Consider the following 285,850-nt stretch of genomic DNA (forward strand, 5'->3'; position numbering starts at 1 on the left):
AAAAACTCTGGAATGGGAGACACTCCGGCACACCAGAGGTGGCAGAGGGCCGTGAGAGGATCCGTTCCCGCCAGAGCCATCTCCGCCAGCTCTGTCTTTCAAAACTACACTTCCCAGCTAACCTTGCTTCTCCCAACACTTGACAGACATGCACAGAGGCATCTCCTGTAGAGCGACTCTGAGGGATTGAACAGGATAACAGTGCCACACGACGTAGCCAATCAGATCTGTTACATGGTTGGCGTAACCAATCGGATCTCATATTGATTGGCATAGCCAATCATATCTGCTACATGACCGCATCACATTGGGCAAATAAGCCAAGGGAGAGAGGGTGCTAATGAATTAGACAAATACTGTTGTAGAATATGCTTAAAAAGCATCCCAAGAGCATTTGTGGTGTGGATAAAGGAAGTGCTGGAGAAATAAGTACTGGAATTGATAAATCATAGCTTTGTATCAGATTGCGGGATGGGAGGCGACACAAGCCGCGGTCTTGCCGGGTGCCAAAGCTGATTTCCTCTGAGAAGATCAGATCGCAGGGTGGACTGGGAGGATGCTGCCGTGGAGCAAATCCCTCTCTCATCGCACAATAATTCACAACTGTGTACTAGATAATGTGACAAGTGGATAAGGCTGGTGATAGGGCCATAATTTCAATGGCCTCTTTTGACTGAGAAACATGGAATTAGGTGGAGAACGCTGGTCTAGCCAGCTGGTGTACTCATGCATGCACGTCCACATAGGACCACTTAACCTGCTGCGTTGGTGGAGCATCACAAACACGGGAGAATCCACTTTTGTGGGACACGTTTAGAAAATGGAGCCTTGTGAACATATGAATGCCTTCTGCTGAGCTGCACCGTCTGCTCATTGCTGCCCCCTCTGCTGGCAGCTGCGCCCTTAGAGAAGGCTCTCTTGGACTCCGGTGCCCTGAGATCCTTCGAACCCTGGGCGTTCTCCATGCCAAGCGAATGCTCTGCTCAGAGCTATGGTATATGAGGTGCAATGAACATATTAATTGGCCCAGTGAGTCCATCTGGCTGAGAGACCCCTCTCCTAACACCTGCTGCCGCCTAAGGTCCTTTAGAGCCAGTTTGGTGTAGTGGGTAAGAGTGGCAGGACTCTAATCTGGAGATCCGGGTTTGATTCCCCACTCCTCTGCTTGAAGCCAGCTGGGTGACCTTGTGTCAGTCACAGCTTCTAGCTCTCTCTGCCCCACCCACCTCACAGGGTGATTGTTGTGGGGATAGTAATAACATTTTGTAAACCACTCTGAGTTGGTGTTAAGTTGCCCTGAAGGACAGTATATAAATTGAATATTGTTATTGTTGTTGTTCAACTGTACGCACCAGGAACAGCTTGGACTTTGAGCCTCCAGCATGCAAACCATGCCACGGCCACCTCCCTTCAAAGTTCGAGCCCTTCCTTGCTTTCCCCAAGACTTCCAGGGGACCAGCGGATTTCTTGGAAATTTATCACAAGTCCTGCCAAGGGAAGGTTGGCAGTGCAGGAGAAGCATCTCTGGACGAGGGCTTGCTCACGGCTGTTGCTGTCTCCCAGAGCGTATTTGGAGGGTTCCAGGTGGTCCTCAAAGCTCGCTTGGGGCACATTGAGTGGAATCCCAAAGGTCTGGCTGCTGCCTGTCTTGACTTGAGCGCATCCCAAAGGCACACCCCAGAATCCTCTGTAATGTGTAGCGTTGCCTTTCCTTGTGGAAAGCCATTGGCTGGAAGGAAAAGCGCAACTGGGAAGCATCATAATACGTGCATGTGAAGTAGTCATGGGTGCCCTGGCTTATCTTGGAGCTCTTTCCTCTTCCTGGCTGGAAAAAGAGGTCTGCGGGTGCCACTCCCCTCCTCTCTGAATTTCCCGCTCTGCTCCGGACTGCTGGCCTCTTCCGACCCAAACACGCCCACCTCAGTGTGGGTGTGGCGGCTTGTAATCCATGGGCCACCCAGAAGCTCTGGAGGAGCAATCTGCCGAGATTCATCTTTCCAGGGGTGGGGGAATCCATTGTGTTTAATTATGGTGGTGTTTATGATGACACAATGCGTGGTTGGCTGCCTAATGTGCCTTGGTTGCCACTGGGGCTTCCACTTTGGGTTTCATTGGCTGGAAAGGGAAAAGAAATGGGGAGAGAATTGTCATTGATGGAGGAACAGAGCAGTGCACAGCCAGAAACTATTGTGAGGCAGGCGATGAAAGACAAGATCACAGGGAAGGTGGAGAATCGAAGGCGAGCAGCATTCGCGTGCATTGGAGTGCTTTTTTTTTTGTATTGGCTCCATCCCTTATCGCTAATTTGCAGTGCACGTTTCCAGCTAGGTGGAAGAAGAGGGGAGAGCTGGAGGGCAAAGGGAGGAAGATGAAGATGAAGGGTAAACCAGCAGGAAGCAGGGAGGGGGGCTGTGTGTGTGTGTCCCAGTTTCTGCCTCTTTGTAAATGTGCTTCGCCTTTGCAGGACTTAGGCGTATTTAGGTAGTGCCAAAATACTTCCCAATTGGAGTTGCTCTCAGGGGTGTGGGGAGAGCCGCTGAAGAGCTCAACAACCAGGGCTAACCTGCCAGGGTCCCCCATCCTTAAAGCTTTTCTCCTCGTGGCTATCAACTCTGAGCCTTCGACAAGCCACTGGCTGAGCTTTTGCAATGTCACAGGAGGAAAGGGTCAGCCATGCCGCACTGGAAATCCCGTGCCCTTCTTCGGCAAAGGGGCGATGTCTCAATCAGGGCAAAGAACTGGAAGGCTTATGAGCTGCTCAGGGGAATGAGGACATAAGGGGGGCAGTTATGGGCCTGGCTCATGGAAGGGCTCCCCCCCCCCAACCGTCCTTCTCCGCCGTGCCTCTTCCCTAAGCCGCCCCACTTCTCCAGGTCTCCCCTTTCTCAGCCCATCCTTCCTTCTGGGGGCTGTTTACTGGTCCTCTGCCTACTCAGTCCCCCATCCTTAGCTGATCTGCCCTCGGGGTCTTCTTCTGACTCCGCCTCCCCACCATCCTTCCTGCTCCCTCAGCACAGCATACGTCCTCTCCTGTCTTGGACAATAGGGGTCATCTACATCTCTCCCTACAGCAGCATTGACTGCAAGCATTCCATGCGTGAACCTAGTTGAAATAGTTGAAATGTTTGTGGGCATTCTATGTCACAGTGAGGGATGCTGCGAATTTTGCCCCCGATGCATGTGAGAGTCGAACTTACTGTGTTCGAAGGTGTCAGTCAGATGTGAGCCAATCACCTGGACTGTTAGGTTCATTTTGAACAGCCACAAATGCCTGCTGAACACTTCTGCTTCAGGCTTTTGTACAACTGTTCATGCACAAAGATGCTGCCAGTTCAAATTGAACGGCAGCCATTAACATCAACAGAAACTATACCAAAGGGCTAGATTTTATTTAAAGGCAGCAATTTTTTATGAATGATTTGTGACTGATTTAATGATCTATTTAAACAATTGCCTGCTGAGTGGAGCAGGTATGCAGCAAGGACAGAGAGATATTGTAACTCAATGGGTCCGTGCAAGAACACGCATGTACAGAAAGCTGACGGCACTGTATTGCACGGTTAGGAAGAAATACACCAAGCCAGCCCCCCAAACTGCCACGAATAGATCAACGAACAGTCAAACTGCTCATCAAAAAGTCGGCTCTCTGTGACCAGAGAACAGGGAATGAGCCAAGCCAGTGGGTGCTCGAACACCCTTAATCGCATCCAGTTTTTTAAAAAAATGCACACATTCCAGTTTGCTTTAATTTATTCCAACTGAAGAACTTTAGAACTCTGTTTTTAGGTCCCTTGAAATGTTGTGCAAACAACTTGTCAGGCTCAATAATGTCCCAATGTTTTATGTTGACTGGGGTGGGGATGGTGACGGGGTTGCTATGGCAACCACCCCTTGGATTTACTTATAGCCATAATTATAAATGGGAGGGGGTCACCACCTTATAATCAGCAGTGTGTAAGAATCTGGCCCGATAGTGTGAAAGCGCTGACGCTAGTAAGATGAAAATCACGGCCTGGGTGCTTTGTCCTCCCCCTCTCCACTACGGCATATAATATTATATATGCATAATATAGATGGAGAATAACCCTTGCCAGCAATTGCGAAGGGAGTCATATTTCACAATGTCACCAAAGAGGGATAATTTAGCTGGAGCAACTCTGGAGGCCCCTGATTAGATCATCTTAGTTGGGAAAGGAAAGAGGGTGAGTTAAGGCCGAGACCATGTGGTGGAATGAGCCGGTGAGCTGGATTCCCTTGGACCCAAGAAGGCGGCCCTCAGATGCCGTGTGGGAATAGCCAATGGACCACGGTCCCTTGAGCATGCAAGAAGAGAGCCAGTTTGGTGCAGTGGTTAAGAGCACTGGGACTCTAATCTGGAGAGCCGGGTTTGATTCCCCACTCCTCCCCTTGAAGCCGGCTGGGTGACCTTGGGTCAGTCACAGCTCTCTCAGAGCTCTCTCAGCCGCACCCACTTCACAGGGTGTTTTATCGTGGGGATAATAATGACATACTTTGCATTAAGTTATTCTGAAGGGTGGTATATAAATTGAATGTGGTGGTGATGATGATGATGATGATGATGATGATGATGATGATGATGATGATGATGATGGTAGTAGAAAAGCCAACGAGCCATCGGGCTCCTCTGCCTGCCTCTGGTCATGGTCAGTCAAATGCTTCTGGGAAGGCCACAAGCAGGACAAAGATGACCCCCCCTCTCCGCTCGATTGCCTGGGCAGCCTGCGTCATCTAGAACTCAGAGGCAGACCGCTTTGGAACACCGTGGTTTTATTTAGCCGTTGGAAGAGCGAGTGTTTGTTGCATTCTGTTTTAAAGGCATCTGAGCCAGCAGTCATATAACTGCATTGTTTGAGAATACCAAATGCGGCGGATAAATGAAAACTCGGATGCGCTTGCATAATTTTGCAAAATTGTGAATGCCCGCTACTTTTTGTTTATCCCCAGCAGTTGGTATTCTCAAGTATGCTGCCTCTGAACATGGAGGCTCATTTAAACATTAGGCATAATAGCTGTTGTTTGACCTGAGCTTCATGAATTTGTCTAGGGTGACCCCTATTGATGAAAAGAGGTTCAGGGCAGATCTCTGGGAAGAGGGAGATGGAGGTCCGTCACCCTAAATGGTGGTTTCTTCCTCTCTGTCTGTCTGTCTGTCTGTCTGTCTGTCTGTCTGTCTGTAGGCATCCACAAACACCATCACTGATCTCTGGCCAGAACAGGGAATGGCGGGGAGATCAGGCAAGGAAGCCTCGGAAATGATTGCAAGTGAAACTTGCTCTCCTTGGTGATGGTGGTTGGCTCTGGACCCGCTCTACAAAAAGGAAACACTTCTTTGTACAATGCGTAATTGATGTGTGGAACTCCATGCCACCGTATGGCCACTAGCTTTAGACAGCTTTAAAGGAGGATGAGGCGCATTCACAGGGGAATAGCTGTTGGCCGTTACGGCTAGATGGAACCTCTATGTTCAGTGCGCCACTGAATACTAGTTGTGGGGTGGGGTGGGGGGGAAGCAGGGGGAAGCTTTGGCCTCTGTGGCCCTGCTTGTCCTTCTGGAGGGACTGGGAAGAGGACAGGATGCTGGAACAGGTGTCATCATCTTCCAGCTCCCTCACATCTGGAAATCAAACTGAATGGTCAGTACTGGCAACCTTGCTGAACGCATCAGTTTCTGAAGCTGCCGTGCCTGTGGCTCCCAGCCCATCTTCTCAAGGAATCGAATGTGGAGTCTTTGGGAACCACATCTGTTGTCTGTACAGAATGTTTATTCCTACCACAGTTAATTTTGAATGAAGCTGGAGATGCAGCGTGTTTCAAACAAAGTTCTTCTTCGTGCTGGAAAAGCAACCGTTTCAAAAGATGGACGCGTTTACTCTGTCAGGACATCTAGCGAGGCCGAACGTTCTCCTCCAAGGTCCGCCCCACTTCCTATTCAGCTGTTTCTTGGGTTAAAGGAAGGAGGAACCAGGCCCAGGACATCCTGTCTTTTCAGTGTTTGGCGCCAACATCCCATTTCTACCGGCTGCCTCTGATTTGGGGGGGACAGAAGGACTCTTTCGGCCAGGGAGGGGAGTGTTTTTAAGGATGGAGGCTGAGATAATGAGCCAGAGACAAATCTCCGTTAATGCTAATGGCAAGTTATCGGTGGTTAATTACCCCAGAGTGCTGCATCTTCCATCATGTAAAGTGACTTTGTCAAGACTGCAGCGGAAGTCAGGCTTGGTAGATTATCAATTCCAACATTTTTTACTTTGCCTGGTTCTGTTGGCCAGTTCTAAAAATTCAAAGCTTGCATCCAGCAAGCCATCTCCTATGAGGTTGCTCAACTAAATGGCTGTTCCTGGCCTTAAATATTCCCTGTGAGAGAAAATGGACGCATCTCCCAGTGCTACTGGTGATCAGTAAATTTACATTATGCATATAGTTATACGTATAAATGAAATACATCTTATGGATCAAAAAAGTACAGAAAGGAATGAAGCAGGGGAGCTGTTTTTTAGCCTGAGCCACTCTCAGGAATGAGGAAACGGTGGTGCTAACCTACCCGCAGGGCTGTTGTGAGGACTGCAACCAGACTGCAAGTTGCTTAAAGACTCTTACAGGGCAATCCTAAGCAGAGTTACACCAGTCTAAGCCCATTGATTTCAATGGTCTTAGACTGGAGTAACTCAGTTTAGGATTGCGCTGTTAAACTGTGTGAAGCAGATGAAGATTGTTTCCCAGAGCAGAAACTTTAATGGGGAAGGCATATATATGGTGGTTGCATGATGGTGCTGGTGGGGAGAAGCCCTTCTGGTTTTTTATTCCAAGAACCTAAAAGTTCATGATATGAAGGTAGTTGCCAAATCTGGCTTGGGAAAATCCTGGAGATTTGGGGCAGAGGGCTGAGTTTGGAGAGGGAAAGGAACTCCGCAGGGACATTTGCCATAGAGTCCATGCTCGGAAGGCTGCGGGAAGTGATTTTGGTTGTAATTCTGGGTGATCTATACAATGTGTGCAGCGTATGTCAGCAAGACCGGTGGCGATCTCCACATACGGTTTTCTAGGGAAACTCTTTGCATTGCCTCTTGTGTTTGTGGGGGGGTGCTTTTTTGGGCCTGCACCCCAGGGCGCATCCATGCCCTCCGCGCCTGAGTTGCCTGGCCCAGGGACCGGCCCTGTGTCTTTCTGCACTTACTTTTTTGCACAGCTCTTTGTGGCTGACGTTTCCTCACATTTGGTTTTATGCCAGTTTTATGCTGTTTTGTTACATGCTACGTTAACCTCCTTTTTAAATGCAAGGAATGAAAAAAAAAACCTCAAGCATCTGTTTGTAATGGTAAATTTCTAATTGAATTGTTTTAGTGTGGTTGAGGAAAACAGGTGGCTGCAGTTTTGTCCCTGGGTAGGGAGGGAGAGGAATGTCCAAGCCAAAAACAGAATCTGGCCCCAGCCCTACAACTTCCTGGTTGCTCCTTTGACACTCCTGGATGGGCAATGAATGAACAGCATCCAGAGCACAAGAGATCTGTGGGGGATGGACACAGTTTCTCTTGCGTTTCTGTTTGGTAGCTTGGCTTCTCCCAGGACAGGAAGGTGGGCGGAGTCATCTTGTGGGGGAGCCTTGCAGGGGGGGGCGCTTACCCTCTTCAAGTCTCTGTCTTCTCCTGTTATAACAACAACAACAACAACATTCTATTTATATTCCGCCTTTCAGGACAACTTAACACCCACTCAGAGCGGTTTACAAAGTATGCCATTATTATCCCCACAACAAAACACCCTGTGATGTGGGTGCGGCTGAGAGTGCTCTGAGAGAGCTGTGACTGGCCCAAGGTCACCCGGCTGGCTTCAAGGGGAGGAGTGGGGAATCGAACCCGGCTCTCCAGATTAGAGTCCTGCTGCTCTTAACCACTACACCAAATTGATCTGCATGTGTGTGGACTGTCGTTTCACCCTCTGGATTGGCTTCTAATTTTCCAGCCTCCCTTTCTGCTCGAACTCGTTCTACCCATCAAGGCCTTGAGCAGGCTGCAATCTTCAAAACACAAGATATTATTGCCACATAAAACGTACATTTATATTGCAACATAAAAATAATGCTTATAAAATGGATTTGAAAGACAAAATATATCTTTGCCGTATCTTTAAAATATACTGCTAAAATAAACCTTTACGTTATATGTGGCTGCCAAACAGAGGAACGTTGTGGCTTTCTCGTCTTGCTTGTGGAATATTTGGCTGTCCTCCGTTGGCAACAGGATACTGGGCTAGATGGGTCAATGGTCTGTTCCGGCATGGACATTCTTCTGTGTGTCCATGGAAGAATGTTGCCCGACCAACCTAAATAGACCTCACTCTGCCTCCCTGTCCTGTAGTGCCTATATGGGGCTGTGTGAGTCCATTTCTGTGGACTGGCAGACCCGTCATCAGGTCCAGATGCTCTTGGAGGCCATTTCTCCCCCACAGCTGCTGGTTGAGTCTGACCAGCTGAGACTTCAACAGTCTTGGAGGGCAGGTCTACCTAGCAGCTGCCAGTTGGAAGAACGGTTAACTCCCCAGGGCTTTTCCTCTATCCATCACAGAGGCAAGGCAGTCCTGACTCACTCCCGTACCTCAGAGCCGGTGTCTTCTGGAGGAGATGGAATCCAGAAACTCCGAGCTGGTACTGGGTGCACAAGCTGGCACGTGCTAGTCAGATAAGCCACAGTGGAGCAAATGTGGTGGCAGAGAGAACTGGGAAGCAGTTGGGTGGGCCATTAGAGGACTTTGGCAGACAGGCAAGGAGCTCTCAGACTAGCTCCTGTAACAGAGACTTCAAGTGAAGAAACCAGTTCTTAAATGGCACCACATTCATAAATTGCACAGAAGACAAGAAGAAACGCACATTTTGCAAAAAGGAGGCTGCGGTGGGTATTTTCTTGGATTGGCGCCATGTAAAGTTGCCTATTTATTCATCACCATTTATACCATTTCTAATGGCTCCACCATCCAGAAGCCCAGTTTGGGGAGAGGGGAGCAGCTTAAATCCTTCCGAAGGACCCAGAGGAGGAGCGAGAGATCGAGACAAAGAGCAGAGAAGGCCCGTCTTCTGTTTCCTCATTAATCTTGATTATGGAGCCGGGTGCTGAAGTTAATTTTCTTGTAGATGCCTATCAGTCATGTTAGCTGAGAATCTCTCTCCAGCTAATGAGGAAATTGTATTCCTCCTTTATTATGCTGCTAATTAGCACACAGGATTCTGGCAAATGGGCTGGGAGGAGAAGGCATTTCAGAGAGTTTTCGAAGGGGTGCCTTTTGGAAATCTCCAGGCTGGGACCTGATAGGAAGGGCCTCGGGTGATGCCTCAGGACTCCATACGGCCAGACAGCTTTCCAACCTGCTCCTAAAAATGGCTGATGAATTCAGCTCCCAGGGATCCTCCCAGGCCATTTGCTCAGAGAGGGACTGGCAGGGTTTGAACAGCTACGTTTGCAACGGAGCTGCCACCCAAATTGGACATTGCTGACGTGGAGGGACAGAGTTGTCCCAGAGATATAAAATGTCCACAAAATTAGAATCTATGAAGAAAAACTAGGTTGACCCCTGGTTTTGAAAAAATGAAATTTCGGGAGAAATTGAAACTTACCAAACGACATGAAGAATTTTTAATGCCTTAGGTATAATGTAGCTCATAACATGGTGTGTGTGTGTGCGCGTGCGTGTTACGTGCCATCAAATCACTCCCGACTCACGGCGACCCTGTGATGTAAGGATGTCCCAAATGGCTTGTTATTAACAGCTTCGTTCAAGTTTTGCAAACTGACGGCCGTGGCTTCCTTTATTGAGTCCACCCGTCTCATGCTGGGCCCTCTTCTTTTCCTGCTGCCTTCAACTTTTCCTAGCATTATTGTCTTTATAATATTGTACCGTTTAGCATACTTATCAAAGTAGTGAAAGATGGAGTTATTCACAAAGGCTTTTAAGGGAGCCTCCTCCCCCTCCTCTCCATCCTCTTCCTCCTCATCTGGATTTAGAAATGGTCTCCTGACCCTTGCATATTATCAGCCACCAGTTTTTGCAAACCACTTCTGGTTAGCCCAGAGTTGCAAAATTCAGCCCGGACTCTGGCAATTAGAGTTTTGCTTTTTACAACATCGGAGAATGCACAAATAGAGAGCTCTTCTTCCGAGAGCTGTGATTCTCGAAAGCTTACGCTGCAGTAAAGTTGTTTAGTCTTAAAGGTGCTACTGGACTCTTTTCTATTTTTGCTACTACAGACTAACACGGCTCACTCCTCTGGATCTATATGAGAATGCACAGACATCGTCATTAATTTGGGAGAGGGGAGTAACCCAAGTTTAGTTTTAGCCGAAAAGACCAAAGCAGGAGTATCCAGTCTCTGCGCAGAGATGTCCGATGAGGGAGAGCCCACCCAGCTCCCCAGAGTGACTGGTTCCATGGCTGACCTGTCCTTACTTCTACTAGAGCCGAGCCTGTATCTTGAGCCCTTTAGGTCTTGTCTTGCCCGCTGCAACAGCAGGGAATAAGGCCCTGCCTAAGTCTGGCTGTTCTCAAGCTACTTGCCAAAAGTTTGCCTGCTTTCTGGACTGCCAGGGATGCCTCTCCTGTCGGTCCCCTTCCACTGGCGTGCCGCTCGCTCCAAATTAAAAACCTAGCAGAACGATGCATCCATCCAGATGCCACCTCCAAACAGCCGTCTTTTTCATCTGACAATATACATGGCTTACTGTCTCCTTTAATGCCCCAGAAAGTGCTTGAAGGCCTGTCTCTTTCTCCCCGGCATGCGCTTGCTCTTCAACAATGGATCTGGAGGCTGTCAGAACAATTTCACTGCCAGGGAAAAAAAACAACCCCAAACATCCCCCATTCTTTTTCAAACAGTTGGCGAGAAAGAAGCAAATTGCAACTCCTCTGACTGCTGTGCTCTGCAGCCAACTTTGCCTCCTCAAAGAGGTTGCCAAACTGTTTTGCGACAAGGAAGTTGGTCACCCAGCTCTCTCCCTTCCTCTATGTAAAGAATAAGTACTGTGTAGATTTCTTCTAAGTGTTACAAGCATACGCGAGCTCAGCAGTTCTTACAACCGCCGGCTAGTAAGATAGGCCAGCCAAGCCGTCATCCCAGCTTTAGAGACGGGGGACCTGGCTGGGAGAGGATTGAGGAGGAGTACCTGTGGAGTCTGCCGCTGCTGTTCTGAGTTTTGAACTGGGAACTTCCTAGTTCACAGCTTGGGTTGCCAACTTGCAGGTGGGGGCTGCAGTTCTGGAATGACAACTGATCTTCATACTGTAGAGATGCCTTGCTCTGGAGGAAATGGCAGCTTTAAAGGGTGGGCTCTATCGCAGCACATTCCTGTTGAGCTCCCTCCCCAATGTCTCCCTCTCCAGGCTCCTCCCCTAACCTCCAGGAATTTCCCAACCTGGAGTTGGCAACCCTAACAGCAGCTCATGCTCTCAGCCACCCCACTGCCCTTAGTTTTCTGTGATGAGCCCACAGAAGTCCAGCTTTCTGTGAGATTTCTTTCTGTTTCTCAAATCTTTGGGGGAATATTTTGAATGCTCTTGTAGGGTGGCCAGGAAGACGTCCTGCACTGGAGACTGGATGCCCTGGAGAATTGGGGCGGGGCAGGGGGGCGGGGGGCTCCTGGTAATACCACGACGTCACTTCTTGCCGGGACCCAGAAGTGATGTCAGCATATTGACATGCTGCTCTACTTTTTCACCCAAATTTTATTGCAATGCTGGAGATTTTTGATAGGCTCCTAGAGTGTCACGTTGATGCACTGATATCACTCTTGAGTTCGTGCTGCAAGGGACATGGTGTCATTGCACGACGCCTCTTTGCGCGTCCCCAACTCCTGCTGCTTCCATTGGTTGCCAGAAGTCAGCAGGCAATGCACTGTGAGTTTAAAGCTCGCCTTTCCTTTGAATCGAATAAAGTTGGTAGCCAGGAAAGGATCACCCGGCCTGTTTTACACATGTATTCAAAATCCTCTCTCTCACCAGGAGAGCCACTGTGTGAGCGCACTTTCCCTCCTCTTTTTGCTGTGTGTGTGTTTATAATGTATGTCATCAGAGCTTAAATAATGATCTAAAAAAGACTTGTTTATCAGGCAGATTCCCCTGAAATCATAAAAGCATTAATAATGTTGTATGTTCCCGAGCAAGCTGGCGCATTAGCATCCTTTTAAAGGACAGCATGACTTTCCAAGGGTGAAAACCTTCCTTTCTTTTACGTCTTTAATTCTGAGTTGCTTCTAAAGCCAATTTTTCTCCCCCACCCTTTTACCGGCTGGAGATTTCAGTCTTCCGTCTGCCATGAGGCCTTTTTGGCAAATGAACTTGTGAACGATGGGGAGAAAATAGAGAGGATGAGGAAGGCGGTGGCAGGGGGAGTTGTCTGGGAAAAAATAGATGGAAAGTGCTTGGAGAGTGTCCATTTTATTCACAGAGGTGTAGTCAAGATATAATTTCTATTGATCTGTAATAGTGGGTCCACGCGGGGGTGTTTCCCGTAGAGATAAACACCCCGCTGGGTAAGGACAGAGAAGGAGCGGGTGTGACAATAGAGGGACTGAGTGAAGCAGAAGGGCAGGAGAGATAGAGGGTGTTCCAGGAAGGAGGCCCTGCTGTGACTGAACTCGCCTACCTGCCAAAAGGAACACAACCAGATTTATCCTTATTAATTGTCAGGCTCCAGGTGCAGCCTATGAGCAGTGTCTCACATTTTTTAAAAAAGAAACTAAGGAGAGGAGGTGCCAGTGGGCAGTGGGGCTCTGCTGGTTTGTGTGGAATCCCAACCACTGCTGTTAGAACAGCTCCTAAGACTGCTTACAGGAGGGAGGTTCTGCCCTGTGCTGGGGCTCTATTTGTTTGGCAGGCTTTTAGAGCACACCGTTGTTTGTTAGAGGATAACCATTGCTCGTTAGAACAGCGAATAGTGCAGGGGCCATGGCACAGTGCAAGAACCTCTGCTTAGCGTGCAGAGGGTCCCAATCCCTGGCAACTCCAAAGGACCAGCCAGCAGATGATGTGAGGGGCCTCATCCTGAGAGACCCTGGGGAGCCTTTGCCAGTCTGAGTGGACAAGACTGACTTCGTTGGACTGATGGCCTGATTCATTACAAGGCGGCGTCCTGCGAACCACGTCTGCTTTGAAAGCGCTGCTTAAAAACAGAGGTGCTCCACCCATAATGCAGGAAGTCACGGGAATTATGCAAGTACTAATAATTCACGTTGCCCCTCGCAGTAGTATGTATTTCATTGCAAATCACCCACTTGTTTATTCAGGAAGCTGCTTGGGGAAATGGAGAAATATAGTCCATGCATGAATCACTGCACGTCTTTTTAGGTTCTCAAGATATTTGTCAGGCAGATCATCCCCGTCAAGCGTCGGACGCCCTGCCTCTTTACTTTTTTCTCGCTACCACCTTCAGCAGCATCTCTTACTTACTTACTGCATTTATACCCTGCTTTCCTCCCCAGTGGGGACGCAAACCAGCTTACATCCATTTTATCTCTACAACAACCCTGTGAAGTAGGAGAGGCAGAAGTTAGGTGACTGGTCTAAGGTCACCCAGCAAGTTCCCATGGCAGAGTGGAGGTTCGAACCCAGGTCCCCCAGATCTGAATCCAGCACTCTAACCAATACTACAAACTGGCTCTCTTCCTTTTTAATCCTTCCTAGTCTTTAATTTTGTGACTACCTCACCGACCCCCCCCCAAGTTCCCACTCTCTCCGTTGATCAAACTTGGGTTTAATACAATGGGTGGAAATCAATGGGCTTAGACTGTGGTAATTCTTCTTAGGATTGCATTGTTGGTGCCCTTAAGGGCATAAAAGGTTAACCTTCTCACTAGATGCCACTAAATACCACTTCTCATTAGAAGACACCCCGTTCTTTCAAGTTCAAAGCAAAGTAAGGAAAGCCTGCAGAACTTGTTCGCTCTTCTTAGCCGTTTTCTGTGCAGCGCAGAATATAAAGGACGGCCTGCACTTGTGTGAATGTGTGTGATGCTGAGATAGGTCAGTGCATAGAGAGACCCCTCTTGACACAAAGGGGTGTACCTAGGTGCCCAGGGGCACCAAGAACGTGCGACAATTTCTAGCGGTCTTCATGTGTACACAATCTAGCTGCATTCTGCAGGAGGCAGTGGAGCAGGGCATGATAAATTTGTGAAAGAATTGCACCTTATTTCTCTTCCCTACAGCCCCCACTGAGAGGGGGGCGGGAGATCACTGCATAAGCTTGGCCTGGATCCAGCCATGCAGGCCCAGGGGGTGGGAGGTGTATCTTTGTTGGGATGACCAAAAAACCTCTTGAACTAGCCCTGCCGTTGTCGTCCTACATTTTGACCTTTCCAGTCCACTTTTACCCAGTGCAAAACTCTGTCAAGGCAGGCCCAGTTCATACAATGAAAAGATGCCACCAACTTTATCCCAAGTTCCATAGGTTTTTTTTTGCTCCTACAGAAGATAACGAATGCAGGCTCCGCTCTGTGAGCAGCGGAGCTGGCAAAGATGGAGTAGGTGGAATTTAAATACCTGCCAATTTGCAAAACCAGTGCCCCGGGACACTGGAGACAATGCTTAGACAGAGCTGGGTAATTTTTATCACCTCTAATAACATTCAGAAGCTTGGCAGACTCAAGAAAGAGAGGAAGAAGGAAGACGGAGGCACTTTCTTCTACTGGGTCTGGGTGCTACCCGAACCTGGTTCTGTGGAATTAGAGCTGGCTGCTGTTTCTTCTTACATTAGCATTGGGGGGGGGGAATCCCATTTCTGCTCTTCCGCATGGACTCAGGCTAGGGGCAACTGGGCGGGCGGATAGCTGGTTGAAATGCAGGCTTGCTGAGCCCTGCTGTTGGAGGAGGAGGAGGGTTTGGATTGCTGCAGAATCAGGCCTTTCCCCACCACCTTAAGCACCCCCCCCCCGACATCAGCTCAATTTGCACACGCCGCAGGACCAGCCACGCTTTTCTTGGACGGTACCACATTGCCTTGGGGTCACAGATGTTCATTTCTGGGTAGCTCCACGGAAGAAAATGCAAGCACTTTGCAAGGGAGTGGGATGCTGCCGGGTCTCTGCAGCCAAGCCCACCCCCAATTCTCTTCTTCTGGAAGGGAGAGAGTGTGGACTGACCCTCTTCCTTCTCCTTCTCCCTCCTTTCTCAAGCCTGTGCTGGCTGCAGCCCTTGCAGTCCCCCCACCCATGGGGCTGGCCTATCCTGTGGGACCTCTTTTCCCAGAAAAAAAGCCCCGAGGATAACATTGTGTCAGTGGCAGCTGCCAGGGCGGGGTTGGTGTCAGTCCCCCTCACTCCTTCCTCGGTGTGTTTTTAAATCGCCCCTCTTCTCCCCTGTACTTGGGCTTCTGCCGGGTGTGTGGCTCTGCCTCCCGCAGCAGCCGTTTTGTGGCACGACCTTATGTCAGAATCCCAAGGGTGCCCACAGGCTCAAAAAGGTTGGGGATCTCTGCCCTACCCATCTCAGCCCTACCCTAAGGTACAGAGAAGTTAGCCGTGTTAGTCTGTGGTAGCAAAATCTGTGGTAGCTGGACTCTTTTTGATTTTGCTACCCTAAGGTAGGCTGCCTCAGAGCAGGGAGATGCCACTCCTCCCATGAATCTGCCAAATCCCCTTTTCAAGCCAATGAAACCAGCGGCCATCATCCCATCTGGTGGCAGTGGGTTCCATAAGCTAAGTGTGCGAAATATTGAGAGATACTTTTCTTTTGTCTGTCCTGCGTCTACTGCCCCTCAGGTTCAGTGACCCCCCCCCAAAGGCCTGGTATCCTGTAGTATTGTCTTGGAATGCCTGAGGGGGCACATGGCTGGCCATTTGGGGCCACTTGCCAGAAATTCCCTATCTGTAGCCTGGGCCTCATCAGTGCTTGGGTGTGTGTGTGTGTGTTCGTATTCAGACCTCTTAGCTTTTTTCTAGCACCGAAGGGAGCAGCAGGTCTGGGTGTCCCAGGCTCTTTGCAGTGTGGAGTCCCGGAACTGGCCGGGCAGAACGTCAATATGAAAAGCCGGGCCTTTGGTTTTGGGTCAGTGAACAAAGCAGAGAATCTGTCTGCTGCATTTTGGACCCCAGCACCCAACTGGCACCCAACTGGCAGGGGCCTGCTTGGAGGATGCGTTTCCCCAGTTTGTGTGCCGGGGCTGTTTTCTGGCACATCACTGCAGCCCCAGAGACGAGTGTGAAATCCCCCATCTTACCTGGAGCCCTTTCAGTTGTGTCCTCTCCGTGCCCGTCCATGTTTTGCTGCACTTTTGGCTGAAGGCAGCTCTTTTCAACAGCTTGCCCTGAAAATAAACCCCGGCTTAATTAGGATGATTACTGCTTTCCCACCCTCAGCTCCTCCGTACGAGTGTTGATGCCAAAACATGGCTGAGGAAGCGTTGTCTCAACCGAGGGCCTCCTTGCAGCGCTATCCTGGCTGCGATCAAATAAGCCGGTGCCTGATTACCATACGGCCTTTGCCTCCTTCCGCTGGAATATCTGCCGATGCTTTTGCTGCAGGATAAAAAAGGGCAGAGAAGTCTGGCTTCACAGAGGAATTTTCAGTGCTAATTGATTTCCCCCCCCCCCCTCCCGCCCTCTTTTTAGGACCTGAGTCTGTTTGTGGCTGATACTTTTTAATTTTTTTTAAAATGTTTGTTGCTGCTAGGTTTTTACGCAGATGAATCTGACTGCAAGTGACATTGGACGTGATCTTTTGTTAGGTTCAGAAGAACCTCAGGTTCAAGATCTGAGTGAAGTTCGAATGGATTTGGGCTCCTGAGGGGGTTCAAAAGCTCCCTTCCCATCTCCACCCCCACCGCCCAGAATTGCTGTGCAGATTTGAAGGATGGGGGGGGGAGTGGTTTAGCCTCAGTTTGGATATGTTAATATATTCAGAGGCATCTAAACATAAACTTGACTGTGCTTTCCAAAGAGGTTCAGGCTGGCTGGTGCCCTATGACCATGTGGAGGGGGGGAGGGATAATTAGCCAGGAGGGTTTATGCATTTATTTTTATTTACTGACAGTATTTAGATTCCACCTTTCTCCCTGAGAGAGTCTCTCTACATGAGACATCTGACACGTGAAGAACATGTGTCGGGAGATGCCCAGGAGGGTAGTTTAGAAAGACAGAGCCGGCGGCAGGACAAAGGCTTTGCTGTACACTGGGGCTGTGGGAAGGGGCTGTGAAATGCCAGAAGGGAAACTTCAGCCCATGATAACCTCTCCAGGTCCAAGCCCGGTTCCGGAAGGCAGCGCCAGCCCATTTCTGTTCCTCGCTGCCCTCTGGTTGCCACCCCACACAGTTTTAGACTGGAGAGGTAAAACTGACAGAGCCTTTGGGGAGGCGAAGATGAAATTAACAGGAGGAGGAAAGGAGGTCCTTGGGCCGAGCTCCTTGTGTCTGAAGAAGGGAGCTGTGACTCTCAAGAGCTCCCACCCTGAAAACCTGGTTGGTCTCTAAGGTGCCGCTGGACTCAAATCCTGCTGTTCTACTGCAGACCAACATGGCTACCCATCTAACTGTCCTCATGGAGAGCATAAACGATTTAATATCACATATTAAATGATGCAGAAACTACCCAGTAGGAGCATACGTACAGCAACAGGGAATGGAACCACCAAGGTCACCTAGGAGACAGTTTAGGAGGCCCATTGCATTGGGGTGGGGGTCTGTGGGTCTTCCATGGGGCCATTAGTTGGCTAGAATGGGAGCCAGGGTCCTGCACTGGGTGGATATTGGATCTGAGCCACCAAATCAAGTCCTGTAAGGTATCAGAAAAATTCAAAGTGCCGATGTCTGTTGGGAGGTATTAACTGAGAGTTCAAAGAACAGAACCTCCTTGTTCAGGGGCAGTATACCTTGAGAGACCAGATCCTGGCTGAAGTGAATGGTTGCTGGTTGGCCACTACAGGAGACAGGATCACGGGGCTAAGTGGTCATGTGGTCTGATTGCATTGGTGTAAAAGCAAGAGAAAGCCAGCACCATGTTCACATTGTGGCTCTTATCTAAATATTTCATAGAAACTACCCTTTTTTTTTAGCAAATGTGTGTGTGTAATGTGCCATCAAGCTGTCTCTGACCTATGATGACCCTGTGAATGAGTGACCTCCAAAACATCCTCCCATTAACAGACGTGCAGACTGGAGGAGGTGGCTTCTTTGATTGAGTCCAGCCACCTCGTTTTAGGCCTTCCTCTTTTCCTGCTGCCTTCCTCTTTTCCTAGCATTATTGACTTTTCCAGAGGATCTTGTCTTCTAATGATGTGACCAAAGTACAATAGCCTCAGTTTTGTCATTTTAGCTTCTGGGGAGAATTCAGGCTCTATGTGATCTAGTACCCACTTATTTGTCTTTTTGGCTGTCCATGGTATCTGCAAAAGTCTCTTCCAGCACCACATTTCAAATGAATCCATTTTCACCTTGTCAGCTTTGTTCACTGTCCAGCTTTCACATCCACACATAGTATTGGGGAATACCACAGTATGGGTTATCTTGATCTTGGTCCCCAGAGAGACTTCATTATCTTTAAGGATCTTTTCTAGTTCCCTCGCAGCTGCTCTTCCACGTCTCAGTCGTCTTCTCATGACTAATAATTTTCTTTTTTCAAAAAGCAAAGCTCAGGATCTATTGTTGCATAGACTGAGGAGAGTCAGGTTTAGAGTCCCATTCAGGGCCAAACAAGATGTGATTTATTATTTTTTTTAATGTGTGGGTCAGGGTTTCCCTGCCCGGACTCTCCTTCCCCTCCGTCAGCCAGTAGCTTCTTGGAACTAAGAGCCAAGCTACAAGTGATGCCTGACACAGGTTGGACACTTGTCAGCTTCCCTCAAGTTCTGATGGGAAATGTAGGCATCCTGGCCTTGCAGCTGTAATGGAGAGCCAAGCTGTAAAACCAGGACGCCTACATTTCCCATCAAAACTTGAGGGAAGCTGACAAGTGTCCAACCTGTGTAAGGCGTTACTTGTAGCTTGGCTCTTACTTCCCAAGCACAGCAGGGATCCCATTTGGAGTTGGACCACAGCCCAGGGAGAAGAGCTTCACCTTTCCCCACCTCAAAACACCCCTTGGACAACTCTCTCTCTCTCTCTCTCTCTCTCTGTGTAAAGTGCCGCCACAACTGACTTACGGCGACCCCTGCAGGGGCTGTCAAGGCAAATGGCAAGCAGAGGCAGTTTGCCAGTGCCTTCCTCAGCAGAGTCTTCTTTGGTGGTCTCCCATCCAAGTTACTGACCCTGCTTAGCTTTGGAGATCCAACGAGATCTGGCTATACCGCACCTAGGGAGAATAATGCCCCCAAACTGTTTCTGGTTGGGAACATGGCATAGTGGGAGAAGCCCAAGCCCCTTCCCTCTCCTAACCATTGGCCTGGTCTGAATAGGGCCCCTGCAGGGCTTGCAAAATCGACGTGGAGCAGCTGCCAGCTGCATGAAAGGGGTGAGTCAGAGCGACCCCAATCTAACTAGTCAAAAGCCAGTTTGGCCTCGCGCAGCCTCGGACTGGGCACACTGTCACCCCACAGTTCCACACCCAACCAATCCGGCCTCTTGCAACAGGCGGTGGCTCTGCAAAGCGGAACTGGCTTGTCCTGGCTGCGGCTATCCCCCCACCCCCCGCCCAGGAGCAGATTTGTAGCCTGGGAAGTGCTGCAGGATCCTGGCCTGTGCTTGGAGGCTCAGGACTCCTCCATGGCTAGGGGCGGTTTTAGTGATTCTGGATCCCCAGGCAAAAGTCCAGGATGGGGCCCCAGAATCACTGCACACACGCGCATGCACACACACTGCACTGGAGCCATGCAAGGGGTGGCAGCCCTTGCCCTGCACACGAGGCCTGTAAAACTGCCACTGGATGCCAGTGACAGCTGCAAACAGCCACTGGAGGCTGCTCTTCGACTCTGCCCCCTCCTTCATGGGGGCAGGGCCCTGGGGGCTGGGGCAGCTGCCTCAGGTGCCCAGTTGTCAGCCTCGGATGACAGACCAGCTGCGGCCCTTCCTCGAAAAGCCCGACCCGGCCACAGTGCTCCGATCACATCCAGGGTAGATTCCTATGAAGTGCTTTATGTTGGGCTGACTTACAAAACTGTCCAGAAACTTCAGCTGGTCCAAACTGGGGCAGCCAGGCCTTGTGGCTGGGCTGGGGTACCTTCTCCTGTACCTTTCAGCCACTAGAGATGGAGCTTTTTCGGTGGTGGCCCCTGGCCTCTGGGATGCCCTTCCCCTTGAGCTGCCGCTGCCTCTTACCATACTCTCCTTTAGGCACTAGGGCAAAGCGTTCCTTTTTAGCCAGACTTAAGGGTTTTATCTTTTAAAATGCTTTTACAAGGTTGCTTTTAGCCCAGGGACTGTTTTACTTGTGGCGCTTCAGGCTGCTAAGGGTTTAATGCCATTTTCATAAGTTTTTTTGTAGTTTGTTAGTTGTAATTATTTTGGTGTTGTTTTTATGATTTTATACTGCTTTTCTTAGCGCGCCGTCTCCAGCAGGTCTCTGGAGAAGCAGCGGACACATTTTCTAAACAGAGGAGGGCTGGGTGTGCTCTGCAAGGCCCTTAATGCTGAGAGAGAAGTAGGGGGAATGGCCGGCTCACGACCCTCCTCAAACTCTGGAGAGGGAGATCTGGGGGTGGGGAGGGAATGTCCCACTTGTCCCCCCCCCGCCCTCCGCTGCCTCTGACTCCTTGCAATCTCCTTGCCTTTCTTGTCTAATAGATAGAACGCCCCCTAGAGCCGAGGTCTCAGATGGGAAAGGATGGCTGGGAACTGGGCTGGTAATCTCTGGAGTGGTGATGGTTCTGGTGAACCACTGAAGAGCCGGACATCTGGACTGTCCCAGATTCTGAAAGCAGAAGTTGGGTTGTGGAGCGACTGTCCTTAGAGAACAGCCAGCCACATCCTTTTATTTATTTATGTATTTTATTTGACTTATACCCCACCCTTCCTTCAAGCAGGCTCTGGGCAGCTTCCAACAAGATATACTGTTAAAATGCAATAAAACATTATAGCCACATTGATCCATAGAGCATGAAAAGTCCAGGCACCACCAAGCAAATCAGACTACTGCAAAATTACCATAAACCATGGGCACCGCCATGATGTAACTCCAGGGCGGCTGCAAAAGGAGGGTATGGCGAGCAGAAGAGGGTCAAAATGCTGGCCTGGCGGAAAATCCGGTGTGGTCATATTCTGTGCACACCCCAAAGTAATACTGCATTACCTGGCAATGGGAAAGATGTATTAATCCGGCACTCTGGATTTTTCTTTGGTATTTTCTACAGCAGCTCAGGGCAAGGCAGGTTCTCCCCAGCCACCTGGTCTTCACAACAGCCTTGTAAGGCAGGTCCAGCTAAAAGACAGCAACTGACCTGAGCTGCTTGCAGGAAGGGGATTTGCACCGGGGACTATCCAGGGTTTGAGCCCCCTTCCCAGTATTTAAGATCAGCATGGGATGCTTGGATTTGTGTCCCAACTCACTGGCACGCTGGACTCAAGAATCGGGGCCTTTTTTTTTTTTTTGAAAAATTTTTATTGGGTTAGAATCCATTATTTCCACATTTACATTCAATTTTCCCCAATTTTTTCATCTCTAACCCCCTCCCTTTCCCCCCCTTTTTGTTGACTTCCAGCAGCTTTCCAACCCTTTGTCCCCTTTCCCTTACTTTTATTAGCTTCCTCTATCTAAAACAAATATATATTCTCCATTATTCTAAGCAGTACATCCTTAACTATCTTTAACATTATATGCCCAAACTGTAAGCCTTTGTTTCCATCTTAGATAAACAATTTATCCCAATTTTTCAATTTCAGGTATTTCTATATATCATAAACCATATAGATCATACATTCGTTTATATCAAACAATTTGACTTATTCTCTATATATATTACTCATTCTATCTTTTTATAATAGTTCTATATATCTCTCCTCACGTAGTCAATCAATTTGACCCATCTATATCTTCAGACATTCAGTTTGGTACAAAACTTGTCAGAAAAAAAAGAAAATATTGTTAGTTAATCGCTCCTTATATTTAGTCCTTATAATTAATTATTTTCTCTATGTTCTGTTTGTTAACCTATATATATCTATATATATGTCAATCTATTAATCTGACTGCTTATTAATTCACATTTATCTCTTCTCCCCCCGGTAAAGTCTCCCCCCTCTACTTCAATACTTCAGTAGTTCTCAAACTGCCACAGTTTTCCTCCCACCTCCCATTTCTTCTCCAGGTATTGTTTCAGCTTCTCCCAGTCTGTGTTGAACTGCCCTGAGTCCAGATCTCTCAATTTTCTTGTCATCTTGTCCATTTCAGCCATATACAGCAATTTGTAAGTCCAATCTTCAATAGTTGGCACTTCTTGTACTTTCCATTTTTGCGCATACAAAAGTCTAGCTGCTGCTGTCATATAAAATATCAACGTCCTGTGTTGGGCTGGAATTCCCTCCATTCCCAAGTTCAGTAGCAGGAGTTCTGGGTTCCTATTAATTTGAAATTGTAAAATTTCACTCATTTCTCTTATTATTTCCCCCCAGTACTGCCTGGCTACCTCACACGACCACCACATATGATAGAGGGAGCCCTCATGCTTCTTACATTTCCAGCATTTATTAGAAGTATTCAAATTCCCTAGCGCAATCTTCTTTGGTGTCATGTACCAACGATAGATCATTTTATAAATGTTCTCTTTGATATTAATACATGTCGTTGTCTTCATTGTAGTTTTCCACAAGTATTCCCATGCCTCCATTGTTATTTCTTTATTAAAGTTTATAGCCCATTTCACCATTTGTGTTTTAACTATCTCATCCTCGGTATACCACTTCAACAGTACTTGGTATACCTTGGATATTCTTTTCTTATCTTCTTTAAGAAGGGTCTGCTCTAGTTCCGAATTCTCTATTCGTATACCTCCCTTTACAGAGTCCGAATTATATAAGTCTCTGATCTGTCTATACTGGAACCAATCGTAGTTAGGTGATAGTTCCTCTTGTGTCTTTATTCTAAGTTTGGATGCTTCAGTTTTAGTTATTTCTTTATACGTTAAACATTGTTGTTCATTATCAACAGCTCTCGGGTCTATCACCTCATATGGAACCACCCACAAAGGGGTTCCTTCTTGTAGATAAATTCTGTACTTCTTCCAGATTATGTATAGACTTCTCCGAACAAAGTGATGCAGGAACATCGAGTTGACCTTTACTTTGTCATGCCATAAATATGCGTGCCATCCAAATATTTTTTTATATCCCTCTAGGGCTAATAGTTTCTTGTTCTTTAATGTCATCCATTCTTTCAACCAAACTAGGCAGATTGCATCATGATAAAGTCTCAGATTGGGCAGTTGCATTCCGCCTCTTTCCTTTGCATCTTGTAAAACTTTCACTTTCACTCGAGGCTTCTTGCCTGCCCAAACAAAATCGGGGCCTTTTCTGTTGTAGCCCCAATGCTGTGGGGATGCCCTGGGGTGGGATGTCCCTTCCTCCCCCTCTCTCTTCCAAACAGAAAGATGGCCTGAATGATCCTGGCCTCACCCTGAGCAGCGTTTCAGCTGGTGTAGCAGGTTATTTAAATTGTCTTTATGACATTTATCCGAATATTCCTGTCCACCGCTTTGGGGGTGCCAGTCGAAAAGCAGGGCCTCAGTGTTGTGGCCCCAGTACCAAGAGGCTTACTGCCAACACGATTTCAGGGAGTTGGGGGGCATGCCCCCCTTTGGAGGGGCGAGCTGACTGGAGGGGGCTTTGCTGCGCTCGGGGCTTGGTCGGGAGCCTCGAGTGCGGGGGGGGGGGCGCGCTTCTGCGGGGGTCCCTTAAGCCGCCGGGCAGAGCCCCCGAAGCGGCCAACTGAACGGGGTTCGAGGAGGGGTTGCGCCCCCCCCCCCGATCTCTCGCCTGCCCTCCCCGAACCGTGACCGAGCGCCGCCGGGGAACCTGCAGCCGCCTGTTCCTTGCCGAGGCGCCCGGCGAGGCGGGGTCGGAGCGCCGACGGGGCGGCCACGGAAGAGTTAAGCCTCTCCAGCGGGGGAGGAAGAGCGAGAGGGAGGGAGCGGCGCTCGGCTCGGCTCAGTTCGGCTCGGCTCGGCTCGCCTCTCTAGCGCTCCCGCTCCGGCCGCGCTAAATCCGGCTTAAAGGCGGCGGCGGCGGCGGCGGCGCAGGAGCGGCGATGGATTAGCGGCGGCGGCGGCGGCTGGGCGGGCGCAGATGGCGGCGGGCGAGCGGGGCGCGGAGGCGCGGGGGCTGCCCTGAAGGGGCGGAGAGCCCGAGCCACAGGCGCGCCTCTCGCTCGCTCGCTCGCTCCCGCGCCGCTCCGCTCCGGCCGCTTCTCCGAGCCGCTCCCCGGTGCCCGCTCCGATCCCGGCCGGCGCGGGCGATGGGCGCCGGCCAGGGGGGCTCGGCCGGCCCTGCTGTGCCGCTGGTCCGCTCGGGAGCCCGGCCGGGCGGCGCGGCGGGGCGCTTCTAAGCCCATGGAGGAGCCGCGCTGCGCGGGCCACCGCAGGAGCCACCATGAGCCGCCTGCTGCCCCTCTGCTTGCTGCTGAGCCACCTCCGGGACGCCGCGCGCGGTGAGTCGGACGGCCGGGGCCGGGTCTGGGTCCGGGGTGCAACGGGGCAGGGGGGGGGGGGGGTCGCGCCCTAAGCAGCCCTGCCCTGGCTTGGCTCCCCAGGCTGCCCGGGGTGGGACCCCAGCGGGGCGCCAAGACGGGGGGGGCAGGCGGGGGAATAGCTGTGCCCCCGGCTGGTGCCAATTTCGCCCTCTCGCCTGGCCCCGGGCTCTCTCCGCCCCAGCGCTGCCCGGCTGCCTTGGCCAGGGCACGGGAGGGGCAGGGGCGCCGGGGCTTTCTCCCCCTTCCTCTCCCCTGCCCTCGCCTTCGCAATCGCCCTCGTCACAAGCCAGAGGAACCCCCCCCCCCAGCCCCCAGTCAAGGCGCATCGTGGAGCCGGGCGGGGGATCGCGGCGCTTCGCAGCCCGGTCCGGCTCGGCGGGCGCCGATAGCAAGAGCGGGCGGACGGGGCGGGGGCTGCAAAAGCCAAGGGCTGGCGGGGGGGGGGGGGGTGATGGCTGGCCGGAGGGCGGAGGGCCGGGCTGCGGGGGCCAACCCGCCCGCCGCTCCGTTTCCAAAATGCATCTGCTCTGCTCCAGTTGGGCGCTCAGGACATGGAGGGGGGGGGGGTCCTTGGACTCTGCCGGCCAAAGACCCTGGTGGGCGCGGGGGGTGGGTGGGGGTTACGCAGGGGCAGGTGGCGGGGCGGGGGGGCTGGGGCGTGTTGTCAGCAGAACGGGAGCAAGAAAGTTTCTCTCCCCGGGTCAAAGAAGCGGTGGCTGCTGGTTTCCGAAGAGCCCGGCAAGAGTCGTGGCGGGCGCTCCGGTCGTGTCTCTCCGCCTGCAATATGGTGCTCGAGAACCAGTCCCGGGTTCGTAGCCCTCCCTTGCCCCTCCACAGACCTGCTTTGTGGGGGCGCTTCGCGGGAGTGGAGACCCCCTCCAGCCTGGACCCCCTCACAGCCCCTCCCCAGTTTTTGGGTCTCTCATCTGACCCTGCAGCTTTCCAAACGGGCCTTTGCTGGCCTTACCTGCCCCCCCCCCCCAGCACCCGCCCCCCCCCCCGCATTTATTTGTATCTGAGGTTTCTGGAAAGACCGTAAAATCCCTCCACGGCAGGGGCGGGGGGGAGAACAGACGGGCTGGGAGCAGTGGTGGACCCCCCCCCCTCGTTGGGGCGCGCTAAGAGGCTCGCTCCTTGCCGGGCCGGGGCGAAGGTGTCGAGGCTGGGCTGGAGAGGTTTCCCTGGCAGGATTTCCCGGGTTTCGGCGCAGGTCATCCCGCCGCCTCCGCTCTTTCCAGGCGGGTGCCACAACCTGCTCACTTTGGCCTAATTCTGGCTGAGGCCGGGGGGGGGGGGCTGGCTGAGAAGAAGTTGCTGTGGGGAGAGCTCGGGGCTCGCCGCGTCTTGGAAGAACCGGCCGGTTCCTTTGCTTCGCTGGTTCGGATGGGGGGAGGGGGCTTGTAACCTGAAGCACACGATGGAGATGCTGGTTGGGGGTGGGAGACCCCCAAGAGCTGAACTGCTGGCTCATAGCCGATGAAGAAACCGAGGTCGAGAGCGAACAGGGCGGTGCAAGCGAGAGGCAAGCTTGCGGGTCACACCAGCGTCTTGCTCCGCCTGGATTTTTTGGAGAGATGCTGCTTGCTTTGCCCATTCCCTGGGGAGGGAGGCGGAGCAGGCAGGGAATCGAGCGAGCCCCCCGGGAAAGCCTCCGCGAGGGATGCGCTGGGCTGGAGGGGCAGAGTTCGGGTCCACTGGCACCTTAGAGACCCGTAAGATCCCCAGGGCTGAGCTTTGGAGACTCAGAGCTCCCGGAGACCACCGGACTTCTGACTCCGGCCTGGTGGAGTCTGAGCCCGCCGAGGGTCCCGGGATCTTGCGGGCGGGCGGCCCCACCTCTGGCTTCCTTGGCCGGAGCTCAGCGCCGTGAGCGCCCCTTCGCTTCCTCTGCCCCGTCCAGGCAGCAGCAGCAGCAGAGGCGGAGGGAGGCGCCACTCTCTGCCCCGAGGAGCCTCCAGTCGAGAAAATTGAAAAGGGGAGGGGGCGACAAAAGGGGGGGTCGTGACGGAGGACGGGGCTGAGAGCGCAGGGGCTGTCGCTCGGCGAGGGCGCCGCAGTTTCCGCGCAAACGGCCGCGAGTTCGATCCTCGGGGACGAGCCGCCCAGTCCACCCGCCGGCCGCAGCATCCAGGGCTGACCCGGGGAGCCTGCGCCGCCCTTCCGTCGGGGGGGGGGCAGTCCCGCAGCTGGGCCGGGGCAGCTGGGACGCTCGAGCCGCGGCTGCCCCAGCTCGTGCAGCCGCCCAGCCGGTCACAGTCTGGGGTGGCCCGGGGCGGGGAAAGGCCCATGACCCCCGCGAGCTCTCCCCGCCCCAGGAGGCGAGCCCGGGCTGGCTGCATCGCGGGGCTGACTCGGCAGGAGGCCCTTTCCGGCATCAGAAAAGACTCGCCGGCCTCCCCGGAACGATCCAATCCGCACAAGGATGCTTCCCGCTCTTGGCTGTCACGCGGCCGGGAGTTCCGTCGGCTCCGCTCCCCTTCTGCAGAGACGCGCTTCCTCGGGCAGACGTGCGGCCTGAAGCCTCTCGAGGCCAGCCGAGCCCCCCGCCCTGGACCGCTGGAGCCGGGGAGGGGGTGGCCACCAGCGGCCCCGAGTTCGGCCCAGCAGCCGCGCCCTGGCGGCGGTGGGCGCGGAAGAGCCGGGGCGGCGGGTGCGCAGGCGGGCGGCGGGCGGGCGTCCTTGCAAGCCAGCCCGGGTCGGAAGGGCGCGGCGGAGCTTCTGCTGCGTCCCAGGCTCCGGCTCCGGCCCGGCTTGGCGTTCCCTCGTCCCCCGGCAGAGGACGCCTCCGCGCATCCCGGCCGCGGCTCGCTCGCTCGCTCGCCCGCGCGCCCAAGGCCCCCCTGCCCCGTGCCGGCAACGGGGCGCGGCGGCGGCGGCGGCGGCGGCGGGGGGGGGGGTGAACCGGCCCTCTTCGCGCAGGCTCACGTCCTCCCCCCGCATTGCACGCACCTGGGATCAGTGAGTGCGTAGGAATTGGTCAGAAATGCGTGTTGGCATGGGGCAGGGGTGGATTCGAGCTGGAACACACGAGGCTTTCTCTGCCTTGCTAAGCCCGGTAGCTTCTGCAGTTCGCTGGTGTAACCTAGCGGCCAGATAGTCCCTGGTTCGATTCTCGCCTCTGCCACGCCTGCCTCAGTTTTGCCCAGCTCCTGTTATATGGATTACTGCAGCAACATGCATTTAACAATCTGGGGAGAGAAATGCTAAGTATGTAGGGAACAGTGGCTAATCCCTTTCTTCCAAATTAGGTCCTGGGATTCAGATCTGAGGGGCAGCTGTACCCCTTGGTTAAAAGCCTGGCTCCAGACTCCCAGGAATGGCTGGGGTTAGTTACAGAAGAGCACTCTGCACTCACTCAGAGGCACTCTTCAATGGGACACACACACACCAGTCTTTAGTTAACCTTGCCACTGAAAACAGATTTGGAGTCCAAGCTCAGGTGCCAGCTTGGGGGGTCCACAGGGCCTCCTGAAAAGGGGGAGGAGAGCAAGTGGCCTGGTTAAGCAGCACACAAAGAACAGAGGCCTGGTTAATTGGGGCAAGCGGAGTGTTCGGAAAACTTAAGTCCGTGTGGGATACTCTGATGACAAATTGGAATGGAAATGGCTGTCGGAGCACAGCAACGTTGCGGGTGATGGGCAGCCACCCACAAACACCAGCAACCAATTCCCCTCCCCTCCAGATCCACACAATGGCACACCCCCCCCCCCACAAGGTTAGTGATCTTAGAGGTGCAGAATTCATTTGTGACAGCCACAGAGTTGTGATGGTGTGCGGAACGAGGGGAGGGGCCGTGGCTCAGCGGCCGGGCATCTGCTTGGCATGCAGGCGGCCCCAGGTTCAGTGCCCAGCATCTCCACTTAAGAAGGAGGAGGAGGAGCTGTGAAAGACCTCTGTGGGAGACCCTGGGGAGACGCTGCCTGCGGAGTTCAGTATAAGGCACCTTCACGTGTACCTATGTAACCCTGGTGTGTACCTTGCAAAGGATGAATGCTGACGAAAGGATAATTGTATCAGGAAGTCATGTGGCGTGGCCACCTGGTGCTACCCATCACCATTCCTCTGGGATGCAGAAGGTGGCACGATGGGGTGCCATCCGTTTTAGCTTCTGCTTCTCCTGGGCTTGGTTGGCGCTATCGCTTTAAGAATGTCTACCTGTATGGGAGATGTGAGCACCCTTGCTTCTGATCATGTGATATGTCAGTCAGCTGACCAAGGGGTATATAAAAATGCAGGCATTGGCGTGAGTTGGGCAGTTGGCCAGCCAAGCAGCTGAAGTGAGAACCTTTTTGGAAATATTCAGGTTTGGTGAAGGGCATCACCTGGGCTTAGTGAACCTGTTCTGTGTCTCCTGGGATTGGCTTCTGGGGCTGGCCTGATGCCCCTTTCTTTTCCTGCTGCCACTTTGGAGACTGTAAGTGTCGCTGTTGAACTTGGGACTTGGCTCCGGTCGCTGGCTTCTCGACACTTTGGGGGGTGGGGGGTGGGGGGGGGTTTATCGATGTTTCCTGGGCTGTTCTAATGAATGCTTTTGCAGTGGTAGGTTGTTTCCTTGGGCGTCAACTTGGCAGGAAACCCAGCTTGTAAACGTTGTGAAAAAATGAATAGATGGGCAACTGAAGAAGATAAATAGCCTGGGCTCAAGTTTTTGCTCTGAGATTCCCACCCACGTCTTTTGTTGGTCTATTTTGGATGCCCCTGTTGCCTTTAGGTGATCTCCACGGAGTGCTTGGGGGGATCTGCTGCTCCATGGGAAAAGCCGTGCCCTGCAAAGGTGGCCTTGAGTTCCCTCCCCAAAAACACCCTGTGGTGGATTCTCCCAGCTTTCCTTGGCTCTCTGCTTCTCACCCAGCGTGCTCTGTTAGCTGGAAGGAGGGGAGCCGTTCCTTTGAGAGCTGCCTGCTTGGGATTCCTGCTTGGATTGGAAGTCTGGTGTTTTCCTCCTTGCGAACTACCTCTGGGGGGGGGGGGGGTTCCTGTGTCTGGGGCAAAGCCCAAGTCCAGCAGGATGTGGGGGTCTCGAGTTTGTCTTGGAGCTCTTTGTAGGCTGTGGCCAACAAGAGGCAGAGAGGAAAACCCTCTCAAAGTCCAGCCATTGTTGAAGGACCTGAAAGTATGGGCTGGTGAGGGTAGAAAATGCCTGTTCACAAAGGGAGTGGAGAGGTTGGATATGAGCTGTTGTTGGTGTTAGCTTAGTTTGCTTAGAGTTTCCTTTTTGCATCAAGAATTTTTCCTTCCAGGCAGACTGAAGGCAGAGGTTCTGTATGAAGTTTGCAAATATACAGGGTGAGCAGCAGGGAACAAGCAATAAGCAGGCCTCTAACTGGCCATGGCTAGATTATTCAAGCAGCATCGAACCCCCCAGAAGAAACTATAGGCAGCCCTTCCAGGTTGGGAAATTCCTGGAGATTTGAGGGGGGGGGCGAAGTTTGGGGAGGGCGGGATTTGGAGAGGGGAGGAACCTGAAAGGATCTCAGCAAGGTGTAGTGCCATACCGTGCACCCTCTAAAGCTGCCATTTTTTTCTGGAGGAACTGATGTCTGTAGTCTGGAAATCAGTTGTCATTCTAGAAGATGTCCAGCCCTCACCAGGAGGTTGGCAACTCTAACTGCAGACTGTTTCACAGGTGAGATGTATAGCCAACCGATCTCTTTGTTGCAATTTATCCTGCTCTTCCTCCAATGAACGCAAAGCCACATATCTGGTTCTGCCCTCATTTTGCCCTCACAACACTGCTGAGAGGTAGGTTAGGCTGAGAGAGAGTGCGTGGCCCAACGTCATCCAGTGAGCTTCACAGCTGCCTTGCCATTCAGCCCTGGGTCTCTCGTGTCCTTGTCCACGGCTTGTACCACGGGCCCAACTGCCACATTTTCCCTCTCCAGCCCCACTTTGGAGTTGCAAAAGCAACCGAAGCCGCACCATTAGATCATCTCTTTCCGGAGGAGTCCGGCCGCTGCCTCTTTCCCAGGACGGCCTCCCGTCCTTCTTTGCTCTGGTTTTTAATTCTTCTTTGCAAATCCAGCCATGCGAGAGGGATTCACGGTGGCAGGTGGGATAGCAGAGCTCAGTGTGTGTCTCCGTTCCCTTGCAGGAACCGATTGTGCCTGGCCATGTGTGTGTGTGTCTCTCTCTCTGCCCCCAAAGTGCCTGTATAGCCCCAGGCCCCTTGAAGAAGCAGCGGCAGCAAGAGGGGGCCCAGCAGGACCTGTCGAGCGGGACTCACTTTGCAGTTGCTTTTCCCAAAAGTGACCGGGGGAGGGGGAAGGATGCTCTGAGCAGGCAAAGGGAGCTTTGTTTTTCTTTCCTGCCCTTCTGTGTGTTTCAGGGGAGGAATTGGCAGGCTGTGGGCTTTCCATTGCAGCGTTTAAGCTCGAGCCCTTTCTTGCTTTCCTTTTGTTCATGCTGCTGGATTTTGCTAAAGCTGTCGTTGAGGGATTCTTCCTCTCTCGTGCCAGGATTTCACTCCATCTCTCTTGCATTCCACTCCTCCTTAATTCCAGCTTAACCAGGAAAATATCAAAATTAATTCTACAAATGGAGCCTGAGCTGTTTGCTGCAAAGTCCACCTTCTTCACTTCATGTGTGTTTCCCCCCCCCCCCGCCTGTGCCCACCTGTGCTTAAATACAACACTGCAAAAAAGCAACACTGAGATTCTTATTTGTGTAGCATTTTCCCAACGTGCAGGAACGCTTTGACACAACACTGCACAAGGACAGCTCTTGGAAGCAGTTGTTGGTGCCCTGCCCTCAAGGTGCCCTGCAGAGAGCTTGAGGGTGGGCTAATGTGAAGTCCTTTGTCCAGTTGTTGTTTCTGGATCTCAAAAGAGGGTGCCTGGAGCATCCCTTGGAGCATCTTCCCATTTCGGAAAGGTTAACGAATTTGGGGCTTAAAAAAAGGAATTAATGGGGACATGATAACATGATGGCACAGGGTGGAGGAAGAGGAGAGAGAGATTTTTCTGCCTCTCTCATAATAGTAGTTGATGGGCAACAGGTACAGGACTGACAAAAAGACATACTTTTTTCCTCAACAAGTAATTAAACTGTGGATTTCCGGCCGTGGTGCCTGCAAAATCTCCAGGAATTTCCCGGCCTGGACCTGGCAACCCTTGGTACAGCCCCTCTTCAGACTGCGGTGAATCCATTTTGTCATGTTCCCCTCTGTCAAATAAAAAATCTGCAAGTGGAAAGCCGGCAAAGTGAGCCAACTTAGAGGCAGAACATTTCTTCTTGGTGTGCTTGTTTTCTGCTTGCAAGCAGAAGGTATTTCCTTTTGTGCAAAGGACGGTTCCGTGCAGCAGGCCAGTCCACTGCTGTCAGAGTGGATACAGTCCATTCCACTCCTGGGCATCCAGCCACAGTCCTGCCCCTTTCTCCTGCCAGTGTGAGCCAGGCCTTAGTTGGGAAGGGCTGGGCACTCTGCACGTGATCTGAGGCACACTGACCATTTCACTTGTCTCAGAGTTTGCATTCGGATTAGACTCCTGTGAACCACAGCTGAGATCAAGTCCCAAACATGGCAGTCGTAGCAGCTGCCTCGGAAAATGCCAGGGCAATGTGTTGGCACCTTTTGGTGCCAGCACCCCAGTTTGCAGGAGGGAGGACCCGCCTCTGGGTTCTCTCCCTTCTTCCTCTTCTCTTGGCTCATAAATCACTGCAAGCACCCGACAGGCAGCCAAAGCACGGCCAGGTTGTCACTGATCCATCTGGGCATTGGTACTGAGCCAAAATCTCTGTCTTTGCCCTTCCTGTCTCTCAGAAGTTTTTATTATATTGATGGGCTCCTGGGTTTATGATGATCATTTTTCAGGCTAATGCTTGGGCCACTTACTTACCTTTCACCACCTCCCCAAGTGTTGTCAGCCTCCCTACAATAAACCCTCAATTGTAGGGTGTTTTTTCAGCAGCTGGAGGAACATCGGGCCTTTTCATCAGAAGTATGTGTGTGTGGGGGGGGGCAGTCAACCCCAAAGGGCCAAACTAAGTCATGGAGGAGGGCACTGTCGGTGATAATAGTCTGGGAGGCTAAATAGAACTTCCATGTTAGGAGGCAGTATGCCTCTACTCTTTGCTGGGGATGATGATAGTGGCGGCGGCGGCGGCAGGGGTGGGGGGTCATATTGTTGTATGGACTTCCTAGGGGTGTCTGATTGGTCAGTGCAGGGGACAGGGTGCTGGAGTGCCTGGCTGGATCTTTGCTCTGGATCTTCAAGGCTGCCCCTGCGTTGCTCAGCAGCTGATTTCTCTCACCTGCCCCTTCTAAACTAGGAAAGCCAGCTGTTGCCCATGGGAGCGTCTGCATGGGCTTAGTTGCAGATGGGTAACCACGTTGGTTTGCAGTAGAAAACTAAGATTTGGGTCCAGGAGCTGCTGGACTCAGATCTTACTCTTCCGGCCCTGGGCTGGCACTTTGGAGCTCCAGGCGTATTGGGAAGCCAAGGGGAAATGGGCAGCAATCCCACCAGAGTAAGACGTCCGGGGGCACTTTGATGGTGGAGCTGGAAGAACCAAAGACCAGTCGTGGGCTGAAGGCCAGTTCCCTTTATATGGTCTTCTGAACTGGAGTCTTTCACCGTGTTGATGAGCTTTAGGCTAGTGACGTGCAACTGTTTCCCTGCTCGGGCTGCCATTTGATCAGGGATGGTGAGCAGTGTCGTCCTCAAGTGTTCAAAGAACACTGACTTTTTGGAGCGTTTGGAATTGTTCTAAATAGGGTTGCAAATGATTTGTACATGTGCGTTGCTTTCTGGCACCTGACTCTCTCCTTCCCCCTGTCCACCAAACACAAGTCAAAGGAAAAAAATCCTTTACAAGGAAGAGACAATTTACTTTATTGTCTTAATGCTGGTGAGCGGGGAGCAAGAGTTGCATGACTTCTCTCCCTCTCTCTCTCTCTCTCTCTCTCTCTCTCTCTCTCTCTCTCTCTCTCTCTCTCTCTCACACACACACACACACACACACACACACACACACACACACACTTCAAAGACATTCAGTTTGCCTGCCTATCTCCTGAAGCTGAGCATGTTGTGTGTATCACGTATGTCTCAAGGAGACACCCAGTTGTGGTGTAGGCATTAGCATGTTAGACCGAGGGTGTGTGATTTGGGAGACCCAGGTTGGAATCCCTGCTCGGCTATGGAAGCTCGCTGGGTGCTCTTGGGCCAATCACACACCCTCGGCCTAGCCTACCTCCCAGGGTTGTTTTGGTAAGGATAAAATGCAGAAGGGGAGAGCTCTGTAAGCCACTTCAGGGCCCCATGGGGAGAAAGGTGGTATATAAATGAAGCAAATAAAATAAATAGGTAGTTTCAGGTGGGTGGCTGACAAAGAGAGCTTTGACTCTCGAAAGCTCATACCCTGGATATCTAGTTGGTCTGTAAGGTGCTACTGGACCCAAATCTTGCTAAAATAAATAAAAACCATTCTAATGTGGATTGCAGATATACATACATACATACATACATGTATATGTATGTACATATGTGTGTGTACATACATATACACACATATACATATACACATGTACATATACATATATGTACATACATATACATATGTACATACATATACATACATGTGTATGTATGTATGTATGTATGTATATGTATTCTGCCCTCCCCACATCAGCAGGCTCAGGGCGGATTACAACTAAAATTTAAAATTACATTTCACAATTTATACGATTTAAAGACATAAAACATTTAAATACCATAGTTAGAACACACGCACACACACACACACACACACACAGAGAGAGAGAGAGAGAGAGAGAGAGCGGCACAATGATCTAGCCGACCACCTTTTGAGCCATCTCCAGAGCATTTTGGCAGGGAACTATGTGATAGGTGGAGGGTGTCGCTAGTAGGGAGGGCATGTGTTGTACTCCCCTGGCTAGGGGGCACCGCCTCGCATCAACCATATGCCTGGCGGATCAGCTCCGTCTTACAGGCCTGGCGGAAAGATAACAAATCCCGCCAGGCCCTGGTCTCATTGGGCAGAGCGTCCCACCAGGAAGAGCACTCCTGCTCTTCTACCTGGAAACTAGTTTATTCCACCGTGTTTGGATCATACACCAACATGTGAAATCCCCCCTGTGCAGGTGCAAAAGCAACTCTTAAAACAGCAGGTGACTTTAAATGAAGCAGGGCCCACCCAGGATGCCTCTGGGGATACGAGTTCCAAGGCAGGCAGTCAGTTGTGTGCAAGTGCCAGCTGCGGCCGCCCAGCCAGGTGCCTTTCTGCATGACCCCACCTGCACCAATGCAAAACCACAAAAGAAGCTCCTTTTAATTTGTGGGCTGGTCCATTGCCTTGGGGCTTGGATTCGAGGAGAGTGGTCGCCGCAAGCTAGGCCAGCTTGTGGTTGGCACATCTTCTCGATGAATAATTGAGTCTCCAAGCCAGTTAGCGCTTTGGGAGGCGGAGTGTTTAGAGCACCCTGGTGGCTCCTGACAACCCTTTTGAGTCTGATCTAGGATGACTGGCCCACAGTCTGACGGCCAGCCTTGCTGTGCTGCTGCTGAATATGGAGCCCAGCCATGGCACGGGAGCTGCGTGCCGGTGGCTTGGTGAATGGAGCGGAGGGGGAGATCCATCCCCAAAGGGCGTGTCGTTTAGAGATGCTGTGCTGGGAACCGCCAACGCTGAGCCTCTCTTCCAGTTGCGTCTGCAAAATCCGCCTTGGCTCGAAGCAGCCCAGCCTCCCAGGGCCATTGCCTTTGCCGTGGGGCCAGGCGAAATGGAGGCTTTACTTTCCAGCTTCAGCCCAAGCATCCCTCGTCTAACGTTAAAGATGTTTAACAGATGTCCACAACCTCAGTCCTCGAGGCACTGGCATGTATCCGAACTTCATTCCCACAGACGGGTTGGCTTCTGGCCAGCCAGAGATGCTTTCAGCCTCAGGGTGACCCACGGAGAAGGCAGGCGCCAGCTGGAGAAGGCGCCGCCCCACCATCCCCCTGCAGCAACGTTGCGGTGCTTGACTTTTGTGTGTCTGTGAAACTGGCCTGCGTGGAAATCAAGGGGGATGAGGGGCCTCCGCTGGAGCGGCGCCGTCGCTGGCTGTGGGTCTCTGCCTTGCCGAGATGCCAATTAAGAGGCCCTGAAATATGCAGCGGCATCTTCCAAAGCAAAATATTTCATTGTGGGAAGGAGGATGAATGGACTTGTCTGGGGCTGGGTGAGGCGTTTGGGGTCTTGGTTGAAAGCTCTTTCCTCTTTCGGCAGTTGACGGGTGGCCTTGGCTTCCACCCACCTGAACGGAGGCAGTAAAGCCCCTCTGCCTCCAGCGTTATTGGGGCTGGCATTGACTGACTATGCGAGGTCAAGTAAGATCACAACCGAGAGTGAGTGAGTGATAATCTAGAATTCTGAAGCATTTAAGGGCCACAGTAGGGGGGGATCCTGTGAGATCTGGCAATGGGATCTCCTTGGTATGTGGGGCGTTTTGGTAAGAGGGAGCCCCAGGAAAGGGTCTAATCCGGCTCCGGGCCATGCGCTGTTTGCATAGGTCTCTAGAAATGGGACTTGGTTTGATTTGTGTTGGTGGGCAGCTTGCCAATGGACCGGATTCTGGGGCAGCACCAACAGTGCCCTTAAATGCTGCTGGAGATCTCGAAGTGACCTGGGATCCTGAGTGGCCGTCTCAAGCAATGCGCGATCTGCCATGCTGGCATCTCTGGCTGCCCTCATTTGAAACAAATCTTGCTGGCATGCGTCTTCTCTGGAGCCTGGTTGGTGGCCATCCAAGCTCGGTATTGCCCATTCGGATTGGGAGCGGCTTTCCAAGATCTTAAGGACATTCCCAGAAATTTCTACCGGAGATGCTGGGGGCTGACTGCAGGGCCCCCTGCATTCGGAGGAAGTGTTCTGCCATGCAGCTTTGCTCTGCTGCCCCTCCACTGCTTGGGGGTCGGTTAAGGAGTTGGCTTCAAAGTCCTCCTTAGGGCCTGAACCGCTGCCCCCCGTCTCTTGCTCTGGTGGGTGGGGTTCTGCAAGGCCTTCCGATGCGTAGGTCCCAAGACCCAGAGAGAGAGAGAGCCTCCTAATCATCTTTAGGCTGAGTAGAGCTTTCTTGCCGCATCAGACCGAGGGTCCCTCTTTGCCTGCCTCTTGGCTCCAGCAGTGGCCAAGCCGGAGGCCCCTGGGAGTTTGTCAACAGGGCCAGAGGGCAACCACCTTCTCCACCTGCTTGTCTCCCGGAACGATACTGCCTCTGAACATGGAGGTTCCATTGAGCTCTGCTGTCACTTCAGCTTTTCCAGCCCTCTGGCTGTGACTGCAGCTGCTCAAAGACCCAAGCCACTGACTGAAGTCTCTGTTTCCTTAGACACACAATCTTCTTTCTTCCTTGTAAGAACAGTCACAGTGAGTTTCCATTAACACAGCTAAAAGGCTCTCCCCCCCCCCCCGGTCTCCCTCCCTCTTTTCGCCGGAGATTTAAAACTTCCTGATAGAGGAATATGATAACGTTATAAATATCTGCAAACTGGCTAGCGATGCTTGTGGCTTTTCTTTTAGACAAGAGCGATGGATCCTCAGTACGTGCCGTGTCGATAGCGGTGGCATAGCGGTGATACGGAAGTGCTGCCGGAGGGGATGGAGGCTTTGCCGCGGTCAGGTGGAAATGGCAACAAATTGATTTACTGTAGAAACAAATGTCTAAACTAGGACGCTGCCATTTTCTTTGTCAAGGACAGAAGTGGAGAAATGGGCCACTTCTCTGGTGTGTTTTTTCCCCCTAAGCCAGGAAATGAAGGCTCTGCAGAAGTTCAAGGGAGGTTTCCAAAATTCTTTTCCTCCAAATTTCATCCTGCATTTTGGATTTCCAAATGACCTAGTCCCGTTTGTAGAGCGAACCTAATGACCAAGGATCCCTTCATTTAGTTTTTTATTTCCAACTTTTGCACAGAGAACTGTATCTGCACCATTTGGCTGAGCTTGTGATTAATTTGTGTTGCTTCTCCCCCTTTGTTTTCAGTGTGTGTGTGTGCGTGTGCGCGCGCGCGCGCAGTGTGTTTGTTCACTGTTTTATCAATCCTTTGCAGCAATCCTGTAAGTCACTGCTCCCGTGTTTAGAGATGGGCGATGAAAGTCAATGGTGAGTGACATGCTGAAGTGGTAGATCAAGATGGGTAGCCGTGTCGGTTTGTCTGTAGCAGTGGGAAAAAGCAAGAGTCCAGTAGCACCTGTGAAAGGTGCTAGGACCGAGTCATTACTGACCCAAGGGGGGACGTCGCATCACGGTGTTTTCTTGGCAGACTTTTTGTTACGGGGTGGTTTGCCACGGCCTTCCCCAGTCCTCTACACTTTACCCCCAGGAAACTGGGTACTCATTTTACCAACATTGAAAGGATGGAAAGCTGATTAACAAAATTAGTGGTAGGGTATGAACTTTCGTGAGTCACAGCTCACTTCTTCGGGTTCTTCTTCAGTATCTGAAGAAGTGATCCATGACTCACCACAAATTTTGTTAGTCTTCTAGGTGCTACTGGACTGATGCTAAGGGTGGGAGAGGGGGGGCTTGGCTTCAGATTGGGCCCAACCCCTTTGCCCTCGAAGCCCGCTGGCTCTCCTCCTTGTCTTTCATCTCCCCTGAAAAACCAGGAGGGTTCGTTCTGTGCAGAGATTTTAAGGCAGAATGAGTTTGGGATGTTTTTGGATTCCTCTTCGAAATCACCTGTGATCTGTGAGGTTTCCATTGTGGGGTGTAGCTGCAATGTTTTTTGTCCATTTTCTGTGGCTGTCTCTCAGAATTTTGCCATCTCTCTTGGTCTGTGGGTAACAGCTGGATACAAATTTGGGTAAGTTTTAGCATCTGCGGGCCCCTGGATTGCAGGAAACATCTAAATTCATTTCGGGAGATCTTCCGCCCACAGACCATTAACAGAAACTTGCGGTGGTTTGTGGGAAGGGTGCCAAATGGAGGACTTGGTTCATCGTCGGCAGTAAAGGGACACAGATGGGGGAAGGGCTGCCCACACCTTGTGTGAACGTGTGTGCCAGTGGCAACCCCCCCCCCCCGGGAAGGGGGTGCAGGTCTGTCTGCCCCAGGCCTCCTCTTCTGAAGCGAAGGCAGCTTTCCCCATCTCGCACTGCAACGAGACACATTGGGTTCAATTTTCCAGGAAGCTCTGGATCTAAATTTACTGTCCTGTGTGGAGGATATTGCAGCAAGTTTGATCGCTCGTTCCTCCTCCCCTTCTACCAGTGCTCCCCCCCCCGCCCACCGCCCCCGTATTCTGTTGAGAGCTTCCTGCAGAGGGGAAAAAATAACCAAACTCGTTAAACATTTAGAGGGCTGATTTAAACAACATTATCTTTCTTGGGAAAAAAGACAGAGAGAGAGAGAGAGAGAGAGAACATATTCTCCAGTTATATTTAGCGTATTGTGTCGGACAAAACAGATGCAGCAAGATTTCCAATGCCACAGCTCCAGGAATATAATATCCCATTTGGGGATTACTGAAGTGTGTCGTGGCATTCCACAGTTCCAAAGTGTTGATGCACAGATGATCACAGGGTGCAGAATTCGGTAGGAGGGGAATCTCTGCTTGCTCTTGACGCGTAGCGAGGGGACACAAAAGCAGGTTTCCTGTCCCGGAAGTGTAAAGAAGGGCTCGAGGCAGGGGTGGGGGCGATGAGGCAGGAGAAGGACCCCTGTAAGGTAGTCGGATCCAAAGAAATGTCACAGCATTTAGTTACCTGCACAGCCACCATCCCGTGAGAATCTGCCCAAAGAGGAAGGCAGGCATCTGGGGTCATGTTTTGTGGGCCTCCTCATATTGTGTGGGTCCAGCAGCACCTTAAAGACCAACTAGATTTCCAGGATCTGAGTGTTCAAGAGTCAAATCTCCCTTCCCGAAAGCTCACCCCCTGGAAATCTAATTGGTCTTTAAGGTGCTGCTGGGCCCAGACCTTGCCCTTTTACTACAAACCAACACGGTTCCCTGCCTGAAACTATCTGCATATCATTGTTGGCTGTGGGGGGTGAGGCCTTTTCTGTGGTGGCCCCTCAGTTGTGAGACACTCTGCTCATCATTCAGTCTGTGCCCTTTGCCGTTAGTGGTGTGGCTCCAGCCCCCCGCCCCCCCAAGGAGACTTCCTCCAACTTCAGTGGCGTTTCCTCTAACAGAAGAGCCCCCTAAATTGGAGGACGGCTTCAAACCCTGCTCAGTGGAGTGGCGGGACAGAGGTGATAGGCTCCCTGTTGTTTCTTTTTAGGCGCCTGGGAGAACCATCTTTGGTCTCCTGCTCTGCTGCCTCCGCATTTTGGCTCTGCTGGTTCAGCTTTGTGCTTTTGCTGTGGTTTGCTGCTGCCTGGAGATGAAATGGGAGTCGAAATATTTCAAATAAATAAGAAAGCCCTTAAGACTGTGAGGAGGTATGCATTTGAAGTGACCGCACTACAAACCTCCCGTTTTAGCGAGCAATCCCAGCACTTAGCTTCCTTCACACAGGGAGCAGTTATCATCTTTTCCAGCTGAGGTCAAGAGCTGGGTGGGAAAGTGCCTGCTTTGCAGGTTCAGTTCCCAGCAACTCCACTTAAATAATAATAATAATAATAACTGCATTTATATACCACTCTTCTAGACAGATTACTGCCTCACCCAGAGCAGCGAACAAGTTAGCGTTATTATTATCCCCACAATACAGCTGGGGAGCGGGGGCTGAGAGGAGGGGCTGACCCAAGGCCACTTGCTGAGCTCATGGCAGGAGTGGGAGTCGAACCAGCAGAGGGCTGATTCACAGCCGAACCACTTAACCACTGGGCTACAAGGATAACAGAGCCATGGCTTCTGGGGAAGGTCTGCCTCACCTGAAATCCTGGACCCAATAGATGAACTTCTGGTGAGATTGGTTTCAGGTGACTTCACATGTGACTAGTAGAAAGAACCTGGAAGGGGCCCTGGCCCCAGTTTCATAGATCCAGAGAAGTTAGCCGTGTGAGTCTGTAGTAGCAAAATAGTAAAGAGTCCAGTAGCACCTTTAAGACTAACCAACTTTATAGTAGCATAAGCTTTCGAGAACCACAGCTCTCTTCATCAGATGCATCTGACAAAGAGACCTGTGGTTCTCAAAAGCTTATGCTACAATAAAGTTGGCTAGTCTTAAAGGTGCCACTGGACTCTTTTCTATTTGGCCCCAGTTTGGCAGCCATTGAAGGCCCCCTGCTATATCTCTGGCCTCTTTAGTAGCAGCGGATGGGAACGCCCTTCCTCTGGAGTGCCACGCCCGGCCAGAGCAGAGTGGAAGGGACGGCTTGAGCAGCTTCAGCACTGAAGGTCCCCGGAGCAGCCCTGAACTCTGAGTGCTGCTGATGGTTGGCTAGAAAATTCCCGGGGGGAGGGAGCGAGGGCGGGCCTTAGCATGAGGGTGCCTTCTTGTGCTCCGATGGCCCCCCGGCCACTTGTCCGTCAGGCAGCGCAGGTTGGCTCCTTCCTGTGGGGAGATCCCCGGCTCCGTTCCCAGCCTCTCCTGGTTGAAGGTTTTGAGGCAGCAGTCGTGGATGCGTCCTGTGCGCCCGAAGAGGTTTCTGTCTGAGGGGTATAAAGATCATTCTCTGTGCAGCCCTTCTGAATCAGGAACAGCTGGTACAGTCCGCAGTGCCTCATGCCAGTTGGGACAGAATGATCACCCCAGCAGTTCGCTGGATGGTGCAGCAAAGCATGCAGAGATGCAGCAAACACTCTCCTCTGCCGACTGGGCACACGAGCTAAGTGGCTCATTTCCCCAGCCGGTCTGGGCCTGGGAGGGGGGCAGCAAGACCCTCTTCGGGAGGGCCCTTCTGTGTCTCTCCGATGTTGTCCTCATGTGTGCTTTTGGTCCTCTTTGTTGGGATTACCGTCCTTTGTGATTCTTTTGTTCCTTCCACACCATTTTGTACACACAGAGGTAAAACCAATGTGGAGATAGGGGGAAGTGTCAGTTGTAACATGGGGAAAAAATGTCCCAAGGGACAAGGAAGCTGGTGTAAAAAGAAAGGTTCCCCACATGGTTTCTTCCAAGGGAGAACCACAGTCGAAGTGGGGATATTGGGACAGCAGTTTGGCCTCCGCCCTCGACGGTAGAGGCAGGTTCATGTATTTGCCGGGCCAGGCAGGAGTTATTAAGCCCTTGGAAGACGGGCCTGCATCGCGGGCACAGGAAGGCTTGTCCTGAATCTCCTGCTGGGGGAGAGATGTGGGGAGGGGGCAGGAAGTGGGGGTGTATTTTATTTTTTGCAGCATTGCACTGAGCTTAGAAAAGCAAGAGCGTGGAGGCGGCTTGGAGCTGGTGCCCCCTGCAGACGCCTTCCCAAGCCTTTGGCCAGGCCTTGTTTTCTTTTTTCAAGGACCCCATTCTGCAAACAAGCTTCTCCATCTCTTCCAGCCAAAGTGCCTCATGCATTACCGAGCCGCTATTACCCCTTCCTCACGGGAGCACTGAATTAAAGGAAATATTTTACGATTCCACGCTTCGTTATGTTTTATTAAAAGCAGTGTGTCAGCTTTCCCCCACCACATTCGTCAGACAGGCTCTGCCTCCCCTCCCCCTCCCGGTGTTGTTAAAGCTGCAGCTGCTGCCGGGGCTTTGGTCCAAGCAAGGGGGAGCCCTGCGTCAGAGTGCCTCTGAGCATGAGCAGGGGACAATTCCCTTTGCTGCTACGCAACTGTCCTGTGCCCTTCGTCTTCCCAAAATCGGAGATTAGAGGGCAGGTGTGTGAGACCCTTGGGGAGGGGCCTCAGCCTTTCTGCAGAGCATCTTGGGGCAGTCAGAGAGGCACTGCGGCGGCCATGCTCTGCAGGTGCGCACAGGTGAACATCTCCAAGCTCCATTGGCATTCTTACCAGCAATCCTTGCCCAAACCTCAAAATACTGAAGTGCTTATTGGCCAGTGCTGAATGCAGTGGACAGGCAGGTGTTCACCCCCCTCGCCCACAGCATTGCCCTGCTCCAAGCCATGAAACTGACCTTGCCGGCACCAACGGGCATGGCCCTTTGCACAGGAGAGAGCCCCCAACCTGGGCCTGTCTGCCCTGTCAAAGGCTGCCCAGTCTTCCCCAGCATGGCTTCTTGTTGGGGCTGACTGGGAATTGTAGGGTTTTCTTTCTTTTTTTTGCAGCCTCAGGCATTCCTTGAGAAGGCCAAGAGGGTGACAATTCCTGTGAGCCCCAGCAGAATCGCAAATCCCGGCCGTGCGCAGCAACATGCTGTCCAGCTGCCCACCTTCATGATGCAAATTGCCCCAAAATGTACATTTACCCTCAGACTGCTGCTTGCTTTACATTGAGCTGATCAGCAGTTTGAGAGCAAGGGGAACTTGTCCTGAGAGGGGGGGGGGAGGAAGTGCCAGCACTGTGGGAAGCACGACCGGTGCAGCTCAGAGCCTTGCAAGAGAGAAGCTGGCAAGATGTGGAGCCCCAGGAGGCCTGGGGGCTTTCTTGGTATTTCCTTGATATTCCCTCAAGTGCTTCCATGATGGTCACCTTGCTTTCCACCAAAGGTGCAGGAAGAAGCTGAAAAGGGAGGGGGCTCCTTCACAGGTGCCAAGTGCCCCCGTCCAATCTGGCACAGCACATGCGCGCTGCATTACTTCGGGGCCCTCTTGGGCCTCCTAGTCTGCTGCGCCAACAGCAGAAACCCACCAAATGCTGCCCCCTCCGCCAAGAATATCACTAACATTCAGGCCAAAGGGCCAAGTACTGGCTGCGAGGATCAGCGGCCAAGTGCCCGATTAATTTTGGAGAGCCCTTTCATAGCTGGGCGAAATGGGGAGACAGAAAGGTATTAATTAGGCGTTATTCCTGCCGCGGCTCAGAGACGGATTAAGGCAGCGGCTCCTCTCATCTGTTTCTGTAGCGTCTGAAAAGGAACGGTAAATCAGCAATATGGATCGGTTCTGTAAGAGAGAGATATGTTTTAATCTTATTAGCAGCGCAGCATTACGGAAAAAGGAACGGGATTATTAATCACAGGGAGCAAATTGGTTGGGGAGGGGTTGAGAAGGAAGGAGAGGCTTTCCAGTGAGCCAGTCTGTGGTGTAGGTCAGCCTGAAGCAGCAAGATGCATGTCGGGAGGTGGAAGAAGGGACAGCCGGAAAGGCCAGGGGGAGGGCAAAGGGCTGCAGTGCCGGAAAGGGCCGGATGTGTTGGCTCTGCCTGCAGCTTTCCGAGTTTCTGCTTCGGGACCCTCCAGAGCTGCTGTGTGGAGTCAGGCCAGCTGGGATCTTGCCGTGCAAACGGGCGTCCTTTGGGGCCACCTGGAGAGGACTTCCTTCTTGCCCAACAGGGGCTCCCCAGCTGACCTGGGATCTCTCCCCAGAAAGTACACAATCCACACACAGCCCAGAATTGTCTCCTCCCACAGGCAGCAAATCTCCAAGGGATCGGGCAGAGAATGGTCTTTTGTGGCATCTGAGAGCCAAGCTACAAGTGACGCCTGACACAGGTTGGACACTTGTCAGCTTCCCTCAAGTTTTGATGGGAAATGTCGGCATCCTGGCCTTGCAGCTGTAATGGAGAGCCAAGCTGTAAAACCAGGATGCCTACATTTCCCATCAAAACTTGAGGGAAGCTGACAAGTGTCCAACCTGTGTCAGGCGCCACTTGTCGCTTGGCTCTGAGGTCCTTGGACGAGAGACGGGGGGGGGACTGTGCTGGAGGGGGGCTTCTGCATGCCAAGCAGGAGCTCAGCCCCTGAGCTGTGGAGGCGATGAGGAGTGGGGTGGGATGAAGTCAGTGCCTTAATTTATTTATTAATTTAATCACATTTCTAGACCGCCCTCCCCGTCAGACAGGCTCAGGGCGATTTAACAACAGCTTAAAACAATAAAAACATTATAAAAACATTAAAACATCATATAAAAAACCATTAAAATTGGCGGGTATAAAATATTAAAATGCAGCATTGTCCTGCATGGGTGGTGGAAGGTCTTCAGTGGTCTGGCCGGCGAGAGGACAGCCCAGCCCCCACCAAATGCCTGGTGGAACATCTCCGTCTTGCAGGCCCAGCGGAAAGATAGCACATCCCGCCGGGCCATAGTCTCCTCAGACAGAGAGTTCCACCAGGTCGGAGCCAGGACTGAAAAGGCCCTGGCTCTGGTAGAGGCCAGACAGACCTCCCTGGGGCCGGGGACCATCAGCAACTGCTTATTAGCAGATCGAAGCGACCTCCGGGGAACATATGGGGAGAGGTGGTCCCGAAGGTATGCTGGGCCCAGTCCGCATAGGGCTTTATAGGTCAACACCAAAACCTTGAACCGGACCCGGTACTCAACCGGTAACCAGTGCAGCTGACGGAGGATGGGTGTTATATGAGCCACGGTTGGAGCTCTGGCAACCACCCGTGCAGCTGCATTCTGAACCAGCTGCAGTTTCCAGATCAAGCCCAAGATCAATTCTCAGGGGCAGGTCTCAGATTTTGTCCTGGTGGCGGTTGACTTGTGTGTGCAAAAGAGATGTGTTGCTGCTGCCCCAGAAGCCGAGCCCTCTGAGCTGCTGTGCTACGTGTCCAAGAGAATTTCTGGTGTCAGGCCAGACATTTCTGGAAAGGAAAGCGTGGTGAAACTCTCCTGGCCAGTTAGCCAGGTGATGCAGCCAGCCAGGGTACCTGGAGCTTCTTCCAATTGTGCTACGTTTGCCACCCAGTACATGGTCATTGGTGTTCAGCATTATTTTTTTTGAAGTGAAGGGTATCTATGGATAGGAAGTTGGCTTTGCCCCTGCCTGCCTGTTAGCTGATGCTCTGACTGCCTCGCGTCTTCTTGGCATGATCACAATGGTTGACGTGCTGTGGTGAACAGGACACACGCCCCTTGTGGGATGGGGCCCCAAGCTGTGGGCCCCGAGGAGGCCGTGGCAGGCCTTTTCCAGGACAGGAGGACACTCAGGGACTGAAGTGGGGGTCTCCTGGATCTCCTCACCCCTGGGCAGGCCAACCAGGGTAGCGCCGAGGAGGCAGAGCATATGACACCAGGGCCTCTTTTTCTCCAGCTTCTGGAAGTAGCTGTTCTTCCAAACTTCTGTGGGTGGCAATGCCTGCTGGAGTGGGTGAGTGAGAAACGTTCAACTTGAATCGATGGCGTGTCTTTTGTCTTGGCAAACTCTTGGGCAGCTGACATTTTTCAGCTCTCATGCAAATGAGCGTGTCTGAGAAATGCTTCCATTTATAGAGACTCAAATATTAAGTCGCTTCCAAGATGGGCTTGGCGTACCCATGTGTCTCCCCCCTCCAAAAACAGCTCTTTCTGAGTTCCTCCTTCTCTAATTAATCCTCCTTAATAGGACAGGTTTCTTCCAAGAGTTTGGCCTGTGTATCTTTCCACAAGTAAATTTTGAAAAGGGGGAGGGGAGAGGCCTTTCAGCTTCTGGCTGCTGAATTGATGGTGAGGCCAGGCATTAAATATAACGATATCAAGAGAAAAAAGATCAATACTTCCAAATGAGATGGAACTCATCAAAATGCTGCGATAATTGGATTTCCTAAAAATTCATCCGCCGGAGCAAAAGTATTCACTCTGTCTCCAGCCCTCAGCTGGCTGCCCTCCTTCCTCTTCTTCCCTGTTTGCTTTTTCATTTTGAAGGTTTCTACTCAGCCCTTGTATTAAAAAACAAACAAACCACTGTTAAAATGCAAAATATCACATCACATTTTGACAAACTGGCAGGCCCCAGCAATTAAAACCCAAGTGAATGTAGCAGTAGTGTTGGTTACGTTGCTCAACCAACGTCCCTGCAGTGTAGGGCCTTCAGTCCTCCTCCAGGGCATATTTGATTGTATGACCATGCGGCAACCCTCCCAGAGAGTGCCAGAGACCCTGAGGTTGGAGCTACCCTCATCAGGGTGCCTGCCACAGAGATCAACCTCTCGCCTCTGCCAGTTCTCCCCCGCTCTCACCCGCTGTCTCAGTCGGAGATGATGTAGCAATGAAGTCACTTCCTGTCACCACATGCACGACACTCTAGGAGTTTCCCCAATCTCTATGGTCTTTACCATAGCAAATCCTTGGCCCCAAACCCCTCATCCAAACAAAGAGGTGCAAGCAAGGCCCCAGGTGGGTTTTCTGGGTCAGGAAGCCAGACCAGGAGAATGCCTTCTCTCTAACTGTGTGAGTCATACAATGTTCCCCCTCCACTGCCCTCATAAGCTCCCAGGACCCTCACGGGAACCAAAGGGCCTGGTCAGGAGAGCTGCTTAAGCTGACTGGGGGCGCTCAAAGGCACAAGGGTTTGCGGGAGTGACAGTGATCTTTGGGCTTGGCCGGCTATGTAGAGCTACCAGGATCTGGCCTTCTGTCTTTGGCTGGACAGCAGAGGGAGGCCATGACTTGCTTGGCTGGGATCTCCAGTTAGAGAGAAGGCATTCTCCTGGTCTGGCTCCCTGACCAAGAGAACCCACCGGGGGCCTTGCTTGCACCTCTTTGTTTGGATGAAGTTTGGGGCCAAGAGCCCTTTTTGGGCTTGCTCTCCTCCCCAAAAGAAAACCTCACTTTGACTGCCCATTGCTTTTCTCAGCCTCAGCTTCATTGTACATGTGTCAGGTGGGTAGCCGTGTTGGTCTGTAGTAGAAGAGCAAGGTTCGGGTCAAGTAGCACCTTAAAGACCAACTAGATTTCCAAGGCATGAGCTTTTGAGCTCGCTTCATCCATTGGTCTTTAAAGTACTACTGGACCCAATCTTGCTTGTAGTGTTGGTATTAACTCCAAAATGCCTGGTGGAGGAGGAAGAAAAGCCACTTCCAGCAGCTGGCAAAAGAGACCCTAGTGTAATGCACCAGGACCCCATCTGTGCCACCTCCAGCCCTGAACTGGTTGCCCTGCCAAGTGGAGAGGAGAACTGGGGCTTCGTGACTCAACTGATCAGAAACCTGGGCTGGGAAAGCTCCCTCTCGGTGCAGCACTAGCTTTGGATTGGGCAATCCTTGGTCTGTGTTCAAGTCCCTCCCTTGCTTGGCCAACACCAAACAATTGTATTTATATACAATTGTGTGGTGCCCGTTGATGAACACGATGCTTCGTGGAGTGATAGGGAACGCCCCGTCCTGATGACTCACCACAGTAGAAAACCTTTCCAGTTGTTCTGAGTTCTGCCTGTGAAATCTCCTCCTCTTGCAAGTGTGTGTTGCCTCTTGTGTGAAGAGAGGGGGGCTGCTTTCCCCTTGAGAGCTCTCACCGGAGGAGTAGCATCAGGAGGGAAGAGGTTTGGAGTCAATTGCTGAACGTTCTTCAGGGTTGCCTCTACTCTTCCATCAGTGGGTGGAATGCCCCCACCAGACATGGCAAAGCAACCCAAAAACACGAGCTGTGCCCTGCTGAACCGAAGCATCTAATTTCTGCCGATTGTTGAGCTTGGGTGTTTATATAATTAGCACGAATGAGTTACATGTGTACTGCGGAGCGAGCGGGTGCCCAAATGAACCGTCTGGGCGTAGGCTAGGTAATCAGAGAGCAGCAAGCAAATTAAGCGGCTTGATTAAATCTGTGAGGTGCATGCGAGGAGAGGCTCCTGTTGCAAAATCTTTTTTAAAAAAACCCAGTGTGCAAAAGGTACATTCTGGAGAAGAGGATTGCTTGGCAAGGGTGAGGACAAAGAGTGACCCATCACCTTTCTCCTGAGCTTTAAGTATGGCTCGGCAGGAGTGGTCAGACTGAATGAGAGGTAGCATGTGTAGTAGTTAGACACTCAAATGAAGTCTGGAGCAAACTGGGTTCAAGTGGCTAGTGTAGCCTAGTGGTTAGTGTGTTGGACTAAGATCTGAGTGATCTGGGTTCTGATTCCCCACTCTAAGATGAAATTTGCTGGGTGATCTTGGGCCAGTCAGCAGAAATGAGGATTGTAATGGGGGTGGCTCAGTGGAAGCACACTTGGTTTGCATGCAGAAGGTCACAGACTCAGTCCTTGGCAGCATCTCCAGGTAAAGGGATCAGGTGATGTGAAAAATTTCCACCTGAGTCCTTGGCAAACAGCAGCCAGTCAAAGGAGTCTAGGCTGACCTTGAGAGTTGGGTGGGGGATCCGGCTCCTGGTGTTTATGGGTCTCTGACCTCCTTTACAGGAAGGGCGGGAGAGAAATGCACCGGGCAGAGAGGTCATGCCCACTTGGCATTCATGAAACAAGCTTCAACTTGAGGCTCTGGTGTGCTCATGCCAAGAAACAAAGAGGCACTGTGAAGAGGCGGCTTTGCTTTTCTGAGCATGTTGTTGGTGAAGATGACAGTTTTTCTAACCCACAGCAGCCCTTTCCCAGCTTTCTTCCTCCCCTCCCTCGTCCCATCTGCCTGTCTTGCCCCATAGTAGCATGTGAGGTCCTTGCTCCGAAACAGGGCGGGTGGAGGGCCTAGACTGCTTATAATAGCACACTGTCCCCGACACAAGGCCATTTAGCTTGGCTGAGTGCCTCATGCATAGAGGCATTGGAGACTGATTTGCATATATGCAAATAGCAAGTGCATTACCCATTAAAAATAGGTCATTCAGGCCTCAGCTGACCCGTCTGCATGACTTGCATTAACGGACAAGCAGCTGGGGGAATAGGCCGGGAAGGGCAGGCCTGGAATGGTCATAAAGGTGAACGTGCAGCATCCTTCCAATCCACGGACTGGCCCCCGCCCCAGCAAAGCGCCCCAGCCTCTTCCCTTGGCATGTGATTCCCAGAGTGCTCGGCAGTTGCAGGTTTGCAGCAAGCACAGCTGGTTGCCATCGGCTGCTGCACCAGTTTGGAGTCTGCTGGAGACTCTCGCCCCAGCGGGCAACAGTTGTTGGGCTGCTGCTGGTGTAGCATCGTATGGTCTTGCACTGGGTATTTTACTGACCTCCTGAGAGCCTCTTCTTTGCTATTCCTGTTGCACTTTCGAAATAAGTGCTGTCCGTTGGAGGAGGAGACCCTAGCGGAAAGATGCTTTGCACAATGTTGGGGTGGGGCTGGGGGGTTGCAGGTGAGCTCTAGAGAGTGGCAAGGTCAGACATCAATGCTGGCAGAGGCCCTGCTACCCTGTGAGGAAGCGCTGCTTGCTGAGTTATGGAAGCTCACAGTGGGCCCTTCGAGGGTCCTGCCGATTTTGGATCAAACACAGCCTGGTCAGCTCAGTAGCCGGAGCATCTGCTGTCTGGCCCGGAACACAGAAGATACAAAAAGAGGCACAATAGTAACATTACTGGAGAAACTTGAATGAGCAGCCAAGTATGTAAGCTGTTGAGTTTCAGCAGACTCTTCTTTGAGCAGAATGGCGGCAAGGTCTGAAGCTCCAGCAGAGGGGAAGGCTGAGCGGGAGTGCCCGGCTCTGTCTGACAGTACCTGGATCAGTCCAGCCAACTGGCTCCTCCAGCATGCCGTTCCCAATGGTGGTCAGCCAGGTGCTTCCATGGGGACAGCAGCTCTCCCCACTGCCAGATGACCCCCCGGCGCTGTGCTTGGAGGTAGACTGCCTCTGGACACGCAGGTTCCATCTACCCCTCATTGCTGTTCACTCAGAGCAAAGGCCATGGAGTCCAGTACAGGGAATGTATTTTGCAGGCTGTCTGGTTTGCTTGGAGGGTGTCCATTTTGGGTTGGCGTCTCTCTTGAGAGACGAGAACCCTGGAGCCTTCCCTTTCACACGGCTTTCTGTGCCCTCCTGTCAGACGTTTTTCGTTTAAAACACCTGATTTGTTCCTCATTGTTTGCATGTCAGTTGTGTAGACGTGCCGTCAACAAAATGTCAGTAGCGATGACAGAAAAGGAGGCAGGCTGAAACCAGGAGGAGCGGCAACGTGCTCAGTCCACCCCTGCACCTAGAGGGTAGCCACCCCAGTGCCTTGGTGCTCTGCTCTTGGGTTTCACAGAGGTGACATCCCCCCTGCAGTATTCTGAGGTAGCTTGCCTCTGAACGTGGAGGTTCTATTAAGCTACCCTGTCTCGTAGCCGTTGGTGACTGCCGGAGGCACAGATGGACGCGTTCTCTGAGTGACTGGGTCACCTACCAGCATGGCAAACTCACAGCCCGAGGAGGCCAGGGAGGCGTGTCCACCTTTGCAGTGAGCGCCCGTGAAATGCTCGGCCAAGGAGGTTCTCCAAGCTTTATAGCAGCACTCATCTTTCCACACGGATGGTAGGGAAGAGGCAAAAATTATAAATAAAACTTTACTGCAGTGGGGTAAATGCTGCTAAACATTCTTCACATCTGTGCAGTGTGGGGAGATAAATATTAAATCTATAATTTATGTAGATGGCTTCCCAGCTTGTACAGAGGGGGCTGGCGCTGGCTAATAAAATACAGTATATCAAGGCGACTGATCTTGTGTCCTGCTGCGGAGCTCTGCGGTATTTGTGTGGAGAGACCAGCCCGTGGCTCTTACTGGGGACCCCCTTACCTGTCTGCTTGGCTCGCCTCGCTTGTGCTATTTGCTTTCTCTGCAGCGATTTGTGATGTGCAGCCTCCTTTTAAAAAGCCAATAGAGAAATTCCCCTTTGGGATATTATCTTCCGTTGGCCGCATTCCCACAGAAGCTGGAGTTTCTGCACAGTCCAAGCGAGGGCAGTCTCTCTGGCTTGGCGAGGCCGTCCATCATGCGATGCCCAGGAGGGACAAGCTGAAGGGCCTTTCTTTTTATTCTCTTTTTAGTCTCTAGCTTATCTGTGTCACAACTTGGAGTCCGCCTAATTTTTCATGGTCATAGATCCAGAGGAGTTAGCCATGTTAGTCTGCAGTAGCAAAATAGCAAAGAGTCCAGTAGCACCTTTAACCAACTTTATTGTAGCACAAGCTTTTGAGAGCCACAGCGCTCTTTGTCAGATGCATCTGACAAAGAGAGCTGTGGCTCTCAAAAGCTTATGCTACAATAAAGTTGGTTAGTCTTAAAGGTGCTACTGGACTCTTTGATATTTTGCCTAATTTTTATCACTGATGATTCCACAATTGAGCCGCCACAGAAAGAGGGAAAGGAAGGCTATGAAAGGTTTAGTAAATAATCCCCTCCACACACACACACCATTTCTGTGCAATTGGTGTGTCAATTGTGCTGAAAAATGTGTCTCGTTTTATAGGGGGGATTTTGATGGGAGAAAACAAACTGGTGCAAAAATGCATACTTGCAGGTTTATTTTTTGCAAGGGTGAAGCAACTTTGAAATGAGAATATTTGCACGGAGCGAGGAAGCTTGCTCGTATCCGTCTTGTCCACAGTGCGGAAAGAGAGCTGGCTTTCAGTGTGTGGTGGTGACACCCACAGCGCCAGGGGCCAAGGCTCTGTGGCGGTGTAGAAAACTCACAGCTTCCCGCGAGAGTCCGCTCTTGATGCGTGTTCTGTTTGTAGATGCCTCAGATTTATGAAGTGACCCATGTGTGTATCATAGGGGTGGGGGAGCTCCCCCTGGAGTGGCAAACCCACTCGATCCATATATTCTGTGCCATGGACAGCTGGAATTGGTGCTTGCTAGTCCAGCTATATGGAAGTTCTGCTGTTGGGTGTTCATAAAGCCTCTACTTTTAAAGTCGTTTATACAAGCAGTCATAAAGTCCTGTGGCAGTGAGTTCCAGAGTCTGATAGAGTTGCTGCCTTTAATTCTCCCATCACAAGCCTTAAGATGCTTTCCCTGTTTTTCTTGTTCCAAGGGTGTTTTTTGGTTCGTTTATGGCATTTTTGTGCTGAAATTGGTGCAAGCCTAGTTACAAATGACATACGTCTAACAGGAAAATGGTGCAAACACAGAAGTCCAGGTTCCGTTTGCACAAGAGAAAAGCAGAAATGGAACTGGGATTTTCTGGTCCGTGAAATTTGGTAGCCTCCATAACCACTCAGGAGGAAAACCCACAAGTCAGTGCAGGCGACAGCAATGATGCAACGCCCCAGAATCCTCCTGTCTTTGGCCCGCAATCTGATACCTCAGGCAGGCGGATGGGGCCTCTTTGGCGTTTCCTCTGGCCTGCCGAGTGACCTGTCTTCTGCCTTTTTTTCTCCCCCCCCTCCATAAACGTCTCCTGAAGCCCCTGGTAAGATTGAACTCCCCTCCACCCCCCTCGCCTCCTGCTGCCTGTGCTTGCCTGTTGCACGACTCTGACACCCCTATAAATCACATCCCGATTATGACACCAAATAGTGACCAATAAAAGAGATGTAAGCACCTGCTTTTTATCTGGCCTATTACGCCGGCCCGCCAGCCGCTAATGAAAAACAGATCCGCTGCAGATAGAATCATCCATAACAGTTACGTGGCTGGTGCCAGGACGGAGACAAAAGCCCTTGTTAATATCTTCATTGCTCCTCTGAGTGCCCAGCCTTTGACAGGCCACATTTCCAGCTCACCAGAGCACAAGAACAGAATGTCCACCACCCCCCTCCTTTCTCTCTCTCTCTCCCTGTTCAGCTTGGGGTGCTGCAGAATTTCTTGGGATGGGAATTTGAAGGATCTCAGCGGGAGCCCGGTTGGCACAAAGTTAGCAGACCGTTGGTTCAGGAAGAGGCCCATGGAAGCCTTTCTTCACACAATGCATAAAAGTGACTTGTGGGACTCACTGCCACAGCAAGGAGTGGCGACTCCTCGCTTTGGAGCCTTTAAAAGGACAGTAGACCAATTTGCAGAGTGTAGGCACATCAGCTGTGATGCCTGAATTGAGCCTCCATGTTCAGAGGCAGAATACTGAGGGACAAAAATGGTGGTGGAGGGTGTCTTTGGGCACTACGCCCTTGAGTGTATGGATTGTGGGCCTTCTGTGACATCTGGTTTCCCTGATAGGCTTTCTACCTAGATCCCTCTGGTCCTCCCCGTACTACACACTAGCCAACGTGCCATTTTGTGTTCACTGTTTCTCATGTTGCAGGGCTGGTCGTGACATCGCACACGCTGCTCCCCCCCCCCCTTCCCGGTCTGACTCTGCCTCGGCCAGGGTCCGTCATTTCCTGGAAGGCTCCCATCCTGCCTTTTGGGTCTTTGCTGCAGTTCCCAGGCAAGATTCTATTACCACCTCTCTCAGTTGGGGCCCAGCAAACACCCATAAAGTACAATTAAAGGTGCAATTGATAAGTGTTTCTTGTACGTTTCTGCAGATCAGTGAGGTAAGAGGCATATAATTAAATGTTTGTACTTTAATACGCTGCAGTGTGAAGGAAGATGAATTTTAATTACCAGTTCCTAATTGTTTGGTTGGCCTGTTAATATCCTATTTACACAGTATTAATGCAATGCACTGTGTGCCAGCAGGGCCCCTTCGTTCGGCTAGAATGAAAATTGCCTCCCCCTCTGTCCTATTGAAATGCTCCAGGCGCCACACACGATATTGTCAAGAGGGCTTAACTTCATGTAAGGGCCTGTCTATAGAGGGAATTAACGCATGGAGGTGCGAGGCCCTTATGCCAACAAAGACCCAGTGGAGGCAACATCCGCCGTGTCTAGATTGAGTCAAAGAACTTGCAGAAATGGGCAAGTGCAGAGGAGCAAAGAACACAAGGCTCAGAGATGGGGGTTTTGTATCCACAGTCCTATGGTGGAGAGACCGAATCCAACCCTTTGGTAAGGAGGAGCACATTCTTCTGGCTCCAGTGCTCTGACGCTCGGCTTGTAGGCGTCTGGTCCCCCTAGGTTTCTGCTCCTCTCTTCCTTGCTTTTCCTTTGCTTCCCAGACCTGCATCCGACTGAATGACTGCCATAGTCCTACACTGTCTTCTGAGGCTCCCGGGGAGTGTGGGCTTCTTTGGGGTGGGGAGGCTGGCCTCTGAGCTCAGCTGCTGTCCTTGCCGCACAGGCTCCTGTGCATTCAGGCATCGTACTGAGAGAAGCGTAAATATATATTAAACAATCATTTTGTAGGTGGCGGAATGAAGGCAACAAAGAAGGCCCAGCTGGTTTCATTTCAATATGTTGCGCCAGTGAATGGACAAATCAAATTTGGTGGAGCACAAAGCAGCCGAGAACTTCATGAGCCGCCACCCCCTCCCCCAGCTTCTTCCCCCTCCCTCCCTCCCTCCCATTCCTGCCAAATAGGGTTGTTTCCTGCTACAGCACTTCTTCCCATGACATACCGATTTGGAAACTCAAGCACCCTTTTAATAAAATGACCCACATATGCACTCCCTTTTAGAAGGGCAGGGTCCTCAAAGCACTGAGAATGTCATAGAGGGGCTTCACCCCCAGGAAAAGGGTGTCAGGTGGTGATGCAGTAGAAAGGAGAAGCTGGTGGTGAGAGTTTGTAACCCTGGGAGCACGTGCAGGGTCTCGAAAGTAGCCAGGTCAGAGGCAAAAGAAGCAGGATTTGCTTCCGCGAGACCATGGACAGCTCCAAGGCAGCAGACAAGTTGCTCCGCTTGAGTGATCAGTGCACTAACTTTGGGGGGAATCATTACAGAACTTCTGGGAGTGGACGGAAACAGGAGTATGAGTTCCTGGCTTCATGGTGTGGGTCCAATATCAAAGTCTTGTCCTCAGTGAAAACTACGGGTTCTATCTGCACTTGGTGCGCCTTCCTCTGGATAGCTCCAGCCATGGTTTGAAGACCTGGGAATGCTGAGTCATGACCCTTGAAGGTCCTTCTAAGCGCTACTTAAGGTCTTCTGTATGCCTAGTTGAGTTCTCAAACGTTATTCTTCCAACACAGAGCACCAAGATCCTCCCATGTTCCCAGTGCCGGGAGAGGTTGCTGTGTGGAGTCCGTCCTGCAGAGTTAGTGTTTGCACATGTCCGGGGATGATAGCCATTGCCTTGGAGCAGGAGTCATGCCAAGGCCGGCGGCAGCAGGCAGGGCCCTTTTGAGTCGAGCAGAGGAGAGCTCTGAAAAGGGCACTGCTGAGATGCCCAGGTGAGGGCGGCGGTGAACAAAGGCAGCCCTGTCTTGCTCACTTAGCACCAGGGGAAGGGGTGTGTGAGAGGCTAGATCCACAGAGGGCATTGAGATGAGACCCTCTCCAAAAAAGCCCCCTGAGCAATGCATATTTTGGTGTAGTGGTTAAGAGCCGCAAGACTCTGATCTGGAGAGCCGGGTTCGATTCCCCACTCTTCCGCTTGAAGCCGGCTGGGTGACCTTGGGCCAGTCACAGCTCTCTCAGAGCTCTCTCAGCCCCACCCTCCTCCCAGGGTAATTGTTGTGGGGATAATAACAACACACTTTGTAAACCGTTCAGAGAGGGTATTAAGTTGTCCTGAAGGGTGGTACATAGATCGAATGTTGCTGTTGTTATTACTTTAATTTAATTTACTTCATTTATACCCCACCTTCCTCCTCAGCGGGGACCCAGCGTGGCTTACATCTTTCTCCTCTCCTCCATTTCATCCCCACAACAACCCTGTGAGGGAGGCTAGGCTGAGAGAGAGTGACTGGCCCAAGTTTACCCTGTGAGCTTCTATGGCACAGGGAGCAAAATCAAAAAGAGTCCAGTAGCACCTTTAAGACTAACCAATTTTATTGTAGCATAAGCTTTCGAGAATCAAGTTCTCTTCGTCAGATGCATGGTACAGAAACTGGTCAAATACAGAGGAGGAGGGGAGGAGAGAGAAGATGCAGTTAGGGGGGGGGAAGGGGGAGGGTGCAACCAAAACATTCCTTTGCTAGTAAATGTAAACATCTCCTTTTGGTGTGGAGATCAGTTGGCTTGTGTGAGGCTTCAAAGGAGTTTGCCGTGTTGGTTTGTAGCAGCAAAACAACCAGACCATCCGATTCCAATGTAGTATAAGCCTTCTTATACAGGGAGGATTCGAACCTGGTTCACCCAGATCCTAGACTGACACTTGAACCACTACACCACGCTGGCTCTCCCTTTGAGTGTGGTTTATATTTCCCACATAGACCTACTCGGAAATTTGATAAAGATGTTTTAGCTTTGCTGCTGTTTGAGGTCTTGATTGAAGAGAAGCGGTATACAAATTGAATGAATGAATGGAACGCTTCCCTTGTGTTGACAGCCATTAGGTTCTAGTGGCCAGAGATGGTCTAGGGCTACCTGGGTTCGAGTGCCTCATTGGCATCTCTGCCTCGGTTCCGCCACCTGTAAAATTGGCCTAATTGCAGCTGCCTCAAGCCCGGAGGAAAGGCAGGGTAGAAGTATTCTAGTAAACAGAATAAATAAATCTTACTTCGCAAGGTAGTTAGGAGGGCTAGCGCTTCACAAATCAGTTGGTTTGAGTAAAGCGCAAGGAGAAGTTGTGTGTTTGTAAACGGTTGTCTGAGGAACTTAATATTTATGAGCAGGATTTGCATAGATTTTCCTCTGAGCAAGATCTTAGAAGTGGAATTCGCACATATTTCTCTCACACACGCTTGCCTGCCCTCTGAAACGCTTCTGACCAAAGAATCACTTCGTTTTAGAAGTGCGAAGACAACTTGTTTTTCCAGCTCACACCTCCTACCCCTTACATCGTTTAACCCTTGCTAAAATATTCATTCCCCCCAAGTCTGCTGGATGGAAATATAGAGAGGAGAACTGCACCAGGTATTCTCCAGGTTCAGTTTGGGGTCTGAAAATGATAGTTGCAAGAGAGGGCATAGAAATGTTTGGCAAGTTATTTCCCCGTCTCTCTCCATCCCTTTCAGTCCTGTTCCAGCCCTTCCTCCTTTTCGGTCCTGTTTGGCATCTTTGTTTCTCCTTCTGCTGTCCCGTCGTTGCCCTCCAGCCGTTGGTTCTTTCTCTTTCCTGGATTAGTCACCGTGGGGGATTCCGGCCCGTCTGGGATTTCATCGTAACTTGAGTGACATCGCAGAGCTATCTGTAGAATGAATCAGAGGAGTCTATATGACGAAAATCACTGAGGACAAATGAAGTCAATCGCAAGCGAGGGCATTGCCCTGAGGGTTAGGCAAGTAGGTGATCTCAGTGAAACAGGAACCAGTCAGGAAAAAATGGCTCTAGGATGGAGCTGAGTTCTTTTTTTGTCTCATGCTCTTCTTCCTGGCACCCAGTTGTAAGCTGGCTGTAAGATCCTATACCGAGCATTTGCAGTAAGCCAGTAAGGACCTAGAAGGAACACGAGTTCTTTGCGGCACTTTCAGGAGAAAGGACAATGGTTAGCATGGATGCTTCATGAACTCGGTGTTCCATCCCCGACCGGTTGACAGCCGTTTTATTCAACGAGGTCCACTCTGGCCCTTGGCTCTGCAGTGCAACGCTCTCCGTGTGCGGGTCTTTGTGGCTGCCCTGTGCTAGCAATCCTATGGGACCAGGTCTACCTATTCCCTTTCATTTGTCTGCAGCCTCTCTGTAAAATTTTATTTTGAATAAATAAATACAAAACGCGAAGGATGACTTTGTACACGTGGATTCTTCACCTGATGACGGCAACGCCAGGTGATGTTGCGTGCTTGGATAGGCCATTGCAAACCGACCACTTCTATTTAACAAGATATCTGGCCAATGATCAATCAATCATCCAGGCTCTTGACTGCCACAGCTCCTGTCATGACCAGGAGGGGGCTTCCCTCTCCTTGCTAGCCTTTACTTCCTTCCCTGCTACCACCAAACTGTTTTTTAGGTTCCAACCATTTGAATACTGGTGAATGCCTGAGCGTGTGCAAAGTACTAGTAAATGGCTGAGCGTGGGCAGGTGGGTAAGGACAACTCCTGGACACAGGTTGTTCTTAGTCAAAGAAAAATCTTTATTGTATTACAGTAGAATGTAGAATAGAAAGAGCACAGAATACGTAGGACGATCTAGTATGCTAGGCTAGCAGCGAATGAAAAGGAAAAGTGAGTGTCCCATGTCTAACTGCAGCACTGGAGGGTTACGAATGATACCTGACCATCGCTGCAGGATTGGTGCACATTGGGTTGGAGTTTTTGAGAGTAGAGACAAGCTTCCTGTAACTCTCACCTTTCTCCATCGAGAACAGATTGGAGAGCCTTTTACACCCTCCCTCCCTCCCTCCCAGGGGGTTAGGGCCAGCCTCCCCAGATGCCACGTCTAGGCGAACCCCTCGTATGTCTCACAGGGAGCTGCTATTTATGATGGCCCAAAAGGCTTAGGAAAACCTCCATTTCTCCATCACAGGATGACAGTTCTAAGTACAAACATTACAGGGTTGACAGTTTGAGTGAAGGGCTGTGCCCTGCCAGCTTTATGGCACCTTCTTCCTGAGAAGAGACCAGCTTTGGCAGGGCTTGGTCAGAGCAGTGAATTAAAGGCTAGCTTGAGACCTGGAGGCCTGTTTGACATCCCATTAGCATGACTGCTCCCACCTGTCCTTATCCGCTACGGCATTCTGCCCGCACCCAAGCCGTTTCCCTGGTTACCCACCAGTTAGTTCTCTGTCCTTTGGTTCCTGTAGCCTGGTTCTGTCCATTCAGACTGGCAACAGCTCTCTGGGATCTTCAGTTGGGAAAAGGCTTCCCCAACCTCTTCTCCTAGAGATCCTTTCCCTGGAGGTTCTAGGGACTGAACCCGGGGCCTTTTGCATGTGGCCGCTTAATCTCGGAGTCATAGTTCCTCTGCAGATCTTCCTACTTTGCTTAGCTCCTCATTGGAGACCCTGTTTGGAGTTCCTTTTGTAGCAGAGAAGGTGCTTAAGGATGGTAGCATTTTGGTGGCACCCTCAGTCAGGCCTCCAACTTCCCCTACCCAGGAAAATGCGTGCCACGTTCTCTCTCCCCTCTTCCAAAGGCCTGCCAGAACTGTCCTTTTCAGGAAAGCTGCTTTGGGGAGGGGGCAGTTGCTTGCCGTGTGCTTCTTTCTGAGTTTTGTCATCTGTGTTTTGCGATGAAGTTGGCCCTGTTATATTGTTGGGATGACTGGAATTGCTGTTGTGACGTTGTAAGCTGCGCTGACTTGTAAAGTATTATGGCCTCAGTAACCAGGGATTCCGCCAATCAGGAAGAAAGATGACCTACATAAACAGGGCCCTTAGGGTCAGGGCCCAAATCATCTGATCTGTAAACATCACCCTCTGGTTACAGATTGGGAGGGGGCAGAGGAGGGGGTGAGGCTGAATGGGACAGGACTGCTGATGCTGACCGACTGGACTGCGGCTGAACTGCGGATGGGCCCTACGGCCCCATTCTGCTAAAGGAAGCTCTTTCCTCCAGCACGAGGCTCCAGTGATGGGCGAGATGCCCTTTCCCCACCATTGCTGTGCCGTTTTCTGCATTTTATTCCGTTCTAATGGTAATATTTCTATTACATTTTGTTGGAAGGGTAGGTGGGGGACCAAAGAATGCTCCAATTTTGTCCAGAAGGGCTAAACCCTAGGACAGTCCTTTGGATTTTCAAATCAAAGCAGACTGGCCATGAAAACCAGTGTTCTTGCTAAGCTAAGCTGAGATGTGAGCCCTGGACTTCTGTTCTCCCTGGGGAGCGAGTGGTGCCCTTGGGAAGAATCCAGGCCGCATCTCACGGGAGCGCTCCCATCTCTTTGCCTCTCTCTCGGTAGCCCCATGGCGCATTCTAGAGAATCTGGCCTTGCCCTGTCCTGGGGCTTCTCTGCTTCTCAGCTAAGGATGACAGGCGATGGATCTTGCCGGCTGCCGCCACTGGAGCAAAGGGAGAACGACGGAAGCCATTCACAGAACAAACCTGAATAATGCATGAAGTTTGGTTAATCAGGCACTGATTAAAATGATGATGTGTTAATATTATCTCTGTCACCTCGGGAGAGAGGAGACAGAGCGGAGGCACCTGGGGAGGGCAGGCAGGAGGAAGAGGAGGAAGGGACGCAAGAAGGAGATCAGTGGCCCGAGCACCAAGGCAGCTCCCTGGGCCCCAAGAAGCCGGAAGGCCATCTAGCCACACATGCACCTTCCCAGTGTCCGGGAGTCCAGCGCCTGCACCTGAGCCTAGACAGCTGCCCGGCACTTTGGGTGGGCTCAGAGCCCTTTGCCAGCATGGGTGGGGCTCCCTGTGTGCACCTCCTCAGCCTCTGGGATGGAACGGTAAACAGTCCAGCGGCACCTTTAAGCAAAACTCACGTGAGAAAACACGGTATTTTGCATTTTCCGCGCAACGACATGCGACGTTTCGGGATGGGGAGGGCCGTCTGGAATCGGCCCCGGTGGCTTGCTGCTGCGTGGTCGTCGTCTTCAAAGAAAAGTCAGTGCACGGGATGTGAAATGCCCACCCTCTGCTCCCTGGTGGCACGAAGGTCATTCTGAGGTTGAAGTGAACGTGCTGCTCCCGGAACATCACTTTGAATTCTTCTCCGGCTTTGGATGACTTTGGATCTCGCTATTTGCCCAGGATGCACTGGACTGGCTGTGTCTGCTGGCTGTGAGCGAGCCTTGTTGGGTTCCAAGGTGGGCCTATCATCCAGTTTGTAAAAGTGGCCCCCAGAGGCCACCCCTTAGGAAGCCCAACAACAACCAACAACATTCAATTTATATACCACCCTTTGGGACAACTTAACGCCCGCTCAGAGCAGTTTACAAACTATGTTATTATTATCCCCACAACAATCACCCTACGAGGTGGGTGGCGCTGAGAGAGCTCTGAGAGAGCTGTGACTGACCCAAGGTCACCCAGCTGGCTTCAAGCGGAGGAGTGGGGAATCAAACCTGGCTCTCCAGATTAGAGTCCTGCCGCTCTTAACCACTACACCAAACTGGCTCTCATAGCAAGTCATAAAGACCTTTCCCCCAGTCAGATATTCAGCGATATACTGCCTCCATACATGGAGGTTCTATACTGTCTCAGATTTGTCAAACCTGGATCGATTAATTTTGTAGAATTCTAGCTCTGGGAGAGAGGGAATCAGATGCCCCTGCTAGGTCCCCAGTACTCTAGTCAGCAAAGGTGCCTTCTGGCTTAATTGGCCTCCAGGTGAAAATTGGCTGGGTTGAGGGTGGCCCCTGTTGGCTAGCTGCATCACCTGTTGACAGTGAGTCCTCTAGGCCATCTGGCAGCTCCGGAGTTGCGTGGAAACGAGTGAAGGAGTGAGAGGGTAAATATTAATATTAGATTAACATGCTGCTTTGGTGATACAAGTCGGTCTGCGTGTAAAATGGAGCTGAAAATGCTTTAGGGGAATTGTTTAGACGGCGCGAAATGGGGCTTCAGGGACCCAGGCCTGTCAGCTCATCTGTCAATGTCTCATCCAACCATGCTGTTGTGACTGGCACCCTCTTTTTCTTGTTGTCAATCAAAGTTGCAAGTACACATAGAAGCAGGACCTGTTGCAGGCGATAGGCGCCCGTACCAAAACTGTGGTTCTGTCATCTTTGCTGTCGGTGTGGTTCTGCCCCCTCATGTTCTGATAAAAGTGCTGAAGCGTAGGAGGCAGGTGAATGGATGATGGTGACACAGCAGCTGAGACCAGGAGGGTGCAACGTGATCCCTTGCTGCGCCGTGCGCCTCCCTGCTTGCACAATGCGGGTATGTTCTTAAGCTGCGCCGAGCTATTTCTAGAATGGTCTTGGGATCCATTGTCAGTGGGCAGGCCCTGGGTCCAGGCTCAAAAGTTTGGTGCTTCCTGGGGGAATTTGAGGCTGTGGCTTGATTTCCAGCAGGAGACTGTGTGCCCTTCCATCAAGGGATGTATGAATCCGGCCTTTTTCAATTCTTTTATTCTTGTCCACCATCATTCCATTTTGCTCATTTTGTGGCTGGTATGTCCCATTCGTTTTCTTCCAGTTGTTTATGTACCACTGACGCAAAAATAATGTTAAATGGGAAGAATTTGGTACAAAGAAATAGCAAATATATGGAAATAAAGAGTCACGGGTTCAATGTGCTCAAGGAAGAAGAGACAACGAATCAAAATCATATAGCTGTGAAATTTGGCAGCATTCTCTCCCATGCGCTGTGCACACCTGGATACCTACAGCCCAAGATAATTCATCCCACAGGCCTTGGAACCTTCTGTGGGAAATCTGGCCCCTCTGTTGTTTGCTGGATTGTGTCTGAGGCCCAACACCTACGGCTGCTTAAGAGGGCAGAGATGCCCCCAAGTTTAGAAGAGCAGGCAGTAAAAAAAATTGGGATAAATCTAGGCGATCTAATGCCCAACGATTTTGCAAAAGGAAAAACAAGTTGCATACTCTCCTTGTTTTTTGTTCCAGATTTAAAATGTATTCCCAGTGTGTAAAGAACAAATTTATTTATCTGTGTCTGTGTGTTCAGATTGAGTGACGTCAGAATTACCTTCGTTTGCCATCAGAAAACATTCATATTCCACTGGGCTGCCATCTAATCAGAATAGTTGTAATTCCCAGTTGGTAATCTAATCAGAAGGTTTCATTTTAGATTCGACATTGTAGAGAAAGAAATGTGGCTTATAAATGAAGCACGTGTCTGGGGTGCAGGGTGGGTGAGGGAGAAGGAGAGGAACTGGAATGTCATCAACAGATACGTGGTGTCACATTGCCAAAATAATTTTGGTCTCAGCCTGGTGGTGAGACATTTCCAGAGTCCATACATGGCCCTTGTCTCCCCTCCCGGCCTTCCAAATCTGAACCCTTGGAGCCGTGGCGACTTTCTCCTCTCGTTTTCACACTTGGTGGATTTGCTCTGGCCTTGGGTGTGTGGGGGGGGGGATTCCTTCAACAGGCTCTCATATCTTCAAGGTGCTCTGGCCGGAGTCCAGGGTTCCCCCACACCATTTTATCCTCATGACATCCATGTAAGGTAGGAAGGAAGAGTGACTGAGGATTTGAAGTGAGATTTCTCTCTTTCTCTGGCTGCTACACCATCCTTGCCTGTAGTGAGAATTGCCTTGCTCTAGGGTTGCCAGCTCTGGGTCAAGAAATTTCTGGAAATTTGGGGGGTGGAGCCCAGGAAGGGTAGAGTTTGGGGAGGGAAGGGACCTCAATGAGGTGGACGTAGAGTCCACCTTCCAAAACAGCTGTTTTCTCCACGGGAACTTATCTCTGTCTCCTGGAGATCAGTCGTAATTCCAGGAGATCTCCAGCTACCACAAGCCTACCACCCCCTGGCTGATCTGATGGGAAAACTTTGTCCTTTTAAGCTACAAATGACTCACGTAGGTTTATGAGGGGAAAGCATGGCTGCTTTTTCAAATAATTTTACGAGGCATATTTGCGAGTCCCTTTTACATATTCATTATTTATTTAATTTAGAACGTTGCTGTGCCACATCTCCAGGGAATCGGTCTCAGGTGGCTGACAAAGTAAAAAGTAATAAAAACGTAAAGCGCCATGGAATGGTTAAAGGAAAGCCCAGCCAGAGCCAAAACATCAAGCAGCTTAAAATGAGTTTTAGCATTTTCAGGCTAAAAGGAAACCACGCAATGCATTGATTTCAATAGGCTTAGACCGGAGTAATGCTGCTTAGCATGGCTCTGCATTCCTGGTGCTCAGGATGAGCCCTAAAGAAAAGAGGCTCCCAAATCTGCCTCTGGTCCACTTGTGAGTGGTGAGGCGGGGGCTGCATGCAGTGCCGTGAGAACGCGTCCTTCTTGACTTGAAACTGGGTTGCTGGTCAGGACGGAGCCCCCTGCAGCTCCTGCACTGAGATTCCTTGTATCCCTCCATTTTTATGGGTTGGCTATTCCTAAATACCAAAGGGCTTTCTTTCATGGCTAGGTCAGATGCTTTCCCCTCTCCTGTTTTGTTGGGTAGATTCCAAGGACTGGGCTGTTGGGACAATTGTGCCTTTGTGGATGGGGCGTGACTGAAAATGTTACCTCGCATCTTTTTTTGATCATGTACGGGTGGCCTCTTGGAGAGATCTCTGGACTTAGCTGGCAATCACTTCTGATGCTTTAGCTGGTACCAGTTTTGGTATTTCTTTGGCAGCATCAAAATTTTTGGCTGCAGCGGCACAGGTGGAAATAGAGGGTGGTATTAGATCCATTTGTGTCATTGGGTCATTTGATTGTTAAAATAAATAAAATTTGGAGCCCCTTAAGCAGGTGCTTGGGACAAGCTTGCTTCCAGAGCATGAAATTGGCCGGCCGGCTGAGATGCTATTCTACACATGGACAGACTGTGCTGTGGGTTTATTTCGAGCCCTGGAGAGTGCGGGGCTATTCATCGTCTCCACACTCACCCACAGGTGGAAGAATGAGCATGTACAAGGATGGATAATAATAATAACACTCAATTTATATACCACCCTTCAGGACAACTTAACACCCACTCAGAGTGGTTTACAAAGCATGTTATTATTATCTGCACAACAATCTGAAGTGGGGCAGGGGGACGGAGGGTAGAAGCTCAAGCAATCCGTGAATTTGCCTGACTGAAGAGAAGCTGCTCAGCAACAGTTGCCAATGGTGTCTCCAAAGGCCTCAAAATCACCCTTGGGGAACATTTTCCTAATTCTGCTGGAGACGTACTTCGTGTCCATAAGTTCGGCTATAAACAGGGTTAAATTAATGGCATATTCGATTCTGCAGATGTGCAGAATTTTGTTTTCCATTGCAAGCTAATTAGAACTTTTCAGGGAAATGGGCTCCCTGAGTGTTGCCTGCTATTCAGGTTTGCATTCTGGAAGAGGAGCTGTGCATTGCCTCCGCTAGTGATGGGCCCACGCTGCTCGTCTTGAGTCACACTTTGTGAGCACCACCCTCAAACATTAAAAAAAAAGAGTTCACTTGTATGAAGCTGGCTGTGAAGGAATGGACTGCCAAGGCCCCCCCCCCCGTTCCTTTGGGTTGGTCCCCAGGAGGTCAGACCCCATAGCTGTCCTAAGAGCCAGTTCGATGTAGTGGTTAAGAGCACGGGACTCTAATCTGGAGAACTGGGTTTAATTCCCCCCTCCTCTGCTTGAAGCCAGCTGGGTGACCTTGGGTCTGTCACGGCTCTCTTAGAGCTCTCTCAGCCCCACCCACCTCACAGGGTGTTTTGTTATGGGGATAATAATGACATACTTTGTAAACTGCTCTGAGTGGGCATTAAGTTCGCCTGAAGGGCGGTATATAAATCTATTATTATTATTATTATTATTATTATTATTATTATTATTCGTGTGGTGTCACTGCATCTTCCACTCACTCCTGGGGATGCCAGAAACAAACTGGGTGGCAACCTCTGCCCCCAGTGAGTCTGGGGGCATCTCCTACTAAGCCAATTACACCTGGCTGTCTGTACCCATATTGCTGATTAGAGGGCCTGCCGGATTGCCGCGCCACCTTCTTTGCGCCCACAAGCCAGTGTGGTGATGATGTACCGCTACTCCACTATTTCAGGCTCTCAGGCTCTTGGTGTGGCAAGCTTACCCATTGCCCCTCCCTGTTACCCAACTTCAGAACAAATAGAGATCAGGCTTAGAGCAGTGAAAATATAAGGAAGTTTAATAATTGAATAAAAAGAATACATATGGTCTGGCTGAGCAACGGTACCAAGAAAAAGCGAAAGCACGCAGTCCCTTTCTTTACACTCAGTACTTGTACTAAGCAATGTTTAAATAGGACATGCTCATATTTCTAGAAGTTTCAGCAGTTCAAGTTCAGCATTATCTTAGTTTTCATGGTTGCGACTTCTCTCCATTGTCCCTTGCCGTGTGGACAAGATGGAGTTCCTAGATAAGTTTCGTTCTTCATGGCTTGTGCTCTGCTGTCAGGAGCAAGATGCCAAAGAGATTCTTCTCTGTTTCGAGAGAATGTATGGCTTCCCCAGGACAGATCTCCCGTATCAGGGGTCATTCAGCCCCTCCTGTTTCATGAGGAAGAAATTACTTTCTAACTGGTTGTCTCTTCAGAGTCTCGGCCCTCCTAGCAGGGTGTGAGATCATAAACTGTTGCCTTCCTTTGGCCAGGGCCATTCGTGTGTGTAAGCCCTAAAGTACCCTGTGCTTGGAGATGAAAGACTTCTCCACTGGCCCCCTCCTTCCTGCCAGTTCTTGAGTTTGCAGCCGGGTTTCCCAGACAGTGTGCGGTCACAGTGATCGAAAGATTGGGGTGAATTCTTGGGTGGAGGGGCAAAACTCTTAAGTTCTGCTTCCAGTGGCTTTGCTCAGGCACGTCTCTCAGTGCTTTCCCATGGCTGTCCCTGAATCCTTCCGCCGTCCACCAATTGCCCAACCCACCAGAAAGAGCCTCAGCTTTCCAAGGAGGGGTTTCCTGGGTGCTGTTGAGCCTGCTGGTGGTTGGGAGCAGCCTGGCTGGCCTCTCTAGTTTTTCAGCCTTGCTCTCTTTGCCTGCAGGGCTCCCCAAACCAAACATGTTGGCATCCATTGAGTCTTCTATGGCAGACCCTTGGAGCAGTCTCGCCCTGCTGCCCGGGTTCAGCCCTGTGAGTTCTTCTGAGCACCAGCCATGAGGCTTAACGTTGCCAACTGCCAGGAGAGATGTACAATGGAGCGGGCTTCACGTGATGCATGACCTGCCCTTGCTGACCTGGGCCAGCACAAGCCAAGAGCGGCTACCTCGCCGGCGATCACGCTGAATGCTGCCAGCTGCAGAACTACAAAACAGCTCAATGGGCAGAGTCTTTTGAACTGCAGCCAGATCATCTGTGTGATTGTTTGGGATGCTTGACTTACGAGGAAATGAGCACAGCGAACCATTTTTGAACATCCTGTTTGTGAAAATCAAATTGTCTCCAGTTTGAATGGGGGCTGCTGCTTGGAGGAGATGTTGACTTACCCAGACGTACCTAAAGGGGCAACCGAGGCAGATGCTCCACCCTCTGCACTTGAAGGCACTGAGGCTCCCGTGTGGCTCTCACTGTTGCTTTTGCAGAAAACAAAATAAAAAGCCCCCTCCCTCTCACACTCTCCTTCACTGTGTGTGTGTGTGTGTGTGTGTGTGTGTGTGTGTGTGTGTGTGTGCAGTGGCATCAATAAAATTGGATTGTCGTGTGGAGTGTAAACACCTCTCTGTGTGTAAGTGCAGGAAGAGGTGCAAAGTGTTTGTTTTCTAGCTGCCTTCTGCACCTATTGACAAAGCTAACGCAGGCCCGCTGGGAGGGGGCAGATCTGAGCATGCAAATAAGTGACTGCAGGAGGGGGGGAGAATCCGGAAGGCAAGTGCCAGAAGCCGCCTCTGGTGCCAAGAACTTGTGTTTCGTCCTTGTTCCTTGGAACGGCACGACCCCTCCTCTTTCAGATGTAGCTGATTTCTGGAATTTAAATCAGAGGCCCCCTTTGTTCTGCGGCCTGGTGCATCATGAAGGGGACGGAGGTGGTTGGTTAGAAGACAGGGTGGGAAAACGGATGGCATGCGACAGGTTCTGTCCCTTCTGCATGCTTGCTTTGCTGGCTCTTTATATGCAGGGAGTTTTTGACATAGAGGAGGGGGAACATGCCAACATGGGATCATCCAATGAAGCTGAAGTTGGTTCCCAGTTCCGTATTCGCTGTTCCTATTTCCTTATTCATAAAGCAAAACACAAATATTGGGGGAATTTTATTTTGGGGTAGGAGACATTCTTTGCACTGCTGAGTTGTATGATCTGGGGTGATCCAAAGATTTTTTCCCCCGGGTGCAGCTATCCCTCTTTCTGCTTATTGGTTTGTTGTGGAGGCACTCTACTTTGAAGCTGTTAACTCAAGAACTGAGCTTTGTAGGAAGACCCAGTATGCGTCCACTTAGACGGCCAAGTCCCCTGGATACGGAGGTGTATATGTGTTCCTACCGTCTTTATGTTGCAGATGCTATGCCACGGTTTTTGCAGCCGTGACTGGTTGGTTGAAGCAGAGTCGGCTGAAACTGAACCCGACTAAGATGGAGGTCCTGTACTTGAGCCACAGGGGATTAGGTTCGGGACTCGGGCTCCCGGCCCTCGATGGGGCACCGTTAGTGCCAGTTCCAAGGGTTAAGAGCCTGGGGGTGATCTTGGAGGCCTCCCTGCAAATGGAGGCACAGGTCACAGTGGTTGTCAGGTCCTCTTTTTTCCACCTGCGGCAGACCAGGCAACGTGTCCCTTACCTGTCAACCCGTGACTTGACTACAGTGATCCAAGCAACGGTCATCTCTAGGCTAGATTACTGTAACTCGCTCTACGCAGGGCTGCCCTTGAGCCTGACCCGGAGATTACAGCTGGTACAAAATGCAGCGGCGCGTGTTATTATGAGAGTGCCAAATAAGGCGCATATAACACCGTTCTTATGTGAGCTGCATTGGTTGCCAGTGGAGTACCAGATCAGGTTCAAGATTCTGGTATTGACCTATAAGGCCCTGTGCAGATTGAGACCAGCGTATCTTCGGGACCATCTCTCCCCATATATTCCCCAGAGGACACTCTGTTCAGGGGACAAACAGCTGTTGGTGATCCCTGGCCCCGAGGAGGCCCACCTAGCCTCAACTAGAGCCAGGGCCTTTTCGGTCCTGGCTCTCACTTGGTGGAACGCTCTGTCTGCTGAAATCAGGGCCCGGCAGGACCTACTATCCTTTCTCCAGGCCTGCAAGACAGAGTTGTTCCAACAGGCATATGGCTGAGGCTGGGCCTCCACCGGCCTAGAAAAAAAGGGGTGTGTGTATAAAATCTTAACCCTCTCTGTGAAGGCTGCCCACCATCCTGTTTTAAATGTGTATTAATACACTGTTGTTTTAATGTTTTAATGTAGATTAATTTTTTAATTGTATTTTAATATGTTGTTCTCCGTCCTGAGCCCGCTCGCGGGGAGGGTGGAATAGAAATTTGAAATAAATAAAAATAAAATAAATAGTCCGGTTGATCCAATATTGTCCTTTTGGGGGCCGTTGCATCCAAACTGCAGGAAAGACTCTGGAGCCGGCTGCCACACCAGCAGCGTAAGAGCTGCCTGCCTGCTCCTGTGATATTGTGGACGGCGTTTAGGTGGAGGAGGGTGCCCAGTTCAAGAGTCAAGCTGATTGCTCCAGAGCTGTTCCGAGACTCCATTCATCGCGGTGCCCTCCTGGCTTCTCTGTAATGTGAGTCTTTTGCGCAGGTGACCTTGGCATGGGCTGTAGAAAAAAATCTTTGTAGTCCAAACACACACCTCCTGCCGAGCTGAATGGAGGGCTCTGGAACACAGAGTAATTTGTATGCTCCACACACGTCACCTCCTTTTCAGAAGGGAGACAGGCAGCTTGAGAAGTCATTTTTCAGCGTTTGACACAAAGTCTCTTTCGCTCTTGCGCCAAGCCAGATAACTATCAGCCGCTGGAGAGATTAGAAAAAATATATTTACATTGTTTGGAAAAGGAAGTGAGGAGGAGAATATCTGCCGCCTGCCCTCATTGGCAAAGAGGAAACAGTTTGATGTAATTAGGGTTGCCAACCCTGGGTTCAGAAATTCCTGGAGATTGGAGGGTGGAGCCTGGGGAGGGAGGAACCTCAACGGGGTATAATGCTATAGAGTTTACCCCCCCCCCCAAAGCAGACATTTTCTCTGGAAAACCGATCTCTGTGGTCTGGAGATCAGTTGTAATTGGGGGAGATGTCCAGGCTCCACCTGAAGGTTGGCAACTCTAGCTGTAATATCTAATTTCTACCTGAGAGGCCCTGCGGCTTGGTGGGTACATGCCATGCCCTCAACCATTTGCCAGTCCTGACTAGAGCTGCCAGCCTTGGCCCCCCCACTGCCACTCACCCGGCTGGCGAATGTAAAAGGCCCCGGGAATGAGCCCAGGAAGCAACAAACCTCCTTGGCTGGAGCGCGGAGCGCGTGCTCCCCACTCCCAGGTGTGATGTCATCACCCCTTCATAGGGGCAGGAGCGTGCCTGCCGCTGGGCACGATGATGTCACACCGAGAAGTGATGTCATCACGCCGCGCTGAGAGTGGGTCCCCCCCCCCCCCGTTCTGCCTGGCAACCTTAATCCTGACTGGTGAGCGCCTTCGACTCAGTTCAGAATTGGCTCGTAATGATGAGCTTTCTTGAAGAATATTGGACAGACCCTCCCAAGGCATCCCTCGAAGCTTCTCGTGTGAGTAGGCGCACATGGCTGGCGGCACACATCCAGGCTTCGTTGCCTTCCAGAGCTGTCCCCCCGGTGGGCCTCTAAGCTCACAATCTGTCCCCCTCCCCAGTAAAAGAGTCGAGGAGAAGATTTGCACCCCATCAGACATGGGAGGCAGAACAGCTATAAAATTTCCATCACCGTTTGGCAGGAGGCCACAGACGACGCTCTTCCCGCGTAGCATTTGGAAGCTTAGCCCTGTAAGCAAGGAGGAGTGGATGTTTCCTCTCCTCAGTGTTTATATTTTGTTCGTGGTTTTGGTCCGCTGCTTTTCATTCCTTGATTTTTAGATTTGACTGTATTGTGGTTTTTATTTGTCATTTAATATGGTATTTACATGTCCTTGTCCCTAGTTTGTAGAAAAACCTGCAAGTTACAAAGGGGGGGGGGTGCATTTAAAAAAGAATAACATCAGTGCCTGCCCTGGCAAAAACTGTTTTCAGGGTGTGCTGCATTCATCTAGGTGTGCCAAATATACTCCCATTTTAACATTTTTGAGCGAAAACATTTGCCTTTTCTCTTTGGTCTTTTTGGTACTGTTCTTTTACCTGGCTGCGGCTCCTTTCTCCTTCCTGCATTAGTCACAGGAGTGGGGACATCCGGTGTGGTGCTGGTGATGTTATGGGTGTGTGCTGTAACCATTGAGACCAAAGTCAACTGAAAAGGAGAGCTGTGCGCCAAGATCGGTCGGTTTGGTGATCCTAGCCAATCAGGGATCCCACAGCAAAGCTGAAGGCTGAGACTTTGGCTGCGTGTTAAATTCACCAAGGAAAAATACAGCGGAGAATGAGGGCTACGAATGACAGTTCAGGACCCCCTGAACAGTGGGGATGCCACTGAATTTAGCATCCCTGAAGGTTCCACCTAAGAATCCCCATACTTATTTTGAGTTAACTGAACATGCAAGTCTTCAGTTTCAAGCCATTTTCTTTTTCCTTGTGCCAATTTTTTCCCTCTTAAAATTAACACATTTATAAATAGCATATAAATGACATAAAATGGTGTCAAAGAAACAAACAAATCATGAATGCCAGCAATTAAATTGGGTAGGAGAAAGGACTCACAATGGTAATACTTGATTAAAAAAATATGAAATGGGTATATTTATAATCACTCCGTCTAATGATAACGAGTCAATCCCTTCCCAATCTTGAAAGCAGCAAAACCAGGCTACCCTAAAATATGCAGAATTGGGGGACTCTTCAAATATGCAGAAAAATATGGACTTGTAGATTATCTAAAAGAAGAAGTGGCCTCATTGGGATGGAGCATGCTCCAAGAAATGGGGTGCTGAGAACGACTGAGAATCAGTTGGGAAAGGAAACTTAGGCTGCTCAGGCCTTTGACAGTTTACAGAATCCTCAGGTAGGAGGATCTTGAGGTGGGGGGTTCAAATTGTTTCCAATTGCCAGGAAATGGCATCAGGAGAAGGCCAGGGCTTCTGTGCTCTGTTTGTTGGCTGTCTAGGGAGGCTGTGTGAATAAGGTTGGACCGGAAATGACATCATTTCCAGGAAATACCTGGAAGTGACATCAATCTTCTTTAGGGATCACCAGAAGCTCTATGGCTTTACTATAGAGTTTCCAGAAATCCCTAGAGAGGCATGATGTCATGTCATCTGCCCAATAGCTATTTTTTAAAAAATCTTCCCTCACCGCTCAGGAGATCCCCTGCTGGGGATCTGGACTAGATTGCTCCATCAGGACACTCCTGATAGGGTTGCCAACCTCCAGGAGGGCTCAAGAGTTCTCCCAGAATTACAACTGGTCTCCAGACTGCAGATATCAGCTCCCCAGGTGGAAACCAAAAGAAAAAGCCATGGAAACTAACTAAGACCAGAGTGATTATCTAGATTGTATCTCAAAGGAACTGTTATTCAGCAACAAATATAGCTATATTTAATAATTATAAACATAAGCACCATATCATATACACACATGTGTTGTACCAAAATCAGAGAACAAACTGGCACAGCACCAATCCGAGAAAGCTGGCCATTGTAAAACTGCTTCAATGTACCATTAGAGAATCTTCAATGTTTGAAGTGTATAAACACAAGGCGTGATCCTATGTGCTTGATTAAGGTATAACCAAAAGTACCAGTGCCCATTTATATTTCAAGGAATACTGAATAAATAATCAACGTACATTCAGAGAGTGGTTTCTTACCATTTGATATGATACTAACAATATATGTCCCATTCATTTCCCGTAGCCGTAATGGGAGTCACAGTAATTCAGAATATTCTTTAAAGCAATTCATATAACAGCAAAGAATTCATCAAGAGTCACAAATGGACTAAAGAGTCCAAAATTCCAGGCTGGTCCTTGGACCTCTTCTCAATTGTAACTACAGACGGGTAATTCCAGAGTGTTTGTCCTGTTTCAAAGATATTTTCTTCAGAACAGTCACAAACAAATTCAGTATTTAGTTAATACAAGAAGCCAAAGAGGCATTTCAGCTTATCATGGGACAGGTGTGGTACCGATCCGAGAAAGCTGGCTGTTGTAAAATGGCTTCAAGACAGATTGCACCTATGGCATAGCCTCTCCACAGAGCTCCCTCCCTTTCCCACATTCCACCCTCCCCAGGTTCCACCACCAGATCTCCAGGAATGTCCCAGCACAGAGTTGGCAACTCTGATGTTCTGCTGTGATTCTCCCTTCTGTCCCCTGCTTTGTAGGGGGCGGGCACAAATGTTTTTGGATCCACCACCTGCAATGATCAAGGCAGGGACTTCCATGGGCTACTGCAAATGTTCCAAGAAACTGAACACTTTTGTTTGGGTCCTCCTTGTAGAATCTATTATAACTCCCAAGGTTTACCTGACACTGTTAGGATCCCAATCTCAGCTCCTCAGAGTTGGAAACATTTTTTTTCCTTTAGCATTTGAGTGAGAAACTCAATCAGCGTGTTATCTTTTTTTGCCAAACTGGCATTTCACCTCGGCTGCATTCTTCCTTTTTCCAGTCGCTGCTGTTTATCTGCACACCAATAACAAAAACAGCCCAGGGAGCCCTCACCAGGTCGGATCCCAACGTTTTGTTAACAAACACGCAAGGCGCGTTTGAAATTGCAAATGTCAGCACCGCTTGGCTTTCAGCGCCTCTCTGCCCTGTCAGATAAGACTCCTGCATTTGGGCTGTTTCGTTTGGGAGCTCCTGTGCTGGGTGAATCCTCGTATTCCAATTCCACCGGTTTATCAGAGGCAGATAAAAACTCTGATTATTGAGGTTTGTAAGTTGGCCGCTATCTGTATGTGTACATGGGTCTGTCTGTTATCTCTGAAGCACAAAATAGATATTTCCCCTGCTGCTTTTTATTTTTATTTTTTTACTATAGGGTGCTTCTTGAATGCCAGCCATGCACTGGGCGGATGTGATAGGGTCTTAACCCAGAGACTTGGGGATAAAGAAAGGGATCGTAGGAGCAGACATCTTGTCTTGCAGGAGCAGACTAAATCTTCAACTAAATGGATTTTAGTTGAATTTGGAGGCTGAAAAGCTTTTAAAATATCTAAGACTCCCTTGACTGGACTAGTCTGTCCAGGTTCCAGGAGCCACAGGCTGACTTGGCAGGTGAGGGTGGCTGCCCCATTTGCCTTCTGTGGTCAGGTGTTCTGAGGTATACTGCCTCTGAGCAAGGAGGTTCTGCTTAGCTACCGTGGCAAATAGGCACAGATACAACACAAGGAGTGCGTTTTGGGTCACACCAAGGTCCATTTAGTCAATGAAATAGTGATATCCATCCCCTGTTGGTATTTCCTTAGCCAGAGGAATAGTGGAGGCAAAATTTATGGGCCTATCCTCCTTCCCCCAAAGAATCCATGACCAAATCTCATGGCAGTTGGGGAGCCGGGGAGAAGCAGGCAAAGAGAGCGATTGAAGTGGGTCTTTGCTGGAGGAAAGTACTGAAGGAAAAGGGTGGGGAACAAACCTGAGGAGTAGAGAAGAGGCAGTGGTTTGAATCCTCGGAAGAGAGCGGCATGGTGGATGGATGTCCTCGGGAAGTTGTATGGTTAATGCATAAACTGGACTGCCCTTGAATTCTGCCCAGCTGGGTGCTGGACTGCCAACGGTTCCGAGCTGAATGTTCTGAGCCAAGAAACTGGCCCTTCTGTAGCAAGTCCAGGAAGGGCCAAATCCATGTGGTGCACCTTAAACAGAGATCTCTCGATTCCAGCCTGGCCCAATGAGGACATCAGTCCATGCCAGTCCCAGTGCTGTGTGTTCCCCGTTGACTGCCTCATAGATGCCGTATTCCATGAGATCCATCAGGCAGCTCTGCAGATGAAATGCAAGAGGATTCCATGGATTTCCCGTCTCAGAATGTGGATGTGTAGCTGCGTCTGGAGAACCTCCTCCATTAGATTTTGCTCAGGGTTGCTGCCCAGCAAATGTGCACCATAAATAATTCTTAGAAATAGATGCTAGTTACTGTTCCCTGGTGCTGGAGGATCCAGTTCCATCCCACTCCGCCAGAGAAAAGCCCAGACACCCTGCTGGTTAAAAAAGGGTGTTTGCTGATAAAGGAACACCATGAAACCAATGTTTGCTTTCCGGAACAGAATAATATGCCTGTACTAGATCAGGTTTGAATGCAACAAACACCTTCCTCCAGCATGTCGTTGAATCACAGAGGTTTCCCATAATAGTCACCTGTGCTTCGTTATGCTGCCTGAATGACATCTGTGGTCCCCATCCTGTGAAATGTGGAACGGCCTGCCAGAGGAGGTCAGGAGAGCCCCCACCCTCCTGGCTTTCTGCAAACGGTGCAAAACCAAATTATTCAAAAAGGCTTTTTACTCAGGTAGGAGGGCTGTATTGTAGGGAGGGGATCTCAGATGATCCACTGATGAGTTAGGAACCATAGATTTCACCACGATGTCGTATTGGATTCCTGCTAATGCTGTGTCTTTGTGAACTTGTATCTATTTGCCCTATGGCATGGTTTATGGAAATGTTCCTGATATTGTCTGGACTAATCCCACATTGTGTAATCTGCCTTGGGTCTCAATGAGAAAGGCGGACTATAAATGACATAAATAAATAAATTTAAAATCCACATTTTAGATGAGGAGGGAACTATTTTCTGAGGGTTTTTTGAAAGGGAAAGGAGGGAACAGCAAGGAAGGACGTCTGTGTCTGCCAGAATTTCTCTTGTCCTGTAGCTGATCCAGTGATAGACTCCAGACCTGCCTGGGGCATTTTGGAGCTCTCTCAGCTGAGGAAGAGAGAGAAACAATGGCTGCCTGTTGCTTCTGTTGCAGTCAGCCAGAGCTCCATGCAGAGGTGTAACATCAAGACCGGAGCAGAAGAGGTGCATTTCCTGACCATGTCAAAGGTGCAAAGGCTATTGTGAAATCTCACCTTCTTTGGAAAACTCCAGGATTGCGTTGGCCTTGTTGGCGTGGATGGGATTCAGTGCTCAGCGGCATGAGATTAGGTTAAACGCTCCCTGTCAACATTCCTATGGTTTCCAAGCCCCAGTAGGGATCTATTCCTCCTGTGCCCACCACTCACTGGTGGTGTATGCAACATACCTCGTGTCCGGTACAGAACTTAGCTAAGAATCTTGAGGCTCTGCTGTGGTTGGCTGGCTCAGATGCTGAAGTGCCACCACACAGGTGTGCCTAGCAGGTGTATTGCTGTAGAGCAAGGGTCGTGCGAGCTGCAGTGCCACTCATTCAAGATCCCAGGGTTGAGACTCCGGCAACAGGAGACCCTTGGGCCCAGCCAATCCGCCTTCAGCAGGTGCCCCTGGCTTCCCCTTCTCCTGCGGCTTGCCTGCCTGTCCCGCCCCTTGCTGGGCTGAGCAGCTTTTTACTTCTCTGTGTGACAGTTCCATTTAAGAAATTATTTGCATTTCTCAAATAACGCCTCTGTTGCTTGCTCCAGTGTCATTTCCTTGGCGCAGAGATGAAATTGGATGTGAAGAGGAAGCTCTTGGAAATAAGCGCTGTTGAGGCTCCATCGTGGGTTATGGAGACGAAAGGTGCAATTTACCTTTCAAACTGATGACGGGGTTACCAGAGAGGGTCTGGGGCCAGGATGCCTTAGATGGAACCGTGCAGACGGATGTTCCTAGGGAGCAGGTTTTAACCACTCTTTCCTCTGCTCTCACATTTTCAGTCTGCTTAGCATTAGGAAGGAGCACAAACACTCCGTCCCATTTTAGGAAACTTTGGCAGAAAAAGGGCGTAGGTTGCTCCACTCCCCCAAGCATGTGGGTGGACTGTGGGTGTTTAGAACGGATTTGGCAGTCTTGGCCTGCTCCCAGAGAGAGGCTGCCCCTGCCTCCTCTCCAACGCAGCGAATGGGGTGTGGTTTCATTAGCTCCTTTCCGTGCTGGAAGACGCCGGGAGCATCAGTCCCCTTCCCATCCTAATTTCCTGCATGTGCAGTTTTTGCACTTCTTCCACCTTACAGCCTGTGAAGGCCGCTGATCCTCCAGTTGGCACCATCCTTCCTGGATCTTGGGCAGAAGAAGGTACCTGCATCGTGAGGCCCTGTACCCAGATGGAGGTGGCAGGGGTGGGATTTTGGGGGATTCTGCATGCTGGCCTCTGAACCACAACACACACACACCCTGACACCAGCGCTTTCCAGTGCTGAAGCTCCGGGGCATATGCCAGTTAGATGTCTTTGTGGAGGGAATATGTATTTGGTGCGCACTTTCCCTCTGCTGCTTTATGAGAGTTGAATCTTCCTCTTTGCTTTGGAGTGATATATGAGTAACTATACAGATGGTGCACCAGCCAGGTGGATCTTTGAGTTGTGGTGGTCTCGAAGGATGGGTGACAGGATGTAGGAAAGAAAGAGCAAAGTGCCCTTGACACGACTTCTGTCTTTGACAAAACCCAGAGGACAAAGGCTGACAGCCCCAAACTATCTGAGGCTTACTGTCATACGGTGTCACTCTCATGGCAGTCAAGGGTGGGAGGAAAGAGAACAGGTGTTGAGGTCAGAGTGACAAGTTAGGGCTGCGTTGAAATCCTGGCTGGCCATGAAGCCCCCGGGTGCCATTGGACCAATCACCCCAGCGCTGGCCTTGCCTACCTCACAGGGTTGCTGTGAGGGTAGAATTTTGGGTTGCCAACCTCCAGATGGGCCCTGGAGATTTCGTAGCATTCCAACTGGTCTCCAGGCCACAGAAATCAATCCCTCTGAAGGAAATGGCAGCTTCGTAAGTGGATTCTATGGCATTATACTCAGCTGAAATCCTTCCCCATGCTCCACCCCCAAATCTCCAGGAATTTATTTATTATTGTATTTATTTATGTTATTTATAGTCACCTTTATCACTTGAGATTCAAGACGAATATTTCAATAAATCACGTAATGGGATATATATACAGGTACATTTGCAAATATTTAAAAACCAGCAGAAATCCAATACAGAGCTGAAGAAATGCTGAAACGGAGCATGAGCAATTCCACGACCAACGTACTAAACAACATAGGAAATGCTCAGTGGGATCATACTTAGAGGAACAGCAGTGAAGTTGATGGTCCCTCAATATTTACAGCAATAGTCCAGTCTGTGCTCCCTCCCCATCCCTTTTCCCAATGTGGAGTCGGCAACCCGAGTAGAATGGGAATGAGAGGAGCCTGAACCTGGCCCAAGAGCTTTGGAGGAGGGAAGGCCGAAGCAGCGCAGAAGCGGGCCTGAAGCCGGCAGGGGGAGAGACAGACACTGGAGAGGGAGAAGCCAGAATCCCTGTTGAGCTTCACGCAGAGCCCCTCCTTGGCTTCCCACAGGCAGAGAGAGCTGAAGACCCTCACCCACACTGAAGAAAAGCTGCGCCCCCGCTGTGCCCTCCCTCTGCCTTGTGCTCTCAGCCAGCCATTGCAAGCTCCGTAGCAGGCTGGGAGAAACTGGGGAGGCAGCAGGACTGCGGCCTCCACCATCCATAATGCATTTCCCTCCAGGTGCTTCTCCACGGCTGTCAAAGGCACTCTGGCAGCTCGGGCCCCCGGCATTCCATGTCGTGTTTCTACACGGGGGGGGGGGGCTTTAGATTTTTAAACTTCTGCCACCTCTCCTGTGTCCCCCCACCCAGGTCTGCCTCGCCAAAGCAGTCTTCAGCTTTTGAAACATGTCTTTGATTTACATTTCTGAGGACAAATTTAGATATTTCTAGTCCATATTTTTACATCTCTATTAAAAGAGAGACATTTAAGTTTATAAACCGCTTTCTCATCATAAAGCCCCTCAAAGACGTAGAGTTGCCAACCTCCGGGTGGTGGCTGGAGAGCTCCTGGAATTACAACTGATCTCCAGGCCACAGAGATCAGATCCCCTGGAGAAAATAGCAAAGAGTCCAGTGGCACCTTTAAGACTAACCAACTTTCTTGTAGCATAAGCTTTCAAGGACCACAGGTACATTTGCACATTTGTGGCTCTCAAAAGCTTATGCTACAATAAAGTTGGTTAGTCTTAAAGGTGCTACTGGACTCTTTGCTATTTTGCAACTACAGACTAGCACGGCTAACTCCTCTGGATCTATGACCCTGGAGAAAATGGAAGCTTTGGAGGGTGGGCTCTGTGGCATTATACACCACTGAGCTCCTGACCTTCCCTGATCCCCACCCTCTCTAGGCTCCACTCCCCAAATCTCCAGGAATTTCCCAACCTGGAATCGGCAACCCTACAAAGGAGCTTAAAATAAAATAGCTAAAAATGTGAAGCAAACATTCTTAAATCAGTAAAGATTAATGCACACATCTTAGAATTAAAAATGGCCAGCAAATCGAGAATAAAATTCAGGTCTCAGAACATCTGTTTAGAAACAGACAGCAATCCTAAACATATCTACTCAGTATCCTAATCAAGCCTATTCAATGGGGCTTACTCTCAGGAAAGTGTTCTTAGGACTGCACTGTTAATTGGCTAATTTTTGTCAATATAATGGTCTAGGAGGATCTCCTAAAAGCAACGGTATGAACCAACCTGATTTGGAGTTTAGAGAAATTGGTGTGTACTCTCCTAGATTTGGCAAATTTAGCACTGCTAATATTTAATTCATGCACAAATCATTTTGAAAAATGCCTGTGATATATGGGAGAAATTCTATCAAGGACATCCAGAATCATGGGCCTATTTTGCACGGGGGAGAAGCAAGCGAAAAATGTGGGCTCTGGGGCCAGATGAGCAGGGTTGAGATAGCTGAGACCCCTCTTCTGGCCCTGGGACTCCTGCTCCTGCCAGACCAGCACGGGCACTGCTTTGACGACGCCTCAGTGAGAAGACTTTTGTGCAGTTTCTTACGCTCCTGACAGGGATGGATCTTCGGCAATAATCTCCCTGTGTGGCCATGTCTAATTCTTAAATATTGCCAGTTATTTTGTTAAATGTATCTTAATAGGCGAGGCATAAAGTTCTTGCTGAGAGAGGGGAGGGAGACGGATGGAGCCGTCCAAAGTAATGAAGCGTCGTGTTAATGGAGGATTCAGCGGCTGTCCAGCACTGTGGCGCAAAGAGAGAACCGTGGATTGGCGGGGAGGGTCAAATCTGTTTTTTTTTTAAAAGCCATCTGTCTTTTCCTTCCCTTTCTTACACATCTCATGGAGTCTTCAAAGACTTTTGAACTGGGCTGGCATGATGGAGAGGTTTTTTTGAACCTTAAAAAAATGCCCCCCCCAGCCTGTCTGGAGGGGTGGGTGGTGTGTGATCGTCTTGAGCCGGGAGTCCAGATTCAAGTTGGACAGGATGCCCCGGAGGTGGTGTTCGGCCAGTCATTCTTCCTCAGCCAGAACCTGGCAGTGGCCATCCAGTTGGATGGTCGTCAACAGAGCTGACTTTAGAGAAACTCATGGAAGACGAATGGCCCACCCAATTCTTGTAGCTTGGATGGCTAAATGGAATCTCTGGGGCTAGAGGCTGTCGACCTCAGTACACTGACTTGTGGAGGGCGGCAGCAGGTGGAGGCCTCAGCCTCTGTGTCCCGTTTGTGGACTTCTGGGGGCGTCTGGTTAGGGGCTGCAGGCGACCGCACCTGATCTAGTGGTTCTAGACTTTCACCCTTAGACTTCTTGGGAGGCCAAACTGGGATTGGCCCATGTAACGTGCCACCCCTACCCCCAGACTCTTTGGAGGAGATTTGAAAATTCTGAGCCACATTTTACGGGCAAGCAGGGAAGAAACAAAACTAGTAGCTGCTGTGAGGATGCCAAAGACGTCACTGCATGAGTCCAGCAACTGCATAAGTTAAAGCACTTTACTCATCAGCTACTAGCATTCCTTGCCAGGAATGAAGTTTCTTTACAAGCACGTAACATATATAGGACTCTAAGCACAGCCTCATCCCCAGAGTCCCCACCCACTTCAGGAAACAGTTAAGTGCAAGAGATGATCAACAGGACAAAGCAGAGATGATGTGTTGGAAACTTCAAGGCCCCCAGGCACCGTTTCTCGGGCTTCCCGGGCTAAAGAGAAAACACACAGATAACCGCAGAGCGGCCCCCTCCCTTGCAGACTTTCACGTTCCAGCCAGAGGACAGCTTCAGCCACTAGCGTCAGAGTCCGACAGTACACAGGACCTTGCAGAGTATGGCCGGTGACATCCTGACTGCTGCTTTGTATTTTACATAGCAATAGACAGTCATTTGCTTTGGGTTACTCAGTGGTGTGAGCAAAAAGGCATTCCGTGCATCCTCAGAGGTTAACTTTTATCCTACCTCAGAGCTGAACCCTGACTTTGAGAATAGCTTTTGGGGATCATACCTGGATGCTGTTCCGCACTGAAAACGACCTCTCTCTGCAGTTTCTTCTGCTCTTTCTGGAAGACTGGACAAAATATGATTTTTGACATGAGTTCTAGTAAGCCGACTGCTCCATTTGGATGTTATAATATCCTTTGAAACGGAATCTTTTGCACCATTAATGAGAAATGTTCCGCCTGCAACAGTTTAAATTTGTAAAAGCAGAAGCGGGGAATCGTTCCTCTTCAGTGGCATCTCCAGTCTCTTTCCCCCTCAAGTGCCCCCTCCCCAAATGTTCTTTTCTCCAGTGGTCCCTTTCCATCTGGTCAGCTCCACTCATAGTGGGTGAACCTTTTGTAGGGGCTGCCTGGGGCAGTTGCCAAACAAGTGCTTTTCTTCCACTTCTTGCCTGCAGATATTGTTTCTAATCCCAATGATCTGTTGACTGCTGGGTGCCGTATTTTTATCCCAGGGAGGAGCTTGGCTGTCAACCGTCTGTGTGAATCTGTCTTCTGCTATATCAGGTCCCTGGGTTCATCTTGCCCGGTGTAGTCTCCTCTGATTGGCCAGAACTCTCCTGAGTCACGGACCCAAAGGCCATCCCCGCTGGGAGATGGCAGGGATAGAACCTGAGCGCTTCTGTGTGCAAAGCTATCTATGGAGCCCAGTCTTGGTTCCTCTGGCCCAGTCTTGTCTCCTCTGACTGCCAGGGTCCGAGACTGAAAGAAGCCTTGCCCGCTTTCTGAGACCCTTGAGTTGGCAATGCCAAGGATCGAATCTGGGACTTTCTGCATGCAAATTAGGGGCTCTACACTGAGGGCGAAGCTACAAGTGACGAATGACACTTGAACGGCAAGTGTATTTCTCCCTGTTCACTTGCACTCCACTCAATCCACTTGCCGTTCAAGTGTCATTTGTCACTTGTAGCTTGGCCCAGAGTCCTAAAGTGCCTATCTTTGGGTTCAGGAAGATTGCCTGTGGATCCTGGAGGTTTTTTGCTTTCCTCTAGACAGGGGTGACTGGGGGAGGTGAGGCAGGGAGTTAGCTGTGAATTTCCTACATTATTGGACTAGATGACCCTTGGGGGTTCCTTCCAGCTCAGTTCCTCTGTTCTGTGTCCCTAGCACAGGACAAAACGAGTCACCCCTTACCTGATACCTAGTTGCCACAGATAATTTTGTTCCAGAAAACAAAGTGAAGAATAAAATGAAAATAGTTGTTAATTAGGTGGGGTCTGGAGATCCCCAAGAATGACAGAATAAAGAGATTAGTTCTCCTAGAGAAAATGGCTGCTTTGGAAGGTGGACATTTTGGCAGCATTGTTTCTGCTGAGGTCCCTTGCCTCCCCAGGCTCCACCCTCATATCTCCAGGAATTTCTCTGCCCTTGCTCCCTTACAGTATTCTCTAAGCGAGGAGGAATCTGGCTGTGAGACGGACCCTGAGTCCAATTCAGCAATTGAACTTGTTCCTATCTTGTCCCTCCAGGTTACTTGACTGTCAGCATCGAGCCGCTTCCACCGGTGGTGGTCGGGGACGCCGTGACTTTGAAATGTAACTTCAAGACAGACGGCAGGATGCGGGAGATAGTCTGGTACCGGGTAAGTGTGTGACGTCAATTGCTTCTGTTGCGCCTGAGTTCCTGCCGCACTGTTTGGTGCACGTTGTGAGAACTTAGCCAAAGGGATATTCAAAGGAAGTTGCAGACCCCCCCCCCCAACGGAAAGTCTGAGCCTCCCTTTTCACGAATCTCCGGGTTTTAAAAAAAACTCTTTCCATCATTTCTCTGTTTATCCGATGGGTCAAAATTCCAGCATCTCTGTGCACAATGGAGAGACTGAATTATCTGGCACCAACCCTCCCGCCCAGACTCTAGATTGTATTAGCAAACTGTGTCAAACACCATTTAGTTCCAGGTCACCTGGACAGTGGCGAGAGCCGGAGGTCTATTTATCTCAAAACCCATTAAGTCTTTTCAGGGGACGACGGGAGTTTAACCCTGCCAGGGGACGCGAGGGCCATCTCTCCCTGCCTGCTGCCCTTCCCGTTTGCTCTCCGCCAATCTGCTCCAGGAAGAGGGAGAAAATTATTACGGCGGGTACATCTGATCTCTGTGGTTGCGGCGCCTCCAGTAGCCGGCAAAAAGGGATCTGGGCTAGTCTCTGCTTTTGTTTTGCGAGTGTTCTGGGCTTGGGACTTGTCTCCCGGAGGTGTTGAAAACTGGAAATGTGTCTTTTGTTCATACTGTGAGTGAAGATGTGGAATATTTCCAAATATCTCCCTTTATTCACTGTTCCTTCCTTTCCCGTTTTGCTGCCGCTTTGGGGGCAAATTAAAAAGCAGACACAGCCTGGCCTTTGCCTTCCTGGGCATAATCCGAGCTCTGTTGTGAATACAGTGAGAGGCTGTCATTGAGCCTGTGGCCGGTCAGGTTGGGCTACCTGATTAAATGCTTTCTGAACCAGCAGCGTCCTCACTCTTGCTCGGTGAAAACTGGCTCCCAAAGTCACCAAAAGGGAGCGTGACTTCCTACCTGTAGAAAACCTTGAACAAAAGAGCGAGGAGTTACTGAAGTATTTGGAAGGCACTGGAAGCAAGAGGCAGGGTTCCCCACACTGCCTCGGCAAATGCTGGGAGTTTGAGGGCGGAGTTTAGGGAGGATGTGATGTCACTTTCAGGTGACTCTCTAGGCTGTCTCCTCTTGCTTCTGTGGTCTTTCCTAAACTGTCACTATGTGGAGGCCATTTATCTTTCACTTTTGTGAATTCCTGGGAGTGGGAATTGGGGCTGGGGGGGGGTGCCATGCCCAGGGTGGGTTAAATAGGAGGCCTAGCGGTAGAGAGAAGGGCTGGGTGCCTGATATTTAAAGGAAGTGCAAGAAAATGCCAAAATTTTTATCCGAGTTGTTCAACCCTTCCTTTACAATTTTAAGAACTCAGTTCAGTGTTGAGTGACTTCAGAAATATGTATGTATGTATGTATGTATTTATTTATGGCACTTAACCTTGTATAAGAAGGCGAGGCCTATAAAAATAAGTCTTTCTGACCAATGCAGCCTTCTGGTGACACTCCTTCCAGGAGGTCCAGTTGGTCTCTATGACATTTCCAGCCTCTTTGGTGGTGGCACCTAGTCTAGCAAGGTTCAGGGGAGTATGGGAGCCCCCCCACCCCACTCCAGTGGGCCTCTGAAGATTTCATGGCGTTCCTGCTGGTTGTGGCTGCTGCTCCGTTGTATTATCAGGATGTTTCAACAGATTTGGCGCACTGTTCAGTGGCTGGCTGTGGCTTACAGTGTTCACCTTTGGGCCGCGCATTGGGATTTAGCCCTGCAGTAGTTGGTGTCGATTGTTGTTTATTGAATTGCATGACTTTATTGCTCATTTATCTGACTCCTTTTTAGCTGTTGTGTGTTTAGAAGAGGTTGCACAACTTCTTTTCAAGTTAAAAACAATATAGTCATTGCATATTTAAAAAAAATAAAAACAAAAGCACCAGGCTGAAGCCATCAATAAAGAGAATACAACGTTTTTTAAAAATGGGATTACGAATGCTCACCTAATTAGAAGTTGTTGTACACATGAGTAAATAGGTCAGGTTTAGCCAGGCTTCTACCCCAAAGCTGTAAAGATCACTCCAGAAATCCCAGAACCACGGTGCTACCACCAATTAGGCCAGTCTCTGACATGGCATTCTCAGTGGCTATCTTCAAGGCTGGGCAGGTTTGTCCAGGAGGGGGGGGGAGCAGTGCTTCTTCCCAAGCTGATTTTTAGCCTCTCTTCTTCTTCAGTCGTCCCCTGGATCCTCACCCTGCTCTGCAGATGTCTCCTGAACTGAGCAAGACCAATCTAAGGATCTAATCGGCATCCTTTGGAATGGAAACCCCCACCCCTGCCTGCGCGTGCCAGCTGGAGAGGGTCTTCCCCCTCCCCTCCCCACAGCCCTGTTTTCCATTTCTGGCAGATTTCAGTGGCAGACACCCCAGGGGATTAAAGGGAAACAATAATACCGTGCGGGGGAGAGAAATCCCTTGTCAGGCTCTCTTAATACGCAGCAACATTTAAGATTCCCTGAACCAACCCGGCACAATTCCCCCGCAGCCTGAGCTGACCCTGCTGGAGAGGGAATCCTGCCGCTGTGATGGGCAGTGAAGAGCTCGGATGGGGTGGAGCTGCCAGTCGGGCATGTCAAGGCTGTCCAGTGGTCAGGGGGCCAGGGCGAGTGGTTGCGACAGCGGCTGCCCGTCCCCCTCGCCTCCCTTCCGACTGCCTGGCTTCCCACCTGTGCTAAGGTCAGCGCAGCAGCCTCAGCCTACTGGAGTCCACCTGCGAGCCCTTTCACGTTGCATCATATGGATCATAGTGATGGGGGGAGGGGAACATAAAATGGAATCACGGAGGCAACAATTGCAGGGCTGGAAGTAAAGGAGCCGGGCTGCCAGCTCCAGGTTGGGAGATTTGGGGGGTGGAGCCTGGAGGGGGTGGGATTTGGGGAGAGACCTCAGTGGAGCAAAATGCCATAGAGTTCACCCTCCAAAGCAGCCCTTTTCTCCCCAGGAACTGATTTCTCTGGCCTGGAGATCAGCTGTAATTCCAGGAGGTCTCCAGTCACCCCCTGGAGGTTGTCAGCCATAAGAGCTGGTGGGTCAACTAGGGAGCTTTGTGGCTGAGGAGGGGCTTGCGGCTGAGACTCTGCAGTCCCAGTTTAAGTGCTGGGCTTCACGGGCTCCTCCTGCTTGAACTGGAGGCCTGCCAGGGGCATCTGACGGCAGGGCTTGAGCTTTTAGACTCCAGGGTCACTGGCCTATCTGACCCAGAGTTTCCCTTCCAGTCTTAGTTGAATATTGATGGAATGCAAGAGATGGGACACACACACGCACACACGCACACTCACACACTCACGCACGAACGCACACACGTCCTCCTGCAGGGTTTGTGGGCCTTTCCTAACAGCCTTCACGGAGGTCTTGGCTTCATTCCATAATTAATTCCCTTCTACGTGCATTAGTGTCGTTTTCTTCCCGACCTCCCACCATGCTGCATTGCAGAGCCACAGGTGGGGGGCCTGCTGTGCTCCTCTGGTCCCTCCAGTATTCTTTTTTTCCCTACCCTCCCTTTGGTCACCCTTCCAAGTTCTCTGTTGTGCCCACCGTCATCCTTTTTCAAAATGAATGCAAACCTAATTATCCTCTCTGCTCACCCCCGCCCAGTCTCTTTGATCATCTCAATTGCCCTCTTTGGAACCTTTTCTGGTCTTCTCTATTTTCTTGATAGCATGGATCTCCGAATATTCCCCAAGCAAGCTGCCCCAAACAAGATTCTCCAAGCTCTTCTGCTCCTTCCTGTTCTTATTGGCGTGTTCCCAGTTTCAGTAAAACTCCGTTGATGCTTTTTGTATTGATCTGCAAGAGCGACTCCCGGAGCTGGGAAGTGACGTCTGTACAGATGGGTCAGGTCCTCTTGGAGATCTTGCTGTTGCATGATCATTGGTGCTGCTCTGTTTGTCTCAAAACTATGTCTTATTTTTCTTTTACCTCCCTTGGAAGCATCAAAGCTGCCCACATCTGTGACCCAAGGTGCCTAGGGCTGAATCCGGGGCTATCTGCTTCCAAAGCAGGGGCTCATCCCCCCAGGTTCAGCCCCTCCCTGAGACACACAGGGTGACAGATGACAGCCCTTAAAATCTCGCCATCAAATTGTATTGGACAAGAACAAGAAAGTTTACGGATCAGTGGAGATGAGAATAAGGGGGGGGGAGGCTCTTTCGGCATTAAATGACAAAGGTCCTGGCGCGGCCTCTGCGACTTTGCAGCAACTGGCTTCTCTCTTCATAATGTGTCTGTGATCTGCCCGTTCTTGCATTTCCCCCCTTTGTGTCCCCTGTTAGTGGCTCCAGATGGTGTGTTTTGACACTCTTTTACTGCATGTCAGTTTGATGTCACTTTTCTGTCTCTAATATGATTAGGGAAGAGAAAATGTTCTCTATTTCAGTTCTGTTTATATTCATACTTTTATCAATAATTTTTCTTCTCTGCTTTCTACTGTTGGATTAGTAGATTTCTACACTGTGCACACACATTGTATGTTTTTAATACACAGGGCATACAGTATTTCCTCTGTCTGTCTGTCTGTCTGTCTGCCTGGCCGTTTTCACACGACTAACCTGCTTCCGTAACGTTGCGAAACATCATGCAAAAAATGCGGAAGATAGCGTCTTCTCCCGAGAGTTTTGTGCGACATCGCGCAAAACTCTCACGAGAAGATGCTATCTTCCGCGTTTTTTGTGCAACGTTTCGCAACGTTACGGAAGCAGGTTAGTAGTGTGAAAATGGCCTCTGTCTGTCTGTCTGTCTGTCTGTCTAAATTTATACTTGTGGGGCCCGGATCCATTGTACTAGCAGAGGTGCTTCACTATGATAGGAGGAGGCTTGCCCTGATACAAGAGGCCCCCCCAGCAGTTGTTATCTGGAGGTATTTTGCCACTGGACGTGGAGGTCCTATTTAGCTAACACAGTTAATAGCCCCTGATGGAGCTCTCCACTTCCATGGATTTTTCTAATCTCCCTTTAAAGACATCCAAACCACTGGCCACCAAATCCTGCAGTGTTTAATTCCATAAACTGAGTGTGGAGTACTTTGGCTGGCCTGAACCATCTGCCAGTCATGCGCAGAGGGGGGCACAAAATAAGCGAAGCAGGAAAAAATCATTTTCTTTGCATCATGCATTATTTTATAAGCCTTCCTTGGAGGTATTTCAGAAGAGGATAGATGGTCATCTGACAGCTAGGAAAATTAATATGAATGTACACCTATCGGAAGAAGGAGGGCATGAAGGGGCGAGCCGGTGCTTGGCTCCCGTGCCCCTTTCTTACACACCTAAGGTAATGCCGATCGCCACTTTGGGGTCAGGAAGGAATTTTCTTTAAGCCAGATTGGCCCGGTATCCTGGAGGGTTTTTGCCTTCCTTTGGTCATAGAGCAGGGGCTACTGGGAGAGGGGAGGGGAGAAGATAGCTGTGAATTTCCTGCATTGTGCATAGGGTTGGACTAGATGTTTCTATGTTTCATGATTCTGTAAGATCTGGGGCCACTTCCCTCACCTCTCAGGGGCCTGCCTCCATGTGCCTCAACACCCTCCTCTTCTAGCCTGCTTAAAAGTTCAGGCACTCGCCCTGTTCTCTTTGGGACAGCCTGTGAGATCCTGCTACGTTGCCTGCCTTTTGTGTCTGCCACATGGCAACCTCTCTGTGCCCAAACCTGTGTGTGTTTACTCAGAGATAAATCCCACGGAATGCAATGGGCTTACTTTAAAGTAAACAGGCATATGATTACAGCCCTAGAGAAACACGTTCCTTTTGGCTGGGCTTCTGTCCACTGTCTCCGTCTCTCAAGCGCTCTCCTTCTCCCCTTTCCACTCTGCTGCCATTGGAAGGGGTCTTGGGTCTCTTGCTGTCCTGCCCAGAACCTCAGCGGCAGCTGCTCGTGGGCACCGGCACCTCGGGGCTTCTCAGGTTTGAAGGCAGCAGCCTCAATTCACCCAGCTCTGAGGGCTCGCTTGGGCCAATTTGCCCCCCAACTTCGTGCATCTGTGCGTGGGACTTAAGGGCCGTATTCATCCACAGGGCACCTGTTCTCAGCCTGCACCTTTTTAGATAACAGCAGGGGACTGAGTATTCCGTGTGTTAAATGCATCTCCCCGTAAGGAAGGAACACTCCTGCACATTTTATAAATCCTCTTAGTTAAATCAGAATCAAGAAGCAGGCAAATGCTGGAGAGTCTGGACTAATGGCTGGATGAGTGAAAGCAGCCGGCTCCCCGTTCCTTCATGGCAACTGATCCCCCTGAAGCGCCTCAAGGCCAGGTCTGTGGGCAGCTGATTCCCCAGTCCCTCCCTCTCTGTACCCTGGGGCAGGGGTCTGTCCGGTCTTCTGCATAATGTTGCTCTGTCTTGTGCCACAATGAGCATGAAGACCAAAGCAAGCCCTATCTGCATAGCCACTCCCCTTCATCTACATAGCATGACCTAAGGGGCTTTGTCTTGGGGCCAAGCTACAAGGGACGAATGACACTTGCCTGGCAAGTGAACAGACTCACATGTATTCCTCCCTGTTCACTTGCTCTCCACTTGCACTCCACTCAATGTGGAGCACACTTTGTGATCCAGTGGAGCGCAACTGGAGCACAAGTGAACGGGGAGGAATACATGTGAGTCTGTTCACTTGCCATTCAAGTGTAATTCGTCACTTCTAGCTTGGCCCTTGGTCACCCCACAGTGCAGCAGAAGTGGCAGAATCCAGTCTTGCATGCTTCTTCATTTGCAAAGCATTCCTAACCCTGGTGCCCAGGTTTCCCCCCTAAGCTGGACCCAATTTAAAATTCATTTTGGAGCCAGCCTGTTTAGCATATATCAACATGTCTGCAAAGTTGACTTTCGTGCGTGTACAGATCTACCCCCTCCCCATTTGCTGTACATTGTTGGAGGACAGCTGGATTGTAAAGGCAGCCATCCGTGTCTGCAGAATCAGGCACGTGCTGAAAAGATTAGAAGTCTTGCCCGAGAGAGTGCAGGGTACCAGGCCCCCCTTCCCAGGAAAAGAAAACGAAGTTCTGTAGAGCTGTGATTTGGAAGAGTGGCTTCCCTGATGAGAATTTGGTCTTGTGGCTCAGCTTCGATTAGATTAATTGATCCAATGATTTTTTAGTGAAGGTACCCACAACAAATCAGGCAGTGCAGTTTTTTAAAACGATCCTTTCGTTTTATACAAATATATATAAATAGCATGCTGCAATTTTTGCAGCAAGCGCGTTTGACAGTCGAATTTACCTGGTTCACTGGGTGTGATAAGGGTGAACTGATTCTCAGATTTGTTTGGTTTTGCGGCAAACAGCGAGAACACCTCAAGAACAGGTTTGTGGCTGCCTACTAGCTGTGTTTGGCAGCATTTACTCGCCTGAGCCCATGAAGGCATCCAATGACAGTAGGCACATGAACGCATAAAGCCTCTTTCTCCTGCAGAAGACCCCTGTTGGGTCCGTCACGGTCAGTTTTGACTACTTAGACTAGCGGTGGCTCTGCAGGGGGGTCTCAAGGCAGAGAAAAGTCTTTCCCGTCACCTCCTACCTGATCTTTTGTTGTTTAATGCATCAATCTTAGAATTGCTTCTGCTCCGTTTCAGCATTTCTTCAACCCTGCATTGGATTTCTGCTGGTTTTAAATCTTTGCAAATTTGCATTTATAGACCCTGTTGCATTGTTTATTGAAATGTCCTTGAAACCAGCGGAATGGGCTCACACTGTGTAATCCTCCTTGAGTCTCAGCAAAAAAGGTGGACTATAAATAACATAAATAAATAAATAATAACCTAGATATGCTGATGATGATTAGACCTTCTGCATGCAAAGCTGATGCTTTGCCACTGAGCCACAGCCCCCACCCCCCGCCCCGCCAGCTGATAATGGAGTTGGTTGCCTAGTAGAAAGTGCAAAAAAGGGCTTTTCCTGAACAGTCCACCCTTGGTTACAAGGATCACATGATGGGGTTTTTTGCTCTACACAATCAGGTTGTGCTTGCTTTCAAAACGTTTCGCTTTTCTGGCTGCTTCTCATTGTGCTGCACAATTTTATTTTTATTTTTACCCTTTTTTCAAAATGCAAAAAAAAAAAGCAAGCAGAAAACTACAAATCCCATGGTGCTTTGCAAAACCGCTCCTGCACAAAAACCCTCGAGTCAAGCAGATTGCCAGCCATTCACGTCACTAAAGAATACAGAACGGAGCAGTGAGGGGTAGGATTTTTTTAAAAAATACGCTGTTTATTTGCCAGCAGTTTATATACTTGATGATTGATTAAATTCTGTGGAACAGAGAAATGTGCAGCAGTGCCTAAGAGAGTGGATGGGCATCATTGGGTTGTGTTTGCACGAAAGCCAATTGTGTTGCTCTGTGCTGAGTACAGCAACCCTACAAACAGCTCCCTGCAAACAATTCGCAAGGATTGGAACGAATTATTGAAAAATCAGCTGCAGGATTGTCCCCGGCCATCAGCTGACGTTTGAGCATCACGAAGCGGCGCGGCTGGAAGGAGGGGGGTTATGCCTCTTCTAAGCCGTGCTCGCAGCTGCGATGCATCCTCACCCCAAAGCAGCACTCCTCTGGTCCCCTTCAGAGTTCGATGCATCAAGCAGGTTTCACCATCGTCGATGTAATCGATAGGCTCGAACGGACCGGACAACCCTTTCCAGCTTCAGCAAAATAGATTGGCAGCCCTAAATAAGAACACCACCTTCCTTCAAGAGCGGAGAGGAATCCTCTTCACCTCAGCCTCTGTGCTTAGGCACGAGGTCACTTCTCTTTGTGGAGAGCCAATGTGAAAGGAAGGTGGTTGGTCTGGGACCTGCGAGAGCTGAGTTCAAATCCCTGCTTGGCCCTGAAGCCCTGGGTGACTTTGAGACCATCATTCTCATTCAGCCTAAACTACCTCAGAGAGTTGTTCTAAGATAAAGGAAAGGAAGGGAAAAACTTGTACGTTGCCATGAGCTCTTTGGAGGAAGGGAAGGGTAAGCTGCTCTGCCTCCAACTGTGCCCCCCATAGATCTTACTTAAGATGCCTGCTGCAAGCTATGAGTCCACCCCGTGGCCTAGGGTTGCCAGCCTCCAGATGGTGGCTGGAGATCTCCTGGAGTTACAACTGCTCTCCAGGCCATACCTGGAGAACATGGCTGCTTTGGAGGTTGAATTCTATGCTACATAACCTGCTGGGCCCCTTGTCCTCCCCAAACCCTGCCCTCTCTAGGCTTCACCTCCAAATATCCAGGAATTTCCCGTCCTGGAGCTAGCAACCTTATCGTGGCCCCAACCCCAAATGGGGAACTTCAGTCCATTTCCATTGTCCCATGTATTTATCTAGAGCCCTCCTCTTTCACTGAGACTCCGGGGAGATCATACCATATCAACAATGTCATCAGACAGCACAAGACATCCAGTAAACAACACAACAGGAGCAGGACTGCAAAAGTCAGACAATCAAGGCGAACAGAAGAGGGTATCGCCCACGACATGCCGTTAATAAACAATGAACAACCACAGGACGGTCTTGACAGGCTGGAAAACAAATAAAATGAATTTCAGCAGAGACAAATGCAAAGTTCTGCATTTAGGAAGGAAAAACCAAATGCATAATTATAGGATGGGGGAGGCTTGTCTTGGCAGTAGTACATGTGAAAAGCATCTAGGGGTCTTAGTAGACCATACACTGGACATGAGTGCACAGTGTGATGTGGTCGCTAAAAAGGCAAATGTGATCTTGGGCTCTATCAACAGAAGTATAGTGTCCAGATCACGCGAAGTGATGGTATCGCTCTACTATGCTCTGGTTAGACTGCACCTAGACTATTGTGTTCAGTTTGGGGCACCACAATTTAAGAAGGATCTAGACAAACTGGAATGTGTCCAGAGGATGGCAACGAAGATAGTGAGGGGTCTGGAGACCAAGTCCTGTCAGGAAAGTTTGAAGGAGCTCGGTATGTTTAGCCTGGAGAGGAAACCACTGAGAGGTGATATGATAACCATCTCCAAGTACTTGAAGGGCTGTCATTTAGAGGATGGCATGGAGTTGTTTTCCGCTGCCCCGGAAGGTCGGACCAGAACCAACGGCTTGAAACTAAATCAAAAGAGTTTTTGGCTAAACATTAGGAAGAATTTCTGGACAGTGAGAGTGGCCCCTCAGTGGAACAGGCTTCCTCGGGAGGTGGTGGGCACTCCTCCTTTGGAGGTTTTTAAGCAGAGGCTAGATGGCCATCTGACAGCAATGCTGACTCTGTGAACCTGGGCAGATCATGAGAGGGAGGGCAGGAAGGGTTGCATCAGTGCTTAGTTCTCGTGGCCTCTTCTTACATGTCCAGGGGAAGGCCGATTGCCACCTTGGGGTCAGGGAGCAATTTCCCCCAGGCCAGTTTGACTAGGGATCCTGGAGGTGTTTTGCCATCTTCTGGGCATGGAGCAGGGGTCACTGGGGCAGTCAGGGGGTGGGGGTAGCTGTGAATTTCCTGCTTTGTGCAGGGGGTTGGACTAGATGACCCTAGAGGTCCTTTCCAACCCTATGATTCTATGAATGTGGGAAATGGAACTGCCTGTGCCCTCCTGAACGGGTCCAGTACTCTACTCTCGCCTTTATAAAAGCCGGTTTGGTTCCCCAGTAGGGAGAAAGGCGAGACATCGTCCCTTCCTGACCCAAAGGAAGGGGTTTCCTTCTATTGCTTTAGCCACCCCAGCGTTCTTAGTCACGAGCGGGAGCCTGGGCTGGCTTTGTTCTGCATTTCTGTAGCACTGGCTTGTTCTTAGCATGCTGAGGTGTGGCTCAGCCTTTCAGTTGCATTCCCTCAGACATCCAAAGGACACTTTTCCTGTCTGGCCTGAGATAAATGCAGGTCCAAATGAATATGAATTCCGGGGCGAAAGGCATTTCACCACAATAGCCTTCTTCTGCATTCCATTTCTTGGTCACCCCAGAGTGTGACAAAATGATAGAGCCCCGGTACTTTGCCTTATGTGTGACGCTCCCGGGCTGAGGCCTGGCTCAGCAAACAGGTTCTGAGCTACCCCTGGGATCCAGTAGCAACCTTTCCCAGTTTCTGATGGTGCCCTCAGAGCACTCCGTCCCTTCTCTTTCCCACACCCCAGGGTGTGGGCACACAACCATGCCACCCCACACGCATTCGCCCTCTCCTCTCTTTGTTCCTGTTTTCACTCAGTCTCAGCCCTGTGCAGTAATATTGGATTAGCCCACTTTCCCGGAAAAGCCGGCTCTTGATTTGCATAATCCTCCCCCCCCTTCGGAGAAGCATCCTGGGGCGCCATGCGTGATAAGATGAGGTGGCTCTGGAGGGGAAACGGGAGCGAATGGTGCTCTGGGTGCTGAAGAGCAACAGAGCAGAGAAGAGGGAGGTGTCAATTTCTGTTTTTATGTTTTGAGACATCTCTTTCCGAATGAGGGGGGGGGGCACTTGCCCTGCTCTCTCCCCCTCTTTCCTATCCCTGGAGAGTAGGTTGGGGTTTTTTTCCCCCTCACCAAATTGGGACACAAAGTAGGCCAGTGGGTAAAAACCTCATCCAACTCTGGAAGCCGGATCTGCCTTGGCTGAGAAACGTAGGCACGTGGTCTGGTTCGTGTGCCCATCGCGCCATAAATGTGGTGTTGAGGGTTGGCCTGCAGGTGCGCCTGCACCACTGCAGCTCAAAACACTGAATCAGAATTTGCTTATCAGTGTGGCATGGAAAGCCAGCACACGGTAGCGATCAGACTGCTGCCCTTGCATTGGGGGGGGGGGGGGGGTCAGATCTCTGCTCAGACTTGAAGAGTCATTGGGGTCTTTTCGGCCAGTTATTTGTTCTCAGCTTAACCCACCCTACTCGCAAGGAGTAACATAGAATCATCCCCATCCAGGTATGTTACCCTGAACTCCTTAGAGGATAAGTGTGATTCTGGTATGGCAGGCGGATATCAGTCAGGCATAGCACTTTTTGTTGGGCATTAGCAAGCATTTACAATCAGTCACAAAAGGGTTAAACTGTTGTCTGTGTTACAAAAACTTATTTGCATGTAGCCACTTAGCTGCTGAGTGAGTTTTCCCCGCCATAGAAATCAGAGTCTCTATGCTTAATGAACTAGAATTAGGATTCTCTATTGGGCAACCACTTTATTGGGGGTGGGGGCAATTAAGTAGAAAGATCACAGAAATTTATTGCTCTTTGTTCAGTCTAAGAGCCAAGCTACAAGTGACGCCTGACACAGGTTGGACACTTGTCAGCTTCCCTCAAGTTTTGATGGGAAATGTAGGCATCCTGGTCTTGCAGCTTGGCTCTCCATTACAGCTGCAAGGCCAGGATGCCTACATTTCCCATCAAAACTTGAGGGAAGCTGACAAGTGTCCAACCTGTGTCCGGTGTCACTTGTAGCTTGGCTCTGAGTCAGTCTAGTTTCTCTCTCTCTAAAATGTAATAGTCTGAAGAAAGTCTCTGTTTAGTTCAGAAGTTAGCCAAAAGGTAGCCAGTTAGCCATTTCTTGTTTTATTCCAATGTAAGCTTTTTATCCTTTTATGTAGTAAATTATTTTTATACAGCTAAACATCTGGGGGGGGATTGTTTTCATTATGTCCAGGGCTTTTTTCCAGCTGGAACGTGGTGGAATGGAGTTCCGGCACCTCTTGAAAATGGTCACATGGCTGGTGGCCCCGCCCCCTGATCTCGCTGGAGCGGCACGGAGGGCAATCTCAACTCCCCTCTGTCTGGAGATCAGGGGGCAGGGCCACCAGTCATGTGACCATTTTCTCCAAGGGCAACCCACTAAGTTCCACCACCTCTTTTCCCAGAAAAAAGCCCCGATTATGTCCAATGTGCAATTCTCTTACTCTGCTACAGATTGAGTATTTCCCTACACTTTTCCAACTAGTGAGTCACTTCACATGTTTGCATGCCAGCCACGAAGGGATAGACATTCAGGGTCCTCGTGAGACTCTTTTTATCTGAATTCTGTGGCCAAACAACTGTGTATTAGGAACTCTCTTTTGTTTGTCAGCCAGTTCTGTGCAGAGCTCTGTGAACACAAGTGGCACCACCAGTGAACTTGAAAACTTTTCTGCTGTGATACTGACAGGGACATGAATTGAACACTGACAGAAAAGGAGCAATAGTGAATTGACAATATAATTGTGAATCGATGTATGTGCACAACTGCATAAAGATGCTTTTTTGGGGGTGGTGCTTTGCCACTGCACAGGAGCACGTGAACACATCAGTCAAAGGCTGTGCAGAGAGAGAGAGGAGTGGAAGGTAGTGTGGAGCAGATGTCCACAAAAATGTGGGAATGGACAGGAGGAAGTTCATGTGGATGTGTGAACCTGGGGTGGGGGGAGTGCTTATCGGCAGGGGCTGAGAGGAATTTTTAATTGAGTTGGTCGATTGGGTGGAGTTTCTTGGTCTTAAGAATTTGGCAAAGAGAAGTAACCGTCACGAACTCTTTTCCTTGTCTGGTAAATCGACGGTCTCCTTTCTAGTGTGGCTTCATTGTGAACAAGAATCCTAATGGAGGAGGAAACCAATGGGGGTGACTCAAAGGGGATGTGGAGCCTAGTGGGCGGGCTGCCCTGGGTTGCAGTGTGAGCGAATTGGAGGTCACTCTTGGAAGTGGCTGCTGCAACCCACCTGGGTTCAGGGAGAGACCCCCTCGCTGGCGCCTGCCGAGTGTGTGGAGAGGGGAGGCACAGTGCGCTTCAGTAACGAGAGCCAGCGTGGTGTAGCAGTTAGAAGTGTCCAGCTAGGATCTGAGGGTCCTGCATTCAAATCCCCATTCTACCATGGATGCCTGCTGGGTGACTTTGGGCCTGTCACGCACACTCAGCCTAACCTACCTCACAGGGTTGTTGTGAAAATAAAACGGAGGAGAAGGCTCTTTGGGTTCCCGCTGGGGAGAAAGCTGGATTATAAATAAGGGAAACCAAAACAAATCAGTAAGAATATGTCCAGTCAGCCTTCGTTTGGGGTCTGCAAAACCAAAGTGAAGCAGCTGCCCTCCAGAGAGGGACGTCTGCCTCTCTTCCCGCCTCTCCTCTCCTCTTGCCGTTTCCTCCTCACTTTAGCAGTGAAGGATGCTCTCCACTGAACTGGTGCGGAGATGCTGGGACTGTTGCGTTATATTTATACAATTTGTAAATGATTCTGACAGTGCTTGCCGGCAGGAGGCAAGAGGCAGGTGTGCGGCATAGCTCTGCGGCTGGCATCCATTTCTTTTTTCTTTTAAGGAGAAACAGAGAGAATCCGCATCCTTTGGAGAAGGGGCCCAAGGAGTAACTTGCAAATGTCTTGGGGGTGGGGGAGGGAGGCGGAATGAACGTCCCTCATTCTGCTTTTTCTCTTCTTTGATAACCCTCGTAAGTGGGATGTGTTAGTTTTATAAGAAATTAAAAGCTAAGAAAGAAAAACCCCTCAATTTAGTACATTCATTATCACAATGAAAATTAATGGGAATAGGAATGAACTGAATAAATGTCATTGGCACATTCATTTTGTTGGTGCCTGGCAGTCTAGTGAGAAAATTCAAGTCAAGCAGTGGGGGCAGGGAGAGAGCTAGAAGGCAGGAGGAATGATGAAACTGGCATGGAAGCATTCCAATCAACAAAGTCAAACAGATCATGCAACATAAGAGGAAGTTGATGGGGGCGGGGAGAGCAGGCAATGTGAAACGGATATCTAAACTGTTCCTCTGAAACAAATGGAAATGAAAATGTATATAAATGAAAATGTATATAGCAACAAAATCATATGAGATTCATGAATATAGGGAGAACAACTAGGGAAGGGCTGTGGCTCAGTGGGAAAGCATCTGCTTGGCATGTAGAAGGTCCCGGGTTCAATCCCTGGCATTTCCAATGGATGTTTCCTGTGATGGTGATTTCATATCACAAACCTCTTGGGGGAAGGAGTGTTAGCCGCTGAAGGATTCCCTGGCTGTGGGCAGGTCTAGATAATGTACTTCCTCCCTTTTTGGGGCATGGTTTGAATATTTACTTTATTTAATACATTTCTAACCCACTTTTCACCGACACGGACCCAAATTGGAGCAGGCGTGATGGCAAATAGAGGTTCAATTAAGTTTTGCTTCAGGGTATTGGAAGAACTCCAGCAGCTGATGTTGAAAGGGTTCCTGAGCAACAAATCTGGAGTTGCAACTCCCCCCCCCCTGCACACACACACAGTTACAAGTCCCAGGCTGTTTTTATATTTAATTCTCTGTTTTCCAGGCACATGTGTGAGAAGTATTGCAGCAGCTCACATGAAGCCCTGCAGCTGGAGTTGGGGGCACACAGTTTTCTTAGGTTCTTGCTTGCTTGCTTGCTTACTTGGTTGCTTTTTTCTTTCTCCCTCTCTCCCTCTCTTCCCCCCCATCTCTCTCTCTCTCTCTCTCTCTCTCTCTCTCTCTCTCTCTCTCACTCACTCCAAGCAAGAAGCTGCATGGTTCTCCATCTGCTTTGCCTCTACAACAATGCTGTGAGGTTGGTTAGACTGAGAGAAGTTTAGCTCGTCATGAGTCACTGTGGAGGAGAGGTCCTTTTACCAAGTCCCCTTTCCCCTTTCTTGTGGTGCTTAGACTGTGACCCTTCCCAGCAAATCTTCCAGGCTGCTTTCCCTCTTCCGTGTGAGGGAGAATGTCCAAGACGGAGCGCCACTTTTTCTGTTCATTCACTTCTGAGCTGACCGTTTCTGTTCTCTGCTTTTGGCTCATGTTTCTGTTGATCCCTTTGAGATAGCAGGTGCACATTGTGCAGGTTTTTTTTAATGCAGTTTAGAGGGTATTTATATGTATAGCGTGTCTTCTGCCTGTGTAATGGACAGTGATGATTTATTGATGCAGAAATAATGGGGGAAATCAGTGTGAGGAAGCAGGATGTGGCACAAAATTTCTAAAAACCACGGCTTCACACAAGAGAGAAATGTAAAAATTTAAAACGGGAAACTTCTGGGTCAAAACAGCAGGGGTGGGAGCGTGGAGTCATTGCGACTGCAATCGCAGCCAGTTTTGAAATGTGAGGGTAGGAAAGGAGTCGAGAACCCCGAACAGAAGACGAGTTGGCAAAAGAGGTCTGATCTCTTTGTTTTAAAAAAGAAACAGCTGGAGCCCTTCAGTTCCCCCTCCCTTTCTGCCAAGCTTGCCCCCAAGTTGCTGGGGCCGCCGTGACTTGGAGTTTCTCCTGGCCAGTGAGCTTTGGGACGCCTGCACCTGTTTCTCTGGGGGGGGGCACTTCTGGAGCCTCGGTGGAGCCAAATCCCAAGTCCTCATGGAACTTTATGGGGAGGAAATGTTCCTCTCGAGAAAGCCCGGAGATGGTGGTGGTGACTCCAGGTTGCCATGGCAATCTCCTCTTCTGCGCACTGGCCGCTCCCAGAAGAGCTCCTGGATCTCCCTTTTTTAAAAAGAGGAAGAGAAACAATCACCTCTCCTCTCGACTCCATGCATTCATTTGTTCTCTGCTGGTCTTATCAGGAGAAGCCAGCGATGAAGAGGGCAGAAGAAATGGCGCCAGTTGTTACTACGGTGGCTCCCTCGGCAGGCTTCTGGGGAGTGATAAAAAGAACAAAGGGAACCTGTGACTCGGGGCGGTGGGGGAAAGGGGGGCCCTTGTGGCTGAGTCGCCTGCCGAGGAAGGTGTGGAGAGGAGGGCAGCAGCCAAGCTGCAGGGGGGGGGGCAAAGGGTGCCCTTTTTGCTCCAGCGCTTCCAGATCTGCTTCTCCAAGCAGCCAAATGTAGCCACCTTTCCCCGCATTGGCATTCACGCAGAAGGATCTTGGCTTGGTTTGTGGCTTGTGTTTGAGCAGCAATGTAGGCAAATTTGGAGAGCCCGGCTCTTTGCAAGGCACCTCGTAGGAAGTCGAAAGGATTCAGGCAGGCTTAGGGAAATTTGGGGGGGGGGAGATTAAGGAGGGCATGGTAGCTTCACCTCATTTCAATTTGACGCTGGATTTCCCTTAAAGTGAAGACAGAGAGAATTTGATGCATTCGGGAGTCGTCTTTCAATGAAGCTTCTATGAAAATTTCATGGAAGCAAAAATTTCAAGAAGATGCGAGAATTTATCCGGGAGCTTTTGCATATCTTGGGATCTTGGTAAGAGCCTCATTTTTGGCCTCATCTGTTCTGGTACTTCCCTGTCAGTGATGTTTTCACTCTTCCAGCTCAGCCAAGCAAAGGCCCCCTCTGGGGAGCAGCGCTGTCCCCTCACCCCTGCCCCTCTGCAAAACGGCTTTGGCACAACCTCTTCAGGCTTGCCCCCTTACTGAAAATAAGGTTTGGTCTACAGATGTAGAGGAATGAGGAGGAAGAGTTCTGGCCTGGCAGAATGGTCACTCCTGCTTCAGGCTGCGAGATGCTTTCTCCCTGGTGCTCCAGCCGTTTGAATTGCAGCACGTTGGTGTTATTTTAACATGAGGGGCTTGTTCCGCAGTGGCTTTCCCCACCTGCAGGCTGAAGGGGTGCAGTCAGGACTTTGCCCTTTGTCTCCGCTTCGTGTGTTGGGCACGTGGAGGAGGGTGGCCTACAAATCAGCTGATGATAATAAATAACATCTCTTCCAAATCTGCCCACTTCTGTCCTGGTTTTGCTCTTCCCTGGCCAGTTCCAATCATATTCCAGCCCCTGACCAGATATCCCTGCCCCATTGCTGGGTTTTTCCCAACCTGTGCTTGAATTGGCCCCATTTCAACATAAAAGCCCTTCTGGATCAGAACCACGAGGCCTGTATCTCATAGGTGCCCCCTAATGCTCACACCCCAGGGGCACAGAGGCCAGCATTCCCCCCCCCCATCTTGTTGCCATCCAGCAGTAGGGTTGCCAACCACAAGGGGGGCCTGGAACTAGGGACCCCATTGCCTCGGTGGGGGTGGGGGATCCCCTGCTCCCACCTTTCTCCCCCCACCACTGCTTGCCTGGCTGGTGGGGGGAAAGGTGGGGAACGGGCCGCCTTGGTGCGCTCCCGGGGCGGGCACAACAACATCACTAGAGCTCTCTCGCGCTTTGCAGCTGGCCTCGGTGCTTGGGGCCCAAATTGGCCCACTGCAAAGTGCGCACCCCCCAGCCTTGTGAAATGATGTCACTTCCCAAGAGTGACGTCATTGCATTGTCACCGGGCTGCCCCAAGAGCAGCAGGAAGGCAAGCACTGGGTGTCCCCCCACACACACACACAGAGAGACTCCCCTGGAATTACCACTCATCTCCAGGCGACAGAGATAATTTCCACTGGAGAAAAATGGCTGCTTTGGTGGGTGGCTGCTATGACATGCCCCCCTGCCCGCGGAGGACCCTCCTGCCCCCCAAATCCCACCAGCAGAGGACAATCAGAGCTATTCTGCTGCTGCAACAGAGGTTGCATTTAGCCCTCAGGACTGACAGGGTTGGGTGTGCTTCTCCATGCCTTTGTCCAATCCCTGTTTCAAGCCCCCCTAAGCAAGTCACCTTCATTCCACCCAGTGGCCGAGCTTCCACAAGTGAATGATGCATTATGCAACGAAGAGATTTCTGAGAGGGGCCCTGAACTGCTAATGCAAAAGCTGGCAGTCCAAGTGGGGGCCAGAAGAGCAGGGGGCTTCTTGGGGTGCCAAACCATCTAGCTGGCAGGCAGTCTTCACCCGTGCCCAGTTGAGGCTGTAATTGGCTTGCGGCAGTTCAGCCAAACATCCTCTCCCCCCCCCCACCACCACGGCTGGGCCCTTTCGCTCCCTCGAGTCTTTGTTTCTTGTTACAACAGCAGAAGGGGGGGGGATTCCTTTGTAGTCTGGAAAGAGAGTTTTCATTATCACCGGCTTGCTGCAATCTTGGGCCTGCCTGCTGAAATACCTCTTTTCTCCCAGGAGAAAGAGAGTCTATCGGTTCTTCTCGCCCGGGCCCGTCTAACAGCTATCTCGCCTTTGTGCAGAGGGAGATGGGCTGCTGGTTTCCCATGATAGCATCTCTGCAGGAGGCTCCATTATTCATCTTGCAGATTCGATGTTCTGAACAGGAGGAGCCCCTTCCGCCGGCTTGGCCCGTGGGACATGGAGAGAGCATTCCCTGATGTGTGAGTCGCCTTAGGGCCAAGCTACACATGACGAATGACACTTGAACGGCAAGTGAACAGACTCAGGGCCAAGCTACACATGACGAATGACACTTGAACGGCAAGTGTATTTCTCCCTGTTCACTTGCCCTCCACTCAATCCACTTGCCGTTCAAGTGTCGTTCGTCATGTGTAGCTTGGCCCTCAGGGGCACACCAGGCCTAAATCCAAGGAGGAGGAAAGAGGCTGGTTTGGAGTTCTTCTGCAAACGCTGCGGCAGGAAGTTCAGCCTGATGGGAGGAGGCCCGAACAGGCTTTCTTTTGGGTTCTGCTCAGCCTTCCACAATCACTTGGCGACCACGAGAGAGCTTCTCTTTTAGGGTCTCGTCCAAGGGCAGCTAAGAGTGGCCATCCAGCTGGGCTCAGGGGAGATTATACGCCATGTCGAGCCTATTTATGATTGCAAAAATGGAGCCGGTGGTCAGAGACCAAGAAGGGCGGCCCTCAGTAGGGCCATGAGAGTGTGGGAGGGGGCAGGAGCTGTTGAAGGCAAAGCAGAAAAACCCACAAGGGGGGGGCAGAAGAACAGAGATCTTGGAGCCCACAGCTCAGATAGGAGACGGACCCTAGTTCAAGGAATCTTCTGCCCCCAAAGGTTCCTAAATCTTCAAAGTAACACAGGACTCTGTTGTGTGGTTGCAACAAACACCCCTTAAATAAGAACATAAGAAAAGCCTGGCTGGATCATGCCGATGGGGTGCTGTGTAGTCTAGGGATGATGTCCCATTTCTCATCCTCAAAACCTGCTTGCTGCGAATCCGGCCTGTGGCTCCTTATTTGCAGGTCTCTGTTCACGCTGTGTTAGGCCTGGAAAATGTGCGTAGTTTGCAGTGCTGCGCTGGTGCCTCAGGAAGTCAGCAGATATTAAAGGACATCGATTGTACATGCCATGTTCACTGCATACAGTTTGTAGACACAATGCAAACAAAGTCACAAAAACGACAGTGAAAAGAAGAGAACCAAAACGGTGGGCAGAAAGGGGAAAAGGGGGTATAAAGAGAAACACAGCAAGGACCCTTCTGTCATTCCCAAGGGCAGTCGAGCCCAGCATCCTGGGAAGGAGTCAGGGACACTTCAGAACAGTCAAGAGCCCAGTAGCACCTTTAAGACTAACCAACTTTATTGTAGCATAAGCTTTCGAGAACCACAGCTCTCTTCCTCAGATGCATCGTCAGATCAGGTGAAGGCCTGAACCTTGGGCCCATTGTTTCTGGGGTTACTCTGATGGTGAAGCTGAGGTTCTCCATATCTCAGGAGCAATGGCTAAAAGAGGGGACTTCAGGAGCAGGCCGGGGAGGGTTCCTCTCCCTGTCCCCCTGTCCACGCAGCCCTTCCAAACTCCATCTGGCATTTGGGACTGATTCAGCTCTGAATCGTGGACCTGCTGCCCTGGTCCCAAAGTTGTATGGGATTTAAAGGGGAAACTCTGTGACTTGCCGCCGACCATGCACATCTGAATGGTCCTTCATGCTGCCCTTTGTCTTTTAAAAGAGTCTGGAGTGGTAGATGGGTCAATTCACACCAGAGTTAGCATGGGATAACTGATAAAGAGTTGGTCAAAGGTCCATGAAAGCCAGGTATGGTTGCAAGGAAGTATATTAACTGATCTAGGGGCAGTCACTGTCTCTCAGTCCTGCTTACTTTACAGGGTTTTTGTGGGGATAAAATTAGGGTGGTAGAAATGTGTGTAGTGCTTTGAGCTCTTTGGAAGAAAATGTGATGGATGGATGGATGGATGGATGGATGGATGGATGGATAACTGCCACCTGAGTCTTAAGCATGGTGACTGGAAGTTAATTTAATTTAATTTATTTTTACCCACCTTCCCCGCAAGCGGGCTCAGGGCTGGTTCCAACATTATAATAACCATAAAACAATTTAAAATACAGTACATAGAAATAAAAAGTCACATTATCAAGTTAAAACAGGTTACCCAAGATGGCTCTCAGTGTTCACAAAGCAACCCAGTGTAGGGTAGTCAATGTCATTTTGCTCCTCGCCCATCCACAGAGATCCCTTTAGCAAATCCCCTCCCCCAGTTTCTGAGTCCAGCTGGTTCCCGAGACCCCCTGAGCAGATCTGAGGGGGGGGGGGCGGGGGTTCACCTTAGGGCCAAGTTTGGAGTGAAAGGCTCTGGACTCACCCCTTCGCTTGTGGGTGTGTTTCAGCATTTCCCAAACGGGATCACCCCCACCCCCGCAGCTGCAGTCTGTTTGAATCCGCCCCCAAGTGCAAGGGGATGAGCAAGGAGAGGAGAGCCTGAGTCCGAAGGAGAGAAGAGACCAGGGGAGGAACAAGTTGGGGAAGTGCCCAGATGGGGGCACTTGAGCAGGGGGTATCTGGCAAGCCAGTCTTTCATTGCAGGCTTGCTCTGTGGGCTTCAGCGTTCCCCCCTGCATTTGCGCAAGGGATGGCACCTGGAACGTCATCTGCCAGGGCCAAGAATCGACCCAGCCTGAGGTCCAGGTGATTTCCTGCCAACCTTCTGGCGCTTCTCCTCTCTCCTTCTTCATTGTACTCTGGCATCCGCCTTCTTTGGCAGTGACGGTCCCGTGCCCCAGCAAGGGGCGCGATGGCAATGCCAAGCATGATCCAGCCTCCTCCTGGCAGCTGTGCCCAAGGTCACCCCATGCCCATCCTTGGCTTGCACTCTCTTTGTCTCTCCTCGCCTCCCTCGGTGTGCAGGGGGGGTAGGGACGGGTCTGTGCCAGCCACATGGCAGGCTGGAAGAGCTTTCGTAGGTGTCGAAGCTGCAGAGGGAGCTCAGCCTGAGATGAGTGGCAGGCGGGGCCTTCCTTCTGCCTCCTGTTCCAGGTGGTGCCAGCCAGGCTTGGCTTCGGCGCAGCGCAGTGACCTTCATTTCCTTCCTTGGGACGCGTCGTGTTCTCCTCCCGTGCTTCGTGTCCTTGCTCTGTGTCTACTGCTTGCTCGTTGCCCTTGATTTTCGGGTTCTTGCAGGGACAAGGGGAAGCCAGGTGTCCCAAGTAGCCTTGATTCGGCAGATTAATGTATAAGCCTTATCATTTGCAGAGTGCTTTCAAGTGAAAAGCAGAGGGGCGGGCGGGGGGGGGGGGCGGGGTGCCGGCAAGCAGCCTGTTCACGGTGCTCCTCTTTAAAGCACGTGCGGCTATCGGTGTAAATGAGCATATGCAACTGCCCGAGACTGCGTCAGAGCCCCGGGTCCATCTTGCTCATGCCGGCCTGCTCTGGCTGGCAACAGTTTTCCAAGGTCTTGGGCAGAGAATGGTCTCTCCTTATGCCTGGGGTTGTTTAAGGTGCCAGGGATTGAACCTGGGCGCTTTGGCATGCAAGGCAGGAGCTCTGCTACGCCCCTGTGGGCCCTCCCCTAACAGCTTGCACCCCTCCCATCCCTCTAGTCGTCTTCTCTCTGGGAGGCTGAAAAATCTGCACTGGTTACATCCATTTATTGAGTGCACTGATTAAGAAACTGAGCTCTGAGTCGGAGAGTCTCTGGTTCAAATCTTGCCTCTGCCAGGGATTCTCTAGCTGGCCTTAAAGAAGCCCCCCCCCCTACAGCCTCTCCCAGTCATCAAGATATTGATGATTTCCCTGCCTAAGAGGGTTCCTGTAAAGGCTGTGCAGAGAAATGCTCTTTATCCGCAACTACTGCCAGCCCATGTTTCCCCACCCAGACATGGGGCTGTCGTTGCTAGCAGCCACCAGCCATTGAAAGTAGTCGAATAAACATCCTTAGGAACCGGGGAGGACCTGGAACCCTTCGGCTCCCAGGCAATTCTCTGGCTAGAGGAAAAGATTATCTTGCCATTTGATGGCCAGGGTGGTGCCTGGCTCCCTTGCGGTGCCTCCGGGGTATTTGAACGGCCTGTCCTTGCAGATGGTTTTGCCACTTGTGCCCCAGTCAGGAGCCAAGCTGACAGTGCCCTTCACAAGATCTGGATGTGTCCAGTAATTGGCTGGCTTCAAATGGCAGCCGGGTTGAGAGTCCTGCCTGACACCTCTGAGCACAGCTGCCAGGAGGCCTTGCAATTTCACCCATCAAAAGTTATTCTCTTATGATGCCGGAAGAGCCAAACTTAGTGCCCCCCTCCAGTTCTTGCCCTGCTTCCCCAGATTTCTGCAGATAAGGAGCGAATGGGGAATTGACGGGGCAGGCGGCTGAGCGAGTGACTGGAAGGGGAGAGGTGTTGGGTCAGCAGCCGCAGGCAGATGTCTTTGACTGGAAGATTGTAGCAGAAGGCAGCGTTGGTGTGCTTCTCAGACTCCTAGCAAGCATGTAAAGGAGACCGGTTTGGCACCCCAGCATGGTCAAGGAGCCCGGCTGCTTCACCTGGTACTCCAAGTGGGCCTTGATTGATCCGCTTTACTTCCTGTTCTGCCGCCTCACATGCTTTTTGCCTGATATTTTGTTCCAAGGGGAACCAAAGCGGCAGGTGGTGGTGGTAGTGGAGAGTGCCCTCAAGTCAGAGTTGACTTATGGCGACCCCTGCTGGGGTTTTCATGGCAAGAGACTAGCAGAGGTGGTTTGCCATTGCCTGCCTCTGCAACCCTGGTCTTTGTTGGAGGTCTCCCATTTAAATTACTAACCAAGGCTGACCCTGCTTCATTTCCGAGATCTGACAAGATCAGGCTCACCTGGGCTATCCAGGTCAGGGCAAGGCATCAGGAAGCCTCCATTATTCCTGTTTTGTTTCTAAGTTTTTGCACATGCACAGTTTGCCATAGATTTCCATTCCTTCTGTTTGAACATCGCTTTCCCTCCCTCTGTTACTGTTGTGACAGAGAAAAACAAAATATTGCGGTGTGTTTGTATAAACAGTTGTATCAAAGTTGGCTTTTTGCAGAATTTTATCAATGTGCATAAATGCATTAGAAATGTGGTGGGGAGGCAGCAAAGGAGCTGAGAGCGCATATGATCAGTCCTGGAATTAATTTGAGAAATTCTTTGAGTTAAGCTGGAATTAAAGAGGAGTAGGAAAAAATGTAGAGAGAAATTCTGTTGGGACAGAGGGACAGCATGGGGAAATCTCCTGTCCCTGAAGGGGAATTATGACAAAGGATTGAACTGACCTGACTGGAAAGACAAATTTCTCCTGCTCATCATGTTGGCTGTATGATGAGTTGAGCATAATTTCCCCTAGATCTGCTTCTTCAGCTTGGTTCTGCACATGTGCCACCAGCACTCAGGCATACCATGCTGCTGATGCTTGTACATGCGCAATGAGGGACAGTCCTTCACTGAACTGCAGAGCAAATCCCACAGAAATCAAAGCCATTTTTGTGCTTTTAATCCACCTCTATTTTTGTCCCCAGGCTTTAATCACAGCTTAGACAGAAGTGTGTAATAGTCCCCAAAGAATGATTCTAAGACTCCAGGGAACTGTGAAGTCCCTGATCTATTGGCTTATAGGGCCAACTTTCAGGGGCAGTTGAAAATGATAAGGAAATAGGATGAAGCTCAGCCAAGAGCCAGAGCAGAGAGGGATCGTTCCCAGCAAACAGTTCTCCGAGAGATCTTAGAAATACTGAGCAGATTCCGAGCCGAGCAGGAGGCAGTTTGTCCACCATGGCTGGGAGTGACAGTTTCCTTGACTTCTCTAAGGGGAGTCTCTTGGTGCATTTTGTAATGCTGGTTGATTCTGAGCATTGCAATGGAAGACAGAAGATTTCCCTCAAACGAATCGAAAACAGGGTTCATGGTGGGTTTGCTGTGAAGCATTGAAACAATCTCACTGGATAAATTTTGCTTCTGAAGTTCTGGAGGAAACCAACTTCTTGATTCTCCTGTGTAAGCAAGACAAGGAACAGAGATCGTGTGGACTAATTACCAGCCGTCCCTGACAGCAGTGATGCTCTTTCCGCCACCGCAGTTGTCAGCCAGGGCCCCTGTCTGTCCGGAGGAAGCAGCTCTGTTCCGAGGAGTGAAAAACCCATCAGACAGGGCGAGCCAGGGTTGATGAATTACAGATGCTGGCCACACTTTTTGAGCGCCTGCCTGATCGACTCTGACAAGCTGGAATTCCTGCAGGGGCCTTGCCTGCCATCACCCATTACGAGAATGAGACATTAAAACCCTGCTCGACACCTTCCCAAGATGTCCAGAGGCTGTAGAGGAGGAAGGAACAGTCATGCAGAGAGTGACAAGAAACCATCTCCAGCTGGTTGGGTGGGATCGCGGCATCCCTTCGTCCCAGAAGGCAGCAGGGTGATAGGAAGGAAGGCTCAGGGAAGAAAGAGAGAGAGGTACCTTAGAGGAAGTTGAATATCCAGTGGAGGGCTTTCTTCCATCTGCCAGGCCTGTTTGCCCACGGCAATCTCTAGCCCTTGACCTGCACTTGGTCATTTGACTGAGGCTTGAGAATTAGCACTGAAATTGACCCTCATCGTCCCAGCCTCAATGGGCCACTCTCTGGTCAGCATGGAACATTCTTGTAACTTCTGAGAAGTCTTCTCTTTTTACAAATAGGAAAGGCTAGCAGGTTTTTCCCACCTCCTTCCTCCATAAAATCTGACTCCCATAAGAAGCAGATGAGATACATACGATGAAGAGAGCTGTGGTTCTTGAAAGCTTATGCTATAATAAAGTTGGTTAGCTACTGGACTCTTTACTATTTTGCAACTACAAACTAACACGGCTAACTCCTCTGGATCTATGACCAGTGTAATGATATCACTTCTGCTACGACACAGAAGCCGTGTTATATCAGACGACACTCTAGAATTTGACCCAAGCAAACCAGAGAGTTTTGAGCAAATGTTACAGTGTCATCCCTGACATGATGACATCACTTCTGAGTCATGCTGGAAGTGACATCATTATGTTGAGGGTGCCAATTGCATGCTCCCACCGTAAGTCCCTGCCTCCCCCTGTCTCCTGCTAGTTGCCAGGCAATGCCTAACAACCCTACAAACTCCAGGTTGGAAATCTGGTAGGAGGAGCCTAGGGAGGGTGGGGTTTGGGAGGGGAGGGATCTCAGCAGTGGATGATGCCACAGTGTCCACCCTCCAAAACAACTTTTTTTCTCCAAGAATAGTCTAGAAATCATTGTAGTTCTGGGGTATCTTCAGGCCCCATAGGGAGGTTGGCAACCCCAGGTACACCCTGGAACCATTTGGGCTGCCTCTTCTGCAGTGGGTTTGAACCAGGCCCTGGTAGCTTGTTGCTGTCAATGGAAGAAATAGTTTGCTGACTACTCCCCCCCCCTCTTCCTCATGCCAGAAGCTCTGGCTTTTCCTGGTGCACTAAGAGTGGCCAGCCATTCAGAGGCAGGGAGAGGCTGGACGGGAGAGTGCTCTCTCTGGGTGAACCAGTGTTCTGGGGTGCTTCCAAAAATTGCCTTTGCTGACTGCAGTAAGACTTATTTGATCTTGCAATCAATTTTCAGAGCTTGGGGTTGCTGGTGAGGCATGGAAATAGTGTGTGTGTGTGGGGGGGCACAAGTGAACCCTCATTTCCAGCTGAGAAGCAGAAAAAGGAGATGATGCAACAGAGAAGGAGGTTGCCGTTGAGCCAGAATAGTGGCCGTCACGGGATCATTTGTCTTTGTGAGCAGAGGTGGTCCCCAAGAAGGAGCTGCCAGGGCAGGGCGAGGACAGGAATCCCGCAGGAGTCAAGACTGTGGTGGGGGGGAGTAGTGATGGATATAGATTTGAAGAAAGGGATTTTATATACCACTTCTGTGCCTTTCAATATTACATGCCTTGCACTTTTTCTATGCTCAGGAGCCAATGTAGTATTTGTAATGCAACCTGTAAGAATATGGCACTTGAAACAAGAAGATCAAGAGAAGTATGCTGAAACTCTGCAAGAACTGAGGACTAATAATATACTGCTTGCAGAGCTGCACTTATAAAATATTACGCATATGTTATATTATTCTATAAGATTCCAATAGGAATCAGTACCAGAGAGCCTTTTGTAGAAAACTGATTTGATGCAGCAAGCTGGTTTTGGCCACCTGTGGCCTTATTTTCCTTAAGGCTGAGAAGAAACTGGGGGAAAGGGCACAGATGGGAAAAACATCCCTTCCTACCCACAGACTTCAGTTATCAGAGGGTACCAAGGCTGCCAGATTGAGACTCATTGGCGCCATTGAAAGTATTGTGCCCAGAAGAAAGTAGGTGAGAGGTTAGAAGGTGTCCTTCCAAATTAAGGGCAAGATAAGAGGGTTGCAAGATGTGGAATTCCCCCAAGTAGAGGGGCCAACCCAGAATTTCATCTTCAAATCAGAACTGACCCTAGATACCTTACGAGCCAAAAAGATAACAAATATTAGAATATTGTAATATTGATGGTTGTTGGGGGTTTTCCGGGCTGTATTGCCGTGGTCTTGGCATTGTAGTTCCTGACGTTTCGCCAGCAGCTGTGGCTGGCATCTTCAGAGGTGTAGCACCAAAAGATGGAGATCTCTCAGATCTGAGAGATCTCCATCTTTTGGTGCTACACCTCTGAAGATGCCAGCCACAGCTGCTGGCGAAACGTCAGGAACTACAATGCCAAGACCACGGCAATACAGCCCGGAAAACCCCCAACAACCATCGTTCTCCGGCCGTGAAAGCCTTCGACAATACATATTGTAATATTGTTATGATTATCTGAAAGTATTAATTGCTCTGCGCTTCTATTGTAATTTTGATGAGCTTTGGACACAAGGAGACCACCTACTCCTGTGTAAAAGGGCTCCTCCATTGTTTCAATTAAACAATCATATATTGCTTCATTCTACAGGACTCCGTGGTGTGTGTGTCTCTTATTGTGATTGGCGAGAGGGACACCTAAGGCACAAGTTTGTGCACAACAGTAGCCCGTCTTCTGTCTGTTGCAGAGAGTGCCACTGAGCAGAAAAGCAGGAGCTGAATTTATCCTTAATTGTTTCTACTGCAAGATGGAAACAGCTCGCTCTTGGAAAAACAAATTGAACGCTCTATTTGTTCCTAGGCCGTGCGTAAGTCTGTTTGCTGATGCCAGTGGGGGAGTTGGCAAAAGGAGGGTCCCCCCCCTGCATTTTCCATAGCAACGGCTTTAAGCGCCTGCATCTCTCTGTCCGAGGAATTTTCTGCCCAGACAGGTGTGCTTTCGAGGTAGTTTAGCCCACAGGCAAGACCTGCCTCTGCAGCTGTCCCACAAGGAGACCAGTCAGGCTTCCTTCCGGGGAGGGATGGGTCTTTCATTTTTACTGCTCTCTGTATGGAGAAGAAACTGAACAGGAACTCAGGAAGAGAGATTGTGAGCAATATCGGGATTTTATTCAAAGAGTCCACCACACCCAGACTCAAAGCTATGTGTCTTTCCAGACAAGGGTGTCGCACATGGTGCTGGCTGTGCACCTCAGGCCTTAGGGTTCTGATGACGGGTCCCAGTGACCAGGGTGCAACCTGGTAATCCAATGCTCTGCAGCAGGAACTTTGGGGAGGAATCAGCACTTGGGCCTAGAGCGAGAGCTTTGCATGCAGAGAGCCCCAAGGTCAGGCACCTGTCTCCTCCGCTTAAAGGAATCTTAAAGGCACCTGAAAGGTTTGTCCCTGCCGGAGACCCTGGAGAATGGCTGCCAGTCTGGGCTGGAAGGGCTGATGGTTTGTCATGACCTGCCCTGTATTCCACCTCACTGTAATTAAAAACACAGACTGGGTGCTAAATAGTAAAGAGTCCAGTAGCACCTTTAAGACTAACCAACTTATTTGTAGCATAAGCTTTCGAGAACCACAGCTCTCTTTGTCAGATGCATGGAGGGTATGAAGAAACAGCCAGTTATGCTTCAATAAAGTTGGTTAGTCTTAAAGGTGCTACTGGACTCTTTACTGTTTTGCAACTACAGACTAACATGGCTAACTCCTCTGCATCTACGAGACTGCATCTACGAGGAGGGCAAAGAGCTGTTCCAGTTGGCAGCAGAGGGTAGGACGCGAAGCAATGGGCTAAAACTACATGCACAAAGGTACCGGCTGGATATTAGGAAAAACTTTTTCACGGTCAGAATAGTTCAAAAGTGGAACCAGCTGCCTTGGGAGGTGGTGAGCTCCCCTTCACTGGCAGTTTTCAAGAAGAGGCTGGATGAATACTTGTCAGAGATGCTTTAGGCTGATCCTGCACTGGGCAGGGGGTTGGACTAGATGGTCTGTATGGCCCCTTCCAACTCTGTGATTCTATGATTCTATGACTGGATGCTGTGATCTGCACCCTTGGTTTTCCAGGCCTCTTCTTGGTGCCAGGCTTGGTTACCTTGCCATGCTGATGTCTCTTGGCCATCGAAAGCTGTGATGGGCGGAAAGGCAGCTGTGCCATCATCGCCATCTGCTGAAGGTTGCTGTTTTCTAGAAGTGCTTGCTTGTGGGGGTGGGCTTGGGGGCAGACGTTGGGAAGAGGGATGGGGAATCAAGTATCTGGGGCCCTGCTCTGTCTCCTTGCCTGTGATACCCAAACTTGGCCTGCCTGGATCTGTGCAGGAAAAGTAGTCAAAAGTTGTGGGGAAAGAACTTCTCGCTTTTCCCAGAAGCTTACTATGAGCAGTAGATTCAGATGGAACCTGCGGAACTTTTCGTCACAGTATGTAATGACAGCTGCTGGCTAACAGGGCTTTAAAAGAGGGTTAGAGAAATTCATGGGTGAGAATAAGTCCATCGCTGGCTCTTAACCAGACTGGCTCACCGGAACCTCCACATTCATAGACATGGACCTCTTGGTACCAGTTGCTGAGGGCTTTGGCCTCGGGGCAAAAAGAGGCTTCAGTTTTAGGATGATAATCCTATCAAATGTCATTAGCACATTGCAGGCAAAGGCAGCTGCAGTTTCATCCCGTGCGGGGGGGAGCCTGGGTCAGGACCTGGAACAGGCAAAGAGTGGGCAAGAATGAAATGTGTGGTAGGAGGACCCATGATTTCAAAGTGCATCTTCATTGACGGACGTGCAGCAATGCAGATGTGCCTGGATGAAATCACGGCGTGAAAAGGGCCCCTGAGGCCGTGCTGGAGTCCCAGGAAGGGTCTCTTTCATCGAATCAGTGTGCCAAACAAGGACGAACCGGCACATGCTGGCACCAGGGCTCCTTTTTGCTCTATGATTCAATCAATGTGCTGAGCATTGCTGCATGTCAATAACCTGTTAAGGGGAAAAGCCACAACCAGAGAATGCAACGCCCACTGTGCATGTGGACGAACGGTCCCAAATTCACCACCCAAACTTCAGCTTAATGTTTCAGTGCTGCCCCAGGAGAACAAAAGACCAGGGGATATGTAGTCCCAGAATTCTGGGTAAATTTGAGGGCGGGGAGCTTGTTGCAGCAACTCTGGAAAAGGTTCAAGGACAGGGAAAGGAATGCTGTGAGATCCTTGGAACACAATTTAAACAGTCCGAGAGAAACCGCTGTGAGCTGTTTTCGCTTCCCAGCCACTATTACGGTTTCTTGCAGCGGTAGCGGGATTGGACCGTAAGTGGGATATCAACTTTATTACAGCTATTTCCAGTCTGTAATTGGTTTTGTAGAACACGAAGAGGGATGGGGGCGAACAGGGCTTTGGAGAGCAACTGCGGAGGGCCTGCTGGGGGAGCCAGGCGTGATCTGTTTTGCTTTCGCTGGCCAAGTGGAAATGCGGCCAGGCGGTGTGCAAGCCGCTTCCAAGCAGGCTGGCTGCAATTTGTTTCCCCAGCTGCAAATTGAGAACGGGAAAGGTTGAAAGGGAAAACAAAAGGCTGCCACCTCTCCTGCTGCCCTGGTGTCCAAGACAGGCCCAGCCTGGGTTGGTGTCACATCAACACAGAGCTGAATTTTGGCCAAGGACCCACCTTAATTGGACCGGAAGGTTTCCGAGGGGCTGCTTTCCTGTGGGGAGCACCCACACAATGTTGCAACCAACATGGCTCATGTGGTTCTTGTATTTCCCCTGACAGTCAGGAAAATAAAAATAAAATTTTTATTTCCTCTGGGGAAACTGAGGCAGCTGTGATGCGAACAGCTGTGTGGATGCTACCTCCAGCCTATATGGGGAACGGGCAGCTCTAAATCCTCCCGTTTCAGCCTCTGAAAGGCTCTTTTTGCTTCCCCAACTGAGCTTCACAGGGCAGCTGATCCAGGAGACGGGGAGGGGAGAAAGGGGGTCGCTGGCCACAGGGGGTTGCCTTCGTGCCTCTCTGCTGATGCGAGGGAGGGGAGGGAGGGTGGGAGGGTGGGGAAGGATGCCAGTGGCACAGCAGCAGGGCATACTCAGGCCGCTCCTGCCCACTTCCAAGCCCCTCACTGCCGCTCTTTTGTGCAGGGGTTCTCTCCCCAATCCCACATAGGGTTGCCAACCTCCAGGCAGTAGCTGGAGATCTCCTGGAATGACAACTGACCTCCAGGCAACAGAGGCCAGCTCCCCTGGAGAAAATGACCACTCTGAAGGGTGAACTCTATGGCATTATACCCCACTGAGGCCCCTCTCCAGGCTCCACCCCACAAATCTCCAGGAATTTCCCAGCCTGGACCCATGCAGAAGCAGCCAAAGTAAGACTGGCCTTGCTGGAGGCACCCAAATGTGTCCATCCAACCTAGCCTCCTACTTCCTGCAGTGGCCAGACAGATGCTCCTGGGGCCTGAAGCCAACAGCCCTGCCTGCTATGGGTGCGGTGCCTGCCTGCTCCTCCAAAGGCCGGGCTTCCTCCTGAGCACAGAGTCTCCTTTGAGCTGTCATGGCAGAGGCCCCAGAAGCACGCGCTCCTCTCTTACCCTACAAATGCATTCGGGGAGGGCAACACTGCAAGAAGAATGCCGCAAGATCCCTGTAGTGGTTGGAGTACTGAACTAGGATGGGAGAGACCCCGGCTCGTGCCCCGACTCTTCCCTCCCTGGGAGTCCCAGGGCCAGGCGCAGCCTCCCAGGATAGAAAGGAAGAAGGGAGGACTGCACACCGTCTCCAGCTCCCTGGAGGACGGGCGGCATGGAAATGGATTAATCCTCTTCAAAGGCCAGACCGAAGGTCCCTCTGGTCCAGCACCCCATCTCCAAACCCAGGTGTCTCTGGAGGTTCTCGCACGGGGCACAGGAGCGTTAGTCTTCCTTTGTGACATAGCCGCAGAATCTGGTTTACAGCGGGGGAGGGGGAGGGGTCCATTTAGCTGCTGTAGGCCAAACTCATTCGCCACAGATCCGTGAGCCTTTGAAGCCCCTCTGGCTGGCAGCGGCTGCAGGGGCTCTGGCAGAGAAAGGCTTTTCCTTACAGCTGCGCTCTGGGGATCAAACCTGGGACCTTCTGCAGGCAACGCCGGGACTTCCCCTCTGGGTTATGGCCTGCTGAAACTTCAGCACTTGGGACACGTTTGCTTCTTGGTTTTGGTTCCTCTTGAAGGGCCTGGGCACCTGCCTTGAGGCTCCTCCCCCCCGGCCCCCCTCCTTAAAATGCTGCAGGAGAATTTGTGCACACAGCGGGCATCAGGGGGGCCACGGGGACGGTGAGGTCCTTCGTCCTTGCGCCAAAGCGGCGGTTTTCCAAACAGGCCCTGCCAAGGAAGGGATTTCCAGTGCGGTTCTGAACGAAGTTCTCTCCCCTCCCCCCAGTACCAGTCTATATTTTTTGACAGAGACGTCAGTTGCACTGCTCGCAGATGTCAGTTGTGTTGCTGTGCCAAGCGGGGAGGAGGATCAAAGCTGACAGAGCCCCCACCCCCCCCACCCCATCTCCAACCACCCAATTCTTTCACGTCTTCCCCTGTGAGCATCTGAGATTTGATGGATGGCTCCTGTACTGATGAATGAAGGCTAATATGTCCTCCTCTGAAATGCAAAGGTGGCTGTCTTCGGTTTTGCCTAGATCCAGAGGGAGATTGATGCAACAGTTGGTTGGCAGCAAGGAGTGTCAGAAGGAACTTAGACAACTTTGCAGAGCCCCATTCTCAGTTTTCCTCCCCCTTGACCTGTTCTACGCAAGGCTCTGGACAGCTCAGAAAAATGGATGATACTAAGTTACATGGACCAGGTAGGGTTGCCAGCTCCAGGTTGAGAAATTCCTGGAGGTTTGGGGGATGTTGCCAATAGAGGGTGGAGTTTGTGGAGGGGAGGGGCCTTAGCAGTGTATAATGCTGTAGAGTCTACCCTCCAAAGCAGCCATTTTCTCCAGAGCAATTGATTTCTGTAGGCTGGAGATCAGTTGAGATTCCGGGAGATCTCCAGCCACCAGTTGGAGGATGGCAACTCTAGGACCAGGAGATCTATAGAAAGCAGGCCTAGAGCTTGGGGGGAGGGTGGATCTGCTGTCTCCACCCAAGATCCCCAGTTCAGTCCCTGGCATTTCCCCAAGAGTCTGGGGGGGAGAGGGGAAGGCTTTCTCCACTGGAGGACTGGAGACCCTCTCTTTGGAGGAGAGACAATGCTGAGTTCGAGTGACCAACTTGGCAGCTTCCTTCTGAGTCTCTCAGCACCGATAATTTGCTCTGTCCAGACTTGGGAAAGAGTTTTCCAAAAAAAACCCTCCACAATCGGACGTGCCCTTGAAAACTTTCACCTCACGTCTCCCCAAAGTGCCAGAGATTTACAGCCCAGATAATTCTCTCTGCGGTTCTTTATCTTGTGTATGTGAGAGTGTGTATTTTCTTTGTAATAAAACCTTGGCTTAGGCAAATAAATTTGTAGAGACAGTTTTACTGACAGCTCAGCTCTCTTCCCTCTTCCCCCACCCAATTCCCTTATAATAAAAAAAAACCCAGGAGTGAGATTTCTGCAGGGAGGGACAATGCGGGGAGCATCTTAAGTACCAGATGAAGGCTTGGCCCCCGCTGTGTGAAGGGTGTCGAGGAAGCTGTTTGGGAAGAGGGGTCTTCCAGCTTTGATCTCGCCTGCGCACGTCTGCTGGGATCTGATCCAAGGAAGGAGCAACATTTCAGGCGACTCCACAACTGGAGTTGGCCCCCTGCGGAATTTGCCAAGGGTGTTTTGGTGCTTCTCTTTAAAGAGAGAAGTTGAGGGTTTTTTATTATTTTATTTTAAGCATTAGAATGGCAACTGCTGCTTTGTTCTTCTATGGGGGTGGGGGTGGGTGGGAGGCAAAGAGGCAGAACGGAAAATTCCACTGCAGGTTGGAAACCCAGTGAGGAATTCCACTCTGAAGTCTGTTTTCTTGGGCTTGCCCAATTGATTTTGGACAGGAAAATCTCGTTCACACAGCCTTCCTTGCTTCAATTCCAGGCCAAGTATCACTTGAACATTAAATCTGAGTCCCCCCCCTCCTTCTTTTTGCCTGTATATTTAGTTTGCAGTTGCAACACACAGTCTTGGTAGCTTTTTAAGGCTGCGTAAACAGAGCATGTCTATTGCATTCTGTAATTTAATTTGTAAAATTAATGTGTTAAATTGATGCTTGGCACAACGAATCTGATAAAAGGAAGAAGGAGTTCAGAGATGCTCCCGCCTGCCTTGTTTAGAGTCATAATTGTGCATTAGCAGAACCCTTTAGATTTCATCTGGGAAAGGGACATAAGCACAGGGAACCATTCCAGCGGCAGAGAGCCTGTTTCCTATGCCAGCTGCAAGTCCACCGCCCTCCCCCCAAGAAAGGGGTCTCGAGGTTCAAGTGGGTGGCTGAGGCCCGCTTACATGACAGCAGGCCCCTGCGGTCAGGAAGCCCCCTGGCTCCAGCTGGGTGGCATCCGCTGCCAGCCTGCCAATTCCCCCAAATGCAGCACATTCCGCAAGACACATTGTAAGGTCACTAGTATTAGCCTAGTATAAGAATGCAAGTGTGTGTGTGTGTGTGTGTGTGTGAGTGAGTCACCCAATATGGTAAGGACTGGCAGAAGGGAGGACTTCTTCTGAGAACACGTTGTTATGCTAGGAATTCCCCACCTCAGTTTGCCCCTAGCATTTTTATAAAGCATTAGACCAGTTTGTAGATGACAGGTCTAGCTCTGGTTCTTAGCCATGTTGGCTCAACAGCAATATTATTTATTATTTATAATAGGAACAACTAGATGTGGCGCAAAAAGTATGTCTAACCTCAACAGGCACGGGCAATATATCTTTGTATACCAGCTGCAGAGGGCAAGCGGGGGGTTAAGCCTTCACCTTGCACGGCCCATTTCTGGACTTCAGAGAAGAAAAGTAAGAACTGGGGTGCTGCAGCAGATGCGCCCTTGATCTGGCCCAGAAAGGATGCGAACATCCAGGCGTGGAGGCTTGGGCCACCTTTGTGGAAGCAGCGTCTCTCCAAGGAGATGGGAGCCCAGCCCCTAGGAGTACCTGATGCCACAAAATGGCAGGGCATCCCTTTTAGCTGGAAGGCCCCCCTCTTTCCCCTTCTCCCTCTCCCTCTGCTGGCACACGCGAAGAGCTCTGCCTCCCCACGTCTTTATATATTTATTTATTCCCCAGAGGTTGCTTCTGGAGTCTATTAGCACCATCTCTGTTTTCACATTTCTTGTGGAAGAGACATTCTGACACAGCCTCCAGGTGCGTTATTTCATTAGCAGATTCACACCTTGTCGGGTATTATCTCAGAGATGCAGCGTGCGATTTGGACACGGAGCAACCATGAAGGAGAGAGGAGCGTTTGATCTGCCCCCTTCTCCTGAAGACAAACAGACAGGTGTCTTTATTCTTCTCTGTGGGGCATTCACAAAAACCCGAGAGGAAACCTTTTCTTCCATCCCATGTCGGTAAGTGACATGTGGCCACTGGCATGCAGATTCCTCAACTTGAATCCAGACCTCCAGGGTGTATACGCTCATGCTTCTGAAATTTCTCACTGGGTTTTGCAGTTCCAGACTATTGACTCCAATGCGGTAACAATTCTCCATTTTGCATTTTTTCAATTTCCAAATTTGACTAAAGCACTGCACATGTTCAGTTTGCCACATTTTCTAACTCCTTCAGTTCATTAAGCATCTTTCCCCTTCATCTGTATTGTTAATGAACATATTTAAAACCTTGCAAAAAAGCAATCTGGATACAATCTGTACAATTTGTGTTGAGTTATTCAGGGGTGTTTTAATAGTGTGGAGGGGTACATGTGCGCATCAGTAAAATGCAGTCAAGAGAGAGAATCTTGTTGCAATAGATCAAAGGAGAGGTGGAAGGTTTTGCCATTCTGAACGTGATTGTACGTATGACGGATTCTTCTTGTGTCCTCACAGAGAGAAGCTGGAGACAATCACTTGCACATCCCGATGCAGATTGCTTTTGTGCAGTGTTTTAGCAATGAACTCACACACACTGGTAATATGGATGGTGAATAAAAGTTGCCGATGAACCGAAGAAGCTGAAAACAAACCACAAATGATCTAATTTTGCAATTCATTTTAGAAAATCTTCTGGTTAAACCAAAATTAAGGAGGACTGTAGTGCTGCACAGAGAGACATTCTGGAATCAGAACAGAAAGGAAAAGCGGGGGGGGCGCTCTGGTAATCTCTATTAAAGATGCTTCCATATCAAAGCCAACAGGGCACCAAGCTGAGTCAATCTTGAGCCTTCATACTGGGCGCCAGCCACAGGGGCGGAGATTGCAGCATGTTTACTTTGCAAACCCATTCTGGTTTTATGTCACTTTAACTGTTCTGGCTCCCTCCAGAGAATCCTGTGGCTTGCAGATTGGGAAGGGGACTTTTTTGGCTGTCCCTAGAGCTACATATTTGAGGGTTTCCTGGGCCAAGGGAACATTTCTGAAATCAGCATAAGCCCATAGGATAGACCAGCCCTCAGAGTCCCTTTCAAGGCTGTGCTGAGAACGCAAGGGGAGACGCTCACGGGAGAATTGCACTGATAAGAACGGGGAGAAAAATCCAAGTCTGTTAAAAGTGCTGTGTGGTTTGGGGGCGGAGGGTGGTTAAGATAAGTGCGAGAGCAAAAGCAAAGACTTCGAAAGCTTTAGCCTGTTCCGTCGTGGCGCACAGCGATTCCCCCGCCATCTTTGGGCCCCTCCGGCACTCTTTCTGGATTCATCTCTCTTGTGCAAGGCTTTGAACGCCATTTGCTGGAGTTTGTGGATCAAAGTCTCTTTCGTTCCTTGGCTTTTTTTCTTCTTTTTTTTTTCAGATCCTCCCCCCCCCCCCCGGATAATTCTTTCTCTCTCAACTTTTGTACTCATTTATTTTTAAACACGGCCTAACCGCAGCTAACTGCAGCTACGCTGAAAAACAGAGTTAGGGTGAGGGGAGAGAAAGAATAATTTATTTCTAATCTTATGGCTGATGGGGTGGGGAGGGGGAGAGGAAGGGGGTAGAGAAATACTGTGCCAGATAACCTATTTGACAATAGTGTTTATTTAAGAAACCCGGTTCAGTGGCCAGAGGCAGGAGGCAGACAAAATGAATTTGTGAGTGTGTGTGCTAAAATATTTATATCTACCTTTCAATTCGAGAATCCACAAAGCAGCTAACAGAGTTGCATTAAACAATACAAGTTAAAAGCACTATCACAGAAACTAAACGCACTAATAAGACCAGCCGGAGCACCATAAATCACAAAAAAGCGCTTAGCAGCAAACAGAAGCTGGTCAGAGCCCCAAAACAGTCTCCAGGAAAAGCACGGTCTTCGGGTCTCTCTACAGAAGGACTTCTGACACGTGTTCATCACATGTTGAGAGATGCAATGTTATCCGGGAAGCATAGCTTAAAAAGACAGAGCCGGCAGAGATCACTCCACAGGGGACAGATTCTCTCACAGCCCTCCGCCACCTCTGGCATGCCGGGCAGTCACCCCTTCCAGAGCCTTTGCCCTGCAGAGGCTCAGTTAATTCTAAGTTTTAAGCAGTCTGTCTTAAAACTGTGGCAAAGCCAACACTCCTGATGATACTGCCTGAATGTCTGTGAACTTCTGGTGTGTGTGTGTTTTGATACAACTCTTAGGCACTGGTTGCAGGCTGCATTCCCATGGGACTTCCACCTGGCTAATACGTATCCAAATGCTCCCTGCCTGGAGACTCGCAGTCTTTTGATAGCATTTTATCTCTCCCTTCCTCCAAGGAGGATCTCAGAGTGGACAATGTGTCTCTTCCCATTTTGTCCCTCCAACAGGTTATGGAGGTGAGGCCAGGAGAGGAAGTTGGATTTGATGGATCTGTTCCACCAGCAGAGGTGCTTTCCTCTCTAGGCACATCGTGTGTGAAGAAAGCCCCCTTCCACCTGAGCAAAGCACCTCTGCTGTCACGGACTGGACCAAGGTTGCCCAATGGATATGCACACACCTTCACACCCGCGCACACATTCAGCAATACAATAGACTGGTGCCGTCTATGAATGCCCCCTGTTTTCTTCTTTTTACATCCGTTGATCTTGTCTGCCATGCTCTCAGCCTTCTGCTTTTTGCTGTTGGTTTTCTGGGTCTGTGTTGTGCTGGATGTTTTTATATGCAGTTTAATACACTATTTATATATAAAATGAGTGACATTAATATGTATTACATACATATAATGCTGATTTATCGATGCACCAATCACGTTGAAAAATGTGTGCCTTTTATGATGAAAATTTGGTACAAGGAAAGCCAAAGCTTTGGAAAGGCACTTGCGAGCCCCACCTCTGGACTCTTTGTCAATGGTGTGTTGCACCTCATGCAGAGCACGGGGGCAGCTGCACTTTGTTGCCTTTCCATGGGGTGTGACAAAAGAACTCTGTGAGATTTGCAGGCTGTCAAAATCCAGCTAAGACCAGCTTTTTGCTGACTGTCTCTTGTCCCCCTTGGCAGGTCACAGATGGTGGCACCATCAAGCAGAAGATTTTCACCTTTGACGCCATGTTTTCCACCAACCAGTCACACATGGAGAATTATCGGAAGCGGGAAGACTTGGTGTATCAGTCCACAGTACGGTGAGTTCTGTGGTCTCCACCCAAATGCTGTTGCCAGAGCGGCACCCAGAAAAGGGACGCACAAAACGTCCCTTGTTTGGTTTTTCTTGTGTCCATTGATATTTTTCCCAACTCTTCTGGTTCTCTGCTTTTTGCTGTTGGGTTTATATTGCGTGTACACATTATGCCATTTATAACCCTTTATACGCGTGTTATGCATCATTTATTATATTTGTAATGGGAGGCAGGCAATGGCAAACCACCTCTGTTAGTCTCTTGCCATGAAAACTCCACCAGGGGTTGTCAAACGTCAACTATGACTCGAGGACAGGATTTCATTCAATGGCGATTAATTGATGCACGATAATGTTGGAAAATGCATTCATTTTATGGGACCAGTTTGAGGAAGCACAGAATGGAGTGGGAAAACCTCAGGTTTGATTTGCACGTGGGAAAAGTGAAATCGAAGTGGAGGTTTGGAGTTGAAAATGTCGGGTTAGGCTGAGAGAGCCAGTGTGGTAGAGTGGTTAGAGTGTCAAACCGGGATCTGGGTAAAGTCCTCACTCTGCCATGGAAGCTTGCAGGTGACTTGGGGCCACTCACACACTCACACACTCACACAGGGTTGTTGTGAGGATAAAATGGAGGAGAGGAAAACAACGCAAACCCCTTTGGTTCCACATTGGGGGGAAAGGTGGGGTAAAAGTAAAATAAAATAAAATAAATGCAATTATGCAATTGGGTAGCATCCATAATGAGTGGCAAGGATTAGGATGCTGCACCCCCAGTCGCTCTGAGAATTTCCCTTCATTCTTCTGTTTCGTGATCCATTTCAGTTTGTCCAGGGGTCATTTTGTAGGAAAAGAGCTGGAGGAACTCATTAGCATAACTCATTAGCATATGCCACACCCCTTGACATCACCGGAAATGTGTCATTGGCATAACTGATTTGCGTATGCCACACCCCCTGACATCACCTATCCTGGCTGCTTTGGACCCAATCCTGGCCTTTCAGGGCTGAAATTGGGCCCAAAATGGCGAAAGGGGCTGAAAATGGCTGAAAAGGGGCCCAAAATGGTCAGGATTGGGCCGCTGCTGAGTGGGAGAGTGATCCACCACCCGTCAGAGGCCTGATCCAGGCCGTTTTGGCCCCAATCCAGGACGAAACGGGCCTAAAATGACCGAGAGTCAGGTGGGTGGGGCCACCTGACATGTGACCTCTTTGGGGAAATGCCGGAACTGCGTTCCTGCGTGTTCCCCCTGGAAATGAGCCCTGAGTTTGTCCCTTTCCCCCCCTCACTTCATATCTTGGGGTTTGCAGTAGCTCCTTTGCATCGATACATGAGAGGTTTTTATTGGGAAATGAAGACGTCAAAACACATAGTGGTTATTTCACACATGACCCATTCTGGAGAGGGGAGAAGCATTTGAAATAAATATTAAAGGCAGAAGGGGAGAAAAGGTGGGGGGAGACGACAATATGGAAAAAGCCGCCGGCCCAACAACTCAAAAGCGTCGCAACCAAAGTTTGATTCAAAGGCTGCTGCTGGTGCTTCCTGATTGGCTGGGAACACTTCAGGGATAAGAAATCCACATTTACATATAAATGAAGATATTTACAAATTAATGCATTTTGAGCAAGACAGAGTCTCGGCACCGCAGCTGTCAAAGCAATGGCCTCCCTTTGCGTGGGGAAGTGAGAGAATGAGGCGAGGAAGATTTACTGGAGACAGAGAGAGATGCAATTTCCTTATGGAAAATGGGGACCGTTATCCCCTGAGTGGCCCTCCAGATGCAGGAAAGCCAGTCAGCCAAAGACTGTCTCAGTTACGCTCCGCTTCTTTGGGCAGCTGCCTAAGGCCCAGGAGCCACACAGGGCACACCGTTGCCCTGCCTCTGCTGCCAGCTTCCGCCTCTCCTCCGCCTAAGAATCAGGACCCCTTGGGCCCTGCCTTTGGCCAGGCTCCCCCTCCCCCTCTGTTTCCCTGTCCGCCCTTCCATATCAGTGCTTAGGCTTGCAAATTGGTTGCTTGCTCGCATAGGCCTGGGGGTGTTCTCGCCACTCTGCCCTCTCACCTTTTGGGGTGATGGATGAAGAGAGACACTTGCCTTTCAAATAGTGGGGCACCTGGAGGCATTTTTCCTGTAAGCTCCCTAAGACCTGCCGCTGGGTTTGGAGTCTTTAGGAAGAAGTTCCGCCAAAGGCGCTTCTGTTGACTGTGAATGTCCTGTGCAGCAATCCCTGCAGGTCTAGAAGGTAGTTGAGGTATACAACATCAGCCCCTGGACTGGTTCCATTCAGAGCTTGTGCCTCGAATTCTGCTGTATGTGGCAGGAAGGGGAAGCTTATATAAAGGCAGTGGCCAATCTCAGTGGGGATGGGCAGAGCAAGGCAATGAGGCAGCAGGGAGTCTGAGGCTCAAGAGGCAGTGGCTGAAGAAGGAAAGTCCCAGGAGCAAAGCCCAGACCCAGTCCTGGATTGAGCCCATCTCCACCTGCCTGGCAGCTTCTGCAAAGAAGGGTGCCTTTTCCCAACCCGGCACCCCTGCTCTGGCTGTGCTGGGGCGCCCAACAGCCTTGCAGAGCTTTGCTCGTCTCCCAACTGGTTGTTCTTTCTGGGACAGAAGTGTCTCTTTCTCCACGAGGGTGAAGGCGACGCTGCAAGTTCTCTAATTGCTTGGGAGATGCTGTTCAGAAACAAAATCGCCTCATTTCGCCGTCTGGCAAAGCATCAATTTCTTTTCAATGGCGAGGGAATTATCCAGCTCCTGTTTCTTCTTCTCTCTTGCTTTCTCTCTCTGACTGTGGAGACGGGCGAGACGCCGTTCTGTCACTTCATTCAGAGACTGTTCAGGAGTTAGTCCATGTTGGAGTCTAGTGCTGGGCCCCTCCCAGATGCATCCCCCCCACCCTCCCGCTGCTAAAATACTGAATTGGAAACTTAGATCTTGAACAACTGTAGCGTTTCCCAAAAGCTGTCTCCCTTTTTGGCTTTGATGTGCGTGTGTTTCAAACCGGCGGATAAACAAATGAAGAAAATGAAAGCTACACCAGAAAGGCAATTTAGGAGGAAAGGGATTCGTCATTTTGGTGGGGCGGGAGGAGAGAAATCTTTATGGAAATCTCCTCATCAGCAAATATCTTGCTTCGCAAGATAAAAACAGCACGCGTAAGGTTCGGTGCAGCTGCTGAAATCTCTGTCCTTCTGAATTTCCCCCTTTTCCTAATTTCTTTTTCAACACCACTTTTTCATTCTCTCTCTTCTGTGGGCTTTTTTCTCCATTCTGTGATGCTGATACGGGGCTGGCCTTTGACCGGAGGGACTGAACGACAAGTCCCTGCTCTATTATATGGCACACCTGCGTGGCTTGGGCCTGGCCACCGTTTCACAGTCTAACCTACTTAACAGGGTTGTTTTGAGGATTAAATTGGGCGGGGGGGGGGCTCCTTCATATGTTCCCTTGAATTCCTTGGAAGAATCAAGAGATTTACATGTTACAGGCAGATAAAGAACAGATGGATGGGCTGGGGGCAAGATTCAGCAAGGTCCAAGTCCAGCTGTTCTTCCTCTTTTTTCAAGCAAAGGGATTTGTGCCTTTGGCATGCAAGCTGGCCCAGTTAACAGCGCAGCACCACCCTGGTTATTCGCAGCTTCCTTTCCTGGAAGGCCTTGTGAAGCGAGTGAAGGGTGGTGGTCTGCGACCTCCATTGCCGCCCCAGCAAGCGTCTCACTAGCAGGTTCGGTTCTCTTAGGCACCGTTTTCACCCCTCCTCTTGGACCTCCAGGTTGTCAATGGCAGGGAGGAAAAGGAACAAACACAGAGGAGCTGGAGGGGGGGTCCAGAAGAGCCCCCTCTTTCTGGCCCACATTGCACCACCTCTCAGTGTGGGTGGGGCTTCCATTTTTGGCCAGGCAATAGGTACTTCTGTGCTTTTAAACAAGGGTGTAGCCCTGCCCCCTCCTGCCCTCGGATCCCTTTGGCCCCCCTCCTCCTTTCTTCCTTTACTTCCCTCCCAGCACATCTCATTGTGTTGCTGGCTTCATCCTCCCCGCCCCCCCCCGCCCTGCCAAACCCACTAATTAATGACATCCTGCAACATTGCCTATTTTTAAAAGCTGCCAGCAGATTCCTAATCAGCACCCCATTCATTGTATTCTTCTGCAGCTCGGCTTGAATTTCCGCCCAGGGCATTGTAACGGCATTGCTGGGTGTGGCTTTCGACCCCCCTTCGAGCCACCCTCCCCCTGGCTGGCTGCCTGCCTTCCCCAGTTGCTGTGCAGCTCCCTTGGGAGATTGCTTGGCGCCCTCCAGTGGCAGGCGAAGGGGCGGTGGGCAGCCTTGCCTAGGTTAGTCTCCCATTGACTGTTGATAGCAAGGTGCGGGTTGTGTGTGTGTGTGGCAGGGTTGCAAAGGGATTGCGTACTTTAATCCTGCAGCAGCAACAATTTGTGCTCCAACTTCCATTTCACATTGAGCTATGTGAGGAGCTGTCCAAAGTGTCAGGGGTCTAACTAAAGTATCATAACATTATAATACTGTCATGTAACCATAATGCGAAGGTTGCTTGTTTAGCACCAGCCCTGTCTTTATCAGCTTTCATCCCACTCATTCTGCAAGGTGCTGGCCCAGCCTCTTGGTTTCACCAGACAGGGATGAAGACGAGAGGTTTATGCCAAGGAGCGTGAGCGACATGGATTGGAGGAAGCAATGGGAGGAAGGAAGGGCCCCACTAGGGGTTCTGTAAAATATTTTATTTAATTTTATTTACTTCATTTCTACACTGTCTTTCTACTCAGTGGGGACCCAAAGCAGCCTCCATTGTTCTCCTTTCCTCTATTTTATCTTCAGAACAACCTTGTGAGGTAGGTCAGTCTGAGAGTATATGACCTGTCCAAGGTCCCCCAGAAAGCTTCCATGGAGATTGGGGCTTTGAACCCGGGTCTCCCAGGTGCTAGTCTGACACTCTAACTCCTTCAACATACTGGCTCTTAGGCAGGTCCCAGGCTCCATTTGCCAGCCTCCAGGTGGGGTCTGGAGTTCTCTGAGGATTACAGCTGGGGTGGGGCTGTGGCCCAGTAGAAGAGCCTCTGCTTGGCATGCAGGAGGTCGCAGGTTCAATCCCCAGCATCTCCAGTGGAAAGGATGCAGGCGGGAGGTGATACGAAAGACCTTCAGCTGAGATCCTGCAGCGTTTCTGCCACTCTGAGTAGGCGCTACTGACCTTAATGGACCAATAGACTGATCTGGAACAAGGCGCTTCAGGGGCTCTTGTCAACTGATCTCCAAAGTATGGAGATCAGTCCAACCAGGAGAGAATGGACGGAAGCTTTGGAGAGTGGATTCTAGGTGAAATCCTTCCACAGATTCCCCTCTCCTCCCCCCCCCCCCCCCGCAAATCTCCGTTTCCAGACGGCTTACCTGCCTCCGGAACGTTGCGCCATCTTGCGGGGAAAACACGAAATACCGCGTTTTCTCGCTCGAGTTTTGCGCGACGTCGCGCAAAACTCGCACGAGAAAACGCAATATTTCGCGTTTTCCCCACAAGATGGTGCAACGTTCCGGAGGCAGGTAAGCCGTCTGGAAACGGCCATGGAAAACCCTCTGCGAGGGCAGGAACAGCAGTCCAGAGAGTCAGATGGATCGCTCCGCTAGGGAGCTCTCAGGGCTTGGGGAGGCAATCCATTGGCGGGGGGGGGGGGGTCCAGGCCTGCCTGCAAACAAGCCCCTTCCTCTTGGATGCTGTAGAGATAAACTCCCCCCTCAAATCATTCCCTCTGGTAGAATTCAGTGGGCATTGCTTAAACTATGACGGTCCAGTGGCCAAATATCTGGCATGAGGAAGGGACTCTACCACCACCACCCCATGTCAGCCTAGCTAATGATCATTGCTAATGATCTGGGTGTAGTTAAATCTTTCCTTGTAGCTTGTAGCTTGGCTCATTCACTCGAGTCACCTGGGTGCATTTGTACTTTTCTGTATTGTGCTCTCTCTCTCTCTCTCTCTCTGTGGGTAGTATATTATGGTCCAGATTGCACCGGCTACTCCATTGGTGGGCCGTGCAACGGGTGGCTCTGTTTTGGGGCCAGCCAGCCCCATTCCATCTCTGTCCTGGGCTCGCCAGTCCCCAAAGCTAGCCGGCTGCTGCTGAAACAGCTGGTCCTGTGTACCTGGCAATCAGCGATGGCTGGCTTAGCCGCTTTCTCGGAAACCTCATCTGTTCTGCCACCAGGGGATGGAGCTGTGCGGGGAGATGGTTGACATAAATCCAGACAAAAATAGAAACCAGAATCTAGACAGACGTGCAAAATAAATAAATAAGCCCCCTCCCCCTCCCCCTCCCAAGCCCAGCAAGAAATCACTCTCAGGCATAGTGGCTTTATTACTAATTATGCAGTTGGCTTTACAGCTTGGGGTATAAAACCCAAACTGAGGCATAAAAATGTTAAAGAGAGAATTAATTTAAGGAGAAAGGCTGGGATATTGCAGTTTATTTTTGGGTGCTATTTCTTGAGAATTGGTTTGAGCATATTTCAGTGCTTGTTCCTCTGAGTGCCGGCTCACATAAAACTTGCCTATGACCCAGAGCAGGCTGAGGTTGCCCTACATGAGTCCCTGACTGGCTTCCTTGCAGTTTAGGAGTCTTCCCTCCTGGCTTGTACTTACAGATGTGAGAACAGCCTTGCTGGGATGAAGGGATTCCTGGGTTCTTAAGTGCGGTCTAGAAGGGTCATGGGGAGGGGAGGGAAATGGTATATGAATATCTGAATACATTTATTTATTTGATAGTTTGCATTATTTATAGTCCGCCTTTCTCACTGAGACTCAAGGTGGATTACACAGTGTGAGTTCGTACAGTCAATTTCAAAGACATTTCAATAAACAATGCAAAATTGTTCATTGAACGTGCAAAATGGCAAAAGATAAAGAAATAAGGAGTTCAACAGTAGCCAACAAGATGACCTCAGGAAATTCACAGGCAGGGCAGTAATTGGGATACTCAGTTTGTCCCAGGTATCCTGCTTCTGAACCTGGAGGCTCTATTTAGCTATGGTGGCTAGGCAAGTTTGATTGGAGTGATCTTCCCAGGCATTTTTCTGGTCTTTTCTAGACAGACAGGTGACCCTGACCACCTCTTTGGGCAGTGAATTCCGTAAGTTCACTCCACCTTGTGTGAAACGCTCCTTCCGCTTCTGTGCTCTCAGCCTTGTGCCGATCAATTCCATCGACCCCTTCTGGCTGGTTTAATCCAAAGTGTTGTACGATCGGGTCTTCTGTTGTTGTGCAATTAGAGTGAAGCGAGAGAATCGGGGCAAGGGCAGCTGAGTTCCCAGACCGAGCCAGAGCGCCTTGCCAGAACTCGGTTCCTCTGCAAAGGAACAGAAATCAAAATGGGAAGCCTGGAAAGAGCTGAGCTAAGAGGTGCTTTGTCTGCAGAATTCCAGGGTCTTGGGCATTTCTGTAGCACTTTTAAGGCTAACCAACTATATTGTAGCATAAGCTTTTGAGAACCATAGCTCTCTTCATCAGATGCATCTGACAAAGAGAGCTGTGGTTCTCGAAAGCTTATGCTACAATATATTGGTTAGCCTTAAAAGTGCTACTAGACTCTTTTACTGTTTTGCAACTACAGGCAAACTCCTCTGGAGCAGCTTCAGAGGTGTCAGCCTTGCCTGCCACGCTGACACCATTTGGCTTTCCTTAGGGGCAGGAGATGTCTCCTCCTGGTTGCCAAACAGAAGCTCAGGGGCCCTTTCAAGTGAGCATACGGCATGGTTCTTTCATTCTTGGCCATAATCTGCTTCCGTAAATTAGTGAGACGTTTGTACAGAGGAGTCCTTGAGGCAGAAAAAATGACCCCCCCCCCCAAAGACAAGCACAGCATCCTATTCAAGCTACGGTCCTACTCCGTTTCAGCCTAAGCTGAGTGGACCAGGCAGGACATATATGGCAAGGCCAGGAGTTTCCTACAGCTAGAGAAAGCACCCAAAGGATAGGGGCCTGTTAGGCCAAACACGAGCCTGCCGCTGAAAGCCACAACCTTGCAACCTTGCACTCACCTTTAGGGTGAGTGAAGTTTCCTTTGGTTTCTTTTTTATGGGTCAGTGAAGTTTCCCGGGTGCCCACTGGGGGCAGGCAGTCGCCAGGCGATTCTTGTGATCAGTGGGAGGAGGCAGGCCCAGGGAGATTGCCCACCGTCAGCAGCAGGCTGGGGAAATGGCTGCCCATGTGCTCCAGCACATGGGCTGATGACATCACTTCTGGTGTGCACGGCATCAGCAGCCTCGCATCAGGGCCAGAATCGTGGCAAAAGTGCTGCTTGGGGCTCATTCTTAAAAAAATCATCTAAAGCACGATGACATCACTTCCGGTCACACCAGAAGTGACATCATTGGAGCTGCTTGTATGTCCAGTAAGCACCCGTCTTCCTGCACCCCTCACCTCCAGTCCGTTGCTAGCGGAATCTAGCATCCATATGTGTCAGTGTTTTGGGTCACTGCTTCTCATGCTTGGGTTTAGATTTGAAATTGCACCAGGGATTTGGGCGTGGTAACTGCAGCAGTGAGAAATTCAAACACATCCCTGCCAACCATTGTAGGCCTCATATTCACAAAACATTTCCCAGGCAGTGCAGGCAACATTCGGGTGGCTTGGATGTTTGTGTGGAGCCAGTTTGGTGTAGTGGTTAAGCCATTGGATATGGTCATTTATTAATCCTTCTGCTCCTGGGCACGGGGAAAATACTTTTCTAGAAGATCTAGAGCCAGTTTAGTGCAGTGGTTAAGAGTGGCAGGACTCTAATCTGGAGAGCCGGGTTTGCTTCCTCACTCCGCTTGCAGCCAGCTGGGTGACCTTGGCTCAGTCATGGCTCTTCCAGAGCTCTCTCAGCCCCACCCGCCTCACAGGGTGATTGTCGAGATGATAATAATAACTGTAAACTGCTCTGACTGGGCATTAAGTTGTTTTCTAGGCACTGCATCAAAATTTGCATGGTGGGATTTTGCTCCAATGCCTCCCACAAGCTGCAAATGATTGACAAGGAAAAAAGAGGAATCATAGGACAATAGGGCTGGAAATGACCTCCGGGGCCATCTAGTCCACCCCCCCCCGCCGCACAATGCAGGAAATTCACATCTACCTCTCCTCTATACCCCCAGTGACCCCCGCTCCATGCAAAACTTCATCAGGATCTCTAGCCGAACTGGCCTGGGGAAAACTGCTACCTGACCCTGTTGTGATTGGCATTACCCTGGGCAAGTATGAAGGGCCACGAGAATTAAGCACTGATGCAGCCCTTCCTGCCCTCCCTCTCATGATCTGCCTAGGTTCACAGAACCAGCATTGCTGTCAGATGGCCATCTAGCCTCTGCTTAAAAACCTCCAAAGAAGGAGAGCCCACCACCTCCCGAGGAAGCCTGTTCCACTGAGGGACCACTCTCAGTCTCAGGAAGTTCTTCCTAATGTTTAACCAAAAACTCTTTTGATTTAATTTCAAGCCGCTGGTTCTGGTCTGACCTTCTGGGGCAGCGGAAAACAATTCCGCACCATTCTCTTCAAGTACTTGAAGATGGTTATCCTATCACCTCTCAGCCGTCCTCTCTCCAGGCTAAACATACCGGGCTCCTTCAAACTTTCCTCACAGGACTTGGTCTCCAGACCCCTCACCATCTTCGTTGCCCTCCCATGGACTTGCTCCAGCTTGCCTATATCCTTCTGAAATTGTGGTGCCCCAAACTGAACACAATTCTCCAGGTGAGGTCTAACCAGAGTGGAACAGGAGGGGCATTCAGATCCAAACCAAAGGAACTGGTTATTTTCACAGCACGAGTTCTGGGCCAGAGGTATTTTTAGGCCTATCATAATAGGATCCCATCATGTTCCCTGCCCCTGCTCCCCATCATTGGCTGGTGAGGTAATCTGAAGAGATCAACTTGATCAATACCCCCATACACCAGGAAGAGGGATGGATTTGAACTTCTCATCCTGGCTGTTTCGACTTAAAAAATACCCATGTCCCTCCCTGTTGCTTTCCCCTTGTGCATACCAAACGGAGGAGTATTTATCTTGTCCTGTTTCTTTGTACTTTGAGCACCTTTTCTGCCGTAACTTTTGCATCAAGAGATCAGCATTATATATACAGTGTTTTTACGTTCTTTGTATATCTACACTGCATATAAAACATGCACAGGGAATGCAGACATATTTTCAGAGAGAGGACTGAAACTCTTAAGAAAAAAATTAAACCACTAAAAAAAGAAATGAAAAGGGAACATTGGCTCATTCTGAGTGAAGGAGAGAATTTGCCCAGAGATGCCATTTTTAGCCACCGCTGCGTTTTCAGTAGAAGGTCTAGTTTTGTCCTTATGTTTTTGCGACTCTTAGGTTTCGTCTGAGTGCCAACAGGCATAAAATGAGTGAGTGGTGTGAGGTGCGGGAGAGGTGGGGGCTCTTCTCTACCTCTGGTTGGTGTGAGTGATCCACAGAGGAAAGAGATCAAGAAATCTCTCCCTCCCCTTCCCAAGACTTTGTTTCCGAGGCAGCCGCTGTTCTGCTCAGCCACCAGTTTGATTACTATGGAATTTTCTGACATGACTAATTATTGTTTTGCAAGTATTTCTGGGGCTTCTCTAATTGATTACATATTCCCTGACTTGACAATTTTGCTTTCCCTGTTTGAATGCAAAAACATCATCTTTTCCTCTCCTGCTAGTAACACTCTTTGTTTTTTATTGACTTTGTTCTCCCTCTAGTAGCAAGTGCATTTTTCACAGTAACTGGGAATCCTGAGGGGGGCTTGAACGGCAACTTCCAGTTTCTTTCTGTGACTTTGACCTCCCCCCTTTCCCGGACACACGCACACTTCATTTATTTGTTATCCATGCACAACTTGGTATTTGGAGTGTGATAGAAAAAACCGCAGACTGCCTGGGTATATGCAGAGCTGTGGTAAGACGGCAGGCCTGGTCACGGGAGCCAAAGGCAGCCTGCCTCTGAACACCAGGTGATGGGGGCAAACAAGGTCATCTATCTGTTCCTCCTGTTTCATCTCAGCCTTCCTCTGAGGAGTTCTGGGCCATAGCCACAGTGCTCCCCTGCTCCGTTTCACCCTAACAGCCCCCTGGAGGTCGGTTTAACGAAGATGCCTGATATGGGAGTGGATCCTACCTGTGTTACTAGTCCTTCTTGAATTCAAAATCTTGATAGTGGCCAGCCAGGCCTCTTGGCCTTTTACAAATGACAATTCAGCCTAAGGAAGTGGTCCAGAGTCCGTGGCTGTAGATTGGTGACTTGGGGTGAAGGCACGGCCCTTTTGCCTCTTTCTGACTCCTCAAACCTTGGTGGGTATAGATGGTATCTGAAGAAGTGAGCTGTGGCTCACGAACGCTCCTACCCTACCACAAGTTTTGTTAGTCTTGTATGTGCCACTGGACTCTTGCTCTTTTCCACTGCTTGGTGGGCATGCACCTGATACTTTCTGCCACAGCCAGGAAGGGTAGGCAAGGCCCAGGTCCCGAAATGTGTCCGGCCAGGCAGCTCATGTGTTCTTCCTGGCTGCTATGGCAGCAGCTTTCCCTACTCCATACAGCATCAAGGGTTTGGCTCATGCCCTGGGGCACAATTTCCTCCACCCATTACAGCCTTTAAAGTGAGGAAAGGGAGAGTGCTGGATGCCTGCATGATTCCCCAGCCACCAATTACAAAAAAGGGAGAAAGGCGGCGGAGTGGCCTAGCCTGGAGGCCCCCTCTGCTGGAATACATTACCCCACAGCAGTTAGGCTTCCTGTAGGCCACCCGGGCATATGCCAGGGATTGCCTTTGCTGCGCCAGTGTAGGTGATTTTGCTGTGCCAGGGGGGAGACTGATAGCTGCCCAAATGCCATGGCAAGGGACTCTTGCAAAATCTGTGGGGTTGCTCATTCCAAGGGGTGGGATGTTGCAGATCCAGTCTGCAAGTCGCTTGGAAGAGCCGTGGGATCGAGCCCGTAGCGCGATGCTGCCATGCTGCTGTGGTGAGGCAGGAGCCTGCCGGGACGGCTCTGCTGCTCTTCATTTGTTTGCTTGTTGGCACCGAGAGCCTTTTCATCTTACTTATTATCATTGCTGGTGTTCCCAATTCATTTTTCAATGGCGGTTTTATACCAGATATTATACCGTTTTACTGATTTACTTCATTTCTCCGCTACCTTTTTTTACAGATGTTCTGTGTTCCTCTCTCTTGTAACTGATGCAAAAATGGCATTAAAAACTGCACAAATGTGATGGGGGAAATGTCTTGCATGGAAAAAGAAAACAATATGTCTTGTAGATTCAATTCACACAAGGTAGTAGGAAAATCAAGCTGAGGATTTTGGAGCCAAAACAGTAGAGCTGCAAATTTGATAACATGCCTAGGTGGGTGGGTGCCTGTCCCAGAGCAGACAAAACTTAGCCTCATGCAAAGCACCCGACACCTGGCCTAGATTAGTCTAATCTTCATCAAAGTCCTTGCTTCGTATACCAAGACCTTCAGGGGTAGGCAGGTGGTCCCTATGGGTAGAGCCTTCTCTGTTAGACCCTCTTGGATCTGCTGTTAGGGCCACCAATTGTAGGTTGGGAAATTCCTGGAGATTTGGGGGGTGGAGCCTGAAGAGGATGGGTGCTTGGGGAGGGGCGGGATCTCTGCAGCATATAATGCTATAGGATCAGCCCTTCAAAGCAGCCATTTTTTCCTTGGGGGAACTGATCTCTGTCGTCTGCAGGTCAATTGTAATGTCAAGAAATACCCAGTAGAAAGAGCCAGAGTCCAGTAGCACCTGTAAGACTAACAAAAATTGTAGTAGGGTATGAGCTTTCTCTGAAAGATACTCTTTGTATCTGAAGTGAGCTGTGGCTCACGGAAGCTCCTACCTTACCACAAATTGTGTTAGTCTTATAGATGCTACTGGACTCTTGCTCTTTTCTACTGCGACAGACAGACTAACAAGGCTGCCCATCTTGATCAAGAAATACCCAGGCCCACCTGGAGTTTGGCAACCCTATCTGCACTGCCCTTCCACTTTTCTTTGACCCTTCCACCTGGCACCTAGTCTGGAGTCTGCGATGCCAGGTTAAAACCACCTTATTATTCCTGACCTCGTTCTTGCCTGACTACATTCTGTGGTTTGGGTTTTGCGGTTTGCTGCTATTTATTTTCTGTTGTTGTAAAGTAATGTTTAAGAATGCTTTTGCATTTTATCTTTAAGTTTTAACAAAATAACTTTGTGGGTCATCATTTCTTGCTGCTGCACCCTTATCTAATTCCAGAAGAGCGTCGCTGATTTTATCTGCTGATGATCTATGAGTGTCTTTCGGTTGCTGAGATTCTCGCACGGCTGCTTTGAGTCACTCCCTTTGGGGAGCAAAGGAGGGACAGATATGTTTTACATAAACAAAAATAGAAATGTGGTTTGGGAATGTGAGGGGCATTTGATTTCATAATATGTTTTACAATTTTAAAGCACTGGGAGAAAAATAGCAAATGATTGCAAAGGGCACAGAGGCGTCCTACAGGCTTCCCAGAGAGCCAGTTTGGTGCAGTGGTTAAGAGCGGCAGGACTCTAATCTGGAGAGCCAGGTTCGATTCCCCACTCCTCCCCTTGAAGCCAGCTGGGTGACCTTGTCTCAGTCACAGCTCTCTCAGAGCTCTCTCAGCCTCACCCACCTCACAGGGTGTTTTGTTGTGGAGATAATAATGACATGCTTTGTAAACCACTCTGAGTGGGCATTAAGTTGTCCTGAAGGGCGGTATATAAATCGAATGTTGTGATTATGTTATTCAAGAGCCTCGTGGCACAGAGTGGGTAAGCTGCAGTACTGCAGCTCAAGCTCTGCTCATGACCTGAGTTCGATCCTGGCGGAAGCTGGGTTCAAACAGCTGGCTCAAGGTCGACTCAGTTTTTCATCCTTCCAAGGTCGGTAAAATGAGTGCCCAGTTTCCTGGGGGTAAAGTGTAGATGACTGGGGAAGGCAATGGCAAACCACCCCATAACAAAAAGTCTGCCAAGGAAACGTTGTGATGCGACGTCTCCTGCCATGGGTCAGTCATGACTCGGTGCTTGCACAGGGGGACTACCTTTACTTTCATTATGTTATTGTTAGTAGTGGAAGGTGAGTCTGCTTTATATTTTGCAAGGCAGCCGGCTGGCCAATGACCTGCGAAGGAGCCTGAGTTACGACCCAGGACTCTGGCCTGATCCTCCCTAAATCTGAAGGTGCAGGAGGCTTGGATGCCTGGAACCCAGAACCACCTCGAGAAGCAGATTCCAAGAGAGGGACCCAAAAGAAGCCCCATTTGCTGCTCCCCAGGAGGTAGCCCTTCCCTCGTCCTTCAGCTTGGATGCTAATAAGAATTGGTATCCCAAGCCAAGAGGCAGGAAGCAACATACGAAAGAAAGTATTTCATGCACAGTGAACTTGTAATTAACTTCTGGAACTCACTGCCATAGGATATGTTGGGGGCCTTCAGTTTGGTGACTGCAAAAGGGGATTATTCACGGAGGGCTGGAATCTTCCAGTGGCTGTTGCCAGTGATAGCTGCATGGGACCCTGGCAGTTTGGAGGCAGCCTAATGCTGAGGTCCAGCACAGGGGAAGTTTCACCCTCTTCTGTTCTTCTTCAGGCCCACTCTGCAGCCTCAGCTCCTGAGTTTAACCCTAACCCTTTCAGTATCCAGGTGTCTCCAGCCAAGTGGGGCTTTAAAGCCATCTCATGTAGGACTATGAGTCTCTCTACACAAACTGCCTCAGGGCGTGGTCATCAAGTGTAGGAAGATGCAATGTTAGCCAGGAAGCATAGTTTAAAAAGACAGAGCCGGTGGAGATCACTCCTCAGAGGTTTCGTTAATTTAATCTTCTCCTCCCCTAAGGCTTTGTCAGTTTCACCTCTCCAGTCTAAAACTGTGTGGGGTGGCAACCAGAGGGCAGCGAGGAATGGAAATGGGCTGGAGCTGCCTTCCAGAGCCAGGCTTGGACCTGGAGAGGTTATAATGGGCTGAAGTTTCCCTTCTGGCATTTCACAGCCCCTTCACACAGCGCCAGTGTCTAGCAAAGCCTTCGTCCTGCCACCAGCTCTGTCTTTTTAAACTACCCTTCCCGGCTAACATTGCATCTCCCGACACGTGTTCTTCATGTGTCAGATCAGATGTCTCGTGCAGAGAGACTCTATGTAAGGCCTGAGCTAGAAAAAGATCCTGTAAAAAGCTCTTTGGCTCTCTGTATCCCAGAGCCAGTGAGCTTTCCATGGTGCTGATCTTTGCAGGCCCTCCCAGACTCCTGACTAGCTGCCCACCCCCCAGACACTAGTCCGGGGCACACAACCTCTCATTTTGCAAAGACTTGAGAGGAATATTCAGCAGCTCACACTCAGCAAGGCTCGTTGCTTCTCATTGTCACTTCCTCCCAGGGTGCCCAAGAAGCATATCTGAGCCTCTGGGAAGCTGCACATTGCAGTGGAAGATGAGTGTCTCTACACAAACTGCCTCAGTGCATGGTCATCAAGTGTAGGAAGATGCAATGTTAGCCAGGAAGCGTAGTTTAAAAAGACAGAGCTGGAGGAGATCACTCCCCAGAGGTTTCATTAGGAGAGGAAACAACTTCCAAGGAATGTCACCCGGAATTCCTGACTGAGAAATTCTCAAATAAATTTCTGAGGAACCCCCAGATTCAGGGAAACGCATCTCAAAACCTCTTTGACACGACTGCACCTGTCAGAGAAGCAGAGAGATTAAGCGGAGCCGCATGCTGCTGGAGGTGGTGATGCCCTCGCCGAGGGAGGGAGGGCATTTGGGGGGACCCAATCTGGCCTCTGCTGCTCGGAGGTGAATTTCAGGGGTGGGCTCTCCTGCGTCCTGGGCAGGGGCCTCACAAGGCCAGCCCGTTTCCTTTTTCTGGGAGGGGGGGTGTCTGCATCACTGCTGCCCTTTTTAGGCAGAGCGTCCTGGGCTGAACCTTGGTAGCAGATGCTTTCCTTGTGGTGAGAACTGGCCTCAACTATGCCCAGGGCTTCCTCAACGGAACTGTTTGTTTCTTTTTTCCCAAGCAAGATTCTCAGCAACGAAGGGGCACGTCCTGCACTTTGAAGCAGAGCAGGTCCCCCCTCAAGCCCTTAGGATGGGGGGGGGGAAGGGATCTGCAGCCCCCACCCCACTCCTGTCCACTGCCCCCAGGTCCAAGCCTCAGAGCTGGCCCTTTCCTCCTCTGGGATGGATTGGGCTCAGCCGCCTCCCTCTCTCTTGTATGTGCTGAGGAACCAACACCATTTGCTGGCAGAACCGGGTTTTTTTGTTCTTGCTGGCCCAGCCCTGAGCAGTTAAAAGCCTTGGTAATTGTCAGCTGGGCTTGAGTAAATTGTCTGAATTACCATGGAGTGGAGTGTTTGTGGGGAAAGACATGTTTTCACAAATTCGGCTCTTTTTCTGTAAGCGAGCCAACCAGCGGCCTCCTCTTGTTGTCTTAACAACTACAACAACGACAGGCTCGGTTTTATCTGTCGCCTATAAAAGGAGGCCATTTTCTGGATCGTTGGCTCTGGGTCATCGCTGTGGTCGGCCTCGTCATCAAAGCTTCCCAGAGCTTTGCCTGCTGTGCAGGTTATTTGTTCCCAGCTGAAAGGGAAGAGTGGGAAGCAGAGACAACGGCAGCCAGCCGTTGCTGATGGGCAGTCACAGAATAATGGCGACCCTCGGCGTTGCATAGCGGGATGGCAAGTCCATCAACGGGTGTTACCCGCATGGACTAAGTGGAGCCTCCATGGTCAGAGGCAGTAGCCGTCTGGATGCTAGCTGCTGGGGCACAGCAACAGGGGGACAGTTTGCCCTCTGGGCCCCTGCTGTGGGTCATCCGCGAAAGCTGGCTGGCTGCTGTTAGGGTCTCCTGCCCTGAACTTCACTGGGTGACCTTGTGGTGCAGGTTTAACTCTTTCAGGCCTGGATGTAGGACACTTGCTAAAATACCAGCGCCCTGGTCCAGTCAGCCTCTCTCGGCCTCAGCTACAGCACGGGGTGGTTGTAAGGGTGAATCCGAGGAGGGAAGGAGCAGTTCTGCTGCCTGGAGCTCCTTGAAGGAAGGAACGGTAGGATAAAGATGTGGGGTCTGGTTTAACTGCCCGCTCGCACCAAGAATTAAGGCTGTGCCAAATATGGTCTGGTTGTCTGCGTTTGGGGTACTTCCATCCCGTTGGGCGCCTTTTTCGGATTGGCCGTTGCCCTCTTCCGGCCCTGGGTCTGCTGCTTGGTTTTCCTTTCTGGCCTCTTCAGCAAGAAAAATTAGGACTGCAGTCAAGCCTGCCCTGCTTCTGGTCTTCAGCTTGCGAGGCCCAGTTCCCGCGGGGTAGAATCCCCTCCCTCGTCGGCCTCCGGGCTCCCGGCGGGACACACCGGTTGGGGCCCCGCCCAGCCGGCCCCGCCCACTTCCTCGGCCTTGGAATCGGGGTCATGTAGCAGCAGGGTGACGTCACGGGGCTCTGTAGCCAACCAGCTCTGTTTATCCAGCGATGCCTGCCTCGTGAGCGAAGGCCCTCCTCCTGGCTGGCCGCAAGTGCCGCTGCCGGAGCCCCTCTCTCCCCACCCCGCGCCCCGCGCCCCGCTTGCCTGACCTGCGAGCAAGGACTGCTCTTGCCTCTCGTCCTGCATCAACGTCTCCTCCTTCCTGAGCGCGACAGCTCACCCCCAGCAAGGGGGGAAACCAAGAAAACTCGCAGAAACAGGCACGCCTTCTGCACGGATGCTGCGCAAAGCGGAGAAATGTCAGGGCTTGACGGGTGTGAGTTTGAAACGGCAGTGAAAATGAAAGCTGCCCCAAGGCCAGGGTCCTCTGTTCCTCTCTCGCCTGTCCGTCCGCCTTGTGGCGATCTGTTTGCATCCAGCTGTGCTGCAGCAGGGATAACCGAAGCACAGGCGCTCTGGGATGGACTCCACTGGGTGTCCAGCGGCAGGCTGGGTCACTTGTTGGGCAGGAGGTACACGTCCGCTTCTTCAGGAACCAAGCTGCAGAGCCTACTGCGCTCCAAACACCTGGCAGCTGGAGTGGGGAGGGGGGGCCTTGCATTGGGCAGCCCCCCAGTATAAGAATCTGGACCCCTGAGAGGATGAAACTCTCTCAAATCTATTATGGCCCTTGTCTGATAAGGGATAGAAAAGAGGGAGAGGGGGAGACAGCCGGTGAGGCAGGGTTTAGGGTTGGGGTTAGGGGGTCAAATTAAGATCAAGAAGACCTGGGTTGAAAACTCCACTTAGCCATGAAGACCACTGGGTGTCTTTGGACCACTGACCTTCCCTCAAGCTAACCTTGGGAGAACAGTGAGGCAGATCCAGATTAAATTTTCCATTAGTGGAATAGTAAAGAGTGCAGTAGCTCCTTTAAGACTAACCAACTTTATTGTAGCATAAGCTTTCGAGAACCACAGCTGTCTTCATCAGACAAAGAGAGCTGTGGTTCCCGAAAGCTGACAATGCATCTGACGAAGAGAGCTGTGATACTCGGAAGCTTATGCTGCAGTAAAGTTGGTTAGTCTTAGAGGTGCTACTGGACTCCTTACTATTTTGCAACTACAGACTGACACGGCTAGATCCTCTGGATCTATGGCCGTTAGTGGAATGGAACTCTCCTGCCTCCCAATGGAGCCTACTGATCTCTGAGGGATACTGCTCCTGGGGGAGAGGGGTCCCTGAGGAATAACAGGAGGGTGTCTGTAGAGGGAAGGAACTGGCAAAAGCTGCCAATTTAATCTGGATCCATTCCTGTGGGTTTAGCACCCTGCGCTCCTAAGAGGCACAGCAAGATAAAAATGCAAGCGGGAAGGAGAAGGCTCCCCCCTTCTCTTATTATGCTATTGATTTGTAATAGATTTGGGGGTGAAAAAAGTCTTTCTTTGTGGTGTATGAAATTAATTTGTGGAGCTCACTACGACTAGGAACACGCAGCTGGCATTTTACTAAACAGCTTATTAAAAAGATAGTAATTGCTCTGGGTCTAAACAGAACAGTTCCTGACATGTAGGAGCAAGTGGGAACCTCCCCGGTTTTGCCCCCGGGCCTTGTTGACTGGCTTTGTTTTCCTGGGAGGGGGTAAGGAGGGAAGCGGGAACTGATTAGCTCGTTCCCACTCCAAATCACTACTATTAAAAAGGGAAGGGGAAAGCCGCCTCTCTCGCACACGTATGCCCACCACACTTTCCCTCAATAAAGATGTTTGAACACCTGCCTGTTCAGCTCGCTTCCCGCTCACCAGTGATGGTGTGGCAGCCAATTATTCAACAGGCTGTTCACGGCTTCTCAGGAACAGGCTACTTGCCGCCTGCCTCTCTGTAAGAGATCGACTAGGAGTGAGTGGCCTTCTGCTCTCTTGCTGGGGGAATTTTGCTCTGAATCCAGCAAAAGAGGGGAGAATCCGGAACTGACTCTCAGCTGATGAGGCGGGAGTCAGATTCCTTTGCTCCCCCCTTCTGGAAACCTTGCTGGCTTCCAGGCTTGCTGAGATGCAAAATTTAGCTGACAGCCTGGAACCCGGAACCAACCCAGGAGGCCAACTCAGCCAGCACCCGCAAGCAATCCTAGCATGCTCCACTCGAGTTCCACATGGGCCAAGCTGCCAAGTTATATTCCACAACCCTTTGTTGGACCCAAACCCATTAAACCATGTGCAGGAGGAGGAGAATCATATGTTAAATTCCACCTTTTCCCCTGGGACCTTAGGATCACATCCCTGGCTTTTCCTGACTCTGTTTTTATCCTCCCAAGGACCCTGTGAGGTAGGCTGCTCTCCCTAAGGTGAGCTCTACTGGCATGCAGTTCTTTATAAATAATGGAGCCAGTTGTTGAAGTGCAGCTCTGAATATCCCCTGCTTTCAAAGCCTGTTTGTGAGTTTAGAGGCTGCTGGCCTGGGGATTGCATCTCTGGTGCTGCATTGGAGGGAACGGGCATGTAAACTGGCAAACCGTTGAGTGGCAAGTGAAGGCATCCCGTTGAGATCCCCTTGCCATGCTAGAGTCTGCCCTACTATCACGAGTTTTTCTTCCTTCCTTTCCCCCCCACGGTGTCACCATCAAACAGACAAAGAATTCCACAGCCTGGCAGTCTTGCAAAGCTGCTGGGTTCATTATCCAGCCCGAAGTGTGTTTCTGCTCCGTGGAGAAGAAAGCAGGAGCAGAGATCCAAAGCAGTGCGCGGCAGGCGTGCAGCCCACGAAGCCGGTTTCACCTGCAAGGGCAGATTCCCAGTTTCCTCCATTTAGGTCACTTTGATGAGGGCCTGACCTAAGCTGATTGAAGTCTTTCCCCTTTAATGCAAAGGGGCTCCTGGAACCATGCGCTGGGTCCCTGCTTTCCCCCCCAGAAAAAAAAAACCCTGTTATTTAGGATTGTGCCCGAGGGTTGCCATGTTCCTGAACTGCTGTCCAGACTCCCTCCTTTTTCTCTTTGCAGACTCCCCGGGAGGGATTCTGCCCCTGGCCCCCCTTGGTAGGACCCCAGCTTAAGTTCTTGGCATTGCTAGTCAAAGGATCTCAGGTACTGAGAAAAAGGCCCTTCCCTCACTCAGATGCTGGAGATGCCGCCGCGCCCGTCTGAGGAGGCACTGCTGAGCTAAATGACTGGGGGGGAGCCGCTTCGTTGGAAGGGCTTTCAGCTCTGTGCCAGAAGAGCTCAGGTTGAAGTTCTGGCATTAGAGAGTCCCATAGCTGATCCTGAGCAGAGCTGTTCCATGACTGAAACCCAGCAGAGAGTGAAGCCACCCGGCAGAGGAGACAGGATTGAGCTAGAGGGCCCTTAGCTACGTCCAGGGCTTTTTTCCTGGGGAAAGAGGTGGCGGAACTCAGTGGGTTGCCCTCAGAGAAAATGGTCACATGGCTGGTGGCCCCGCCCCCTGATCTCCAGGCAGAGGGGAGTTGAGATGGCCCTCCGCGCCACCAATCTAAACTCCCCTCTGCCTGGAGATCAGGGGGCGGGGCCACCAGCCATGTGACCATTTTCAAGAGGTTCCGGAACTCCGTTCCACCGCGTTCCCCCTGAAAAAAAGCCCTGGCTACGTCTACCTGGGGATGGCCTGTAACTCAGTGGCAAAGCACCTCCTTTGAATACCGAAGGTTCCAGGCGCAGCCTCTGGCATTTCCAGCTAAAAGATCTGATGTGACAGATGGTGAGAGAGGGCTGCCTTCAGCCTGAAGCACTGGAGAGGTTCTGCCAAAGAAAACCATTCTGGGCTCGCTGGGCTAGGACTGGGCACAAGGCAGCGTCACGGCTCTCCCAAGAGCCCCATTCCAAATATTCCTCGGCAACTAGAACCATGATCGCCAGCTAAGTAAATTATACAGCATTATTTATTCCAGCCGTCGAGGTGGGCTGGTTGTAACGTGTAATATACATATTTTTAAGAAATTAAAAAATGCAGTCTCTTGCGCTCTGTTCTCAGCTGTGTAGCGCGGCAAGGTTTGGAAGTGCTAGGGGTGGGAATCGAAGCTGGCCTCCACGCTGGCATAGAACCATTCCCTGGCAGAGGAGAACGTACTTGGAAGGGCCAAGTTTGGGGCAGGAGCGCTGAGTTCTGGTCAGTGCTGCTGGACTTCCTGCCGTTCCCTGGAGAGCCACTGCCGGTCAGAGGAGACGAGAAGGTCAGATGGACCCGTGAGGGTCTGGCAGCAGAAGGCAACTTCACGCGTTCCTGTTTCCCCTTCCAAACTTTTCCGGCTGTGCATCCCTTCTCTTTTTACTCTCTGTTAGGACACCAGGACGACTGGCTTCTCTCTCCTTTTTTGTATGTGCAGGTAATTAAGGAGGGGAACAGATGGCAGGGGCTTCGTTTCAAGTGGTGCGGCTGGTCAAATAAGCTGCGGCTGCGGCTGGTTCCCTTTAAGGCAGTGGGGAGTGTGAGTCTGTGTGCATGTGTGAGCATGTGCAGCTTTGAAGGAAAAGCTGGCAGTCGGAGGATATTAGGAGCCCTGATGGTGCTGGCGTGCCCTGCGTTGCACCATCCCTGACTTCTGAGATGCCTCATCGACAGCCCTTTTCTGCGCTCTCGGAGCAGCTGCCGGCTGGAAACAGAGAGCGCATTTTCAAGGAGATGAGAGCATCTTGGCAGCCTGCAGCCTGCCCACACACTTCCCCTGGCCCTGCTGTTCAGTCCCATGGATTTGCTCGATACTTCCATACCCTGGGCCTGTTTTTATCCCGCTGTTGCCTGTCCCCTTAATGTTTCAATTATATTTTATATTGGTTGTTTTTTATTTCAGGTTTTTTAGGATGAGCTGACATGTGGCCTTTTTGTAAACATTGAAAAGGAGGGGGCGTGCGTTTCTTAAATGAAAGTGCCCCCTCTCACTCAAGCCATCAGTATCACCCACAGGGAGCTGCAGCAGCTCGCTGGGGTTCCAGGAAGACGTGGCTGATCTTTCCAGGCTCCCGTTTGTATGTGTCGGGGACTGAACTGGGGCTCTTTTGCCCTGCAGGCATGTGCTGCCCCCCTGAATTGCACCAGCTGTTTCATCCTGCTGTTGCTAGTCTGCTCTGATGGGCCGTGGTGCTTCAAGGCCTCAGGCAGAGAAGGGCCCTCCTCAGCAGCTACTGCCCCAAACCTGCCTTCCGTACGTAAGGCAGGTGCTTTACCCCAAGCCATGGCCCTGGACAAGGGAGTTAGCTTCCATGGGATCAGACCGCTGGTCCGTCTTGCCCACTTTTCTCTCCTCTGGTTGGCGGCAGTTCTCTCAGGCATCTGGCAGATCGCTCCCCGTACCAGCTGCCTGGGAGTCTTGAGCAACAAATGCCAGGGACAGAACTGTGGGCTGGGTACAAACCTTATGAGTGGCAGGCCTTCCTTCAAGCCACCTTGAGGTCTAAAAAAAAATAACCCACATTATCAGCTTGTCTCCAACCTTCGTCAATGAGAAACGGTCCTGGCACAATCAGAGAACAGAGGCATTCAGAGCTGTCCCCGTTTGCACTGGCAAAGGGTGGGTGGCCTCTGCATGATCTCTAACTACCCTCCTTGCACAAGGCATTCAGCCCATTGTGCTTTTAATTGTCCCTGGCCTACTTCTGGGACAGGGGACCTTTCTGGGGACATTGCACGAGATGGTTATTTTGGACTGCAGAAGGACACAGCCTGTACACCGGGGCTTCTCAGGTGGCACAAAGGAGTGCTTGGCATAAGTAATCCTTACCACTCCCATGCAGAACTGGAGGGGTTCATAGCCAACCTCCTTCTGGACTGGGAAGAAATAAGCATTGCGTGACAGACGTGGCTGTTTCTGGATGTCAGAGTCCCTGGGAAGGCTGCTGAAGCCCAACCAGCTGCCTCGTGAAGAGTCTGCCACTTGCTGGGCCTCTGTGATCTTTTCCAAATAAATGACGACTCTGCCAGAGACTTGGGAGAGCTGCTACTGATCAGAACAGATGGTTACTGGGCGAGAGAGACCCGGGGGAGGCAGGCCATCATTCTGCACAATATGTGGTGATGCATGGAGAATTTGGTGCCCAGAGAATCCTGATTTGCTTTTTTATTTAAAAAAACCCCAAGTTTCTAGTTCTCATGCCTGTATAATAGGCTTGAAGCTCTGCTGGCATCTGAGATGGCAGCCAAAATATGATTTCCAGTCACTGGTGAACAGGGAGCAGTGACCTGAGATTAACACAGCTAGAATAAATTATGCCAAATGCCAGAATTATAGAGGGAGTTTTCCCCAAAAAGGTCCTGTTATGCAAATGCTCTGTTTTGCACCTCGTGCACAGGTTCAGAATTCCACTTGTGTATAGGTACACAATATATGCGTGTATATATGCTCTACAGAAATATCTTAACTTTAGGCTCTGTGTCTTCATATATTTAATTGCTGGGATGTTTCAGAGGAGGAGAATTTCAGAATTTCTATCCAGATTTTGGTGTTCCAAATTAGCTGGCCTTGGTACTGAAATTTTTTAAAGCTAATTTTTACACACACATCACATACCCCTTTCCCCCTGTGGGAAAGATGTTCAGATTTTTACTTGTGAATTTTGCAGATGCAGTCCATTCACACCTTTCCCCTTCTTCTGCCCTCCTGTGGAGTGTGTTTATGGCGCTGGTCAAACGCCCATCAAGGGAATCTTGCTGTAGTCATAATGTACAACACAACAAGATTGCTGCTTGTTTTTGTAATATTTTATTCATGTGCATTGATAATGCTGAGAGGGAAGAAGGAACAGAGAACTGTGGTTGTGTGTTGGACAGTTGAGCACACCTTTTGAGAACTGCAACCAGTTTGGTGTGGTGGTTAACAGCTGGAGGACTCTAGTCTGGAGAACCGGGTTTGGTTCCCCACTCCTCCGCTTGGAGCCAGCTGGGTGACCTTGGCTCAGTCGCAGCTCTCTCAGAGCTCTCTCAGCCCCACCCACCTCACAGGGTGATTGTTGTTGTGGGGATAATAATGACATACTTTGTAAACCGCTCTGAGTGGGCATTAAGTTGTCCTGAAGGGCAGTATATAAATTGAATGTTGTTGTTGTTGTTATTAACCACCTGTGGGCTGAATGGCTGGTCTTTTTGCTTGTGCACCAGCCTCCCCAAAGAGGTCTTGAACAGCTTTGCGACTGCGTGGCAGCTGAGGCAGCTGAGCTGGGTTTCCTTGCAGAGTTGGCGTTTCTCTTCCTTACCTTACCAGGACATTTGCATTTGTGCAGGAGGTGTGATCTATTCTTCGCAGGGTCTGGGATGGCTTGATCAGGTTGTTAAATGATGCCAGGGAGGAACTACACTTCCCATAATCCTGTGCAAAAAACAGGCACATGCAAATAATGTCGATAACCTGGACTTAAATAAACGTCAAGTAGAAAGACTTTTAAAAGAACAAACCTGAGCATTTACAATGACTGGCTGATGGCTTTGCTCACTAGCTATACCATTGGTTATCAAGCAGCAGCAACAGGTCCATGGGGAAGGGGAGAAAGTCTGATTGCTGTCATGCTCTGTAAAAGATGCGCATGAATGAAACACCACCAGTGACACTGCACTGTATGACATGGTTTGAATACTTGAAAAGTGACTGATGAACAGGCGTGAACTGTTCATGAACAGCAAACTGATCAACCAGCGAACAGCTGGTGAGCCGAACTGGCGGGTATTTGCGTGTCCCTAGAGCCTGCTCCATCTGGAATTAATTTGAGACATTATCCTGGTTAAATTGAAATTAAGAAGAGCAGAATGCAGCACAGAGAAAAATTCTAGAATGATAGTGTCATTCTAGATCCCTCAAGCCCATCTGTAGTGAACACACGTTGGTTCCATAAGAAGTAGCTTTATTAGAATCCATACTGTTCAGGTCTGCACTCCATCACGGAGTCTGACGGAAGTGGCCATTCAAATCGGGCAATCTCTGTTATACTTCATTTTCCTGCGTTTCAAACAACAGTTAAGAGTTTTGGCGCGCAGCTTACACAGGTTCTGTGAGAATCAACTTAGTTATGACTAAGGAGCAGCTGAACGAGTACTTGGCAGGGATGCTTTAGGCTGTTCCTGTATTGGGCAGGAGGTTGGACTAGATGGTCTGGAAGGCCCTTTCCAATTCTATGACTCCATGAAAAGCAGAAGAGCTTCACTCGACATCCTGGTCTGTGTCTTTCGGCCTGTTTTAGTGCCCCATGAATGCCAGGTTCTCCTGAGCTCCCAAAGAACGCCTGTCGTTGCTGCTAACCTTCTGTTTGGCAGGAGAGGGAGCGGCTTGGCTACGGGGGGGGGATTTCCCCCACCATCACCCCAGACTGCTCATAAGTTGCAGCCATGCCGTTTCCCACAGCCGGCCTTCTGTTAGCAAGGAAAAAGAACACACAGCTCAGCCGTCTGAGGGGAGGCGTAAAACCCCAAACTGTTCTTTTTTATTTTGCGTACGCACCAAGGAGCCTCTTTCGTTCTTCACTGGCATGCTGCGCTGATAAGTTATGCATCTAGACTTCATTACGCACACTCCGCTCAGCTTACTGGCTAGCATCTCTGTGCAACTTGTGCCGCGAATCTCTGGCCCCCCTTGTGCCGTTGAGATAAACTGTGCTTGGCGTTCTTTTAATGAAGCGTCGGCAGAAAAAAATGTTGCTCTGGGCAGCTTCCTTCTCCGTGGGCCTTTTTATTATTTCTTAGCAATTCAAGTTTACTCCCCAAAAAGTTAAGATCTGGAGAACTTAAAAACTGTACAGAGTAACCAAGCCATCTCTTCACAGCCCTGAGAGCTGGAAACTTGGAATGTTTTTTTCCTCTTTTTGGAAAAAAAGAAAAATCCCTGCTAAGTCTTTGGTTGGAGTGGTGCTGCAACTGACGGCCTTGCTAGATGTGAGAGGAAGTGTCTGGGTGTGGTACTTTCTCTGATTTGGGAGTTCTGAAATTACCTCGTCTTGTTTCCAAAGTGGAACTGTTGCAAGGAATTCTCCCTTGAGTCTTCTAAACTTCCATATCTGGAGGAGTGTGTAATGCTTGAGCCAGTTGCCCCAGATTTCAATGTCATTCCTTAATTTGCATCCCCATAACAGATGCCTGTATATGTATTAATAAAACACTGCAAAAAAGCAATCTTGTTGGGATAACTCTGTGTCAGGATTCGTGGGGTGTGTGTGTGTGTGATGTTTAACCAATGTGCCAAACTGCCCTTGTGCAAGAGGAATCTAGATAAAATCACATATGATTACTCAAGTACTGGGCTTTATATATTTATTTATTTTTATGTCATTTATAGTCTGCCTATATGTATGGAGGGTGCAAATGAATGGAAGGAAGTGGTACTTGCAGCAAGCAGAGTTAAACTACATGAGACGAATGACACGCGTACAGCACATGATCACCCTTACATGTGTCTGCTGCAATAAAGCCAGAATTAAGGAGGAACAGAACGCAGCCCCCAGGAGGAGTCTGGAGCAAAACCAGAACAGAGTGGGAGAAATCTTTTCATCCTTATTTCATATTTATTTTTATCCCGTCCCCTTAACCAAAAAGCAATATGTTGAAAAGCAATTAAAATCCCAGTAAAAACATCAGATTCTTAGAAATGATAAAACAGCCAGAGATAAAAATAAAACACAGCAAAGACCATCAAATGAACAGTTTGGGCATATCCTCTTAAAGTTGTGGGCGTAGAAATGCAACATGTTATGGTGGGAAAGGGAAACCCCAAATATTTCTTTGCCCAGAAATGGAAACATTCACTTTGGTGCCAGGCAGGCATCTGAAGGGAGGGGGTCTGAAGCTGGCGTGCCGCCACGACTGAAAAATGTCTTATGTTAAATAGAAATATGTGTACTGTTTGTCTCACCAATGAAATTGGCTGAAGGCAGAGCATGAGCTGTGATGACCATCTCAGAAGATGGACATGAAAATGAGGAAGTTCATATTGGTGGAGGTTTCAGCCGCCCCTGAGGAGGTCTTTGTGACAAAACATCAGGTTTCCTGGCTGGCCCTGTATGTTGGGCGGGTGGGCAGCATCCTCTGAATGTCCCTTGACTCTGTTGGCACCACCTGTGAAGAGAAATACACAGTAAGCTTTTACAAAGTGAGACCTATACTTTAACAACAACAACAACAACAACATTCGATTTATATACCGCCCTTCAGGACAACTTAACACCCACTCAGAGCAGTTTACAAAGTATGCTATTATTATCCTTACAACAAAACACCCTGTGAGGTGGGTGGGGCTGAGAGAGCTCCGAGAGAGCTGTGACTGACCCAAGGTCACCCAACTGGCTTCAAGTGGGGACTCAAACCCGGTTCTCCAGATGAGAGTCCACGCTCTTAACCACTACACCAAACTGGCTCTTTACTTTGGAGACACATCTTTGGATGAATGTCCATTTGATTCGTCTGCACCTGTTGGATTGTTATATTAACTTGGACTTTTGAAATTGACTAGAGGTGTACCCACTTGAGAACTTTGGTGGCTTGTATTGATATGTATACATTTATTCATTGACTTTGGCTTATCAATTTTGCACTGAGCACTTTTCACTAAACATCCGAGTAGACTTTACTTGATATTGTTTCTTTACTTGCTTAAATTTTTTCCCCTCCATGTGTGGAGTTCCACATATCTAGTTACTGTGCTTAGTTTGGAGGAGCCTCTCTTTTTTTGTGTTAATCTCAGAAGGTGGGCATGAAAATGAGGAAGCGAAGAGCCACCCTGCTCCTAAGCCGTCTAGGGCCATAAAGACACAGAAAAGTATTCTGAATCAGGCCCAGAAACAAACAAGTGATGTTTATAACAACAACAACATTCATATTCTACATCCCCCCCCCCAGTGAAAACAGTGAACTGTGATGGTGGAGGGGGCAGGTTCCAGTCTCTCCCATCAGAGACTTTTAGCATGTCAACGCCGCAGCTCTCCTCCCTGCAGCCTGCCGTATGGTGATAATCATACCAGCTTTTCTTGCAAGGGTTTTGTAAAAATTCAACAATGTCTGCGAAGTGTTTTGAATGTTGAAAGAACTATAGAAATATGTATTGATGTTGTTGTCGTTGCTGCTGGAGTGTGGCAGGGAAAGGCAACAGCAATGACGTCATGTTACCACGTGCTGCTTCTCCCTTCCCTGTAACTCCTCTGGTTGTGCCCAAAGCTGAAAGAGAAATGCAACCACAAGAAGGCCCTTCTGTGCATTCTCCAAATACGGACCTAAAACAGGGACCCCCAAGCTTGGTGAATCTGCAGGCACCTTTGGTTTTCTGACACAGGGTAACGGGTGCAACTACAAAATGGCAGCAGTAGGAGTCAGACCCAGCCAACCACAAAATGGCTGCCATAAAGTGGGCGGCGGGGGGGAGTGGAGCCAGCCACAAAATGTCACGGAGAGAGGACATACATAACAGTAACTCTTCAACATTCCAAGCAAAAGCTCTGTTTAACAGGATGCCTTTTAAAAGTAACATGTTGCTTTAAAGTATTTACGTGCCACTCCTCCAGTCATGCCATGAAGACTCTTGCGCAGTGGGAACGGCTGTTGCCAAACCAACTTTTACAAAATCTGCACAGCCGGTCTCATTTCCAGTAGCCAATCAGAAGCCCTGCTGGGCAAAAGTCCCACTTGGCCCTGCCCACTTTCTTAAAGCGCGTGGTACATGCCAGAAAGAGTGTTGGTGTGTGCCATGATGCCCGTGGGCACCATTTTGGGGACCCCTGACCCAAAAGGATAATCTCTCACACACCCAAATGGCTGTGAGAGGATTGTGGCCCACCTTGCCCCCCACATGCGGAGAGCATGGGGCTGAGGGGGAAACTGGTCTGTTCCAGTCAGTCATTGGGACTGCGCCGCCGTTGGCGCAGTGAGAGGAGTTCATAATGGAATATGGCAGCCTAACTAATGCTAATGAGATTAGGGCCGGAGAGCTTAATTGCAAATCAAACCCGCCTTGGCCTCGGAGGCTGGTTTTGGTTGTTTTTTGAAGTGCAATGTACCAGTGCCACCATGCGCAGAGGGCAAGAGCTTTGCAGTTTCCCAGAATGGTGGCCTTTTCTTGCCAGCTCCCTGGCTCGGCCTCACCTCCTCCCTGCCGGGCCTGGATCTCCATCACTCACTGGATTTGGTTTGGAGTGGGGGGACTTTGCTTTGGAAAGGTTTCTCCCACCGACCCCTTGAAACAATTTTTTCACTTGATCCCACGCTCTGGATACGTTCAACCCACAGATGGTTTTATGATTGCAGCGGTTCTAAAGCTGAGAGGCGATGGGGAGGGGAGGGTGTGGGGGGAGGCGTTAATGGGTTTTTAAAGGCCGTGGAGGAAGAGTTCAACACCCACTAAAAGCAGCCATAAAAGGCGCTCAGCTCTGCAGCCAGACACGCTCCGATTCCGGCAGCCACGCTCCCCCCTTTCCTTCCCAGCTCCTCGTCTCTGCGTTTGCCTGGCGGATTAATTGGCCACGCTCAGAGATGCTTGGATCAACCAAACATATTTAAATCAGACACACTCGCTGATTTGCATCCCATGGAGTCGAGAGCAGCGACTGAATAAATGCCAGCTGTTTTAAATCACAAGTCGTTGCAAAGATAAGGGAGGAAAAAGAGAGTATCATATCAAAAGGCTAAAAAGCGACTATCAGCGAACAGCCAGCCTGGCCATTGGCTGAGCTGTTGTGATGTCACAGAAAGTTGATGGGTGTGCTGCTGCTCAGGAGGGTAATGTCAGCTAAAGCGGGCTGGAGAACTATGAGGATTTGGGACGAGAAAAGATAGCGTGCAATTCTAGTATGTGGAAGGTCCTCCGTTAGAGGCACACGTTTGCACTGAGAGAATAATACATGCAATTTTATGGTTTTAAAAATATCTGCCTGGGGACGTGAGCCAGGGTGGAGTCTGATGAGTTTTGACATTTTAGATAGATGGGAGGGGGGTTGTTTCACTAGGAAAAAAGTAACACCACTTGTGTCAAAATAAATCCAGGCACCTGTAACTGGGACGAGTGTCAACACAGAATGCTAGGTTGGAGGTGAAGGAAGGACACACACAACCTTGGAGGCAATCAAGGGGTTAACTGATGTGGGCCACATTTGCTGACTGAGGTTGCAGCACAGCTAAGGTTGCCTTCCTTCAGGTGGGGCCGGGCGTTCTCCCATGATTGCAGCTGATCTCCAAAGTACAGGCACCCGTTCCTTTGAGCCCCCTGCCCTCCCCAAACACCACCTTTCTCAGATCCCACCCCCAAATCTCCCAGGCCACAGATGGCCGCCTGAAGTGTAGCTTCGGTCTTGAACCGAGTTCTCCTTTGAGCTAGCAGCATTTGTGCTGCGAAGCTGGTTTGCAGAACTTGTGCTTTGCTTTGATGTGAGCTCAGTATTCCGAGAGAAGGGCCAACCACATGCAGAAGGCCCCAGGTTCAGTCCCCGGCAATCACCCCTTCGAGGCCTCTCTCGGCCAGTAAACTTGGAGAGCGGCTTCCAGTCGGAGTGGACAAAGCGGGGCCACACGGACGCCACAGTTTACTGGTTATATGTTCACAAGAGATCATCCTTGAAAGTCCACACTGAATGTGGTGCGTTCAAAAGGGTGGGTAGACCTACGGCATGGGGTGGGGACAGCAGGCAGGACAGGAGGCAGAGTGCTCGTCCCCCAAGCCCCCAAGCCCCTAGGCTCGATTAGCTCCAACCCCTACCAGTTTGGGACTCTCTCTAGGGAACAGCCTGCCTTCCTGTTAGGGTTGACAAGTCTCCTTGCCGTCCCAGCGGGAGACTGGGGACGTGGCGCTTACCTGTCCTGTGGCCCCAGCACACTTCACGTGCGTGGCCCTGTGCCCGTGCGATGACATCACTTCCGGTGACAGCACTTCTGGGTGACATCATCGTGTGGATGCAGGAGCATGCGCGCACTTTGCCACTGGCCAGTTTGGACCTCAGATGGGCCCAAATCCGCCTCTTGCAAAGCGCACGAGAGCTCTCGGGCGGCACAGTGGCGTCACTCCCACCGTCGCATCGCCCCCCCAGAGCATGCCCAGGAGGCCCGTTCCAACGCCCTTCTCCCTGGCTGGCCAGATGAGTGTTGGCAGGGGGAGGGTCCCCCGCCCCCACCAGGAGAATGAGATCCCTAATTCCTGCCAGGAGCAGCCACTATATTTTCATACGGGGCTTCCAGGAAATGAACTGAAAACCTGTCACAGAACCTAGAGCCCAGTCACCAGCCCTACGGAGCTGTATCTGTTTTGGTGTCTGTGAACTGTTAATGCCAGCATTCTGTGCTTTAAACAAGAACAGTTATTTTTACATATTGACTGACGCCTTTCCCGACATTCTTCAGTAAATAAAAGTGTCCTGAAACTACCCCTTGACCTTCCATGTTTGTTGTCATAATATGAGGACTCCTGCATGATAGTAATGGAGAAAAATCCACCCAGAGTCGGGGGGGGGGCAGAGCTGCGCACAGGGAGTTCAGAGCGGAGGATTAACCAGCCACCCGCAATGTGACTGTTTGCCAGACGTGTTTCTCTTCTCCAAACAAGCTTTCCTCTTTCAAACTTCTTGCATCCCAAATTTTAAAAATGCAGTTTTTCGTTCTTAGGTGGGTTGAAACACCCTGGGGCTCCACTCTGGCCCGCCCTGGGGCTCAGTCCTCCCCCAGCCTGTGCCCATTTCTCCCTGCCAGTGCCCTTGCTCCCCCCACCACCACCACGTGCTCTTTTATTCTACATTGCAATAACACAATTACTTACTCTTCTGAAGAGCTGTCAGGGTTAGTAAACTCCAGCTGCTAAGCTGCATTACACAGATCTCTCCCCAAAACCCTGTGCAGTTTATTAATAGTTTATTGATCCCAAAGCCCCATCGCCAGTGAAGAGAAGCTTCGTTCCAACCCCCCCCCTCCCCGCGCCCATTATCTGAATACTGACTACTAACCAGACAGCCGATCGATGGCACTCAATTCCTCGGGAAAAAATGTTCTCTTGCCTCCTTAATCCACTTGGGGAGGGGGCAGCTCTGTGGGGAAGCTAGATTACAGAGGTAAAAAAAAAAAACCATTCCAAATGAAACCTGATGAAATTCACAGGCCAAGTTTTCAGCCAAGTGGTAGAGCAGGATCCCTTGGGAGTTCAGCCCCAAGTAAAATCGAGAAGATCTGAAAAGCCCTGCCAAATCGGACAAAAGAAGCAGCTCCTTGAAGTCCGCCAGGTAACGCTGGAAAACCCCTGTGTAGGGCATGAAAGTCACAGCGGTCCCACGTTTTTTTCCCCTCCACAGTTATTCAGAGGTAGAGTGCTTCAGAATTTGGAGTTTCTATTTTGACACCCCACCTTATATTTATTTATTTATTTATTTGGATTTCTATTCCGCCCTCCCCGCAAGCGGGCTCAAGGCACATTACATCATTTAAAACACAGTAAGAACAATAAATACAATAATCCATAAAATCCATACAATTCATAAAACATTATAAAGATCTTAGTTAATTAACATAATAGAATAAATATCAAGATAGCAACGACCATGGTATAGCTATTTGCTTAGCTTCACTTGGGTAAAACCCGTAGGCAATAGGGTTGCCAGCTCCAAGTTGGGAAATTCCTGGAGATCTGCGGGGTGAAACCTGGAGAAACCTGGAGAAACTGAGGTTTGGGGAGGGAAAGGACCTTGGCATGGCAAAATTCCATAGAGTCCACCCCCCAAAGTAGCCATTTTCTCCAGGTGAACTGATCTCTGTGGCCTGGAGACCAGTTGTAATTCCAGGAGATCTCCAGCCCCTACCTGGAGGCTGGCAACCCTAGTAGGCAATACTGGCATAATTTCCGGGTGCAATTAAACTGTCCATTCAGCCATTATAGGCATGAATGGACCTCTTGATCTGCTTTGGAGGCAGAGGCTATTTGTTTGCATAGCCCACTAATTCCAGTTTGAGTTCCAGGGTCCGAGTCCTGCCTGCTGAAGCTCTCTAGTCCACACGGGACCTCCCATCCCATCTCTGTGTCCCTCCTTATTGTTCTCCCAGCTCTGCTCAAACTCTCCTGCTTGCTCCGGCCCAGATGTTTTGGCTTCCCACCGGCCTTCTTGTGAAGCAGCTTGGCCGTAATTGGAGCTTTCTGTTCACCCACCCCAAGTGTGGCTCCCTGGGGTGCCGCTTTTCTTTGATTAACACTCACCGTCCAGCCCCACAAGCTGGCTCCATCAATCTGTCTTTCGACCAAGGAGCTTTCCTCCCCTGCTGTCCGTGGAGACTCATTTTTAGTTCCCCTTTCAAATTGGACTCTGCAGTGAAGGAGGGACACTTTGATTTCTCTGTTGCTTTCCCCATGGCCTTCTCCATTCTATCCCCCCCCTTCCTGTTCTTAGACAAGTTTTTTAATTTAAAGTTATGTCACTTGATGAATTTAATGCCAGACCAGAGAAGTGTCAGGACAGAGCCAGAGGTGAAACGAGATCAATGCAACCGCAGCTTAACCCTCATCCTGCCTTCCACACCGACTTCTTTCCTCTCTCTTCTGGCAGTTGGGTGGCCTAATCCCCCTCCCTCTATTGTGGAGACCCCATAGTAGTCCTTTTTGCAAATGGGCTGGGGTGCCTCCCAGCATGCCTTCGTCCTCCAACCAAGCCCTCTTCTCCCACTGGCTTCCAAAATGGAGAAGGGTATTTGCTTAGTAACCTTGTTAGCCAAACTGGAGACCAGAGGTGTCTCCCCATCAGCAGCCCGTCTTCCACTGCACATGGGCTGGGGTCTCCAACATGATCTTGTCAGGTGCCTGAGGTCACAGGAGCCCTTCCGTAGTCAGCTCAGCAGCCACCATAAGCCACACTTCCCCCCTTCAATTTCCAGCCTGCCATGACTCGATGGAGACAAGCAGCTAAACATGGGAACGGATTCCCTTGAAAGCTGTAGTGTCTGAGGTGATGAGCAGGTTGTATGTCTAGAATTGCACCCATGACCCATTCACGCACGCAAGGGATTACTTGGTGGTGCAACCATTCTGGAACAAATACGTATGTGAACGGGCCTTAGCAATCTTTGCTTTTCAAGATAAATCAAGATGGGTAGCCGTGTTCGTCTGTCTGTAGCAGTAGAAAAGAGCAAGAGTCCAGTAGCACCTAGAAGACTAACGGAATTAGTGGTAGGGTAGGAGCTTTTGTGATCACAGCTCACTTCTTCAGATACTTCATACTCTCAGGCATCTGACGAAGAGAACTTGATTCTCGAAAGCTTATGCTACAATAAAATTGGTTAGTCTTAAAGGTGCTACTGGACTCTTTTTGATTTTGCTACCACTAATTCTGTTAGTCTTATAGGTGCTACTGGACTCTTGCTCTTTTCCAGGAGTCATTTCGTAGAAAAAGAGCTGGAGGGACTCATTAGCATAACTCATTAGCATAACTCATTAGCATTTCCACACCCTTGACATCACCAGAAGTGTGTCGTTAGCATAACTGATTTGCATATGCCACACCCCCTGACATCACCTATCCTGGCTATTTTTGTAGGAATTTAGCAAGTGTTTTCATTCCAGTCATGAAAGAGTTAAACTGTTTGTGTTACCTACTTAATTAGTAAACATACTTTGAATGTAACCATTAGAGCTTCGAATACGATTCCCGCCATAGAAAGGGGTGTCACTAAGCATAATGAAGTAAGACTAGGATTTTCTATTGGGCAGTTAGTTTATTGGGGGCAATTAATTGATGCTATATACTGAAGTTTTATTGCTCTTTGTTCACTCTTACTCTTACTACTACTCTCCTCTCACTCTCACTCTTACTTACTTCTTATCTAGCAAGATGTAGTCAGCTTAGCAATTTATTATTTTCTCCAAATGTAACCCTAATCTTTATCCTTTAGTAAAGCAATTTTACAGAGCTACACTGGAGTGTGTGTGTGAATCTATTCTCATTACTTCCAATGCGCAATCTTAGCACAAACTCTGCTATATTTTCCTACAATTTTGGACCCAATCCTGGCCATTCAGGGCCGAAATGGGGCCCAAAATGGCAAAAAGGGGCTGAAAATGGCCAAAAAGGGGCCCAAAATGGTCAGGATTGGGCTGCTGCTGAGTGGGAGAGTGATGCACCACCCATCAGAGGCCCAATCCGGGCCATTTCGGCCCCAATCCAGGCCGAAGTGGGCCCAAATGGCCGAGAGTCAGGTGGGCGGGGCCACCTGTCATGTGACCTCTTTGGGGAACTGCCGGGACTGCGTTCCTGCGCGTTCCCCCTCGAAATGAGCCCTGCTCTTTTCTGCTGCTACAGACAGACTAACAAGGCTGCCCATCTTGATCCAGAAATACCCAGGCCCACCTGGAGTTTGGCAACCCTATCCGGAACGCGACTGAACTTTTGCTTTCCGAGTTGCGCAAGAGTCGAGCGTGAACAGATTCTGTGCAGTGCAGGAAGTTGCCGTTCTCCCAAGGGGGTGGAAAGCTTTTAAGCTAGGCACTTGGTAGAATTACCAACGGTTTAGTTTCCTTTATTTAATGGCTGAAAACGTCGTCTGGCTTTCCCACTGCTATGGACTGTTGCTTCCTCTCTTCATTTAGGGCTTCAAATGATACTCCATGACTTTGCTGAGTCGGGGACCAAGGGCGATGGTCCTAAGGCACGGCTGGACAAAGTGGGCCTGGCCTCGTTCCGTTTCCTCACCCTCGCTGTCCTTTTCTCCCCCATTAGGCTTCCTGAGGTCCGAATCTCAGACAACGGCCCCTATGAATGCCACGTGGGAATTTATGACAGAGCGACCCGTGAGAAGGTGGTGCTAGCGTCTGGCAACATTTTCCTCAATGTGATGTGTAAGTTCACACTGGCTCTATCCGCATCTATTGATAGCAGCTATTAATTAACCACAATATTAGTCGTGAAGAGAACCTCTGTGTTTGGAGGCATTCATCCTCAGAATGGAGACAAGCAACGGGTCTTTTGCCTTCCCAGAGTCCTACTTATGGGCTTCTCTGTTGCATCTGCTTTTGGAAGGACAGTTCTGGACTAGAGAGTCGCTTGGCTTGAGCCTGTAAGACTCTTTCGGCTAAACATTGGGAAGAACTTTCCGACAGTGAGAGCGGCCCCTCAGTGGAACAGGCTTCCTCGGGAGGTGGCGGGCTCTCCTCCTTTGGAGGTTTTTAAGCAGAGGCTAGATGGCCATCTGACAGCAATGCTGGTTCTGTGAACCTGGGCAGATCGTGAGAGGGAGGGCAGGAAGGGTGCTTTGTTCTCGTGGCCCCTTCTTACATGCTCGGGGTAATGCCAGTCACCACCTTGGAGTCAGGCCAATTCAGCCAATTCGGCTAGGGATCCTGATGGTGTTTTGCCATCTTCTGGGCATGGAGATGGGTCACTGGGTGTGTGAGGGGGAGGTAGTTGTGAATTTCCTGCATTGTGCAGGGGGTTGGACTAGATGACCCTAAAGATCCCAACCCTATGATTCTATGATTCTTCTGATGTGTCCTTACTCCAACCTGGTTAACTTCAGGAACCATTTTTTGGCACATTGCCTGTTTCCCACCCATTGCTCAAGGCTGTTAACAACAGTAGTAGGGAAATCATTTGCAAGTACTATGCAATAATACCAATGTATCATGTGGACCACTAACAAAACTATTGGGGAATGCCACCGCCAGAAGTCCCTGCCACATCAAAGGCTTCCGCTGGCAAATGTGCCTTGAAGCAACATTGCGAATTCAGGAGGTAGGAGCTGAGATGGATCTCCTTGGGAAGATTGCTGCACAACACAGGGCCCACCACCAAGATGGCCCTGCTCTATGGAGGCAGATTTTTAGCCTTCCCGATAACCTTTGACGATGACCTTAGCTGGGGGTGAGTTCATCTGGGTTAGGGGTAAGGTTAGGGCGAGGGTTATGTGGGAGATGCCAGTCTGAGGCCTGGGGGGAGGGGGGAGGCTGGCCCCCGACGCAAGACCCTAGGCTGCTTGTGAACAAGGCTGCCTTCCTCCTTCCCCATTTCCTCTTGATATTACATCCCGTCCAAATGAGTGCTTAGAAACCAGAGCAAGTCTGAGAGCTGGAAGCCCCTTTCTCTTCTGATGAGCAGTTCAAGCCTATCCCTGTTCCCCTGGGGAAGTGACCAGTTTCAGTGGACTTCCTTTCCAGCAAGCACGCCCAAGAGAGACGACAGGAAGGTGGCACCAACACAGTGCCATGTTAGCTCTTCGTACGGTCGTCCTCTGGTCCTGCCACATACCAAGGGGGCTCTGCGCATGCGCCTCCTCTTTCCCAGGATTCCCGATCAGGTGCAGAAGCACCTTGAAACTCTCCTCCTCGCACGGCATGACCTCCTCGCACGGCGACCACTCAGTAAGTGGTCAGTGGCAGGAAGCTTTCAAGCCCGTGCAGGGTTCACCCCCTTGCCAGAACAGCACAGTGAACGGCGACTCTGGCCCAAACAGGCCTTTAAAAATGCATAAAAGGCAGCCCTAGAAGCTCAGGCCGAAATATAAACACCAGCTGTCCCTCGCAGCACTCTTCGGGCCCTCTGGGCTGGGGAGGCAGCTGGAAGGCCGTTGAGTCAGCGGGTTCTGGGTGTTAGAGCCAAGAGGGCAAGCCTCCATCTTTGTTGTTCCTGTCGAGAGAGTGTCGGGTCCGGGCAAGCCGTGCCAGGGAGCAGCACGGAACAGATGTTGCGATTTATATTTACTGAGCGGCTTCGTTTGCCACGGAGAAACCTGGAGTTGACAAACGAGCTTCCCCCTCGTCGGGCGGAGGGCTGGTTCGGCACCAGCTGCTGCCGCATTTCATACAGTTGGCAGCCTCCTGAAACCTTTTGGGGGCAGAACGAAAGTGAGAAAATGCAGCAGGCGGGCCTCCCTCTGCCTTCCAGTCTCTCGTAATGAGGGACATCAAGCCCTCTTCTTGAGGAGACAAAACACCTGGGGAGGAAAGGCTGCGTCTGATCGCGAAGGTGCCATTGCCATGGAGATGGGAGCATCAGTAGGCCGAAGTCTGCGTTCATGGAGGGGCGTTTTCTCCTGAGTTCAGGTGCTTTACTGCCTTGGGAAGAAGGTGTAGGTTGAACAGGTAACAGGGGTTGGATTGGGATGCTAGAAAACCCCAGAGGCCAGCCGAGCTTGGGTGGACTGCAGTGCGGGCCGTTTCTGCCTGGGCTTGCTGTGAGCACTTGTCGTGGTGCTGGTTGGAAGAGCAGGGAGGAGAAAGGCATCCCTCAGAGCTCCAGGGATTTCTCATCTTGGAGCTGGTGACCCTGGTAGATGTCCCCTGCCCCTCTGCTGAAAATCTTGTACAACCCCAAGTCTACCTCCTGGGTCTGCCTCTGGACCCTTCGGAAAGACTCTGCTGGGTAAAGACCCCTTCCTTTCTCTAGCTCTTTGGAAATGCCCCGTGCAGCGGATGGCAGTAGTCATGGCAACTAACCACTGGGCTGTCTTCCCTCCACCGTTCCCTTCTTGCGCCTGTGGTAACAATTCCTGGTGAAAGACTCCTAGTGGTTCTCTGCTGGTCTTCCCTGTTGGGTCTGCCTTATTTCAGGGCAGTCTTGGCTACGGATTTCAAAGGTCTGGCAAACTTCAGAAAATAGCAACAGAGGTGCTGTGAGACTAGGGGTGCCAACCTCCAGGTGGGGGCTGGAGAGCTCCCAGAATTACAGTTGCTATTCAGACGACAGAGATCAGTTCCTTTGTGAAAATGCCTGCTTTGGAGGGTGGGCTCTATGGCATTATACCCTGCTGAGCTCCCTCCCCTCCCCAACCTCTGCCCTCTCCAGGCACTACCCCCCCTCCAAATCTCCAGGAATTTTCCGCCCTATTTGAGACCCCTCTCCTTGAGAACAGACCCACGCTGTTGCCCTTGCCAGCAAGGCCTTCTTTGTGTTTTTCCACCCTCTCATTCCACCTTTTTTCTGCTGCTGCATCAAAGTCACGAACTGTTGTTGTGCAGGATGGTGAAGGGGGGCCAAGCCCTCTCAGGAAGTTTTGTTGGGCTTAGCACGCTCGTGGGCTGCCCCCCCCCCCAACTCTTTGGATGTTTCTCCTGAGGAAGAATCTCTGGATTTGCTGAAATCGGATGACTGCCCCTGAGAAGCTTTGCTAAACTTCCTGCGAGGTATTTTGCTTGGAGCCCCGAGGCTGGCTTTGAATTGCACCTTGGTTAACCTTTCAGTGGCTACTCCATGGAGGAGGTTGGGGGCTGCTTGTTGCTGAGGGCTGCATGCCTAAAAGGGGAAGAAGTGCTGCCCAGTCCTGCTTGGATCTTGCACCCAGCAGCCCTGACAACTTTTCTCTTTGGATTGCAGTTGGCTGTGCTTATGCATTGATCGGGGAGGGGGGAGCATCCTTTGCTTTGCAACAGCTTCAAGCACTGGAAACGTATTCCAGGCTTGGGCTCCCGTGGGGACTTGGGGCAGGGGCCAGGGGCAAGGAACCTGCTGGGCTCACAGAAGGTCCCAGGTTCACTTCTGGCTGTCTCCAGCGAATGCATCTCCTGAGAGGTGCTTCAGGGCGATCCGTAGCTTGGTGAACCAAAGCTCCGAGTCACTACAAGGCAGTTCGATACTTTCAAAGAATCTCGGGGCAAAGATGGGAGAGGTGGATTGGATGTTTCCCATCAGGTTGGCCAAAGCAGAAATGCCTCGAGATAAAGGGACAGAGGTTCAGAGGAGCACCGTTGCTTAAAAATGTCATAAACATGACCTTCAGATCTGGGAACGGATCTCCATCTCCCACATGGCCTGTTGTATAACTGGCTGCAACCTTGTAGAGAAGGCAGGGCACCAAATGAGGTCATGTTTGCCTATGGGAGACTCTACTCCTCAGAAGCAGCCGAGCATTGAAGATACGGATGTAGATGTAACCTCTAATGCAGGCACATATATACCCCACAAGAAGCACGTCCCACTTCCGACAGGACGGTATGTTCTGCTCAGCAATGGGTGGAAAACAATTGGCAATTTCTGAGTAGCTCTAGCCAGCCATTTTCAAAATGTCACCATCAGACTGTGCCAATACAAAGGCAGTCGGCGGTTTTCCCACCCCCTTGCTCTTTGTATGCAATGAAGTGCTGGTAGAGTCATATTAGGTGTTCCAGTTGCTCTATAGCGGCACCTAGTAGTAGAAAGCAAGTATTTCACATTAGCATTAGTATGATGTACAAAAGAGGGAAAAGCTAAACTAACTTTCAGTTGCATTTCTTAGATGGTAAATCCATTGATGTGATAAAGCCCCCCACGGGTGGCCATTGCTATGCATGTGCTGGAGTCAAATGTTGGGAGGGCATCTTGCTACCTTCTGGCACAGCCAGAACTCTAAAGGAATTCCAAAAGGTGATGGAGTGAGATGGGGGGGGGGGGGCGGTGCTTGCTACATGCCAGTTGTACTGTTGAGCTCTGTCTCCCAAATGGTTACCACCAGGTGGCTTCTTCAGCTCAGCTCCTTGAGAAAGCTTATGAGCCAAACCAACCTTTACATGGAAAAGAATCCCATGCATAAAGGGGACTGACCTAGATCCCTTTTCTTTGCAAAGGGGGTTTAAGTGGCTCTAAACCAGAGTAATGGTCCGGAGGCCACAGGTGATCAAGCAGCGATGGCCAACCTGAGACCGTCTCCTTCTTCACTGGAACAATCAGCTGCTTAGTCTAAACAGCTAAGCCGGCCAGGCACTTCCTTGGGCTAGCTGGGTGGGAGCCCTTGGGTAGGTCATCTTTTCTCAGCTGTATGGGTGGGTAGTTGCAGTGCCACCTTTTGGCCATCTGTGGTCCTGCTGCAACGCTTCCGAAGGAAGTAGCTAGCATCGCCCACCTTTGGCAGGATCCCTTGATGGTGAAGAAAGGAAAGTGTATGGATTCCCCCGTTCAAGTTCCTGGTTTGAGACGCCTAGGCAGCACCTTACAGTGAAACCCTCATGTCATCAAAGACAGTGCAAGAAAAACGGTGCCTCTTGGCTGTCCTGTTCAGGTCGGCTCTTGGAAGGGTATCAGCATAAAGAGCCTGTTGCTAATTTTTTGGAAGATGCGCTAGTGGGAAAGGCTCCTTGCGTTTAACTTTGCGCAGCAGGAAATGCCTGTTTCCTTAGCCCCACTGGCAGCGGTCACAGCCATTCTGGTCGGAGAGCTCTGCTGCTGCTTCAAGTGTTCGTCTCCCTCCCCTGACATTTCAACTGCCCTCCGGTTTCTAAGAGAGGCAGTGACCGCCCACCCCAGCCGGCTCTTGCCAGCAGCTGCAGTAGGATAAGAATAATTCATTTCCTAATAGAGCGCCAGGTCCGTTCCAAAGGATGTAATTAAGCAAGGGGCACCTGGGAGAGACCTTTCCATCTTAAAATGTCCTCATCAATAGAGCCGGCCCTCCCCAAGAGGCCCTTGCTGCCTCACACTTTAGACTCAGCCACGTCTGCCCTTTCTTTCAGGAGGGGCAGGAAAGGAAATACAGCCCTTGATGGAATTGCTTCTGAAAGCGAGCCTGAAGCAAAATTCAGCACAGGTTTTGGAGCCTGGCTCCAGGTACAACACCTGAGGAATTTCGAGAGAAGCCAGATCAGGTTAACTGCATAACTTTTCAGACCTTTGCAAGCTTCCAGAATGGTGGTGGAGGGAGTAAATATCTCTAGCTGCTACCTCCCTCCTTTGGTGACTTAATTCGGATTCACCCACGTGTGGATGGCGACCATGTCCCCGGGTGCTCTTCCTTCGCCCTGGGCTTGGAGGAGGGGCCTTGTTCTCTCCTACTCCATTCACATTGTGCTGGGGAGCTGTTCACTCTATTCCTGTCCGTCAGAATGGAACCATGTGGCCAGTGCCAGTGACGCAGATGCCCCCCGTTATGCAAACACTGCCTATCCCAGAAGGAAGACAACGCTGGCTTTCATGATTGGTTCTGCCCATATCAGCCCTCTGTTTACGGATTACCAGATCACAGCATAAGGAAGCAACTCCCACTCCCTGCTCAGTTCAACTGAGCAGCCTCACCGCCACCACACGAAAAAGCCTCCTGATCCTGCCTACCTGAATTCTTCCTCCCGTCTACCGAAGCCCTTTTTCCCTGGAAGAGAAACTCAGCTGCAGTTTACCATCCAGGCTCTGATGCACAACCAGCACATAAAACTAGAAGGCTGAGCAAGACTAGTAAAAGTCCCCATGTGCTACTAACAGAATGCGCTAGCCGTACTATGTGCGAATTGTCCTCAGGCCCCTCTTGAGCAGGCTCCAGGTGGGGGCGCCCGTTGCCACCCAGGTGGATCAGATCTCACAAGGAGGCTTTGCAGACTTTCAGCACCAAGCTTGCCACTCCTTCCTGGCAGGCCCCCAAGGCGTGAGCCGCACACCTGCAAAGACTCTCCAGTCCTGACTTTAAGAGTTTATCCTTGTCCGCAAGCAATACCTGCAGAGAGGCTTAGCTTTAGTTCTGTAGCTCCTTCTCTTCCATTTCTCTCTCTCCTTCTTGCTCTCTCACTCGCACTGTTAATTCGTTCTTCTACCCCCTCCTGCTCTTAGTCCTGCAACTTGCATTAAATCACCCGAGGAAAAGCCGTTCAGCCTACAAATTAGCCCAGTGGCACCCATTAAAACTGAAAAAACCTTCCGGGGTAGCCTCTTGTTCAACCTTTGTGGCTTTAAACTTACAAGTCTCTTGGTAATCAGGAAAGAAAGCTTGCTGGTGAAAGCTTGCTGGAGATAGGAAGGAAAGGAGGGCTCCAGAGGAGCCCTATCGCCAAGGGGCTGTGGGAGACTGAGATTTCCCAGGTGATGCTTGGCCTTCTTCAAATTGCCTGCAGTGTGGTGATGGAGCACCGTGCAAGGTCACACACACCTACACACACACCCACACACACACACGTGTGATGGGCTTGCTGAAAGCAAGGACTGAGGTGCTTGCCAAGGGCCAGCATCTTCTGTAGCGATCCTTCTGTGCCGGGTGTAGAAGACCGGGACTGGGGAATGGCAAAATGGAGACGTTGCCGCTCTGGGCTTCATGCAGCCAAAATGTTTGCCCCACAATCTCCTCAGTCTTCCCCGTGGTCCAACTCACCCAAGGTTGTCTCTTCCAGCCGGCAGCAGATCTTTCCCAGACCTCTTACCTGAGTTCCTACAGCAAGGCATGGCAGGGCTGGAACCAGCAACCTTCTGCATGCCAAGTGATGATGTGAACCACCCTGAGCCCATTCGTGGGGAGGGTGGATTATAAGTCAAATAAAATAAATGAAGTGAATGGAAATGCAGCTCCCTCTAGATGGGATCCCACGGGAAGCTGCTTTATCCCGAGCCAGGCTGCTGGTCCACCTAACTCTGTCCTTCGAGTGGCAGCAGCAGTTCTCCAGAGGCTCAAGCAGGGAAAGTTTTCCCAGAGCCTGTTAGCAGGAGCCACTGGGGATTGAACCGGGAGACTTCGGCATGCAAAGCAGGCACTCTAGCACAGAGAAACAGGCTTGTCCCCAACCAATCTAACCGAGGCCCAAGTTTTCTTCTGCTTCACTGTATAGAGTGGGCAAGTCTCCCAATCGCCAAAGATGATCTTTCAATTTGGAAGCCGTAACGGGAACGAACGCTCTGTTGAATCAACCTGTGGGGGATTCAGCAGCCGAAGAGGTCATTGTGACAAAACACCATGCCTGGCTTCCAAAATGGGTTTGGATGATTTTATGCCTGGTAATAACATGTGTAGCTATGCAAGCTGGGACATTAAGGGCAATCAAATCTTATGCTTCAGGGCATAAAACCATCACCCGCTGGGAACTTCTCGCCACCCCCTCCTCCACAAGCAGCATTGCGTTAAGTGCGCCGTGTTTTTAATTTTCCTTCCTCCGCCGCATCCGGTACGTTTCCCTTATAAATATTGTCTTATGAGAGCGGAGGCCTGATTACTTCAATTAAAGTAGCCTGCTGGGTTCCCTGGCTCTAGGCAGGGTCTTGAGTAAATGAAGGGCCAGATGAGATGCCACAAATTTGGTGATGGGATCGTATTTCTTCCTCACAGATATCAGTCAAGGGAGGCCCCAGCAGGGGGTGGGACCACAGTCTGGGGAAGGGGTTTGCACTGCCCCCTATTCCACTATTTTTCAACATTAAATGTCCCTTGGAGCCGTGATTTGTCCTACCAAGGGAAACATCAAAGTCTATCTGCCTTTCTCATGCATCTTTGTCCCATTCTTCCTCCAGTGTGTGGAGTATGTGGTTTTCCCCTCCTGCATTTACCCTCGCAACAATCTTTTAAGGTAGATTAGGTCAAAAGAAGGTGACTAGTTTAAGGTCATCCAGGGAGCTTTGTGACTGTCAGAATCTGAACCTGTGTCCTGTAGCCTTCTATAGGAAAAATTGTTGGTGGGGTCTCTCATTTACAGCCCCTCCAACATCTTGTCTAAATCAGCCCTGCCAGGTTCCCTTTTCCTAGAATGGCTTCATTCCTGCTTTCAGCCAGTAGTTCTGAAATGTCATAATGGAGAAATCATCACCTGTTGCATTTGTGCCTGTCAGGCAGCAGCTAAAAGGGCAGGGAAAGAAAGATACCAGCCCTCAACAGAGCTAAATTAAGTCCTCTGGGTTCCACTGCAAGGCTGAAGACCAGGTTGGTGGGGGGATGAAACTGAGCACAACTTTGGGGATGGCGATGCATTTTCCAAGCTGGGAATGAGCAAGTGAGGAGGTGAACCCTTTGAACTGCCTCTAATTTTTTTGTTAAAGACAAATGTTCCAGTTTTAAAGCGTTGTAGTGTCACTAATGTGCTGGATGTGAAGGAATGCACACTTGGTGTGGCTTTTGCAGGAAGGACGCAAAAGTAAAAGGCAGAAGAAGGCCCCTGTGGTGTCAATAGAGAGCTCACAGCAGCCGCTGGATGAATCCAGCTTTGCAACTTGATTGACATGCATCCGGATCAGCAAATCCGACTGGCTCAGCTGTCCGTCTTGCTTTTCCTGTGAGCTCCACATGGGGCTACCTTTCCCTTTTTGATTTTTGAAATCTCACGTATACATTTTCTATCTTAAAAAAGCAACTTCACAATTAAATCATTCAAATCATAATGGGTATGGATTCAAAAGCAGCAGAAAGAGACGCAGCAGAGTGGCTTGATGAGCTAGAGAGGGGGGCAGCAGTCTCAGAAATTAGCCCGGAGCACCAAGCAATCCAAAGGGTAACAAAGTAAGGTCAGGAAAAGGGACTTGATCAAAAGTGGAACCAAACGACAGTCTTTTCCTGGCACCTGAGCACAGTTAGAGGAGGTACTAGGTGAACCTCAATTGGGGGAGGGAGCTCCAAAGATGTGGTGCCACCACTAAGAATGCGCTACTGTTGGGGTTTTAGCAAGTCTCCTATGTTCAGTCATGAAAAAGTTAAATTGTTAAATTATTCTGTTTAGTTAAATAGCTGGTTAGCATAGGGCCACTTAGCTGTCTAGTAAAAGTTCTCACCATAGAAAGGGGAGTCTTTAGTCTTAATGAAGGAATCTAGGATTGTCTATTGGATGAACCAGTTTATTGAGGGGCAATTAGCTAGCAACATATACTAAGTTTGTATTGCTCTTTGTCCACTGCTACTGCCTCTCTCTTACTCTGCCTCTCTCACTCTCTAAGTTCTAGTAAACCATCAAGATGTAGACAGTTAGCTATTCTTTATTTTCTCACCAATGTACCCTTTTCCCTGATATGTAGTAAAAGTATTTTCTAGAGCGAAAACCACAGAATGTCTACTTATTTCCAATGTGCTAATACTAAACTCTGCAATTCTTTAAATCTCCCAGCAACTACCCCCCCGCCTCAGTATGTGGGGGTGTTGGGGGGGCAGCCATGGAAATAGCAATGACCCTGCCAACTAACCTGTTTACCTATCCTGAAAGTGGCTCAACTACTTCAGGCAGTGAGGGGTCATTTGGGACAGAGTGAAGAAGTCAAGGAGGGAGAGTTTCAGGCGTCACCCTTCGTGGAAGTTGGCAACCCCTCAGAAAGAAAGGAGGAAGAATGCGATGACCAAGCGGTAGCCTCTCTGCTCTCTATCGGATGTTGCAGAGGAAGCTGAAACCCCAGTGGCACAGAAATAGGCACACACACCCCTCACAGATGCAGAGAAGGGCCTCTCCAGGAGACCCTCAGTCCAGATGCGGCAACGGGGTTAATTATGGAAACTTCATTAAGGGGGTTCAAAATGAATCTGAGTTTTGGGGTAGGGGATTTCCCAGGCACTAACCAATCAGTGCCATCCAATGTCATTTTCTCGGACCCGCTCCCCCCCCCAGAAAGGCAAAGATAGATTTGAGTAGAATGGGCTAAGGGCACATCCAAAGTACTCCTGATGGCAGTGGTGGGGCGGGGGGAGAGTATTTTTCTTCTCTCTAGACTTCTACTTGCTGCTCCGACAGAGCTTTCCTTCAAAGTTCGGTCAGGGAAAATGTGGCAATGTGCCTCCCCCACAAGGATGTCAGGGAGGACACACACCAGCTGCTCCATAGACTTTCCCTGTCTGCTGACTTTCTCCTTCACCCTCCCTGGATCGGCGCTTGGGGGCGGGGGGGGGGGACGACGGACGGACCTGCAGCTACATAATTAGATTCTGACATCTCCCAGGTCAGCCGGGATGGTTTACACCTCCCCTGTTGGATGAGTCTAAATTTAGCCGCCTCGGCATTAGGTAAGGTTTCCTCCTTCCAGACGGCGCCTTTAATTGGTCATGATGTGTGACTTCATGGTCCAGAGAGCAGGGTGAGCTTGGTGGGATGATGGAAGGGAACGGGGAAGGTTACCAGCATCGGTGGCAGAAGTGGAGATGCCGCTGGGCAATTGGGTGGGGGGAGGACTTGGGTAATGACTGTCTTGGCCGGCAAGGTACATCGTCAGTCCCTTCGGGCTGGTGCTGATGGCTGATGAAGAGCTAAAGAGACTGTCATTCTGCTTAGCCTGGGGTGAACTTCGATCCCAGAAGCAAGAGGCCTGCTGGAAGCTAGAGAATCTTCAGGTGAAGACGGCGGGGAGACTTCCCGAGCGCCATCCCTCCCCTCTGCGGCCTCCCTTGGCCAGACACAATTTCAAATTTAACACCCTTTCCTGTTTCAACCTCAAAACCCTCTCTCTTGCACAAATTCGGGCCCATTTCCTGTCCTTTACACTGAATTTTTCCTGTAAAAATTTTCAGCATTATCTGTGCATCAGAAAACCAGCTATACCTACATATTTATGCATATAAATAGGTGGAAAATGGGTTAACCAGATTAGACAATATAATTAAATATTTAAAACACAGCTGCAAATCAAACAAATGCCAGCAAGCAAGTCCTATTTGACTATATTTAAAGCCCCAAATCACAACATAATTCAGAATCCAAATATGATGATAATACTGGGGAAGGGTTAAACATGCCGTTAAGAGAGTAAAAAAGAGAGAGGGCATTCAAGGCTTGACTGAATAAGGTCTTGATTTGGCACCCCACACAACCAAATAGTGCCAGGCAAAGGTGGGAAAGGTATGCTGCTGGTGAGGAGCCATAACCAAAAAGACCCTGTCCCTGTTGGCCGTGAATGGAAGCCCCCACCTTGACACTGACGGCGGAGGAAATGAAGCAGCCTATCCGATGATGGACCTAAGGCTTGTGCAGTGCCCCAAGGGGGGGGGTAACCCTTGAAGTGACAGGCTTTTTGACATCTGGTGCAACTGGCCTGTTGCAGATGGAATAGGCTGGTGATGTCATCCACCCAGGGTTGCCAGCCACCAGATGGCATCTGGCAGGGACGTAGCGGGTGCTGTTTCATCAAGAGTGTAGCATCATTTCTGGGATGACCCAGAAATGGTCTAATGGTTACGCTGGTCTGGCTCTGCTCCTGATGCCCTAATTAGAGCCTTGGGGACCATGTCTGGATGGGTGAAGCAGAGCAGACTGAAGATGAACCCCGCGAAGACGGAGGTCCTGTCCTTGGGCCATGGGGGGAGGGGTAATTATGGGGATCCAGCTCCCTGCCTCTGGTGGGGCACCACTTGTGCCTGTCCCATCGGTCAGGAGCCTTGGTGTGACGCTGGACTCCTCCTTGTCAATGGCAGCCCAGGTCAAGGCAGCTGCCCAAACTGCCTTTTCCCATCTCCGGCAGGCCAGGCAGCTTGACCCCTACCTCTCGGCCCAGGACCTAACGACAGTGATCCAGGCAACGGTCACCTCCAGATTAGACTACTGTAACTCGCTCTACGCAGGGCTGCCCTTGGGTCTGACTTGGAAACTGCAGCAGGTCCATCTGCCCCCTCCCCACCCCTGCCATGCTTGGGGAGTTAGAGTTTCACCAACCCACACCTCCACCCTTTTCTTCCCTTGTGTATGGTGGGCAGGGGAAGGGGGAAGGGTGCCCCATCTGGAATGCGGATATCCATGTTTGTAATGAGACATTATTTTATTGGTTTTACCTATTGTACCTTATTTATGATTGTAACCCGCCCTGAGCCTGCTTGCGGGGAGGGAGGGCTAAAAATCTAATCAATCTAAGATTCAGCCAAGCCTCTCTGGTTTTACCACAGAGTTTCTGACGATTTCTAGAACAGTGTGATGTCACTTCCACGTTTGCCCTGAAAATGTCGTCACACCATTGCCACGATGGTGGCTTCTCTTTCCTCCGCTCCTGGTGGCAGGAGTCAGGAGGGGTTGGCAAGATGTATCACACTACAGTGGGAGCCCCCCCCCCCGCCATCCAGAGTAGGCGAACTAAGCTCCCCAACCCCCTCAGTTTCTAAGCTGAAGCAACAAGGCATAAAACATTGGCCCGACCCCGACAGGACCACTAATCTTCCGTCGGGCCCCCTCACCGCAGCTGCTGAGTTCCAGGATGTGCGAGCTGCTCCCTTCCCTCTTTAGGTTGGCATCTATATTTCCTCCAACTCCCGTTAAGTCCCCATTCTCCATTTATCTGTCTGCTCTCTCTCCCGCAAACGCTCTCCGGGATAATTTCTCTTCCTTCCTAGCAAGTCCATCTTTCTTGTGCTTTGACGCAGATCTATGATTTTACATTTGGGGGACTTGCCTCCCGTTGATGCCAGAGGAGGGGAAAGCAAGATATATGTCTGGGGGGCCTTTGGGAGGAGAGAGATGTGACATGACAAAGCAAAAGTGTCTCTTGCTGAAAGCGTTCAGACCATCTTCTTGTAGCTGAGAAAAATATCCTAGGAAAGTCCAGGATTGGTCTGCAACCCCCCACCCCCACCCCGTCCCAATTCTCAGGAAAGGATCGTGCCCTTAGCAAATGCTGTATATTTCCTCCTAGTTGAACAGAGCAGAAAAACGGCAACAGTAACATGCAGTGGTACCACGGACTCATGTTGTGGTCAGAAACGCAACCAAGGGAAATCGCTTCAGCCTAGAAGCTTTTGAAGACCTTTCCAAATGCAGTTACTGCTAAACTTCCGCCCAGGGGCTGCCTTTGAGGAGCAGGCCAAGCAGAACTCCAGGCATGCATTTCTCAGAAGTTGCTTCTGCCTCTGAGCAGGACGTGGGAGGCTGGCCCTCTGCTTCCAACCAAAGGTGCAGGTTTTGGCATGCGGTGCAGGAAATCCCACTGGAGAGTTAGAATGCGGCTGTGAGTTGACAGGCTGTCGCTCGGCATAAATCAGTCGAGCTCTCTTAATTTCAGCGTGGCATTGAGCACCTGGGTCCCTGGTCCACCAAACTGACCTGATTTCCGTTTGGAAGGGCACATCTCCCCTTCACACTGGCAACTTAAACTTCTGAGGTGCTTGGAAATAGACCGGCGCTTGCCCCAGAATGCATTAGTTGGAATGGTCTCCTCTGGGCCGTCTGCTGCCAATGGTCTGAAGGGCTGAGACCAGAGTCAGTTAAGAAGATCATCACAGAACTGCACACAGTGTCTAGTCCTGCCCTGGATGCAGGTGAATAGATAAGATGTTAAACTAGAGTAAGTTTGATGTGATCGTATGCGTGGCTGCATTGAGCATTTGATCAATGAACAGGAGCACATACATGCATCGGCCAGGCACTGGGTGAAACGGATTTTGCTGCAGTCATACTGGTAATTGCATCAAGATTGTTTTTTTGCAGTGTTTTATCAATGTGCAAAGTCACATAGCTAATGAAGAGTAGGGAGAAAGGAGCTGAAGGTATCATCAGACAGTTCATGGTTCAATTCCAGCATCCGTTCCGGCAATCTTGTAGTTAAACTGGAATTAACAGAATTCAGGAGACAGTGAAGTTTGGGAACAACCACTTACCACCACCACCACTCCAGTAAGATGCACTGGGAGAGAATTCTCTTGGGTCTCTCAGAGAGTGGTCAAGATGATCACTGTCTAACCGGGTGATCAACAGACTTTTTCACAGGAGAGTCCAGGACTAGGCCTGCAACTCTCTGAAAGCAAAACTACCACCAGTCTTTCCCTGCACGGCAGTGTTGATTTCCCCCATGTCTGAACTGAAGCTGGTATAATGTGCAGTGGAAAAGATGGTCTGGCTTTGGATCCTGAAAAATGCTGTGGGAATGATAAATAATGATAAAAAACTGCCTTTGGTTTTGTTTGGTGAGAAAACAGCCCAGGGTTCCAATCTGCTAGAGACGCTCGAGCCCACCCACAGCAGTGCCGCGGCTACTGTTTCTGTACCCCCTCCCAGTTTGTTGAAATTGGGCTTTTGCTGAGAGCCCCTCAGGGGAGGTGGAGAGCTTGAGAGGGGAGAGTGAAGACTTGACTGATGCTTGTTTGCCAGATCCGAGTTTCTTGGCTCGTCAAATGTTGCCTGCTAAATACGAACTGGTGACACAGCCCCCCAACATGCACACACACTAACACCACAACCCCTAGTCCCATAACATTCAGTTTCATGAGCCATGAAAAAAGTTTGAAATAACTGTTACATATTCTACGTTTATGAAAAATGTCCTCACGTTTTTGCTGCTTTTGTTTAAGAATAGCATGCAACCTGAGAATCCCACAAGTTTGCTAGCAATCTTTTCACTTCTTGCTCACTAAAATGGGTTTATCCTGTCAGTGTCTTGATTTTTTAATTCCAGTGGACCAATGCTGGCCAATTAGCTTTAAATGTTTATTTTCTGACCCTTTGCACTGCAAAATCATGAACCACGCCCCCCCCCCCGGTCAATTTCCTCTGCAAGTGCACACGAGTTGGGTGTAGTGGTTGAGAGCGTGGGACTCTAATCTGGAGAGCCGGGTTTGATTCCCCACTCGTCCGCTTGAAGCCAGCTGGGTGACCTTCGGCCAGTCACAGTTTCTCTGAGCTCTCTCAGCCCCACCGACCTCACAGGGGGATTGTTGTGGGGATAATGATGCAAAAAGCCAATCTGAGTAACTGTGGGCTCTTCCTCCCGCCTCCAGCTCCTCCTGTCTCTATCTCGGTCATTGCTGCAGACACGCCCGCCCCCTTCAGCCGCTACCAGGCCCAGAACTTCACCTTGGTTTGCATCGTCTCTGGTGGGAAGCCGGCCCCCACGGTAAGTCTCCGGTCAGGCTGGGGGGAGGGTGGTGGAGACATTTCACCTTCTGCATCTAGCCGGGCACACCCACTCTTTGGTATAGCACCTCTGCCTGAACTGGGCTCCTTTCCGGCATGTGGGCTCTAAACAGAGGTTTAGGCACAAGATTACTTGCACTGATAAGATAAGAGCCCCGGAGTTCGCTTGTGCCACTGAATCACGAGGGAGGGGAATTTGAAGGTTGAAATGAGGCAAGAGAGGGCAAAAGACCCCTTTTTAAATTGAGGTAGGGGTCTCTCATTCCACGGGAACACGTGGAGCTTGCAGCCTTCTCCTAAGTAAGATCCCCCACTGGTCTGTCAAGGTCAGTTTTTGTCTCCCCTGCTTGGCAGAGATTCTCCAGGGTCTCGGGCGGAGGTCTTTCCCATCATCTGCAGCTGGATCCTTTTTAGCTAGAGATTCCAGGGATTCAGTTTGGGACCTTCTGTATGCCAAACAGTTGTTCTGTCGCTGAGCCACAGCCCCTGCTAGGACCAAAAACTCTTTATATACTGGAGTGGCCCGCCAATCATTTCGTGGCAGCCCGATTTCGGTCCATTGCAGTTCACCTGAATGTAGACAAGCCGTGTGAAGGGCAAAGGGTGCAGTTCCTTCCTTTTCGTGCCAGGAGATCAACAACACTGATGAGGGAAGGAGTCCAAGTAATTCACCCAAATCACGAGGTTTAGTGGCGTTTCGATACGTGGCAGTTGTGCGGCAGTGAGTTTGGAGAGGACCCAGGGACCAGAATTTTCAGCGTTCTCTGAATCAAAATAGGTGGGGCACTGAGAGACCCATGGTCAGATTCTCTTACCTCTACAATGTTGACGGAAGCCCTTCATGCTTCCATCCCTACCGGACGCAGCGTTGTTTGGAGCTGGCCTGTGAACTGGAAGGCCCGATTGTGGGGCTTAGGTGACATTCAGGCTCTGGTTGTAGCCCGTAAAGTGGGGACTGTAGTGAGCTCTCTCTCAGGACTATTGTGCAAAAGATCACTACTGTTCTGTGCCTCGCTGTGTGTGCTGTGGAGACAACGTCTTCCTCTAAAATCCAGTGCACAGTTGACATTTTATTGCAGCAGGTGATGACGTGAGGGTTTCCGGTAGCTGCTTCCCTTCCCTTCCGAGGCCCCCTCTCTGCACTGCCTCCCCCCTACTAGCTTCCTTTTATACAAACGCAAGCAGGAGAAAGAAGGGGTGGAAGTTCTAGCATCTGGAGAATTATTTCTACTTATTCATTCTGATATCTGAAGTATTAAATTCTGAAAAGGGATGGGGCAGTGAGCCTTTCGCCGTTTTTTAAAAAAAAAACACCACACTTATCTGCAGACATTCCTGCAGCTGTTTCATTACACCGTGACATCGGATGCTTGAAAGGAGCTTTTTGGAAACGGAATGCAATCTTCTCTTCAGAGAGACACATTCCAAAAGATTTTAACAGGCGTTACTTCTGCAGAGGAGCCAGGCTGCAGGCTATTCACACAGACCCCCTGCCTGCAAAGCAGTGTCTGCTGCTCGCACATGCCTGTGTTGTGCCACATCGGATTGGAGGTGGCTGGGGTGGCACTTTGCATGTGCTTAGGGCCACCTTTATTCTGTTGTACTCTCTCCATTTCCTCAAAGGCCTCTGTGCTTGATCCCTGGGTCAAATGAAGGCGTGGTCCTAGAAGCGGCCCAGGGGCAGCATTATGGGAGCGCCAAAGCCTTTCTCAGTTCAACCTGTGGCTTGATGCTCCCTGGCCCCACCCAAGCAACAACAGGAGGAGGTTGCATTGAATGCTGTTCGTTAATAGCTTTTTTATCCTGTCTTTCCTTAAAGGAGTTCTGGGTGTGGAGTGCATGGTTCCCCCCCCCACTTTAATCCTCACAACAACACGGTGAGGTTGGTTAGGAAGAGAAGGGGTGTTTGCAGGGCTGGCGCATCCATTGAGGCATGTCTGGCAGCTGCCTCGAGCGCTGAGGTGCCAGAGGGGGTGCTGGGTGTGGGGGCATGCCCCGTGGAGCTGGCGGAAGCAGTGCTGGTGGCTGAATGGGAGGGCTGGGAAGCCACCCACATGTCTCCCCGGCCCCAGCTGCTGCAGCCTCCCAGCCCTCCTGCTCAGTTGCCCCGTGCTGCCGCCACCACCTGCTCACCACTGTGGGCCAGGCACAGCAGGTGGCCGGGGCAGCGTGGGGCATGCTGCACAATGATGTCACATGCAGTGATGTCATCATGCAGTCCAGGTGTGCGTGCATTGCGGGGGGTGGGGGTGGCAGCAGCCCTGGAGCTGCCCCCGGCCTCAGGCGCCAGAAACTCTGGCACCGGCACTGGGTGTTTGGCACACGTGGCTTCCCTGGATCTGGTGGGGATTTGAACCTGAGCCTCCCTAGTCTGACGCTCTGATGACCGCACCACACTGGCTCAACAGCCAGTTTTGTTCTAAAAACTAGGTGCAAAAAAATGGGTTGAAATCACAGGGACATCATGTTGATGCCAAAGATAACCAGATCAGCAAGGCCTTGGGAGGCTGAAGGAGCCCATCTGGGGCACGTTCAGGGCAAGGCAGGGCGAACGTCCCTCTGTCGGAGTATCTGGTCCTATACTAGAGAGCTAGAGCCAAGCTACAAGTGACGCCTGACACAGGTCGGACACTGGTCAGCTTCCCTCAAGTTCTGATGGGAAATGTAGGCGTCCTGGTTTTACAGCTTGGCTCTCCACTACAGCTGCAAGACCAGGATGCCTACATTTCCCATCAGAACTTGAAGGAAGCTGACAAGTATCCAACCTGTGTCAGGCGTCACTTGTAGCTTGGCCCTCAGAGCCTAAGGCTCACTGCATCTACAAGTTTCCAAAGTTCTCATTTTGAAGTTCTCCCCAAGCTTCAGGGTTTTGAATTGCACCTTTCAAAGCAGACACAATGAATTTGGCACCCTCCTCTGTTGTCCTCCCTGTTTTTGAGAGATACGTCCCATGTGCACAGTTGGCCATGACTTTCAGTGCCTTCATGTGTTTCCTTGCTTCTAAGTGTACCTGCAACCTGCATAAAACAGTGCAGAAATCCCATCTTGATGCACATGATTAAACCAATTATTCTTTGTGTGTGGTGTTTTATCAGTGTGTGGATCAGTAACACACTGCAAAAAAAAAATTGCTTTTTTGCAGTGTTTGCTAGACACCCATGTGAACACGGAGGGAATATGAAGGAAGAAGAGTGAGCATGTTCCACATCTAGCATTAATGTTAGAAACTCTAGTCAAAGCTAATTTCAAGAGGAGGAAATGCTGGAGAGGGTGACATTTTGGAGCAACGGAGAAATAGAACGGGGAAGTGCCTTTGTTTGAAAGGCAGTCTTCTCAGTGCCTTCTCTTCTTCTTCTCTCTAGGTGTACTTCAAGAGAGATGGGGAGCTGATTGAGGTGGTACCCCTGACAGAACCCCCAGTCAACGCTGCTAGCTTGCAAGATGGGCGAGCATCTCGGAACTTGCTTAACCGTGACCTGGATGACACCAAGATGCAGAAGTCACTGTCCCTCCTGGACATGGAGGACCGGGGCGGGAGGCCCTTCACGGAGGCCCCCTTCAAAAGCCTCACCCCAGACCAGGGACTTTTGTTTAGCCCAGCCACAGAAGTCGTCCCAGAGACTGTGGTGAGCCGGGAGTTCCCCCGGTGGATCCACAACACGGATCCCATCTACTACTTCCACCACACACACATCCCCATCAGCGATGGCACCGTGGAGGTGCGGGCAATGCTCATGTGGACGCTTAACCCCCAGATAGACAATGAAGCCCTCTTCAGTTGCGAAGTCAAGCACCCCGCCCTCTCTATGCCCATGCAGTCCGAGGTCACGCTAGGTAAGGCGGAAGGGCTCAGTTGCCACGGCTGGTGGGGGAACGGGTGCTGGGGTCCAAAGAAGCAGGTGCCCGCTGGTCCAGGTGGCTGGGTGGCTGGCAGGACCTCCAGTCGTTGGCTTCTCCAGGACAGTAGATACCAACTGGGAAGTGATACAGGAAGCATCTCCTAGAACTGAACAAAGAGGAAGGGGTTTTAAAATGGCAAGTTTGTAGATTTACCCCAAACATTAGGGAGATAGATTCTGACTATGAGATGAACACAGCGGAGTACTGGAGCCTCCAAAGGAGGTCAGTTGTGAAAACCCCGATCTTGGAGGACTTCTGAAGGCCACTGAGGCCGTCTCTGTTTCAGAGCCACTCTTGGGCTTAGGGCTTTGGGGCTAGCAGCAGCTGGTGCAGAACTGGAGCAACTTGCCATCCGGCTCGGAGCTGGCTAGCACAGTTCAGCGTCAGTTGCCTGCAAAAGACCTGGGATTGCTGGAGCAGGCTAGGATCTGAATATTCATCAGTGGAGGGTGGGACAGCATGCTGTGCAGGGAATGTGGGCTTTATAATCCCAAGGAAGGGAGGGGGTGAGAGAGAGAGCTACAGGGACAACGTTCAACGAGGAGAGGGGCCATGTCCAGTGCTTTGCTCGTGGAAAGCCTCGGGTTCAATCACTGGCCTGTCCAGGTAAAGGGGTCAGGTAGGATATGAAAAACCTCTTCCTGAGACCCTGGAGAGCAGCTGCCAGTCCAGGTAGACGACTGACCTTGACGGACCCATGTGGTCTGACTTGGCACGAGGGAGCTCGCCCTGTAATGCAGGAGGCAACACTTATACCTTCCTCTGCAAATGCTCCCGACTCTTAAATATTTTTTTTTCAAAGTTGAGCTTTGAAACCATAAATAAGCTCAGGGAGTTGATAGACATGGGAGGGGCTGGTTTTCTATTTCCCCTGCTTGTGGATTCTCTCCTTGGTTTCTCGTGTTTGCTGAGATATTATTGATTTACCTACCTTCTTTATCGCTCACCTTTCATGCTGAGACTCAAGGCGGATTACAAAACACAAAAACTATGCAACCAGGCAGCAAATGATATAATGGAGTTCCACCTGGAAATGTTAGTTCTTGCGGGGGGGAGGGGGCAGTGTCCATTTTAATCAGCGAGGGCGTATTTTCTCTGGAGCACGTGTGTGTTTTCAGGCTACTTTGCCGAGAAAGTGCGTGAATGAGGAAATAGTAAAGGCAGCCGTTTCCCCCATCACAGATTCATATCTTTTGTCCAAGGAATCCCACTTTTATTCACACTGCTGTTAGTTTATTTTGGAAATGTCTATGCTGACTCCCCAGAATTGTGCTCCAGTTGACTTACAGTCAAAATAATATATTATGAATATAAAAACAACAATCATTTCAAGATAGTAAAAAGTCCAGTAGCACCTTTAAGACTAACCAACTTTATTGAGGCATAAGCTTTCGAGAACCACAGCTCTCTTTGTCAGCAAACTGTGCATAAAACCAACCTCGACCAGAAGCAGAACGTGAAACTCCTGAGTAAACATCTAAGTGAAAAGGCATCTTTCAGCTTTCCCAAAAGCATCCCACAAAAGTGTGGAAAGATATGTGGATTTATTTACACGTTAAGGGTTAATTCCCTGCCTTTAATTAATCAACTGAAAAAATGTTTAGCCAGCTGGGAAAACCTGCACTACCGTGGTGCTCACATGCCATTTCTAACCTCTCTCTCTAGCCAGAGTAGTTTGCTGCAGTGAAGCCAAATAGCTCCTCTGCTGCCTCCGTTTCCAGCACTGGCCACCCAGGTGCTTCCAGGTAGTCTGCAAGCAGGAGATGAAGGCAGCCCCATCCCAGCCTCTTTGTTCTCAGGGATATACTGCCTCGGAACATGGAGTTTCTGCTGAGTAATCATGCTAGAGAGATGCCGATGGAGTTTTCCATGAATTTCTCCAATCTTTTTTTAAAGCCATCTAAGCTAGCCACGTCCTGCCCAGTCCTGCTAGGCCAGGGGGAGAGATTTGAAAGCAAGGTTGCCAACCTCCAGGTGCACCCTGTAGAGCTCCATACTACAAAGCAGGGCTGCCAACTCTGGGGTGGGAAAGTCCTGGAGATTTTAGAGGTGGAGCCTGGAGAGGACAGGGTTTAGGGAAGGAAAGGCTCTCAGCAGGGTATAATTCCATAGTGTCCCTCATCCAAAATAGCCATTTCCTACAGGCGAACTGCTCTCTGTGGCCTGGAGATCACTTGTAATTCTGGGAGGTGTCCTGGCCTCATCTGGAGGTTGGCAGCCCTACCAGAGGTCCCTCTTCAACCCCTGTCCTTCTCAGGCTCCACCTCTAAAATCTCCAGGAATTTGCAACCCAAAGTTGGCAGCCCTATTTGAGAGCAAGGTTTCCACATAAGTGAATGTTTGCAACACCAGGAAGGAACCCCGGGGGGGGGGCAGGATGGTGTTCTCCTTGGCACCCAGTGTTGGGGCTCTCTCGCTCTCTCTCCCGAATTAATACAGTTCCTTTCCCCCCTTCAGCTCTGCCTGCTTGTGCTTTCATTATGTCTAATGGGCTCTGCAGGCCATTACCGGCCGTCTGAGGCACGGAGCATGCCTTCCGACCGAGCTCTCTTGTCATCTGGAAATGATGGCCCTGCCCTCCTTCCCTCGCCGTTCCTCCTTTCTTGCTTTCCCCCTTTCCTTTCTCTCTCTCCCTAATAGAAATTGTGGCAAAGGGCTAGTTTTCTGGAGGGTGAGCGTGGGATCATTTTTCGTTCTTGCCCATCCTTAGTGTGTGCAACATCCCAGCTAACGAGGCTTGGAGAAACCCGAATCAGGCTGAATAAATGAAACGGGGGCACTTCTCTTCCCCGCCCCTCTGCACTCATCCTCAGCTTTGTTCAAGCAGGTTAAGTTTGCTAGGACCGCACCTCTAAAACCCCTTCTCCTTTAAAAAAGTAACACTCCTCTTTTATAAAAGAATCAAAACGGGATCAAGCCATCTCTTCGGCTCAGAACTCGCCCAGCAGCATCCCGTGGTTGCCATTATTTCCCAGCCCCAGACCATACCCTCCCCTTGTGAAGAACATGGGAACGGTCAGGGCAGGGGGTGAGACTGTCAGGGCAGGGGGTTCACCCTCCATAGCCAGCTAGATGCCCCCAGGAAGCCCAAGTATTAGAACAACAACATCATTCAATTTAAACACCGCCCTTCAGGACAACTTAACACCCACTCAGAGCAGTTTACAAAGTGCATTATTATTATCCTCACGACAATCACCCTGTGAGGTGGGTGGGGCTGAGAAAACTCTGAGAAGCTATAATAACAACAACAACAACAACAACAACAACAACAACAACAACATTCGATTTATATACAGCTCTTCAGCTGAATGCCCAGTCAGAGTGGTTTACAAAGTGTGTTGTTATTATCATCTCGACAATCACCCTGTGATGTGGGTGGGGCTGAGAGAGCTCTGAGAGAGCTGTGACTGACCCAAGGTCACCCAGCTGGCTTCAAGCGGAGGAGTGAGGAATCAAACCCGGCTCTCCAGATTAGAGTCCTGCTGCTCTTAACCGTTACACCAAACCAGCTCTACAAACTAGGCAACAGCTCATCTATTCTGCTGCTGGTCCCCAGCAACTGTTATCCAAGGCTATACTGCCTCTGAATATGGAGCTTCTATTTCTCTGCCATGGCCAATAGCTGTGAGTAGCCCTATACTACGTAAGTGTATTGGATTCGTTCTCAAAGCCATCTAAGCCGGTAGCCATCAATGTCTGTTAGTCATGAATTTAGCAAGGGCAATTAAATATTGTGTGAAAAAGTTCAATCTTTTGCCTTTTCTTAAATTGACTGCCAGTCTAACCAACAAGAATATGAAAAGAAAGGCAATAGGAACACTTACTCATTCATACTTATTTAAAATATTTATATGTGGCTTTCCCACCCAAAATAGGGCCCCCAAGGCAAACAACATCTATTAAGACATTTAAAAGATTAAAATTAACAGTTAAAATGTATATACAAATACATTTAAAATGTAGACATATAAACAAAGAATAAACACACAAAGAGGAAGGCCGATAAGAGTTTACTGAGGGTACACAAAATGAAACAAAAATGTCTTCACTGGCAGAGGACAATGGAAGAGGGAGGCAGGCGAAGCTGCGTGGGGGGGGAGTTCAGACCTTTTGGTGCCATGGCTGAGAAGGCCCTTCTCGACTTGCCAGCCATCTGGTGGTGGGGCACCTGAAACAAGGCCTCCAAAAATCACTAGAGCCGATAGATAGGTTCACCTAGGAGAAGCGGGTCCTTAAGGTTTGCTGATCCCAAGCCAAATAGCGCTTTAAAGGTCAATATCAGTTTGTTGAATTGGGTCCAGAAGTACATTGGGAGCCAGTATAGATGGAACAAGCCTGGAGAGAAATGGTCCCTAAGACCCACTCCAGTTAACACTCTGGCTGCAGCATTCTGCACCAATTGCAGCTTTGGGACAATCTTCAAGGGCAGCCCCACGTAGAGTGCACTGCAGTAATCTAATCTAGATGTTATCAGGGCATACACCACAGTGGCAAGATCTTTCCTGCCCAGCAAAGGCTGCAGCTGGCTCACCAACTGGAGCTGGTGAAAGTCCCCCCCCCCCCCCAGCCACTGCTTCCACCTGTTTATCTAACAAGATGCTTGGGTCCAGTAGCACCCCCAAGATATGAGCTTGCTCCTTTAGGGGGAGAGCAGCCTCATGCAGAACAGAAAATATCTCCATTCCTGGGTCAACCCCCCCCCCCCAGAAGCTTTGTTGGGATTAAGTTTCAGCTTGTCAGGCCTCCACCATCCCAAAACTGCCTCCAGGACCTAGTTCAGTTTCCACAGCCTCCCTCATATCTAGGGATGCCAGCCTCCAGGTAGTAGCTGGAGATCCCCCGGAATTACAACTGGTCTCCAGGCCACAGAGATCAGTTCACCTGGAGAAAATGGCTACTTTGGGGAGGGGGGGACGACTCTATGGAATTATGCCATGCCAAGGTCCTTTTCCTCCCCAAACCCCTCTTTCTCCAGGTTTCACTCCCTAGATCTCCAGGAATTTCCCAACTTTGAGCTGGCAACCCTACTCATATCTGTTGGAAGTGTGAGACAGAGCTAAGTTTCACCTACATATTGGTAACAACTCAGCCCAAATCTCTGATGCCCTTTCCCTGTGGTTTTACATAGTTGTTGAAAAACATGGGGGAAAGAGAAAACCTCAGTAGTTACTCAACTCTCCTGGGTCCAGAGTAGGTTTCTTTAGGAGTAGACACACCACTGGCTACATCAAGGCAGGGGGGGCACCCTCTCTCTCTTCGGGAGGCGTTTACTGTCTCCTGGACCCGGTCTGTCAGCCACCACCAACCCTGGCAGGTTTAAGCTGGGAGGGGGGCAAGGTTTGTACAAGCAAGTGGCAGGACTCAGACGTCTGAAAACCCTGTCCTCTTTCTCAGATGGGACATGCTGAAAGGTATCCCACACAACTGGACAAAAACAGTATGGCTGGCATTGCCCATCTCGTTCCACCACCGTACCAGTTAGTCTCACTCCAGACTTCCTTAGTTGCTGATGGAGAAAAAAAGAGTTTGGCTAGAGAGCCAGCCGCCATCCCTTGGCCTTGAGGCCTCTCAGCCACTTCTGAGGAGAACTCGTCCTGGCGCTGCTCAGCCCGCTCTGCGGCTCAGACAGCCTTCAGAGTTGATCCAGAGGCCTTAGCGAAACTCTCCGTCAAAGGAGGCCTTAATCACTTTAGAGAAGTCATTAAAGCCCCTTTTCTTGATCCAAGCCTGCCGTTGGCCCCTTTCCTCCTCTTGCAGGCTGGAGGAAGATTAGCCCGTGTTCTGTAAGGCGCTAATCCCGGGAAGGGTGTCCTGATCAAACAATTCATTGAGTTGTGTCTTCGCAAAGAGCTTCTCTTTTCCTGTCAAACTCGGCATTTACATATTAAAGACAAAATACCTTTTATGTTAATCCCAGAGGAAAAGCTGCCTTGGGCTGAGGGAGACATGAATCTTGTACTTGCCAGATAATGGGGGTCTGTCTGAGAGACCCTCCACTTGAGGGAAAGAGACTCAAACGCTGCTCCAGCCCCCACCCCAATCCTGGCGCATTTTCAGCATTGGGAGCCACAGACAAGGGGGACCAAGACGAGGCTGAGTGAAATCTTCAGGGGCAACCACTGCCTGATGCAAAACGGGGAATTTCCACAGATTGGATAAAGACCCTATTTAAAAGATTGCACTAAAAACTTCTCTTTCCCAGCCATTTCTGCTCGCTTTCACAACTGTTTGCTACAACTCTCAGCAGCTGCTTTCAGTGCCATTTTTGCCAGCAGTCAGGGAGCTCCATGTTTGATTTTATATTTCTTTGTCTTTGTAATCCACTCTGAGCCCGCTTGCAGGGTGAGTAAATAAATTTTCAGACCCCCCCCCCCACAAAGATCACTGCAGCAGAGAGCTGTGTGTGGCAGAAAGCATTTTAATTTTTTTAGAGCAATCCCATCTCCCCAGTTTTGCCTCAGCCCTCGAATGAAACCGGTCTGAGCCGCTGCTTTCCCCCCATATCCTGCCTAGGCCACTCCGTATCCAACTTGGCTGTCCTCGTAAATTGTCCCTCCAGCCATATCCCACGGACCCTTGCCTGCTGCCTTCCGCAGAGCAAACACAACGCTCTGTGGATCAAGACCCACCTCAATCAAACAATAGGGAAGAGAGAGGAGACCCTTAGCGCTTCAGATCTCCAAAGCACACTCCAGAGTAGATCTCTTCCTAAATAAAGTGAGGAGAATGCGGGCGCCTTCAACGCCCAACCCCAGTAAAGCTAAAGTGACTCAAGGGGGATCCGCTGCTCGGCTCAGCAGCAGTCAGAAATGGATCCAACCTGAACAAGCCATCCATGAACATTGGAAATCAATTAATTCTGACATTTGGGAGTGATTAGAAGACTGCCAATCAAATGTTCATTCAGGCAATTTGCCGTTTGGTTTCCAGTTACCTGCTGTGGTCCAGGGGAAAGAGTAGAGAGGGTCGTAACGGACTTGGAGAACAGGAACGGTTTTGTGCTCACAGCGTTTCCACTTCCTGCCGATCCCTGCACCATTTCAGTGGCTTGTGTGGGGAGGGGGGAGCTTTCTGGTTCTATAGAAGCACACGCCCATGTCCTGCTTGCCTGGGCCCTTCTGTTGCCTGGGGCTGTGTGCATGATAAGCAAGAAAACATTTGCGTGTATCTCCTGGCAGCAAGCACTGCCAGGACTCTTCTGTTGTGTTTATTTCTGGATTTTGTGTGGGGTGCTGTGCTTGTGCCATTCTTTCTGGCTTCACTTCCTTCACTTCATCTGGAAGCCACAGAGTGTTGTGCACTGCTGATAGACTTGCTGCCAATCAGGCAGTCCCTAGTTCGAATCTCACCCTCTGCCCCAAATACACTAGGTGGCCTTAGGCAAGCCACTCCCAGCCACCCATCTGGAACATGGAATGATACTGGCCTACCCTGCAGGGCTGTCTTAATGCACATCAAGCTCTTGGAACACTGAAAGTAAGATGCAAATGCTAAATATCAAGATGATACTGCATCGTCCCAAGTCTGTTGCTACTGCATAAGCATGTGTTGATGAAACACTACCGAAAAACATCTTGAAGTCTATCATTTATCATTATTCCAACGGTGGCATAACTGGTTCTCCCCTACCCCTACATTCTATCCTCACAACAACCTTGTTAGGTAGACCAGGCTGAGAAAAAGTGACTGGCTCAGGCTTATCCAGCTATCTTTATGGCTAAGCAGGCATCTGAACCCAGATGTTCCCAGTCCAAATCTGACACTCTTACCACAGCATGATGCCACCGACGTGCTTGCAATGCATCATTCTATCAAGATTCTTTACGGATGATATTTTACCCGAACGCAGGAGATAAATGCCATAAAACACTGCCAAAAACCTACCGTGAAGCAATCATAATATTATCACATCAAAGTTTGTTTTTTGCAGCGGCCTTTCAGCGTGTCAGTGAGCATCAGCCACACAGAACCGAAGAAGGGGTGCAAATCCCGCGAAAAAGGCACAGCCCAAGCCCGTCATTAAGGGAAGAAATTCTGCTCCTTGGAATGGAGTGGCATGTAGGGCTTTGGGAAAGTCCAGAAGGACGGGGGAAGGAAATCTGCACATCTCCAGGCGCGAGCGGTCCAGTGACAGGTACGTGCCTGCAAACCAGCGTGCAGCTACCTCTAAGGTGAAAACATCCTTTGCCTGTCAGAGCGTTGGCAAGCCCGGAGATCTAAGCTGCTTCTTCCTCTGATCTCGACATTCTCCATTCTCTGCGAATTGATGCCTTGCGACAAGAACTTGTTCACCAACAGACAGGCAAAACTCGAGCACAAACACCGAGATCCATCGCTTCCCAGTGCTGTCCTGTCAGCCTGGGGCCATGCTAACAACCAGAGAGTTTTGTGCGGAGAGACTTTCATGGCACCTGTAAATAAGAGTGAATAATTGATGGACCACCGATTCCCCTGGCAGCCGTGATTTGCTGCCGAGTGGGCAAAGCTCTCCATGCCTTCAGGTGTTTGTGCGTCGGGAGGACTGAGGAGAAATTGCCTTTTTATTTTATAGGGCTGCAGAGAAGAGATTCCACAAGTTGAATCCCCGATACACCTCTGTTTCCTTTCCTATTTGTATGGATGCTTTAGTGGAAGAAGCACCACTGCTTGAGCATTCAGCGGAGACCCCCCCTGTGGCTGCATTTGGGGTGGGGGGAGTGGAGAGCTCCCCTGTCTCTGTCTGCTCCTGGCAAGTAGTGCCCTTCCATGTTTTGCAGATTCTGAGACAGAGTTAATGTTCAGGGCCAGGCAGGAAGTGCCAAGGGGCATGGTGCCAAGTACTGTTTCTTGGTTCAAGCCAAGAGTTGGCTACTTTTTGTGCTGAGAGATGATGTGCTCATTATAGAAACTGTCTTGGAATATTTATCCATCCATTTTCTCAAGGCAAAGTCACAGGAGAGAAAGCAGGTCTTCCCATCTTTGGCAGCTGGAACAGAGAAAGCTTGACCCTCCTCCCCTTTTAACTTGTGGAACTCACTGCCAGTGGGATATAATGGAGGCCACTAGGTATAATAGCTTTCAAAGAGGATTAGACACATTCAGGGAGGACAGGCCCATCAAAGGTTATCGGCTATAATGGCTAAATGGAACCTCCACGTTCAGAGGCAGCCTGACTCTGAACACCAATGCTGGGAGAGCAGTACCAGGGGGGGCGTGGCTTGTGGGTCTCACGGGGTGAACTGCTTACCCACCCACTGAAGGAAACAGGATGCTGGAAGAATGTGTCTTGGAAATTTTTGATGAAAGAATTACAAAGGATGAACGGTGGCACAGAATTTTTTAAATGGATGCAAAGCACCTATACTCAGCAAGATAAAATTCTAGTAAAGGTCTCTTTAACAGGAAAAATTGAAATAGCAAAAGGAACTCGGCAGGGATGTCCAGTATCACCACTATTATTTATTATCATACTGAAAATACTGGCAGTGAAAATCAGGCAGGACTGTTGGAATAAAAGAAGGCAAAGAAGAATATAAAATGAAAAGTTGTGTGGATGATGGTGTTATATCAGTGACAAAACCAAATGTTTCCTTGAAATATGTAATGGAACAAATATTAAGATTTAGACTCTGTTCTGGATACAAACTGAACAAAAAGAAGACTAAAATAATGTCACTTTCAACAACCAGAGAGGAACAAGAGGAGATAGAAAAAATAACAGTCTGTGTCCTTACCAGAAAACCAGTTAAATAGTGGGGGGGTAAATTTAATGGGACAAAAAGATAATTTATATAAAAATAACTCTCAAAAAGTTTGAACAAACATTATTGAAGATCTGCAAAGATGGGAAAAATTGAATATCTCAGTGTTCGCAAATCTTGTTCAGTAACAACCGTGGGGTGAGACCAAAGATGGCTCCTCCATAGTTTTTAAAGTCCTTGCCCCACAGAAAATGAGCATGTAAGGCAGAGTGGTCTGTATTTTGCCTTATCTCTGAGAAGCTACTTGTCTGCCTGGAGAAATCTCATGGGCTCCAAAGCAGTCTGGAGCAGTGCTGCCGTCGGGTCCTGCGTGGACCCCTCATCTCCCCCCTCCCCGAGATCAGTTGTGCCCTCTGGCCAGGAGCCTCCCGGGGCCGCAGGGTGCCCGTTAAGAGATGCCCGGCGCTCCTTCCTCCTCCATCACGTTTACACCCCGGAGCATAGAACTTGATTACCCCCTTTTATTAACAGGCATAACCGCCATGCTGGTGTTTATTAATGGTCATAAAAATTAGTCATCTCCTTTTCAAAAAAAATACCCAAGCAAGGTATGTGACTCTAGAGATTTCCCCCACTGGCTGCATTGAGTCTGCAAAGAGAAATCCTTCTGCTTTACTTGACGGTCATTAATTTAACAGACTTGGCCAACATTCTGGAATTAAGGAAGGGAGCGCAGTGAGGTGCGGGGGGAAGCGGGGGCTTTTACTGTCCTCTCTGTTTTTACTCTGCTCTTCTTGTACGAAGACAATATTTTACCAGCCACCTCCCTGAGCGGGGAGCCCCGATCTCAGAATTTGGCCTGAACGCTCAAAGTTTTAGCTTAATTATCCCCAAAGCTGGCTCTCTGCCCAAGCTCTCCAAGCAACTGCTTGGGGTGACACACGGGGGAGGGACCGGATGTGCCACAGGGCTTGGCTCATTCCCGCCCATCAGTGAGAAAGGACGTGACGGCACCACCACACGCTGGGTCCAGGCCAGCTCCTTGAACCAGCCTGGAGCTGTCTACTGACTCGTCTCAGGGCAATGGCTTGAGAACATATCCTGCCCTTCTCTCTCCACAGTTTGGAGAAGGTCAAAGGGCATCGAATTCCAGCAGTCCATCTTTCTTGATTACCCTGTCGGACGCGTCTGGCAAGCCCATCAGTAGAACTTAAAAACCACAGTCCTCTCCCATTGCTTGCCCCCGGCACCTGGATGGTCAAAGGTGGACTGCCTCTGACCATGGAGGTTCCATCCTTGGCTCTTGGGCTTATCTGGACAAGTCAAAGCAATCCAGCACTGGATTTGGTCCATCTTGTTCACTGTTTTTCCCCCTGACATCAGCCACTCAGTCTCCTCTGCAAGACGTGCACTTTTGCTTGCCCACATCATGGGGCTGGTTTCAAGGTATACTGTCTTGGAACATGGAGGTTTCATTCTTAACTATCAGGAGTAAGAAGTGCATCAAAAGATCACAGCTGGATCAGATTGAGCCGTCCCACCTGAATAAACCCAACCTTGGACTCTGAAGAGCACCTGGTTCATCCCTGCAGACTAGCTTGGGGGATAGTTCCAACAGCAGGGCTGCTCCAAGCTTGGTCCTCCATGGCCTATCCAGATGGGCGACCCACTTGTGGGGCCGGGGGCGGCGGGGAGGCGGTTTAGAATCGTCTTGCAACCATCATCGGCTGGGCCTTGTTTGCCGTCTCCAGTCAAAAGCAGACGTGTTTTGTATCAATCTCTTAGAGGTCTCATGCTTATGAAAACCAACAGCAGGTTGAGTTGTCAAAGGAAGGGAAGGACCAGGCCGGCATGAGATTGTCAGAGATAAGATGAGAGCTATCATGGGCTGCTCTGGTGCCAATGGTGTGGTGCCCTGAACTGGAAGTCAAGAGTCTCTTGATGCGCTCATGCCCCCTCCCCTCCCCCCCCCTCCCCATGTCACCCCCAGCTTTGCCTGCACAACCTGGCACTATATTGTTCCTTGGTTGCCAAGGTAACCATTCTCATCCAATCAGCTGTGACCCTTATCAATCCGAGCGCATCTTCCCTTTTTCTTTTGAGGCAGCAGCCTGCTGAAAGCCACTTGTTAATGGATGGATGGGCGGGGGGGGGGGGGCTGTTTCGCTTGATGTCTGTGGAAGTCACAACTTTGGGGCGGGTTTCTGCCTCCTGTGTATACAGCGCCAGGCACATGGTGATTATTGTAGGAAATGACAACCAGCTTTTGTTCCCTGATGCTGGTGATTGGGGAACCCAAAAGTCTCATTTTCAAAAAGGTGCAAAGCCTTGCTTAGCACCCCTAAAGAAATGCAACGGTCAGCAGTCCTGAGGGGTTTCGAATGGGGATAAGCTTTGTGTGGTGAAGTAGGAGCAACGAATCAGGCAAACTGGGATCTCCTTTGAGCCGGGATCCGGGAACCATTTTTAGCTCTAGAAATGAAAAGTATTAAGTACTGGGAGGGGAAGGGGGAGTGAGGAAGGGGGGGAGGGCAAATGATGATTGGAATACCCCCCCCCAAAAAAAAACCCTACATCTTCTCTTACAGAATACTACAAGCTCTTTGGTTCTGGAGTCTACCCCTTTTGCATCATCTTTTGTCCCCCCCCCCTTTTTAAAAGATGCCTTCAACATTTGGTGTCACCTGGAGGATAATGCATGAAGGGGGGGGTCTCATTCATTGACAAGCAGACATTCCCTGCCTACCTGGGAGGGACCCTGAGTATGCAGGACCCCCCTCTCTTGCCAGGGAAAGCCCTTTTGGGGCGGCATTCCTGATCATCATTCAACCATCATGTTTCCTCTTAGAAGGAGTGGTGGTAAAAATGAGGAAGGGAAGGTATCTGAGCACACACACAGCCTCTTTCCCTGTTGAATAACTACATACTTGGAAAAGCTTCCAGGTTGGACAACGAGCCCCAGCGCCTTTCTTTCAGACTTAGGCCGCGTTTTTAAACTCCAGGGATCTTGTCTGATCTTGACTCTTGTAGTCGGCATTTTCCGTTAAAAGTACATCAAGCGAACACTTGTAAGCACAGCCAGTCCATTTCCCAGGGCAGCAATCAGGGCTAAGAGGGGGGGTCAGCTCGGCTGTTTGAGTCATTCTTATCCGGCGTTTGGTTATTGGGAGCTCCCGCTCCAGGGGGCGAGATTGGACCTGGAACCGGAGAATTAGAATGCCAGGTCCACTGACGGGGACAAGTCGCCCAAGCAGCGACTCGGGGGTAGGGCCCCCATGCACAGAGGGGCCCCGCATGCTCCTAGCTACCGACTGGCTGGCATTCCCTCCTGGATCTGCCCCCCTGGCTGCGTCCGTACCAACCTCCTGTGGCTTTGTTGCCGGGCCGTGGCTCGGAAGCAGCTGCTGGTGACGCAAGCCCACAAGGAGATACTGTGTTGTGTCTTGCTGGAGGTGCTTGCCCTGAAGAGGCCAGTGGGAGCAGTGGCGGGCGGGCGGGGGACTGGGAGAGGGGAGGAGGGGAGGAGGGGGGGGGCAGGGTTTGGGCTGTGGGGGACCCACTCACCCACCTTTAACCCACCGCTCTTCTTTTTCCTGCAGTTGCCCCCAAGGGACCCAAGATCGTGATGACTCCGACGAGGGCTCGAGTCGGAGACACGGTCCGCATCCTGGTGCAGGGCTTTCAGGTGCGTGCTGGGCGCCTCGGCTCGGCTTTGCCGGCGTTTCAGCCTGATTTAGCCCATCAGGACAGAGTGGGATCTTCTTGCCAAGGGGCTGGCTGAAGTGGCTGGCAACCAAGGCCTAAGTGAAGGGCATGCAACCCAGGGAGGGAGAGCGAGGTACCGGGAAATGCAGCCTCGCGGCGACCTTTCTCTGCAGTGCTGAACCAGAGATTTCTGGAGGAGGACTTAAATGAACGAACCCTTCTTCAAAGGAGCGCTCGGTGGCAAACACGGTGACTCCCACCACATTTAGCCTCCTAACAGCCTTGTGAGGTAGGTTAGGCAGAGACCAACTGACTGACCGTCTTGCAGGCAGCCTCTTGAGTTAGGGAGGAATTGGATATTTGCCTTCCTGATCTTTCTCCAACACTCAACCGAAAAGAACATCCAAGAGTGGGGGGGGGAGTGAATGAGCCATTGCTCTGGGGTGGTGGGGAGGGGGCCGTGGCTTGCCCTTGCTTTGCATGCCAAAGGCCCCTGGATGAATCCCTTGACTCTCCTGTTCAAATGATCTCGGCAAGCAGGTCTCCTGCTGTTTCAAGCGGACAGTGCGGGGGGGGGGGGGCGGGGGGGCAGCTGCGGCGGCCATCTGACTTCATAGGCGCTTCCACCAGCCAGCTAAGTGACAGGACCATTAGCCCCCCTCCCGGCTAATCCCAGCCGGCTTTTTGCACCCACACAGCAAGGCGTGAGGTGGTGGGATCTGGCGGACCAGTGTGCTGCCTCTCGCCCCATTAACTCTGAGCGTCTCGTCTCATTCCGGATTTGTGCGCTCTCGGCTGCCTTCTCATCAGCACCCAAGTTTGTTGTCGTTAGAAGGCAATTGCAGGCAGCAAGCAAAGTAACTGCCACTTAATCTAAGAAGCACGTGGAGCGTGTTAAGTGCAGAGTGATGAGTGCGAGGCTTTCCGCGAAGGGAAAGGCAATCCGTTTTCACATGCGCTCAGGGGACAGCAGAGATGTAATTGAGAGATCTATGTAGGAAGGGTGCACAGGACCCCTGCTTTGCATCCCCAAAGCCCCAGGATCAGGGTTGCCGATGGGAGGGAAGACCTTTCCCCTCCAGAGACCCTGCAGAGCAGTTGCCAGCCAGAACAGGCAGTGCTCACCTTGATGGGCCAAGGGCCAGAGGCAGCAGAGGGCAGCTTCAGGTGTCCACAGGGCTGTTGCCGTGACATGCTGGTTTTCTGTGTGGAGGGGGGAGGCTGAGCCTCAGCACTTCCAGACTCGTGGGTCAACTGCTGGGAGAAACCCTGGGGAGCTGCCCCACCCAGGAGGCTTGTGTCTCCTCTGCCCACGCTGCATGAGTGGCTCCAGCCCACAGAAAGGAGCCTCCGAGCTCTTCTGCTGGAGGACCCAGAACTCCATGAGCAGAGAGAGCAAACCCCTCCGTGGGACGGAACAAGGGAAACTCCGCTCCCCTTTCTTGCCCAGGCAATGGGTCTGACGCAGTACTGGGCTGCTTCACAGATGCCCCAGGGAGGCGTCCATGGAATATTCTGATGAGTTTGTATTTGCCTGTCGGTGAGGCAGAAGGACCCCTTACCAGCAGCACAGGGACGTTCTGGGGAAGTGCATCTCATTGGTGGCCCTTTCCTCCTCCCTGTCCGTCATGTGCTGTGATGCTTGCCCACATGTGGACCTCACAGCACGATGTGTTTCCTCCCAGTGACAGTCCCAGATATGCAGCAGGGGCAGGGGTGATGCTGGCAGGGGACGGGCTGTTTCCCTCGGCCTTGCCATGGCCCCAAGATGGATGCCTATGGAGGGGTGGTGGGCAAGCCTAGGACAGACCGCACAGCACCTCCCCCTACCGCAACAAATGGTTTCATTTGCTGAGTTAATTGCTACACTGACTTCCTTCAGTTTGTTTTCATTGCAAACTACCCTGTGAGCTGTCAGAGCGGAAATGCAGTCCATAAACAATGCACACACACACACACACACACACACACCCCTTCTGGATAACGGAAAGGATAATGCAACAGAGCCGGAGAATTCTTTGGCCAAGTCTGTTTGTGCCCTGAATTATGGGAATTATTTTGCCAGGGTTGAAAGGACTCAGTTACAAAAGTAGGGCTGGGTGACATTTGGGCCCTCAGTCCCAGTGACACTGAAGAGGCATTTCGCTCAGTTGCATTTAAAATAGCCTTCCTGGGTCTACTTATTCTACCATCTTGGCTTGGGCTGCAGAATGAAGTCTTCCCTGAACCCATGTTCACTTGGACCCGAGTTGGGAGCAGGCTCCTGGACGGCAGCGCCGAACACGATGGGAAAGAGCTGGTCTTGGAACGGGTGCCGGCAGAATTGAATGGCTCCATGTTCCGCTGCACGGCGCAGAACCCGCTTGGCTCCACCGACACCCACACCAGGCTGATCGTATTTGGTACGTGGACAATTCTTGGTCTTCACTTGATCACCCCTGACCTACAAGTCTCTCTCCAGACTCCCTCCTCACCTTGCATATTCCTCACAGCACATGAAGGATGGTGACTGGGGGAGGGGGCGGTTAGAGACAGGGAAATGGCATCTTATAACATAACAGTGTGATTTCCAGCCAAAAGAATAAAAGTGGTAACACCATGTTGTGCAACATTCGAGAAATCCTCCTGATCTCTATGGTTTGCACTATAAAGTTCTAGAGGATTCCTAGAGTGTCACACAATGTGGTGATGTCACTTCTTGTTTTCTGGCCAGATATGTGGTGTTGCATGATACCATTTCCCTCCACTATCCCCCACCCCCACCCCGCTACCTGTGAAAGTCAGGGTTTTTAAATGATGTTTGAATAGAAGTAGCGTGATGTGAATTTTGGCCAGTGTGATTTCTACCCAACCTCCACATGATAGGCTGAAGCCGGGTTTCTTCAAAATATACTTATTTCAGATGATGCATGACATCAGCAGGGAAAAAAGTGACTTTTATCATCTTCCTTGAGTAGAATAGGGTTGTTAAGTAAAGAAGCTTAAAACTATATACATGTAAAACACACAGCGTTTGCCCACCTCGTTCTGTTGTCAACTCTTGGATGCAAAGAACAGTTGTCAATCAAGCTTTTGTTCTTGAGATGACTCTTTGGTTTTTCCAGAACTTCAGGAATCCCACAGTATAACTGTGGGCTCCATCTGGAAATCCCCGTTCTTTAGCCAACTGTGCCCTGAAACTCAGCTCTGGGGCAGGTACAATCTCCATTTATAGAATCATAGAATCAGAGGGTTGGGAGGAAACTCTAGGGTCATCTAGTCCAACCCCCTGCACAATGAGGGAAATTCACAAATACCTCCCTCCCTCCACATACACCCCCAGTGGCCCCTGCTCCATGCCCAGAAGATGGCAAAACTCCATCAGGATCCCTAGACAAACTGGCCTGGTGAAAATTGCTACCTGAGCCCAAGGTGGCGATCGGCCTTAGCCTGGGCATGGAAGAAGGGGCCACGAGAACTAAGCACTGATGCGACCCTTCCTGCCCTCCCTCTTATGATCTGCCCAGGTTCACAGAATCAGCATTGCTGTCAGATGCAATGGTTATTGTGGTCTTCACTAATGAGCTTGCTTTCCCCAAAAGCCAGGCTCCGAGACTGACAAAGACTCCTGAGACCGCATCCCTCCAGTCTCTGTCCCTGGAGCTACAACCCCACCCCCCCTGACTTGCAAAACTGGCGTTGGATGCATTTCCTTCTCCACTCCCCTCTCCCATCTGGCTCCTGCAGCACTCTATGGGTCCTGGTCGGCTATGAGAGGCTCTGCACACACACCAAACTGCCACAAGGGGGACTCATGACTTACTGAAGGGGGCAGGAACTTTGTCCCTGTCTCACTGCCCCACTGAGTGCCAGCAGGGGACTGGGGAGCCCTAACCCTCAGCTACCATGTTGCTTTGGGTAATGTTCATAGTACATGTATATGTGGGCCATAACCTAAAGGACACTACTGGCTGGAACATTGGCAGGTACCACAGGCAGCAGGTTCAAGGGAAAGTTGTGTGTTATGGTCTGCTTTTCACACACCCTAATCAACGTGGGATGCTTTAGGTCACTGAGTTACTTTCCTTGTGTCAAATATCTCAAACTGCTCTCCAAACAGATCGGGAAGTTTCCATCCTGCTGCCTTTATTACTTCCACATCTCCCTTTGCCCCCTCCCCAATGATTCTGTGACTTCTGCCTCGCGTGAGGGAGCGTGCCACACACATGTACACACGTCGTGCTCCTCTTTCAAAACGTCTGCTTTGGGTCTACCCACTCCCATTCTGAAAACTGAGCATCTGCCCTGAAATTCGGGCCAGGTCGGGCTCCATAGGAAGAGATGCTGGCTGGGCAGTAAACCTGGAACTGGAGCCAATGGGACTGAACTTTCTCCAGGCCTGCCATTAGTGTGCATTGTTAGAGTTATCTGGGCTGGGCCAGACTGGCGGTTTAACTTACTGGGAAAGCTTCGGGTGGGGCACTGCCCTGAAAGGCCACTGGCCACCAGAAGCAAGCTGAGCCACGTGGCCACTGTGGGCGGTTCTGCTTCGACGTGGGCCGTGATGAGTCCTCACCCAGCTCCCCTTCCAAGCAGCCTTGCGTGAAAGTCTACATATCCTTTTCTCATGTGAAATTCCCATCTGTTTATTCTTATTTCTGTTTTTTCCCCCTCTTTCTCATTAGAAAATCCAAATATCCCAAGAGGAACAGATGACTCAAATGGTAAGGTCGCTTTGCCCTCTAACCTCTCTGCTCCTCCACCTCTGCCATTCTGCCCCCCACCCCCAGATCTCCCGGTCTCTTTGGAAGCTCTGCCCATTTTCTCCAGCTTCCCTTTACACCCAGACTTCTTCCCAGAACACCTACAGGGCTCTCCCTCAGTCTCCGAGAAATGCCAACGCTCAGCTGGAGAGTTTGCACGTGGCATGGTTCCTGGTTCACGGATGGCAGATAGCCCAGTGCTGGGAAGGGGCTGGTGGACCAAAGGGCTGCTTTGATGGAAGGGGGCTTCTTCTGTAGAGGACCGTTAAGACTCTCCAATTTGCATGAAGAATCCTGGCTGTGGTAGCATAGTGGTTAAATGATTGGATTGTGACTCGGCACTCTGCTGGTTTGATTCCCACTCCTGCCATGAGCTCAGCCGGTGGACTTGGGGAAGCCCCTGCTCTCAGCCCCGTATTGTAGGGATAACAATAGTACTGACCTTGTTCACTGCTCTGAGTGAGGCAGTGATCTGTCTAGAAGAACAGTATATAACTGCAGTTATTATAGCATAGTGAGTGGTTGGGCTGCGAATCAGCACTCCGCAGGTTCAAATTCCACTACTGTTATGAGCTCAGCTGGTGGCCTTGGGGAAGCCCCTCCTCTCAGCCCCCAGCTGTGTGGTGGGGATAATAATAACACTGACTTTGTTCAGCACGCTGAGTGGGGCACTCATCTGTCTAGAAGAGTAGTGTATAAGCACAGTTGTTGTTGTATTGTCGAAGGCTTTCACGGCCGGAGAACGATGGTTGTTGGGGGTTTTCCGGGCTGTCTTGCCGTGGTCTTGGCATTGTAGTTCCTGACGTTTCGCCAGCAGCTGTGGCTGGCATCTTCAGAGGTGTAGCACCAAAAGACAGAGATCTCTCAGTGTCACAGTGTGGAAAAGATGTAGGTCATTTGTATCTACTCAGGAGGGGTGGGGTTGAGCTGAGTCATTCTGTAAGAGTTTCCCAGGGTGTGGAATGCTAATGGCGGGAGGCTTCACTGTATCCTGAGGCGGTTCTTTTGCATATGGATTGGTGCTTGATGTGCTAATCTTCTCTGCAGGGCTATTGTCGGGTGTGGAGTGTTTTGTTGGCCTGGTGTTTTTCAGAACTGGAGCCCATGCTCTGTTCATTCTTAAGGTTTCTTCTTTCCTGTTGAAGTTTTGCTTATGCTTGTGAATTTCAATGGCTTCCCTGTGCAGTCTGACAAAGTAGTTGGAAGTGTTGTCCAGTATTTTGGTGTCCTGGAATAAGATACTGTGCCCTGTTTGAGTTAGGCTGTGTTCAGCCACTGCTGATTTTTCAGGCTGTCCAAGTCTGCAGTGTCTTTCATGTTCTTTTATTCTTGTCTGGATGCTACGCTTTGTGGTCCCGATGTAAACTTGTCCACAGCTGCAGGGTATACGGTATACTCCTGCAGAGGTGAGGGGATCTCTGCTGTCTTTTGCTGATCGTAGCATCTGTTGTATTTTTCGGGTGGGTCTGAATACTGCTTGAAGGTTATGCTTTTTCATAAGCTTTCCCATCTGATCAGTAATTCCTTTGATATATGGCAAAAACACTTTTCCTGTGGGAGACTGTTTTTCTTTGGTTGTTTGATTCATCCTGGGTTTGATTGCTCTTCGGATTTCATTTCTGGAGTAGCCATTTGCCTGAAGTGCGTGGTTTAGATGATTAATTTCCTCATTGAGAAAGCGCGGCTCACATATCCGTCTTGCACGATCCACTAATGTTTTCATTATGCCTCTTTTCTGTCGGGGGTGGTGATTGGAGTTTTTGTGTAAGTACCGATCAGTGTGAGTTGGTTTCCTGTAGACCTTGTGACCTAACTGAAAGAGCAATCAAACCCAGGATGAATCAAACAACCAAAGAAAAACAGTCTCCCACAGGAAAAGTGTTTTTGCCATATATCAAAGGAATTACTGATCAGATGGGAAAGCTTATGAAAAAGCATAACCTTCAAGCAGTATTCAGACCCACCCGAAAAATACAACAGATGCTACGATCAGCAAAAGACAGCAGAGATCCCCTCACCTCTGCAGGAGTATACCGTATACCCTGCAGCTGTGGACAAGTTTACATCGGGACCACAAAGCGTAGCATCCAGACAAGAATAAAAGAACATGAAAGACACTGCAGACTTGGACAGCCTGAAAAATCAGCAGTGGCTGAACACAGCCTAACTCAAACAGGGCACAGTATCTTATTCCAGGACACCAAAATACTGGACAACACTTCCAACTACTTTGTCAGACTGCACAGGGAAGCCATTGAAATTCACAAGCATAAGCAAAACTTCAACAGGAAAGAAGAAACCTTAAGAATGAACAGAGCATGGGCTCCAGTTCTGAAAAACACCAGGCCAACAAAACACTCCACACCCGACAATAGCCCTGCAGAGAAGATTAGCACATCAAGCACCAATCCATATGCAAAAGAACCGCCTCAGGATACAGTGAAGCCTCCCGCCATTAGCATTCCACACCCTGGGAAACTCTTACAGAATGACTCAGCTCAACCCCACCCCTCCTGAGTAGATACAAATGACCTACATCTTTTCCACACTGTGACACTGAGAGATCTCTGTCTTTTGGTGCTACACCTCTGAAGATGCCAGCCACAGCTGCTGGCGAAACGTCAGGAACTACAATGCCAAGACCACGGCAAGACAGCCCGGAAAACCCCCAACAACCACAGTTGTTGTTGTTGTTATGTAGTCGTCTACATTTCCTGTTCCAAAAGGGGGGTCTCAGTAAGCCACAGGAGCCAAGAAGACCTTCTGTTCCTCTTCCTGAGAACTAAAGGAAGCCACTGCCAGTCAAAGTGGGCAATGCTGGGCGAGGTGGACTCGTGGTCTTGCCCCGGGAAAGGCAGAAGAATTGCCTCCCCCCTAATAAAAATGTGACCGTTATCCATGTTAATACTGTCGTGTGATGGCAAATGTGGGCCACTCCCTTCCCTCCTCCGCCACCACTAGAAGGGGGTCCCTTCTAAATGACATAAATGGGGACTGTGTCTGGATTGGATTGTCTTGCTGCGGCTAAAAACCTGAGTGCCTTCTCCAACAGGTATTTTTCCCCCATCCAGGTGCGGCCCGCAGTCTCACCGGCTCCAGCCTTGTTCTGGCCCTCGTCTTAACAGTGATCTCAGAAATGACGTGAAACCTTCGCCAAGCCCCTTCTCCTCTCTCAAATGGCGCCCTGCAGCACTCACATCTCCCTGGACTGGTTTTCTCTTCTTCTTCTTCTTCTTCTTCTTCTTCTTCTTCTTCTTCTTCTTCTTCTTCTTCTTCTTCTTCACTTTTCTTTTTCTTTTCTAAACTATTTGCAGTCTTGTTATCAGTCTCTTTCTGTCTGTGTCTTGGCTTCATCATCCAGTTTAATTAAAAACAAAACAATGACCAAAAGAATTTATGTCAGGAATGAGACTCGTGCTGATTATTTCCCTGTTGCGTTGCATGCAAGTGGTAACGGCAGTGGTTTTTACAGAAAAGGAGCTGGCCTGCAAAGTCCATACAAAACCGCATCGGGTGTACAGAGAAGCAGTTTTTGAGGAACGGGAGTGTGCAAACCTTTCGCAGTTCGCATGGGAGCTCTCCGTTTGCCACATGGCATGTCTTGGGCAGAAGCCGTTGGGCTGGTGTGCCACCCGGCATCTTACAAGCGATGCAGGTCCACTGAGCCCTGGCCTTATGTCTGAAGAAGGGAGCTCTGGCTCTCAAAAGCTTACACCCTGTTCTACTGCAGACCAAAACGGCCACCCACTTAAACGTCAGCCCTGGCCTTATCTTGTCAGGCAATTCTGAGGGTGCTGAGCAGAAGCACAGCTGCAGAACCTCTTGGCAGGCTTTGCGAAAGGCAAACCCTGAGACAGGACCCTGCAATTCCACCGGCAGGTAGCCAGGTGCCTCTGTGAAGCTGAAGTCAGCTGAGGCTGACTCTGGGGCCAGTGGCTACTCTGCCACCAAAGCCCCGCAGAAAGAGGCCCTGCAGAGCTCGGGCATCTTTTCTTGGGATACCACCCTCCCCCTCCCCCGTCCCAACCCCACCATACAAGCTTGTGAGCATAACTTGGTTGCAGATTTGCAACCCAGAATCCCCCCCGCAACCAGTTGGGCCCCAGGAAAGTGCTTCCGTTCCCCCTCCTCCCCGGGACCAACATAAGGATCTCCCTCTCTGTGTTGCAATATTTACAGACTGCTGGCGCTGCCACATGACTGAGCCACGACAGCTGAGGGGAGTGGGGGCAGCTCCCACAGCTGTGCAAAATTGACCTCCAGTGTGACAGTTCAGAGTTGTGTGTACCTGTGCTAATTCACGGGGTGGGGCATTCAAAAGGCAGCACCAGCTTCTATTTTCAATTCTTAAAAAAAAAAATCTGATTTGCAAAGATGCGCTTGAAAGTGGACCGTCCTTGGGGGGGGGGAGTCGTTGGAGGGCGGCAGGCATCTGACTGAGGGTAGGAGGCCCGTTCCCTTCTCGTTACCTTTCTGCAGAAATGATGCAAAATATTTTTGAAAGGTTTTGGAATAAATTATGCATCATGAGATGAAACCATACCAACCTGCTTAATGACTATGATGCCTGCCAGTTGCAGAATTCCTCTTTAAACCGCTGCCGGTAGAACAGACCTGGAAAGCTGCTTTGACGTACAGGCGCAGAATATTAAAGGGGCACAGCCACGCCGGCATCGGGGCTTTCCAGGAGGGAGCCGGGAATGCAAAGGTTGCTCTTCCCGCACACACACATGCCACCCTTCACCCCTTCGCTAGCTCGTTTTAATAAGCAAACAAAACGCCTTAATCGGGCTCCTGGATTGTTTATTCATGCTGGATCCTCTGTCCCCGTGAAGCAGTGATGGTGGGGTGCATATTAATTTCAATTTCCTTTCCTATTCGAGCACCTGTGAGTTTGCTTGGGTGGGGAAGGATCAGGCAGAGACACTCCTGCCATACCAATCTGAGATTTTAAATTTGGGAGAGGGGGGGCGGGGTTGCTGCTCCTGTAGGAGCCCTGCTGGGTTTCCCTTCCCCACCTTCTTTGGGGAAGCTGGCAAGAATTGGATGCAAACATTAACCTGCTTCTGGGGACCCAAGGAAGTCTGAACCGCATCCATCAGTCTATCACTGACAAAATATGTCCATGGAGAGAAGCTTCAGAGGAAACACAGGCAAGGTGAGGCTCCGCCGGGCCCAGAAGATGGACCCAGCAGTGGGGCTAGCTTGTAGGCACCCTGGCGAGGCTCAGTTCACACGGAATTTGGGATACAAAAACAGTCCCTTTCCTTTCTAGCCAGCAAGCTCTGGCCTGCTTCCTCAGCTGGAGGAAGGGTCATCCCCATCTCTGCATCAGGTATGACGGGATTGCTCAGTCATTCTCGACGCAGAGACGCACCGGGAGCCTCCTTTCTCAGTAGAGGGTGCTTGTTGCATCTCTGAACAAGTCTCTGGTCTGGATTTGTCACCTCCCCTCCAGGCAGCATGCCCAGAACAGTGACTCCTGCAGAAACCACAGTCCCTCGGCTCTACCGAGAGCACCTTTTGGGCTGCCGAATGTGCTCTCAATTTAAGGTTGGAAAAAGGAAAGAGGGTCTGAGCTAGCGAGTTTTAGGAAAACATCGGTCCCAACGCTGAAAGGCCCTTAGCCACAGACAGCACTTTGGACATGCTTCGGGGACCGTCAGCCTCCACAACAGACCTGCCTGAGCGGCTGCCTCCTTTGCTCCATGCCTCCGAAGCCCAGCCACTGGCTGCCAAATCACCACCCTCACCTGATCCTCCCTGAGCTCTGGCGCCATTCAGCAACTCCTCCGCTGCTGGGGGGGGGGGCGACTTCAAGGAGTTTGTCAGGGGAAAAAGCCTCCTTGGGACAATAGCTCACAGCAGCCACAAGAACTCCTACTTTGAGTAGCCCCCTGGGAGGGCAGCGCACCCTTATTTATGGGCAGCCAGGCCTTGCATTGAAACGCACTGCGATGCCAAGGTAGTTCTCCAAAGGCAGTTGAGTTGACGGATAGGTGCTGCAGCTTCAGGAGCGATGGGGGGCCCCAACGCAGGAAGCGAAGGAGGAGGGGGAATGGGGAGGAAGAGGAGGGGGGCTGAGAAGCAGTCAACACTCGGCAAGCATGTCCTGAGCTAGAACCAGTGACCTCGGGGTCTTACACGGCTGCTTTGCATGTAGGGTGAGCCCTGAGCCGTGGGCACTGCAGATTGGGTTGCAATGTGCCACGGCAGGGTTGCCACCTCTGAATGGGAGAATTTCTGCAGCTTTGGGGGTGGAGCCTGGGGTGGGGGGTGAGGGAGAGCATTTATTATTATTTTATTCCATGTTTAGCCCTCCCTCCCCACAAACGGGCTCCGGGTGGGTTACATCAAGAATAAATACAATTTAAAATCACGATAAAATCAAACAACCATAATACCCATAAAATATACAGGCTGCAATCCCCGAGATGGCAGGTCCTCAACTTTAACATCTGTCCTGTTTACAGTAAACAGGGAAGGGAAAGGGCCACATTCGAGCCAGACTGATTCATATGGGGGGCCCAAGATGATAACACAGACCCCCCTCCAAACAGGCGACTGGTGGGGATGTGGTTGCCAACCTCCAGGTGGGACCAGGAGATCTCTTGGAATTAAAATGGTTGGAAACGGGCTACTCTGCTCGATGAACTCACCTTGATCAGATATTCACATTCTTATGAATCTTGGCAGATGCTCTGTTTCCAGGGCTTCAGTGTTTTGAGCCTAGAGCAGGACCTGGTTTTGGTCCGAAGGCACTTAAAGCCATTCATCAGCACCGTTACGGCAGCTGCCAAGCCAACGGGGTAGGACTAGGGAGTAGGGGTGTGCAAGCCAAAAATTTTCGGCTATAGCCGAAAGTAGAAAGCCGAAAGAAAATTCTCTATCGTTAAAGCTGAAAGCCGAAACAAGAATCTCTTTCGGGATTCGGGATTCGGGATTCTTTCGGCATTATTTCGGCATTCTTTCGGCTTTTTTCTATGGGAAAATGCCTCCGTCTTCCAGGACGCCTGGAGGAGGCATTTTCCCACCGAATAAGCCCATAATTGGTGGGGACCTTCCTCTAACCCTTCTCTAACAACCACCCAAGTTTCAGACAGATTGGACTTTGGGGGGCCATGTTATGGCCCCCCAAAGCAGGTCCCCCCATCCTCCCATAAAGGAGCATCTTCTTCATTATTTCCTATGGGGAAAAAATGAAGAAGCAGGCTTCCTTTGCCAGGGGTGGCATTTTGCATGCAAAATGCCCCCTTACCCTCAGGGGCCCTTCTCCCACCCCTCCTCCCACCCCCCACCAAGGCTCAGCCTGCTCCCACTTGGGGGGGCCATTTCATGGCCTCCCCAAGTAGGTGCTCTAATCTCTACCACTGACAGCTGGGGGAGGCTTGTGTTGCCAGGGGTGGCATTTTGCATGCAAAATGCCCCCCAACCCTCTGGGGCCCTTCTCCCACCCCTCCTCCCACCCCCCACCAAGGCTCAGCCTGCTCCCACTTGGGGGGGCCATTTCATGGCCTCCCCAAGTAGGTGCTCTAATCTCTACCACTGACAGCTGGGGGAGGCTTGTGTTGCCAGGGGTGGCATTTTGCATGCAAAATGCCCCCCAACCCTCTGGGGCCCTTCTCCCACCCCTCCTCCCACCCCCCACCAAGGCTCAGCCTGCTCCCACTTGGGGGGGCCATTTCATGGCCTCCCCAAGTAGGTCCTCTCAGCCCCTAAATTCCACCCCTTACAGCTCCACACAAACCCAATTCCCCCCAGCTGCCACACACAGACCCAAATCCCCACATTAGCCCCTCACAGACCCAAATCCACCCCCACCTGCCCCACACCCATAACCCCAGGAACAGGCTGGCAAAGGCCAGCCCTCTCCCTTTGTTCCCTATGCTGGGAACTTCTAAACTCTCTTTCCCTGGGCAATTCTGCACAGCCCAGGGGTGCCACAATGGTGGGCACACTTCTGAGTGCCAGCTGGTCCCTGTGAAAGAGCACCTGAACCACAGACACCCTCCCTCAAATTCCCCCACCACCTACAGAGATGGCTGGCCAGCCAGCCCCATTGTTCCCTATGATGGGAACCAACTGCACAACAAAGAATAAAACAAGAACAACACAAAATAAAGTTTTTTAAAAATTATTTTCTCCCTTCCAAAGTACAAGTAGGCAAAGCATTATGACACATAACACCAGCAGTCCCCCACACAGAAAAATAACACAACTCACTTAACATCAGAGAATCACAAAGCACGATTCCTGTCAAAAACACTTTATTTCTTGAACAGCTTTAGGCTACACAGCAGGGGGGGGACACCAAAGGGCATGGCAGCAGTATCTTACACAAAAATAACACAACTCACTTAACATCAGAGAATCACAAAAGCACAATTCCTGTCAAAAACACTTTATTTCTTGAACAGCTTTAGGCTACACAGCAGGGGGGGGACACCAAAGGGCATGGAAGCAGTATCTTACACAAAAATAACACAACTCACTTCACATTAAAGAATCACCCCAAAAAATTGCTGTCAAAAGCACTTTATTTCTGTAACTGCTTTAGGTTACACAGTAGGAAGGCACCACAGAGCAGGAAAGCAGTGTACTACACAAAAATAACACAACTCACTTCACATCAGAGAATCACACAAACACAATTGCTGTCAAAAACGGTGAAGTGGGTTGTATTATTTTTTGTAGTACATTGCTATCATGCCCTTTTGTGCCCTCCTACTGTGTAACCTAAAGCTGTTCAAGAAATAAAGTGTTTTTGCCAGGAATTGTGTTTTTGTGATTCTCTGATGTTAAGTGAGTTGTGTTATTTTTGTGTAAGATACTGCTTCCATGCCCTTTGGTGTTCCCCCCCTGCTGTGTAGCCTAAAGCTGTTCAAGAAATAAAGTGTTTTTGCCAGGAATTGTGTTTTTGTGATTCTCTGATGTTAAGTGAGTTGTGTTATTTTTGTGTAAGATACTGCTTCCATGCCCTTTGGTGTTCCCCCCCTGCTGTGTAGCCTAAAGCTGTTCAAGAAATAAAGTGTTTTTGACAGGAATTGTGCTTTTGTGATTCTCTGATGTTAAGTGAGTTGTGTTATTTTTGTCCAATCTGTCTGAAACTTGGGTGGTTGTTAGAGAAGGGTTAGAGGAAGGTCCCCACCAATTTTGGGCTTATTCGGTGGGAAGATGCCTCCCCCAGACGTCCGGGAAGACGGAGGCATTTTCCCATTGAAAAGCCGAATGAAAGACGAAAGAATCCCGAAACGTTTCGGCTTTTTTCTTTCGGCTACCCGAAACGTTTCGGGATTCCCCGAAACGTTTCGGCATTCCCTGAAAGAAGCCGAAACACTTTTGTTTCGGCATTCTTTCGGCATTCTGAATGCCGAAACGCACATCCCTACTAGGGAGGCATGCGGTGTGCAGCAGGTAGCGAAAACCCAAAGCCATGCAAAATGAGATAAATTGCCGCTGACAGAACGAGCCCACCAGCTTCTCCCCTCAAATGTCAACCTGAATGCAAGGACAAGCGTGCTGTGGGACTTTTGCTCTCGGTTGGCCTTGGAATGGTGTCTCCTAAGATGGTGCAAAAACTCAGCAATTTGTGCCCGAACAATTACAGCCATTGTCTGTAATTCTTTTGCTCTGATTTAAGGGGTGTTTGGAAGGGATAGCTATGGAGGAACGAATGCAGAGAGCTAGGACTCCTGAGTGGACTAGTGAAGTTGGGGGTGGCTGGCTGACCCCCCCCCCCCTTTATGAAGGGGAAATGTAGGTTTGCTTTGCTTAGGAGCAAATCCAAGCTAATTTCATCACACTCGTGCACCCCATGGATCTGGGGAAGTCAGAAAAGGTGATCCTTTAAATGTAAGGAGGGCCCCTCTGAATTAGACCGGTGGTCCCCCTAGTCCAGGTCCACTACCCTGTTTCTAAGAATGGTCAGCTGGATACTTCTAAATCACTTACTAGCAGAACATCTGAAGAAGTGAGCTGTGACTCATGAATAGGGGTGTGCAATTCGGGTATATGATACCCGAAAACCCCCCGAAACAACCTGTTTCGGGTTGTTTCGGGCACAAACCCTACCACAAATTGTGTTAGTCTTATAGGGGCCACTGGACTCTTGCTCATTTCTCCGGCTACAGACAGACTAACTCGGCTACCCAACTTGATCTAGGAGAACATGAGCACAAAGGCCACGTGTTCTGATGCCTTTTTAAATAGGGTTAAACAAACCCGTGGAAAATAGGTCTATCAACGGATAAATGAAACTTCCATATTCAAAGGCAGCGTACCTCCGAATGCCAGTTTTGGGGGAGCAACCAGTAGGGTGAAACGTCGTCTCCTTGCCCAGTCTGTGGTCTTCTCAGAAGCCTTTGGCTGGCTTCTGTTGCTGGACTGGATGGACTGAGAGCGGGACCACAAGTGACGCCTGACACAGGTTAGACACTTGCCAGCTTCCCTCAAGTTTTGATGGGAAATGTAGGCATCCTGGTCTTGCAGCTTGGTTCTCTGACTGCTGTCCAATGGACTTTTCAACTGTCACTTGTCCAACATTCCGCCAAGCTGCCTACATTTCCCATCAAAACTTGAGGGAAGCTGGCAAGTGTCCAACCTGTGTCAGGCGTCACTTGTGGTCCCGCTCTTAGAATCATAGAATCATAGAGTTGGAAGAGGCCATACAGACCTTCTAGTCCAACCCCCTGCCCAGTGCAGGATCAGCCTAAAGCATCTCTGACAAATATTCATCCAGTCTCGTCTTGAAAACTGCCAGTGAGGAGGAGCTCACCACCTCCCTAGGCAACTGATTCCACTTTTGAACTACTCTGACCATGAAAAAGTTCTTCCTAATATCCAGCCGGTACCTTTGTGCATGTAATTTAAGCCCATTGCTTTGGTTCCTACCCTCTGCTGCCAACAGGAACAGCTCCTTGCCCTCCTCCAAATGACAGCCTTTCAAATATTTAAAGAGAGCAATCATGTCCCCCCTCAACCTCCTCTTCTCCAAACTAAACATTCCCAAGGCCCTCAGCCTTTCTTCGTAGGGCTCAGTCTCCAGACCCCTGATCATCCTCGTCGCTCTCCTCTGCACCCTCTCAATTTTGTCCACATCCTTTTTGAAGTGAGGCCTCCAGAACTGCACACAATACTCCAGGTGCAGCCTGACCAATACTCCAGGTGCGGACTTGGTCTTTCCATCTTAAGATAAGAGACACCTCCATGTTCCTTGCTGCCGGAATCTAGCATTAGAAAGAGACTCCTTCAAAACATGGCGATTCCATGTAGCTGTTATGGCTACTAGCCAGTGATAGATCTCTACATTAGCCTCACCTTGTTTCCATATCCTATAGCTTGAATTTGTTCAACCCTTCTACCCTCCCCCCATTCTACACCTGAAATATATACTTAATATGTTGGAAAATTGCCTTCACCTTGAACTCATTCATCTCTTGGTTTTTTATTCTACAGACACTCAGATATATATATAAAACTCTCTCTTACACACACACCCCTAACTTGTTCTCCAGGGGCTATTAACCACGAATAATTTATCCTGGAAATTTGTTATGTTAGAATTACCAATTAGATATGATTATAACTTACCGCAGCTAACTCTGTGCCGCTGTTGAAAAATCTGAATCCCATTAAAATCAAATTAGCATATATTAGGCAAAATATGGGTTTTACTGCACTGCACTAGGAGTTTTGATTGCCTCAGCTTGGCCAGCCGGGTTGCGGCAAGCTGTTGGCCACTCGTGGGGAGACTGGACTGGTAGGCAATGGAAGTCTGGGTGGTTCAGGGTCTGTTCTTGGCCAGGACTTCTGAAGCCAAGAATGCCCCCCGAAGAGTCTGAGGGAGGGTCCTTGCCACTGAAAATGCAAGGCAAAAAAATAATATCTTAAGTAAACTGGAAGTAAACAGGCAAAACAGTCAAGGGAAGCAAGTCAACAGTTCAGCTAAATAAAATCAAACTTCTCCCAGAATGGTTCAGATTTGTGCTGAAAAAAAATCCTGAAGCTCTTCTCCAGGCAAAACATCCAAAGGATGAGAGAAGCCAACCACCTGTCAGGATCAGAACGCTCTTTTGTATACCTATGCTTAACCGACTCCATATTTAATCCTTTCAGTGTTCAGTGCTTTCTTCCCCAGGTGCAGAGCTTCCCAGGCAGCTATCTCACAGACCCGCATTGTTTTGGCTACCGACGTTCCACCAAGAACCGGCCTTGGGGAAGCTTTCGCTTTTGCAGCTTCAAAGGGAATATTATGAGAACTGTGGGGGGAGGATGGGTCAGCTATGATATTTAATATGTATCTCTTGCTTTGCCTGGCATTGGTAACAATGCATATGTACCAACCTGGATATTGCATTCAGGCCAGTGGACTATAATAATCTTTTTCTTCATTAAATGCTTTTTGGAAACAATGGACTTTTGTCTAATTGCAGAAGGCAGACTGGAGTAAGGATTTTATCTAGCCACAGTTCTGACATTTTGTTACCAATCTTCTTTCCAATGCCTCAACCGGATCAAACGGACTCCAAAGCTGTCCCGTCCCGGGACCCTTTGTTCGATCCGTATGTCTCTCCCGGTCCTCGAGGCTCGGAATCGTCTCAAGTTGTGCCAAGGAGACAAGGGTCCACGGTTACAACTATTTTTACCCTCGCTCCCAGTACGGAGAGAACGAGGCCCAGCGCATCAGCCGTTCCATTGTTCAGCGTGCCAACCCCGACGCAGTGGGGCGCCCGGCCCAGAGAAACGAGGGAGCGGAGGATCAGCGCGATGTTTACCCAAATACAGTTGGATAGCCGGCGTAGCCTGGGATCTATACCGGAGCAAGCTGAGGGCCGTCCATGGCTGTTCTGGAACCGGACGGCCGAGCGAACGGAAGGGGATACTTCCCAACGAAGTGCTCTGAGCTGGGACTATTCCGAAGTCACCCTGAGAGCGGGGGAGCCAGATGTTGGAGAGCATCAATGGGCACAGCTCCAGAGTAGAACCATTGCCATTGATTCTGGGATTTCAGCAATCACTGGATTAACCAAAGGTGTACTTGCTGCGCGGTCGCAGGAGGAACAAGGGGTGGAAGCACCCCTGCCGTGGCAACAGACGCTGAGCACGGACCACCCGACAACCCCTCCAACTACTGGGGATACGGGGGATCCGCAGCAGTCCACAGACAGAGTACAGAGATTGGAGAATAGACTACAGAATATGGAAGAGAGTCTAGCCAACGCTGTACATCTGCTTTCAGTTTTAGTGGCGGGAGACAGAGACTGGGCTCCGCCAACGGGCTTGTCTGGAATTAGCCAGAGTCTGGCTAACTTGCAAGAACAGATATGGCCGCAGCAACCGTCGGAAACGGGTGAGGAGATTGGGGCCACTGGAGGGGGATCCCTCTTGACGGGTGAAGGTGATGAACCGTGTCCGGATGACCGGTACCCAGACCAGCCCGCAACCACTGATACCAGCAGTAGCAAGGAGACGGAGGAGGAGGAGGAAGAACCGCCACGCAGACCGGCTTCCCCTATAATTCCTCCACCAACCACCCAAGCGAGTCAGCCCACAACACCGACGGTGGTTCCAGGAACTTTGCCGATACAACCACGCGGGCTGACCTCCCCTATAGTTTACCCACCGACAACTCAAGCAAGTCAACCAATTACGCCGCGGGTGGTTCAAGGAACGCCGACCTCGCCGAGGGGACCTCGCCCCACCCGACCAGCGCCAACCCGACCGATGCTGCGCCAGCCGACACCGAGGGGGCCCCTGCCATCTCCGGGGTCGATACCGCTAACGGGGCCGGTGGCCCCTCCGCCTCTACAACCTCTGCACCCACAGCCAACGCCAAGGCAACCGGTTCCCCAACCTCAACCGCATTCCCACCCGCGCCAGCCTCCGCTGCAACTGGGGCCAATGGACGTTTATCCCATGGCAGACCAAACCCCCAGACAGGATTTACCCATGGGATGGGTCAAACTGGACGCTACTTTTGATGGAGACCCTTCCAAATTGGGATTTTTCCTGGTACAAGTGGTGCAATTTTTTAATCGTTGGGGACACCTGTTTGGAAGCGAAGCCAGCCAGATAGAACATCTGGGATCGCGTCTCCAAGGTAAAGCGGCTGACTGGTACGTGGGACTATATAATGTGGGGGCCCCCGAGTTAGAAACTCTCCAAGGGCTAGTGGATGCTATTCGGGTGCAATATGAAGATCCCTTGGAGGAAACTTGGGCTAGAACGGAGTTACAAGCAATTAGGCAAGGCAGCATGTCGGCTAGAGACTATGCCACACAATTCCGACAGCTCGCTGCCAAATGCCCGAGGTGCGAGGAGTCCACCAAGATGATCTTGTATAAACAAGGATTGAATCCGAAATTACTAGACCGAGCGCTCATGCAAGACAATCCGCCTACACTCTTAGGATGGATACAGTTGACTTGCGAAGTGGAAAATAGACTCCTGGAAGTTCGCCTAGCGGAACAACATCAGCAACCCCCGAGTCAAAGACGCTCCTCCACACCTTTGTCTCTGAGAGGGAGCCGGGGAACTGGGTATGCCACCCGGGGAGCGCGAGATGCTAGATGGCAACAGGGATTGTGCTTACAGTGCGGCCAGAGTGGCCATTTCGCAGCGCAATGCCCATATCGGCCTGTCCAAAGACCTCCGCTCCAATTACGACGCCCAGCTACCCTAACCAGCCCGGCGCTGCCGCGTCCTTCTCCGGTACCCAGAGCTGCCCCGAGGAGTAGGGGAGCGCCCAGAAAAAGTTTCCCAGATAGAGGACTGGAGTTGGAGGAGATCACCGAAGACGATCAAACAGCCCTGATCGGGGAAGGAAATCCCGAGAGCCCGGAGTCGGGAAACGAAATGGATCTGTCGTAAAAGGACCCAAACGGCAGATCACACGCAAGTCTGGTCCGGTGTTAAACCGACCCCCAGGGTCCATACTGTTCATTCCTGTAACGTTAGTAAATGCGGACAAGAAGATGCACATCCGTGTGCAAGCCCTTATTGATTCGGGCTGTTCTAGAGATATTATTGCACCTGCCTTAGTGAATGGATTAGTACTTCCAGTGAAAGATTTGGATATACCTGTCATCTTTGAACAAATGGATGGCACTAACATGAATCCGGTTACCACAGAGACTGCTCCGATCATAACCGGCATGGGATCACATTGGGAAATCAGATCCTTTGTCATTAGTGCCACAGCTAAATATCCCCTGATACTGGGAAGCCGATGGTTGTGTGATCACAACCCCCACATCGATTGGGCAGAAGGGAGTATTACTTTCACCCATGAATCTTGCAAAAATCATCGTTGGGATCAAAACTGGGGAAGGAATCCCACTATATCTGATTCAGCTCTACTCACCCAAGAAGAAATTAACCAAATACCTAAACAATATAGGGCATTCACTCAAGCCTTCACAGAAGAAGAGGCCAATACCCTCCCTCCGCATAGGAGGACAGACTGTGCTGTGGAAATTTTACCAGGGGCTTCATTACCAAAGGGTCGGTTATACCCTATGAGCCCCAATGAAAGAGACGAACTTCGGAAGTTCATTGATCTCAATTTGCAAAGGGGGTTCATCCGCCCAGCTAATAGTCCCCATGCAGCCCCAGTTTTGTTTGTGAAAAAGAAAGACGGGGGCTTGAGACTGTGTACTGATTTTCGGGGACTGAACGCTGTGTCCGCTAGCAACGCCTACCCCATTCCACTCATCAAAGATCTACTCAACGTCGTGGCCCAAGGTAAGATCTTTACTAAATTGGATTTAAAAGATGCTTACTTCCATGTCCGTATCCGAGAAGGGGATGAATGGAAAACCGCGTTTAATACCCCACTCGGACAATATGAATATTTAGTAATGCCTTTCGGCTTGACTGGCGCCCCGTCAGTTTTCATGTCCGTGATCAATGAAGTCCTACATGAATTTCTGTACCAGGGTGTAGTGGTGTATCTTGATGATGTGTTGATTTACTCGCAAACGGAGGAGGAACATGTGGAACTTGTACAAAAGGTCCTAACTACACTCCTGAATAACAAACTACCTATTAAACTTTCCAAATGTGAGTTCCACAAAACAAAACTCAGTTATCTGGGCTATTGTATATCGTCAGAGGGCTTGAAAATGGACCCAGAAAAAATACAAGCGGTATTAAATTGGCAAGTCCCCTCCACCAGAAAAGAATTGCAGTCGTTTCTAGGGTTTGCCAATTTCTATAGAGAATTCATTGCTAATTTTGCCCAGACCACGCTCCCCTTAACCGAACTGTTAAAAACGAAAGACAAGGGGGAGCAAGCAAAGAAACCTGGTGCAAAGCTTTCATGGACACCCGAATGCGAGACAGCATTCAATCAGTTAAAAGAGCAATTTGTCTCAGAACCCGTCCTACAACACCCCGATGAAAACCGCCCCTTCATAGTACAGGTCGATGCCAGCGATATGGCAATTGGGGGTGTGTTATTGCAACGAGGAGAGGACGGGAATCTCAAACCTTGCGCCTTCCTTTCTAGAAAGTTTTCTGAAGCAGAGAGAAATTGGAATGTGTGGGAGAAGGAAGCCTTCGCTGTTAAAGCGGCGCTCACAAATTGGAGACATTGGCTAGAAGGAGCCCGACATCCGTTCGAAGTCTGGACGGATCACAAAAATTTAGAGGCCCTGCGCAGCCCTCGCAGACTAAACGCCAAGCAATTGCGATGGGCGGAATTCTTCTCGAAGTTCAATTTTACATTAAACTTCCTACCAGGCAAAACTAACTTCCTCGCTGACGCTCTATCACGCATGCCCCAACATAAAAGCAAAAGGGAGGAGACAGTCGACACGGTGTTTTCGCCTACGCAATTAGGGGGTGTGATGACTACGCGCAGCCGCGCTAAGCCCTCCCCGTCACCCGATCAGGGGTGGAGAGAAAAGCTGAAAGCCGAAGTGGAGAAGGAGGGGGGGAGGCGCCCAAAGACAAACTACAACAATCCGCCACGGGGGAATGGCTTTGGGGAAACCGTTTTTATGTGCCTAAATGCCTGAGGAAGGATGTTTTACAACGATGTCACGATGCCCCCACAGCGGGACACTACGGTTACCTAAAAACGCTGCACTTGGTGCAACAACAATTCTGGTGGCCAGGCATGCGCAAAGACATTTCCCAATACGTAGCCTCTTGCCCCATCTGTCTCAGCGCCAAATCCCGAAAAGGCAAACCGCCGGGGCTTTTGCAACCCTTAGAAACGCCAAGTCGACCGTGGGAAATTATTTCTATGGACTTTATTACTGACCTACCTCCCTCTAAAGGACATAACTGTATTTTGGTCGTGGTCGATTTGTTTTCCAAGCAAGCACACTTTATACCGTGTACCACCATTCCCTCCGCTAGAAAACTAGCTGATATTTTTATGAAAAACATTGTGAAAATACATTCTTTTCCGTCCAAGGTGATTTCGGATCGCGGCGGGCAATTCGTTGCCAACTTCTGGCGGGAGCTTTTGCAACTACTGGGAATTGAACAAGGGCTCAGCTCAAGCCACCACCCAGAAACAGACGGACAATCCGAAAAAACTAACCAGATATTAGAACAATTTCTAAGATGCTACATCAACTTCCAACAAGACAATTGGATTGATTTGCTCCCGTTAGCAGAGTTCTCCTATAATAACAGTGTACACGCGTCTACCGGAGAAACTCCTTTCAAAGTAATTTATGGCTTCCACTTCAAGCCGTTCCCATTCGAAGCGCTCCCCCCTCCTATTACAACTTCTCAAGACGTTACCGAGTGGTGGGGGGAAGCAGCTCAGCAATGGGCTCAAATCAAAAAACACCTCGACAAAGCCAAACAGGACTACAAAAAATATGCAGACCGCCACCGTGCGGCGGAATGGGATTTACAACCTGGTGATCTTGTCTATCTGTCCACAAAAAACCTAAAATTATCCCAAACCAGCAGAAAACTAGCTCTGAAGTTCTTAGGACCTTTCCCAGTGCATAAAGTAATCAACAAAGTGACTGTTGCTTTAGATTTGCCAAAGAACCTACGCTACGTGCATGATACTTTCCATGTCAGCCTCCTAAAAAGGGCTCCAACAGATAACCAGTGGCACATCAAGGGCCCCCCTATTCCAACGTTAATCGATGACCAGACCCACTACGAAGTACAACAAATACTGGACTCAAAAATTAAACGAAACCAGCTGTTTTACCTAATTAGGTGGAAGGACTTTGATTCTGGGTTTGATGAGTGGGTCAGTGCTGTACATGTTCATGCCCCTAGACTAGTAAAAGCGTTCCACTCTCGCTATCCACATAAACCGGGGGGGGGGGCTTCTTAGGGGGGGCAGAATGTCAGGATCAGAACGCTCTTTTGTATACCTATGCTTAACCGACTCCATATTTAATCCTTTCAGTGTTCAGTGCTTTCTTCCCCAGGTGCAGAGCTTCCCAGGCAGCTATCTCACAGACCCGCATTGTTTTGGCTACCGACGTTCCACCAAGAACCGGCCTTGGGGAAGCTTTCGCTTTTGCAGCTTCAAAGGGAATATTATGAGAACTGTGGGGGGAGGATGGGTCAGCTATGATATTTAATATGTATCTCTTGCTTTGCCTGGCATTGGTAACAATGCATATGTACCAACCTGGATATTGCATTCAGGCCAGTGGACTATAATAATCTTTTTCTTCATTAAATGCTTTTTGGAAACAATGGACTTTTGTCTAATTGCAGAAGGCAGACTGGAGTAAGGATTTTATCTAGCCACAGTTCTGACACCACCAACTTTTGGTTAAGTAGAGCAAAATTCTTGGGAGACCAACCTCTCTCTATCGGATGCCTGTGTGGCCTTTTCCATTCTCTCCCGAGACGTGCATCTTTTGATTTACGGCATGATGGACAGAGGAAAGAAACACTCGACAGGCGTATCAGAAGGAAAGATTCCTGACACAAGGAGTTGACAGTCTTAACACTGAGTGGGAGAAGATAACAGAGGGAGGGAAGAGGGAAAAGGAGAGAGGCAACAGGAAGAAGACGATCCGCATGTGGTGGTGAGAAAGGGCAGTCAAATCCCAAGCGATTAATGGCGAGGCAACTTCTGCAGGGTTTCCAAGAGATGTTCAGAGGTGGTTTGCCCTTGCCTGTCTTTGTGTAACAACTCTAGTCTTCCTTGCCAGTCTCCCATCCAAGTACTAATCGGGGCCAACCCTGCTTTGTTTCCAAGATCTGAGGGCTGACTTGGAACATCCAGATCAGAACATGATTAGTATAGAGGCCATTAATATTAATATCTAGGTGCATACTGGGAAGTCTTGGGTTCAAGTATCATCTCTGAGAGCTCTTCTTCGTTTGCCCTTCCTTCTAAGTTAACAATAACAACAACAACAACATTCAATTTATATACTACCCTTCAGGACAACTTAACACCCACTCAGAGAAGTTTACAAAGTATGTTATTATTATCCCTACAACAGTCACCCTGTGAGGTGGGTGAGGCTGAGAGAGCTCCGAGAAGCTGTGACTGACCCAAAGTCACCCAGCTGGCTTCAAACGGAGGGAATCAAACCAGGCTGTCCAGATTAGAGTCCTGCTGTTCCTAACCACTACATCAAAACCTGCTGGATGAACCCAAAGAAGGCCCATATAGAGCAACATCCTGTTTCTTTCATTGGCCAAGATGTGCTCCTGAAGGCCCACAAGCAGGCGTCCAGAGGGGAAAAATCCGCCCCCCCACCAAGCAGCCAGCATTCAGAGGTAGACTGCCTCTGAAAATGGAGGCTCCAATTTAGCCAGCATAGGTACTGATGGACATCCTTCCCATGAATTTGCTTAATTGCCTTTCAAATTCATCTCTGCTTGTAGCAAGGGGGCACCAAGTAACTGATCTGGGCAAGAGCTCCCAGCACGAGACCTGGGGTCACTTTAAATGTTACTTCCTTCACAAGTTTGCCATAGAGCCAACCTGGGATTGCGCAGACACACAGCAGCTCTGGGAAATGGCTTGTATAAAACAAGGAGAATCCAAATGGGCTCAAAAAGCTGCCACTGGTGGAGGGAAAGCTCTTGCCTTTCTCCCAAGCGTTTTTCTCCATGCAAAACAGTGTGTGTGGGGGGAGGGGGGAGTTTTCCCATTTCTGCTGCTGCATGTGGAAGTATTGTGTGTGTGTGTGTGTGTGTGTGTGTGTGTGTGTGTGTGTGTGTGTGACAGCAGGAATGGGAACACCACCTCCCTGCACTGTTTTTGCATGGGAAAAGAATCTTGGGAGAAAGGGAGAACGCCCTCCCCCACCGGCAGCTTTCTGAGCCCATTTGGTTTTATCCAAGACATTCCCCAGAGCTGCTGTGTGTCTGCACCATTCCAGATTGACTCCGTGGCGATCTCGTGAAGGAAATAATGTTTGGAGTGACCCATAGTTCTTATTGACAATGAGAGGATAATAACAGTTGCTTGTCATGCAGAACGGTTGCAAGGAAGATTATGGATGTGACGTGAAGAGCTTTGAACAGTTAAAGTGCTGCACAGAAACAAGGCATGCTTTGTCACACTCTCGGAGTTCTACTGTAGTCGGGGTGGCGTGCCGAGGCATTCAGAAGCCAGCGGCGCGCCCACGTTCTGGGGCAAGGCACCTCCTGCACAATTCGGAGCCTAATTGCAAAGTAAATCCATGCTACTCTCCTCCATCCCATAAAATGCAAGGATCTCATATCAGGTTACCAACTTCATGTTGCTGTTGTTGTTAATATAGTATTTCTAAATGCGCAGCATCCAGTCAGCAAGAGAGAAAGGGTGGAGTCATGTATGGAAGCAGGAGACGTTTGGCCAGCTGAGAGTGGTGGAACCAGATCACGGGAGTCCTGCTACAATCTCAAGCTACCTTTAAAACCGGGATTGTTCTGAAAGATGTGTTAACCTCAGAACAAAAGTGGCATGAGAGCACACCAGCGCTGTAAGCCAAATTCTTGCACCGCCCGCCCACGGCTCAGCTTGGAGAGGCCTTTTGAGGGATGCCTACGACAGCAGAATCTCTTTATTACAGATGAAGGATGTGGCGGGCCTGTGTGCAAACCTCTGCCACTTAATTCTAATGCCTGCAACTTCTCAAACATGGCTGCAGCACGGTGCAGATGTGCCATAAAATTTTTATGTGCTTCATAAAATGCCTTGCCATTTATATCCAGATGATACATCAGAAAGTGTATAAAACACATTTTAAATATTAAAATGCCAGCCCTACTTTCCCTCCCAGTGTTAAAAAAAAAAGAGGAGGAAAAAAATGGTACGATGCCATCTCGGATCGGAACAGTATGCCATTGTGTCAAGGACGCGAGAGAGCAGGTGGTGCGTTGTTCTAACTCACTGGAGCCTCACCTAATTTCTTCTTAGCAGGCAAAATGGAAGCAGGGAGGGGAGAAGGAATGGCCTTCTTGGGTGAGAAGCAGGGCTTTTTTTCAGGGGGAATGTGGGGGAACGGAGTTCCGGAACCTCTTGAAAATGGTCACATGGCCGGTGGCCCCGCCCCCTGATCTCCAGACAGAGGGGAGTTGAGATTGCCCTGGCGCAGAGGGCAATCTCAACTCCCCTCTGTCTGGAGATCAGGGGGTGGGGCCACCAGCCATGTGACCATTTTCTCCAAGGGCAACCCTCTGAGTTCCACCACCTCTTTTCCCAGAAAAAAGCCCTAGTGAGAAGAATCCATGTAAGCAATTCCTGCACTTGGACTGGAGCTCCTTCCTGAGAAATAAATGACTTACATTCATGATGGGGTCCCTCGCAAAACAGGCTAGCCACTGGGCAGGAAGGCCAGTGCGGACTGGCACGTGAAACCCATCTGGGAGCCCTTGTGGTGCTGGCAGTGCCAAAGGGGCACTTATCTTGGGTCCAATGGGTGTGGGGAGTCTACATCTGTTGCCAGGCTTGCCCAAGCAGACCGTGGGCATGCTGCCTGCCCCCCACGGCGAGGGCCCTTGGGTCCAGCTTGACCTTGGCTGCCAGTGGCCCTTCAGAGCAGTGGCCCCCGCAGCCCTTTCTTCGTGACTTAAAGGGCCCGCCCTCCCCGGCTGCTGTGTCTCTGCACAGTGTGCCTCTTCTTACTGCAATCAGCTTCTCTTGGGGGGGGGGGTAACTGTCCATTTCAGGCTCGCATGCCACTAGCTCATGCTGAGGCAGAGAAGCAATGGAGAGGGTTGCCTTTGGCAAAGGTGGTCCATTGGGTCTCTGCATGAGTCACTGCCCTGGACTGGCCTCCTTCCATTCAGGAGGTATCCACTGGGTCAAAACAGACAAAGTGCAGTGGCCTCTATGGGTGGAACTGCTGGGCATTTTTATTATCCGATAGCCATGGGAAGGGACCGAACTGGGTCAGGACTGGGGTGGGGGGAGGAATTCACCTTTTAAGGCCGGTTTTCTGATTAAATGTTTGACCACTTTATGAGATGAGATGTTGGAATGGATGGACCTCTGATACGGTCACCAACCTTCAGACGGGGCTTGAAGTTCTCCCAGAAGAAAATGGCTGTTTCAGAGGGTGGACTTTATGCTATAACATCCCTGCGGAGTCCCCGCCATTCCCTAAACTCCACCTTTCCCAGGCTCCACCCCCCAGTCTCTAGGACTCTCCTGCCCAGAGTTGGCCACCCGGGCCCTGGCGTCACCCACCAGGGCTGTTCTTATGTTCCCCAAAGTTGCTCTTTGACTAGCGGGGAAAACAGTCAGGTGACCTGTATATTTCCCCCACCACACCTGTAATTTTAAATCTTTTAAATTTTTAATGTATTTACTGTGTTTTTAAATTGAGAAACTGTAAATTTTAATATCTATGAATTTAATCCGCCCTGAGCCTGCTGGTGCGGGGAAGGCAGAATAGAAATTGAAGTAAATAAATAAAAGAAAAGAAAATAAATACAGCAGTCTATGGACCAAGCTACAAGTGACGAATGACACTTGAACGGCAAATGTATTCCTCCCTGTTCACTTGCCCTCCACTTGCGCTCCACTTGATCCACTTGCCATTCAAGTGTCATTCCTCACTTGTAGCTTGGCCCTGAGTGAGTCTTTGGAGGCTGGGGAAATGGCAGGGGCAGAATGGGTCAGAAAGCACTTTGGGAAAGGCCTTTCAATTATAACTGTACTTGTATATAATAATTAGGGGGGAGTAATCTACATCCAAGATTCGGGGGGGAAGCTGGATTTCCAGAATCAAATCAGAAAATCCAGGGATCCAATCCAGGAACCCAGATCCAGACCCCTCAGATAAATCTGGATGAATCCAAGTACATCCAGAAAAGGTGGCTTCAGCCTCCGCCTGGCTCCTTGACTCCCTGGAGCGATGGCCCAGCATCTGGTGCCAGTAAAACATGGCAGTCCGGGCGTCGCTCAGAGTCGACTGTGTTGGGCTACCGCAATTCCTGGTGTGCAAAGATATTTCCTGAATCTCAAAACTGATGACCGTTACAGACACATTGGCACAGTCAACGTGAAAGCCGGGGGTGAGGGAGCTGCTGTTCCAGCGCCTCTGGAGGCTGACCCACTCGGAACAGAGGAGCTCAAAAAAGAGGAACTGGAAAACCATCCCATTTTCAGGTTTGGGTCAGAGTCAGAGCCGAAACAGACGTGACGAGATACCTGGGTTCATCTCGTGTTCTCTTACCTCAAGGTTTGTCGGGAAGTGGAGGAATCCTTGCAGCTTAAAGTTTATGCAGCTCCGAGCCGCGTGGCTTCAGGTGGGGGCCAGGCGAGTGAGGGGGAAGATGCAGCGATGCCCTCACCCAGCCCCCGCAGAGTGACGCCAGTCTGCACGGGGAGAGCAGGAGGAAAGGTGCCCAGATAGCATTGCTGCATCTTTCCCCCCCTCGCTCACCTGGCCCCCCACCTGAAGCCGCTCGCTCGGAGCTGCATAGCTTGCCATCGCTCTGCAGGGGCTGGGCAAGGGGTGGGTGGAGCGATGGTTCGTGTGATTGGGGTAGAGGCAGAGCACACTGGGCTATGCAGCTCTGGGCCATGTGGCTTTGGGCAGGGGCCAGGCGAGCGAGGGGGGAGATGCTCTGGGCGCCTTTCCTCCCGGCTCTCCCGGTGCAGCCCGGCGTTGCTCTGCAGGGGCCAGGCCGGGTGAGGGGGGGGGGAGATGAGGCGATACTCCGTGTAAGCAGGGAAGGGAAAATGCTGCGATGCACCTCGAGAGCAAGAGGAAAGGCGCCCCAGGCCTGCACTTCCCTCCCTGCTGCTCTGTAAATGCTAAACTTTAAGCTGCAAGGACGCCTACACTTCCCGACAAACCTTGAGGTAAGAGAACATGAGTTGAACCTAGGTATCTCATCACGCCTGTTTTGGCTCTGAGTCTACATTACTTCTTTTACGAGTCCTCCACGGAGCCAACCTGTGCTCTGCACAGACAGATATCAGTTGAGGGGACTGGCTTCTATTTAAAAAGGAGAGTGCAGATGGGCTTGGAAAGCTGCCACTGGAGAAGGGAGATCTCCTGCCTTGTCCCCAAACAAGCACAGCCAATGCTGGCCTGCAATGAACTTGACCAAGCTAGTCATAAGAAAGCAGGGTGGGCTTGCGCTGGGCACACTGAAGCACCGCAGCCGGCTGCTACAGCTGTAATGATGCTGCAAACCACCCGGCTGGCAGCTGCTGTAATATCATCAAATATTTATTTGGGATCATCTCATCTTTCGTTGCACTTGCAAACTCTTCAGTCAACCGAAAATATGTTTTGCTTAGTCAAAGGAGACTTGGAAAAATTGGACAAGTCGATAAAAACAAATGGGAAGAGGAGGAATTTTTCTCTCTCAAGAGGATGCCTGCTCAAGGCCTGCCTTTCCTGCAGCTGGCAAAACACATCATCCTGCAATTAATTCAGTGCCCAACTTGATGTATTTTGATACGTGGATGCATTTGGACACCCTCGCTCAGCCTCGTTCATTCAGATTTTCCGGATGTGCCCTCAGATGTCTCTATGCCGGCAGATAGATGTGTTGGCTCCAGCTCCTTTCCCTGGGGCCTTTCTCCACAGCTTGTTTGCATACATTTGCATATGCAAATGTTTGCTGGAAATAGCCCATTGCTTTGCATTTTTTCCTGTAATTCTTAGGAACCCAAAATCAGCATCTCCACAGCGAAACCGACAAGCTGGCTGAATGAGAAATCCTTCCCACAAAGGGAGTTGCAGATCCACACCCTGGGTTGGAACTAGGGTGCTGGGCCCTGTTAATAGGGTTGCCAACCTCCAGGTGTGGCCTGGAGTTCTCCAGTAACTGCAACTATCTCCAGACTACAGGTATCAGTTTCCATGGAGAAAATGGCAGCTTGAGAGGATGGATTCTTTGCCATCATTCCCTACGGAGCTCCCTCCTCTCCCTAAACTTCACCCTCCCCTGGCTCTGCCCCCAAATCTCCAGGAATTTCCTACCTGGCAACCCTACCTGTTCTCCAGTGGGTTGTGTAAATGTACATGTTAAACATGAGCCATACTACTGGGCAGTTGGTCCCTGGTTTTTCCTGGAAGAATCAAGATGGGTAGCCACATTAGTCTGTCTGTAGTAGTAGAAAAGAGCAAGAACCCAGTTGCACCTGCAAGACTAACAAAATTTGTGGTAGGGTAGGAACTTTCGTGAGCTCACTTCTTCAGATACAAAGGGTATCTTTCAGAGAAAGCTCGTATCCTTCTACAAATTTTGTTAGGCTTGTAGGTGCTACTGGGCTCTTGCTCTTTTCTACATGGAAGAATATTCCGTGCAGCATGATTATAGAGTCACGGCCAGTTCAGGTGGGTTAGAAAAAATAGCTTTTTAGGAGGAAAAATAGACCACTTCATTGAGAAAGGATAGACTGAGCTAAGAGTGGCACCTCCATGTTAGAGCAGGTAAGGGGCTGCCACTTTGTCCAGTAGGGCATCAAATAAATGAACAGAATATCTGTGATTAATCGACACAAACTTCTATAATCTGGCCAAGTCAAGCACCTGGGTATTCTCCCTCTTTTCTTTTTCTTTAAAAAAAAAACCCCTTTTATTCTGTCTGTTTTAGAGTCCATGAATTGGTAAAGTCATAAATTAAATAAGAACGGTTATTTTTAAGTTCTGAAGCTTTTACCTGCTTTCTTAAATAAATAAAAAGCTTTCTTGTGTTACCCTTGACCACAATTTAAGCAGCCTTCCGTGCTCACAGTTGTCACAGCTAAAGGGAGATTTCTTTCTCCTGGATATCTTGTGCATGACAGTGACTGTGAAAAGTCCACAGGAGATTTGTGGCATGGGACACGGGGCTTGGCTGGTAGATTTTGGAGCATGGCTATTTTCAGGGCTGCTCAGCATGAAAGGGAAAAGCACTCTGCACATGCACAGAACCCTTTTGTTATGTGTTTTCTAGGTCTAAACCTTGAGAGCAGGTTTTGGGGCTAATCCCTTGATGAGTCTTGAGTCTAACCGAGCAAGCAATTCTCTCTGAAATGAACTGATCGTTCCAAAAACCCCAAACACCTGTGTGTATGAGGATGTGTTTCATGGCAAAGAAGGAAATGTGCAAACCTAAAAGGCTTGGCAGACCTGAATTTGAGTGGCTGACTGACATGGTTTAACCTGTCACACTGTTCATCAGCTGAGCTCTTGGCCAGCTGAATGTAGAAAGGAACAATTATGGCCCATCAGAGTCCTAATTAAGAGAGAGTGCTTGCACAAGAGCTTTATCTTTTGAAAGCTCTGCGCAAACATTGACTAATCCCGTGGGATCAAATCCTTCTGGGAGGCAGTAAGGCAGGGGGCTTGCTGTGACACGTGTACATGTTTGTACATCTGGCAGCAATTTTTAACCACGGGCAATTAATGCAGGTGTCAAGGAATTCCAAGCCTTGATCTGGCAACCTTTTGGCCTAAAGCTGAGAGCTAGCCGAGGGCCTGCATATGCACAAAAGGCTCTTCTGGAAATCAGGAATATGCAGTTGAGACCTCTGTGTTTCCTAGGGGTAAGAAGCCTCCGCTAGGAACTGACCCACCTGCCTTTGTCAAGTCAATAGAACCAGGCCTTCTCAGCCTGACCCACTTCGGGGCCAGGAGTTGTTGAAGATGTCCTTTCCACTTTGAAGCTTGCTACTGAAGCGGCACTTTTTGGATTGCCTGTTTTCACAGCTGATGTTCCAGAACAGTTGGCAGCTTCTCGGTGTGTCCTGGAGTTGCTCCTGGAATTACAACTTATCTCTAGACTTCAGAGATCAGCTCCCCTGGGGGAAAAAGGGTACTTCCAGAGGGCAGGCTCCATAGCATTTCACAGATTCTAAGTGCGATCCCTTCCCAAACTCCATCCTCCAAAGATACTGCCCCCAAACCTCCAGGAATTTCCAAGGCCAGAGTTGGAAACTCTATGGGTCAAAACACACAAAAGGCATGGGTGAGTGTTGGAACCTGCGAGGGTCCCTGGGAATTGTAGTTTAAAAAAAAACAGCAGCTCGATGTGTATCTCAGTTCAGTCAGGGAGAATCGCAACTGGAGGGACTTTCTCTCTCACACACACTCTCTCTTTCTCTCTTTCAAAAGTCCTCTGGGAGCAAAGACAGGGGTGGAGGGAGGTTGGCATCAACATAACAAGCAGCAGGAAAAAAGCCAAAGTATTTTGCGAGTGAGAGAGCAAGCCAGTCTCTCCCATTCTTCTTCTCTGGGCAGGGTCCTGTTACGTCCCACCCCCACCCCATCTCTGAGCTCCTGAAGGAAAATCAGCCGATTGGATCTTTGAAAGGAAGAATCTCTCCAGTCATGCGGCTGTTCTTTGCAAGAAAATCCACTTTGCTTGGTATTCCTCCAGTTGCTTGGAGAGGGGCAGGGTTAGACTGCCACTCCCAGGGACGCTTGCAGGACCAATCAAGTGCTCTTTACATGAAATTCATCTTGTGTGTTTCCATTTAAGTTCCAGATTCATGTATATGCCATTTTTGTTATCCATTTTTACCACCATTGACATACAAAAAATTCCGCCTGTGGACACTCAAAATGGTGTGAAAACAAAGACTGGCAGCGTCAGCTCAACAGCAGAAAATGAAATTGAAATGGGAGGTTTTGAGTTGAGCCATCAAGGAAGGCACTGCTGCAGAATGTCCCTGTTCAAACTGCTGTCTGGAGAAACTCTGAGCAGGAGACCCTGCTGGGGAGGGTGGTGATGCTGAGGTGTGGCCACCCAGAGTTCTGCCCAGGCCATGACGAGTAGAGACAGCTTACTGAGAGAGCTCCCTGACTTCATTTACTTTATGTATGTATGTATTTAGAAAATGCATCTGTTGCCTCCCCAGAGACCTGCATAAAGCAGCTCACAAACTACAAACAATACAATAAAATATATTGTCGAAGGCCTTCACCGCCAGAGAAAAATGGTTGTTGTGGATTTTCTGGGCTGTATGGCCGTGGTCTTGGCATTGTAGTTCCTGATGTTTCACCAGCAGCTGTGACTGGCATCTTCAGAGGTGTAGCACCAAAAGACAGAGATCTCTCAGTGTCACAGTGTGGAGAAGATGTTGGCAGGTAATTTATATCTACTCAGGAAGGTGGGTTTGGGCTGAGTCATCCTGTAAGAGTTTCCCAGGGTGTGGAATGCTAATGGCGGGAGGCTTCACTGTATCTTGAGGAGGTTCTTTTGCATATGGATTGGTGCTTGATATGCTAATCTTCTTTGCAGGGCTATTGTAGGATGTAGAGTATTTTGTTAGCCTGGTGTTTTTCAGGACTGGAAACCATGCTCTATTCATTCTTAAAGTCTCTTCTTTCCTGTTGAAATTGTGCTTATGCTTATGAATTTCAATGGCTTCCCTGTGCAATCTGACAAAGTAGTTGGAAGTGTTGTCCTGTATTTTAGTGTCCTGGAATAGAATACTGTGTCCTGTTTGAGTTAGGCTATGTTCAGCCACTGCTGATTTTTCTGGATGGCCAAGTCTGCAGTGTCTTTCATGTTCTTTTATTCTTGTCTGGATGCTACACTGTGTGGTCCCAATGTAAACTTATCCACAGCTGCAGGGTATGTGGTATACTCCTGCAGAGGTGAGGGGGTCTCTACTCTCTTTTGCTGATCATAGCATGTGTTGTATTTTTCTGGTGGGTCGGAATACTGTTTGTAAGTTGTGCTTTTTCATCAGCTTTCCCGTCTGATCAGTGATTCCTTTGATATACAGCAAAAACACTTTTCCTGTGGGAGACTGTTTTTCCTTAGTTGTTTGATTTATCCTTGGTTTAATTGCTCCTCTGATTTCATTTCTGGAGTAGCCATTTGCTTGAAGTGCGTGGTTTAGATGATTAGTTTCCTCGTTGAGAACGTGTGGTTCACATATCTATCTTGTACAGTCTACTAATGTTTTTATTATGCCTCTTTTCTGTCGAGGGTGGTGATTGGAGTTTTTGTGTAAGTACCGATCCGTGTGAGTTGGTTTCCTGTAGACCTTGTGACCTAACTGAAAGTTTGCTTTGCGGATGACCAAGGTATCTAGAAATGGAAGTTTACCCTCGATTTCTTTCTCCATGGTGAATTGTATGTTCCGGTGGATATTGTTGAGGTGGTTTAAAAACTCTGTCAATTCTTCCTCACCGTGGCTTCAAATGATAAAGGTATCATCCACGAACCAGAACCAGACTGTAGATTTGTGGGTTGTTGATTCTAGAGCTGTCTTTTCAAAATGTTCCATGTAGAAGTTTGCTATAACTGGGCTGAGAGGGCTCCCCATGGCCACCCCATCCATCTGTCCATAGAATTTGTTATCCCATTGGAAGTAACTGGTTGTCAGACAATGGTGGAATAAGGCTGTTACATCCTTTGGAAAAATCTGATTAATAAGGGCGATTGTGTCTTTTACCAGAACCTTAGTAAACAGGGATACAACATCAAAACTGACGAGTATGTCCTGTGGATTGAGTTTCAGAGAACTGATTTTGTTGATGAAATGTGCTGAATCTTTGATGTAAGACATGGTTTTTCTGATGTGGTCCTGTAGAAGATTGGCCAGATGTTTAGCTAATTTATATGTCAGTGAACCAATCTTCTCCACACTGTGACACTGAGGGCCAAGCTACAAGTGACGAATGACACTTGAATGGCAAGTGTCCTAAGGAAGCCCGCCTCGCTTCAACCAGGGCCAGGGCTTTTTCAGTCCTGGCCCCAGCCTGGTGGAACGCTCTGTCAATGGAAACCCGGGCCCAGCGGGACATATTATCGTTCCGCCAGGCCTGTAAGACAGAGCTGTTCCGCCAGGCGTTTGGTGATTGAAGGGGGCGGTGCCATGTCGGCCTCCCACCTTTGGGGTGGGGAAGGTTCTCCCCACCACTGCACCTTGTTAATTTGTTTTATTATTTGTATATTGATTTTAGTTTTTGTTTTTATCAATTTTAACTGTTCACCGCCCAGAGCCCCTGGGATGGGCGGTATATAAATTGAATAAATAAATAAATAAATAAATAAATAAATAAATAAATAAATAAATAAATAAATAAATAAATAAATAAATAAATAAATAAATAAGTGTATTTCTCCCTGTTCACTTGCCCTGCACTCAATCCACTTGCTGTTCAAGTGTCATTCGTCACTTATAGCTTGGCCCTGAGAGATCTCTGTCTTTCGGTGCTACACCTCTGAAGATGCCAGTCACAGCTTCTGGTGAAACGTCAGGAACTACAATGCCAAGACCATGACTATACAGCCCAAAAAATCCACAACAACCAATACAGTAAAATCATTTAAAAGCAGCACAAACATTTATTAATAATAAACAAGTCACCAAAAGAAGCTGGGGCAGCCTAAAATGATATCCATAAAATAGTCTCCTGGCTAGAAGCCAATAAGAATGGCTTCAAAAGATTAAAAAACCCCTTAGTTAAAAGCCAAGGGATAAAGAAATGCTTTGGCCTAGTGCCTAAAGGACAGTAAGAGAAGCACCTGGCAACCCTCAGGAAGAAGGGCATTCCAGAGGCAAGGTGCCACCACTCAAAAAGCCCTGTCTTACCTGTGCGGGTGGGGCTTGGAAAGCAGGGCTTGAGAAGGGGATCCTAACTGGCAACTTGTCCTAACTTTTCAGTACAGAACTACTTGCAAAGCAGCTTGCAATAAAAAAAGCCTAATTGCAACATTCAGTTTAAAATGCAAGCATCCTCCAAATGCCTCAATAGCCTAAAGCCCAACAGTCGGAGGATGAGAAGATAAAACCAATAACTACAATGCATAAAAGCCAGGGGTGCTTCGCAAAGACCAAAAACAGCTACCACCCTAACGCTGGCAAACACTTCATTTAAATGAATGTAAAAGAAATATTTAACCATCTCCCTGAAGCATGGAAAAGATGGAGCCAGACAAACCTCATGAGAGATGGAGTTCCATTGCCTTAGCACTGCCACTGAGAAAGCCGTTGGATATGGTCCTTCATTAATCCTTCCACTCCTGTGCATGGGGGAAAATACTTCTCTAGAAGATCTAGAACCAGTTTGGTGTAGAGGTTAAGAGTGCGGAACTCTAATCTGAAGAACCAGGTTTGGTTCCCAACTCCTCCACTTGAAGTCAGCTGGGTGACCTTGGCTCAGTCACAGCTCTCTCAGAACTCTCTCAGCCCCACCCACAGGGTGTTTGGTTGTGGGGATAATCATAACACATTTTGTAAATCACTCTGAGTGATTGTAAAGTTGTCCTGGAGGGTGGTATATAAATTGAATGTTGTTATGGTAGTGGTAGTGTGATCTATGTTTACATGCAGGCAGCATCAGTGATGTGCAGCAGAAAATTTTCTGATGCTATATCTTACTGTGGAAATTTTTCTGTCCCACATCTATAAATATACTGTTTCTCGATAGCTATCAAGAAAGCAATGCAATCATATTAGATGGGCTAAATGGGCGATACGGAGCATAGACAAACCTCAGTTCTTCCGCATTTTTCTTTCACTAACATTATTTAACATTTAATTATTCTGGTTCTACCCAGACACAGTCCTGCATAGTTTCAGTTGGGGGGGTGGGCTGTACCAGAAACCTGAAGGTTATTATCTTGGAATTTAAGAAGCATTAACTATACAATGGATTTTTGATTTCTTTTGTTTAAATGAAACTTCAAGACTTACATGTAATTTTCATAGATCTATGGACTAAGGATATAAAATGTACAGGCTGTCAACTACTAATAGAGAATTGGTATAAAATGTTTTTTAGATGGTATACTACTCCCAAAGACATTGCGAGGATCAGTAAGGATTATAGTGGACAGTGTTGGAAATGTCAATGCGTGGATGGAACTTTTTACCACATGTGGTGGACTTGTAAGAAAGTGCAAAAATATTGGATAAAGATACACAAAAAGATCCAGAAGGTTCTCAAACTCAGATTTGAGCTAAATCAAAAAACACATGCTCCTAAACATCCTACCAACTAATGTTACAAAAGAACAGGGAGATCTTTTCCGTTACATGGTGACAGCAGACATACGCCCTGATGTGCCAGAGTGGATAAATAAGATTTATGAATATGGATCAATGGCCACATTAACTACTTATGTACATAACAGACCAATAGCTGAATTTGGGGGGAAATGGAAGGATTTCTTTGACTACTTAGGCAAAAATTAACATCAATTAAGGCTATAGTAAGTTGCCTTAATCTTTATATAATCTTACTAAATCTTTATAGTAAGATATAAAACACAGAAAAATGACTAACTAAAAAGATTATAGTTTGTACAAATATAAGTAACCAAGGAGGGGGAAAGAGAGCCATTACATAATCAAGTTTAGTTATGACAAATTTTGAAAGTATTTTTCTATTAGTTTAATATAATTTTAAATGCAGTGCCTGTATAAATCTCAAACTCCAAATGTCGTGTTTATACTGTTTATCTATTGTTGCATCTTTTCTTTTTAAATAAAATGTCTACCGTTAAAAAAAAAGACATTTTTTTATTTATTTATTTATTTTATCGTATTTATATTCTGCCCTCCCCGCAAGCAGGCTCAGGACATGTAATTTTGTTTCAGTTTTACATTCTCTGAATTGGAAAATATCAGAAAACAAGATTAATAATGGACCCCCTCCATCTTACAAACTGCAGCAATCCTATGAAACAGAGTTTGGACGGGATTCAAGGGACCTTTCCTGATGAATGCTGACAGGGAAAGCCACAAAAATGGGGTCCTTGGCCTTTGGGCAGAAAGAGACTGTGATTTATTTAAACTTACTTACTGAAAACATTTCTAGCCTGTCTTTAGACTCATGGCTGCCACGGAAACTGACAGGGCTATACCCTTTTCTTCTCTGTTAAATTTGGTGATCTGATCTGATCTGATCATAGATCAAGATGGGTAGCTGGGTTAGTCTGTCTGTAGCTGTAGAAAAGAGCAAGAGTCCAGTAGCACCTATGAGACTAATGAAATTTGCGGAAGGGTATGAGCTTTCATGAGTCACAGGCAGCTCACTTCTTCAGATACAAAGGGAATCTTTCAAAGAAAGCTCATACCCTACCGCAAATTTTGTTAGTCTTATAGGTGCTACTGGACTCTTGCTCTTTTCTACTGATCTGATCATGTTTTGTATTTCCCCAACCCCTGCCAACAGTAACAGCACACCACATTTCTAAGTTGCTAACTTTATGGAGGAGGGAAATAGGTGCGGGGCTGCCATTTTTAGAGATAGCCCTGTGTCTTTAGCAATATCCAGTTCTGCTCATAAGTTGACATTCAAAGTCAGGTCCCCAGAGCTCTGCCAAGCCAAGAAGTGGCATCTTTTCCCAATTCTCTATTGCTGTCTTCTGTCTGGCCTGGAGGAGCTGAGCCAGTTATGAGCCAATGCTCTCCTTCTCTCTTTCTGGGCTTGGATATTCCTCATCCTCCTTTTTTCTGGATTGATGCTCTGGGGGGGGTCTCATCTGAATGTGATTAAACCGCCATTATGCCCACTTGCTAAGAAAATGGAGATTTACAGACTCCCAGACCTCCATTTAAATGCAAATGCGGCAGTTTTAGCCTGGAACCATGGAAATGAGGAACATTAAGGCGGCTGTGCCACCGTGAACCATCCCTTGCTTTGTCTGCGAGGCCTCGGAGACGGGGTTTAATCTTGCCATCCAAGTTACCAAGCGAAGCAACACATGAATCCAAGACAGTCTCGCTGATCAACTGGGAATAGTATTTAGCAGTGCCTTCTACCTAGCTGCTACTCTCCGGAGAAAAGGGATGCCATTTTTTTTTTAAAGGACAGCTGCAGAGAAAAGTGGTAAATAAGCATGATTCTTTTGCACAATTTTGTGTGACATAAAAACAGTGTTGAAAAATAACAGACAATTGTGGAAAAATAGATTTGTGGGTTCAAATTGCACAAAGAAGAAGCAAAATTGCAACATGGATTTTTGAGTCTAATCAGCAGGGAAGGGAAATTCAATAGCATCCCTGCTTGGCCCGTTCACAACTCAAGGAATTGGAGAAAAGTGCTGGATGAACAAATTAAAACTGTTGTGCCAATAAACGCCCAATAAATGGTTTGAGGCAACTTCTTTTATTTCTGTTTTTTGTATTTGCCAAGAACTACATATCCCATCAGCCTCTGCTATCCTCTTTCTCCATTTCGAGGCAAGATCTGAGTGTGGGATTTGTTTGTTTGTTTATTTGTTTATTCATTTGTTTGTCTTGTTCATTCAATCCTCCTCTGTACTGGGAAACAGCATAAATAGCAAGCCCAACCCTGATGCAATTTTTTGTAAACTAAACCAAAACAGAGAGGGAAAGAGAACATTTCCATTTCTTTTCTTTAAGAAAGTGTAAGAGCAATTATGACACAACTGAAAGAAGTATACTGTCAGATTAAATCAAGCTGTGCTGGCTGGGAACTTTCAATCAACAGCTCCTGACTGAGTGGCTTTCATGTTGTTCTGCAGAATGCCTGAACTTGAAAGCTTTAAAAAGAAATCTGCCCCGTCTCCGTAGTCAGCTTGTCCCCAGCCCTACGGGGCGGATATGTCTCCCATTTCTGAGAGCCAAACTACAAGCGATGCCTGACACTAGTTGGACACTTGTCAGCTTCCCTCAAGTTTTGATGGGAAATGTAGGCAGCTTGGCGAAATGTTGGACAAGTGACAGTAGAAAAGTCCATTGGACAGCAGTCAGAGAGCGAAGCTGCGAGACCAGGACGCCTACATTTCCCATCAAAACTTGAGGGAAGCTGACAAGTGTCCAACTACTGTCAGGCATCACTTGTAGTTTGGCTCTCAGTTGTGGTCAAAATTGATTGAAGGAAGGAGGATCTTCTCTTCCACTGTTGCTCAATTCTTTCAGATTCTTTGTTGCGGCCCATTCTGCTGATACTTTTGATGGGTTTGATTTGACAGTTTTAAGATCATGAATTCTTAGTTGTTGTCTTTACAGGCTTGATTTCTGATATTAATGTAACTTTTTAATGTTTCAGGATGGGTAGCTGTGTTTGTCTGTCTGTAGCAGGAGAAAAGAGCAAGAGCCCAGTAGCACCCATAAGACGAACAACATTTGTGGAAAGGTACGAGCTTTCGTGAGCCACAGCTCACTTCTTTAGGTATCTGAAGTGTCTGAAAGTGAGCTGTGAGTCACAAAATGCACAAATGTTGTTAGTCTTATAGGTGCTACTGGACGCTTGCTCTTTTTTGATGTTTGTTTTCTTAATTTTATAGTCAGCATCCCCAAAGACAATTTGATCAGTAGATCGGCTACATGTAATCTCTAAAATAAGGAAATAAATGCAGTGCTGAGGGAGGGTCAGAAGAACAAGCGGATCTCTTCCAAGGCATTCAAAGGAATGCCTCTGAGGCTGAAAAAATGTTCTTGAAAACCAAGTTGAGTTTTGAGGTGAGCACAAAAAGGGAAAACCTCTCCTGCAATGTGCCGATTTTCTACTTGATGAGATGAACTTTTTATGCGCCAGGATCATCTTAAAAAATGATACCCCTCCCATCTGCAGTCAAAAACAGTACCAGCCATTCCAGCAGCTTAAGCTGCTACCGCTTCATTCTGCAACGTGTTCAGGGCCGAGACTGGCCAGACTGACTCTTAGATAGCCAATTGCCTGTAGTCCCCCCCCCCCCGCCCCTGCTCTCACTGGGTAATTACTAAGGATATCAATTAAAGCCTGCCGCCATCCCCAATGTTTGAAGCCCTAGAACTGAATAATGCAGAGGACTGGGGGGGGGTACGGGACCGCTGCCATTGTTTCATTATTGATGAGAGATGACAGGCCCTCCACTGACAACCTGCCTTAGTGAGATGATTAGCTTGTAAAAAATTAATCGCCGCTCTTTGGGAAGATGTAGATGAAACACACACACACACGTGCGTGCCCCTGATGAGCGGCATTATCGATGTTCCTTTATTGCAGGGGACTTTGAAAAGGTTTTAGCAAAATGTTGAGAAGACAATTAAATTCAATTAGGATCACAAGCACCAAAATGTCACTGCAAGAACAGGAGGCAGAGGGGACCAAGGAAAAGCGAGGCTCGGGCGGTCGCCAGTCCCAGAAGAACAAGAGGCAGTTGGAGCTTTGCTGGGTGAGCAGAGGCGGCAGGTGGGTGGGCAGTAAGCTCATGCCACGGCGTAAAGGAGAATAGTCTTGCTGCCTCCCCACCCCATTGACCATTACTCTTCCTTTCTCTGCGTTCCCTCCCTTCCACCCCACCTAGAGCCAATAAATACTTCCCTAGAAGTCTTGTTATCAAGACAGATATGTGTAATGCCATTAATATACACGGCACAATCCAGGTTCAAATAAAGCTGAAGGATCTGTCCCCTCTCCCCCAAGTCTGCAATCATCTCTAGCAGGGCTTTTTTTCTGGGGAAAGAGGTGGTGGAACTCAGTGGGTTGCCCTTGGAGAAAATGGTCACATGGCTGGTGGCCCCGCCCCCTGATCTCCAGACAGAGGGGAGTTGAGATTGCCGGGCAATCTTAACTCCCCTCTGCCTGGAGATCAGGGGGCGGGGCCACCAGCCATGTGACCATTTTCAAGAGGTTCCAGAATTCCGTTCCACCGCGTTCCAGCTGAAAAAAAGCCCTGATCTCTAGAAGTATAGGGGGTCTGGTTAAACTGAACAGGGAGAGTCTTCCAGACTTGGGAAGGGATGAGTTGCAACATCTTCTTCTACTCCCTTTTCCTTACGGCATGCCAAAGAAGATTTATCAGGCAGGCTGGAGACCAACCTGAATATCACAGTAACGCGGCATCTGCAGGGAACTGGCAGTCTTGGAGTTTTCCGCAATATATGTTTGATGCCCCAGAAACCCATGCCCTCCAGATGGCCTTGATGAGGCTATGTCTGGGGGAAAAAAAATACGTTCTTTCTCTCTCTTCCCCCTTCCACCATTTCTCTTTCAAGTCAATGAAATTCCCCCAGGAACCAGATCTCTTCTGTTCAAGAGATACAGATGGGGAAGTTGGGTTTTATGGTCCATCTTCAGACCCTCGCCGACAGTCACGTACCATACCTCATTGCCTTTCAACTGACGGACACCCCCCCCCCTCCTCATGTAGCTGGGGGCATGGAAAGAAGACACGGATAAGCACTTCCGTCCCTGGCAGATGGCCAAGTCATAATTCAAAAAGGAACGCTGGGTGCCTGCTGGCAGTTCTTTGGGGACAGCCTTGACTGTGTCCTCTTCTCTTGACCTTGGCAATGTTGCTATAATCGTGGAAGCCTCAGCAGAAGGACACAGTAGGGTCATGATGCAGCGGGGTACGCCAAGGACCCACCTGAGCTTGGTTTTAAAATGTGACTGACTCCACCCAAGCCCTCCTTGCAGCAAGCCACACGTGCCCCACGGAAGCTTCTGTCTTCTCATATTCCCAGACAATTCAGCAAGGCCTTTATCGACTACCCTTTAAAACAAGCTTAAGAAAAATGTCCTTGTTGCCTGTACCTGGCTGGCAAGGGCAAGTCACAGAGGGTAGCTGATTCTAGAAATTTTTAATCCATGACTGACCCTTTCCGCATGTCATTAAAGGGAAGCAAGAAACTTCCCTGCTGATCTACAACGTCTATGTAGGGGCAGCGGAACAGCCGAGGGAAGAAGCCTGGAACATAGTTTCAAATTTCCCACCTCCTGATTGGGAAATAAAGAGTCATTGATCTCCACTCTAGTCCTTCTATCTGAAGAAGGGAGCATGACTCTTGATAGCGTTTACCCTGGAAAACTTGTTGGTCTCTAAGGTACCGCTGGACTCAAAACCTGCAGTTCCACTGCACACCAGCATGGGTACCTACCTGAAACTGCTTGGCTATTCCATCTCTGAGAAAATGTTCTCTCTTTCATTTTTAAAAAATACATATATTTATCAGCAGATTAATTTTTCCACCTTTCACTGTAGGTGCTACAAATTTGTTTGTACATACTTTATCCATTCAGTACATTTAATTTATATACAGAACACATGCATCATGTTGATTTATTGTCACACAATGAACACTGAAAAATGAATACATTTTTTGCCAAAATAGGCCAGTGCAAGGTAACAAAAAAAGAAAAAGAAAAAAAATCATGTTGAAATAAAGACTGACAACTTCAGTTTGCACGAGGGAGAAAAGAGATCAAAATGGAGATTTGGGGGCTGGAACAGCACGGGAGAGAAACTGAAAATTGTCAGCCCTCCTCTGCTTGCAGTTTTCTCCACCTATGGATCCTATTCTTGAAAGAGCCTGGCATAGAAGACTGGCAGTATCTGCTACCTCTGATCTCTGAAACCAATTGCGCATCTGCAACGCAGGTTGTTTTTCAAAAAATTAGCCACCAATTCAAGAGGGAACAAGGGTACGGTTGGTTTCTCTCTCACTTCTTTCCCCACTTCCACCATATAATTATGAAGAGTAGCAAATGCCAGGATAAGGTCACAGGGCCACTAACAATTTGATGCATAATTCATTGTTTCCCAAGAAGAAGATGTGGCCAGCCCAGGTCTGCATGCTGATTCTTTTTTAAAGAATAAAAGGCCACATTACAGAATGGAAAATACTCAGGAAATGTTAGCTAGAAATGGCTTCCCAGTGTATCCAGCCCAGCTCAGCCAATTAGCACCATCTCTGAATGTACCTGGACTTGACATTTGCATGAAGAGGACACACACAAGGACTCGAAATCGTCCCTGCCTTTCTAGGGAGAATCTCGAGCCAGAAGAAATATTTGTCAGAATGTCAAATTTTGCCATTGACTTCACAAATCTCAAATTTTTGAATTTCCTGGCAGTGTTTTGCCATCTTCTGGGCAGGGAGCAAGGGTCACTGTGTGTGTGTGGGGGGGGGAGGAGGTAGTTGTAAATTTCCTGCATTGTGCAGGGGGTTGGACTAGATGACCCTGGAGGTCCCTCCCAACCCTATGATTCTATGTAAACTTCACAAAAGTTTGCTTTGCTACTCAAGTGCCTTAGGATCTAGACATTTTCATCCTTACAACTCCTCCAAATTTCTCAGGACTCTCCCAAATTTATCTTCACAACAACCCTGTCAGGTGGGGAAGCTGTAAGGGAAAGCCAAGCCCCAGGCCCCTCTGGGAGCTTCAGGGCTGGATGGGCATTTGAATCCTGGCCTCCCAGGTCCTACTGCACATGAACCACAGCTCCTCCTGCAGCGCCTTGCATTCATCTGGATGTCAGCGCACATGAAATCTGAACTCGCCTAAGCTGTCAAGTGCTAAATGCCATTGCATGTCAAATTCAGCAATCTGATCTTAATGCCATTGTATGACAGGTGTCCAATGCTATCAGCGTGAGCTGTTGAATGCCATTATCTTTCAAATACTGTCAAAGAGCAGCTGTCAGATAAGGCAGAATGTCGGATATCATCTCTAAAATTCAGCAAAGATATTAGATGTCCAAAGTGGCAGAGGAGAGTTTCTGGAAGCTGATTCGTTTCTGGCTTCGGCTTGGCGTGACCCTCCAGTGCATTAGCAGGAAGAGCAGAGGGGGGGGCACTCTTCCCCGAGTGAGGGGCACGGAAGGTAAGGAATGGCAATAGAGGGTGTTTCTGAGCATATGCTGAGCGTTTCCATCAAGAATGCAGGGGTGCGGAGTGTCCAGTTTGCCCAATTCGGTGGCCAAGAAAGCTTTAGCTTCAGTACTTTTTAGTTTAGAAATTAAATTAGCAGCATGTCTCCCCCCGCCCGGCGCCATCCCCACTTCAAAGCTCTGCCATTTTGCTCGTCCTCAGCCTGACAGGTCCACATCATCCCACCTGCCAGAGCATCGCACAAACACTTTCTATTTCTCCTTCACTTAGCAAAACACTTGTCAGCAAAAGCAAGGCTAATCCTCTTCCTAGTTCTTCAAAGCTGTCTGCCCCCCCCCCACCAGATGCCTATGAAAAGCAGCCGTCGATCCTTTGATGTCATCTCTTCTTTCAAGTCTCAGAGGCAAAGCCTTGACTTTTAAAGGGGGGGAGTCGGTTTCTTTCTGTTTCTGAAGGTTTGGCGTGGCTTCTCTTCTCATTCCAAAGCCACGGGGTAAACTTTGCCCTTCTCTGACTTCTTTCTGTGTTTTTGAGGGTCTGGAAGGGGCAGCTGCAGAGCCCCCACCTGAGTGAAAGCACCCTGAGAGTCTCATAGAGGAGACCGGGTGGAGGACTCGGGGCTGCCTGTGACAGGCTTCCTTGGGCATCTTGTGGGTGCCATTTTTTTCTCTGTTATCCTCATGGGTGCAGTTGTGAGTGCAACCCTGAGGCCTTTCCTCTTTCGGCAGGAAGAGTCCACACTTAATAAAATGCCACTGTCCTCTAATGGTTAGTACATTCGATTGTGAATCTTAATGGATTAACCCCTACTCCACAGTCCCCCATCACTAGGCACAGTTAAAAAAAACAAACAGAGGCACAAGACTGGCCTGTGAGTGTTTGGTAATTTAGGATTCCACCTGCCTCAGGCATGCTGGAGGGACCCTCTTGCCCTCTCGCCTGCCCTGGTTTTTAACCCTTGTCTGCTTGTATAGACCAAGGAAGAGTCCGGATGTAAACAGAAGTGGAACTTCCTTTATTGCCCTGTAAAGAAGGTTTTGGGTGTTCAGGATTAAACTGCATACAGCTTTGGGGTGGGTGAGGCTTCACTTGAAGAGAGAGCATCACTAAGGGATAACTTGTTACCGAGATAAGAAAAAGGCAGCCCCAAACTGCTAGTCTGCCCTATGGGGGATAAAAACCCTAAGTATGAGAGCTTGCAGATCAGGATGTGCCCCTCCAGGCTACCCCACCAGACCCCATCTGTGTCGTCCTGAAGACAAACCACAAGACAGAGACAGCCTGGACTTGTAGGGGGTAGAGCCTTTCGGAGGAGCATAACCATTCAACTCTCTTTTTCTTCCTTCAACTTCCCCCTGAACCCCCTGATTTGTCATTTTGGCTTCTCCACGGTAGCAACATGGTGAAAACAGAGTCAGCAATCAGGAAGGAGGGAGACCGATTTAGCCACGTCCATCCAAAAGGTCGTGCTTTTTCCATGAGTTGAGAGGGTTACGTCATTTATCCCTGATGCCAGCTTTTGGACAGATGTGGCACTGCCAATGTGCAGTTACAGGCGGTGAGTACGCAGAGGCCTACGTGGCATGGGAGCATTTCTAAGACCCAGCGATGGACACACAAAGGATCCTTGCTAAACAGTTCAGATCAAGGCGAAGGAGGCTCTAGCTCCTGTTCCAAGCACCATTTTTAGCATTGTGAAAAAGCCACCTGGAAGAATATTCAATAAATAAATGTTGGTTTCCAAACCTGTACTTTGGAGGTATAGCTATACATGTATGCGCCAAGTGTGTGTTATAGCGTAAGTGTTTAATTTGTTATTAATGACAAGTAAATTACTCAGCGATGGTTGTCTGAGTTGTGTTCATTGTTATCATTCACAGGGATATTTAAGTGTCTGTGGGTTCTTTGTTGCACGGCTTTCAAACCTGGGCTAATTTTTTTTTAAAAAACTAGGATAGTTAATATAAAGATTCAGATTTCTAGAGGGCAGATTTGTGTGCAGCTTCCTTGTAATAAGAAGGAGGAAGCTGCTGATGGGGTGTTTGCCAGCTTTTGCCAAGCTTCGTAACATTCCTCATACAAGCAGAAGAGAAGCCGGATTGGGTCACGCTCAGGGCCCAGGTAGGGCAACATCCTGCAGTGGATGCCCCACCAAACGCCTGTAAGTTGTGCAGAGGGCCAAAGCTGCCTGCTGCAGCTGCTGCCCAGCAAGGGTATCCAGAGATTCATTCACCCCCCTCATAGAGACTTTTTCTTCTCTTCCAGGAAGTTATCTAGCCAGCTTCTAAAGCCATGCAAGCTAGATGGAGCTCGTTACGTAAGTTAAAGAATTTATATTGGCCTAGAAGCTTTGCTGCCATTCACCTGTCATTTGTGTTGGGTATATTCTCTGTCTAGTTGAAAAGCCTGCATATATATTTTCCAACTCCTCTCTCAATCCTCAAGACAGCCACATCTCACTGCTTCCCCCTGCAGGGTGCTTTATGGCAGGTTTGCAACAGTTTTGCGGCACTCTGAGGGCAACGCTGCGTGACAGGTTTTTGACACACAGCGGCTGAGGGGAGTGTCGCTTCCAAAGCTGGCCGAAGCCTGCTTTGGCTCAGGAAAAGGAGCCTTATAGATTAGCCCTTAGTCAGGAAAGATGCATTGCTTTCCGCTGTAGTCAGCTCGCTGTTTCCGTATAAAGGATGCAGGAGGAGCTAGGAAATACAGGCGGGTTTGGGGGCCATTTGTTCAGCCCGCCTAAATTGGCTTCTCTCCGATCTTCCAGTGCAGGCAATTTTGTGAATGTCACAGCCCTAGCCCTAGCCCTAGCCCTAGCCCTAACCCAGCCCCAAGACATGTGAAGATGCCTGAGCATTGGTGCTTCTGGCCACATCTGGGCCGTTCCCACACGGCTTACTTGAACCCGGAACGCTGCGCAGCATGCCGAAAAAAACGCAGAAGATTGTGTTTTCTCTCGCGAGTTTTGCGCAATGTTGTGCAACATCACACAAAACTTGTGAGAGAAAACGCGATCTTCCGCGTTTTTTTCTGCATGCTGCGCAGCGTTCCGGGTTCAGATAAGTCATGTGGGAACGGCCCTGGTTTGCTCTAATGGGCACTTGATTGCCCCCCCCCAGCTGCACTACATGAGATCTTGTTAGCACCTAGTGATGCCAGAGCTTGGCCCTTGATTCCCTCGGTTCCCCTTGCAGAATTTTGGCCCCTTCGAGTTGTCTTTCTGATACCAGCTCAGAACTGCTAGGGCTACCGAGCCTAGTCCAGCTGCCAGGCCTCTGGCAGAGAGGAAAGGCTTTTCCAGCACCAGCTGGGAGCCTGGAGATGCTGCTGGGATTGAACTGGAGACCTTCCCTACCGCTGAACCACAGCCTCTGCACAGCCTCTGTCAGTTCCTCCAGCAGGGAGAGGTGAGAAGCCAGTGGCTGCCTACCTCGGGGGATCCTTGCAAGGGGAGATGCAAGCAGGCCCAGCAGGCAGGCTCCGGATGGTTCTGCTGCTGCGTGAATGATCAAGGCCCCGTGTGTGTGTGTGTGTGTGTGTGTGTGTGTGTGTGTGTGTGTGTGAGAGAGTGAGAACTGACAGAGCCCTCCTTTGCAGCCCAGGAGGAGGGCAAGCGGCTATTCTGGCCCTTGGCTCCTGGCTCTGTTTCGTCATTTGGGGAAGGGAGGGGAGCCAGAATTGCCTTGTTTGCACATTGCATCAAAGGGCTGTTTGTGTGGGTTTTTTTTTTTAAAACACAGCAAACATTTTTATTCTCAAGTTCAGGCAAAGAACGAAACTGCTGACTTTCTGCATGGGGATTTTGGGGGAAGCAAGCAAGCGAAAGGCATCAAAGCTGTTTGCCTCTTGAAAAAACAATAGGTGGTGGAGGCTGGAGGAGGCCTTTAGATGGTGCAGCAAAAGCGCTTTTGTGGGGAGGGGGAGAGCTCCAGAATGCTTCCGCCTTTAGGTAAAGAAATGCAAGGAGAAGCAGAGACGGAAGGGCTCCAGGGCAGCGGGCGGGGTGTGGCAGCCATCTGGTGGGTGCCAGGGGGCTGCGCGCAGCCAGCGGGGCATCCGGTCCTGTAGAGCGGGCATGCTGCCAGGCTTCCACACTTAGGCTACCTGGAATTCAGCCGGCAGGCAGGCGGGCTGTCTTCGGCCTTTTCCAGCCTTTCTGAGGGGACAGACCACTCCCCCCCCCCCGTCCCGTTAGCTCGTTTTCCAGGCATGTTTAAGAACTTCTCATTCAATTGGCCAAGCTCCTTCCCTGCGGCACCTCAGGGACCAAACTAGCCTTGGAAGCGAAGCAGGAAGGGGCAGCTCTGATCATTGCCCCACTGATTGAAATGGGGCCCCAAAGCTATAGTTGATTAATCTGTCGTGTAAACCAATATTATTTTCCGCCTGCAATGACTATTCCGTTACACCACTTTCATCCTCCCCACGACACCTCGGTGAAATCGGCTTAGGCTCAGAAACAGCCGGGTCATTTCAGTTTGAATTTGAGCTTGAAACGGATTGTGTTTGCTTGTCAGCCGCCGTGCTCAGCCTTGAAGACGTTCCCAGACTCGGAGCAAGTTCCTTTGCCAGCTCTGAACTCCATCTTTGTTTGACTTAGAGCTTTGCAAGGTTGATCAGGTTGACCTGAATAGGCAGGCTGCACATCCAATCCCCGCTGGGGCTGCGTTTGGAGATACAGAGCGTGCTACAGTCCCTGATTCTTACCGGGGCAGGATTAAAATAAACACATCAGTCTTGGGAGCTGAGCAGCAGGGTCCTAGGGGGAAATCGGAGACTGAACTTGCATGTTTGCTTGTGGTTTATCAGAACCCGTTTTTCTAGCTACAGTGCCCGAGAGTAAGATTACAGCAAGCAGCTCTTCTCTCCGCTTCCCCCCACCCTCCACGAGCAGCCTTTTAGCTTCCGAGATGCACAGCTGCAGGTCGGCTTCCATGCACAAAGGCCACTGTAAGCTGTGTCTGCACAATGCTACTCATAGGAGCGACACTGAGAGTCTCTCTACACAAGACACCTCGATGTATGTTCGTCAAGTGTAGGGAAACACAATGTTGGCCGGGAAGCGTAGTTTAAAAAGAAAGAGCCGGCAGAGATTGCTCCTCAGAGGGTTTTTTAATTTCATCTTTGCCTCCCAAAGGCTCTGTCAGTTTCACCTCTCCGGTCTAAAACTGTGCGGGATGGCAACCAGAGGCCAGTGAGGCATGGAAATGGGCTGGAGCTGCCTTCCAGAGTCTGGCCTGGACCTGGAGCATTTATTGTGAGCTGACGTTTCCCTTCTGGCATTTCACAGCCCCTTCACACAGCTCCAGTGTATAGCAAAGCCTTTTCCCTGCCGCCGGCTCTGTCTTTTTAAACTACCCTTCCCGGTTAACGTTGCATCTCCCGACACGTGTTCTTCACATGTCAGATGTCTCGTGGAGAGAGTCTCTAAGTCTCTCATTGCAAGAAACGTGCATGATTGTCTGGAGAGGCCCACTCTAGTGCCTCCAGGAGTGGACAGCAAAGATGCTCCATGTGATGAGGTCCCTTTAAAGGGGAGGAGTCAAACATATTCTTGGACGATGGGCCCATCAGTGGCACCTAACCCTAATGACTAAATGAAACCTCCATTTCTAAGGCAGTAACCCTGGAGCAAGCACAGGGGGGCTTGGGCCTCAGTACCCTGCTGACTGGCCTCCTGGGGCGGGGGGGGGGGGCATCTGCTTGGTTACCATGGAAACAGGGTGCTGGATGAGATGAATGGTTGCTCTTCTGTTCTCTTCATGTCCTTAGCATGTTGGAATGCTCCTTACTGCAACCCTGTAATGTGGGCCAATAGCGTTGCTCCCGTCTTGTGAAGAGGGGGGCTGTGAATGAATGGCATACCTAAGGGCATCTTGTGAGTTTGCCACAGAGGTGGGAGTCAAACCGAAGAGCGTCCGTGTCCCAGCGGCTGTGTACACCAGAGTCTGTATCCCTCCAGAGGTCTGTGGCCGTTCAAGCAGTGCCTGGAGGCTGGGGTCTTTACAGGGAAGACTGAGGTTCAGCTGCAATGGCCTCTCTGTTGGCTTGGATGAATCTGAGCTGGAGGAGGCTGGAGGTGGTTGTGAGGTTTTGTGTGTCAACAGAGAAACCTTGCGACACGGCGAGTGAACACTCACAGCAGAAGAGACTCCCAGTTAAAGAGACTGCTGAATAGTGTCGTTGCCTTTGAAACAACCTGTTTGTTTTCGTTTTTCCCTTGTGCGAATCGACCCCACGAATCTCTGTTTTCATTTCATTTGCTGTTTCCCTGTGCTGATTTTTTCCAGTTAAATTAACACAATTCTTAATATTAGGTTTGCATCCATTAAGTATAGGTGGCGTTTTAAAGAATGGCACAAAAACTGACAATAAACTGCTGTAAAACAACACATCGAAGAACGCCTGCAGTGAAAAGGGGCCCACAACCACCACGTACGAAACTGAAAGGCGATGAGAAGGGCTGCGTCTGCACCCCCCCCCCCGGCTCCCCACCCATTCCTGGGCGTGGCTGTCCACCAGGGCCACCTGCAGCTCTCCGGTTCTGCCCCCAAATCTTGGGCTTTCGCCTCAGAAGCTCTGCCAACCCACGCAATACTTATCAGATCTCCTAAAAAAGCAGAGCTGACAGCACAAGCCGGTGACTCTCTTCTTCCTGCCAACATCTCCAATGAAAATAAGGACACGCTTGTGACATGATGAAATCATTATTCTCAGAACGAGGATCGCTGACTGGATGCCCCCCCGCCCCATACATTCCTGAAGCCCCTGTTCTGCTGCGTTCGCTGATTGTTCAGGCACTTCTCCTGCAGCACTGTAAAAGCAAAAGGGGTGTGTGCTCTTCTGCTTCAAGATATGCTATAAAAACATGAGAATTGGCTATTTGCTGATCAAAATGAGCTCCCCCCGCATGTGAAACACCCAGCAGAACACTCCCTGGTGTCTTAATGTTCATGTGTGCGCATCAGCCATGCACCCACTCTTCAAAGATTTAACTTCTCTAGGCTGCGGAGAACTTATAGGAATCATAGAACACAGAGTTGGAAGGGCCTTACAGACCATCTAGTCCAACCCCCTGCCCAAGGCAGGGACAGCCTAAAGCATCCCTGACAAGTATTTGTCCAGCCACTCCTTGAAGACTGCCAATGAGGGGGAGCCCACCACATGCCTAGGCAGCCGATTCCACTGCTGGGTTCCTCTTAACAGGAAGACGTGTTTCCTGATATCCATATGGTTCCTTCTCTCATGTAGTTTTAAGCCTGTTGTTTCAATTCCTATCCTCTGTTGCCAACAGAAACAGTCTCATATGGTCACAGCATCCATTGGCAGCAAGATGCAACACCCATACAAAATGGTCCAAAGTTTGTTCACAACCTGTACTAGCTGTCCACCTATGTGACTGGCAAGCAATTCAAAGAGAGCTCCATCTGAGACATCAGGGATATTCCTCCAATTGAAATCTTCCATGCAGACAGGATGGGATATTACATACAGCAACTCTGGCCAGCATCTTGCATGAATTTAGTAGTTCTATGTCTGGGGCTGTACTGCTTCAGGCTGCAGGCAGGAAAGAATGCTACCCCAGGAGACAAATCCTATAGGAAGACAGCTAGCATGCTAGGGACAAAAGAAGAGCCCTGACATGCCTTAACATGCCACAGGATTCTTTGTGGCCAAACGGAGTCAAAGCACTGCCGTGATCAGAGTGTCGGGATAGAACTGAAGAGATCTGGGTTCGAATCTCCACTCTGCAGCAAAGCTCAGTAGGCAACTCTGTGCCAGGCACCTTCTCTTGACCATGCCTACCTCCCAGGGTTGCTACGGGGATAAAAAGGAGGAAGAGAGATCCATGGATACCACCCCGAAGTCCCGAGGGCAGGGATGGGATAAAAATGTTATAGGAAGATCTTTTTGATGGCCTGGCTACCAGCTCCACCCCCACCCCAAATGACATAGTGTCAGACAGAGCAATGAGAACGGGTGAATGTTTGGTTTGAGCCAGCCAGGCAAATTCTTACGTTCTTTTCTCATTAAAAAATGCATCTTACAGAAGCAAAGGACTCCTCATTTCTGTGCAGTGCCAGCTGCTCCCACCCACACGTGCTCGCTGCGCTCACTCGACAGCTGCTTCGGGATCCAGTTTTTCCAGCAGCTCCCACACCTTTCTGCCAGGCACATGAACAGAGATGGTCCCTAACTCTCTCGTTTGCCCCCGTGGCCATTCGCTTTCGCTTCAAACCTGCACGCACTCCTGGAGCGCAAAAGCTCCTCTTCCCTGACTTAGCAGGAGAAGTGCCAAGGCAGCCCGTCGACGGTCCGTGAGGACCTAATCTCATTTAAGATGTTCTCCTCCCACCCGGCTTGTTTGAGCTTTACATGTTTGCCTTCAGATTTTACCTTTTTGATCCACCACCCCTTGACCAAACCTCCAAGCTTGCCAGCCATTCTCACATGACCCGAAGCATGGAGACGGGCAGGCCGTACTCCTGTGAGCCGCACAATATGGACGTCCAATTATCTTTTCATTTCGCTCCTGTCTTCATTTGTTTATTTCGTTTTGTCCTGGTGATCTCCCCAGCCCTACACTACCTTTTAAAGCACTATTTTAATTTTCTGCAAATGCTTCAAGGCGGCTCTGAGAACTGGCCTGGGCCATTTCCAGACGGCTTACCTGCCTCCGGAACGTCGCGCCATGTTGCGGGGAAAACGCGAAATATCGCGTTTTCTCGCGCGAGTTTTGCGCGACATCGCACTCTGCTGAGAGGAAGGAAGGAACGAACGAACGAATGAACGAACGAACGAACGGAGGAGAAGGCTTTTCTCTGGCTTGGTGCAATTATTCCTCATTTATAGAGAGCTAAATAATATCCGGAAATGTTGTTGTCCTGGTCAGAGGGCTTCTGCACCTGCCTTCCATGGGCAGAGCTTTAAGTATTCCCTGGCTATCGGCATTCTTGTAACATGCTAATGTTTTTGCCCTCTGATCTTTTTCTGCAAAAAAACCCAAATCCAAGACCGAATAATTATTTTGGGCATTGTTGAGAATCCAAAGCCTGTGATGCAGCGTAAGCAGCAACTTGCACACCCCTGGAGATGAAGTGAACTCTTTTTAATATATCAGGAACAGCAGTGCAAATGAAACCAGTTGAACTCCAGGTAGGAGTATCTAGGGGTGTTAGACAGCTTTTTCATTCTGCTCCTCAAAATATGTCCCTGATAGCCATGCTTGGTGGGTAAGAAAATGAAACAGGGGATGGAGCTCAGTCTTCAGGTTTGGATCTTGTCTCGCCTGGATCTGCACGTATGCAGGAACACTCGTGCGACGGCACCTCCAGTCCCACACTTAACCATTTGTGGGTTATCATGATGTCTTTCAAATTTCATCCTAGCCGGGAGTTCCAAGGGACTTACTTGTCTCTGCTATCCTGCTTCCAAGCTCAGGGCGGCGCTGCCCTCCTCCATGTTGCTTGCCCCATTTCACCAGGGGTCTGACTCAGGGGTCCTAAGTCTAACCAGGTTCTCTGTAGACTAGCTGATTTGACATGACCCCCCAAACTCATGTCACCATCCTGAAGTGGTAGGGAAGTCTAGTTAAAAATCTGGGTTTTCAACTCCAGTTGGGTAACAAGTACCATTAATAGCAGACTATGAACAGTTAAACAGGAATTGTATAGGTGGGGGAGAGGAGAGGGGGGCTGAAAGCAGTCCGTACCGAAGAACGGTGTCTCCTAACACTGTCAGGCAATCTATTACGAGTACACCCCCTTTGTCTTTTGACTTCCTTATGGTTTTCCAAAGTTCCTAAATACCCCCCCCCTTCATTTGTTAGCTCTTTGTCTGTCTGGTTGCTGCACGTTTCTTCACCTGTGTCCGGGTCAGCCTACCTTGTTCAAATATGCAAACCACCTATGGTAAGCAGACACCTGGTGAGCCGAGATACCAGCTGGGAGCATACGGTGTTCTCTTTTACCTGCCAACAGGTAAAAGTCACCTTCCAGAGAGTCGAAGGAGGCAAGACTTCTCTGCCCTGCGCCCGTCCCTCCTTGGCAATCATTAATCCCAGATTTTTCACATTCCTGAGCACCGGAGTGATATGGGAAAATGATCCGTGGAGGAGAGGGAACCGCGGGTCAGCCCCCGGAAATGCAGCTGGCTGGCAAGCTCGCCCTTTCAGCTGCTGCTCTGCTTTTGCTGACTTTGGCGTACAAATACTATCGGTCTCGGGTGTCTGCTGGCACCCTGGGAGATGGCAATGTAAGAACCGGTGCTGGCAAGGAAGCGGGGCGAAAAGAGCTGCCGAAGTGCGATGGGACGGACAGAGAGGCGGCAGTCCAGGAACTCAGGTACAGGCCCATCCATGGCAAGGGGGCGGAGGAGAACGGCAGACCAGCAGGTCAAAACTTGCACCTCTGCAGTCCTTCTACCGTGGAAATGTCAAAACTGCAACATACACCTGTTGGCAGAGAACTGAACTTTCTGTATGCGAAAGAAGAGGAGGAGGAGGAGGAGGAGGAGGAGGGAAGGCAGAGAAAGGAAATGAGTCATCTGGGGGCCGGATTGCAACCAGACAAAAAGCATTCACTGCCGGAGGCAGAGGAGGAGGAGGAAGCGGCAAAGGAAGAAGGAAGGGCAGGTACAGTGTTGAGCTACGCAGGTGAGGCCGGGGCAGCAGACGGGGTTGCAGGAGCTCCGCCATGCGGGAGGCCGACGTCTCTCGATCTGCTGAGCCGAGGTTGTGACGTCAGCAGCTCTGACAGTGACTGCAAGGGGCCTGGCCCGAAAGCCGGTCTTTGCCCCGGTGCCCATGATGAGCAAGGAGGGCAAGACCCTCCCTCTACCAATGGGAACAGGCCCTCCTTGGCAAAAGAGAAAGGGCAGGTGTTGGGAGAAGACATGAATCCAAATTTCACCCAAGAGGTCCAGGTCGGGCGAGAGACAATCCAGTCATTCCATGCAACTTCCGACCTGGGCCTGGCTGTGAATCAGTGCGACGGGCGGTCCAGCACTGCCTATGCCTTCTCCTCTGTTGCAAAGGTCCAAGTGGAGGAGAGCGTCATTAAAGAGAAGAGGCCGAAAGAAGGAAGTTATGGGCAGGCATCAGTCTCAGGGGCCAACCTGAGAGGCAAAGTCTATGACTACTACGTCCGGTCTGTCTCCCAGTCCGTGTTGAATGAAAGGCCCTCCTATCAAACTGCGGTCACCCAAACAAATGGTAACCCACCCACCACTGGCCTGCCCAATAGTCTAGAGGCATGCCTGTGCCAGAATTCAGCAACAGGAGAGGAGGAGAACAGAGCTGCCCTAAGGGAAGGTCCAGCCTCGTCTTCTGGTACTCTCTTCTCACAGGATAATGCAAAGAGCGCACAACGCGTAAATCAGAAAGAGACGGAGAAAGAAGCAAGTGGGACAGGACGCGGCTTCAGCCGCAAGGCAAGTTTCCATCAGATTGCAGAAAACCCTGAGCTTCAGGTGCAGATGGAGGGATTTGGTTCTCCGGCATCCGGAAAATCAGGCAGCAGCACGCCAGATACCAGTCCCGTCAATCCCCACTCGGTTTCCTCCCTGGCTGGATCTCTGCAGAGCCTCCAGGCTGACCCAGGCGTGGAGCCCACAGTGAAGCTTGTGGCTGGCGCCAAGTTCTTCCACATCCCGCTGAAGTCAGAGTCCTCCATAGACATCCATGTGGACTTGGGCAACTGTTATGAGGTCTTGTGTATGGCCAAGAAACAGAAGCTGGAGAGGGTCCAGGAAGCGGCTTATAAGGTCATGAGTGAGAATTACCTCCAAGTGCTCAGGACCCCTGCCATTTATGGACGCCTCAATGCCCTGGAGAGGGACCTGATCCTGCAGAGACGGATGCGGGGCAGGAAGTATGTGGCTGTTGCGGATGTCAGCTCGCAGGATCATGGACACGGCTCAAGCAAACTCTGTTACTACGACGACCACAGTGACACATGGCACCTGCAGACATATGTGCCAGTGGAAATTGTCTCCAGGGGCTGCACAGTGTGCAACATGTTCAATTATCTTTTTGTTGTGGCTGGCTGTGAAGGGCGAGGGAAAAACCAGAAACCTTCCAACCGGGTCTTCTGCTACAACCCGTTGACGAACATCTGGCGAGAGATCTGCCCGTTGAACCAAGCCAGGCCTCACTGTAAGCTGGTAGCCTTGGATGGCTGCCTGTATGCCATTGGAGGAGAATGCCTTTACACAGTCGAGCGCTACGACCCGCGAATGGATCGCTGGACTTTCACAGCCCCCTTGCCCAATGACACCTTTGCCGTGGCCCACACTGCCACTGTGTGTGATGGGGAGATCTACGTCACGGGGGGTACATTGCGGTACATGCTGCTAAGGTACATCAGCCGGTCAAACACCTGGAAGGTCAGCCTGACCGGAGGAAGCAAGGACAGGACCACAGAGATGGTGACCGTCAACCGTTTCATCTACCGGTTTGACCTGAACCGCAGCATGGGCATCAGCGTCTACCGCTGCAGTGCCAAAGCTAAGCTTTGGTATGAATGTGCCACCCACCCCATGCCTTTCCCAGCTTGCTTCCAGTGTGCTGTTGTCGATAACCTGGTATATTGCATCAGCCGGCAGTTCAATATCCGCTTCCTCGCGGATTATGTCTCACCGCGGTTTGGGACCAAGGAGTTACAAAATTTCCCCTCCCCAAGGGGGACCCTTTTCCCAGTGACTCTTGTGCTGCCTGACCGAGGGGCGCCGCAAACGAGGGTCTGACAGTGACTGCAGAATCTGCCTGGGGGCCTTGGGGAAGCAAAGCCAGTTAATTCCACAGGTTCACTGATGACGGCCTCCTCCTGCTAGCTGATTTCCATACATCTGTCAAGGGAGATGGAGCTACGAGTGGGTTGGCAGCGTCTGTTTATTTTAAGATACTTAAATCCTTGTAAATTTGCATGCAAATTAAACGCAGCCTTTGGGGTCTTGGACAGTCGCCAGTACAGGCCTCGTTAGTGCAAACTTAGGCAAAGTCAGCGTAGGCTGGATGGCACGCTACCACCGCATGTTTTCATGATCTGCAATACTGCGGATGCGCAGCAGCGCCCAGGGTGTTTCCCGCCCTCCTGATCCCAACTCTGAGATACCTTTCCTGGTTCTACGGCAATTTGGGGAAAGGCACCCCTACCCTGAGATTCCAAATCTGGACGAGCGTCTGCTTTGGACGTTTCTGAGTTCCCACATGGGTGCAATGAAGGGCCCGTCCCCTCAATTCATTTCAGTGGAAGGGACATAGGAACACTGCTGGGTAAGAACAAACACTCTCTGTCCATGTGTAGAGTGCCTTTCCTTCCCCCTTTAGCACCAAAACCTGCCCAATATTTCTGGAACTGTTTTGGGTTGTGCAGGTCTTGTGAATCAGCGGGTGTGGCTCTCTGGCTCTCTTTCCAGAATTTACAACCTGCATTAGTTTAAAAAGGAGAGCTGCTTAAACAACCTGCCATGCAATGATGGGCTTAATTAATTAGCGCTTCTTAAATCAAGAGATTCTCACATAAAGGCCTGGAAAACTCATTTATTAATGCTTTTGTTTTCATCATCAATAGTACAAGCTTAATGAAAGATTTGTAGACAAGGACTGGGCTGCCTAGTTGAAATCAATATTATAGAATTCAACCTTAGCTCTTAGGACTTTAGTACCCCTTTCAGTTGAGACAGTCTTCTGCCTCCCTGTCCACTCATCCTTTCTTCCTAACTACCGAGCGATGCTTTTCGTAGGCCTTTCAGGTCTGTGGAACCTGCATTGTCTGACCACAAGCTATTGCTGACACTTCCTCTCCTGCCCCGCCAGGAGAAAGCCTGTGAACTTTTCCATGACACCATCGCAGCTGAGCCAGTGGTGGTGATGGAAACTGCAAGGTGCAAGCAAGATTTACAGCCTATTACTAGTATATACATCATTGCTTTTCATGCTTTTCAGAGTTTGACTGTGCAAATAAAACAAAACAAATAACAACAAAAAGAGCCCTCCTCTTTTTTTTTTTTTTTTTTAGCAAACACAACCTCTGCTGCACCCTTTAATCTAAATGTTTGCTGCTTACACACACGCCCTTGTTTCCTCCATTACTGTAAGTGACTGGGATTGGATAATTAAGACACAGAACCTGCCATAATCATTAATGTGTTTTTCATCCAAGGGTCTCAGAATGCATTTTTATCAACGCGCCGCCAATTATTCATCCAGAGTGCTGATTCCAGTGGCTGCCATTTTCGCCCCTTTTTAACCCACAGAGAAATCCGGCATCCTCATAAAGACTATGCCGTTGTATGGCTTTTGATCGCCTATATAAGACTGGATTGGAACCCTTCTCCAATGATGGCCAGATGGACGCCTCCTTAGATTGGAAAATAGTAAAGAGCTCAGTAGCACCTTCAAGACTAACCAACTTTATTATAGCATAAGCTTTCGAGAACCACAGCTGTCTTCGTCAAATGCATCTGATGAAGAGAGCTGTGGTTCTGAAAAGCTACCCATGCATCTGACGAAGAGAACTGTGGTTCTCAAAAGCTTATGCTACAATAAAGTTGGTTAGTCTTAAAGGTGCTACTGGACTCTTTACTACTTTGTGACTACAGACTAACACGGCTAACTCCTCTGGATCCTTAGACTGAGATGCTGAACTGGCCATGGAGCAAACCAAGCCAAGCAGCCCCAGTGCTGACTGTGCCCAGGGTCTGCTTGGCTCACGCCCACCCTCGGTGTAGGCTCACCTTATGCTGCCTCCAAGGCAGGAGTCTAGGCACCCAGGCACCCAGATTCAAATCCCTCCCCACTTTGCCATGTAAGATGACTGGGTGACCTTGGGCTAGTTGCACTCTTAGCCTATCCCACCTCACAAGGTGGTTGTGAAGATAAAATGGAGGTGAGAAGAATGATGTAAGCTTCTTTGGGTCCCCATTTGGGAAGACTAGATGGGGTGTAAAAACAAACAAAAATTCCTTCATCCATTTTGTGTGTGAGAGAGAGTGTGTGCATGCAATCACATGAGGGTGCAAATAGAGAGAGGAGGAGGCACCAGTGTTGCATTTTGTGTGGCAGCCCCCACAGCCAGATGCTGCCCTGCAGCCTAGCCAGGCAATTCCACTGTTTGGCTTCAGGGTGGTCCTGAAGCAAAAGCCCCTTTGGTGTAGTGGTTAAGAGCACTGGGACTCTAATCTGGAGAGCCGGGTTTGATTCCCCACTCCTCCGCTTGAAGCCAGCTGGGTGACCTTGGGTCAGTCATGGCTCTCTCGGAGCACTCTCAGCCCCACCCACCTCACAGGGTGTTTGTTGTTGTGGGGATAATAATACCATACTTTGTAAACCGCTCTGAGTGGGTGTTAAGTCGTCCTGAAGGGCAGGATGTAAATCGAATGTTATTGTTATTGTCCCCAGATGCGCGCAAGGCATGCGCAGTGTCCAGCCACAGGAGGCCATCTTCCCAGCTGCATTTTCTTTCCATCCTCCATCTCCACACAATGTCTGATGCAGTCCTGTCGCCTGTATCTCATAGCCTCCAAAAATGTCTTTAAAGCATGCCCAAACAAGTTTAAACAAGAATAAATTGTGAAGTAATACAATAAACACCGCCAAGCTAAGTGAGCTGCTCCCATTAAAATGTCAAGCCAATTACGCAAGGAAAATCACAATGTGGCTCTCGCTGCGCAAAGCAAAGACGTCACATTTGGGGAAAGGTTTCCACTCCTATTGTACAAATAATTGTAATTCACAGACGGCTCCTTGCCACGCGGATGAGCGGGAGATGTGGGAGGATGGTGTCTGCCTTCCTCTTTTGACGCGCTCTGCCCTGCCCCTTCTGTCGTTCATCAAAGCTGACGGGGTATTTTAACCAATTCTGTGGAAGCTCCCCCACCCCCCAGCATGCATGCCCCTTCCCATTTTACAGGCACAGCCAGCCTGGGATGTAGGTTAGGCTGAGAGAGAAGAGTGTTGATTTGAACTCAGTCCCTCCCCAGTCCTACTCCAGTCTTGTAACCCTGACTCCACACGGGCTCTCCTGGAGTCCAAGAGAGCCAATCCCAATCGGCAGTGAAGGTCATGAAGTCAGGACTGTTGTGCCTGCCCCCTACCTTTTGATCCCGTTTCAATTGCCCCCCAGACTAGTCAAGAGCTGTGTCTGGTGAAGGGAATCCAGAGTGGCCCCAAAGAGGTCCGGGGATGAGTCACCACCATCATGTCTAGCCCAGCCCCTAATGCCCGGATATATTCTGCACGTGCAAGAATGTCCCCTGCAACCTTGGTGCAAATAACAGCACATTCCTGGCCGGCTGTACTCCATGCACCCAGACACAGTAGGGAGGGCTCCATTTCCAGCCATCTGGCTGCTTCAGGGTCTGTGGACCCCGGGCCCTCCTGTGTGGCAATTGCACCACCCTGGGACACAGCCTAGGAGCCTGAGAGAGGCCGGTTCCAAAAGCGAGTGAGTTTTGCTAGCGAGTCATGGGCCCCAATCCATTTATTCCAGACTGGATTTCAAGGTGTCCACTCCACCGTGAGTTTGAAATCCCATCTTCCTGCCACGTTCCGAGAACACAAACATGCAGAGGAGTCCATTCTCCCTCCTTCACAAACTAATGTCCAAACCTGGCTGGTACGATGGGGATTCCCCCCCTCCCATAGATTTGGTTTCTTCTGTGTGAGTCTTTCCTTTTTGCACCAGTTCCTGTTTCCTCATGTGAAATTTTCCCATTAAACTGAATGGGTTTTTGGATGACATGTTTTCACCAGTAAAAATGTAAAAATGGCATCAAAGAAAGAAAGTAAATCCACAGCAGGAACAAAAGATAAGCGACTCGATACACAGTGCACCCCGAAATAAAATCACCTCCGCTCCTCTCTAGTCCTCATTTCTTCTCCTTCTGCGCCTGAATTAATCATGGCCAATGAGCCGTGCACAAGCTGGGGGGCACCAGCCTTAGACCCCACCCATGTTCCATACAGATCCTATGTTGCTGTCTCTGGTTCTGATTCTGTGGGCAAAACAGAGCCCAAGGTAACCTGCCCAGCATCCAGCTTCCGAAAAGGATGGCCGTCTACCCTCCCTGCTTGCAGCTTCAATCATTGTCCGGTATCCAGACAGGCAGCAAACTGGAGAACTGCATCGGGCACCACCACTGCTATGCTCAAGACTTGCAAAACCAAAATCCAAACAAATATCCGGAGAAAAAGAAGAGGAAGCATGGGCTCGTCCCGAGAGTGATATCTCAGAGTGAGGAGCCAAGCCATAGTTGGAGGTTATCTGAGGCCCCATGGGACGCTGTTACTGGGCCCTCAGACCACCTCATCCCTGCAATATCTCATGCGGCCACTTGCCGTGGTGGTGCTGCTGAGCAACCAAGGTCAGGCCAGCAGTGCCCTCTGTTTGCACTCAGACAAGGGGGCAGAAAATTCTTGGCTCCTGGCCTTCTTTGCCTGAGGCCCTGGCAGCATGTGGCCAGTAAGTGTGTCATGATCCTATGGAGATAAACCAAGAGAATCCCCTGGGGCTGCAGCTTCCCCTGGAGAAACCCATCCCAGTTTTACCCCTGGCCTCTCGGACAACCCTCTGGATTGGCTGCTGGAGTCTCTCATTCCCCCAGACTTTGGTCCTTGGCAGTATCAATGTCATCTGGGAGAGCAGAAGGCCTTCGGACACAAAGGAAATTCTCCGGGAATGTCAGCCAGCACCTTGTGAGATCGGTGAGGTCAGTGTTAATGAAAAGATGCTATCGGGGAGGCTGGGACGGCGCCAAGCAAACATAATTAGCTTTATTTGCAGAAGCTGAACCTTAGAGAGCCTAAAGGGGGGAACCAAGTTGGGGGGGGGGAGAAGAGAGGAGCAGGAAAAGGGAATGAGTCCCTCCCCCTCCCCGTGATGGTTTTGGAACAAACAGGGCCATTTGGAAGGCTTCCAAGGCAGAGAAACAGGCAGGCGGATGATTGTTTAATTAAAATCTGCTTGGCACTGGGACAGAGAGTGAATAAGCGCAGCGGTAAAACATGCGCGGGATCTGGTGAACATTTTATGCGCCGGCTGCTGGCTGACCTGCTTTCTGAGAGTCACCACCGGCGTCTGATTCACTGGCTGTCGTGAAAGAGCAAGAGAGAGCTCTCCTTCTGCTGCTGGTCCCTTCTCTTCTCACCCACCCTCGGAGGGTTATGGCAATGCGACAGTTTAAGTCACGTCGGTGTCAGAAGTACAATTTGCCAGGTGATTAAAGCGCACTCCGAGCCCGACATTTATTTATTCTTTGGGCCGAGGACTCTGGGCGAGGCGAGAGAAAGCTTTCTGCTGGGCTTTGCCCTTTTTTTTATTTGCGGTCTGTGCAATCAGCGAAGGTCATTTTTAACCCACAGGAAGGCCAGAAGGAAAAAGAACTCGGGGCTTAAGGTTGGGCTGCTTTTTTAGAAAATGGAAAGGGGCAGGTTTTACTTCACAACTGTTGGGCTACCCTTGGGCTCACACTAGGAGCCAGAGATCCAGAGGAGTTAGCTGTGTTATTCTGTAGTTGCAAAATGCTAAAGAGTCCAGTCGCATCTTTAAGACTAACCAACTTTATTGTAGAATAAGCTTTCGAGGACCACAGCTTTCTTTGTCAGATGCATCTGATGAAGAGAGCTGTGGTTCTCGAAAGCTTATGCTACAATAAAGTAGATTAGTCTTAAAGGTGCTATTGGACTCTTTACTAGGAGCCATGTGACTAAGGCCAAGCTGCTAGTGACAAATAACACTTGAATGGCAAGTGAACAGACTCACGTGTATTCCTCCCTGTTCACTTGCGCTCCACTCGATCACATAGTGCTCAAGTGGAGCGCAAGTGGAGTGCATACTGATCAAGTGGAGTGCAAGTGGAGCACAAGTGAACAGGGAGGAATACATGTGAGTCTGTTCACTTGCCAGTCAAGTGTCATTCGTCGCAGCCTGGCCCTTAGACATGGGGTCCTTACACCTCCAGTGGTGGTTGGCAGGAGAAGAGACAGTAGGAAGTTTTTGCAATGCAACTCACAACACTCCTGGCTTGGGAAGCTAGATGATGCCAGAGACCCATCCAGTGCCACTGAAGGATTGGCAGCCTTGGCTGAGAAGGAGATCTCCAGGTTCTTCCCCTACCACTTGAGCAGCTTTGCACCTGTCCAGATGGCAAAACGGCCACCGATTGCCTTCCCCTTGCCCAGCCTGGCAGGAACACTTCTCACCCTGTGGTCCGCCATAGCAGCTTCACTCATCTGTACAGGGCTCTGTGCAATTGGGCTAAATCACAAGCTGCCTGCGCAAGCACATTCTCTGCGGTGGCCTCCACCTTATGGAACGGCCTGCCGGAGAAGGTCAAGAAAGCTCCCCCTTGCCTGGCTTTCCACAAACTGTGCAAAACTGAATTATTCAAGAGGGCTTTTCTTACACAGGCAATAAGTCTGTGCTGTAAGAAGTGGCTCAAAGAGATTCTTTGGGAAAGAGACGGGGCCTGTAGACTTACTATCCTACTGAATAGTTTGGTGTCATGGTTAGGAGTGGCAGGACTCTAATCTGGAGAGCCGGGTTTGATTCCCCACTCCTGCGCCTGAAGCCAGCTGGGTGACCTTGGGTCAGTCACAGTTCTCTGGAGCTCTCTCAGCCTCACCCACCTCACAGGGTGATTATTGTTGTGGGGATAATAATGACATGCTTTGTAAACCGCTTTGAGTGGGTGTTAAATCATCCTGAAGGGTGGTATATAAATCAAATGTTGTTGTTGTTGTTATAGTACTGTCAGTTGATATAGATATGCTCCTCCTGGGTAGTTTCCACATAGTTAAATATGTCATGTTTAATTGCTCATTGATTTTTTCAGCAATGTTTCATCTCTGTATTTGGATTTGGCTTGATTCAAAATTCTGCATACCCTGTTGTATTGTTCATTGAATGTCTGAGGTGTTCATTGTATCGACTTGCTCTGTGTAATCCACCTTGAGTCTCAGCAAGAAAGTCTGTGTGTGTGTGTGTGTGTGTGTGTGTGTGTGTGAGAGAGTGAGTGAGTGAGTGAGGAGTGAGTGAGTGAGTGAAGCAGGGTTTCTGCCTGCTTATCCAAGACAGGCTGCAGTGTGGGTCAAGTTCTTTTGGATGAGATCTGGGAGCTGAGACAGAGCTGCGATGGAGCCAGGCAGGAGTCCTGTCTCAGGCAGCCAGCAGGATACTGAGAGGGGGCAGGAGTGGGCCTGGGCCTGACACAAGCAACAAGGCCTGCGCCTAGCGCATTGTAAGGAATGTTCCCTCGTCCCACGTGTCCATGCACCTGCAGATGCTTGAGAATAAATGCAACACTTCTTTGTTGCCAACCTGGATCCTGTGCCAACACTGGTCTTCTTTGCAGAGCATAAAGGGAAGGCGCAGCTCTCTCCAAATACCAGACAGGGGGAACTATAAGGAAAGGGAGCTGCTTCCAGCTGCATGACCACTGCCTGACCTACGGTTGCCAACCTCCAGTTGGGCACAAACACCAGTGTGCCCATCTCGTTTGTAACATAATGTGTCGCATATTATTCACCTTTGAGTACTTGGTACTTTATAAATTATCAAAATTATCAAAATTACACACACACACAATTCACATTCTGTTGACTGGCAATCCACAGAGAATTTGGGACCTTCCGGTGTTTGTGTTGATTCCGCGGAGGCTTCTTGTTGTGACAGGGAACCCCCAGACAGGGCCTGGCGATCTCCCAGAATTACCACAAATACCCAGAGTACTGAGATCGGTTCCTCCGGAGGAACGGACTGCTTCAGAGGGTGGGATCTATGGCAGTATACCCTGCTGAGGACCCTCCTCTCCCCAAACCCTGCCTCCCCCAGGATCCACATCCACATGTTCAGGAATTTCTCCACCTGGAATTGGCAACCTGTGCCTGACCCCCAACATGCCTGCCACTTGCCCCTTAGTCCCGGAAAGGGCATGGTCAGTTCTCTGCCCCAGAGGCTCCATGCGAAGCAGGCACTGCCACGCTGTAGGGACTCAGCTTGTGCCCCCCTGGCCAGAAAGTAACTGGTGTGGCTTCCACTGCTGCCTCCTTCCAGAGCCCAACTACTTGGCTGGGTCCAGGAAAGTCCCCGTGATGCAGGCAAGGCCCCTGAGGCTCAGCTTGTCCCACAGGCGGAGTAGGAGATGGTGGAGGCAGAGGAGGCGCCTCTCCTTGGGGCAGCAAAATAATGTGATCCAGCCCTGCGACGGGGACAAGTGTTTTCGGCAGCGTTCATCCCAAGTCTCTGTATGGCGGACACTGCCAAGGATCTCCACGGACAACGCCAGCATTTGTAGGCTCAGCAAAGCGCCCGGCTTTTTACAGTTCAATCTTCTCTCGGCTGCTTAGATGAATAATCTTGTCATCTTTCTTGATGTCACCGAGGAGCCAGGCGGAAATCCATTCCCTCCCACCCCCAACCCCCATCATATCCCAACCTCTTTGAGGCGAGCATGTGGAGGTCGCTTAGACGGCACGGGGGCGGGGGATAAAACTCCCTGCAATATGGCAGGTATGAAATACTGACACACCCGGCCATAAACACCATTGTGACACAGGCAATGAAGACAGAAAGTGCCCAGGCTAGAGCAGAAAGGGGCCCAGCACAGCTGGAATCTTTGGCTTGAACTTAATGAAACCTCCATGTTCAGACGCAGTAATAACCTGAGGCAGGGGCCAAAACAAGGGAGCGCTGTTGCCTTCAGACCTTGCTTGTGTCTATCTGAGCACCATCGCTGTTTGTGACGCAAAGATGTACCATTTGGCCAGTTGAAACTGGCACTGTCTCCATGCAAAGCTAATGCTTTACCTCCGAATCACCGACGTTCCCATTTTAACAGGTGGTTTTTAATTGAATGATCTTGTTGAGAATCACCTTTGGCCCTTGTGGTGGGGATGGATGGAAGGAAGGAAGGAGGGAGGGAGGGAGGGAGAGAGAGGGGGAGAGAGAGAGAGAGAGAGAGAGAGAGAGAGAGAAAGAAAGAAAGAAAGAAAGAAAGAAAGAAAGAAAGAAAGAAAGAAAGAAAGAAAGAAAGAAAGAAAGAAAGAAAGAAAGAAAGAAAGAAAGAAAGAAAGAGAGGGAGGGAGGGAGGGAGGGAGGGAGGGAGGGAGAGGGAGAGGGAGAGGGAGAGGGAGAGGGAGAGGGAGAGGGAGAGGGAGAGGGAGAGGGAGAGGGAGAGGGAGGGAGAGGGGGAGGAGGGAGAGAGAAAGGGAGGGAGGGAGGAGGCGGAGAGAGAGAGAGAGAAAGAAAGAAAGAAAGAAAGAAAGAAAGAAAGAAAGAAAGAAAGAAAGAAAGAAAGAAAGAAAGAAAGAAAGAAAGAAAGAAAGAAAGAAAGAGAGGGAGGGAGGGGGGAGGGAGGGGGGGAGGGAGGCTTCATCCGTAACATTCACAAGAAACTCTATATGTTAATTCATCTGTGGCCTCAAAGCTCATCATGTAATCATATTCTAGCTATTTTTAAATAAATCCACTAAGCTAGTTAATAAAACCCCCACAAACGACACTACCAAATCCAAAGGCTAAAAAAAGACGTCTCTCTTCATATAAAAAATCCACTTCAGGACACTCTAGCCAATGTTTATAAGCTAACAAAAAACAATCAACCGTAAAATTCACATTCGTGTAATGGGCTTAGCTGTGCTTTCTGGGCAAATCGAGCTTGCGCGCTCCTCTAGGAAAACGCTTTGCTATTGAACAGAAAGTGGACTTAAATATAGGCGTTAAAGGGTTGCAGGTGATGCTCCAGAACGGAGGGGGGGAGTCTCTGAAGAGAGAACCCCTCCCCATAACTACCTCTCCGCGTCAACGAGTGCTGTGGTAGTTAAACGGTGAGGCAGCGCAGAGAAGAGAAATGTAAGTCTGAGAGAAAAGGAAGGCAGAAAGCAGAGGAGGGTCAGAGGTCGCCTCCTTTCTATTTTGCCTAAAAGAGATTCATCCGCATGGGGAAGAGGTGAAGTTGCTTCCACATGAAATTAAAGACGTGCAGAGAGATCTCTGATCCTGAATCTGTGGGTCTCTCTCACATCAAGAGTTCCGGCTGTTCCTCATCACTGATCGCCTATATCTTGCCAGGGCCCAGATGCGCATTTTTACTGGGGTTTGGGGCAAAGCCCTTAGCCACTGTCTCTGTGCTCCCCACCTGCACAGCTCTAGTACAAGCAAAGTGTTTGCATCTGGTAGGTGCACTGCCTGTTGCTAGGGCCCACAGCTAAAACCTTTACTTTTCTCCTTCCCTCTAGTCTGCAGCCCTGCCTGTTTGCTACCGATACAAGCATAACTGTGCCTTTGTCTAGCAAGCACAGCCCTAAAGAATGAAAGAGTTCACACAACCAGGGTTTGCACTCATGCGGAATCAGAAACCTCTTTCAAAGCCAATGGCCATATAGTGTGTGAATATGGAAATACTGAATGCCAGTTGGGATGATGCTATTCAGTTAGGATATTGGCAAACTCTTTGGGCTGGACAATGTCCCTGTCACACACACATACACACATCTGCTCAGTAACTTTCTCTTCTAACTGCTCCTCTTGGTACCCAGGAAACTGAAAGCAGATGATGGTCAGATTGGAAGAATTCCAAATGTTACAGAATGTCAGAAATTATTTCAGTTCATCCATTTATATGAACTCTCTTAAAGAACTGGAATGATGTGGGTTGGATCTTGATTAATTATTATCTGGATGTTCATCCCTAATTGGGAAACATTCCTTTGAGAAATTGCACAAGACTTATCAAAGCTAAGAGCCTGAAATTCCTTGGACATTTTACCTCCATTAAAGTAGTCTGAATAGCACTTTAGACAAACGTTGGTGCTGATACAGGGATGTGCGGAGACTCCCTTGAGGATTTGCTGACAGTCTGATCAAAACCTTCTTAACTTTTCTTGAAATTCCTTGGAAGTGTTGCCAGCCACCATTTTCCCTTTAATTTTGCAAACTTGAATACATGCAAGATGAAATTCCTCCTGCAGGTTTTCTGGGACATGCCCTTTCTCCGCTCTTTGATCTGCAGGCATTTCACTGTGCAGTGTGGCTTTTCAGTGACTGCAGCACTCCTGAAAAGGAGCATGGAAGGCCCATAAAAGGTGAAAACCCTCTATGACCACCCCTTCAGAGTCCATGATGATTCTCTCTGCCTCCTGCAATGAAATATAAATGAACGTAGAGACCACAGCCAGGGAGGCAACTGCAGCCGTCTAATTGGAAACAGTTTGTAGCCTAAACGGGACCTCCTTCATCATCCGCCCAGTGGGACAGTGGCAAAGAGGCAAGCGTGGATGCCTCAGCATTAACATTTTGGAATGGGAGGATCTGTAACCATCAGCAGCCTAAATGAGATCCCCAGAGATGGGCACATCTCCGAGTCAAAGCGATCTGATTTCCCAGCTGCCCTCCTAGCAGAAGCAGAGCCTTCTTTTCAGGAGCCGCACGTGGCTGGAAAGGGGACCAGTTTGGCATTCAGTGGCAGGAGCCTTTTGCGGCATCTCGCCTCCGAAGCGCTGAGTCAGTAGTCATTAAGCCAGAGAAGAAAAATGATCCAACGGCAAGGAAGCAGCTAGCATCTCAGGAAGCACGTGCTGAAGGGCCCTCGTGGATCAAGGCCACAATCTCTGGGAACTGACCTCAGGTTGGGTGATGATAATCCCCGCAGATTTTTGAGCTCTGTATTAATAAGCCCCTTCCCTGCCCCCAAAGTGGAACTGTTGCATTAGGAATTATTCCTTTTGAATTTTAAAATTTTGTGCGAGCTGCCAGCCAGGGCTCTCGTGTCCTTCAATTCACAAGCATGTCCATCCCCTTTCTATGCAATCTTTCTTTCATTGTTTACCTGCTCCAAGGAACTTGCATTGCTTTCTCCTGCACCAGTGTAGGCTCACCACAACCCTGTGAGGTAGGCTAGGCAGAGAGAGAGAGAGAGAATGTGTAAGTGGTCAGAGACCATCTGTGAAGCTTCAAGACAGAGTGTGGCTTAAATCTTCCCAAAGTCTCCTTTGGCACTTCATCAGGGCTTGGCAAGAAGAAAGTAAGTTTCAGGAGGGGGGGCATTTGCAGGGAGACCTGGGTCCCAAGTACTGTGCAGGGGGGTCACTTTCGATGGTGGTGGATAGTGCCGTCAAGTTGTAGCCGGCTTATGGTGACCCCTGCTGGTGTTTTCAAGGTAAGAGAAGAACGGTGGTGGTTTCCCATTGCCTGCCTCTGCATAGTGATCCTGGTCTTCCTTGGAGGTCTCCCAACCAAATGCCAACTGAGGCCAACCCTGCTTAGCTTTTGTCACCTGCCCACATTGGAGAACTGCAGCAGCTCAAAGGGAAAGGGAGAAGACCCCAGAGCCTGTTTCAGTCGAGGAAGATTTGGGTCCAGCAGCACCTTAAAGACTCCAGGTTGTGCGCTTCCAAGAGTCAGAGCTGGATGTGAGGGCGATCTGGCTGCGACATCTGTCACCCTATTGATCGCCAGGGTTGATTTGGCTGATCTGGCTGGCTAGGCGGGTGTCCCCTTCCTCCCTCACCGCTCCATGTGCGTCCCTCCCGAAGAGTCAGCACTCCCTTTGTCAGACTCTCAAAAGCTCACCCCCTGGAAATTTAATTGGTCTTTCCAGGGCCAGTGGGCCTGAATCCTGCTCTTCTAATGCAGACCAGCACGGCTCCCCACTTGAAACTGGCTCAGTCAAGAAGACAAAAGGGTGGGCTGGGAGGAGGAGCCGCTTCTGTTGGCCTCCACAGTGCTTCCCAGAGATGCCGTTGAGCTCCAGGGAGCAGTTCGGCTCCGACTGGAACCAGGCTGTGGAAGATTGAAGTTATCACCTGCGGAGGGATGGCAGGGGGGAAGATTTTCCATTACAGGCTCATTAACTGTGGTGGCCAAAAGGGCACGGCTTCCCAGCACGGCCTCTGGGCGGACATTCACCTGAGCATGAGCAATCTGCTTCATGGATAATTACCGCCGGTGGCTGGCTCTCTGCAGCCCTGCATCTTCGCTACAGCTCTGGCTGGGCTGGAGATTCATCGAAGCAGCCCTCCGGAAAGGAGCCAGGCACGGGCTGGTTTGGCATTCCTCATCCCTGTGACAGCCATCCCGAAATCGCCATTCTAATTCTGCTTCTCCCTTGTGTAGATAACTGAACCCTTGGGCCTGGTCCTGCAGAGCGTTCCACAAACGGCAACATTTCCTCCCATTGATGCAAGGCGCCCTTTGCAGCATCTTAGATCAAGGGAGGGCGCCTTCCACTGAGGAACATGCCTCCACCGGCGGAACAAACCAGGAGGACCCAACTCCGCAAATCCTTATTTTCGTACCATTTTCTGCTTCCACGTGCCAGATTTCCCCATGAAATGTATACATTATCCAGCATTATTTATGGGTCAATAAATCAGTATTATACATAAAAATGATACAGGCAGTCAGGTTCTTGGCAATCAAGGATTTAGACCTGGGTCTCCCCTTTTAAAAAAAATTATAGTGTTACTTGTTAATACAATTTCATATATGTAAAATAAATTAAATGGGAATAATGTCATTTTCAGTAACCTGAGGAGGTCTCTTTGACCCCAATTTCTAATGAGTAAAATGTTTCTGCCATCTGTCAGTCCATGCACTTTTCATTCCATCTTCATGCCTCCATTTCCAAACATGCAACATACCAAGCTTTCTTTCAGCCAGGTAAACTGGGATTTATAGGGGGGGAAGAGAAGCCCTTATTTCCCTTTTGCATTATCTCCAAGAGGAAAAAATATGTCAGTCCAATCAGAAAGCAAAACAGACAAGCGAGCCGATTTGCCAGGGAATGGAAGAGCTTAGAGAAACTCTCAGACTGGCCACCGCTGATAACAGGTTTAGGAAGGATGCCAAGAGCTGTAGAAGCTTGGAGCAAAATCCCAGGAGGTGGGAATACTGGATCCGGCCCAGTCCAAATCCTTGCTGGTGCCAGAGTCAAACAAATCCACTACTAATCAACCTCACTTGACAGCAAGGGAATCAGCAGCAGTGGCCCTCGGTGCTCCTGAAGACGCGCCCCCCCACCCAAAAAGCACCCCCAGAAAGGCATTGCCAGTACCCCTAAGGAGGCATCACTGCCAAGATGTGTTCTAGCCTTTGTGTAGGGACGCTGGCGAAACAGGGCCATTTCCAGACGGCTTACCTTCTGCCGCTCAATGCCGCAATGCCACAATTCGTGCTGGGGCGAACACGAAATATCGCGTTTTTTCACACGAGTTTTGCGTGATGTTGCGCAAAACTCGTGCGAGAAAACACGCTATTTTGCATTTTCTCCGGCACGAGCCGCGACATTGCGGCATGGAGTGGCAGAAGGTAAGCTGTCTGGAAATGGCCCAGCTTCCAGCAAGCGGGGAAAGGATCGCTCCAGACTGCTTTGAGTTCCCCGGTCCCTTCCTCTCTCTCAGTAAGGTCGCCAGCTGACCAGGGAAAGATTTGGGGTCTGTCGGTAGCGGCTAGAGAAGCTGAATGACCTGGGGAGGCTTTTTGTGGTGTAGATAATTGCCGTCCCCTACTAACACCAAGCAAAGGCTGGTTTGGTTAAAAGTCAGTCGTCCTGCTGCTGAGGCAGGCCTTCCGTCTGCCCCAAATCTCCAGGGAGCAGCTGAAGGATGCGAATGAGCCCTGCAACTGTCTCCAGCTTCCCGACAGGTGAGTTTGTAGGTGTGGTGCCATATCAGAAATCGCCAGCAATGACCTTGGTAGTGTCAATGGTTTGGATCCCAGCAGTGGACATGCGTGAAGCTGTCCACAGTTGCCTGAAGGAGTCTCCATGGGGAGATCAGAGCTGGCAGGCTCTGGGGCCCAGCCGGAGACACCTGAGCTCCCAAAGTGAGAGGCCAGAGATGCTTGAAGCGCAGGTGGTGACACACTTCACAGACAATTAAATCAAAAAGACACGCACCGTATTTTTGTGGCACTGTGGAGGGAGCAAAATGTAGCCTTCTCAAAGATTTTTGAGCAGAAAAGCAAGATTCAGGTCCAATAGTGCCTTAAAGGCCAACTAGATTCCACAGTGTGATCTTTCGAGAGCCAGAGCTCCCTTCATCAGATACAAGGAATGGAAAAAGGAAGAGCAAAAAGTCAATGACGGACTTGTGTTCCATTTCAACTGATGCTCAATAGGTACTCAGATGCTTATAATAACAACAACAACATTCGATTTATATACCGCCCTTCAGGACAACTTAACACCCACTCAGAGCAATTTACAAAGTATGTTATTATTATCCCCACAACAATAATCACCCTGTGAGGTGGGTGGGGCTGAGAGAGCTCTGAGAGAGCTGTGACTGACCCAAGGTCATCCAGCTGGTTTCAAGCGGAGGAGCAGGGAACTAAACCCAGTTCTCCAGCTTAGAGTCCCGCGCTCTTAACCACTACACCAAACTGGCTTGTGGAGAATGTTGGACCAGATGGACTTCGGATTGATCCAGCAGGGTGATAATTATGCTTTAAAAAAAGAATGTACATACAGGAGCACAAAACACAGATTATCGCCATCATAACTGTGTAAAGAGACAGCTTTGCGAGTTTAAAACATACTGGTGGACCGCAGGGATGCTAGTAAATTTTTCAAAAAAGTAGGCTATGCAAGACTGCATGTGGGCCCTCTCTGCTCCACGAAGGAGAAGGCTGGGATCATCTTCCAATTCTTCGCAGCTGTCATGTTTTTGAGAAGGGAATGGAGAGATCCCAGCAGCACGGCAGGTAAGCGGTATTTACAGCTCTGCAAATTCCAGCGCAGCGGCATCTCTCCGTGAGCCGGAGCCAGAGACCTCTCCAGTACTTGGGCGATGGAAGAAGGATGGAGACCAAGTGAGGAATGACTGGCAAATGGGCCCAGCGTCGTGATGGCTGGCAGCTGCCAAGCCTGCACCTCCAGGCTAGCGCTAGTTGGGAGATCTGAGCTGAGCGATGCACCAGAGCCGGTTGCATGCTGACTTGCCTTCTGCTCACAGCTGCACTCGGCACACCCTGCAGGCACCTCCTTAAGCATCTCCAGTAGAAGAGGGAGGACTGAGAAGAGCAACCCAGCGCATCTGCACGACGGTGCTTTATTTTTTTTAATTAAGTTATAATTGAAGCCGAATGTCTCTTTAAAAAGTAGCTTCATTCCACTTCACACCAGAAGCTGGCGTCCACTGCAGCACGCTCGGCTCATCTTTCGATTTGTTTTATTTTACTTCATTTGTACTCAGCCTTTCTCCCCAGTGCGAACCAAAAGTGGCTTACATCATTTTCTCTCTCCTCCTTTTTGTCCTCCCAACACCCCTCTGAGGTAGGTTAGACTGAGTGTGTGTGACTGGCACAAGGTCACCCAACAAGATTCCACGGCAGAGCAGGGAATCAGACCTGGGTCACGCAGGTCCTAGTTTGTCACTGTATCCACCACACCCCACTGTCTCTCAGAGCCAAGCTACAAGTGACGCCTGACACAGGTTGGACACTTGTCAGCTTCCCTCAAGTTTTGATGGGAAATGTAGGCGTCCTGGTCTTGCAGCTGTAATGGAGAGCCAAGCTGTAAAACCAGGATGCCTACATTTCCCATCAAAACTTGAGGGAAGCTGACAAGTGTCCAACCTGTGTCAGGTGTCACTTGTAGCTTGGCTCTCAGTCCATCTTTCCTAGCCTTGAGAGCTGCAGCCCCTCTCCAAGTCCCAGGGGCAAGGGACTATCTCATATTAAACCTCTTCAGCTCTACCCAGAGCCCAAGCAAAAGAGGCCCCTTTGTGGGCTCAGGGAGGCCTGGCCTGGCCTGGAAGCCTGTGGCCATGGTATAGTCTCTTTACAGCGCTTCAGAACTAAAACAGACTTTTTTCTTTCATGACTCAGTGTGTGTGGGATGGGATCATACAAGAGGAGTGTTACTGGGCCCAGAGAAATGGTGCCTGGGCCCTGGTTATTATATCCCCAAACGGAGAGGCCACCCCACAACTCTTCCCCACTCTCACTTTCCCCCAGTAGCTGTTGGGGTCTCTCAGGCCCCATGCCTGATTCTGCCACCTGCCTCTGGCAATGTGCAGCTGGTCAAAGTGGGGCCCCGGCCATATTTCCCTTGGCCAAGGCCCGCCACCTTGACAGATGTCTAGTCTCCCTTTGCAGAGGAGCCCCTGGGGAGGAAGTCAAAGGCAGTGTGAGGGAGCCCTGTCTGCATGCCCATCCTCTACAAGATGCAGGTGAACAATAGAGGGTGCCCTGCGCAATTCCCCCAAGCGCGAGGACTTCTATGAGTTGCAGACGTAAGCCTCAGCAAGTTCATAAGGGCACCCTGAGGAAAAGGGAGGAGGGGCCCCCCCTTTGTCCACCTGAAAAAGCCACGCTGGGGACTGTAATAATAATTTTATAATAACATTTGATTTATATACCGCCCTTCAGGACAACTTAAAGCCCACTCAGAGCAGTTTACAAAGTGTGTTATTATTATCCTCACGGCAATCACCCTGTGAGATGGGTGGGGCTGAGAGAGCTCTGAGAGAGCTGTGACTGCCCCAAGGTCACCCAGCTGGCTTCGAGTGGAGGAGTGGGGAATCAAACCCGGCTCTCCAGATTAGAGTCCTGCCACTCTTAACACTACACCAAACTGGCTCTCTGTGGGACTTGTATGGACAAAAGCCATATGGGATGGAAGTTGTGATAAGGAAAAAATTGGGTAAAAGAGTGGACTGAGCAAAAGAGCCCAGAGGATCCAACCCACAGTATGGAGAAGGACTCAAAAGATATCTCGACTAGGATCAGCAACTGGGCTCAATTGCCTTTCTCTCTGGATTCGCTTGTAGTTTCGACAATGGCTTCAGTTCCCCACTTTGTGTTGCTGCCTTTGTAGGTTCGTCTCTATTTGTCCATTCAGTGGGTTGGATCTCGCAATCCACCCGTGCAAAAGTCATGGATCCTCCGCTTCCTGTCCCAGGAAAGTTCATTCCCAGAATTGTAGGAGTCATAGGCCCACAGGTCAGTGAGCAAACGGGAGGGAGGGAGGGAGGGGGCATGATTTCGATCCCACACACACACACCCCATCCACAGCTTGCCAACCCACATGGCTTTTAGTCCGCACAACTCCCACAGCTTTGGGAATGAGCTCCCCCAGGACTGGAAAGTACTGGTGAGGAGAGGGGAAAGCGAGGAACATCCGTGATTGCCCGTGCCTTCTGCTGACAAATCCCCGAATCCAGCCCAGCATATGCCACTCTTACGTGTAACATTCATATAAAGTTGTTCTATTGATTCCCACATAATGTTGGGAAATGCATATCTTTCACAGGGCACAATTTGTGGGAGAAACAAAATAGGAGTCTCTCTACATGAGACATGTGTTGGGAGATGCAATATTAGCCAGGAAGGGTAGTTTAAAAAGACAGAGCCGGCAGGGCAAAGGCTTTGCTGTACACTGGAGCTGCCAGAAGGGAAACTTCAGCCCATTAGAACCTCTCCAGGTCCAAGCCCGGCTCTGGAAGGCAGCTCCAGCCCATTTCCATTCCTCGCTGCCCTCTGGTTGCCACCCCACACAGTTCTAGACTGGAGAGGTAAAACTGACAGAGCCTTGCAGGAGGCGAAGATGAAATTAACAAAACCTCTGAGGAGTGATCTCTGCCTTCTCTATCTTTTAAAACTACGCTTCCTGGCAAACATTGTGTCTCCCTACACTTGATGAACACGCACCGAGGCATCTCATGTAGAGACACCTGCAGCAGAGCAGAGAGATACCAAACTGTCAGGATTCAAGCCCAGTCCACCCACCCGCCCCTCTTAATTCAACAGGTGTTATCCAGGCTACATAGTGCCACAAACTGCATGAGTCCATGCCTCAGAAATTGCACCCTTCCCCATAGCAAATCGCCTGCCTTGGCAAGCTGCTCACTTAACTTGCAGGCAATGAAAAGAAGAAAACGGGAAAGCAATTAGATCACATTCTTTTGACAAGCGGTGGGTCGCCCGAACAGCCAGCACCAAGGGGGCTTCGCAGAAGATGGCCACCGTCTCAGCAGACCCGTCACTTTTCATACAGTCCCCTTCTTCATAAACCCATTGATGCATACAGGGATCTTGATTACACCTGTAGCCACAGCATCCGTCTCGGTTTCTCCAGAACAGCTTGTGGTGTTCGCTCAGCCTGCATCATTAAGCTTAAAGGTCAAATCCCCGAACGCCCGGTTGCTTCAGAACATGAACAAAAAGCTCATGTGAATCCCAGCCTGTCAAAAGGCGGATGCTTGCCCTCCTCTTTCAACTAGGAAACTGCATCAGTGAATCGGACCATTGGCCTGTCTAGCCCAGGGTTGCTGTTCCTGATCTTTAGTCACAGGTACAGCAGGATTTGAGTCCGGTGGCACCTTGGAGACCAACTAGATTTTCAGGTGTAAGCTTTTGAGAGTCAGGGCTCTCTTCTTCAGATGCCAATAGATTTCCATGCAACTGGGTATGGTGCCTTGCGTGAAGAGTTTCAGGGGGGTAGCCTTGTTGGTCTGCATTAGAGCAGCAGGATTTGAGCGCAGCGGCACCTTAGAGACCAGCAAGATTTTCAAGGTATACGCTTTTGCCAATCAGAGCACCTTTCTTCAGGCACATATCTCTCCTTGCACCTGCTCCCCAAGATCACTACACTGTAAAGGCCGGGGTTGGACTCTACCACTTGGAGCATTGGTCCATCTACTCCAGCCCAGAATTGTCAGCTCTGACAGTAGCCGCTCTTTACACCTTTCTCTGCCCTGTGATGCAAGTCTTGCAGCTGGAGAGACCGGCCATTGAACCCGAGACCTTCCGCATACATAGCATCACGGGCTCTTCCATTCAGCGAGGGAGTCGAGACCTGGTGTGCAAGCTGAGACCAAGCGTTAAGAGAAGGCAGGAGCCCTGAACTTCCAAAAGGCTAGGTTCGTATCTTTGGCAGGCACGGCTGCACCCCATGAAATTCCCTCTTCCATATAAAGGTACACCGGATCCTTTTCATAGCCCCCACCCCAGTTTCTCAGACTTGGGTTGTCAAAGCCTTTCATGTCTGGAATCCTGGGGGTGCTTTTCACCATCCGGCCACATTTGCCTTCATTCTAGAGTGGCCTTTCCCCCCTACACCCGTGGGTACGGCATCTACAGGTTGTGCGGGCCGTCCATCTTTGGAAGGGCTGCTTCCAACACTTGATCTCTCTTTGCTTGAAGGCTTTCAGCTGAATACGGGAAGAGCAGCGTGCTTGAAGGAGTTTTCAAAGCAGCAACACAGAACTGGTCGCGGACAGAAAAACAACAAGGAAGTGTAGACGTTTACATGCCCTTCCTTCCACTGGTTCCTGGTTCCTGCTTCCCGGGGACTTTGTCCTAGTTCGCAGCTGCCCCACTCCCTGCTTCTTTAAGGGTTCTTAGTACAATCCTGAGAAGAGCTACTCCAGCCTAAGCCCAATGAAATCAATGGCCTTAAACTGGAGTGACTCTTTTTAGGATTGCACTGTTAGTCTGTTCACACCTCCCAACACTTCCTTATTGTCTAGGAATGAGCACTTCCCATACCTTCCTGCTTCTCTAGGAGTTTGCTTCCAATTATTCCTGCTTCTCTAGGAGTTTGGTCTGTTTTGCACTTTCACCACTTCCTGCTTCTCTGGCACTCCCGGCTAATCTAAATCAATCCCGTTTCCTAGCGCCCGCACTTAACTCCTCCCAAGCGTTACCGCCAGCAGTTCATTCCTATCATTCTTTTGGCTGCAGCTGGACCCAGAGCTGGAAAAGGGGGATAATTATTATTTCCTTTCATCTTGCACTCCTAGCAATTTTACAGTCGGGGGTCCCCTATCCGCTGCCATCACCAGAGTGCACCCCTGCCCCCGCTTTCCTTCTCCTGCTCCCCTCCAGAAAAGCCCAAGGAGGTCAACATCCAGAAGAGTCTCTTTTCTGCAAATGAGGTCCCAGCCGGACGGCTCACCAGAGAATCGCGAGACGGATTTTCTCCATAAAGGCAATTAACAGAGAGTGTGTATCTGAGCGGGGGGGGGGGGGGGGGTCCCTTTCTTGCTTGCTTGCTTCAGTCTCTATTATTCTGATGATTTAATGTCAGAGCTAATCCTGAGTCATCAGTTGAGTCTGCAATGAAGTTCCCACCATGGCCCAGGCTGTTAGCTTGCCAAAGGTACACAGACCTATGGAGAGCCCCCCCCCCCCGTAGAAGAATAGCCAGTCACACTAAACACAATTGTGTTATATCCCAGCAGAGAGCAGAATAAAAGTGGGGCAGGGGCGGGGCGCCACTTTCTGGTGTCTTGTCTCTCTCAGCTGGACCTCTGGCTCCCCCCCCCCATTTCTCCCTTCCTGTTTCCCTTTGCAAGCAATTTCTGTTTTTATGCAGTTGTGATTTATGGAGTACCAGCTGCATATCTTGCTCCCCCATGAACCAAGCAATTAGCAAAAGCAGTTGTTTCCAGTTAACAGCCAGAGCCGTCACAAGTGGGACAAACCAAATCCCACCCCTGTATTTATCATGTTCAGAGTATACCATGGGGCAATGCGGGGAGGAGAACCAGCCAAAGGGGTAAGGAGAGAAGGGCCAGGCAGGAGTTTCCCCTTCAGCATTGCTGCAGCTTAGCACAAGGATTCCACACCTGTGTTCCAAATCGGCTAATTGGTGCTTTCTGCTTAAAGCTAAGATCAGTATTCCGCTCAGCAAGCACAAGACTGCAGGCCATGTTCATCCTGGAAGAAGCAGGTTTTTCCTCTGAGCTGGCCCACCCCTTGTGCCTGTGGGCTAATGATCTGCCAGGTGTCTGCCTCGTGGGTCCGGCACCCCCCGGGGTTCTCAGATCTCCAGGCGACATTCCTCTTCTTGCAGGGACTTCTCCAGGCCTGATTGGTTCTCCATCCAGCCTTCTCATTGGCTGGAAGTCCTGCATCCGGAGCCAGACGTGCTTAGAATGACTGCCTGTTGTTTTCTGTTTGACTCTCCAGAATAGATCTGGCCAAGGCTTTGATGTAAAGGATTTTTGCTAATGGGGGGGACTGTTGTACTCATTCTGATTTGAGTCTCCTGTCTTCAGTGTCCATCTTGACTTCCTTGGCTGAGGGCGCTGACTTCCATAAGATTCTCTGGAGGGGAGTGGGGAACAGGTAGGGTGGCTAACTCTGGAGTTGCTGAAGGTTGAGTTTGGGGACAGTTGAGTTCGTGGGTGGCAGGAGGAGGTGGGGTGGAGAGAAGATCAGCAGGGATGTGATTCCATAGAGTGCTCCCTCCAGAGTGACCATTTTCTCCGGGGAAATGATCTGTGTAGCCTGGAGACTGGTTGTAATTCTAGGAGAGCTCCAGGTCACCTGAAGGTTGGCAACCTAGGAACAGGAGAAGGAGGCAGGTGGCTGTGGCTTCAGACGACTCCCAGAAGTGCCCCAACTAGGGCATGCAGAGAACGGCCCTCTGCAATTGTTTCTTCCCTGCATCAGAGGAACACTGCTCCTGTGTGTGGAGGCTCCATTTTACTATGTTTTGACAAGATGCCTGCAACTTCTAGCTGTGTATGGTACAAACAGCTTCATGCCTTTCTTTGGGTGGCAAAAGGGAGCTGGATTAGATGGACAGTTGATCTGAGCCAGCAGGGCTCTTTCCTTGGCAAAGTCCCCCGCAGCTTCTAGACAGGAGAGCTACCTGGAGCCTCCATGTTCAGAGGCAGTTGGTCCCTGGATGCCAGATGTAGGGGGTTGAACGGGGGGCGGGGCGGGGGGCCATTGTCTCCATGCCCTGGTGATGGGCTTCCCAGAGGCCCTTGCTGGAAACAGGATTCTGGACCAAGAAGGCTCCTTGATTGATCCGATACATCAGAGATTTTCTGGAGACCACTACACCTGTTGGTTTTCTGCCTGCCATCCACTTGTCAAAGGCATGGAACCCTGGTAGGAAGGAATATGTCACCTCTGCACCAAGGGTCTGCACATGCTTCCCCAAGCAGACTGTTCCCCCATTATGAAGTCATCTTCCCTCCTCCACCCTCCTCCGCACGGATCATGTCAACCTGCCTTTTTGTAACAAGAGAGCTCACTCACGGCTCCTGTTTAATGACAAGCTTCCAAGTGCCTGCTGTGCAAATACCTCATAAAAGATATTCCCAACCCCAAGGAGCTTATTTTCTAATTAAACAAGACAGGTAAGCAAGTGGGAAGAGGAAGAGGGACCCCAAGAAAGTGCGCAAGGTCACTATCTGCAGCAACTGCAGAGGCAAAGCCGGTGCCTTTGACGGGCTTGCTAGAGACATGGCTTCTCCTCTGCCTGCATGCCGATGGTCCCTAACAATCAGTCCAAGGAACCGAAGGGCCCTTTGGGCTCCCCCAATCCGCAGACTGAGTCTGTCAATGACAGAGCCAGAGACACAAGCATGCTAAACAGAGTGAGGACAAAAGCCCTCCGCCTGCGAGGTTTTCTGTATCTCATGCAGGAAAGCTCTCTCCAAAAGTCACCATGGGGCAGCACCTGTCAACTCTGGATTCTGGCGCCTCCCCAGTGCATCATGTATGTGGCTAGCAAGTGTCTTGAGATATCTGCTTTGGTGGGCTTTGGGGCCCCCGGTTTGCAGGGTGAGGTAGCCAATCAGGCCGGTTCTCCAGCCAAATGGGATTTCCCTTTGCAGGAGAGGGCTGAGTCCACCAATTCCTTCTCCCGCTGCAGACCCCCTTGTTGTCCCCTCGACTGTCCTTGAGGGTCTGCTGACCCAAGCTCAGTAGCTTGCAGCAGGAGGGGCAAATGGGCACATCCAACTCTCCACAGCCCACAGATGGCTGGATGCACACAAAGGATTTTTGTCCGCATCATGTGCTGCTGACTGGCAAGGCTGCTTCTGAGATTTGGCGAGCTCCTCGTGTGATGTCTCTCTGCCTAGTTAACATGGAGGAAGTGAGGGTAACAAGCTGAGAATTACCTTCTCAGGAATGTTCCGTACAGCATGAAAATATTAGTACAAGTTGGTCTGTGGGTCCTTCAGTCAGTTCAGAGCCCTAGCAGGTGCTCCTGCTGACTGAAGACAGCTTGCCGTGTGCCTGGCAAGGTGAGTCCTTGAAACTGTCAAGGTGAGCAGTAGTAGAAATTTGGACAGACTAAACCAGTGGAACTCACACCCTCAGGAGTTAAGGATGACCACTGTGAGAGGTTGCTTTAAAAGGGGGTTAGATCTCACAGTGCCTAATACCCACGGAAACTATATGGAACCTGCATGTATGGAGGAAGTATAGCTCTAAATGCCAGTTACTGGCAGGTAACAGTTGTGGGGGAGGCATTGGCCTCCAGGCCTTGCGTGCAGGCATTCTGAAGGCACCTGATGTGCCCCTGTGAGAAGCATCTGACGAAGAGAGCTGTGGTTCTCGAAAGCTTACGCTACAGTAAAGTTGGTTAGTCTTAAAGGTGCTACTGGACTCTTTACTATTTTGCTACTGCAGACTAACACGGCTAACTCCTCTGGATCTGTGAGAAGCAGCATGCTGAAGCATACGGGCCCACCACAGCCTGACCCTGAAGGGCCTTTCTTACGGTCTGAAGCTTTGTCCTGTCACCTATTGAAGCTTCTGTTCCATTAAAAACTGGCCAGTTGTTCCGATGCCACGGGACTCTCTGCTATTGGTGCTGCCGGAGACCCAGCTCAGCCTCCTCTTCAGAATCCCTGTGGTATTTCGAGAATAAACTGGCCCCGGCCAGCAGTAGCCATTGCATCAAATCAAATTAAGGAAGAAAAAGGCTTTTAGGTTAGCTGGCTGTTATTTGTAACGCCTCCGCAACAGCATTCAAATGAGCCATATGCTTCCGTGCGAGGAAGGGGGGGGCAGCAACCTTTGTGGCTGATGCATCGTTGAGGGCCCCAATGCCTCCAAGGCTCTCTGGCTGAAAAGGGGGTCAGCCAGCACAAAGAGAGACGCACTGCGGAGTCCGTCTGCCTAGCAGGGAAAGGATTGCTTGGTGGCTGTTCTCTAGGGGTGAACAGAGAGATTCTGTTGTATTTCTTTTGGGTTTCTTGAGCTGTTGTTGCCTTCGGCTTCACTCTGCCTCATTTTCATTGCTGTCATGGAGGACTCGATTGTTTCTTCGGTGCCCTCTTGACACCATTTTTATACCATTTGTACACTCCTGACATAAAAATAGCAATGAAGAATGTTCACGTTAATGGGGAAAATTTGATGCAGAGAAAGAGAAACTGGTAAAGAAATAAGAGTCCTGAGATCGTGGGAGAAACCAAATCAGACGGAGGATATTTGCACTGAAGTGGCAGCATTTCAAATGCAGTTTTGCCTCTCATTTTCTCTCCTCTGAGCAAGAGGAGAGGAAAAGTTTCCACCAAGGACGGGCTGCAGTTTACTGCTTTGCATGCCAAAGATGCCCGGTTCAGCCAGCGGGTAGAAGGGACTTTGGTGGCATAGCTGACCCAATCAGAGTGGCCAGTACAGGGCTTGGTGGGACCCCCAACAAGGCAGCGTGGGCTTTGGGGTTTGGTAGTCCCCACACACTTGCTTGTAAGCCATGGCATCTGACACATTCCAAGCTGGAAGAACAAGCAGGTGGAACCTCTTGGGGCAGGTGGCAAAAAAGAGGAAGGTGCCAAATAGTTACACACAAACATGCTCATTGAAAAGGGTTCAGGAGGCCTGAAATACTTCCCGGGAAAACTGCTGCTGCAGCCTGCTTTTTCCACACTCCGCACAGCAGCTCTTTCCCCTGTCTGCTGCTGCTGCTTCAGGGCCAGTTCCCCCTTCCCAGTTATTGTTCTTCTCAGAGCGATCCCAGCCAAACAGGGATCATGTCACCGAGCGTGAGGAAATCTCAGTGTCACAAACCATTCTGCTTTAGCCATATAACAACAACCCCAGGCCAGCTCAGCGTTCCTGTCCTCGCTCTGATTGGGTTCAGGGATGGAGTTGCAGTGCAAATATATCAACCCCCCCCCTCCTTTTCAAATTTACCCAAATGTCTGTGCGGCTGATTGTTTTGTGAGTGGTGAAGACGTTGATAAAACATGCACACAGGGTCCATACCAGCTCAGCTCTAGACAGCACACTGGCTTCTCACCAGAAAGAGCCAAATATCAACAATCAGTGGCTTGCAATTTTTCCTTTATTCCATTATTTTTTTCAAAAAATGCTGGATTTACCTTTTTTGGCTTCAGGGCTAGGAGATGTCTCTCCTTTGCACCAACTCAAACCAGTTGGCATGTAGCCAATGAGTCTTGGCTGTTCTTTTGACCCTTCTGCTCTGCCGTTTTGGGCAGACGTCCAGGGGCAGTCCAGAGGAGTTGGCGCTGGGACTTTGTGCTCTTCCAACAGCTGCCTGCCCACCTCTGTGCCACTCTGTCCCTCTCCCCGCTCCTGTCTCTCTGCCCATAGCAGAAATAACAGCCAGCTGTGCATCAAAGCTTTCCTGCTTTTTTTAGAACCGGGTGGATAGATGAAGCCTGTTGCAGCTTCCCAGCCTGGCTCGCCTCCAGATCTGCAGAGTACGCCCTTCGCTCAGCTGCAGCTGCCACCTGCTGTCTGTCGAAGTCTGCAGTGGGGCCGGGACTGGCCCTTTCTATGCTGTTCCGCCTGCACCAGCTGATATTTCCATTCTCCCACAGCCTCATGAGATCAAAGGCAACACTTAGGTCAGCCCCTCTGGGGTGGTGGGAAGAGTGTGGGCAGGAGAAGCCTGGGCTAAAATCCCTGCTCCATGGTCAAGTTCATCCGGTGATCCTTGGCAATTCAGCCTGGCAATCAGGGAGCACATAATGTCACATGATGTCACATAGCCAATCAGGGGTGTTGAGAGCCAGTTTGGTGTAGTGGTTAAGAGTGGCAGGACTCTAATCTGGAGAGCCCGGTTTGATTCCCCACTCCTCCACTTGAAGCCAGCTGGGTGACCTTGGGTCAGTCACAGCTCTCTCAGAGCTCTCTCAGCCCCACCCACCTCACAGGGTGATTGTCCTGAGGATAAAAACATACTTTGTAAACCGCTCTGAGTGGGTGTTAAGTTGTCCAGAAGGGCAGTATATAAATCAAATGTTGTTGTTGTTGTTTGTTGTTGTGATGATGGGTGACAAGCTCCAAGTAAACTTTGTCAGAAAGAGGATGATGGAGTTGATCCCCCTGGGTGGATCTTACGTGACTCTGCCATGGTAGCAATGGACCCTCCATGTTCATAGCAGCGTACCTTTGAATTGCTGGTGATGGAGGATGCGAGAGAGCTATTGCCTTCATGCCCTGGTTGTTAGTGTCGCAGAGGCATCTGGCTGCTCGCTGCTGACCCCTTTTTCTGATGCACCCAGGCTGTCTTTTCATACTATAAGCAGGCATGATATTTAGGACTGGGAGTGAAATAATTGAGAGTCCCACAGATGTTTGGTGCAGCCACCGGTGAGGCCCAGCGAAGTCCATAGTAGGCTCAGAGTAAGTGCTGGGTAGCCGCAGCATCTCTGGCTGCACCCACCGAAGGAAGCTTTGGGGTGGGGTTTGGGTAATGAGGAAACCCTTGTCAGCATGCCAGAAAATGGGGGGCAGGTTGAAAGGAGGAGGGTTTGGGGCCCCTTCCAATCATCTCTCCTTGGATGGGGGGTTCATAGGTGAGGGCAAGAGTAACATAGATTCCCCCCCTCCCCCTGCATTTTATCATTCATTTATTTATAGTCCACCTTTCCCACTGAAATGCAAGGCAAATTATGTAGCGCAAGTGAAATACAATATAGTCAACAGCTTGGACATTCACTGAGCAAAAATATAATAGCGATCAGCAGTTTGGGCATTCAAGCCCCACCCCCAACTCTGCCTCTTAAACAGCATTTTAAATATTTGTTGATATTTTAATCCTTTGCTCTGAACAATCCACATCTGTTTGGACAGAGACAAAAGCTTCCACTGCAATGGAAATATCTTGCTCCACGGAAGGAAGGAAGGAAGGAAGGAAGGAAGGAAGGAAGGAAGGAAGGAAGGAAGGAAGGAAGGAAGGAAGGAAGGAAGGAAGGAAGGAAGGAACATGGCAGCCAGGGTGGGCAGCCTAAGAAATATTCAGGGGAAACCACAGTGCCATTCTAATCCCTCTCCTGTACAGGCACCCCACTGCAATGGTCCGTACACTTGCTTGTAGGGGGCACCCACAGGGGAGCCAGCCCAGCAGAAGGAAGGAGATGAGCTGGGGGGGTATGGCGGGGGGGGTGGCACAGCGGTGGAAAGCCTGCTTTGTTTGCAGAAGGGGGGACACTCTGCAGTTACTTCTTAGATGGGTTTTCTTCTTTTTCTTTCTGCATTGGACAGAAAATGTGCCTTCGTGGTGGGCTGTAGTGTAGTGGAATGGTGTCTCCCCCACCCCAACACTGAAAGGCAGTTTCACTCATCCATCATTCTACCTCCTGCGAGTCCTGCCTGCTGATAAAACAAGGAAATCAAATTCTACACTGGGAAATAAAGATCAGATCTGCAAACCTATACAAATTACACAACTGGCGTATATTTGCAGGAGTCGTCCTAATGTGCATATTTGATTCACACTTTGCCATTCATGGGAGGGGCAAAGGCCCTGAAGCCCCGCCCCCAACCATCTTATCCAGGCCTGTCTTATCCAGAGGTCAAAGTAACTCCCCATCAGTTACAGTTTGGTTGGAAAAGCTGACCTGACTGGTCAATGCTGGCTGAAATTTCCAAAGACAAAGCCAGAGGGATATACATTTTAAACTAATCAGACTGTAAAGCGTGGGGACTGAATACTTGCTTTTTTAAAAAAGAAATGGAAGCTGAAAAAGGTGAATTGTCCATCTAGTTCTGAGCATTTCCTATGCTCCCATGCTGCTTGTTCTTGGTACCAAACAAAAATCCCGACCGGATGTCCTCGGGCTCCTGGTCTCTGTCGGCTTAGCATCTCCCCCTTTCCTTTGCAAAATCCCTCCTATTAGCCCCTCCCCACGCACATGCTGCTTTACTGCAAAAAGATATTGATGCTTGTCATTTAACATCCCGCCAAGTGTAACGAGACTGCAAGATCCCTTGCCAGGCAACCAGCGGGATTTTGCAGCTGAAATGTGTCGTTTCAGGCGATGGTCAATGGCCTTTTGGTTAACCTTTTCACTGATTGGATTAAACAACATTAAGCCTGCTTTGCCCATTGACAAATGCAGAGGAAAGAAGCCCACCAGCTTGGAGCGTGATGCCTTTCAGATCTCGGGCCTGTGAAGGAAAAGGAGTTGGCAAAACTGAACGGATCCTTGGTAGGGACAGTCCCAAAGGCAGGCCCCTTGTACACAGGAGAGGAGGCAAGCAAGCCAGATCAAGGGACAAGCTGCATGGGCCAAGCAGCAAGCCACTCCGGTTTTCCACGCGGGGAGTTTGTTTGGGATCTTCTGTTGCAGGGGACTGCACCAAGTGGGTTGGCAAAAGGGCCCAGAAGACGGCAGCAACCGATAGCTTATCTACAATGAATGTCCTCCCTGCCTCCCCTCAATGTTTTGCAGGCTCCCCAAAGATGCAACGGTATGCTGTTCAATTTGTCAGGAAACTAAGCACCAGCTATGAGCATCTATTTATTATTTATTTGATTTCTAGCCTGCCTTCCCCGCAAGTGGGCTCAGAGAGGGTTACAACAATATGAGTAATACAACCAATAAAACAGTAAAACGGTTAAATACACTAGAATCAGAATTTCAGAACACCTACATGCCAAATCCAAGACGGAGCCCCCTCCATTTTCCCCTGACCACACAAGGGGGGGGGGAGAGGGGATGCAATTAAATTTGTCAGCACTGTGGCTTCGCATATTGGGGGGGGGGCAGATGGCTATATAGCGCCCCTGGCAGGAGACCAGTAGGGAGGTACTGCTATATGGATCTAAGGCTGGCCTCCACCGTATGCCTGGCGGAACATCTGTGTCTTGCAGGCCTGCTAAAAGGATGTAAGGTCTTGGCGGGCCCGGGTATCCTCCGACAGGAAGTTCCACCAGGTTGAGGCAGGGACTGAAGAAGCCCTGGCCCTGGACGAGGTCAGCTAGGCCTCCCTGGGGCCAGGGGCCACCAGTAGATGTTTACCTGCCGATCTAAGTGCTCTCTGGGGTACCTACGGGGAGAGGCGTATGTTGCGTCACGGAGAGAATTGACGCCATATGGAGTAGGGGTTGGTGGCAGTGATTCCTGCCACCCCCACTGGCTGAAACCACACAGCTGGCTTCATTCAGAGGTCCTTCGGGCTCCGCAAGGACCGGATCGGGTTGTTCTGTCCACATCCATTAGCGGCATCTTCCGTTCTACTTAATGTTCTTCTGAACTCCATCAGCATCTAATCGAAGCTTCCTCTGCACTCCTGGCTTTGCCTCTTTATAAGCTTTGCCTTGTTTCCCTTTGTTGAGTTGGGGAGGGGCACACACCAGCTCAGGGGGAAGGCATCCTGCCCACAGAGTGAAATCCGAGCGCAAGAAGAACAGCTGAGTCCTGGCAGACTGGTGAGGGACTTTTCTCGACACCAATCATTATAGACCCTTGGGCGGTAGAAGTCAGTGACGCGAGGGAGGCATCCACAACACACATCCAAAGGAGGTAGCTGTGTTAGTCCGTAGCCGCAAAATAGCGAAGAGTCCAGTAGCACCTTTAAGACTAACCAACTTTATTGTGGCATAAGCTTTCCAGAACCGCAGCATCTGATGAAGAGAGCTGTGGTTCTCAAAGGCTGACAATGCATCTGACAAAGAGAGCTATGGTTCTCGAAAGTTGATGATGCATCTGACGAAGAGAGCTGTGGTTCTTGAAAGCTGATGATGCATCTGACGAAGAGAACTGTGGTTGGTTGTTGTGGGTTTTCCGGGCTGTATTGCCGTGGTCTTGGCATTGTAGTTCCTGACGTTTCGCCAGCAGCTGTGGCTGGCATCCATCGTTCTCCGGCCGTGAAAGCCTTCGACAATACATAGAACTGTGGTTCTCGAAAGCTTATGGTACAACATACAGTAAGTGCCTTTCTTTTGGGATGATTTGTGAATTTCTCAAGTCTGCTGTTTTGCTCTGAAACCCCCTTTTCTTGATATTGTTTCTCCCTTGTCAGAACTGAATTCTTAGATTAGAGTCTACAAATCCCTTTTATGTAGAAGAGGCGCTTTCCTCTGTTGCACAATGCAGTGGGGAATACTTCTCAAGAGGAAAGCACCTCGGCTGGATCCAATCTCATTGTGTTTTATTTTCACACCGTTTCCTGTGTGGTGGCACCAAATTTCCCCCCAAAATTCTATGCTGTGTGAATGACGCACCCCTGCATAGCATCACACGTATCAATAGTGTCCATCATTAGCACAAATTGCATATAAATCCAAGCCGTGTGTGTACACAATGCCAACCCTAAAGTGGAGTCGAGGCGGCAAACAAAATAAACAACAAAAATAGCAACCGGTACGAAACAACCCCAAGCGAGAGCCTCCTCTGAGAAACAGACATTTGCCCCCCCCCTTCTGAAGGCCGACTTGGGCCTTTGGGCCTTCTCACCTGCTGCATCTCTTTCTGAGACCGGTCCAGGAAGTCTTGCGAGGCAGAGGCTGATAGGCAGGGGTCATTTCGTAGAAAAAGAGCTGGAGGAACTCATTAGCATAACTCATTAGCTCAACTCATTAGCATGTGCCATGCCCCTTGACATCACTGGAAATGTGTTATTAGCATAATTGATTTGTATATGCCACGCCCCCTGACATCACCTATCCTGGCTGTTTTGGACCGAATCCTGGCCATTCAGGGCCAAAATTGGGCCCAAAATGGCAAAAAGGGGCTGAAAATGGCCAAAAAGGGGCCCAAAATGGTCAGGACCCGGGCCGCTGTTGAGTGAGAGAGTGATCCACCACCCGTCAGAGGCCCGATCTGGGCTGTTTCAACTCCAATGCAGGCCGAAATCGGCCCACAATGGCCGAGGGTCAGGTGGGCGGGGCCACCTGACAGGTGACCTCTTTGGGAACTGCCGGAACTGCATTCCTGTGCGTCCCCCCTGGAAATGAGCCCTGCTGATGGGTAGGCTGTGTGTGCAGATGGAGATGGCCATGTGAGAAGAAGGGCACCTTGCAAGTGGTGGGGCCAAGAAGACCCCCCCCCAACCTTTGGCTATCTATGTGCCCTCAAAATAGGCAAATGGACTGGGAAAGGGGTTAACAACAACAACAACAACATTCAATTTATATACTGCTTTTCAGGATGACTTAACACCCACTCCGAGCAGTTTACAAAGTACATTATCATTATCCCCACAACAACAAAACACCCTGTGTGGTGGGTGGGACTGAGAGAGCTCTGAGAGAGCTGTGACTGACCGAAGGTCACCCAGTTGGCTTCAAGCTGAGGAGGGGGGAATCAAACCCAGCTCTCCAGATTAGAATCCCGCACTCTTAACCACTACCGCAAACTGGCTGGCTGAAACATGGAACTGAGGCCTGTAGGAAATACCTTTTTTGAATTGCCTTTGTGTCTGAAATGTCTCCCTCTTGCTCTCCTGCCACTTCTTCTGCCGTGGAGGACGTGGTGCTCCTTCCTGGCAATTTTATAACACCCAAATTCCCTCGAGGGGGTGATGAGCAAAGCTCATGGGCCTGCTTTGGGATCTGTCCTCCTCTGTCTGTTTCCCCGGCAACGAGGCCTGGCTCTCTTTCCTCTTTCCATCTTTGCAGCCCATTTTGCCACAAATGACCTGAACTGTTCTAGGAAAAGATCCCAGTTCTTGAGCAGCAGAACCCGGAGAGGCGAGACAACTGGAGGACGTGTGTTGGCACAGGCAGTGGGTGTTTTTAATTTGGTTTTTACATTAAAACATGTCTGGCTCACCTTTCGACCAAGGGAGCTAGCAAAACATTTGGTAACTGGTAATATGAATGAACATCACTATAACATAACACCGCACAGGGAAGCAGGGGAGGGAATCCGTTGCTACACTGACCATCTCGTATTGGCTGCGGAGAGCCGAGAAGACCTTGCCCAGCCCACTTCGCAACCCTGGGCCATCTCTTTCATGCCCTGAGCAGTTTTCAGGACTCTCCACAGCACACCCCAAAGTTCAACTGAGGGGCTGCCAGGAGCAGCCAGGACTCAAACTGGGCTCAAGAGGACCACCAGGTCTGTGATCTGCAAGACAGAAGGTCAGACAGATGGCATTGTGTTAAGGGATTTTTTAAAGGACCTCTCACGTAATGCTCTGTGTGTGAGCACAACTGAAGCTGAACACACACACACACACAAGAGGCACATTTGCCCCGGTGGCAGATTCTTTCTCCCTGGCTTCTGGGATTAAACTACAGATCAGCCCAATCTTACAGTGAGGCAAGAAAGTTCCTTTTAACTATAAACATATCCGCCCTGAGCCTGCTTGCGGGGAGGGCGGAATATAAATATGATAAAATAAATAAATAAATAAAAATTGTCTTTTGTTTTCACTTCCCAACTAAGATTTTAAACTTGACTGTGTTATTTCCCAGAAGAATTTCGAACCCATGACAAAATTGTGACTCCAGCATTGAAATGTTTATATTACAGTAAGATCTGACTGTCCCGTCAATGAGACCCATTGGGTGCCATGTATCCTGGGGAATATATTGTTTGTTCTAACCTTTGATCTTTTACTCTGTAAAACAAATAACCATTATTCTGTAAACAATCAGTGTTAAGGGTATTTAAAGCCCTCCAATGTCACTGATCTTCACACATACGTGCCTAAAAAGAGGTGTTATGTGCCTGGGCTTATTCTGAAAAAAACAAACAAACCCATTTTTTCTTTTGCAATCACTGTGTCTTGGAGTCTTGAAATATATATGGGTAAGTGGCAATATGGGAGCTTATAAAATGGCAGCAGAGTACCGTTTTTAAAAAAACCCGAAGACATGGCTCTCACAGGTTTGCCCTTGTCCAGTTCAGACTTGGTGTGGCGGCTGAGCACTGGCCTTGGATGGTGGAGTCAGGCTCAGATGCCTGCTTGGGCCCTGGGCCTTGCTGGGTGATTCTGGGCCCAGTTGGACCTCCCTGGTTGGGAGGGAGGAAATGGGATTGCCCTGTACATGTAGGCCACCCTGTGCTCCTTGGAGGGAGGGGCATATGAATGCCAGCCGTTGCCAGTCTGCCAAGGACTCCAGAAAATTCTTCCACAGGGATGGACAGAGGCTGACTGGGATGTTAAAGCAGCCATGGAGCAAGCTGAGATCCGTGGATCCTGGAGGGTGGGTAGCCCCGCAGGGACTGTTTGGCTGTACTTGCCCCTGGCTGCCAGTGGCCCTCCAGGGCAGTGGCCCAGTGGGAACTCCCAGTGAAAAGGAAGGGGCCAACCCACCCCTTCAGCTCCCTGCGCTCCAGGATGCCTGTGGCCCAGAGAGCATTTGGGTCTCACCCTCAGCACCAGTAAGCAGAGGGGCATTTAATCTTCCAAGAATAGAAACAGGCTGGGTAGGTGAGAGATCCCTCACCTTCTCCCCGCCTTCAGCTGAGCTCCGACAGTCGGTCTTGCTGTCTTGGGCCAAGGGTCTCTAGCAGCAGCATCTGTCACTTTTGCAGTGGAGATTATTAAAGTGATGGAAGCATTCGGAAGGGCTTCTTGTCTCTTCTATGCTGGTGGCAATTGGGAAGGTGAACGCTCGTAACCCCTTCAGGCACACAGCCCAGCGCACTGAACTCTGAGCTCTACACAATACTGACACTCTTTATCATTTTTGTTGGTGTGGGTTGTTGTTGTTTTAAAACAATGTTTCCCCTTCCAACTCTTAATGTTTCAGCCTTCAGAAGATGGCACATCCTGGGCAGCCCAACCCTGGGGGCAAAGCGGTGGAGTAGGTCAGACACCTCGGGCACTCCCAGAATTGGGCTAGAAGGGGGCTCCAGGGGCACAGCCCCAAAGGAGGCAGCAGCTCAGTTAGGGAGCAAAAAGAAGAGCCGTGTGGGCCTGCCGGGCCAACGGAGAAGCAGTTGGGAGGGATGAAAACCAAAACTAGTTCCCTCTGGTGTAAAGACCTCCTCAGGGCAAAAGGCCTATTCAAGAATAAGCAGGGAGGCCGGAACTGGGAGAAAGTGGATAAAAGACCCACACGGAGAAGGCAGCTGATTGGTGCCAGCAGCAAGGGAACTAGCCCGGCTAGCTTGGGGTCTCTGTAGTCTCCCAAGCTTCTGGAGCTGGGGGGCGGGGAGGGAGACGGTAAGGCTCCTGGCCAAATGTGCAGCACCTCTCCTGAACCTTGGCAACCAGGCTGCCTTCTAGCTTGGTGAGGATGGTGTGGCTGGCTGCTTGGTGGGCAAAGTTCTGCCGGGCTCCCAATTGAACAGCAGAGATATTTGCTGAAGTCGGTAGAATTCAGGAGAGACACGGGGCACTCCTGGAGTCCTGGGAGCGAAGGCCACGGGTGCGGGGGGGGGGAGTGGAAGAACTGGCTGGACCTGGTGGCACATTCCTATTGCCCTTCTATGGTCCCAAGTCATAGCCGGCTTGCTCATCCTCTTGGCAAGCTGCCATTTCTTGGACCCATAGCTTCCCCTTTCCCTATGGCTCACGGCATAAGGACCAACTAAAAATCTGTCCCAGCCACGAAGTGTTTCTGCTTTGCTGCCTGAGCCTCGTGCCAAGCAGAAGGGTGGGGAGGGCTGGGGCACGGAGTCCGAGGGGCTTCCGCTCCTGGCCATTGCGCCTCCCACCCACGGAAAGAAGCGTTTTCTGCACAACTGTTGCAGGGAAGCGGTTGCTCAGATGTCACTCCAGGGAGGAGGTCCGTGGGGCTCGCCCAGTGGAATGGGGCTAGGATGGTGCTGAGGGCTGCTGACTGGTCCATCTGCCCAAAGCAGCCCCCTTTGGCCAGTGTGATGCCGCGGCGGCTGGGGACTGGGCCTGCCCACCTTCCTTCCCTTGCATACCCATGACGCCTGCCCAACCCCAGTTCCTCTCTTTCAGCCCAGTCTAAATTGCAGGCTTCTGCAAGGGTAAAATTGCTTCCTTGATCTCCTTGGAGGAGAGGCAGCTCAGAAATGCGAAAGCTTCAAAACTCAGAGCACAATCATATGTTACGTACGGGGGAAATTAATGGACCCGTTGATGAAATGCATGTGGAACTGAACCTATCCAGGCCAAGATCCTGGACTTTTAAGAGCTGCAATGACAGGTAGGGATTCAACAGGACCTCACTTTACCTGCACGCAAAGGATAACCTGCATGTCATTCTCAGCTGTTAAAGGTAGAGAAATCCTGCCAAGAGCAGCATCTTTACTTTCTGAGTTCCCAAGCTCACAAAAACATAACAGCCCTGTTGGATCAGAGAGAAAGATCCACGTAGACCAGTTTTCAGCTTCCAACTGTGGCCAGCCGGACACTTCCCCATAAAGCCAGTGGCTCTCTCCAGCACTGAACTCTCGGTCTGCCTCTGAACATGGATGTTCCATTTCAGTGTCTTGGTTAGTAGTCGCTGTTTTGTGCAAGTGCAAACCTTTTGCTACATAAGCAAGTATTTCAGGCATTCCATGGCTTTGTTGGCAAAAAAGAAAGCCCTATTTCATGTTTTTAATCTAGCCTTGGAACACCCCCTGCTGGTCACACCTGCCACTGGCATTTTTTTTTCTGTGCATATTTTTTGCCCAGCTGACCCTCTTGCATTCAGGCACAATCCTTGCTGTGCGAATGTCACCTTCACAAGTCAGTGAAGAAGTAATCGGGAATGAATGGAAGGTATTTGGTTGCCCCTCTGATCATATCAGAAGATCCCGGCTGGATCAGACCAGCAGTTCATCACATCAAGCATCCTTCTCAAACAATAGCCAGCCAGTTACTCTGGAAGCCAACAAAATGGCATACAGATCAAGGCAATGCCTCCCAGTTCTGGAATGGCCTCCCAGTTCTGGAATTCAGGGCTTTTCTGCCTCTGAATAGGGAGTTTCCCTTTAGTTACCATTGCTTGTAGCCTCTGATACAGATTATAGAGGTTCCATTTACTGCTCATGCCTAATAGCGGCTAGGAGGCCCATTGGTGAACTAGACCTGGAGCTCATCGAGTCCAACAATGTGTCCCCCGCCGTGGCCAGCTAGATGCCCTGGGAGGCCTACAAGCAGGACCTGATGCTAACAGCCTTCCGCTGCTGCTTGCTCGGAACAGATTTAGAGATATACTGCCTCTGAACTTGGAAGTTCCATTTATTTCTCTTTGCTGTCAGTAGTCCTGTCTGTGGATTTCTCTACTCCTCTTTTAAAGCAGTCTGATCCAACGGCGACCAAGGACGCACTGTGTCTTTTGCCTTCCCTCAGTATATTGCCAGTCCCTTCCGTTGCACGACACACACACACCCCAATTCTGTGTGAGTGTTGTGGGAAAGGAGTCTTTTTAGTAACACGAACACCTGAAGCCGCTGTGTGCTGAGGCACCCCCTTGGTCTGTCCCCTTCTAATGGCAACTGCAGGGTTGGGGGCAAGGGAAGTTCCCCCCAGCTCCTGAGATCCTGTCACTGGAAATGCCGGGGCACTCTGCATGCAAATCAGGGGCCGCAGCCCTCTGGCACCCTGCAGGCCTCAAGCCCAGCACTGCTTTTCCAGTGGAGTCTCTTTACGAAGCAAGGGGGGGGGTCCATTTCTCTGTGGCAGGGAAAGCAGATTTGGGGCTCAAATCCTCCAGGTGGGGCCCCACAGAGTCGTCCTCTTGGAAGATGCCGCAGAGCCACCCTGGAGGCCCCCCGCATCGCATGCCACTTGCAAGCATTTGGCCCAAAGCTCCCAGCAAGGCAGTGTTTATCTTCTTAGGAGATGGATCCAGGAACAAACGCCTTGTGAGAAATACTGTATTTTAGAGGCTGTAAAAGCAGGGCAGCCACCTGTCTGCAGGCCGGGCTATAAAAGGCTGCCAG

The 285,850-nt window shown here is 50.0% G+C and overlaps 2 protein-coding genes across 2 annotated transcripts; both read left to right on the forward strand.

The window, feature by feature from the left end:
• The first annotated feature begins 24,329 nt into the window (after window positions 1-24,329).
• IGSF21 (immunoglobin superfamily member 21) lies at window positions 24,330-198,557 on the forward strand. The gene is made up of 10 exons (XM_055001645.1): window positions 24,330-24,561; window positions 82,482-82,594; window positions 121,247-121,368; window positions 157,427-157,545; window positions 173,013-173,128; window positions 176,511-176,982; window positions 190,331-190,416; window positions 192,646-192,838; window positions 195,101-195,139; window positions 198,250-198,557. Exons 1-10 carry the CDS (start codon window positions 24,504-24,506, stop codon window positions 198,321-198,323), a joined length of 1,392 nt encoding a protein of 463 aa, XP_054857620.1. The 5' UTR covers window positions 24,330-24,503; the 3' UTR covers window positions 198,324-198,557.
• Window positions 198,558-245,107: 46,550 nt separating this feature from the next.
• On the forward strand, window positions 245,108-249,069 carry KLHDC7A (kelch domain containing 7A). The gene has a single exon (XM_055002085.1). The coding sequence runs from the start codon at window positions 245,199-245,201 to the stop codon at window positions 247,839-247,841; it is 2,643 nt and encodes an 880-aa protein (XP_054858060.1). The 5' UTR covers window positions 245,108-245,198; the 3' UTR covers window positions 247,842-249,069.
• Window positions 249,070-285,850: the final 36,781 nt, after the last annotated feature.

This window comes from Eublepharis macularius, chromosome 17 (assembly GCF_028583425.1).
Source record: "Eublepharis macularius isolate TG4126 chromosome 17, MPM_Emac_v1.0, whole genome shotgun sequence".
Classification (NCBI taxonomy): Eukaryota; Metazoa; Chordata; class Lepidosauria; order Squamata; family Eublepharidae; genus Eublepharis; species Eublepharis macularius.

What these genes read in the sequence shown, in the direction of transcription:
- IGSF21 (XM_055001645.1), top strand. Translation starts at nt 24,504, where the DNA reads ATGAGCCGCCTGCTGCCCCTCTGCTTGCTGCTGAGCCACCTCCGGGAC. An exon ending in GTGTATCAGTCCACAGTACG is followed by an intron (nt 121,369 to 157,426) that starts GTGAGTTCTGTG and finishes CTCCCCCATTAG; the next exon opens with GCTTCCTGAGGTCCGAATCT. An exon ending in CACCAGGCTGATCGTATTTG is followed by an intron (nt 192,839 to 195,100) that starts GTACGTGGACAA and finishes CTTTCTCATTAG; the next exon opens with AAAATCCAAATATCCCAAGA.
- KLHDC7A (XM_055002085.1), top strand. Translation starts at nt 245,199, where the DNA reads ATGATCCGTGGAGGAGAGGGAACCGCGGGTCAGCCCCCGGAAATGCAG.